The 288358-nt window shown below is 28.5% G+C and overlaps 3 protein-coding genes across 6 annotated transcripts; all 3 read left to right on the top strand.

Moving 5' to 3' along the window:
• Positions 1-72217: 72217 nt before the first annotated feature.
• On the top strand, positions 72218-84540 carry LOC129972719 (anamorsin homolog). Its single transcript, XM_056086960.1, has 8 exons — positions 72218-72369; positions 73916-74070; positions 77140-77289; positions 77881-77957; positions 79860-80010; positions 80408-80551; positions 82387-82514; positions 84018-84540. Exons 2-8 carry the CDS (start codon positions 73917-73919, stop codon positions 84129-84131), a joined length of 918 nt encoding a protein of 305 aa, XP_055942935.1. The 5' UTR covers positions 72218-72369; position 73916; the 3' UTR covers positions 84132-84540.
• Positions 84541-104483: 19943 nt separating this feature from the next.
• On the top strand, positions 104484-248673 carry LOC129971352 (NACHT domain- and WD repeat-containing protein 1-like). 3 transcript variants are annotated; one of them, XM_056085034.1, is made up of 14 exons: positions 104484-104696; positions 220064-220223; positions 223268-223451; positions 225560-225728; positions 228234-228433; positions 231106-231421; positions 233972-234325; positions 235327-235667; positions 237139-237342; positions 239087-240651; positions 241721-241919; positions 242553-242737; positions 243021-243145; positions 244751-248673. In XM_056085034.1, exons 2-14 carry the CDS (start codon positions 220156-220158, stop codon positions 244969-244971), a joined length of 4131 nt encoding a protein of 1376 aa, XP_055941009.1. In that variant the 5' UTR covers positions 104484-104696; positions 220064-220155; the 3' UTR covers positions 244972-248673. The 3 variants fall into 3 exon arrangements, with proteins under 3 accessions (XP_055941009.1, XP_055941007.1, XP_055941008.1); XM_056085032.1 differs by having other exon boundaries at positions 223268-223493; XM_056085033.1 differs by lacking the exon at positions 104484-104696 and adding an exon at positions 215165-215488 and having other exon boundaries at positions 223268-223493.
• A 2003-nt stretch (positions 248674-250676) lies between these two features.
• LOC129971674 (L-fucose kinase-like) lies at positions 250677-287811 on the top strand. Of its 2 annotated transcripts, XM_056085650.1 has the most exons (27): positions 250677-251070; positions 254590-254741; positions 254828-254878; positions 256115-256252; positions 257895-257967; positions 260070-260173; positions 261497-261577; positions 263113-263232; positions 263528-263711; positions 264990-265102; positions 267204-267377; positions 269310-269411; positions 269995-270096; positions 270970-271088; positions 271979-272056; positions 272139-272275; positions 273072-273220; positions 275156-275302; positions 276705-276866; positions 277824-277858; positions 278490-278590; positions 279947-280084; positions 282788-282882; positions 283739-283957; positions 284737-284836; positions 286722-286945; positions 287637-287811. In XM_056085650.1, exons 1-27 carry the CDS (start codon positions 251001-251003, stop codon positions 287700-287702), a joined length of 3234 nt encoding a protein of 1077 aa, XP_055941625.1. In that variant the 5' UTR covers positions 250677-251000; the 3' UTR covers positions 287703-287811. The 2 variants fall into 2 exon arrangements, with proteins under 2 accessions (XP_055941625.1, XP_055941626.1); XM_056085651.1 differs by lacking the exon at positions 250677-251070 and having other exon boundaries at positions 254678-254741; positions 256120-256252.
• Positions 287812-288358: the final 547 nt, after the last annotated feature.

Raw genomic sequence — 288358 nt, 5'->3', positions numbered from 1 at the left:
TAATTCGCATTATGAATTTTGTGTATTAATAAATTTCTTATTGATGACTCTGAAATTGGTTTGTACCCCACCCATCTATTTTACTATTTGCTGTGATTAATTCTAATTTTAAGAACTACTCTGTCAACAAATATGAAAGCTAAAGTTATCAATTTCATTTTCAGCTGCCAATCTTGTATTACTTTTGCTAAATCAAAACATCATTGCCACATATGCTTGCAAATTATTTACTTAATGACGGTCCGTTTTTTTGTGTAGATAAAACATTTCAAAAATTGCAGCTGCGAATGGTATTTGAGCAGGGAAGATTGATAAAATGATTCAGCTCTAATATCCGTTTTAGCTGCTCTGTATCTTAATTCAGCTATACTTGTTTTGACTTTTCAATATATATATTCTCCCTCCCCCTACCCTCCTTCCCGAAACAGACATTTATGCAAAGATATTTAGTAATATTACATTAACGACTTCAGTTGGATGATTCATACGTTAAACTAACTAAAAATATATAGGGTTAATTTCATTCCTTTTTACTTTCTCGTATACGAAGTATGGAGAGAATATTATTAATCAAAGAAATCACTCGAAATTAAAGAATTCTCGTGTTTTAGTCCTCCCTATGTTCGAAAAATACATTATATCTGAGTGTAAACACGATAAATCAAAAACGCTTTGAGCTTGACAGATGAAGTTCGGTATATGATCTTTATATAAAATTTGAAAATTTCTATCGAATTTTGAGTAAAATCTATTAAAGAAAATCTATCACCGGTTATTCGAATATAATTTAACATAATAACTTTGAAATGAAGAGCTAAATGGATAAAATTTGGTACACAATTTAACATGTATACTGTAGATGCTTGCCAAATTTTGAGCTATTTCCAACAAAGGTATTGACCGTCTGTCGGTCTATACATTGAGAAACATGTAAATGTAATCAGAGTCGAAATGATTTAAATTTATCAAGTTTGATATGGGATTTAGTGACTATAATTGCGGTTTTGTATCATTTTTTTTCAATCGGTTGGAAAAAACGCGTTCGATTTTCAGTTACTATTAAGAATATGCCTGAGATTAATCGCCGAATAACTTTGCAAGGTGAACACGATAGATTTCGAAAATTGATCCAAGGGTTAATATTTCATAACTATTGTACGCCAATGCCATGCAAGGTATTCTCTGAGATAATCTCTATTATAGTATGTGATGACATTTTAGAAAGACCACTCCAGTTGGTTTTCCTTCCATTTCCATTCAATTTTTTTTAAAAGAATGTGTATCTTGCTCTTTATCAAGTTGAAAGTTAGGTCGGAAATTCTTTTCTTGAAAGGCGCCCAGTGTATCAACGAGTAAATAATGACGGATTGAAATAACGAACGAGTGGTATGGCGAGCATCTTCTGATTTTGGAATAATGTTTAGAAAAGTTAGATATCTGTTTAGATAAAAGCAGCTGCTACTTGCTTCAATTATATCCCAAGGTCTCTATTTAATTTCGCTTTGAAGTAATCATTTGTATTCAAATCTTGCTGACTCGAATACTTTCCTAGTACCTCTACTATTTGAACTTAATGCATAAAATGATGCAATCTTTCTCACCATATACGATTTCGTATTGACCGTTAACAAGAATATCCATAATTGTCATCAACTAAATGCAAGTTCTTCCAACTTATTTAACTTTTTTAGCACTAAAATTTGTAACTGAATTTTCGGTATTGATGTTAAAATTTCTGAAAGTTTCTTTCAGAAATTTCTGAATGAAAAATTAACATTTTAAATTTTTTTAATTATTGGTTAATCAATTAAGTTGAATTGAATTTTGGATAAATAGCTAGCATTCCATAATTTTATTAAAATGAATGTTGAAAAACGTTAGACTAAAAAAGACTTTTATTAGAAATTTTTTCTGGAAGCATGCTATTACGAGTGTATTAAAAAATAGAATATTTCTATCAAAACCCTGGATGTCCAAACAAAATTAGCAAACGTAGTGATCGGTTAGAAATACTACAAGGCAATTAAAATTTTAATGACATAATATTTTAATGAATATTTTGGAATTAGAATATTCATTGCAATTTCCTTATAGTATTTTAGTTTCAGCATTTGCGATATTATTTTGAAGTCAATATATTTTATTAAAAATGTTTTATTTTTTAGTACACAAATAAAAGCGAGCGCTAGTGTATATGTGTGCTGTATTAAAAACTGTTCAATAGGCTTATACTCTATTGTAGTTGCATTATTTAAAGCTACATTGTAATTAATTTTTTAGATCCTATTGGCTGAAAATGCCAAACAACATTGGTACATCTTTCCGACGTTGGTCGGCATTCAAAACATCGTAGGAATATCGTACAGTACCTTGTCTAAAGGAATTGGAAGGGGAAATATAAGTGAAAGAATTTCTTCGGCGCTAATTTTGTATTTCTGTAAGGGGACCACAGGTGAGTATTATTCTGGTTTTGTTATTAAAAAGACTATTGGCGATTTTGTTTGTTAAAATGATTTAGCTATTAGTTGTTCGCGAAATAGCTTGCAAAATGCAAATAATAGTATTTTTTGTCTAAAATCAGTCAAATAGTATTTGTTCCTGTCAGTGATTTAAAATTTCGATTACTTAGAATATTCATCATTGGAGTTTTGCAACAAAGTTAGAAACTCCATTCCGATGAACTGCCATATTTAAATAATCGGAATCGTATGTTTCGTCTCTAAAGCGGTACAAAAGTTTAACGACGGAGTACAGGTACAGCTGTCATTTGACCACGGTTTGAACTTACGAGATCCATTTCAAAATATTTCTAGTTCCTTTAAAACGAGATATATATATTCAATAAAACCTATTTAAATCCGACTATTTATCATGTGTATCGTTTCTGTTAAATGTGAAATACAGCCCTAAATTCAATGTACTGACATTGATAAGATGTGGAAAGTTGTGATTTAGCATAATTTAACCGTAGTTCGGATTAAATATTTAATAATAATGTACAAAACTAATACTTAAAATTTTTTAATGTTTCAAAACAATATTCAGGAATATCTGTATCTGGCGTATAATTTTGTATCTCAGAGTAATAGGTCAAATTTGCTTCTTATCATAAATTTAATTGGTTTTAATTTAATACTTCCCGATCACATTTCTTATAGGTTTAATACGTTAAAATGCAATGATGGGGGGGGGGGGGGGTAAGCACGATGCGATGCATTATCCTCTAGAATTTCTTTTGGCTTTTCTGGTAAAATGTTCAAATCGTTATTTTTGGTAGTTTAGATGCAATTTTGAAAATTGTGCATCAGAGCGTAACTACTTACAATTAATTTGATTTTAAAAGCTTTTTGAAATATCAAAGTGTAAAATTTAATTTAAATAAATAACATTAATTAATGTTATTTCAATTCGCTGTTAATTTCAATAATTATTTAATAAAATAATTATGGAAATACATGATAGACTAATGCATTAATTTCATAAAATAATTATTGAAATACATGATTCACTAATGCATTTTCTGTAATAACAGAAAATGCTTTAGTGAATCATGTATTTTAAACATGTATTTTTTTGTTCTTTCAATGGATTCATAATAATAGGAAACGTTAAGCGATCACCGATTCCTATTAATCAGAAATATTTAGCATTAATTTGTTAATCCTTCGTCGTCTGTTTTTCCTTTGTTTTTAGCCGCATTAGAACAAACAAAAATAAAAACTCAAACAAGTAAACATTTACAAAGCGTTTTAAACATTAAAAATTTTTTAAATGTTGAAGAGCACTTGGAAAGGTGTTACGGCCGCTCTGCAGAAGTTTAACTTGAACGAGCTAGACGCATTACGGACGACGAAGAGGTTAAAGACGTTAGACGAATTTTAAATTTTGTTCTAAAAACTCCAAATATAAAATTGTCTAATAGATTAAATCTTTTAATTTTGATTTATTTTAATTTGATTTACTTTATTGACTTTATTCAGTACGAATGAATGTTTCAAACTAATTATGTCAAAATCTGGAAACTATTCGAGGAAACATTCGTGAAGTTTAGCCGCATGTTGGCTGGGGAAACACACTTTTATGTATTTTTATTTTCATTCTTTCTTTAGGAGGTTTGCAATTGTATTTGTTTTCTTATCTATGGAGTTTTTGCATAGCATATAATTGAATAGTAGCACTTATTAAAAACCATTTTTCATAACTATCGTAAAAAAAAGCTTTGAAAATTTTTAAGAATAAGTGCAAATTTGCTCTCTTCCTCTGAATTGTGCTTATGTAACTTTTAATAATTAAGAAATTTTGGGGGCAGACAAATGAACTTTTTAGTATCTTAAGATATTTTTATTTTAGCTTTTGTTTCAGGAACGGATTTTTTAAATAACTTTAACCAATAATTAAGTTGAAATAATTATACATAATAATTGTTTAAGAGTAATTGTATCAAGGTAAGTAAACTTTTATGATTCGTATTTTTTCAGATCTTTAGGTAAGTATCGCAGTGTTTGCAAACTTTATAATGTATTTTTAATCACCTTTGCATTTTGAAGGCCCAATTCGGGATGGTTCATTATAAAATACTTAGCAAACATGAATGTTCGTTCATTTTCGAAGAATAATTTTAGCTCCGTTTTTAATGGGTAGCGGATCTTGACTGTTTTATAAAAGTTAACATGCGTTATCATTATGAATTGCAAATCATGAGACAGAATTTACTTCTGTACTCTTAAACATTTAAAGCATTTTTTAAATACATGAAAAATTATTTGAAGCATTTAAAAAATGTTCGTATTTTATAAGTTTCGAAATTTTTAAATGTAGATAATTTTTTTAAAAAAAACTTTAATCTTTTAATATACGAAATGAAAAATGTTAAATAGTCAGATTTTTTTTATTAAAAAAAATACATTTTTTCCCTTGGTATAAGTAAAAAGAAAAAAAAAACATAAATCTTAACAGCTGCTTTGCAAAACACCAGGAGTTTATTAGTTTTATTGTATTTCTTTCACAGGGGGGGGCGGGTGTCTCTTGAAGCGTGTTGACGGAATTGCATGTTCCTGGCCTTTGTACAACCCAATGTTTTCGATTGGCATCCATATGCTTTCTTCTAAATGTACGAAGCTGCTTTTCCAGCTGACTTTTCAAGCCTTTTTTTATTTGATAATTTTCAGATAAAAAAGACGATAACTTATTTGAGGGTAACCTTAATATAAATTCTGCACATATTTAATATTCAAAATGTTCCACAACCAATTACCATTCGATTGATGTGTTTTCGGATTTTGAAATTTTGTAAGATATTTGTATTAAATCTTTCTGAAAGCGGATTTCGGTGTAAAGTGTAAAGATGTTTTCCGTGTACCTGGAAATCCTAATTCTACACATGGTTTATCAGACGAATTCTATGTAATATCAAATCCATCTGATATTTGTAACTACGTATATTACTAATGTTTAATTAGTAATTAAAATCTCATTTTAAAAATTCTGTAATATTGTAAAAATTGTAAAATAGGAACAATGAAGATGGCAACAAATAAATGTTTTACATTGCTGAAAACATACGGAAATCTATACTTATAATAAAGCTCAGTGTGTGTGTGTGTGTGTGTGTGTGTGTGTGTGTGTGTGTGTGTGTGTGTGTGTGTGTGTGTGTGTGTGTGTGTGTGTGTGTGTGTGTGTGTGTGTGTGTGTGTGTGTTGGCGCTCTACAGGCCAGACCGTTCGACCTACAGCTATCAAATTTGGCACATGCATACCTTGGAAGTCGGGAATGTGCACCTGGAGTCTCTATTCTTGAATTTTTAGTTAAAATTTTAATTATTAATTAAAAACTAACTTTCCCGTCAAAAAATCTTTTCATTTCCTCACCGCTAAATAAGTAAGGCTTCAGTTTTTTTTCCCACGCTAAAGAGGATAGGCTTAAGAAATTTTCGGCAGATTATTTCAAAGGATTCTGTTTATTTTCTTAACGTTTGATGCATTTAAAGTTAAACATTGTTAATTAATCGATCTTTCAGATTTATTCTGATGTACTTTTGAACTAAAATAAAACAGAATTAAGGAAATTAAAAATTTCTAATCTTCATAACGTTACCCAAATTGGCGTAGAAAATTCATGCATTTGCGTTACCATAATTGGCGTTGAAAATTCACGCATGCGGATTGTGTTCTGATTGTTGACAACGGATACGGACTTGAATTTGAAGGCTTAATATGTTTTCGACAGATTATTTCAAACGATTCTGTTTAATTTTTTAGTGTTTCATGATTGTTTCATTTAAAACTAATGATTGTTAATTGATCGATCTGTTCACGATGAATCTGAGAAAATTTTGTTAAAAATTTCTTGAGATATGATATAAATTAAGAAAAATATTCTTTAGTGCCCATAAGGTTTAAATACTCAGCAACTCCGTTTCCAGTACTCATATTTAAAAAAAGTGCTTCGTTTCAGTAAAAAAAAAAAAAAAAAAAAAATATTATATTTATTGCAGTTTAGTCATTTCCACTTTAATTTAAAGCATAAATTCTACGGGAGCTAATAGAAAATTAGATACATATTACGTTATGGCTGAAGGCCTTTATAATATTATGAGTGAATTATGACTATTAAAATTTGAAGTTTTAAACTTTTAATGAAGGAGCAATTAAAATAAGAGTTTTATAAAATATTTAATTAAAATTTTAACGTGCATTAAGATTGGCGAACCGGCTGGTCGCCAAAGGCGGCTAGTATATTAAATAATAAAAAAAAAGAAACTTTGAAAATTTAATTTGCGCATAAACCGTGTTTGTTTATCACGTTGGTAATTGAAATGTTGGCTCTAAAATATATTGAATTAATCGAATTTTTCGAGATACCAGAAAGTGGGAAATTCTAATATAAAAGAGAATTTAATTCGCTAATATTTAATACGCATAAAATATTGATATTTTATCACAGCTTGTCTAAAAGTAATGAGTTAGGTTCTAAATTTTAAAAACCTGTTTGGCCATCGCATGAATACTTATATTAATCTAATAGTGAAACTTGATATTTGCTATTAAATATTACTTACGTTTTAACTTGAACATATAGCTTGCTTATATTTTATTAAAATGTAGAAATTTCATTCATTCAAGTAATTAAGAAGCATAAATTTTAAACATTTGATTTGATTTATAACTACTCAGTTTATAAAATGTATTAATTTTTGTATTTGGAAATGCTTTTATGATGATGCAGTTACTTATGTAGCACAAAATTTAAAAATTTAGCATTGTAAGCTAACATTAAAACTGGCCCTGGCTATACAAAAATTAAGTCATTTTTTTATCTTGCACTGTACGAGAATCCTGCTTTTTACTTTCTCATGTACAGTATAATTCAGTGATTTTATTAGAAACTTAAATTTAAATATATCACATAAGCATTCTATTCTAACAATTTTTACAAATTCTAAATGCTTGTGTATATATATTGCAAGTTGCTTGTAAGTTGTGTAGATATCATAGCGTTGTGTAGATATCATATCGTCAGAAGTTTCATAGCGTGCCATCGATGGATTCTAAGATATTAAGCAATATTTTAATTCTGAAATTACTTATAAGAATCTTAAATCCAGAGATGTTTGGATCTAATATTTTTTCGGGAGATATTTTAATGCTTTTTTAAGGTATAATATATGTGATTTTTTTTTTCATTTTAGCATGTTTATAAAATTATTTTTAACTTTAAATCTAACAACCTTAAAAATATTTAATTCCCGAGCTGCGCTTGTTACCTCACGAATCTCGGAATGCAATGACGGTAACTGTTAAAACGTCGCGGAACTTCGTTTTCGTCCTCTTTTTCCTTCATATTCATAGAATCGAAGATGAGCCACATATTTCCCCAATGGTCATGGCTCGGAGTCTTTGACAATTTTGAAATCCAAATTTAAGGTTCATCTTTAATTGCTCAAAATAATCGGGAGTTATGGCTTGGACTCTAATGTGCAGTATCTATATTATAATGTTATATATATTTACAGGATTATCGATTATCGTCCATATATATTAAATTAAAATAACATAAGTAATTGTGATTTAAATTCTGAAATGACCTATTTTTAGATAGTAATTTTTTAAAAAATTTCTAATATTTCGAAGATTGTTTTGTTTTTAATATTGTATTTAAAAAAAAACTTAAAAGAATACTAATTTAAACACGATATATAATATATTTTCATCTCGACGATTTAAGAGAAAATGGACGAACAACCGTTATAGTTATTTACTTTTAAATCATCGTATTTCATGGGGAATGCATTTGGTAAAATTCAAAATTTAATTTCAATATGTTGTATACTGTGACATTTGTAAGATATCGGACCAAAAGAAATCGCCTTCAAAATGCAATTGTTTTGAATTCTGAATTTTGTAATGTATGTTTTTATAATGAAATTGTATTTATAAATATACATTTATGCAACCGTGAATATTTTAATGCAATTACTTAACTGTGCATGTTCAATGTTGAGGGAGTTCTGCCTCTTTGATCAGTCTCGATTCGACTTCTGGCTCCGCCCCATCACTATCGTTCTTCGAGCGTTTCGAAGGATTCCCCCACCACGACATTCCTTGTGACTGGGAACAAATCCCACAGTGTTCGGCAGACCACAGCTTCTGTTCTTGAATTTCTGTTTGTCAAATGGACTGTGATAAATATTAATTGCATACATTTGCAGTTAATTGAACGGTATGGATTTTCCTACCTACAGTCTTGGCCAAGAATGGTGAAACAGACAAGATGGGGAAGGGGGAGGCGTGTTAACTCAGAGGCGGCGGTAGAAGTTTGTTTCCGGGGTGAGGGTGGGCGAGCACAATTTCTCACATTTGGCCACAAAATTACTTGTAATAGTTCAATTTAATTTTAAAAAATTAAATATTAATTAGATCTTTAAAAATTGAGATAGTCATCTTTTCTGCGGAAAATCTGCGGACTTGATGTCTTTGTCCAAAAACCACCAACCAAAAATTATTTTCAATACCAAACGTCCAACAAAAAATCATCGATAAAATGAGACATCTTATTGATTTGCCATCTAATTGGTTTGCCAAACACGTAGTCAAAGTCGAACCACTTAAATCTTATTTGGATATTCGGTTGTACACAGTATATCACCTTTGAGATGGTTTTTAAATTGTTATAATCGCTAATACTCAGCTCTCCATAATCGTTCTGAAAGGAAAATTTCTACCGACGGAACTCTCAGTTTCTGGCCGTCGGGAGGGGGTGCCAGTTCAGGTGTTGTCCTTGTCATCTGTGGTTCAAAATTACGAGGTCTGTCCCAAAATAGCCTTAATGTTGCTTTAAAACGGGGCATTAATATAATTAAACTAAACCGACAAGATGGCAATCCCCCCCCCGCTGACGCCGCCCGCCTCTGGGTAACAATGTGAGTGGGTTTAACTATTGTTCAACAATGAAATGTGTTTTTTAGTCGATAAATAAGTATCTAATCGTCCGAATTTGTTTTCAAAATCGAGGATAGGGGTTGGATGCAGGTATTTTTTGTTTCAAATAATTATAATTCCCTCGTTAAAAACTAGCCAATTTAGTTACATTTAGAATTTTTGTTTACTAGTATTAACCTTTTAAATAACTTCGCAGTCGGTTATACGTAGATTAATTTTTTGCCGTCCAAACAGCTCGGCTTTCTTCATTTCTCATGTTCATCTCAAAAGCTAATAGTTCATTTTTTATATATATAGTTTCTTGAAATTATAGAACTGAATTATTCTAAAGACACATATTTTGTTGAATAAGAAAATAGTTCCCGTTATTTTCTTTCAAAACACAAAATTCAGATGTTAACCCTCGTAATTCAGATGTTTGTACCTGATTTTCGGAGGTTGTAATTGTCATTATTTTACTGCATCCCGCGATTTTCCTGACTTTTATGTGCTTATCCTTTTCACTATCACAGATTTGAGTCGTATCATAATGTTATCGGGTAACATAGAACAGCAGTTCAATTCTTTTAAAAAATTGAATTTGTTAGCAAACACAGTATTGAAAATAGTGATTTTTAAAAATCGGTTGCAAGAGGGTTAAATCTATCGGATCGAAAGATTAAACTTTTATTATGAGAAAATAATAACAAACAATTCAAACAAACTTAATTAAAAAAAATTATTTTACAAGACCTGTAAAACTGAATATGCCATAATATAATTAATATTCCATATATTGTAAATCTTTTTTTCATGATTTTAGTAATTTAGTGTCAACAAACATTATAGCTTTAGTATTTTATAGTTCATAAATTTGTACTTATTTACAAATTTATTTGCATTTAGGCAAATATTTTTAATTGATTTACCTGCACCCCCCCCCCCCTCTTTTGAAGACCAGCAGCTGTAAGCAATAGCTTGTTGAAAATCCACCCTAACTTGAAAAGGTATAAAACTACCAGAGCTTTATAAAATTTACATGACCTTAGTCTCGGGAGCTCTATTTCATTCATTCATTAAAAAATTGTACGATTAGACTGCACCATGTTAAAACAAGGTACAATGTACACAAGATAATTGTGGCGATAATTAATATCATGAATTCAAAATTAATTCAAATTAATGTTATGAAAGAAAAAATGTTGAATTTTAAAACGACGGTTATATCATTGTTACAAGTATATCTTTCATCCTTAAGTATACATATCTTTTGTACGAATTTGAAGCACGTGATTAAGCTTTTGTGATATGAAAACACAATATGCCTTTTGAAGAAGGTCCTTAAACATTAAACAAATCAAACAGCATCAAGCTTGCGTACGAATGGAATGCTCACAAAAGTTTCTAGCCCTGGATTAAAAGCTTCTAGCCCTGGACGCTTGATCATAAAATATATAAATTACAAACATGGTTTTCTTGGGATGTGGAAATGCTGCACAAGCAGATTTTTGTTCTTTTAGAGGGAGTGGAATGTTAAAATTCACCATCTTCCAAGACTGCAGTTCCTATATATGCTTTTTTAGTGCTTGAATAAATTATAACCTTTATCAGATACAAATTTCAGAAATCCTGCGTTGTACGATGAAGTTATGAAGCCAAGTGAAACTAAGAAAAAGCCTGAAAGTTCCCATTGTAGGAATTAGTCAAGTAATATTTGAAATAAATTTAAATTAACCAATACTATAAAACAATTACAACCAGAAAGTAAACATTGGGTTACCACGTGCATTCAAGAAAATCACACAATGACTGATGAAATGTTGAAAAGTTCGTTTTCTGTTGTGAAGGGTTACCCGCCAATATTCGCCAACTCGCCAAAGGCAGAGTTCGGATATCCTATTTGGCGACATATTACAGTTCTGCCGATTGGAAAGCATTCTCGCTATCTTATTTCCAGTCGTTCTTGAAATTGTGAATTTTGTTGTCTTCCTTATTTCGAGTAGGAAAAATTTTCAGTGATAAGAAAAAGATGAGTTGAAGCTTTTTCAATAAAGAAAGTTTTTTTTTAAAAAAATGTTTAAAATTAGGGTAAATAGTAATGTTATTGCGTTCTTTAATCTGTCTAGGAACTAGCACTAATTTAGCACTGGTTTTTACTTGTAAAATTTGGAATAATTACATTTAAGTAGTAATTATATCTTTATCGACGCAATGCTCGGGTAGCGATAACTATGACTGGGCTCAATCTGTAAAACAAGTGGTCGTAAAAGAAACTGATCTTGGCATGTTGGGCTAGTCAGTTCTGGAATTTCAATAAAAGAAAATTGGTGTAAAGTGTATCTATGAATTATTGTAGTCAATAGCTAGAGGTGTTGAAATATTTTATAATAAATCTTATAAACATTTGTTAGGGTTATTAGGAAGTCTGGATATAAATTGAACCAAATCATTTGGTTTGAAACAGATCATAGAATTTTTTTTCGGAAATTTATCTCATTCGGATGTATGTGCTTGATATAATATATACATACGAAGCTACTACTGAGAGCTTGATATTTAAATGATGCTTTTCATTGTTTCTAAAATACTATAATTGAGCCAATTTGTGCGATTTGGAAGTAATCAATATAATACAATAATACACGAAAAATGGATGCCTGCTATTTTATAAGGTTTTTAAACATTCATATCAAATCAATTTTGAATAAAGGCCTAAAATCTTCACTCTACCGAGCAAAAAATATGGGATATTATTAAAGCCCCGTTTTTACGTTTACCATTTATACGCTGTTTCATAACTATTCCGATTTATTTATTGCCCTTGTAACAATGTACTTAGTATTTACAAAGTAAAGCCTCCATTTATACGCTCATCCTTTTATAAGCTTTACAAATTTCCTGCTTCAATTTTATTTCGCCTCGTCTATTAAAGGAAAAATCTTTAATTGAGGAATCAAAAAGACCAAATTATCTAATTAATGTAAACGATAATATAGAAGAATGTGAAATTATACCACTTTCCCATCTAAAGACACTGAAGAATCAATTGAAAACCTTGGAACTTATTTTGTTTGTCAGAACACTAGTAAAAAAAACATTAATGACGATTCGATTTATAATGCTATTCAGTTTTACTTCTAAACAAGACATTAATGAAACTAAACATAATAGTCAGAATGTCAGAAGACTTAGTTTTTTTTAAAAAAATCTGACGCTTACTTGCAAGCGTTTTTAAATCATATAAAATAAGAAAAATATAATACTCAAGATACGCAATATAAGTTTGTATTCTCACGTTTATTATCATAACTGTTTAATTTTAAAATCTAATTGTTTTCAATGCCATCTTGTAACATATTAGTGCACCTTAAAAATTCTTCAAAATATAATAGTAGTTTTTATATTAGTAGGGTTGATGTTTAATAATTATTAATTTAAAATTTCGATTATGCCTCAGTTTATGTCAATCCGTTGAACCATGTACAGTATTTATTGAAATTAAAACACTGGTTATCTAAAATTTAAAACTTGATGTAAAACAAACTTTTTTGCGTGCTTGATTCACAATTTTTTTATAATTTGAAATTTTATTTGAAAACTGTTTTTGGAAACAACTCGGAACTGTAATAACTAATTTTGGCGCTCATACAACAGTGCTAAATTTATTGTGGAGTAATGCTATAGTATTAAATAAAAGAATATTAAGAGGCATAGTATTAAATATCAGTAATTTAAACATGCTTCAAAATTTTTGGGTATTATTATTTGTCTTTATACATAAAAGCTATTTATTCAAAATTATACTATAGAAAATCAAACTCCTGAAAGTCATGATTGAATGTTTAAGAAATGAATGCCAATTTAAACTGCATTATTTGGATTCTTATTTCTTGATCCGTTCATATGTTTTTAATTTTTTGATGGAGAGAAAAGTTATCCGGTACTGCAAGTATGAAATTAAAACAAAATCTTGTTAAAATTCTTTTAATTTGCACTGCACTTTTGAATTCATATTTTTATAGCCTGCATATCTCCTGTTTCTTGTACCATCTCTTTGGAGTGCAGTAATTTAGGCATGTTCTTTGGATGGTATGTGAAATGTGCTGGTGCAGTAAATGAAATAAATGAGATTTTATTTGATAATAATCCAGTAATCTTTTATATATTTTTAAAACTTTGGTTTTATTTTGATTAACATTTTGATGTTTTAATTTTGAAGGATAGTTGACGAGCTTTTAATTAGTTTCATTTTTTACCTCTATAAAAATCATTCTGCGTTAGACTGAAATGGAAATCTGTCGGATAAAAAGTAAGAATAAATTAAAATTTTTTGGCCAAAGTTCAGAAGAATGAATTCAGTTTTCTCTGCCTCTGATTGTTCCGATATAAAATAAAAATAATATAGTAAAATAAACAAATTGCTTTTTTAAAAGCAAAGCAAAGCAATTAATCTAAAGGAAAATATTAATCTGAGGGATCGTCAATTTTCTTTAGTAGATACTTCAAATGAGAGTTTGAAATGTGAATTGTTTTGGATTTTACATTTTCGCCTGCATGAAAAATGTTTCGCTTTTGGTGTATGATTTCAAGATATTGAGCCAATGATTTGTAAAGCAGTGTCACTTAATGATGTTTTATTTCTTTGAAGTTCGGGCATTCGGTGCACTTAAGTTTGTTTATAATCATACCATTGCAAGGTTAAACATAGATCTCCAATCGCTTTCGTTTAAACTTTCTTTTTGGTTTAATCCATTTCTTGCATTCACTTTGATTCCTTTTTGTTATGAACAACATGAGCTCGAAAGTATTGTTCTTCATTTACAGTTCGAATTGATGTTTAACAAAATGTTCTTGTAGTGATCTAGATTCCTTTTCCATTCCAGAATATTTATCAAAATGAATATTTAGTATTTTCCAAAATTCCAATATTTTATTTAGAAATTTAATTGAAATGTATAGTCTTTAATTGGCAAAGTTTATACTGTCGTGAAATTAAAGCCAAACTGAAAACGATTGTGAGAAAATATATTTCTTTCATAAGAATTATATAATTTATTTCAGATGTTAATATATCTTTATAGTTCAAAAGCTATAATAACATCTGTCTTGAATTTGCTAAATCTTTCAAAAATGCATTAATTAGGTATGATTAAATGTTAATTTGCAAAAGAATTTCGCATAGAAGGTTTGTTTCTTATCAAAATCATTTTTAGTATTCAAATACAGAAAATTCTTAACTCATTCTCAAAAAATATTTATTTTTTCTGGATTCTGATCATGTGCTGCTGACTGATGTTATTAATATTTCCAAGTGTCATCATTCTATGAAAAATAGATGAAGCTTATGTTTTAAAAATACTTACTTGCAATTTAAAGGAAAAACTCATTTTCTTTGTGGCCACGTCTGCTATTTCTTCGTTTTTAGACAGATTTAAAATCCGAATGCTGCCTTTAAATTTGAAAGCATTAATTTAATGTCTTTTTTAGTGTTGTTATGAATCGGTATCGGTTTTTTCCCTTTAAAAAAACCTGAAGGAATTCATAACAAGTGAGTATTGCGAAAGGATGTGCAAAATAATGGAGAAGCTATAAATATCAATTAAGTGAAACTAAATTTAACTGCAAAAAAAAATCCAAGAATTGGTGATCTCAAATATTAAAAATCCATGCATCTTCAACTTGAATATATTGTTTTAAATGATTCGTTAAACGCGGTCATATACATAATAGCTTTATAACTCAGATCTATAATTTTATAGCATACGATTTCAAAAAGTGTCATATGATCATTGCTTGATAATGTGATTGATGTACTTGAAAAATTTTAGTAGTTCTCTAAATAATTCAAGATAGTATAGACGTCGCGAGTGTATTCCTTGCAGACTGAATTAAGCGCCAATGGAAGTGCTAAACGCATTTAAAACTAATTTATTATTTCGAAAATTAAAAGAAGTTCCAATATATGGATGAATTAAAATCGTAAACTTTGTAATTGCCTATATTTGTGCAAAATCAAACTTTTACAGTTTCCTGGCTTTTTTTTCTCCTGGTACTTCCTACGCTTATGGCTTTTAATCATCTCATAAATGGAATTAAGCCGTTATCATTTTATTTTTATTTAAAAATAAATTAAATTTTTAAAAACCATTTTACCTGCAGTTCTTACTTTTATTCCTTTGAATTATTGTCATTAAATAAAAGCACAGTTTAATGGAGGACTTTTACGGAAGCTAGTGAAATGCATAAGTAAATGCATTTGGAAAAATTTATTTCTATCTGTATTCAAATCTCTAATTGTACCAGATTAACTAAGAGAATACAGTTTTTTTATTTTCCCCAATATCTAGAATTTCCCAAAGTGATATTGAAAAAATCTAATCTTTCTATAGTGGCGAAAGGATCGAATATCAGTACAAAATTTGAAGAGTTATATTCATGGCATGGCGCAATAAATGCAACATAGCACATTAACAGATTCACTAATGAAAACATCTTTTGACCGAGTAGAAAAGTAAATAGTTAACATAGTCTCTTGAAATCCGATCAAGATTGAATATCTAATAAAGTTTAGTTTTTCAATGTAATTGTGGAAATCGAGATCAAATAATGAATAATTTAGGTCCCAAATTCATCATCGAAGACTCGATCAATTCAAACCAAACTTTCATAATCTTTAAAAATGAAAATTCTAAGAAAAGATGCTTTCTTTATATTTCAAAGAAATCTTTCTCAAAATGAGCTTGGAAAACCTTAGAGGGGGGGGGGAGATTAGTTTTTGCTTCAACATCAACTTTATATATAAACTAGTGAAAACAGGTATTAAAAGGCAAAATATTAAGGATGGCACAATGAAAGCAAAAATAAATATAAAACTTTTATAGAATGACTAGTGCATTAACTTTTGAAAGTCCTTGGTCCGAAACCTGATTTCCGATGCATATGGGCATGCTGACCTTCGCCAGGTTTAACATGTAACTAGCTTTATATTGGCGTGTCTGGGTAAGGGGAATTGGCTCAGGTGTTGTCCTCGGCATCTGGCCACGTTTCAGAATTACGAAATCCGTTTCAAAATGGTTCTTGTTTCCAAAGTGTGATACTAATATAAAGAACTAATATAAGAAGAGCAACAATTTCTCATTGCATCAAAACTTTTTACAAATAAATGCAAATTATTCGCCGATGAATTCTAGCATTTTTCTCCCTTAAATCCACGCGTATCTTTAAAAAGGAATAAAAGCGCTTAATTTATTTGAACAGCCAACCATTCAAATAATATTTATTCAAAAGTGAAACGAGAGACCTTTATTTTCTTTCATTTCAATAAAAAAAAATGTGCAATCCTAGCTAAAAATAAGATTGTAATCGTTAACTAAAAATCGTGAATACAAGATAAAAATATTATGCATCTTTATTTACTTTGAACTTTTATAGAGGCCGCGGTGTTCTGGTGGTAAGGTCTCGGCTTCGGAACCGGAGGGTTTCAGGTTCGAGACCCGATTCCACCGAAGAACCGTTGTATAAGCGGGTCTGGTACACGTTAAATCCGTCGGAGGCAAACGTCCTCCCGCTGGTGTGGTGTGGAAGTTTAGAGTGGAGGGCTCCAGCTCAGGTGTCGTCTTCGTCATCTGACTGCCATTCAAAATGACGAGGTGCATTCCAAAATAGTCTTAATGTTTTAAAACGGGACGTTAATATAACTGAACTAAATTAAACTTAAATAGGCTCTTCAACCATAAGATATATTTTAAAAAAATTGTATGAAAGAAATTCCTAGTTACTGACCAAATAATGTTGTTGACCTTATGATACATGATTTCATGAAAGAGATTAGAAAAAGAATTTGTCGAAATCTATTCTAAGCGAGGAAATCTTGCACGTCTGCCAATGAATCTAACTATCCAACAATTATCAGTTTCCTCCCTTTCCATTGTCCAAAAGTAAGGCATTCCCATATTTAAAAAATTGCATATTTCATTTTCTCATTGGATGATTTTTGATGTAAATTCCATTCCTTTAAAATTGCTTTAAATTCCTTTGAAAAAATTCCATTTGATCGTGAAAAGATAATTCTCTTCTAACTCTAAATTACTTCTTTTCAATTTGCTTCGATTGCAAAATGCATTAATAGCGAAATCTGAAAAAATATCAAATGTCAATGGGTTACTCATGAAAATACTGAACCTATTAGGTAACATTACTCGTTTCTTAATTAAAGAAAGGGTTCTATTGTAAGTTTCGTCATATTTTCTTCAGTACATTAATGATTCTGTATGTCAACCATTCATCAAATTTCTTCAAATATAATCCTGTAATTTCCTGGCATTATATTTTTTTAAAAAAGAAACTTAGATGACAGGATTTATACAACTAGAAAGGACGTATTTCATTGTAGTTTTGACAATTCTTGTTCATTTAAATTCATTTTCTAGTTTACTCAAGCATAGAAATTATTTCTTAATTTTCTTATGCAACTAGAAAAAAATGTATTTCATTATAGTTTTGACATTGTAGTTTCTGGTTCATTTAAATTCCTTTTCTGGTTTATTCAAGCATAATTTTTTCTTAAAATTTTAGTGCTAAGATTAATTACGATATAGAAATAGTTTCATAAAGTAGAACGTTTTTCCTTCATTTTTTTAATTAAAAAATTTTAAAGTCCGAAATTCCGGATGGGACTCGATGATTTTAGATATATTTAAATTTTGAAAGAATCTCAAAATGGAAAGTGACACGAAATGTGAATAAATAATTCACATTTTGTGAATTATTTCCTTAAAGTATTCCATTGTTAGTGATTTTATCTTCCCGAAATTTTATAGGCTGAAGTTGTAGAAATGAAGCAATTAGCTGATGTGAATTATAAGAATCATTTACATTCATTTCCATGAAAATATCTCGTTGCGTATTCGTATATAATTTCAGAATGCGTTGAAACTTAGAAATCTTACCACTATCGAGTTAACTAATAATAATCTTGAGCAATTTTTTTGTACTTCTATTTAATTTTGTATTTTAATTTGCGATAATTGATAATAGCAAAATATGGCGTAACGCCCAACAATTTATACAATTTAGGATTATCCTTTGTTTATCTGTCCTTTAACATTTTTGGCAGTGAACAAGTATTTAATGATAAAAGATGAGTTTGTAGGAAATTCATTATAGTAAAGACATGCAATAGAATTGAAATTCACCTCTCTTACATAATTTTTGCCTTCCTTATTTTGAATTTAAGAGCGATTTTGTCGATAATGGAAATGTGTAGAACATTAAATATGGTGTACTTAATGCTAATGGTGAACAGAAGTTTTCAGTAGTTACTGTGAGAAGAAACACAAAAGTTTCAGTTACTGAAGACATCTTGAAATATAGGAACATAAAATTGCGGAAATTAATAGTATGACAAAAATATGATTATTAAACTTAGGTGAGATTTTATTTTTATTTTAAAACATTGGTTTCTAGTTTATTGCAAATATTGTAATCTTGAAATTTTTTCTCTATGATCATAGTTTCAATTTTATGGACGATGGGAATAAACTACCTCAAGTATGAAATATAAATTGCTAAAGAAACAAATGTTAATTTATTTGAAGCATTTTTTCTTTTTTAAAATAGATGTGGCACATCTTATGAATTTATGAAATCTATTAAAATATACTTACAGCACTTTAAAAAATAATTTCTATTTATTATTCTATTATTAATTGTAACTCAATTAATAATAATTACAAATAATGCTATGGATGTTTAAAATTAATAATCGAAATGAAGACATCTGTCTAATGAAATGTATGCCAGTTTGCTCATGAAATAGTAATAACTACGAAGGTTTTCATTTATAAACTTTAAAACGTGATATTAGATATTAATATTTAAAATTAGTAATTAAATATAAAATACGAAAGAAATTTCTAATCTACATTTTTAATTTTTTTCATTAACTGTTTTCTTATATTTAATATTTTTCAATTAAAATTATTTGCAACTTAAATGTGTTTTACACTATTAAATGTATATTGCACCACTTCAAAGTATATTTCAAATGTATATTGCACAGTTATTTATGATCTTACTTCTAGAAATGCAAACTTACGGTATATTTAAAATTGAAAAGATATTTTCAAAGTGTTTATAACAATGAATGATATAAATTATATTTGTTATTTTCCAAGCTTTACTTTTATAGTTTCTACAATGTTTAATGTATTAATTGTATAACTGATTATATAATTTGATATTACATATAATTATTTATCCTTGTAAGACTGAGACTCCAAAAATATTATTTGTGAAGGAAATTAAACTTACATTTTAGATCTTTTGCCAACAGTGCATGAAGCCTTTCTGTGAAATATCTGAAACATTGTCTTGAAATAAAATTGTGATAGATATTTAAAAAAAAAAAAAAACTGTAAAATGAACTTTGTAAAAGCAAAAATAAATTTCAATTGTTATAATATTGTGATATACTGTTTATTTATATCATAATTATTTCACAGAAAGGTTTGGGGCTTAATTTAAAATTTTCTGCCATTCAATTTCTTTTAAAAGCTGTTATATTTGTTAACATTATACACAAAAGTTTATATCAGCTTTTCTGAACAAAAATATGTTCAGTGTGAACAAAGGTAAAGGTTAAAATTAATTTAAATTTCATACTCTATTAAACTAATTTTCACTCATTTTTAGATGGACGCAAAATGCTTGAACATTTTCTTTTAATGCATTCAGACTATCGTTCGTATAATAGTTACGGGAATAAGATACAAAGGATGTTCATGAAATATGACTACTTCCCCTCATCCCCCTCCTAAAATATTCTTTAATGCTATTTACTTTGTAAAAGGTGTTAGGAGATAAATAATTTTTAAAAATGAAATCAGTATTTCTAATAATTCAGATATCCAAATTTTAAAGTTTCATGCATTTAAATTAAAGATATTTCTTTTGAAAATTGCAGCATCAAAATTATTTCTGTATATTTCAAATGTCTCAATTAAATGTAATTATTAGTTTCTGTTCTGCGATTGTATGTATAAAAATAAACCTGCAATTTCTTTGAAGCAGTACAACCATTATTGGAAAAGAACTCAAATTACTGCTTTGACTGCATCAGTGTGCCTTCCCAGTGCTTCACTTTCGATAATAGAAATAAATTTGTCTTGGTAACTGGTTAATGGTGGAGTAAAGTGAACTCAACATCAATACACGCCGCTAATATTGTGTATTTATACAAATATGGAAGTCAGTGATGTGTATGAGCGTAATGTTTCTAAATTTCCAGCTCAGCTCTTCAACAAATGACCATGAATGAATACGCAACAAACTGAAGGAAGAACAAAAAAAAAAAAAAAAAAAAAAAAAAACATTTACGATGCTGAATGCTATTCAGCGCCACAAACGCTATTTTCTCTTCTACCCTGGCTTCTCCTCAACTTATAATACGTTATGTGAGAAAGTTAGTGACTACCAAGACTTCCATCTTTATAATATGCCCAACCATAATAAATTGTAAACAGATTACGTCGTGATCAAAATGATGTTTGCAGCTCCATTTCGATTCGCTTACAGTTGTACCATAAATGGTTTCTAGAAATGTCACCAGAAAACGAAAAAAAATTATGCATTCCATGAACTGTTGAATGGGAAAACTCTTGCTTTCCGTGAACTGTTGCAAAGGGAAAAAACTCTCGTTTCCCATGAACTGTTGCGAGGACAAAAAATTCTTGCACTCCATGAACTGTTGCAAGGAAAAAAAACTCTTGCACTCCATGAACTGTTGCAAGGAAAAAAAACTCTTGCACTCCATGAACTGTTGCAAGGAAAAAAAACTCTTGCACTCCATGAACTGTTGCAAGGGAAAAAAAACTCTTGCACTCCATGAACTGTTGCAAGGAAAAAAAAACTCTTGCACTCCATGAACTGTTGCAGGGGGAAAAAAACTCTTGCACTCCATGAACTGTTGCAGGGGGAAAAAAACTCTTGCACTCCATGAACTGTTGCAAGGAAAAAAAAAACTCTTGCACTCCATGAACTGTTGCAAGGAAAAAAAAACTCTTGCACTCCATGAACTGTTGCAAGGAAAAAAAAACTCTTGCACTCCATGAACTGTTGCAAGGAAAAAAAAACTCTTGCACTCCATGAACTGTTGCAAGGAAAAACAAACTCTTGCACTCCATGAACTGTTGCAAGGAAAAAAAAACTCTTGCATTCACTGAACTTTCAAAAAGAAACTTAAAAAAAAAAAACAATCTCTTGCAAGAAGAAACTAAAAAAAAAAAAATATTCTGTTGCAAGAAGAAACTAAAAAAAAAAAAAATATTCTGTTGCAAGAAGAAACTAAAAAAAAAAAAAATATTCTGTTGCAAGAAGAAACTAAAAAAAAAAAAAATATTCTGTTGCAAGAAGAAACTAAAAAAAAAAAAAATATTCTGTTGCAAGAAGAAACTAAAAAAAAAAATATTCTGTTGCAAGAAGAAACTAAAAAAAAAAAAAATATTCTGTTGCAAGAAGAAACTAAAAAAAAAAAAAATATTCTGTTGCAAGAAGAAACTAAAAAAAAAAAAATATTCTGTTGCAAGAAGAAACTAAAAAAAAAAAAAATATTCTGTTGCAAGAAGAAACTAAAAAAAAATATTCTCTTGCAAGAAGAAACTAAAAAAAAATATTCTCTTGCAAGAAGAAACTAAAAAAAAATATTCTCTTGCAAGAAGAAACTAAAAAAAAAATATTCTCTTGCAAGAAGCCCTAAAAAAATATTCTCTTGCAAGAAGCCCTAAAAAAATATTCTCTTGCAAGAAGAACCTAAAAAAAAAAAAAAATATTCTCTTGCAAGAAGCCCTAAAAAAAAAAAAATATTCTCTTGCAAGAAGCCCTAAAAAAAAAAAAATATTCTCTTGCAAGAAGCCCTAAAAAAAAAAATATTCTCTTGCAAGAAGCCCTAAAAAAAAAAAAAATATTCTCTTGCAAGAAGCCCTAAAAAAAAAAAAATATTCTCTTGCAAGAAGCCCTAAAAAAAAAAATATTCTCTTGCAAGAAGCCCTAAAAAAAAAAAAAATCTCTTGCAAGAAGCCCTAAAAAAAAAAAAAATATTCTCTTGCAAGAAGCCCTAAAAAAAAATATTCTCTTGCAAGGAGAAACTAAAAAAAAAATATTCTCTTGCAAGAAGCCCTAAAAAAAATATCTTGCAAGAAGAACCTAAAAAAAAATATTCTCTTGCAAGAAGAACCTAAAAAAAATATCTTGCAAGAAGAACCTAAAAAAAAAAATTTCTCTTGCAAGAAGAAATTAAAAAAAAAAAAAATTCTCTTGCAAGAAGAAACTAAAAAAAAAATATCTTGCAAGAAGAAACTAAGCAAATCTTTGTCAGCAATTTAAAAAATCCCTCTTGCACAGCTGAAAAAATTAAACACTTTTATAACATAAAAAAAAAAAAAATTAAAAAACCAGCCGCACTTCAATGGAAAGAGAAAAAATTGACTGCTGCATGAATAAAATCTACTGCAGATTAGTTTCAAGACTCAAGGCTGATTCTTCATAGTTGAATCTTCTTTTAATTCATCAGTGAACTCCAAAATCCTTTTAGGTCAACTTCATTTGGAAAAAAAAATGCTCTAAATCCATAATCAACTTCTACCTATATTCAGAAAGAAATGTGTTAGCCGTCTTTCAGCAGAAGATGATCAAAAGCACAAGTTCGAATTTCTGAATTAGTTTAAATTACTTGTATCAGAATCATTTATGTGAAAACGGGGAGAAATAATCTTCTTGAAAGAAAGGCAGGCACTTTGGTGGCAACTAACTGTTATGGCCACAACCTTCTGCTGCCATTCATTGGACGAATACATTTGTATCAACCACTGGACTTTTGAAAAGTGATTCTGAGCATTAAAATTGCATTATCAAAACGAAAGAGTTGCATAGAAAATTTATTTATGCATCGTATGAAAGTGTTTTCAATCTGTTCTTTTGAACCCTTTGCGATTAAGGACAAATGAAATGCTAATCGCACTTTTTGTGGAGTGGGCTTGGCACACTAGCAGTCTTGTAAAGTGTTTCTTTTTTTTGAACTTCAAAGCTGAGCAGTGGCGGCGGTGCTCACCTATCATCGTTGTAGATCTTCAAAAGATTGTTTCTGTAAACTGATGAATATTTGATGTTGCTTCTCCGAAGAATTTTGCTTTACTTATTTAAATATTGCTGATTTATGTACTTAAATACTATATATTTATGATGCAATTTTCAATAAATATTAATAGTAATAATGATTTTTATAAAATTAAATTTGCTATAAAATATTTTTAGTATAGAATTGGTATGAAATTGAAAGAAAATGTTCGTTAAAAACATTCTTAATTTGGGAGATAAAACTTGAAAAATGCAGTTGTACTGCGCTGATCCAAAAAATAACTCCGATGTCTCTGTTTAATTCGGAAAGAGTTCATTTGTTTTATATATCAAATTTTCAGCAAATGTTTTAATGAAAATGAAAATAAAGTCATTTTAACGTAGTTTTCCTTTTATAAAGTTTTATATATTAGTAATAATAAAAAAATCAGTATGTAATATTAAAATCATTGATTAAATAATTGTTTTGATTGTTCACAAAGTTAACCAACAACTTTTTAAATAAATATATATGTCGGTTCGAGTCATAATCTATAAAATCTATTCCAGCCGATTATATATTTTTTTTATTTTAATTCTTTTCCAAAATCTATCATTTAAGGAAATGCAAGCTATAAAGAATATTTGCATTTTTTTGGAGTCTCAGTCGCAAACCAACATTGTTTTTCAACCATGTGAAAGTGTCATGAACATCTTTAATAATATCAATTAAAACGGTTTGCATGAGACAGCACATCAAGTAACATTTTTGGCTTGTCTGTAATTTTCCATTGATTTAATAAAAATGGGAAATATTATAAATTCGATAATACAATTCAATTGATATTTATTTTCATAGAAAGATTCTAATAAAAATTAAAAAGTTATTATTCTTGAAATTTCTGTTTTATTGAATTTTATTGTTTTTTCATTATCTACGTCCTGTAAATCAGGAAACATTTATAAATCTATGAAAATAATTCAAAGTTTGTATTAAAAATGCAAGCATGACCATGCAGGACAACTGAACTGGTCACATTATTTCCCTTTTCATTGTAAATGGTAATGGTTTGTGTTCAGACTGATGCAATATCATTTAATATTAAAATTTGTATTTAATATATAACTACATTAATTAACCCTATATTGTATAATAATTTTTTGCATTATTTAAAATTTTTCATTCATTTAAATTTTTAATATTATGATTTTAAAAACTTGTTAAATTTTAATTTAGTAATAGGGAAGCATATATATATATATATATATATATATATATATATAAAGAAATCTTGATTTTATTTAAAAGAATTTGAAGTCATTTTGCCTGAAAAATTAATTTTCAATAGCTGAGCTGCCAAATTAATATTTGCAGTGTATTCTTACTATTCATTTACATCGGTTTACACAGTTGTGGTTGAAAAGTAAAAATTGTGCAACATGGGGTTAAATTGTATTAATTTACTTGTGGAAGAATCTAATATGAATGTAGAAACATTCCTAGCAGTTATTGTGCATTTCAATCTTGCATTTATATTGTGTAAGGGGGAAATAAAAAAAAAATATTTTAAAAAAATTGAAAAAAAAAATAAAAATAAAAAAATTGAAAAGAAATGAAAAAAAAAGAAAAGAAAAATCATTGAAAAAGATGAATGAAAATAAAAAAATAATGAAAAGAAAAAGAAAAAAGTGAAAAAAAATGAAAAAAAAATGAGAAAAAAAAATGAAAAAGAAAAATGAGAAAAAAAAAAACTATTTCCCTCTTCTTTAAAATGCTTATACTTGTAACCAATGTATATTTTGATGTTTCCATTTTATCAATTTGTTGCATAAATTCCGTGCTTAATTTATAAAACATACTATATATTCTTTGTTTAAAAATTTTAAATTCATGACACTTGTAGCACATTGATTACCACGAAAATTTTGAGGAAGTGGATGTGAAAATATTTAATCAGTTTTTATAATTACTATACGTCTTCCAATCAGAAGACTATGTATCTCAACATTTCTAAGTGATCTAATGCATGTGAAGTGGAATTATGTTTTTCATGCTAAAAATGTCATCCTATTTTTGTTCTTTATTGATAGTTGGTATGCTGATTATTCTTTGCTTAAAGAAATGGGGCAAATATACAAGTATTCATCCATTGATTTTTTGGAATTAAGGCAATCTATTAATTGTTTGAACCAAAAATCAATGTTTAGTTTTCAACCATCAATGCGATTGGTGTAATTTAAACTTTCCAAACAGTGATTCTGAAAAAAATTGCATGTATTGCATATTTTTAATGTTTTGTTATATAACGCTATTTTTTGCACATTATAGTGTGTATGTGCACTTCCTTTAAATATTTTTTTTTTTATTTTGAGTAGCACTTTTACAATAATTAAAAATTGAAGAAAATATTTATACTCTAAATTTTATTAAACGAGATAATTTAACTCTTAAATGTATGAGTATTATAGAAATGTATAGTTTTGAATGTTAGGAAATTTTAGTTATTAAATTTTATTGTCAATCTGACATTCAGTTTTGATTTTTTTGAGCAAACTGGACTTTCTGTAAATTAACAATATTTATTAATTTTAAAAGTGACACGAATATATCATTCGTGTTTTATGAAGTGCTGTAAGTAATAATGAATCATTCGCTTTAGTCTTACTTGAAAAAGATGAGGCTGGATTGTATTGTGCAGTTTTATCTGAACGACCAACTTAAAACCATCTATCTATAATAATCGTAAATTTTTAGAAATATTATAATTTTGGAAAAAATTTCATAACGATAGCAATATTCAGGATACTTCGAAACTTGGACAAATCTTATATTTTAATAAAATCATTGTTCCTCTCATGTTTTAATAAAATCATTTAAACAACTGCGATCGTCACATATTTTTAATATATTATTTTAAATATCGCTGGAAATTTCCTGTTTAGTTCACTGCAAAATGAGTGCCAGTTGCTTGAAATGACCATCACTCGCTTATGCAACTTTCTGTCTTTTCAAATTCAGGTTGCAAAATTATTAGTCGCAATTTAACAAAAATTTTCCATTGAAATATTATTTTGCTGTATTAGATTAGAATGATATAATATTTAAAATGAGTCCCATTCTAGCATTTGCGATTACTTCAATTTCTATTTTTTTAAAAAATTTCAGTCTGTATATTGAAAAGCAAAATTTACTAGAAACTCTTTTCATTTTTTAATGCAGGTACTAGGTATGAAAAAATTGTGATTAAGACCAACAGTTGATTTTAAACTTCTTAAAAATCTTCTAAATAAAAAAAAAGAAACGCGAGATGATTCCCTCAAAGTTATAAAAAAGTTTTTCTAATAATATTAGATGCCTGTATGCAGTTACATACACAGACAGATAATTGATATGAATTTTTATAATTCAGTTGGTTTAAAGGTGGTTTTTATCGTATCTGAATAGCTGAAAGTTTACAATTCAGATTAACAAAGCATCGACTTCCATATTATTCTTGTATATAGTTAGAATTCTTAAATTGCACGGTTTGTGAAGCTTAAACATTTTCCTGATTAGCCCATGGAATAATTTCAGATTTGGGTATTCAATCGATAATTTAATCCACTATTTACTATGCATTATGTTAATTGTGTATCTAACAATGTTTTATCGTATAAGCGGTGAAGCCAATTAAATTTGATTTTGCATTCTGATCGTATAAAAGTTTATTTATTGTAATTTTTATAGTATTATAATATTAATATTAGTATTATATTTTTATAATTTTGTAAAATATTAATAGTGCCTAATTTTAAAAAAATAAATTGTTCTGATTCAAAACAATCTTCGTGAAAGGATTCGCAATTAAAAATATTTAATCGAAAATCTTTACTGTTCGGAATAGTTTATTTTTTAATTATATCATAATTGAAATGCAGTTGAGGATTTAATTATTCATTGGCAGACGATTTTCTTTTTATTGGACTTCCTTGCTGGAACTAAATGATAGTTTCGCACTTAACTAAATGGTGTTTAAAAATTTAAATTAAATAAATTGTTTTCATTAGATTAAATTGCTGCTGTTTAAGTTAGTTGCTTAGAGCATTTCCGATTCCATTTATAATATTAAATACTTAAATTAGAATAGGAAGATATTTTAAAACATATAACTGTGCTAAAATTTGAGGTATCGAAGTTCGGTAAAAGAAAAACACCCAAGCAAAACACAAAAAAAGACATATTTTGAGTATGTTTTAGCAAAACAATTATTAGCATCTAAATATGCACCTGTCTATGTAATTTTGCTGAAAATTTCAAAGAGAATTGCATTTGTAAAACATGCTATTTTTATTATTTTTGTTTTAACAAAATTCTGCAATAATTACAAATTATTTCATATCGTATCTGCAGATTATGAGTGTTTAACATTCAATAGTAATAGTAGGTAAATTTACATAATAATTCATATAAGTTTTAAAATATTTTTCTGTTACTGCCTTCAATGACCTTAAGGTAATAAGTTAATTTTTCAGGGTTACAATATATTTAAAAACTAAAAGGTTCGTTTCTTATTCTAAAATATTTCACCTCATGAATTTTAGAAATGAAATGCGAGTTATTAAATCGATGAAAATTTCCCAGAAATTTATATGCAAAATAATTGTGTTGAAAATGCTAGAGAATCGCAAGTTTCAATAAAATGTGTAATGGAACAATTTATATCACATATTTTTCATATGAAATCGCTTTATTCTAATGGTAACCTATATTCATTCTTAGATGAAATTTTAAATGAGCAAAATCGCTAAAAGAATGGATGTAGCTTTTCAATTAAAATTCGTCAAACAGGTTACTTTGGAGTATTGCACTTCCTAAAATGCATTTATTGAAATGTTTCAACTTATAAATCTAATCGTTAATTTATTTTTTGAGATGATTTTAAAATGTATCAATAATAGAGAAAGCACGGTGAAAACGTTTGCTTCTCTTCATGTAGAGAAAAAAAATTTCGAAGGACTTTATTTTACTGTCTTAGTTTCTATTTTTTTATGATATGAGGACTTGCTCCTTGTAATATTGTTTGAATTGCTTTTTGAAAAGCACTGTGTCAGATATGTTGGGTTTCTGATATATTTTCTGCCAAATAATTCAAAGAATAGTGAAGACGATAAATTGATCAATGATAAATATTTTTAAAAATATTGCCTATATAAAAATTATTCTTGTAAATAAATGCTGAAATTTTCCTACATGTGCATTTTAATTTTACACTTATAATTTTATTTGTTAAATCTCAGTTCTATAAATGAATAAAAACGAGTAAGAAACACAGTAAAAATAATTCAAAACATTTTAATGTTGGGTTTTTTAATTTACAAATTGATTACTTAATTAAAACCTCAAGGAAAAATTCGCATACATCAAATTCAAAATCTAATTTTTTAATTTTGTTAACTTATTGCTAAATCATTCAAAATTAGATAAAATCGGAAAATTTATGTTATACTGAAATGCATTACTACACAATGCAATACAAGTTATGAAGATTAAAAAATTGCATCATATCTAGTAAAATAAAAATATTTGCTTACTGAGTTTTTAAAAAAAGTAATCTATAAGTTTTTAATTTCTTTGTATCCATAAGAATATTAAATCGAAGTATGGAAACATGAGACACTGAAGAAATTACTAATTGTACCCAAAATTAATGAAAATCTTTACAGAAAGTTTTCTAAAGGAAATCCTTTATGATTCTATAGGCTTAATTTTCATTAATTTGGAGGAAAAGTTTTCAAAAATAACTTTCTCCTTGATTCAAAATGAATTCAATTTATTCAATTTTCCAGCTGCTGTTTCTGGAAAATCAAGTTCTGTTGAAAAAAAAAATTGCGACTGACTTTTAAAAATATGAAATGACCTCGTGATTAAATTAAATGTGGACTTCCCACAGTATATATTTAAAATAAAATTCTTAGAATTTGGATACAACTTGCAACATTCCACTGCTTGATGCGAACTAAGCAAAACTATCTTATTTTGTAAGTATTTGAAAACCTAGCATAGCAAAAATAGTTCCCACACGAATTAAATACTATTCAGTTATTATTTCTTTTTTCATTTTGAATTCTTATTAAAATCTGAAGATCTGAACTGAAGCATTTGAACTTGTGTTCATAGTTTAGTGTAGTTTTCATCTTTAGGAAAATGCGAGAACGTCTCAATTCATTTTGGGGAATCGAAAGCAATTCGGATATTTAGACGAATTGTTCGGCTTGAGTGAAAATTGTCCTAAGTGCTTGATCAAGTGTTAATTTAGGTTATCAGCACTACAAAAATATAGATTCAGGAGTTTCAGCTTGGGCTTATTTTAAAAAACAATTGCTGTTTTTTCATAATTTTTGAAAATAATAAATGACATATTGAATGAATGTGAGAGAAAGATTCTTATTTCTCATATTTACATGTTTGAAGTTCTGCTTTTGTCCATAGTGTCTTATCAATAACAAGAAATTTTTTCTTATTCTTTCAACTAACTAAAAATCAGATAAATAATTGTCACTTTCCAAAATATTGATTAAAAGCTATTAATTTTTTAAAGCATTTAAATCAAATCGAAGAAATTTTTTAAGTGTGATTTGCTAACTTGTGCTCAAAATTGAAATGTTTCTATTGAAAGTGAGGTTTCCCTACAAACATTTCTTATCTTCTTAACACAGGTAACATTTTAGTTATTTAAATCTGTCTCTTGAAGTTAGTTATATATGATTTAATATTTTCTATCCTATAAAATCAATCTGTCATGTTACGTACGTAGCTATATAAGGTCTATTCATCATTGCTTGTAGTTAAAATTTTTTAACCTTCCATATTGAAATGAATTCCGTTTCTCAAAGGCTGCTTTAAAAGACATATTGCTTATGAGTTTATAAGTTAGATTTAATATTTGTATTAAATCTAACTTATATATTCTTTCTTATATATTCTTTCTAACTTAATATATTCTTTATTCACAATTATACAATAGGTAATGGTACTAACATTCCAACAGCTGCTTTCGAGCTCATGTTCAATGTGGTCGATTTTTATCTCTGGTTTTCTTGATAGATTTAGACTTTGTCACTATTTTTTCACCTCGATGTTATTGCAAAATTCGTGTTCACAAAAAAATTTATTTGTAGTCTTTCTGTGTTTGAATGATATCCATTTTAGAAATGTGATGACATTTTTCGGATACTTCAATTATTCAGCTTCCACATATCTCTCATGTGTCGAATTCCAAAAGAAATATTTCTTTTTATATGCCGTGCTTCAGAAACAACCAAATTCTAACGTTTTGTAATTCTCAAATTTTTGCTCCAATATTAAGGTTTTCCGTAATTTATATTTTTGTTCCCCCACGTTTCATAGTAATTTGAAATAAATAAAACATATGTGTTTCTATGTTACGTAGAACCATCCCATAGAATGTATAATGAATGTATTTCATTAGTCATCTCGGAACAAATAATTCTAGTAATCGGTTTGAGATAAAATGACAGTAAATTAAATAACATTTACGATTTCCTGAATTGTTAAAGAAAATATTTCCTCTTCACAGAAATAAAGTATTTTTTCTCTCAATAATTCGCTTTCCCTTTAGCGAAATGATTAGAGAATCTTGGACACGAAAACTCATTTTACCAAATATCCATCATTTATGTAAGCCAGATGCATGTTCATAACATAATCTTGAAGGATATCATATGGATGTATTTTTTCCGACTGTTAAAATTTCCTACTGCCCTCATAAGAGCCCTGGTAATGAATTATTTTTCGTTTTAACTGTTTAACATTTGGATTATACTGTTATTAAATACTGTCTGTATGCAAGTTCGTGTTTTACGGATTTTACTGACAGTCATTCTCTTTTCTCCATCACCAATAATGTCCTATCGAGAAACAAATTTTACTATGAAATTGACTTTTCCCAAATCGCTTTGTAGGAGTTTTGGAAATCATACTTCTTAGTTTAAAAAAATAGCGTAGAGAGGTGAATCAAAATAAAGATGCTAGGAAATTCGGCTATATATTTAATTAACCCTTTAAAAGGCCATTTTTTTCTAGTCATATTATGTTAAAATATTTTTAGGCTTGAAATTAGAATAAGAAAAGGGATTCATTTAGCTTATTAGGTAAATTTAATTTAATTAATTCGGTTAATTAATAAGTAACAAATCAAGACACGTCATTTTGTGTGAGATAAAGAACTGAAGTATCTAACTTTGTCTTTCTAAAAAAATTTGTCAGAACTTATGCCAACCTACATAAATTCATACAAAGATTGATAAATTTGGTGGGAAGCATACTTCCCACGACCCTAGAAAGGGTTAACATGCTACGAGGGAAACATAACTGGCTACAAGTGCATTTTGATTTGTATTTTTAAAGATATTATTATAGTATGAAGATACTATAGTATTCTTTTAAATACCAAAATTTTCTTACATGTACATTTTAGTTTTACATTTAAATATTTTTGTTTAATCCCAGTTCTGTAAATGAGTAAAAACGAATAATAAATGCAGGAGGAATCATTCAGAAAATTTATTTAAATGTTCCTTTTTTTAGTGGAAAAATTAATGATCACTTAATTAAAACATCTGAATGAAAACTCTTGCGTACATCAGATTCAAAATCTAATTTCTAATTTTATTAACATTGCTAAATTACCTAAAATTAATTGAAAGAGAGAAATTTAGTTATACAGAAATGCATTACAAGTTATATGAATATTTAAAAAAAACTGCATCATATCTAGTAAAATAAAAATGTTACTTATTGCAGCTTTAAAAAAACTGCGATTCCTAAGTTTTAAATTTCTTATACTTCCATGAGTATGGTGGCTTTTGAGGCATGTGAAGGATTAACGAATTGTACCCAAAATCAATAAATTTACTGAAAATTTTCAGAAGTAAATTCTTGTTTTTCTTGGCCTTACGTTCATTAATTCAAAAAAAAAATAGTTTCTTCTTTATTCGAAATGAATAGTTACTGATTTTTGGAAAATAAAGTGATGTTTAAAAAAATTATTTTTGGTTACTAACTTTAGAAATATGAAACTCTTTCGTGAGTAAATTAAATATGAATATCCTACAGTTTATGCTCAAAAGCTATTTTTAATTAATCTGAGGTTTAATTTTAAAGTGTGTTACTGTATCCAGCGCTCATGAATTAAATAACTTTTCTGTTAGTAATGTTCCCAGAATATAATTGTCAGCTTGCGTTTAGATTCATTTTAAGTTGTTTTTTTTTTTAAATCTGATAATTGAGTGCTTTCTTATTTAAATATTATTACTTGCATGTAATATTATATTCATTTAATATTGTGGGATTTAAAGGGAATAAATAAAAAAAACAATTATTCAATTTTCTATTTATGATTTACTCCTGAAATTTTAAAACAATTTCGTTGGAAACTTAGCCAGCACTCATTAATGAGGAATAATCTCCTCATTTAAGAAATTTGCCTGCTTTTATTTCCCTATTAATATGCGTATGGCATTTACGATTGTAAATATTTTTGTATATATTAATAATACACTCAAAAACGGTTTAAACTTCTGTAGTGAAAACCAACACAGAATGCTAAACGGAAATCGAAATATTTGTTTATTTGTTAAGGAAACTGATTATGTAATAGTTGGCAGCATGATTATTGGTCAACAAAGATATGTTTTTTTTATGTTAGCCGTTAATAAGAGACCATATGCATGAATCTTTTTTGAAATCATTTGATCGGCTAATTTCAAAAGTAATCTGATGAGAAAAATTTCAAAAATTCTTCTAAGGCGCAAAATTTGCATAGATTAGGAAATTGCTTCTCGCCTTTTTATTATATTCCCTTTTTCCTTCGTCTCACTTGGAGTGTAATGTAAGAAAGGGTAGACAATTACCCAATACAGCGGGTAATTGGTTTACAAATTTTAGTTAGTTCTATTTAGTACAAATTCAATAGAAGTTGAAGAATGAATTTCTGACCGTTTAGTGATGCAGTATTTTCGCTAGCCCACACGATAAAGAACAGTGTCAGCTGTAAGAAAAAAGTTGAATGATTTTTCTTTTATTGATTTATAAAGTTTACATAAAAAGTAGTGATGGATATTAATTTATTATATTGATGCAGAAGAAACTAGTTCATAGTAACTGTAACATTAATTCAATTTTCATTTATTGAATGTTTGACTTGCCAGTGTCTGATTACACTAAGAAACGCAATCAATAGTTATGTAGGACAACCATTAAATAAAGTTTAATTTGTTTTTATTAGTCATGCAAAAGGTAAGAATGTTGTTTCCTTTGTTTACTTTAAAAAGAAGTCCTGACTCGCAACATTTAAAATAAGTTAAATTTGATTTATACTTGGGCTTTGCTCTTAAGGCTAATCTAAAAGAAGCTTAGTTTACAATAATCGAATATTTATAAATGATATATCGCCATATTCAAAGTACCCATTGGCTTTTTTTTTCGACTTTTTTCACACAGATTGAAATGAATCGGAATATGTGAAATGAAACGAAATTCGGAAAATTTGGGAATTTTCAACTATAAGAAGTAATAAACATATGCTTGATATTCTGAAGAGGATTTTCGGTACTGAAATCCTATTTGCATATCCTAATAAATTTTATTATATTTTATTTATTAATGTCTTGTATTATTATTATCACTGGTGTGGCGGCAAATTTTCAATGCAGGACCAAAACATCGGCAGAATTCTTCACAACAATGCAAAAAAATGGAGGAAAAGATTTAATCGTCTGGTCGAAGCAGCCTCAATTGGATCTGAACTCCTAAAAGCTCCACGCCAGTGAATATTATTCAGTTATCCTATGTTAATTGAATTTTTAATAATAAATTTATCAAGCACTAAAACAAGCCATAATTTTTCAATAAATAGTTGCAAAATAGGCTTGTGTAGTTGTCAGTGGCGTAGAGAATCCACCATCATGAAAGACCACTTATCTCCCCCCCCCTTTCTTTTTCTTATTTGCATTACCTCATTTAATGGAATGAGCGAGATAATCTGCGCAGCCCACAAGGAATGTCTAATCATAACCGGACATAGAATAAAATGTCATTTGCCAAAAACACATTTCTTGAGCACATTGGAGAACTGTAGGAGGATTTAGAGGCACAACGATTGTCATATTAATTAGACCATCTAATTGTTTGAGTATAGTACATCCGTTTGCCTTGTTATACCTAATGTATAAAATCCTTGACAAATAATTGGAAAAAGTACCGCTATACAACAAAGTCCGGTGATACATGTCATTTAGCTACTGAAAATCTTTAATGAATAATTCAGGTCTTAATTCGTGCCAGTGATGAAAGTGAGTCGGGAATGGTAAAGTAAATATACTATAGTCAGTGGCAATTCAAGTTTTCAGTGTATTGAAAAAAAACTACATCTCATTACGCTCTGTTAAATATTCGGTACAGATAGTGTCCTCTCGTCTGACCATCATGTAGAATTGCGAAATCCATCACATAGTTTTACCTAGGCAGAAGTATGGCATTTAGTCTGGCGCAATGTAGCCAGAAAAGGGCTCTTATGCCATAGTCAATCAAATCAAACCATCCGAAGTAGTAGACCATGGTGTTAATCTCTTCTCTTATAATGTGTCTGAAATGAGCTTCGAATAACTACATTTTTAATATTTAAATATTAAATGCTCTTAGATATGTTTCAGTATCTTAAATAAACCTCATGTTATTATAGAGATTTATTGTTATTACATTGCCCTTAATCAGAAATATCTAGTTAGAATATTAAGTAAATTCAAAGGTCAAAGACTTAGATACATTAAGTTAAGCCGTAAAAAAACATGTTGCCACCTAATGTAAGGTAAATCATTTATTACATTGACTTTAATAAAACTTACTGAGATTCTAAATTTTCCGTTCATTAAATTGGTTATCTACAAAAGTCTTTCTCAACTATATCAGATCAGTAAATTGCCGGATTATTGTTGCTTATTGTGCAGAATATTATGCAGAAAAAAAGGAAAAATATTTCAAAATGTTATCGGTAGTATATTATTGGCTTCAATAGAAGGCCTTTGAGATTGGAATGCAATGACTTGTTTTCCCATTCAAAGCTTTTCATTCGTCTTTCTGAAAACACGGGAAAGACTTGGCTATAAGAGATCGTAATGTTAACAATTTGTCAAAATTCCATCACACTTCGCTCGGGCCTGTCTGTTTCAGATTGATCGAATGATTGAACACCCAGTTATGTCGCATGCACAGTGGAGTCGCAATAATCCCATTTACATTTAAAATTGATATATTTAAAATATAATAGGATCATACACTGAAACCATTTAAACTGATATTTAGAATAACATTTAATTTCGCTCAACAAGAGCGCATATATCAATATAATCAAAACTATATTTTAATACACTGATCGCCAAAGAATTTTATATGAATTGTTTGGAAAAATTGTTTTTTAGGCTTACTTGTGGTGATAATATATAAGCACAGTTAGTATTTTAATATTTTTGTGCATTTTTTGAGAAAGTACCCATTATTACCCGTTATGATGCGATGCTAATGGAATAATTTTCCTTCAAATCAGCATTTGTTATATCTTTCAATTAATATTCTCAAGCCAAATCTCAGCAATATGTAGAAGAGCCCCATCAGTTCACGTAATATTATGAAATACAGAATGTGACTGGCAGAGCTGAAAAATACTCAAAGACCAATCTACTTGTCCGGGTGCCTAAGACCCGCACTGCATTATTGAAATAATTAGGTGACCCCCACGAAGACTAATACATTAATAAACTGAAATAATGATTCCGTGAATTTTCTTTTATAATTGAAGATTAAAAGTGTTAAATGCTATGAAGTAATAAAAGCTAAAAGGTTAAGGGAACACAGCACATAAGAAAATCCTAGTAGAGAGCTCTTAAATAGTATAACTAATCTTTAATTAAGATCACCATTTACTTTTCACTTTTATTACATGAGAATGACATTTGTAAAAGAAATTTACTTATTTTATTTAGCTTGAGAAATGTTTGAAATTATTTCATTCCTTTGATTTATTTATTATTTTTAATCTTCTGTTCTTGCCACTGACTATCTGTCTTCACGTCACTTTTTTAGACAAATGCACGAGGCAGGTACAACTGGGACAGTAACCCCTCCCCCCTTCTCTCTACGCCACTGACCGTTACCCTAGAAATATATCGTTCAATGCAATCCATTTGTACGCAATAAACATTCATCACATTTCATTTGATAAGCGGGGATGCACGAACAGAAACTGTGGCTTGCCGAACACTGTGGGAATCGTTCCCAGTCACAAAGAATATCTTGGTGGGTGAATCCCTCGAAACGCACGAAGAACCATGGTGATGGGGCAGAGCCAGAAGTCGAATCTAGACGTTGATCAAAGGGATGGGATCTCTCAGCATTGTACATGTACAGTTCGGTAATTGTGTTAAAAATTCATCGTTTGCATATGTATATTTTGAATATAATTTCATTATAAACATTTGAATTGTGATTACAAGATTTTTGTCAATACTCTACAGTAGACTCTCCTACAATGAGATTAACAAAACGCGTTGTGAATACTACACATTAGAGACATTTCTTAAAACGGGAAAATTGTCTATTTGGTACTCTTTTATAAATGAATTTGCCTAACGGTGTGATTCCCTATAATGACTATTCATACAAAGCGAGCTTTCTTAATTCCATTGTAGAAGAGTCTACATGTATAATGTTCATTCATATATTTAGAAGGTAGTTTTGCAATCAGGAACCAACTATAATTTTGTTGATTTCGTGTGCACTATTGTAAACTCATTATACAAAGTTAATCAACTGCAATGCGTTGGTCATTAGATTAATTACAATGCTATCCTTAACAAAAAATGTTATATTTAATTTTGAAAATGTTTTACAAAGAGCACTAAAAAATGAATTGTATAGTTGATTCCTTATTTCAAAACTGACTTAGGTGGAAAAAAATTAATATTGTAATGATGGAAATATTTAAGGAACATTTTTTCGGTAAGTTTGATTAGAGCTTCTGTAAATCCATTGTGACCCTACTTTCTCTAAAACTTCTCATACCATTTTCTTTTCTATATCCTTTCCGTTCACAATAAAAAAAAACTGTTTTGGTTTAAAATATTTTATTAAAATTGACGAACTTTAATCATTTAAAAAATAATTCTGTATAAATAATGTTTTTTGTATTCTAATTTTTCATATTTGTTTTTGGGTTTAAATTTTCCCGTTGAAAAATAGACTATTGTGATAAGTTCAGACAGGGCCTGATCAAATGTTTCGAATAGAAAGTATTTATTTTATTTAGCCAACAACAATAATCAAGATAGCTCAGTAATATTTGACAACGGATTATAAAACCCTCTGCCTTTTTGCGCATGTTGTTTAATTCGTCGAAATAGGGGTGATACGAAAGAGGAAATGAGATGTTTACCTTTTAACAATAAAGTAACTTCTGGAAATATGCACATCCTTCCGCTTGTCCCCCCCCCCTAAATGAGATCGAATCGTCGAAAAGTGGTCGTCTCAGAATACTGAAACGAACAGTAGGTAAGTATGAGTTTGATTATTTATTTATGAATTTGATGAACAAATATTTTAACGAGATCACATGTGTAAGCTTTAACCGTAATTTTCTTTAAGAACGATATAGCTGTTCTAATATTGGGCGAAAGTTCATATGATGTGAGAATGCCGTAAATGTCATTTAATTATTAAATTTTATACTTAATTTGTTTTTAAATAAAATATTTATAATCATATCTATAATAAATAGTTTTCTACTAACGTTATTTAATGCAAGAGAATATTTTTTCTGTTTGGCTTTTTAAACAGAATACTGTAAGTTTTCAAAAATATTTTGAATAATCAATTTTAATTTTCAAAATTTCTAATTATGAGTAATTGTTATTCAAATCATCACATTCACGCATAATTTGTCGAGTAGAAATATCAGATGAAAATTTAAAAAAAAAAGTAAGGAATGCTGACACATCGGAGTTGGATTATCAAATGGACAAAGTAAATTATTGTATAGGAACCCTGTGATTTTAGGAGGCACGAAAACGTATATTTTTCTCTATAGTATTTCCAGAGTAATTAAATTATGTACCATAATTTATAAGAATCATACATCACTCTTAAAATAGAATGCCATTCTTAAATCCCCTCCCTCTCAAAAAAAAAAAAAATTCACTCACAAATCCGCATGTTTCAATTTGTTCCGTATTTAGTTGAGCTGTAACGTACTTTATGAGAGTATTTAAATTATGTTCAAACATTTATAATAATTTTACTATTTTCCTTAAAATTATTTTTAAATTAAAAATTTTTTATTCGGCGGTAACTGAATATCTTAACAGTGGGTTCTGAAGATGAATGTATTTTATTTAGTCGTGTTTGTTAATCTCGTATTCTATAATGACGTCTCTGATACATGCATCGAATTATTGACTTTTTAGTATATAAATAAAATAAGTGTTGCGTCTTTTAAAATACCAATTTCTTGGTGAAATCTCTATCTCAAGTGTCCTGCGTTATTATGGAGATTTAAAAAATGTCAAAATAAGTATGTACTATCTGATTAGAGGGTAAAATAAAATCCTAGGTAAATAGGATTTATTTTAACTGTTTATACAGATATCAAATTTAAAATATGATTTTAGATACTTAGAAGGGAATAGGAGATTCAAAACTTGCATTGTCTAAGAGACCCTTGAGAGTTGAATCCGGCTCTGTTACAATTACTTTTCGTTCTCGAATTTTAATACCCTCTGCACTTTTGCGCATGCGTCAGGCAGAATTCATTTCGTCAAAAAGGGTTGAAAGAAATATGTTTACATTCCCTTAATTAATGGTAGTAATAGGGTGAGCTCAGATTATTCCCTTAATTAATGGGCGTAATAACAGCTCAACTTTCTGCGTACCAATCCTTAGCGAAAACCAGTGTCTAAAAATGTTAGTCTAGGAATTATGAAACGAACAGTGCATAATTCGTTGCCATCTTCAATTCAAGTTGTAATAAATTGTATAAAAACTGATGTGTGTGAATGTCAATTTATCCTAAATGCCTAATAGAAAGTATTCGAAGATGTCATTTATTAATGGCAGTGAACAAAAAATAAATGAATTTTACTGTAAAAAGATTCATAAAAGAAAAGAGAGGACGTTAGGGGAGAAGGGACGTTAATACTATAAATAAACTAAAACTGCAAAAGGGAAAACGGAGAGCGACTAGAACATTTATACCTCGAAGTTAGCCTGTTGAGAGAAGGAGATTGTCCATACTCTCAAAATTGAAGTGTTATTCTCCGAATGCGTGATCTGATCGACACCAGAGAAAGTATCGTATATTTTTGGAAGAAATATTTACTGGAGATACAAATTTTATTTTCCAATTTCATTTTCTCAATGCGGAGTATGCAAAACCCTTTTAAAGTATTCGTCCTCGAAATTTTGTTGGTATTTTTCGGTTAACTTATAAGATGAAGATCGCATAACTAATGTAAGCATTTTTTCCCCTGCTATAAACTATGTTCAGATATGTATGTATAAGATGCTACACTGATAGTGTTACCGAAGTGTATTTTTTGGAGACGGGGGCAAAACGTTTGAAAAGAGGAGATTCATCGAAAATTTCGAGATATCATTTCGAACGTTATCTTTTTTTTTTCAGTGTTTATTTATTTTGTGGGCATAAAAAAACGTAATGGTTTGATCGATGTGTTATGATCGAGATCTAAGATTATCAGGATTCTCTAAACCAGAAATTCTTTTGAATAAATTTCCTCCCACTGGTGTGGTGCGGAAGTTTGGAGAGGGGCGGTGCGAGTTCATGTGCCGTCCTCATCAAACCGCGGTTCAAAATGACGAGGTCCGTCCCAAAAGGGACCTAGTGTTTCTTTAAAACAGGGTGTTAATATAACTGAACTGAACTGCATTTTTGAATAAATAATTATGGGGTATCTGAGTGGAAAGTTCGAAATGTGGTTTAAAAGCATTCTGTATTTGATTTTAATCTTTTATAATTAAATTTATCAGAGATAAGTAAATGAATGGGATTTTGATAATATTTCTGCAAATGATAAAATGTATATTTCTTCATTTCAAAAATTTAATAATGATACATTAAAAAAAATTGGAATTGTTCATGCCAAAATTTTACCTTATATTTACTAAACAATAAAGTTATTTCTCCCCCCCCCCCTCCTTTTATTATATCTTTCGCAAGGTCATCAGCGCCTTAAGTGCTCAGACTATTTGATTTTAATTGTACTTCACATAAAGAGCTTAAGAGCTTAACCCATTAAGCGCCAAAACTCAAAATCATTGTTTGTTTTCGATGCAAACAATACAAGTTATTATTTTGACCACTTATAATAGTAATTTAATGTAAAAATAAGGAAATTGCACTTTCCTTTAAAAATATAGGGTGTTGCGTTGGCGCAACGTCAGCGGAATATGGATTCGAATCAAATTTCGAACCAAATCCGTTAATGGATTACTATCTGGTCTATGCTTTTGTATGCACGTAAATCCCATGAAACGAAACCACTTAGAAAATTGTTTTATATGCCGTCTTGAAAAAATTCGTTCTTTGTTAAATTTTGGTTCCCATTAATCGGTAAAGAGGTGACCAAAATGCATTTATAATTTTTTCTACCTTACTACGCAGCATTAATTTTTTAGATAATACCACATTTTAAACATGTATATATCATTCTATTTTATGGTTGTGTTCAGTTATACTTGGGGAGCTAGACAGACTGGCATTCTAAGAATGAATTTGGTTCAAAATTTGATACACCAAATCTGTAGATTTCTATCAGATTTAATCCTACTGGCTCAAATCTTTTTGGAATTATTGTGTTTGCAGGCTGTTACAAATAAACATGATTAATCTCGGAATAAAAAAAATGTAACACTTCGAGATTCATTAGAATTACGAGTTCGGATATTTTTGACGATTTTAATGCTTTCACTTTGTGTACTTCGTATAAGAGAAAATAAGAAGGATGCGACTTTTATTTATATCACATTATTGGCACAACATAGCCATATGTGCCTTTTGCGCCATTTTTTTAAATACCTGCCTACTATGGTCACACATTATTAAAATGCTTCACATCATTCTGCAGAGTCTTGTGACGTATAAAAGTTTGAAGTAATTGTTTCGTTTATAGTAGTATTACACAATAATATGCCTTAAACAAAAAGCGCATCGAAATATTTTTTGATTGTCGGAGTGTTTGCAGAAACGTATCCTTACCAATTGCAATGCGATTTCAATTTACTAGCAGTCAATGCCACTTGTTTGAAAATTAAATTGCATGAAATGGTGTCCATGAATAGTGATGTAGTTGTTTGCTTTACCATTGATAATAAGATGGTTTATAAGAAACTGATGCGTCATACAAAAGCTTTAAGATGTTATATATTTTTGAACTATTAAACTATTTGATATTATATAACAAATACTGATTCTAGTGTACGATGATATTTTATAAATTTTTTCTTTTCAATTCCAAAATGTGAAACATTGGACATTCGTATGCTGAAAGTTGGAGGATGCCTCAATTTGTTGATACCACATCAAACCTCAACTTTCATCATTGGTCAAACTTTCTTCGTCTATGAATGAGCTGAAAATAATTCCAAGGTAAAGATATTCAAGGTATTTTCATAATTTAAAATTCTTTTCTTTAGTTTGAATTTTTTTCAGTTTTAGATTGTTGCTACTCCAGAATGGGTTTTCATATTATGTAACTAAAATTATGTTAAAGCTGCGAAAAAAGATTATTGATTATTCCAGCGGCATAAATAATCCTATACTAAGTTTAAAGTATATTTAAATTTGTTAGCCTTTTTCTTTTCTTTTTTGCCTATGATAAATAACGCACTTATTTGTTATTTTTATAAATAGTAAAATAACCACTCGCCTTTAGCGACCAGTTGGTTCACTGGAAGTAATGCTTCTAAAATTTTCAATTAATTATTTATGCACCTCGGTCTCTTAATAAACTTCTTCAGCAAATATTTTAAGCTTCAACTTTTGATAATAATACAACTCGTACTATAACAGAAGCCTTATGATATTCAGTACATTGTACTTATATATATATCTAATTTTCTGTAAGCTCCCGTAAGACTTATTTGAATTTGAAATGGAAGAAATAAAATCTTAATAAATACGAAAACTTTTATACTGAATCCAAATGTATTTTTTTTAAAGACATAACAGAAAATGAAATCCTTCAGCTTGTAACCTTATGTGTACCACAGAATATTTTTTTTTTAAATAATGAATGCAATACTTCCAAGAATTATTCAATAAACATTTGTCTGATTTAACCAGAAATTCAGTTTTACTTTTAAAATTATTTAATTGTATTAAATAGTATTTTATTTCAACCAATAAATGTACTTCTGAAAACATTTGATGTGTAAATTTTTTATACTTCTTTATTCTGTAAATCATATTCAGTAAAATTATCTTGACAGACTAACGTTTAAATCTTCTGAGATTAAGTCTTGCCGAATTATAAAGCTTTGATTATCGATATTTTAGAACAATTCACGATTAAATTATTCCAAACAAACAGTCTTGGAGAAAGTCCAGGCCCCCGAATGGCATATTTTCTTCAAGACTGAGGATGGAGGGATTTAAAATTGTCCAGTTTTATAGAATGGGGGCATTTAAATTTTCATAGCTCAGTATGTTTTAATTGCAAATAAGTAGAAGTTTTTTTCATTTAGAATATTAGTTTCTCAAATATTTTATTAAACATGGCTCACAAAACAGAGGATCGGTATAAAAATTTAAAATTCGTAATTTATCAGAATATTTATTGATATAAACTGAATAAAGTATGATTATTTCAATTAGGCCCTTTTTATTAGTTATATAGCCAATTAATAAAATTTTAGAAATTAGCTGTTGGACCCTGATTAGAGCGGATATCTTGCATATATTAAACTATGTTTGAATTAAATAAAACTGAATTATAGAATTAATGATATAGCTATTTTAAAACATTATAGAACTTTTTCTCACTTTTATTTTTTAAATGATATTGTATTTCATATTTATTTCATTTCTTAAAGACAAGTGCTGTAAATTGCTCTGTAGTGATGTAGTAAGCGTTAATTTAATCCATTTTTAGTTTTTGTCAACGTGATGGCAAAGCGCTGATAAAAGGTAATTTTTTCCCATGTCCGCCTAAAGTGCTCCTACAGATTAAATTTTATTTGTATTTTGTGCGGAATAAATTGTTGAAAAATATAATTAAATTTTTTTTAAAAAATTCCTTAAAAATAGAAATTTTCTTTATAAATTAAAACATCGATATTATTAAAAAGATAATTTTTTGAACTTTAACTTGATATAAAAATTTTAATGCGATATTTTCGGAAAGTATTGAGTAAAAACGGCAGGATTTCGCTTAATTTTTAATTAATAAAAATTCTAATGAAAATTTTAAAAATATATATATATATCCGAGGGTCACATATGCTGCCTGAAAGGTATGAATGTGCCAGATTTAATAGTTGATGTCAAACGGTCTTTCCTGTAGAGCGCCAACACACACACGCATATACACACACGCACGCACACACACACATTCAGCTTTATTATAAGTATTTGCCGCCATTGGCGACCAGCCGCTTCGCCAATCTTTAGACTACTTAAAATGTCAAATATTTTATAGAAATTGTCTTTTAACAGCTTCTTTATCAAAATGTTCAAAGCTTCAAATTTTGATAGTCATATAATTCACTCATTCTATATTTTATTGTAAAGACCTTAAGCTATAATGAACTATGCATCTCCCTAATTTTCTCTCGGCTCCCATAAAATTTTAACCTTTGATTAAAGTGGAAATAATTAAACTGCAATAAATATAAAAAGCATTATTTACTGAAACCAAGCATGTTGTTTTTTTTAAATACGAGTAACAAAACAGATTCATTTGGAAAGTCTTATATGTATTACAAAATAATTTTCATAATTTATGTAATATCTCAAGAGTTATTCAACAAAAATTTCTCGGATTCATCATAAAATTCAGTTTTTAATTTTACTTTCAAAAGGATTTAAATGACTTGAATAACAATATTTTATTGTTTCTGTCTATAAATAAACTTTAAAAAATTATGTCTAACTTTTATACAGTATTTTAGTCCGAAGGAATTTTATTCAGCGAAATACTCTTGATACTTCAACTTTTAAGTAAAGAAAGAAACATTCCGATCTTCTGATATCAAATCTGATCGATTTGTGAAGTTTAGAATTGAATAATCAACATTTTCATAATCTAAGGCCAATTAGTCTCGAGAAACTCTGGACGCGGATTAGGGTTATCATCTTTGAGACAGTCGATAAAGTGATCTAAAATCTTCAATTTTTCATGAATAACGACGGAATGTCTCAGGAATTAATGTCTCAAGAATGTTTTGTTAAATATAATACACAGAGCAAAGGATCTAAAAAAACTAAAGATTCTTAATTTATTAGAGCATTAATTTACTCAATTTACATAAAATATAATTAGTTGCTTTGTAGACCATTTTAACATATGTATTTCTATAACAAATTAGCCGTTTGGCCCTGAATTGAAAGGATATATATTAAACCATGTTTGCCTTAAATAAAGCTGAATTATTGATATTGTGAAAGATCATAGAAAATATTGTATTTCTTATTTCATTTAATACGTGCTGAGAATTATACCTTTCTTTGTTTGTAGTAATATTTGACATTTTTTAATTAGAGCTTTTGTCAATATGAAAGCAACTCGTTGATAAAAACTTATTTTTTCCTATGCACACATAACGTGTTTGTGCAGGTGAGATATTATTTTTATTTTGTGTAAAATAAATTTATGAAAAATATAGTTAAATTTTTTTTAAAAAAAATTCATTAGAAAAAAAACTGATTTATAAGTTAAAAGGTTGGTATCATTAAAAAGATAATTTTTTTGTATTTGTTGCAAATCATTTTTGTGGGATAATATTTTTGGAAGTTATCGCCAAAAAATGCCAAAATGTTGTTTAATTTTTAATTAAAATTCTAATTAAAAATTCTAAAACTCTCTCCTAGGTGCATATTCCCGACCTCCAAAATATACTTGTGCCAAATTTGGTAGCTGTAGATGGAACGGTCTGGCCTGTAGAGTGCGAATACCCACACACACACATTGAGCTTTATTATAAGTACTAGTCACCATTTGGCGACCAGTTGGTTCGCCAGAAGTATTCCTCTCTAATATTTTCAATTATGGTATTTTAATGTCTTCTTCAGCAAAATATTTTGGTAGTCACATCACTCATATTATTATTATTATAGATGTCTTTCGATATTTTGTTCATTGTGCTTAATACCTCTTTAATTTTCTGTCTGCTGTCGTTTGAATTTGAAATGGAAGAGATAAAGCTTCAATAAATATGGAAACTTTCTTGCTGAAACCAGGCATATTTTTTTAAACAAAAATGACTACAGATATGCAACAGATTTTTTTAAAAAAATAATTTATGAAATATATATAAAAAATTTATTCTATAAAAATTCTCGGATTCAACAAAAAATGGTTTTACCTTCAAAAAGATTTAAATATAGTAAATAATATTTTATTTTGATTCAATTAATAAATGCTCTTCTGAAAACAGCTATGAAGTCTAAATTTTATACAGTCCTTCGATCCTATAAATCAGATTCAGTAACAATATTTTGACTATCTAACATTTAAAGCGTCTGCGATGGACTGATAGAATTATGAAGCTTTGAATATCATTATTTTATAATTATCAACAGTTTCTCCATTTTAGACAATCTCAGTTGAAGTCCAAGCGCTGACTGGCTATTTTCTTCAGTAGGTCGATAGAGAAATCTAAAGTAGCGCATTTTTATAGATTGGAGGCATTCAAACTTTCAGTGCTGACTAAAAAAAATAAGTTTTATTATAAATAAATGGACTTGCCTCATTTTCAAAATTAATGAATTATTGTAAACGTTCATTTAATTGGGAAATATTTCAGTTGAATCAGCCTTTTTTAATAATAAAAATAAAATACTATTCAAATATTTACAATTTATTCATTTGATTAAAAAGTGAAACTAAACAAAGAATATTCTTGCAGAAAATATAACATAACAAAAAACAATTCAGTTTTATTAAGAATTTCCATGAAATTATATATTTGCAGTTTATATGTAGGTATAATTAAATTGAATTTTATTTAGGATTTAACATTTTAAAATGTTCATGATGAACAGGAGGTTATTTATGGTAATAAATCCATCTTGCCCCCCCCCCTTTTTTTAGATGTAATAGATCTCCGTTTTTCATACATAAAAGATAATTTTATATTTCTGAAATTACTTGGTCTTCTTCGTTGTGGTGGCAAAGTGATAATTTTAAATTCAGCATCTCGTTCTATAGAAGTTTTGTAGAACATTTTGTATGGTGCATCCCTTGTAAATCTGATCCAGCATATAGTTAAACAATTAACGGTTTCTCCATCAGTTTTTTTATTTCTTTTTAAAACCGCTTTCTCCAGAGGTTGGGTTAAAAATAAATATCAGCGTTTCATTTCATGTATTAAATATTTTTTTATGTTTTTGACAATTTTGTATTACTTTATAGTAATCCTGGGTAATATACAAGGAACTGGTTTTTCCCATTGCCAGTTCTACCACTTATCGAAACACAAAATTAAGATGTACTTTTTATTATTTATGAAATACTATGCAACCACCGATTTTCATTATCAAAGATAGATGGATTGAAACACCCTAGATTTCAAACATGATATCAAACGGCCTCATTTCCTTTACCACAGAGCAACCGGAACTAAATTTTGCCGTAATATGTTCTGTCAAATATAATTTCAATCTCAGATGGACTTGCAGCACTTTCAAAATGAACAGATTTTCAATACTGTTAAGAGCTAAAACTTCCATCTCCAAAACACTCGAATCTGTGTTTACTTGTTTACGCATAAAAAGATCATAACAAGTTTTATCTACAACTACTATTATCTCTATTTTTTTCAAAAATGGACTTTCCCCACTTTCAAAATAAACGGCTCATATATTAAACCTTAATTTATGCTCTAAATAAAACTGAATTATTGAATTAATAATATAGATATTGTAAAAAGTCATAGAAATCTTTCTCGCATTCATGTTTTTAGAAAATATTGAATTTCGTATTTATTTCATTTCATTACAGACATGTGCTGAAAGTTACAATTTTCAAGGTCTACAGTAATATTTAACTTGTATTTTGATTTGAGTTCTCATTAGGTGGTAACACGTTGATAAAAGCTAATTTTTCCCCATGCATATGTAACGTGTTCATACATGTTAAATTTTGTGCGAAATACATTGTTGAAAAATATAGTTAAACTATTTTTCAAAGATTCATTGGAATTAGAAACTAAATTTATAAGTTATAATATTGATGTCCATTAAAAAGATAATGTTTTGGTTATTACTTAATTTTAAAAAATCATTTTTGTGCCATCATATTTTTGTAAGCTATCATTAATAAACGCCGAAGTTTCACTTAATTTTTAACTAAGATTCTAATTAAAAATTCAAAACAATTGGTCCGAAGTGCACATTCCCGACCTCCAAATTATACTTGTACCAAATTTTGTAGCTTTAATTTAAACGGTGTGGAAAGTAGAGCACCAACACATACACACAAATTCAGCATTATTGTAAGTAAAGATAGATATAAACCACTAGCAATATACACAATCGAAAGAGACACAGTTGAACTAACATTAATTCGTTCGATAATTTATGATCGATAACATGCGATTACATATTTTGCAGACATACCACTCCTCTTTGTATGGTAGGCCATTGAATATTTTTTAATATTATTAGTTGTATCATTAAAGTTCGAGGTTGAGAGGCATCATTGATACACCACTATCAGAATAATCAGTACTAAACTTATACACAAAAATCAAAATAATTGGTAAAAATTCCATGGTCCAGCTATAATTTTCGTAACATATTTTATTTCGCGCTTGATTATCTTTTTCAATTGTACCACAATTTATCCTCGGTAATTTGAATAATCGGTATTTAACTGTACCACTTTTTTTTTGTTGACTACGTGTGATGTATTATCTCGGTGATACGGGGTTAAAAGAAACTGAAAATAATAAGACTGAAATAAATATAAAATGTGATGTTTTCTAAAAAATAAATGCTAGAAAATGTTTTCTATGACGTTTTTAAATAGCTATGTTATTAATTCAGTAACCCAGTTTTATTTAAGGCAAGCATAGTTTAATATATAGCCGCTCTAATCGAGGCCCAACAGGTAATTTATAAACATTTTGTCATATACGTCTGCTAGCAAAATGGTCTAAACTAAGTAAATAATCAAATTTTGTGTAATTTGATTCAATAAATGTTCTTATGAGTTACGAATTCTAAATGTTTACTAATATTCTTTGCTCTGAATCATATTCAACAAAATATTCTTGAGGCACTAATATTTTAAATAAACAGTTGCAATCCAATCCACCAAATCAGTCACTAAAACTGATTGGTTTATGAAAGTTTAACTATCACTATTCCATGAAAACTCACAATTTCTGATCTTTCCATCCACTATTAAAGATGCTACTCCAGTAGGTCCCAGAGTTTCCCCGCGGCTGATTATTAGATTAATGTACATTTGCGAGCGCGCGCGTGCGTGTGTGTTGGGGCTTTACATTTCAGATTGTTTGACTTAGATCCAAACTTGGCACACATATACTTTGTAAAGTGGGAATGTGTATTTTAAAGCGATTTTTAATTGTAATTTTAATTTTTTTTTAAAAAAAATTAAGTGAAATTTTCTCATTTTTCCCCAATAATTTCGAAAATATTACAGCGCAAATGATTTTTATTTCATCTTAAAGTTCAAAAAGTCTTTTCAATAATATCAATGTTTTATCCTTTAAATTTCTTTTTTAATGAATTTTTCAAAGAAATATTTCAATCATATTTTCCAATATATTTTACTGAAAATAAAAATAGACTTTAACCTGCAAGAGCACGTTACGAGATCGTGGGAAAAATAAGCTTTTATCAAAGCATTGCCGTTACGCTGACAAAAAAAAAAAAAAAAAAAAAAAAAAAAATCAGATTGAAAGATAAAGCAAATACTGCAAACTAAACCTAGGAAAGTGCGATGCTTAACACGTGTTTGTTTGAAATGGAACAAATATGAAATGTGATATTTTTCTATTATAAATTTTTATAAGCATTGCGTTTTATTCACTTTCAGACTAGTAAGTATCGAGTCGCCTAGCCCATGACATTTCAGGTTTGTTTTGCCAGTAATTAAAATATTTAATAAAAATTATTATGTCGTAAAAAGCACCTAATATTTATATTGCATTTGACGGTGAAACGATGATAAAAAAAGGAAAAGTTAAGCTTTAATTAGCATTAAATTAACAACAAATGAGTTGTAAATAAAGGTGATTTTATTAACCTAACTCAATGAAGCTGAAAAACATCGTCCCGAAATCAGGCGCTTAAAAAAAAATCTAAAAATTTGAAATCTGCTATCGCAAATTTCAAGTTACCATGTGTAGAACATTATTATTTTTTAACTGATTGTTAGTCATAAAGTCATTAACGAGTTTGAAACAATATTCGATTATCAGATTACTTTTCCCCTCATCTCAATCTTCCAAGTACCTATTTTTTTGCAGCTAGAAAAATTGAAAATGATATATATATAATAGAAACTTTCATTATTATATTTAAAATGCCTTTCGATGTCTTTCCTCGGGGTTTCTTGTTGATTCCCGTTTCTTCTCTGTGCTTCTTCGAATAAGTTCTTACGATCCTGCCCTTTATTAGCCAGGCAAGAGAATCGGATACATAGCGAACAATTCCTGCCAACTTGTAACTTTTTGTTGACGATAAGTCTCCAAATGTGACAACATTTATCATTTTCTAATAACCCTAAAAGCGATAAATTGCTAATTTTCCTTTAATTTTGATGCCTCAAAAGCTATAAATCACCAATTTCTTGTCCGTGCATTTTGTGACCTCAAAAACTCATCCGAATACTTAAATAATACACTTTACTTTTTTTTAAATAGTAATGAGGCGTCCAGCGATATCAAATGAAGAAAAAAATTCGAAAAAAAGACCAAGCGAGAAACTGGCAATTTTAAACGAAAAGTTGATCATGAAGTTACGTTGGCTGCAAAACGTGTAAAATTGAATCAATATTTAGATATTAGAGAAATGGACTCCGAGTTCTGAATCGGAAGTAGGCAAATTGGAAAATGTATTTTCTCACCATGTAATGATAAAGCTTTCAACTCTTGAAAGAATGGCCAGTGAAGTTTAAAACTTGCCAAATGGAACTGACAAACATCAGGTTCAGGCAGCATCGGGGTTCAAGAGCGAAAGCGAGCAGGGTTCGAAGCTCTCCTAGTCTTGTATAAAAAAATGAATGCGAGAAAAAGTTTTCTGTAAGGTTTTAAAATAGCCATGTTATTTCAATAATTCAGTTTTATTTAAAACACACATAGCTTAATATATACAGGATATCCCTTCTTATCAGAGTCCAACAGCTAATTTCTAGAATTTTATTATTTCACATATATATCTAATAAAAATTCTAAATGAAGTATATAATTATATTTTATATTTAAATCAATAAATGTTACGAATTTTAAATTTTTATGCAAATCCTCTTCCCTCAGAGTCATATTTAATCAAAATATTCTTGAGACACTAATATTTTAAATACAAAAATATCTACTGTTTTGCAATTAAAATTGATTGAGTTACGAAAGTTTGAATATCTCTAGTCTTTAAAAACGTGCGAATTTAGACCTCTCCATCGACCGTTTTGAAGAAAATACGCCAAACAGCGCTAGTACTTTATCCAAGACTGATTATCTAAAATAATAGAATCGCTCAAAACTTCATAACTTGGCCAAATTTGATGGCAGAAAATTGAAATGTTAGATTGTTTAAATAATTTTACTGAATACATTTTATAGGATCGAAGGACTAATAAAAAAATTTAGACTTCACAACTTTTTTCAGTTTTTGTTTTTATGTATTGAAATAAAATGTTTATCACATTTAAAATATTTTTGAAGATAAAACTGAATTTTATGATCAGAGAAATTTTTATTGAATAATTATTTGAATTATTGCATAAATCATAAAAATCTGTGGCACACTTTTAAGATTACAATTTTTTTTTGTTCTCTACGTTTAAACTCCTTGTGTGCCAACAAGTATACCACAAGGCTTATAGATGTAAGTCAGTACGCAATCGACAGTAAAGTAAATTTCAAATATAAGGTCGCAGGTACAAATGCAAAAATAGAAGAAAGAAAAATAGGGGAAAACAAGTAGATACACAAACAAAAGCAAAATGAAACAAAATTGCTCACATAGTAACAGAAACATACAGTAAATGATATAAAACAATTGAATAAGCATGATCAAATAAAATATACAAATACAAAAGTATATATGCAAATATATTTAGGCAAACACACTAAAGTAAAGTTTAAATCATACGTGGAAAAATACTATTGATATATGTACAAAAGGAAATGAAAGATGATTTACACTGTACAAAGGCAGATAAATGAGGAGGCCAAGCTATATTGTTCTTTCGAAGGCAGTTCTTGAGTTTTCGTCTTTCCGGAATAAATTTGGTGCATTCAAATATCAAATGCTTGACATCCTGGACTGCACCACTGTAGCACGAACACCTATCAGTCGGCGACAAATTGAATCGTTTTAAATATGCTTTAAAGTTTCCATGCTCAGTCAGAAACTTTATAAGTTTAAAATTTGACTCAAAGAAGTTAGCCTTTAGGCGTCTCTATATGGATGGAATAAATTCCTTAGTGAGCTGCGCATTAGTCGATGCTTGATATAAAGTATTCCATTCAGATATAACTTTATCTTTAAAGACATTCTTTAAATAAGATTACGGAATGCTCATAGGAATGGAATTAACTAGTTTCGTCGCTTCTTTGGCAAGCCAGTCGGCGCGTTCATTGCCATAGATTCCTGTATGACCTCTAACAAAAGAAAAGGAAACTTGCACACCTCTGCCTTGAAGATGGCTCAGGTTGGATTGTGTTTTAACAATTATTTGGTTTAGGGAATCGATGTTATTTAAGGCGTGTAAAGATGAAAGGGAGTCGCTGCAAATTAAGAACTTTGATGAAAGGTTTTCATTGTTACAAATCCAAGAAACTGCTTGAGCTATGCAAAGCAATTCAGCCTGAAAAACACTGCATTCATCTCTTATTCTGAATTGATGAGTTTCAGTTTCAATATTATCTTGGAAAACAACAAATGCAAGCCCCACCTTTTTGTTAATTTTACTACCATCTGTAAAATAGACAACAGGAAAGTTGTCTTCAATATTATTATGATAACTAATTAAATTAAGAGGAAATCTTTCAGCAGGATGGGGAAGTTCAGAAATTTGAAGGAAATCATCTAGATTCTGATGGGCCAGGTTCTTCGCTGCGTTCTTGAATTCATTACTATGGTTTATAAAGATGTCAATAGGTGGAAAGCCGGAGATAGAAAATACAGCTTCATAAGATATCGTTCGATACCCAGAAATAACTCGTAGCAGCATTCTCCTTTGAATTTTCCTCAAGAGCCGACAATTTATTTTTTTCTTCAGAGCAGTACCCCAGACTCGAGAACCGTAACAAATAAATGGTACAATACCTTGTTTGTAGATGAGGGATGAGACATTAGATTTGAGACCAAAACTATTTCTGGTAATTCTACTAAGACCAAACAGAATTTTTTCACATTTATTTGAAAGATGTAAAATATGTTGCTTCCAAGAGAATTTACTGTCAAGGACAATTCCGAGATATTTCAAATCCTTCACATAGCAAAGAGGAATTCCATTAAGGGTGAGGTTACTATTACGAACGTGGTTCTCTCTCCTCTCCAAGACCATTACTTTTGACTTGATGGCGTTGAACTCTAATTTATGGTTCTTTGCCCAGTTCAAGAGTAATCTGTGCTTGTCTGCTTGTATCGTGAAATGATTTTCCCTGAAAACAAAGAAGCAAGTCATCAGCAAAAACAATCGTTTCAAAAGAAGAGAAAGCTGTGATTTTTTCCAATAAATCATTTATAATAATATTCCAGAGAAAAGGCCCAGAAACAGATCCCTGAGGACACCCCCTTTGTAAAATCCTCTCCTTTGAGGAGTGACCTAAGGACAAGCTTGCAGTTCTATCCTTCAAGAAGCTAGAAATGACGGCAAATAAATTGCCAGGGATGTTTGCTCCTTTTAATAGATTCATAATAGCAGGCCACCAAGCGTTATCAAAAGCACCTTTAATATCCAAGAAAACCAGGATTGTATGAAGGTTTTTCTTTTTTCCGTTTAAAACAAATTTATTAAGATTCAACAAAGCATCTTCAGTGCACTTTTGAGGCATAAAACCAAACTGATTTTTATTGAAATAATTATCCTTGTGCAAACGCCAAGCTAATCTGTTGACAATAAGTCTTTCAAAACATTTACCCAAAGTTGACAGTAAACTGATACACCTTAGGTTGTCTAAATGCGGGATACAGACATCGTTATTTTTGGGAATCAGAATAACACTAACTTTCTTCCAACAGCGGGGGAAAATCTTGAGACGAAGACATGAGTTAAAAAGTTTTAAGAAAAGATCGGGGTGCATTTCGTGTAATTTCTTGATAACTTCGTTAGGTATAGAGTCCGGACCAGGAGACTTTTTTAATTTTAATTTTCTTATAACAGAATCAATTTCATGGATGGTAAAAGGTGGATCATTCGCTACGTTAGTATTTAAAAGAGCGTCGTGTCGTATTTTCTTATGACAATCATCATCATCATTCTCATTATCCCCAGGAAAAGAATGGGAAAGAACAGCATTTATTGTCTCTTCAAAAGAATTCGTTACGGTTCCACATGGAAGAGCTATTCCACTGAGTTCAACTCTTTTCTGAAACTTCTGTTTTATTCCAAAGGTATAAATTTTTTTCCACACATTAGTTTCATTAATTTCATCTAAAAATTTCTTCCATGAGCTTATTTTCGCATCCAAACGTTTTAAATTATATTTATTCCTTAAAACGTTGTATTTATTCTTATAAATTTCTTTCAAAGGGACATTTTTACATTTCTGAAATCTCCGTCTTGCAGCATTAACATGCTTTCTCATGCAATCGATTTCTGTTGTAAACCTGGGAACACTGTGCATTTTTTCTTTTTAATCGGGATGGACATTTTACAATACTTTTGGATAATGGAAATGAGCTGATCTGTGAGATCATGCAGAATTTCTGGATCTTGGCAGTAATCAATGAGATCACCGATACTTGACAGCAAATATTTCGATTTGTTGTAAAAGAGTTTCCAATTCGCTTTTTTAAGATGGAAAGTGCAACTGTCGCCTTCTTTTGATGGAGGATGTGGATCCAGTATTACTTCAAACTCAATTGATTTGTGGTCAGATAGAGAATCATAAGTAGGCAAATGCCAACAAGAAACATCTTCCAGTAAATCCGTTCCAACAACAGTTACATCAATGTAACTAGATCCTTGTGATCCACAAAATGTAGGACCGCAATCTATCATTGATGACAAAGAGATTATGAGCACTGATAAATTCGGTGAGTTTGATTCCTCTAGAGTCGGAAAGGGGACTGAACCATGTTTCAGATTTACTATTAGCATCCATAGACCAGACCAGCTTGTTTATGGGAACGTTGGAGAAGAGTTGGTTTATTTTTTGTAAGTCAGAATCCATATTCTTGGAGGGTTCGAAGTAGTACGAAACAAATAGATAAGAAATTCTGTTAATATTGAAATGCACTGGCACCATATTATAATCTAGATAATTTATATCCAGAAAAGCTGAAATATTTCTATTTCTGACTATAATAGCTGCTTTAATTAGGTCAGAGTTTTGACTGGAGAAAACTCTATATGACGAAGGAAATCCCGGAAGAGTCCCTTTATAGGTATGAGGTTCTTGAACCAACGCGATATCAATATTCCGAGATTCCATATGCAAAATAAGCTGCTGTGTAGAACACTTTGATTTATGCAGGTTGAGCTGAATAACACGCAAATGTGTTTGTGAGAAAAAACTATTCATACTGAGTCTGGGATACAGTAAGTTTCTCCATAAATTTATGGCGTTTGCAGCAGCTTGAGAATGGTTTATGATTCACATCAACTTTTTTATTTGGGCTTTTGTCTTCTTATTGAACCTTATGCAGTTCACGCAAACCTGCGTAGACAGATTGCATTCACTACTTTTGTGCTCTCCCGCACACTTGAAACAGCACAAGCCATTTTCACAGTTAGCAGCTTTGTGGTGATAACCGAGGCACTTAAAGCAGCGATTGATGACAAGAAAGTCCTCTATTTTGCAAATGTTCCAGTTGGCTCTAAGGAAATTCATTTTCAGACACACTTTCCGACATGTTGGATTGACTTCTAAAACCAAATGCCTTGAGTTATCGAATCTTCTCAGAGTGAAGCGAATTTTTGTTTTTTCCCATAATTCTTTTTTCTCTTCCAATTCAGGATTCTGCTCTTTCAAAAGCTGAAGAACCTCCTGATCACCAATTTCATTTGGAAGATTTTTTAAAAGCAGATTTGGATTTCTTCGCTTCGGAGAAGACACATACAGGATATTAGTATTTTTTTTACAGCATTCAAAAATCTTTCTTTGTCATTTTTTGAGACACATTGAACAAGCACGCGGTTGTTGTTGATGGTTCTCATCTTTTTAACTCCTACTTGCAGCTCTATTGGATTTAACTGTGCTTTAAGAATTTTACGCACTTCCTCAGATGTAGAATTGCTATCATTTGAGCAGACAATGACATTGTTGTCCATTGAATGAATCTCATTTTCTACAATAGATGGCGCCACGACACTAGCTTACGTTGGTTGTTTAACCGACGATGTTATATCATGATGAATATCATTATGTTTTATACTAGCAGATCCATTCGAAACTTTTGTAAAATGCAACTTTAACTTACCCAAAGCAGTCCTTGCACCTTCATGCAACTTTTTGCTTGGGTTCCCAAAGCAATTTAACACATTTTCCAACGATTCGAAACATTCCTCAAGAGACCGAAATGACGCGTCAACATCAATGGCCGCCATGTTGGGGTCTCCAGATTACAATATTAAAGAATGATTTTCTGCAGTCATATTTTTAAGCCAGCGAGATTGGTTTCCCCAAAACTTTCTCGCATACTTTCTAATAAATTTGTCATGCCAGAGAAAGCCTTACATGGCATTGGCGACCAACAGTTATGAAATATTAACTTTTGGCATAAATTTAGCATTTCTACTGAATCTATTGTGGCATCCTTGTCGATGATTTTGCGATTAATTCCTGCTATGCAGTTAATATTATACGAAATTGGAATTTTGCTTTAGACGCGGTTTTCTCAACCGATTGAAAAAAAATTGACACTAAACTGCACTTGCAGTTACAAAATCCTGTACCAGATTTCATATATTTAAGTCACTGCATTTCTGAATTATCGTGTTTTCATGTTTCTGAAAGTACAGACAGTCAATCTGTACTTGGATTTGGTTCAAAATGTGACAGGTGTCAACACTAAGACGTCAAATCTGTTTGCTGAATTTTATCCCCCTAGCTTTCTTCGTTTAGTATTTATAGTTTCAAATTATATTCGGACAGCTATACAGACAGACTTCCTCTGAATAGATTTTACTTAAAATTTGATAGAAAGTTGTAAATTTGGTGTAAAGACCGTATATCAAATTTAAATCATTTAATTCAAATAGTTTTGGAGTTGTTTTTGTCATTGAAAGACGAACAGTTTACAAAAATGTGTTTTAGAGTGACCGAAAACGTGAATATTCAGCAAAATCTCCTGTTCGAATCTTTCGACGATTCCTATACTTTCTCTACTCTACGTATACGAGGAAGAAAAAATATTATTTCAGCAAAACGTTTTCGTATTTATTGCAGTTTTTCATTTTAAATTCCAAATTAAATCTTATAGCAGCTGACAACATATTAGAGATGTGTAGTATAATGAAAAAATGTCATAAGGCTTCTATAACAAAAGGAATTAAGTTACAATTGAATTTGGAGCTTAAAAATATTTTACTGAAGATGCTATTAAGAGACCAAAGTACGTCAAAAAAAAAAGAGAGAGAGAGAGAAACAACTCTTTGACTTTGTGTTATTTATTATCGCATCTTCACAAATTTGTTGCCCATGAAATGACTCGAGTGGACAGCATTGAGATAGACAAACTGATTAATCGAATTAACATAGTTAATTTACTATTATCTTAAAAATTTTCCATTATTGAAATCGATGTTTTTAGTGAATCGATTTGCCACAATAAAATTAATTCTGAATGAAATTTTGAGATCATGTTGATAGATTCGAGAGTTAAGTGGTTTTGAAAAAATGTCACTTCCGATGTTAAATGAGACTTATACTTTTTCCGCTCACCTAAAGAAAACTAATTTTTCATAAAATATAATTTTCCATGAAATAAATGCATAATTAACATAAATTTAATATTTTCTTATGGATTTTTTAAAATGAATGTGGGTAAAAAATGAATTGTAGCATAGTAAAATTTTTGCATGGGAGCAAAAGTGTGGCATGCTAAAATGCCGCAATAAAAAAAATTGTATTTACTCGAAATTGTTTTCGAAATATTCACGAAAACTTTAAAATTTCCATAGTTTATTCGCAACATTTACTTTTTGAAGGATAGTATATTAAATTTATTCACATTTATCGATCTACTTTTCACGAAGCAGGAGCTTTAACCTTAATTATAATATCGCAATTAAATTTATTTTTAGATCAGACGATTTTAATTCAACATGAATATTACTTTTTTCTTAAAAATATAAATGCTTTGATGCCATGCAGACGATATAAAATTGAAGGATAAATTTAACTGTTGGAATATTTAATTTTTATTTATAACCAGCAGTTATCGTTTGCAAGTAAATGAAATAGAGGTCCAAGGAAATCCTATCATTTCTTGAACATTCATTATATTAATTAAAGCTAAAATAAGAAAATTAATTAGGACCTATCATTTATATACATATTGGCTTATTGTTGAGAATTCATGCATAAACATCTTTAATTAGGTTAAGAATATTTTTAAAATTTCCGCAAAATGATTCCCTCAGTAATGAAATAAACTTTTTGCATTTGAGCTTATGAAAAAATATTTTTCGAACATCTAGTTCAATATTTTGTAACGTTATAATGTGCTTGGCTAAATCCTTTGATATTTGTCTTGATTATATCAGCCGTTGCATAACAGAAAAAATTTCCATCACTCTAATTATTACAGTAGCTTAAAGTAATAAATTTAATAAATCTTCTCTCCGATTAACAATCATTTTCGCCTGAAAATAAAAGTCTAACCTTTTAATAAAATTCGATAATTTCATTGGTTTAAAATACCTTTAGGGTATTCGAATCCCATCAGTCAATGACTTTTTAAGGGAAAAATGAGTGAAATGTATTTAATTCCTGTAAAAATTAAAATTATATTAATTTCTTAAAGCGGGATCCATTTAAAAAGTGTAAATGATTAACTGATATTAAAAGTAATGGAAATACTTTGATATTTACATTTTTTTAAAACTATTTGTATTTTGAAAACTTATACTCATATAAAAGATAAATCCGAGTGCTGTTGTTTGTTCCCCTGAAATTTCTGTAATAAAAACGCAAAGTCTTATTTTGCTATTAACAATATGAAATTTACTTTATATGTGATCCCCTGTAGGTTGATTTTTTGGGCGGAGTTTTCAGCAAACAAAATTAATATCAAGAACTATTGCGAATTTCGGAACGAAATTTAATAGACATACATATAAAGATTTGCTGAATCCAGATATTAAAAAATCTCGATTTCTATCATGAAAAAATTTTGAGATAGCAGTTAACTAACTCGGGTAATCAGTTTGTCTATCTCAACAAACCAGTCGCTTAAGTTCTTTTCATCGATGCGATAATAAATAACTAAGTTGCAGAGGCGTTCCATCTTTTGCTGACAACTATACATAAATATTTAATTGAAAAATTTATAAAATATTTCTCCTGATGGACCGTCTGGTAGCGAAAGGTGGCTAGTATTTAATAATTTTAGTAAAACATTTTAGATTTCTGTCTTAAAAATTAATTTGAGAAGTGGAAAATGTCTTAATGCTGATCGAAAAAGCAAGAAGGGAGAAACCACTGAGCGAAATTCCAGTAGTTTCTGTTCAATAGTTCCAGAGGTATACAGTCAGCTTCTAGAATATTTGGTAGTGCTGTTGTTTTCTCTCGTTTCTGGAGTCTTTGCTGTTTAATATGTAAATTGAGGGGGGGGGGGGAGTCTCTAAAATTTTATAAGGAAATAAAGTTTTTTATCATTTTAAATTGATAATTGAATATTTATATAATATTTTCATTTTGAAATAATTATTAATGCAAAAAGTGCAGAAGCCAATCGATTAAGCTTATGACTTAGAATAATTTTGTTCGAATGTTAATTTTATCAAAGAATTAATGAGAGGAAATTTATTGGAATTGCGTGAAATTAATCGAAATCTTTAATTTATTAATTAAAATTGTCTGCTACAAATTTAATTCAACGTTGTACTGCTGAATGAGATTATAAAAATATTATTAAATAGCAATGCGAAATGATTACAATAATAATTATATTAAAGATAATTAATACCTGTTTTAAATTTTTATGCAATGCGTTTATTAGTGATACTATCTAGTTAAAAAGATTTTTTGAATCTAAATGTCATATTAAAAATTCTTAGGACTTATTTCAGTCTTAATTAATAAGAAGTTTATTAAAGCTTAAATTTATTAATAATATTTTATTATCAGTAAAATAGAATTTTCATTAGAAAGGAGGCATCTAACATCGCCTAATTGTCGTTTTTGAGTTAAACCTTTAACATCCGAGTTAACATAATATTCTATTTACTCAAATTGAAATTTCTTATTTCATAAATACTGAACACATCAAAAACTCCTATGTGTAAAGAAAGCAAAATAATAATAATAATAATTTTCCCCAATTTTTCATGCCTGTCTCCTGTTGAATCAAATTATAGTAAATATTAATTTTATTCGTGTGTCATATTAAAAATATGGCCGTTTAAACTTTTAATGTTTTGATATTTCACTCGCATGTGATGTCGCTTAAAACTGATCGTGTTATTTGATAACGCCTTCCGATTACAGGCATTTTTTTTTTTATTTAGTCAGTGATTCTAAATTATCCCCTAAATTCAGAAGGTGTTTTTTGAATTTGAAATTCATTAATTTCATAGATAAATCATCTTATAAAACAATCAACAAATCAATGGGAATTTTGAATAAATTGCCATAAAATGAAAAGTATCAGAATATTTAATATATAATGTAAAACGTAAAATTTTAAAGTGCGATTTCTTTTATGAGACAATCAAATTTAAAAGATACGTCATTCATGATATTTTTCGTTGTTAAAAATTCGAGTTCAACTTATGTAAAAATCAAATTGCATATGTTAATTTCTATCGTTAATTAATTCGAAAACTTGCTCTATGTTAAAAAGTAATTCAGATGAAATATCTTATTTAACTATTCGCATCATTTTTAACCACATTCAAAGATCATTTAATATAAATGATGGATCGTCAGGATTCATCAGTCTTGTTTTATATAACTTATCTTATCCCATTAGGACAATTAAATAGCGAAATCCAAGTTGTAATATAATTCCATGACATCAATGAGATGCCATAGAAAGATTTAGTTAATATTTAATCCCCTCCCCACCCCCTTTTTTATTTTTATGAATGAATGTAAGAGCAATTTTTGATTCATATTTTCTAAAATGTTTTATCTTTCAAAGCACATTTTAGTTGGAATGATTAAAGAAACGAGTTTGCGATCTTCTATTGAACTTAAGGAATGTAAAAATTAAAATTATTTCAGCAAAAAGGGTTTTCTTAAAAATAACTATCCAGGCAACATCTTAAGATTTTTTCCTAACCTATATCGGGTTGGGTTGTTTTGCTTCAAAATAATTAAATGTTCATATTCTGAGATTAGTTAAATGTGGAAAATAAACAATTTAAAAATTAAATAAAAAATAAATAGAAAAAACAATTAATGTTGTCATTGGAGTAATTGAAATTATAAATATATTTAACTGTTAAGTTATTTCACCTCAAATGGTTCTTTGTTCTCTTTATACTATTCTTAAATACGATCTTCAGTTTTGGAAAAAGAAGAAAATTATATTAAATGCTACATTTTTTATCGCATATTCTTTAATTATAAATTATTACATTTATTTAATAATCTTCGTTCAAAAAATAATTTCTGAACTCGAATGCTGGCTTCACTGTAACCGAGTTGCGCTAAAAGTTTTCTCACAGAACCAAAACGCTGCGTCGGCAAATTCATTTCTTAAACTATATAAGTTCAGAATATTTTTTTTCAGTTTCTTGCTTTCAATATTCCTAGCCTGTAGTTGCAATACTCTCGTTGAAGCTTTTGAAAAGAAACCTTGTCCAATATTTTTTTTTAATCTATTATCAATTTCCTTAAACTCACAAAGAATAAAAATTGTTTAATCCGCGTCTGTTTCGCCCCAAAGAACCTTTTTACTTGCATGTTATTAATTTTTTGTTTGTTTTTAGGAATCTTCTTGCTGGACACTAGGCATATGGTCGAGTGAAATAAATACAAGGCCTGCTCTTTACTGTCATTCAATCCTTCACGAAGAACAACAGTTTCACCTTGATATATATTGCACTGTTTCTTTACCAGGAGTCTACATTGAACTTAATTCTTTGTATATCTTGATGATTCTGGAAAGTTTCAACTGCTAGATGTTTTCCCTTTAGAAGGAGTTGGTCAGACTGCCTTTCTGGAACAACGATGGGCACACAACGATCGACTCTTGCTGCACCTTCAACAGAAGATTATGTAAATATATAAATAGTACGTTACTTGAAGAAGGAAAAAAAAGGAAATTGTATCTGGTAGAATTATATTTACCGGGCTGGTGATCGAAATCAAGCCTGTGCTTTTTCTGAAACTTATAGTGGCATCATGAAATATTCATTCCCATTTCATTTCAATTTGTCATCTAAAACATTCATTTGTAATTATGCAATCAAAAGGTTTTGGATAAACTATTTGATGAAAAGAATATTATCAAGAAGAGGAAAGAGTGTGAAATTCGAAAGAAGGAAAAAAAGAATGTACTTCAAAATACAACAGATATCTGTGAGCAGCCTCGTATTAAATATGGACCATTTCGTACCGTCATCTGCTAAAAATATGCTTTCATTTTACAATTGCTTCATGTTCCTGTCGACTAATTTGCCATAGTTGAGGCTTTTAATTTTTCAAATTCTTTTTAATGTATATTTTTGTCGAAAAGCAATAGAAAACATATCTACATCTATCCTCGAATTGAGTCATTAAAAAGTCGAGCTTCTTCCAGTTCTGGACGTTAGTATGAGGAAATTAGTTCTTGGCAAGTATTATTTAAATTTCTGCTGGATCAAAACTTTTTATGGTTCCCGCTGCTCATTCTTTGGTTAGTTTTCCCCACCAAGGACATTCTACTTTTAAGAACTTCATAAATTATTGCTGTGAAATCGATTCACTTTAAAAAGTAGCTCAAGTTACGGAAAATAATGTTGTAACTTTTATTATTTTTTATGTTTAATGCTTAATGTTTTTTAGCACCCAGAAAATCATACTATGGTGATAACTGAATAATATTAATTTTGCTCTCCCGCAAAAGAAAAGGGAGTTTTTTTTAAGAGATAAAAAGACTTATTGGCCCCTAATCAATCGCATCCAGACGCTAAAAATATTATGAGCTGGCATGCGACTGCTTAGTGGTCGGAAAATAAGGTGGTATTATGTGTCTTTTTTTTTATCTTCTATTTTACAAATTTGATGCTCTTAGGTTCTGTAAATTACTTTGTTTAATCTATTGAATTCAAGTTTTTCAAAATTTAATATTTAGAATATTTTATCCTGGTTAAATCACTTGTGAAATGTTTTTGTAAACTAGCACTATACGATTTGCTTTTAAATGAAGTGTACTAAATAATGTTCAGAAAATATAGTTGAAAATTTCATATTCTTAAAATTTAGTTTTGCTAAATAATTCAAAATGGCTATTTCGTTAGTTTCATGAAAATATTGAAAGATAAAAAAATATTTTTTAAGTTTTCCCCCTCTCTCATAACATCAAAATTTTCTGCCACTGATCGATTTTCGAAAAACGCTAAAGAAACATGGCAAAGATGAAAGATAATGTGTGCGTTTTGCTAGCTAATTTACTTACTTTAAAGCAGTAGAGGAGTTAGCAAATTTTGAATTTAATAGGTTTTTACAATATATCTGCAGTGATGCTTTCCGAAAATTAGCTATTGGGTGCTTGACTTTTTAAATTAATTAAATTCGGTGGCTTAGAAAGTTTCGTATCGGTGTGCAAAAACTGCGATACTGCAAATTGCACTGTAATTATATATTGAATGAAGAGGTTGGATTGATTAATTGAGGAGTGAAGAAAAAATTCTGTTGGATAATATTATTAAAATGAAAATAGAATATGGCTCGCCTTAGTACCATACGTTTCGGGGCATATTCTGTGAATTTTGGTTGCATCTTTAAACAATTTGTCAAATAGGGAAAATGTAATTACCGAGTTTTGATGAAATTTCGTTGTATGCTTAGTATCAACATTTGATTTTAGAATTACAGTAGGGCTAGTTTTTATTCTATTACGATTTAAATCATTCATTGGGTTTGAATGTTTACATCAACAGCGTGCAGACGAGAGTGAGACTATTACTAAATGGACGTCTTTCCGATTATATAACTCGTGGAAGTAGAATAAAATTTTCAGAGCACTTCTGCAATCGAACGTCGCAATAAAATGCCATTTTCACAGGGTAGTAATCTAAATAAGAAGAGCCGCTTGTTCCAGAGCGTAATTTCTGAAGTAGAATTAAAGGTGGTTCAGGGGTTTTATTATTATTAATGTAAGATTTGGAATACTGATAAGACTGTGATTGTGGCGACATGATTTATAATCTATTATAAGCCAATTTCTAGAGTTATCAATCCTCAAATTTGAATATATATGTGAAACTATATCTTGCTGCGGAATTTTCTTGGAATTGCCTGGTTAAGTTTAAGCAGATTAAGTTCCACTTTGATCCAAGTTAATGTGTTAAACATAGTGTTCTGATAACCATGAGCAGTAAAATTGCGTATCATCTTCGCTGCGGAATTATTAGTATAAGTTTGTGTAGTACCGCTTTTATAGTAAGCGCTATTACATTTGAAGACAATAAGGATATTTAAAATGGAAAGTTTAAGGCATTTTTTCTTCCAAGAGATTCACTCGTAAAAGGTTTGATTGGCCTCTGATTATTTGTCTGATTTTTAGGAGCAGCATAGTTTACGAAGCTGGTTAATGAAAAATTTCAAATTTTTATTTGATAGACTTTCTATCTACCGTATTTACTAATTAATGCTTGGATTTTTTACGCAAGAGAGGCACCTCAATCGTCCAAGCCTTCAGATTTGAAGCAAATTTAAATGGAATGAGTTGTTTTAGCTTTGACTTGTTAAGAGCATTTCAAAGCAGTTGGTTTGCTCTATTCTAGAAGAGCGGTATAAATCTGCTCTGCTATCGATTTGGGTAAATCTGTGTTAATTCCGATTTTAGGTTGTTGTTGGAATGGGATCAGGTTCCTGCGTTTTCTTGAAGGAGTATTATGATTAGTAGTGTTTCATTTATAAGATGGCGGTGCGTACTATTATTTTACTATCTAAATTCTTTCTGTCCCTATATAATTCGATTAGAAAGAAAAACTCTCAATAATTTTAGTTGAAGCTTATTCTGATTCATTTTGAATTGAGTTTCTTGTCCACAACTGGGAGTTAACATTTCATGTGTGAACTGTAGACCCTCTCTTTTTCTTCTATTCAATTATATCCCTATGTGGTATACTGCCTCCCCTCCCGCCAAGGCTAGACCAATTCATTTATTTAGAAACTTTCTTGTATACCTGTTTCAGGAGGAATAGGTACTTTCGGAATTCTAGCAAAGAGGATTAAATTAATTAAAAAGGATCGTTATTATAAGTCGAGTTTGCGAGACTACATTTAAATATGTGTGGAATAAACGACTTTAAATAGATTCGTTTTTGAATTTGAGTGGAATTGTTCAGGAGAAGAATCTGCGTAATATTTTCCTAGGACATGCGTGATAGCATGCAGCAGCTAGTTGCGATCTATATGACGCTAGTTTATATTGCGTTTTGCAGAAACATCTTTGTACTTGATATTGCTACCAAGATTAAAATCGGATTTGACTTTTATATTCGGCGGAAGAGGACTTTCAAATATCTAGTTGATTCATTGCTATTGTGGGTATGACGCTGACTAAATTGACAAAAAAAACTCTCGGTTCTCTATTGCAGATGTTCTATATTTTACTTGTAGCTTTTTAGAATAATCGCGTTCTCTCGCGCCTCAATCGATCAATAGTCAATCATAGACAAATAATTTGAAGTTTTTATAGATTTTAATTTTTTTTCCGCAAGTTTCTTTTGGTTTTCTCTCCGGTGGCCGTACCGTTCCGCTGTCGTGGTGACCTAGGCGTAAGGTCTTGGCCTTGAAGGTGGGAGGGGGCTTCAGGTTCAAGAACCCTGCATATTAAAGACCTGACATTTTGGAAAAGACGACCTTCCGCTGGTGTGGTGTGGAAGTGTTGCTTTAGAACGGGACGTTAATATAACTAAACCAAACTAACTTTCTGTTGGATTTTTTAACTTATGTGCACTTGCCTGCACGAATTAATTTAGAACTTTCATTGGGTTCGGTGGTATGTAGGGAAAAATGAATTCGTCAAAAATTCCAAGGCTTAATTTTAGAATAGGTTTAATGCAAAATAAAGACTTGATTTTGGTTTAATGCTCGACTATTTTAGTAATAAACGGGAAATTGTAACATTTTTTTTTTAATTTCATAACCAGATGCAGGTTTCTTATCTATAAATTAATTATACTTCTTAAACGAAGTTGTGAATTTATTTTTAAAATTGTTATGTACATTTTTTTAAAGCTGAGTTTAACTTGGATTTATAAAGACGATACGAGTTGTTAGAAATGGAATTTTCTCTTGCAACTTAATCCATTTCTGAACGGCTCAAGTCAGATTATTCATCAGAGTTTTGTTCTTCAATAGGGTCATTACTTTCAATATTGACGATTTAGTTGAAAAATACCTAGATTTTGAAATTTCGTTGAAGTATAATTTCGGTTTTTTAAAACTAATATTTAAAAATAATCGGGAATATTTTTCCTCTAAAAGGATTTGCATGACATTTCCGTAGCAATTTTTACTGACAGATCCAAAGTACCACAGTTTCTTTGTTCACAAATGAAGTTTAAAAGAAATTCAAACTTACATATAAAAATAAAAGATTGTAAAGTCGTAATTTTATTTCAAAATGGATTTTAATGAAAAACCGGGTTATAATTCTGTCATCGAGTTATAACAAGAGAGCGCGAATGGCACGGGTGTATTGGCAGCGGTAGTAAATGTTTCTCGTAATTCATGTTTCCCGATTAGTATTCAGGAAACTCTTGAAAGTGTAAAAATAGAGAGAGAGCGAAAATTTCTCAACCGGCAGTTAAACTTAATAGGTTAAATTTAGGAAACAGCTATTTTTTATTATACAGTCTCGTAAACGTTGTAGAAATTATAGTAATCTTCAAAAATTCAAACTCGAGATTTTGCCGAATATCCAAGCATTTTCGGAAAATGTCTATCTGTGACATCAATAACTCAAAAATACTAGACGGGTGAAATATGGCAAACGGTCTTTACGCCAAATTTATAGGTTTTTAACAAATCATGAATAAAATCTGTTATGAGGAAGCCCGTCTGATCGGCTATACGAACATAAGTGAGCATGATAATTACAAAACGAAGAGAGCTAGATAGCTATAAAAAAAAACAATACACAGATTTAACATCTTTAGTAGTAGACATCTGTCAAATGTTGAGCCAAATACAACAAAGGTTTGACTGTCTGCTGGTCTGTACTTTCAGAAACATGTAAACGCGATACTTAAAAAACGCAATGACTTAAATAGATCAAATTTGGTTTATGACTACATGTGCAATTTTATGTCAAATTTTCGTTTCAATTTTTTGAAAAAAACATATAAAACACAAATTCGATTTTTGGATATTATTAACCACGCCAATACCGTGCATGGCTTTACATGTTTATTATAGAGAATGCGAGAAAGTTGTGGGAGACCTCTCTCGTTAGGTTATTTCACAATTTATGAGCAAGTTTTCAAGGAGCAAGTGAGTTAAATATTATCTGGGTGCCGTTCAGGGTTATATATATATATATATATTATCGAGGCGCTATAATTTTTTTTATATAAAAACAAACTGCGAACTTGGCACATAAATAGCCTAAAATTTTTAATTTCAAATCCGCAGATTAGGTTTGTTGCATTTTAGCCATATTCAATAATCAGTATAATGATTATTTATAGTTCTCTCAACAGAAAATTATGTGATAATTCTACAGATAAATGTATAAGTCTTCGCAAGTCATTTAATGCTGCTCCAAAAATGAATATCGCATAAGACATGCATTAAATTAGCTGCAGCGTTAATGTTTTTTTTTATATGTACTGATTAATAATCGCTCACAAAAATATTAATGTAAATACGCTTTAAAAAATTACGCACGTACTTTTTTCGAAGATTAATTTCTAACAAAAAAATGAATGTTCAATAAAGCAGAGGTATTTCTATAAAAGTATCAATAATCGAAAACAACTCATTTATATTCGACGACATAAACACCAAAAAAAAAAAATCCCAAAGAACGAAAGCGAACTTGGGAGTGTAAAGAAAAACAGCCTTCCAACCCGCTGCTGATTATAGGTGCAGCTCCTCTAGATTCAGACGATGAAAAGAGTCGCTTGTTTATTTAAATCAAACGATTGTGAACACAAGGGATTTCCATGAACTGTCTCGATATGCGTTTATTTATGCTGTTAATTTATTTCCCGTCTTATTTTAACGTTTTTTTATTGCTGCCGTTGGTCAGACTTTCGGGATTGACAAATTAAACAAAGAGAGATGAAAATTCGATAAAAAGAAGAAAATTGTATATCTAAAAGTAAATTCAGAGGTGCTGCAGTACTAATGGATGAGCCGCCAGATACATACATTAACGTAATGTTTTAAATCTTTGTGCAAGTCTTTGATAAAATAGAGCAGAATTTTGATCCGAGCCGCGTCTGCTCTTATATTTTATAGAAATTAATATAATAAAATCTTTATATAATTTAATACAATGAATAGATAATTTATATCAAATATGATGATGTACTGAAAGGAACTAGCCCATCTTTCTCAGCTATCGGAAAGTTTTTGTTTCCCGGGAAACTTTTGTGGATCTTTTGGATTGATTTGTCCTAACTAATTGGATTATCTCAATTGTTCAGAGCATATAAAGTTATCAGCATATCATGTTCTTTTAATTAATTGAAGTAGAATAAAATAGATTAATATCTGTAATTGTTGACTTGACACGGTTGAATGTAAGTAATATTTTTTTACTTTTTTGGTAATCATTCTAATTCTTTTAGAACTTCGGAATCGCGTCCTTAAATTTGTGGTCTGTTGCTTTAAGAACGTAACCTGTCTTCATTAATCTACTGGGCAAATTAATATAAGTCATTATTAAGTCATCCAAAGATAATATAGACGGGCAATAGCAGCATCCGAACTCAAAATTTATCCGATATTGTCCATCCAGTCATTTCATGAACCGCGCTTCTATTAGGACACACCGATTGATCTGAAATTACAAGGCAAAAAGAAAAAGAAAAAAACTCAAGGATATCCAAATTTATTGTTTTGAACTGTACACGCACACACATTATAGTGCTAAAATGACCTTTAATTATTTTTTTCTTTTTTGTGCTGGCAAAAAAGCTCTACAAATTAAATATTTCTAAGCCTTAGCGCTAAATCAGTAGCAATAAAATGGCTTGTGCTTTATTTAATTTTAGTAACTCCAAAATGTCTCGGCCAAGTGTGGCTCTTGCGCCAATAAATAATACAAACCAAAACCAAAATGTCTCGACTTGGCTACCATGAATCTTTCGAAATTTTTGAATCCTTTTCTTCGGGAAAAATTTCAATTAGCCATTAACGAGAGCCGTTGTTACAGATAGCATTGTTATTTCAGATATAAAAATGCTATCTGTAGAATGTAAAGAATTATAATAGCAATTTGATGAAGTTATTCCGCAGTAAATTTTTGTCAAAATAGTCACTCTGAAGAGTTTAGCTTCTTCTTTAGAACTGATCTAATATCTAAATCTTTCAGTTGCTCTGTTCCGATTTCACTTAAAAATAAGGCATTTGCAGCTGGTTTAAATTTTTGCTGAAACATCTACTCCTAATGTTTCCGTAAAAATATTTTATCGGTATTTCAGCAATATTTGCAGATTTCAATGTTAGATCTTCGAGAGAGGGCATCTACATTTCTGTGAGAGGTTTTTTTCAATTCTATACGCCATAAGTCCAGATACACCATAAGAATTATCCAGCCCCCAATGGGCACTAAAACCTCCTATGGGGACGTAGAGGATCCAAATGGGAGATCCGTTAAAGGATTCAAGGAGAACCACTTAACATGCTTACCTATTAAGGAAAGTAGTATAACAATATATGAATGCAGATTTGCATATCAGCTGCAGTTATATAAATTTACCATGTTTGATTTTAAATCTTCTCATAACTACATACACAGCAGAATCATCAAATTTATAAGAAAAACAAGTAGAACTCACACCCAACGGGGAACTAAAAGTAAAACGAGTTGAGCAACTATACCAAAATTCTACATTCGATTATTGGCAAGAATATAAATCCTTTTAATTGAGTTTCTTTCTTTGCATTTGGATGAGGTGTTGTTTACAAGTTTCGGTTCAAAAACCTTTGTTTTCTATCTACGGAAAGAAAGACCTTTAAGGCACTTAACGCAGCAGTTTGCGCGAGACTTCGAACGAAATATGAACGAAGCTACTTGAACCATTCAGTTAGCTTTTTATTTTTAATTGATTTTATGCTTATTTTTAAATTTTTAGTAAGCAGTTTTTTCTACATTTCAGAGCCACTTTTATTTCCGCTATATGATTCTCAATCAATAGTTAAACATTTAAGATAGTTATAGATTATATACAATGTTATTTTAATATTTAGTATGATCATTAACTATTATAGAAAGGAAGGGGATGTAGAAATTCTATTGTATAGGAAGCTGTGGTCTGGAGAAAATTTGAAATTTCACGGTCTGAATTATCTCTTCTCTCTTAGGAAGACATACAGCTGCTCTCAACCATTGTACACTTGCACTTGCTTTGTTAAAGCAATATGGCCCTCGTTTCAACGGAATTGATAAACCGCATATTGACAGCATCACACATCACTATATGTGCTGCATTGATTCGGGGGGGGGGTGCATACTCCATATCGAAGGTGTTTATTTCTATACCAAAAAATACATTCGATTTGTTTATTTCATAAATGTACTGATTTTCATAACATCACAAATGCCTGGTCATTTAAATTCATGTTATTTTATGCCTTATTGTGGGCCAGTTTTATTAAAATGGAAGTCTCTCTAGAAGCATTTTGATTTTCATTGTTGCTTGTTATGAAGATTTGAGTGGCTTCTTTTCCAAAAAGTTCATATAAAGATGCAAATGATAGAAAAATAGCATATTTCGTGTATTGAATTTGAATTTAACTAACCAGAATGATAAATATCAAAATTTTTCATTGGAAAATACACAAATTCCTAACGGGAGTGGAACTGGCGAAAACAGCAGGGATTCTGAAATGCTAACCTTCCGATTAGACCACGCAATGTCGGAAGAATCAGTTTCATAGTTACTTGTTTGGAATTTTATACACATCTTAATCTTATTGTTCTATCGAAAATTGTCACATTATAACAATACTTTTTTCTACTGAATTTAAAATGTATTAATGAAAGTAATATAGGTCTTTGAAAATTTAATATTTGAAACTAAAAAAATACAAACAAATTAAATGACATTCATGATTAAATGTGGCACTTGAAGAATGTACCATAAATTAAAATAGTTAATCTTCAATATATTTTTTACTGCATGTAAGTAAGAAATTTTCTCCGAAACGGTTTTGAATCATAAATGAAACGTAGTAGGACGCACTATAGAAAAATACAGAATGAAATTTACCAAAATTCGATCAGCTGTTTCAGATTAACCGTCATCACGTGGATCCGAGGACAACGAACATAACTAATACTCCAGATACATGCTCGATTTTTTTCCTAATGAAAATTATAGTATTAAACATATACATCATTTTTATGATGTCTCACCTTAATGCATAATTAAAATAATTGTAACATTTGGGATAACTACAAAAGGAAATAACTAAAAAGATTCGAAGTGAATTAAATTTAAACTTAGTGTGTAACAGTGCACACTATCTACAGCTTGTACTGAACTTTGAATTTATTTACGAAATTTATTTTCTTCTGTAAAGCTATTGTGGTTATTTGAATTCTTTGCTGCTGTTTTAATTTGTTATTTCATTTATATAAAAGTAAGTTCGTCTGTTTCTTATGAGTTTCAGATTCATTTGTATTTATTAGATTTTTTAACTTGCGCAATTTCTTTCATTTGCATATCTTTTTCTATTTGGAAGAATGAATAATAACAATTTCATTTTTCAATTCTGTTCATTTGTTATGTAAGACTAAAAATTGTATTGAATTCTTTTGTTTAAACTATTCTAAAAGCGATAAAAATATTTTGTTTTGGATCATTCAAGATAATTCTACCCTTCACAAAATAAAATTCTTTGCACATATTTTGTCGGACAGTTGTAAACATTGTAAAATGTTCGCTTAATTGTTGTTATCATATCTTTGCTTCAACTATATCTGCTGTGCATACTGTTTTAATGCCAGTAATAGTCTTTTTTTGCATTGAATATCACTTTAAAATAATAATAAAAGGAAACTTGTATATCATCAAAAAAGTTTTATAGTCATCTTGCGTTTCATCTCTTATTACTTCATTAAATATTTAAATTTTGTTGTGAATCTTGTTATTATAATATTAAAAATCTTTTTATCTTATTATTTGATCATTTTCATCATTGTAAACATTTTATGTTGGCATATTTTAGAAACCAATAGGTATATTTTTTTTTTCCCCACTCAATGACAGAAGTCTTGTATATAGACACTAGGTTCTCACTAGAAAATTTTTTAATGTGATATAAATTTAGTTTAGATTATGTTAAATTTTGAATAAAATACAATATAAAAATATCAAAAGCCATTAATAATCAAATTTCTGTAAAACTTGTCTAATAAAAATTTATTTAAAGTTACTTTTTACAGTAACCTTAATAAACATAATGAATAATTAATCTGTAATATAAATTATATGTAATTAATAACATATATAATCGTAATATAAATATAATAATGCAACTTGATGATTTAAGAGAAATACTTAATTTCTTTATCAGTGTATTTTGAATCCTCTTTGCTTACTTACTAATTGGATAAACTTAATTTCATCTTATGTACTTGTGAAACTGTATTTTAAAACTAAGTTAATTTCATAACTATAGAAAAGTAATAAAAATCACATGGTTTGAAAAGTATAAAGAAATTTTTTCAATAGCAAGTCAATATATGAAGCTTTTTCTCCATTTCATATCAACCGAGTAAATCGCAATGGTCAAAGTCTTAGATTATGATTTGTTAAAATATTAACATGTACTTTTCAAACAGGAATTCTTCTTACAAATTAACTTTTCTTATTGTGGTCTCTTGAAAGGAAGCTCTATTGCCGTTTTCTTTATTATTATCCAGTTAATATGTTCTTATTGCATGCTGTAAGTATTAAAATTTATAATGCTGCAGTAAAATCAATGATAATTTTTAAGAATAATTGGGGTTTTCTATATATTTGCTCCATGTCAGCAGTAAAATTTTAATCCTTTATTCATAACAGTCTTTAAACAAGAGTCTAGTCCATTTTGTTTTTAGAGTAATTAACCTTTCATTTATTGATAGTTATGATATTTAGTGTATCTGAATTGTATATTCTGTGTATATTTTTACCATCTGTAGAATGAGTTCAAATGAACAAAGTCCTAAAAAGATTCTCTTATTGTGGGGACCACATGTCAAGCAAGAGCATCTGATAGAAACTGTTGATGAATTGAAAAAAGCTGCGGGAGATAAAGGCCTGGTGGCTGTTGAAAATTTGGAACGTTTAGTTGTCTGTAAGTATTCAAGATAACTTTTAATGCATGTTTTAAAGTCTGCTTTTACAAGTCATTGCTAATTGAACATATATTAAAGTCGCACAGGTATATTTCTTGAGTACTTGTATGTTAATCACATATTAGCGATTCATTGCCAAAGTTCACATGCTAAAAGGCTCTTTATAGCAAATTTTCCCCAGTGGCATGTTACTTATACTAAAGTTCTCTATTAATACACATCTTTTCCTTTTATTCTGCTGAATGGATTTCAACATATACTTTACTTAATTGCAGTATTTTTATTAGTAATAAAAATTGTTTTTTAAAAAAGCCAGGAATTTCAGTTTTGATTATTTTAAAAAAATTATTATTATTATCAGTCCTGGATTTCTGACTAGGTTGCAGTCAGGTTGTTTAAAAAAAATATTAGTCCAATTATCAAATAAGTAAATTTGTAAAAAGTATAAAAATTACAAGTTATAAAATATTAGAATATGGCTTATATTCTGTCAAGTTACATTACATTTCTTTACCTTCATCAAATATTTGATTGAATATAATGGTTTACAAATGTGGTTGGCACACAATCATAAATCATATTAAATTTTTAACAAAAATCATTTTTGCAAAATTTACTGAAACAAAATTTAAAAAATCGAAATAGATCATTAGTATATTGATTATGTGAAAATAAAGCAGCCAGTTGAAGATACCATGCCAAGAGCCACATAATGCTTAAATGCTGCACTAATAATTTTTTTTTTTTTTTTTTCTTCTTCTTTTTCAAAACCAAGGTTGGAGAAGTCTATTTAAGGATTTCTAAACTGCAAAATTGTTCTTAAATTTCATAAAGACATCAAGTACTATATTCCCATCAGGTTTTTGTTTTTGCATTGAAATTAATACATTGATGAAAGTTTATGTAAGTTTTAGACTGATCCTTTTTTTTTTACATTAAATACTGATAAATTTGTAGTGAAAATAAATGTTTGTTAATAAACATATCAGAATTCTCTGTGGTTCTCTTACAGCGATCACAGAAATTATCTTGTGGGCCAATGTTTATTAATTACTATCAAAATTTGAAGGGTAAAATGCAAAATTCAAAATAAAATTAGGAGTTCTTAAAACTCTACAAGTTTTATCATATTATAAATTACATTTGAAGAAATAGAAAATTGTCAGAATAATAGGGTTGAAAATTTGTTGTATTCAATGAAGCATGTCGAATTCAAATAAATTTTATCAATTTATTTTAAATTGTTTCTTATTCATTTCCTAATGTTTAATTCATTTCTTAATAGATAATTGTTAAAGTATCTCATATGTTATAAATATTAAATCCTGTAGAATAATCTTGCATAATTGGACCATTTGTTTTTCTTTAGTGGTTTGTCTCTCTGTTCCATAGTTCCATTTATAAAATTTCTGTATATGTTTGTAAATATATAATTTTTCTTTCTTATTTATGGTATCTACTGTGATCAATTATATTTATGCAGTTTTTAAAATAACAAGACAAGAATTTTTAATCTAAAACATTTTTGGCTTTTCATTTGTTCAGATTTTTTAAAAATGAAAAGTTTATAATTATTTTGTTGTTTTTATAAAATAATGTTTACTAGTTGTAAATAATGTATGAAAGAGAATTGTTATCAACATTGTAATAAGTTATCATTAGTAATCTGTTTTGTATTCTATTGTTTATCATTTGCATTTTCTTAATATAATTTATGGCTTCTTTAAGACTATTTCTATGGTGTTGGTAGATTAATGTTCAATTCTTTTATTCGTTTATCTACCTAAATGTATTAATAATTCAGATTCCAACCTCAAAAATACAGTCTGCCATTTATCATTCATTTTTGAGAATAGGTAATTACCTTATCATGTCCATAGATCATAATACACAAGTGTGTGGAAAAAACCTATTGTTTTTCTGCACATTTTCCTCCTTTTTATTCTGCTATTTGCATTTCTGTTGAAAAATATCTGCCCTTCCTTCCTCTTTTTAGTTAAATAATATATATTTAGAAAATATATTTCTTTTACATTTTTATTAGGAAGCCTAATATTTTACCTCTTCAAACTTTATTTTGGGATGGAGTATGCTGAATTAATATTTAATTCAGCAGAATAATGTATTTAGTTATTAAGTAGCACACTGATTTTGCAAAATGTTATTTTGACATTGCATCATTCATCTAAGTGATTTAATGAATCCAGGAACTCATTAGTTAATATTTACAGTTTTAAAAGTTTTATAATTTGATAATAAGAATATTAATTATATATGCTCTCTCTCTCTCTCTCTCTCTCTCTTTTTTTTATAAGGAGGGCCATTTTTTTTATAATCTTGGTAAAAATAAGAACAATTCAATGATTTTAAGAAACTTCTTTTAGTTTTTATTTGATGAAGTCTAACAAATAATAGCTTTATTTCTTTTTATATCAAGCATGGATTAAGAAATGTTCACTAACCTTAATTTATGTAGGCTATAAAACAATATGAACTTCAATTTTTGTCGGAACTAAGTTATGTTAATTGTATTGTGAACTAATCTTTTGTTGTGTGCAAATCTGATTTGTAGTGTCTTTACTTTCTTGTCAAGTAATTCTTGATATTAAATGAGTAACTTATCTTTTTCCTTAATGCAAATATTTTCTTGCATTATTGATAATTGTGTGAATAGATTTTCAAATACTTAAATTACTGTTTGCAAATATCTGCATATTCTTTAGAACTTTAGTTTCATTAAATTTTGTTTCCTTAAAATAGAATTCCACTGAATTGTAAATGTTAACATTTATGTATGATCAGATGTTTTATTTAATGAATGTTTTAGCAATACTGGAGGTTGAAAAGTAAATTTTACAAAAAGAAACAAACGGTCGAAAAACGCCTTTTTTTCTAGCTTCATGCCATAGATACAGTATAAGGCATTGGAAATTTTTGTTTCATTATTAATGCTAATTATATTTTTATGAAGTTTTGTACTCTTTAGGATGTAATTTTAACTGTTGTGTATATTCATGTTCTTTATATTGCATGATTTCTTTTGATTGATACATGTTATGCTTATCTAGCTGATCACGCAAGTTCATCTTTTGATACTGTTCATTGTGGAACTCTTACACCAACTCTGACATTTCATCCAGCCGAGGTTTTTGCAGAAATTGCTCGTGTACTGAAACCTGGAGGAACTGTTGTCATTAGAGAATCTGTAGCAAACAAAGGTAAAAGTTTTATATTTAGTTTGTAATACATTAAAATAAATTTTTAAAAATCGAGAAATTACAAGGAATTATTCAGTTATGTTTCTCATTTCCTATTTTTAATAATTTAATTTTTAAAACAATTAATATTTTTATGTCTATTTTGATCAGAATAATAATTAGATAATATATTAAATAAAATTTAATTAAATGACCCTTCTACATGTACTAATAGGCAGATAAAATAGCTAAACAGTGCATAAATAATTATAAATGTAGAGAATAGTTTAATCTTAAGTATTTGTAAATCGTGAATAAAATGTTTATTAATATTTATATAAAAGCAAGATATGCCTGTTTTCAGGAATATCACCTGAGATATGTAATTTTGATTTAAGAAACTTTATTTTTATTTTATTTTATTTTATTTATTTATTTTGAATATGTGAAAAAACAAATTGGTTAAGGAAAAGCAATGTAATTTCTATTTTTAAAAATTTGTTTCTAATAATAAAATTATGTAACAGAGTCGAACTGTGGAAATTATTTTTCATAAAGATAATCATTATTATTATTTTTGGAGATTTTCTATAATTAACATATTTTTTACAGATCATGTGCCAAATCTTCGCACAGCATCCAAGCTTGCATCAGCTTTGAAATTATCTGGTTTTGTTAATGTTGGATCGGTAAGAGATCTTTATTGTACTTTTTATTTTCTCATTTTTTTTTAATGATGAGTTTTAAAAGATATGAAAACTTTTAAATGAAAAGTTAATGTGAAATCAGTGCTATTCATATATAGTTCTTATGGTTATAATAAAGATCAAATATATCTCAATACTAATTGCTGCTAAAATTTTAGAATTTTGTAAGAATTTTCCATATCTCACTTCCTTATTTAAAGGATCTTTAAGAATGTAAATCTAGTAAGATCATTTAATTTTCCAAATAAAATAAGTTTTCTTATGCAGTAGGGTTTGAGTGAAGCTTATTTGATGCTTCAGTAAATACAAATATCTGCATTTCTTCAAAGTTTTCTGATTCCAATTTCATGACTTTCATTTCTGGTTAGCTCGTGTTTGTTTCTTCTTTGTTTTAAAATCCAAATAGTATTCTTTGATATATTGGTTCTTCTATTTAAATTATTCAATCAGTATATTTTAATGTATTGGCATTTCTTGTAGCATTATAATACCTGTGGCACTTGCAATTTTAAAAAATTTTATACATAAGATTTGGAAGGCTCATAGATAAATTTTTGATCTTTAATGGCTCTCTTTTGTGGATGATATAGTTTTGTCTTTTCAAAACGGGACATTTAAAAGTTTCTAAAGGGAAGGTATTAATAATCTTTTATTTAAAAAAATTCTGTAAGTTTTTGAAAATAATTGTTTTTAGATCACTAAAAAAGGTTGAAATAATATCTTTAATTTACACCTTGGCTATAATGATTAGTAATGAACATGTTTTGTTTCCTTATGTTAGAAGAAACTTGTACACTTAAGAAAAGAATTGGAAATTTTTTTTATTGGAAAGGGGATGACAAGTAATACTTTATAACTTTTGCTTTTTGATTTGAGGATTAAAAAATTTAAGCATCAAAGAATGTTGATAGTGCTAAAACCTTCCAAATGTGTACCTGTTTATAGAAATTTTTAAAAATGCAGAAAATGAAATTATTGATGTATTGTTGTTCAATTTTACTTTCAAATATAAGGTTTGTAGCTTTTAAGAGTACTAAAACTTTCAATTTTTGATACTTGTTTCCAAAGAATGAAATTTTTTTATTGAAAATCTCTAATTTTATTTGATAACTGAAGGAAACTATTTGAATTCAGACTAAAGAGACTTAGAAGATTTTTGAATAAATTAATAATGTATTTATAAGGTTTTTAAAGAGAAGCTGTACATACTTTTCCAATCGGTAATATGCTTAATTTTCGATATTAAATTCAAAAATCATTCAGATTTTTAAATTATAAAAATTTCCTCAGTGTGCATGAATGAGTAATTGAATTCATTTTTACTGCTCTTTATCTTTAGTGAACAAAACTCAATAATGTACAAATGTTCTGCATTTTCAGTTTTTAGAAATTATTTTAAATAAATAAATTAGATAGCTGCTTGAGAAATAGCTTAAGGTGCATTTTTTGCTTTCAAAATAAATAATGGAAACTCTAAAAGCAAGGGAATGTTTACTGAGATCAGGAAGTATTTCCTAGAAACTTATTTGTTTCATAAATAGAAAGATATGTAGGTAGATAACTGAAATGAATTGAGATTTTGTATTGTCTTTTATAAATTACAAAACTTATTAGTTGGGGGGAGAGGAGAATGAATATTCTATTCAACTAATATAAAGTGAATCAAAGATATATATATATATATATTTCTTACCATCAAAATCAACTTGAAATATTAACAAAATATATATATAAGATTTGCTTTCAAAAGAGTTTCAATAATTTAGAGTCATTAAACTTACTTTTAACTTTTCTTAAGTTTAATTTTGTCATTATTATTAATTTTTAATGTTTGTCATCTTATTTGAATATTTTGCCAATATATTTTTTTTCCTTATGTTGTAGCCTAAAGCTTTGCCAATAAGAAAATCAAATGTTGAAGACTATGAAAAGCATTTTACATATGATGAGAAGGATGTATCACTTATAGAAATTAGAGCTTCAAAGCCTAATTTTGAAGTAGGAGCATCAGTTCCTCTCGCAAATATCAGTAAACGTAAGTATCATTTAAGGTTTGTAAAACTTTTCTAAATCACTACCACTGCTTCTAAATTTTCAAAGAAAGTTTATCATTTTTTTATTTTATTATTTTTCTATTTTCTGAGACTTAGTGTGGTAATGAAAAATTATTTTTTAGTGTTCTTTATGAATTTATCAATTTGCTATGAATATATAGATGAAATCAAAAATTTAAATGTAAATGCATAAAGTTTGAACTGAGTTAAACTGTAGTAATATGTTCATTTTTTTTTTAAAAAATTAATCAAAGTCTTGCCTTAGGCTAACGTGATATTTTTCTCTTTTTAAATTTAAAAAGTCAATCAAAATTTCTTATTTATATAGAAATCTATCATTCACTGATATTTTTTTTTTTTTTTTTTTTACCCTTAAAGCATCATCTAAAACAGATTCAAATGCTGCAAAAATTTGGATGTTATCTGCAGATGATACACTTGATGAAAATGTGGAGCTGATAAATGAGGATGATTTATTGGATGAAGATGATCTGAAGAAACCAGATCCAAGTACTTTAAAAGGTTAAAAAAAAAATAATAACTTTATGTGTTTTAATTTATGATTATTTTTTCCCGCTTTAAATATATCTAACCTTTGATTTTTCATGAGAATTTATATTCAGTAGATTAGTGTCATACAGTTGCAATCTACATTTCACTCAGTAAATAATTCTGCTTAAAACAGTATTACATATATTCTTTTTTTATGAGAAGAAATTTTTAAATAAATATCCATTTTTACAAGACTGTAAACACAATGCTTCTTATTAAAATAAGATTTTAAAAAATTATTTTATTTTACTTATTAGTAGCACAGCTGCCCCTGTACACTCCCTGTACTACACACATAAAGAAAAACTTCTATTGTTATTAGCCACTTAGCACCCAGCATTTTCTTTGTATGATAGTTACATTTCACTTTTGAGCTAAATTTAACTCTGATGTAAATCAAGTTTCTCAAAGTATTTTAACATAGGAAAGTATCAAACAAAAAAATAGAGATTATTTTGAGTTTCCTTGCATTATCTCAAGAATAAACAGATTTTTTTTCTTTAAAATCTTATTAATTGGTTCTATTCTATTTGAAACCTGCATACGATTTTAAGATTATATAGTATTACTCTCTTATCAGGACTTGCATAACTATAAAGAAATGAAAAGAATAGAAAACTATACTAGAAATTGAAAGATAGGTCTTCCTCATGGGGATTTAAAAAGATTTAAATTTCTTCAGTGTTTCTCCGTTATTATTACCATTTTAAAAGTAGATCTTGCCTTCCTCTTAGTTATAATTTTAAAGTTAAACTTGGTGATATTCTGATAATTTTCAATACGAAAAAAAAATCATTCAGTTCTTTAGCCATCATTGTGCATCCTACATTTTCAGGCATTTTAATATTGCTCGAATTTTCTTGCATTTCTTCTTTGCAATTATATGAGAAATGGAAATTTGTATTTTTCAGGCATCTTAACTAAAACTATGTAATTACTTGTTTCTTTATTCCTAGAAGTATACTGAAGAAGTATATAAGTCTCTGGAAGTATATTTATTTAATTCCACTTCTTGGAATTTTTGAAATTGATTTCTGTTTCTGAGAATATGTACCATTAATTCAAATTATTAAGCTATAAATAGAATTTCTCATTGTACTTTAAATGATCTTTTTAAAATGACAAGATTGAGCTCTTGTAAAGTTTTTTTTTTTTTTTTTTTTGTTAAATTCTTAATTGATCCTTCTGTGATTTTATTTCGCTTTAGTTTCAGTTGTTGTTATTGTTAATTTTATCTAATTCCTTGATACATGCACAAGAAGAAAAAAATCTATAACTTTCTTGTTTGATCTGTATAAACAACTCTGAATTTCTGATTCTGATTATGCAGTTGGTTGTTTTAACCTTTCTCTTTTGTAACCATTTTCAGATGGATCAATATTCACATTCCTGTTTACAGCCAGAATTTTTTTCACAACCTCAGAGGAGTAAATGGAGAGTTAATTATTAACATCTTAAAGAAGACTCAATTAGAAATAACTATTTTATATATTGTGAAGGAATCTTTTAAGTCTAGAGAATTTTCTTGAGAGCTAAATACTCCTATCAAAATTTTTGCAATAGAGCTCCTTTCTTGGCAAGCCCTCTTGAGTGGTAGTTACATTCTAAAAGTCTATTAATTTAAATTATTTGTCTGACGATTTTATCAAATCTTAAAATTCAAAATTTCTATTGTTTCCTGTGGCTTAAAAACTGTTACCAAACTTTGCAATTTGCTCTGTACGATATACACATTGAAAATGCAGTATTTTTTGTAAAATTCCTTATTTTTTTCTTAAAATTATTATTTTTTTTTTTTTTTTCAGTATGTGCCACTACAAAGCAAAGAAAAGCTTGCAAAAATTGTTCATGTGGATTAGCAGAAGAGCTTGAAAAAGAAGAATCTGCCAAAATTGAAAAGAACAGATCTGCTCCTGCTTCATCGTGTGGAAATGTAATTATAATCACTTATTTATTGTATTTTAGACCTGGTTTTGTTTCATAATTTATCTTTTTTCTTAATGGTTTTATAAGTAGCATTGAATTGTGTGGCTAATTGTAATTCTTGTCAGGAAGTTTATAAATAACAAGCTTATTTTCCATTAGGATCACAAATTTTTTCTTTATTCTTTTAGAATTTTCATCTGTTATAAATTAACCTTAGAATTAAAGCAATCTATGGTATATCTTTAGTTTTTGAATATCTTATTTCTTAAATCTAAATCCTAATAGTTAAGCAAAGTTCTTATCTCATGTGAATTTGAAATATTACATATTTTATTTCTAGTAAACAAAATATATATATACTAGAAATCTAAAATGCAATTAGGTGTGAATTCCAAATTACAATTATTCCTTAAATTACTTTTATATTGGAAAATATGAAACTTTTTTTTATTTGTATGTGCATATTAGAAACATTTGGAAATATGTATTGTTTTTTCAATTTTGTAATTTTTTGCAGAAAATACAGAGCTTCCAACAGAGCTTGTTATTTTTTATAAAACAATACAAAGAATTTTGAATTTGAAAATGTTAAAAAAAAATATGGTCATTGGCACTTTTTAGAGATATACTTTTTCTAGTAATTTAGTGATGATTGTCTTGCTTCTCTTATTTTTGAAGTTTTGAAAAGTGCATTTATTTTTTTATTTCATAATAGTATACGAGAAATTGAAATGATATGCTGTAAATATAATTAGCTTTTAATGTGTTTTGTATGTTTAAATTCCAACTTTTAAACAATTCTTTATCGAAATGTTTTTTCAACCAATTTAGCTACAGTTATTCAATTTAAAATAAATTTAATTATACTCTCCAGATCTCCCATCTGATTATTACTTCTTTGTGTCCTTAAAAAATTATCATCACGATAAGTGCTTTAAATCCATCAGCGAAATTAAAGCATACCTCAAGGATTATTTCTTGTCCTAAACACAACAATTTTGGAAAGAAGGCGTAATGAGGCTTCCTGAGAGATGGAAGAAGATAATAGAGCAAAAGGGATCTTATATAACAAAATTAATATTATCTTAAACAGTAAATATTGTATATTTATTGCATATTAAAAATAGGAAAGAAACTTATGGGACACTCTTATAAAATAATATGCCTATCAAAATTTAAAGCCTTTAATAGACATAAAATAGAAGAATTTGTTTAACATTAAAAATATTTTATTGAGGAAGCCATTAAAATCATGCTACATTGAATATTTGAAAGACATTTTTAGTTACCCTTAATCCTTGACAGACCAATTGATCTCTAAAGAGGGTTAATTATAAAGAAAATACAATTTTTATATATGATGTTATTCATTTTCATATGTAACAGCACTCTTGTGAATAAATATCACTGAGTTGTAACAAAGCATTTATTTAATATGCTGCTATTTTTAGATAGAAAGTTATTCATTTCTTGACTGGCTGAATTAATGCTGTTTTTTATTATTTTTCAGTGCTATCTTGGAGATGCATTTCGTTGTGCAAGTTGCCCTTATCTGGGTATGCCTGCTTTCAAGCCTGGAGAAAAAATTGTTTTATCTGACAATCAACTGAAAGCAGATGCATAGATTGATTATTCTTTGGAAGTGTGTAAAATCAAACTTAGTGGTAACCAGGATCTTAATTTTTAGTTTATCTCTGTTTTTTGGTGTATTTTATTCATTCACTTTAAAAGAAAAGCTAGTTTTATCTACAGTGTTTGTTTCTGGTGTTTTTAAATAAGAGATGTGATTTGTAAGCTTTTAACTTGCATCTGCTTTTTGTAAATATTTCTGTCAAGAATTTCGATCACGCTATGCAAACTAAATGTATGCTTAATAAGATTTTTGTGATACTTTTACATATCAGTTTAAACAATTTCCAGTCCAGCTTTTGAAAAAAAATAGTTAGGTTATGGGAAAGTTAATATTTTTGATTAATAAAAGGCTAATGTAGCTTTTTTTTAATGAGGATCTCGTTCTTTTTTTTTTTTTTTTTTTTTTTTTTTTTGCAAAACCCAATTTTTAATATGTTTTATTAATTATTTTTGTGTGAACAACTTTTTTTTTCTAGTGAAATATTATAATTAGTGTTTATATTATAGTGTGTGTTATTTGTTCAATGTAGCTCGATTTTAATGAAGATGATTTCATTACTATAAAGGAAGTAAAGGCAGCCATCTGATATTAAAATTCCATCTGAAACATCTCAAATGTTTTCAGTCACAATATTTTCTGTGCACATATTTCAAATGAAAGAATTAAAGAGCTCATGTGTTGTGAACAGTCTTAATTATTTTTGTATATAAAACTCTAATAATTCTGCAGTAGTTTTATTTTTAGTTTATCTTAAAGTACAAGATGTTAAAAAAATAATGAAAACTGGGTTGTTGTTGTTTTTTTTTCCCTCAAAATTTTGAGGTAACTCTATTGATCTTAATTGCTCTTTTTTCAATATTATTAAATTTGTGTGTTCAAAATATTGTATTAATATTTGTCCTGTCAAAATAGTGTTTTGGTGGAATAGATTCTTTGTGAAAAAGTTCTTCGTGTTGTACGCTTTATGGAATGAAATGTTCAAATATTGATTTTATTATTATCTGAAGGATTCACCGATTTATATGGCAAAATGTTTCTAATTGTCTTTAACATGTTTGTTTTTCACTATTTGCAATAACTGTATGATTCTTTGTTTCAGGTGCTTCCGTATGTATTTAATATTTATATTTTATGCAAATTAATCTTTTTAACAAAGCAAATTGAAAAAAAATCTTGCATGATTAAAGATATATTTATATATAATATATTTAGACATACTTTTTAAAAATTTATACTGATGTAATAAACGAAACTTCATCAAATAATACTAAATTGAATATTTTGTCTTACAGACTCTTCCCATCCTTTGCATTTGTTTCTTAACTTGTATGAATGCTCTTTTCCTGTGCATAAATTTTGATTTTTAATTTTGTAGGTAAACTAGTCAATTGCAAGCATTATATTTTTAAATCAAATATTTTTATAATTTCATTATTTGTATATGTGGTTACATAATATATCTGTTCAGTTGTAACATTTGTTTGGTATATGAATAGTTTACTCCACATATATTGAAAGATATTTTTTTACTAAGGATAGTTTATTGTTGAAGAAAGCCTCTCTGTTGTGAACTGTAGTTATAATGTAAATAATTGTGTAAATTTTAGTGTTGATATACTTGTATAAAAGGTGGAGCTAGTTGTATATGTAGTTATATAGATAACTTAAGTTAGTAATCTTGAAATATTTGTGTGAATCAAACTACTGTCTGTGAAGATCTTGCATGTATCAAGTCCTTCAAACTATTCATATTTGTAATCTTATTTGATCCTTTTGAAGGTGCAGCTCATTGCCTTTTGAAATTAGAAGTATTTTTGGATATTGGTAAATTATTTATAAAAAATAGTGTGCTAAGCTCCACAGTGATTTTCTTCCTATTGCTATAAAATTACTGAGTCAACCTATTTTGCATATTTCATGCAAGCTCAATGCTCTCTATTTGAATCCCTTTTTTACAATATATAAGATTTTGAATTTTTTAATATTTTTTTTTTTCTTTTAAATGAGCTTGATATTGATGTAAACCATTATTTTCTGTGTGATCATATTTTTTTTTAATATGAAAGGAAATAAGAGGATGAATATTGAAAGGAATCTTGGAATTGCAGAGAGTGCCATATGAATTAAAATTGTGTATTTGTAGAATTTCTCAAATATTTTTTCATCATTCGTTCATAATTTTTTTAACAAAAAACTAATCCTTAAAGTTTGAAGTAGTCTGGTTTATTAAAAGATGTACAATAAATGGAGTATTTTGCAGTCTGTATAATATGGATTAACCTATCTGTTTTGTAACATCATTTACATATTGTGAATCCTGGTGTCCTCCTCCTTTGTTACAAATGTAATAGCCCATTTCAAACATTTCTTGTGTACTGAAATAAAAGTTTTTTTAAAAAATATTTTGAGGTTTTTTTTTTTTTTTTTTTTTTTTCAAATGCTGTCTTTGTGATTATTTTTTTTTTTAATCTTTGTTTTGTCCTTGATGCATTACTAACATATATGTAGGATAATTTAAAACAGTAGGATAGAATGGCAAAAATATTTTTATACAAATATAGATACTAAATTACAGTTTTAATCATTTAAACTTTTAAAGATCTTCATAATATTTTAATTAGTTAATGCACAAATGTTAAAGATATGCAAAATGAATGATTTTCATGATATAAAATGAATAGTATCAGAGCTAACTTGAGTCTGAGATGAAGCCTTATTATTTTTTTTTTCTTTTATTTGTTTGCATGTATAGTTTCATTTTACAATATATGGAAAATTGGTGTTTAACTTTCTTAGCTGTTCAATTGGCTTTTTACTTTATCATTTATGAAGTACAGAAAAAATATTGTAATTATTAAAAAATTCGAACTTGAGATTTTGATAAATCTCAACATATTGGACCACCTTGAGTATGAAAAACATATTTTTGGCATTATGCCTATTTCTCTGTGATAAAAGTGGTTCAAAAACGCTTTGAGTAGGACGGATGAACTTTAGTATATAGTCTTTTCATCATATACTAATTGACCATCTGATGGTCATTACTTTTACAGGCATTTAAATGTAATGACATAAATATAGGAAATTTGACTTGTACAAGTGTAGTTTTATATCAAATTTTGATTTCATTTGATTGGTAAAAAAACACATAAAAATGGGAATTCAATTTCTGCATGCCAAAGATTTATGACTAAAGCCTCTCCAAAAGTCATACAACAATAAAAATGATAAATTCATGCCATTAATCAATATTTCGTAATGTACAAGGAAGGCATTCAAGACATCACCCAAAGTCGATCATTTTATGCAGGAGTATGGGGATAGTACTTTTATTGGAAAGTATGCTAGAAAGTTATTGGGATATCACTTTTAGCTTCAAATTCAGTTGAAAAGCGAATATTCATGTTTATAATTTCTTTTTTTTTTTTAATTCTTTTTTGGAAATATTTGTAAAATTTGATCAAGTAAAATAAGTTCAGTTTATTCTGTTTAAAAATTAATTTTTCAACCCTTAAAGTCAGGCAAATAACAGTTTGAAGAGATTGAAAATTTCAAATTTGTAACAGTATTTAACTGATGGTGATGTTCTAACGTCTTTTTTTTCATTAATCGAAGTATCTTTGATATTGGCCAGAATTGGCTTCATTATAAAACTATTGGATAAAACGTGGAATATTTAAGAATTTATCATTTGCTTGGTTTGTAATGCTAATTTCCATGATCTCATCAGGACTTACTACTAAAACAAAATATCTATAGAATAAAGTTGATCTTAAAACAGATTTATAGAACAAGAGTTTGTGTTTTAGTGCTAGTTTGTATCACAAGCAAGAAACTGACTGACATGAATGAATATTGGTTTCTTTCACTTGATAGATGGCTGCTTAGATGTTGTAATGTCTTGATCCTGACCAATAATATAAGAGAGTAGCGTAACAAACAATTCTTTTATTTGCAGCCTTATATATGTACACAAAAAGAACTTATTCTCATGTAGGTTAATATTATTTACAAAGTTCACATAACAGTTGGAAGTTTAATCATGAAATAGTTCACCGATCAAATCGGTGAATAGACACCAAAAAGACACTACAGGCTGTTAGCTCAAACGGATACTCCAGGGGCCACTCCAGAAATCTATCGTTCTTTATTGGGTGGATCCTAATACAGAAACCCGAATCCCACGGAGCTTCTCACAAAATCAGGAACCTCTTCAAATATCGACGTCTCTCCTCCTTCCACGCCTCTCACTGCTCTCCTTTCTTCTCTCCCTCTTAAAAAAATGCAGTTTATTTCCGTCAGATCTCCGCCTCTGACTTTCTCATTTGAGTTCCTTATCAATCAATAGCAGCTCAACAATGCTTCTTCAACGGTCTCCAGCCGATCGTGGGAATATTGGTTAATTATCCATTATTGTAGCTGACCCTTCCCGAACACATATTAATTATTATCAAATCACAGCCAGCACCGGCTAAAGCCCATCTGACTTCGACACTTAATGACAATGGTTGCTAGTGAGCGTTTCTTGAAAATTTGAGAAGACTCTTCATAATGGAAAAAAATTTAACATCGGGATATTTTGACCTTCTTCTCCCTTAAAGACATGATGGATCTGTTTGAAACAACGAAACCAATATCTGTGTCCCTTTATATGGATACAACAAATGACCAGACACAATGTCTCTACTAGTGAAGAGGATTCTTATCTGGTAGTCCATTGGCACTTAACTATGATCTCCGTGTACTCCACGAAGACCCAAAAGGGTGTAAGACCTTGAAGGTCGCCAGTGAGAGAACCATTATTTATTTATGAAAAGGTTTACAGTCATCGCCAGAATACGGGTGGTAAATAAGCGTATACATTATAGTTCATATGACTAAAATAAAATATTTAAATTAAATAGTTAGCAAATCGATTCTGGGTTGGGGAGATTAAGTTGAAAAGTACATATAGAAAGCAGTAACACACATAAGCGTTAATATATATATATATATATATATATATCACAATGTCCAAAGGATGGGAGACATAGTAGTATAGTAGACATATAAATATAACAATATCAAACAATGTACCAATATCTAAAATCCTATATCTATCCCATTATATAAAGTGAAAAATAGGTGAATGTCGCAAATACAAGGTGAAAATACAAAGCAAATCTAGAATGACAAATACATAAAAAAAAGCATTACTAGAAAGTACTTAACTATGATTATATTAGTTATATTTGATCTTAGATAACTCGTTTAGATGTTATTCTAATTCCACCAAATTGCCTGATGCCATGATATTTTTAATGGTCTTATTTAAATTTTATTTAATGTGCGCATGAATATTTCTAATGAATATAGTCCCATAACATCAAAGCGCTATTAAAAAATAAACATCCAGTTCTAATTTCTACATTTCGTAATATTAACTTCCTTTTTTTCTTAATTCGTTTTTAAAGCTGCAAGAATATTAAACAGATAATCCTTCTTTAGCTTTCAACAGTGGAAAGAAATCACGTGATCAAATATTTGATGAAACAGTGAAAGCTGTTTGAATTTCAGGACAACATGTAATCCAAATGCTTCCAAAATGCATATCTGATTTCCTTCAATGTACTGTGAGGCACAAAACGTTTATGAGCAGGACTCATAAAATGAATCGCTATCAAAATCCACAGTTTTTATGCGGGGAGAAGAGGGAATTAATGTGTTTATTGGAGAATTTGCTAGTGAGTTTCGGTCAGATACATCCGCTGATTTAAATTATTTCTGGAAATATAACACATAATTTTTTTTTTCTTCTTAAATCCACACCACCACCATTCCGAGCAGTTGCGTGTTTTTTGCAGGCACAATTGGATAAACGCCATGTTTACATTTTGGAGAGTCGAATTCCGTTAAGCATTTTTTTTTTTTTTTTTTTTACTTGCATCCGTCTGGGGCAAGGGCATTGTTTGCTGGAAGGACGTCTCCCCTAATTACATACGCACTTTAAATGTCTGCTTAATAGATGACGTCATTCCTGAAGATTGTGAATTAAGCAAGTCAATGTCAGTGTTGACTCAGAAAAAAGGCATAAGTTTTTAGTAACTTGAAAAAAACCTTCTTATGCTTACTTTGAATAGACCCCAATAATTTATACGGAAATGTCGTTATAAACTATAGGGAGAACTCTCAAATTTTTCGTTTTCTATTAGTCCAAGATATTGTATAATATATCCACAATGATTTTCAATATTCTGTATGCCCTGAAATATACTGATAACTTCATAACAACATTTCTGGACAGTGTTCCAAAGTATTTCTATTCATAAAAAATTTACAGAAACTTTATTACGATATCGTGGCGATATTGTTCAGCATTCAGAATATAGAATAACAGCAAACAGATATCGGATAATATCTTGAGTTAATAAGGGGAGTTAAGAAAATTGGATATTTTGCATTATTTTCCTTTTATCGACTGCATCCAAATTATGATATAGGTTTACAACTGTGTCTCAAGACATCATGTACGAAATTTCCAATTCGTATTTTAAAGCAATTTTGAGTCATTGTGTTTGCATACGCACAAGCAGATAAATCGGCAGACAGTCCATTCTTAATAGATTTTTGCTCAAAATTTGACTTAAGCTTACAATTTTGGCGTAAAGATCATATACTAAAATTCAGTTTGCGGAGTGGAGAAATTTTTATCTTCTCATATATGAAATGTACAAAAAAAAGTATTGTAATCATCAAAATTTTTTTAACAAATCTCATTTCTGATCTCCCTGAGTTCAAGAAATATATTTTGAAATGATGTCTCTTTGGGGCTTTGTCGGGCTGTCTGTAACTAAAAAACACTTCGAGCTTGACGGATGAAATGACATCATATTTATAGAGTTCTATCAGATTTTGAAGAAATCCATTGAAAATGTGGTGAATAGCTTATAAGCCAGTTAACAGCTACGTTCCCCGAGCAATTGCTTTTGTATCGTGGTCATGTTACTGGGCTGCGAACCACATGGTCCCAGGTTCTATCCTCGCTCATAACAATTCGCCACATTGATGACCTTGGACGATGAACCTTCAATCTTCGTACAGCTGTGTGGCGCCATCTACCCACAGCAACCCAAAGTCGTCAGACTCACTTGACGCAGCAACACAAAAAGGCCGCAGCAACCCAAAGGCGTCAGACTGACTTGACGCAGCAACAACTCACCCACACACGCTCGCCATAACGTTGGCGCTACTTAAATGGGTACAGGTGCATTAAGAATCAACAGCTAATACATCACCACTCAACAGCCATATCGTTCGTCTCACCTCCGACTCACTGGAGGGAGAGTCTGTGGTGAATAGCTTATAAGCCAGTTAACAGCTACGCTACCCGAGCAATTGCTTTTGTATCCTGGTCATGTTACTGGGCTGCGAACCACAAGGTCCCAGGTTCTATCCTCACTCATCTCAATTCACCACAAAAAGAAGGATATGTAAACTGCAAACAATGATATAAATTAACAATATATAACTACAAAATGAAGACCACTAGATGTACAAAATTCGGTATACTGATTTAATATTTAAAGTATAAATATACCTGTCCAATCTGGAACCAAATTCTTCCAAGGATGACAGTCTTACGGTCTACATTTTTACAAATATGTAAACGAGATAATTCAAAAGCACAGTGACTTAAATATATGAAATTCGATATGTAATTTTATGACTACAATTGTACTTCTGTATCAGATTTTAGTTTTAGTCTGTCTGTCAATAGGAAGTCTGTCAGTCCGGCTGTTCTAATACAAGTCAATACCATAACTTCAAAACGAAGAAAGCAAGATGGATAAAATTCGGTATGTGTATTTAACATCTGTAGTTATCACATTTTGAGTCAAATCCAACGAGGGATTGCCCGTTTGTTAGTCCGTACGTTCAGAAATATCTAAACGTGATAGCTCAAGAATAAAATTAATCAAATTTGGTTTGGGATTTTGGGATTGCAAGTGCAGTTTTGTGTCAAATTTTGGTTTCAATCGGTTGTAAAAAACATATCTAAAACACAATTTCGATTTTCTGGTATTATTAACACTCACACCAGAGATTAATCCATAAAACACTTACCAAAGAGCACGCGATAGATTCAGTAAAAATGCTGTATTCACGCCAAAGGTTAATATTTCGTAACTATTGTCCGCCAATGCCATGCAAGGCTTCTCTGAGATATTACCTTTATTAGAGAATATGCCAGAAAGTTTTGAGAGACAACTCCTGCTGGTTTAAGAGAAAGAACGATTATAATTATTCATTATAACATGTAAAGAATTATGAACATAGCAGATTCTTTATTGCATATCAGATTCGGTATTTATTTTTGAACTGCAGAAATGTATATGTGCGTTTTGCGCGTGTGTGGCAAGGGGGGGGGGAAGGGGAGGTGATACTTGTGTACAGATTTATCACTTCAACATTCACATAATGTTTTATTGATAAAACAACAAGGAATTTATATCAAATGATGCAGTGAAACCTTGTTTAATGAGCATAATTTCCCCCAGTCTTACTCATTATGCGAAATAATTTTTTTCACTTGAATCAAGAGTAAGATAGGATAATACCTTCCATTGCGAAGAATTGTTATAATATTGCAATAAAAAATACTTTATTATAAGAAGTTTATAATAATGTCATTTATTATTTATAATTCTTTTCTTTTTTACTTTTTCCGTAAACGCGATATGGAGAAAATATAATAATCGTCTAAAAATTAGAGTTCGATTTCGAAGAATCTCCACGTTTTAGATCTCTTCGAGTCCAGAAAAAATACATTTTTTGAAAATGTCCGTCTGTCTGTTTGTGATAAAGATAACTCAAAAAACCGCTTTGAACTAAACGGTTGAAATTTGGTATATGGTTTTTACCTCAAATTTGCGAATTTCTATCTATTTTTTTATAATTTTGAATAATTAACTAATTAAATAATCAAATAAATTAAAATTATTAATTTTATTGTTATGAACATAGCGATAGATTAGCATTTATTACATTTTTACTCAAAAATTTCCAATAATTTTTTTTAATAAAACAATTAAAAATATAAGCCAAAATTTATTTATTTATTTATTTATTTTTGCTTTTTTTATTTATTACCAATTTTATTTATTAAAATACTTGTAAATGAAAAATTTTTTAAAAAAATCACGCCATTAAATTTTATAGGTTATATAAAATAATAGGTTCTATAACTAAATTTTGCGAATGGAGTTTGTACGCATAAATATAGATTTTCATAGTTGAATATAACTAGATGTAGTAAAAAGAAAAAAATTCAAGGAAGGGAAAAGCAAAGGAAAAATAGTCACAAAAAATAGCCCCCGTATCCTCTCAATAAAATTTGGCACGTGCCAAACGACGAGACATGGGTGCCAAAACATTTCTGCGCAGACATTCTACATTCGTTTGCTATTTCAAAAACTTTCGAAACACGTCGTCAAAGAACTAGAAGGGGAAAAAAAAAAATTTCTCACTTCTTTTTTTTATTCTATTCCTCATACTTCTAGCGGTATTTTTTTTTTTAAAGAAATTTATTATCTTTGAGTTCTATTTTTCTATTATGATTCATTGGGTGAGAAAGGAACGAAGAATAAATGCATTTCTAAAATACATTTCACAACGCCAGTTTTTTTTAATGAATAGAAGTATCTTTAAATTCTATACTTTCGAGGCGAATGAAATGGACGATTCTTGAAATATTATTAATAAAAATAATTTACTGATAAATTATTGTCACACATTGATTATTTAATGACAAATCTCATAATTTAATAAAAGAATTTGAAGGAAATAATAATACAAAAATGGAAAGTACATATTGATAAATTATGTATATTTTTCGTTTATAAATAACAATAAGGACAAATAAGGATGATTATTTTCTACCTTTGATAAGTGCGAATTACCGCAGAGATTATAGTAATGGATTATGTTAACAGATGGCGCACAAATTTGTATCTGACGCAATTTGAAGCGATATTCCTTAAAAATTATGATATGATGGAGCAATATTATTTAGAAAAATGTGTTAGAGTGATCTTCAAATACTAATTATTGAAATGAAAGGTAATGTTTACGGTTCATAATTAAAAAATTATGGTGCATCTTTTAGAAAGAAAATGGTTATGAAATTCTTCTCGAAACACAAATAATCGTCAGGGAAATACTGGTTTAAAACTATATATGTAATAATTTTTTAAAGAGAATAGATGTTTTTGTTTATATCTTACGAAGTGAACTCCATGTAATAGAATCAGGGGCGGGTTATCAAATAGGCAAGGTAGGCAATTGCCTTTGGAATCTATCTCCGCATCTTTAAAGAATCATGAGTCATCACGATTTTATTCGAGTTATTTTCAGAACATTTTAATTATGTCCTATCATTTGTTTTACAAAGGCTGTGTATTTGAACTTATTGAAATTAAAATTCAGTATCGTCTGAATTTCAGAATATTCCATCTTAGGATTTTTTTTACTTTTTCGTATGCGAAGCATAGAGCAAGTAATGAAATCTCCACGTTTCAGTCTTTCCTGAATTCGAAAAACACAATTTTGGAAAATATCCGTCTGTCTGTCTGTGATAAAAATAACTCTAAAATGCTTTCAGCTAGACTGATGAAATGATAACGCATTAGTATATGGTATTTATACCAAATTTGTAGAGTTCTTTTAACTTTTGAGCAAAATTCGTTCAGCGAAAATCTGTGTGTCCGGCTATCCGAATATACACTAAACGGCAACTGCAAAACGAAGAGAGCTACATAAATTAAATTCGGTACACAGACTTAACATCTATAATATAGACTTCCGTCAAATTTCGAGCCAAATCCAACAAGAGTTTGACTACTGTCGATCTATACCAGTGGTTCTTAACCTTTTTAAGCCGCGACCCAAATTTGAGAAATATGTTCATGTCGCGACCCAAAAAAAAGTCAAATTTTTTTCATTGCTTTATTTTAGATCGTATTTTTAAAAAATCTTCAATCCTACGATGATGATTTTTTTTAACTTACAAATTTGTTATTTATTTTTTTAATAATAAAGATAAACAAAAGTACTTTTCGATCCAAGGAAAATTTAATTAATAATCAAGTGTTTTTAATAATTTTTATTGACCAAATTAAAATATATTTATAACTTTTTGAAAATAATTGACATTTTAACATATTCCTAAAAAAAAAAAAAGAAATATCAATACATATGTTAAGTCTTATAAATTTTAAATGCAAGTCATACAGTTTTAATGAGAACCTTGTGCTTGAATACATTTTGAAAGATCTTTAAACCTCGGTTGAATGTTTGTCAAGGAGCACCTTATATCTATTTCAGGATTTAACTTGTTCCGGTAATTGTTTTTGATTACACACAGAGCCGAAAAACCAGCCTCACACATACATGTTGTTGCAAAGGGATCTTATATTTTTTGGATATTTTTTGATCTTGTTAATCACATTCATTTTCGATTCTTGATATTTATTCAAGTCGTCATTTCTAAAATGTCTGAAATTTGGTGTATTACTAACTTTTTTGGTTCGACTCAGCGCGACCCAAGAAATATGCTTCGCGACCCAATTTTGGGTCGCGACCCATAGGTTAAGAACCCCTGATCTATACTTTCGAAAACATGTAAACAGATAGTTGCAAAAACGCTATAACTTAAATATATCAAATTTGATATGGAATGTTGTGACTACAAGTGTAGTTCTGCATATATATATATATATATATATATATATATATATATATATATATATATATATATATATATATATATATATATATATATATATACTAATCGTTTGGGGAAAATGCGCCTAAAATAAAATTCGATTTTCATTTGCTATTAAAAGCATATCAGGGATTGGTTAATCGCCAAAATACTCGCCAAGGATCACATGATAGATTCGTTAAAAGTGCTACATTCAAGCTAAAGGTTAATATTTCGTAATTATAGTAGGCAAATGCTATTCAAGGTGTTCTTTGGGATACAACTTTTATTAGAGAGAATGCGAGAAATTTTGGGAAGACCACTGAAGCCGTTTAAAAAAGATTTTTTTCTATACTTGTTGCGTAATCTAGGTTGTTGTTGTTTTATTAATGTTGGCTAAAACATTTAAATTGTACTACAAATATTCAAGCCAAAGGACACATTTATTTTAAAACCAACTTCCAATAAATTAAATTTTTGACATATTATTCCATATGAATTATTTCCTTTGAAAGGTGAACAGTAAAATCATATTTTATTATTTTATTTTGTCGCAATATTTGTTACTTAAAAAATATTAATGTAACGATTCCACCAAAATTAATTTAAAAAAAATATCTAGTTTTTGGAAGTTAAGAAAATGTCAGTACAGCCTAGCAAAGTGGACAATAGAACCTTAGAGGAAAATATCTAAATCCATCATTGGCCTATGTCTATCTGTATATCGTGTTTCTCTTTTGAGTTATTTTGATAACAGATCGACGGGCCGATAGCCACCATTCCAATTTGCGGACTTTGGCAGGTCTAAAATTAGAAACACATAGACAACTCGATGTCGAATTTTTGTCAATTACAATACATACTTGCCTTCAGCACAGTTAATATTCATGAAAGTAAGAAAGGCAACATGAAAACCGTAATTCTCGAAAACTCTTCAGTAAATGATTCGGTAATATTCAAGCGTATTTCAAAAAATACAATAGTCACTGGGTATTCTTTTCGATGCGTGTTGACAAACGCAATAAAAAAAAACATATTCGATAATCATAGCTTGAACATAGATATACGGAATAGGATGATTAAATGAATATTTATCAAATCTGGCATAGTTATCTGATAACCTGAATTTTTTTCCACCAACTTGATTTTTCTGATTTAGATAGCTACAGAAAACTAAATTATACCGACTTGTAAACTGCAAGACAGTAAATTAACTTGATTCATAAGCATTGAATTTCTAGTACTAAGTCTGAATTCTATATAGTTCAGGATTGGAATTCGCCAAATACAGTGAAAGCAAACTGATTCGAATATTTTGAATTCGAAGTTTCCCGGCTGTATTTCTTATTAATATAATGTCAATTAATTAATTTGTTTATAATTAAATATTTTCGACTGATAAGCAAAAACTAAAAACTGTAAAACATAATTTTTGTTAATCAAATACGATAATTACTTTTGTTTAAATTTATATTAAATGTGCAATTTGTATAATACTTTTTTATTCATCTAACTACTTTATTGTTATACAACGGTTCAATCAAAAAAAGCAATACAATTTTTTTTTTCATTTTGAATAATAATAAAAAGAAACTGTGAGCAAGTTATAAGTGGATTGAACTGTTTATTTTGCATTCAATGATCTGGATATAGTTAAAATTATCTAGTTTTTATTAATTATAATTTTTAAAATTATTAAGTACATTTAATAGAAATAATCATTTTATTTAGTAACATTATTTACTGCTTATTGATTATGGATTACTTATTAAATTCGATTTTGTTATAAATTATTTACTGAATCCAAAAAATAATCGTTGCTAATTTTATTTTTAATTTAAAAATTTATCTTTCTTTCTCTTACTGTGCTCAGTTTAGACCCAGTTTTCCTTCCTTTCCGAATCATTGAATAAATCGAATTTTTATCATTAATTTGTAATATCAAAGATTTCGTCATCTTTACACTGACGGAAAGTCAATAAATTATACATGGATCACTGTTATTTTTCATAGTCAACATATTTTCATTATTGTATAATATTTCTTAATATTCCTTTGTTTTTCGTATGTATTTGAAATCCCTCCACCACTTTGAGTAGGAAGCAAATATTATTGATTCATATGTATAGAACATAAAATATAGAAAACAATACGAAACTATTTCTCAAAAAGAACTAAGGTATATTTTTATCTATAATATTATTATGAAGCATTTTGAAATGTTCCCAGAAATGTTCCAATCTTTTTTTTTTTTTTTTTTTTTTTTAATTTTCCAAAAATAACTTCCATAGAAATTATTTTTTCAATTGAAATAAATATTACATATTATTTATAAATTAATCAAAAAATATTTATGCGTTTGAATGCAATCTTTTTCCTTCAAATGCATGATGCATTTCAAAACCATGTAATAATTATTTTGGTAACTTTTGATCACTTTTCCATAATCAAAGCCTTAATAATTTGATGCAAATGCATATAAAATAATTTATTAATTTATAACTCGCAACGCGATTGTTCTGTCGACATCGAGTATCGTTTTATGAAGCTCAGTACTAAGCAAATAAGAAAAAATAGCTCTTTTGCTGTAGAAATTTCAAATCCAAAATGCGGAGATTAAGTTTCTATGTGTATATTCCCGACCCCCAAGGTATACATGTGCCATATTTGATAGCTGTAAATCAAACAGTCTGGCCTGTAGAACGCTAACACCCGCATTCATCTTTAATATTAGTAGAGATTAGTATTTTAAAGCACTAATTATTGATATCTTTAATATTTTTACTAAAAAGAGCCATCTCGCTAAAAAAGAAATCCCGAAGATTAGGACATTGCATCAATTGAGAAGTAATCCTTTTCTCAGGGAAGTGCTTTAATGACCCGATTGGGCTCAGGAAACGGTAGTGAGTTATTCCTTGGTACCTCGTTAATGACCATCCTCTGATAAAATACACCATTATTCCCATTACAGCCACTATTAGCAGATACCTTACGCTTAGGTTGGGTCCATGTCATGTAGAATGCTAATCCATCAATCGCTATATAGATAGTCTTTGAAAATGAAACCCTTATTCACTATATTTTGGACAAATTCAATGGAAAAGTTTGTTTGCAAATTATTTACTTGCTAATCAGTTTTCATTATGTCTAGGCGAGTCCAGAATTGATTGCTAATATGCGGAAGAATCCGTGAATTCAAACATTTTTTCATCTTCTAATATTTTTATTGATTGGAGAAAATGACATTATAATAAAAGCGCATAGCAAAAATAGAAAGTGCCTTGAAATTTACAAATGAATATTTAAAATAAATAATCGGGTAAGGTGAAAATTGTAAAGAGAAAAAAAAATGAAAAGTTTTATCTTTTATTTAGTAAAATTATTGGCAATTTCATTTTACAGACCCGTGTTGATTTCGAACAATGACAAATTTACAGTACGTTATTTACAGGTCAATCGTTTCGGTCTTCAAACATTTTTGGGTATTTTGCATTATAAGTCTCAATTTTTCTTAAATGAAGGATTATTGTTTTTGAAAAATTCTTCAAAGAATCTTGTAAAACGATTTTTTTGTGAAAGTTCTTAGCAGCATTAAGCTGTAAATCTCTTCGAATAATTATATTCTGGATAAATAATGGCATGTTACTTCTGCCTTGTTGTTTTATTTGGAAGAATTCTAGTTCGTTAAGATATTTCACTATGTTCGGGATAAATTTTTTGAAAAATGCTCTGAAATAATTATATTTTTGAATTTTTGTATAAAAAAATTGAAAAACATGTATGGAACCAAGATATATCAATTAAATTACATTAAAAAAAAACTGAAACAAAATGCTTTTTTGGTTAAAGAAAAGGTATACAGCAAACGTTTTTTAGTTTTAAAGTTCGTCAAATAATTTGCTTAAAATTTTGAAGATAGCTTAAAAAATATGTTGCCTAATCCCTGAACTACAAAAATAAGCTGTATTTTAGTCCACTTTTTAAATATTGGGATTATACTGATAAATAACATAGTTTTCTATTTTTTCGCATGTGAAGCATTAAAACAATTATAGAATATTTCTAAATGAATAGATCGCTTATTCTCTAGTTTAAGAATTGCATAATATGTTGTGAAATTAATATACTAAATTTTAACATAAAATATGCACTATCTTTTAATTTATGCGGTTTTTCGTAAGAAAATTCTACCAAAGATTAGAATTAGAGAAAAAAAAAAGCTTTTAAAAATGCAAAATAGCTTTAAAATATATATAAAAGCAAATATAAAAATCAATGTAAATTCCCAAAAAATGGGAGTAGAAACAAAATTCAAACGATTTTATAAAGGAAATTGTTCAAACACTAGGATTGAAGAAAAAAAAATATTTTTGAAAAAACATATTTTTTAACAGAGTCGTCTTCTTGTAATCCTTTTGATGAGAGATTCACGTGAGGTCAGTGGCCTTAATATGGTTTTATATACAAGCAGTTCAGTTTTTCATGATAATTTAAATTTATTATAACAAAGGGCTTTGCCGTTGTACCTTTCTAGCTGCATATTTTGAAGATATGATTTTTGAATGTGAAATGTTAGTCGATATTAATACCAAGGTACGTGATTTAGTTACTTCAAGGGATGATTTTTCTGTAGAATTTTGAAATTGTTGACTATCAGAAGATCAAATGCGAACAGCTGTTATGTGTTGTCGACTAGTTCTCTAGTATTGTGACGCATCTAGGCAAATACTATAGTCACTTAAAAATAAAATTGGATAAGCTTTCAGCCATTTCTAGAGAATACAGATCTTTTTTTGAATCGAGAATACAGATCTTTTGAATAGAATGAGTTTAGCAAGCTGTTAGACAGTTCGAGCTCGAGACTTTAACGAAGCATCCCGTTTTTGTTCTCTTTTAGTTCGAGAAACACATTTTCGGTATTATGACTGTCTATCTGTGACAAAAATTACTCAAAATCACTTTGAGCTAGATTGATGAAGTTCAGCTTATAGTCCTTACATCAAACTTGTAGATTTTTATCAAATTTCGATCGAAATCCAATCAAAGGAAGTTTGTCTGTTTAGCTGTCTGAATATAACATGATTACTACAAATCGAAGAAACCAAGATAGGTAAAATTTAATGCAGAGATTTAAAATCTAAATTGTAGATACTATTAAATTTGGAACCAAATTTGTCAAGCGTTTGACTCTCTGTCGATCTGTTCTTTCACAACCACGTAAACGAAATAACTCAGAACAAGAAATAACTTATTACATTGTGGGACTACAGTTGTAGTTCTATGTCTAATTTTGATTTCAATCGTTTAAAAATAATCCGTCTAAAAAACACAAATTCGATTTTTCATGTACCTGTTGCTAAAATTAAGGAATTAATTGCCACATATCACACTATCGATTTAGCACAAATGCTAAATAGAGACCACTTCCGCTGGTTAATACAGCATACTCTCAGTAACGCAGCAGATATAAAATTAAAAAGACCATCAAGTTAACAAAAGCACCGGAATAATTCATTTATTTAAAAAAAGTTCATTAAAAATATAAGAAATTTCATATAAAAATATATATAAATAACTGAAAAACACGTGGCATCTAGCAATTTTTAAGCCGACCGTTTTTACATAATACGACTGGTATTAAATATTTCCTCTCCTTTAGTTTTATTTAATTAATTTATTTAAGTTTTTAATCTTTAATCCACGCGCATTTAAACAATTTCAAACTATATAAATAAAAGAAAAATAGAAATTTTATTTCATTTTTTTTCAAAACTGGCAACATAAATGATGATATTTTTCCCAACAACATTTCTGATGTTAGAAACAGTCAAAATTAGCCAAAGATCCATATTTCACAATTATTGTTAGCCAATGCCATGCAAGGTATTACAATCTTACTCAAAACCTACATTTGTTTGGGGGGGGAGGAGGGAACTTACAACCTTATTATAGAGTAGTTTTGTTTTTGTTTTTTTTTTAAATGGGAACTATTGTCGCTGTTTTTTTTTTTTTTTTTTTTTTTAAATCCCAAGGCAACCATGTCTTTCTGCAATTAAATGTCTTCACTTGTAGATCTAATAATTTATATTTTCTCAAATAAAAAAAAATCTCTGATGCAATATTTTCTCAAAAAGACACGATTCACTTTTTTCTCTCATGTTTGTCCATCTCTATAGAATAGAAAACTTTACGATTTTAGATGCAGGGCCATGCAGTGATGGTAAAGGCATTGGTTGAAAGAGAATCGTATATGCACTAAATAAGAAATGAAACAGAAAATTCGAAGGAAAAGAACCCAATGAAACAGCACAGAAATGTGCCCAATATAATATAATTTCTACTATTTATAAAAATGAATGTGATTATGTTGGTTATCCTCAAGTAAACCAAATTTATAGCTAATAAATGTGGTAAATATGTATTTAGGAGAGCAGAAATATACATTGTGGACCGCTTTTTTGAAATTTAAAAATGTATGGTATCATAAAATTTATCAAAGTATCGATATTTTTATTGGAATCATTTTAATATCGGTATAATTAAATAAAGTTATTAAAGCGGCATTAAATATCAATATTTTTTATTGAATCATTTTAAATATATCTACCAAATTCCAGAGCAATTGTATTTTTTCACTATTTAATTACTTTTTGCATACGACATTCCATTCTCAAAATTGTTGAAATTATTTCAACAAATTTATGAATGGAATTCTTCAATCGCGGTATATTTTTCTATGAAATGATCTTTAATGGGCGTTTTAAATTTGAGTTTAATTCTTGTTTTAAGCATGTTATAGGGCTTTTAAAATAATGGAAATTAAAGTTATGAATTGGGAAATTAAAATAATGAAAATAAAAATATGCGGAATAATGGAAATAAAAACATTTTTGTGCATTATATGAATTTATATTAATGGTAGAATTTTGCATAAAATCAGATGTTTGAAATACATTTATTGTATTTATAATTATTAAGATCTTTTCTATTATTCTATTGTCTTTACTATTTATAATTTCTATTTTCTTTTATGCATTCATTATTTTAATTATAATATTTTATAATATAATATTTTATAATATATAATATTTTATTTCCCCAAATTATATCAGTTTTTTTATTGGTAAACAATTTATTGCTAATGAAATAAATAAAGCTACAAAAATGTTTAATTGAAATTTTTAACAATATGCCTTTAAATGTGTGCCTATTATAATTTGAGGTTTAAATATATTTTGCTAATGAAGCAAATAATTCTACAAAAAAGGTTTAATTTAGATTTTTAATAATCGTTAATCCTGAAGAATCAATTGGCCGCCAAAATTGGCTTGATATTAATTATAAGAGGGAAAACTATAGCACTCTAAATTTGAAGAGTATATTATTCCTCTTCTAATAATATATTCCTCAATATATTCTTTATGATATATTGAGGATAATTAGATTGATGATAAATTAGATTGAATGAATGTACAGAAATAATAGTCGATTTTTACTTTTTATGCACTGTATTATCTATAAGTATTTTCATATTAAAATTCTTATTGAACAAATATGCTGGAAACGAAGTGTTGTAAAATGAAAGGAAACTGGTTTTGCATATCTTTCTTATCTAACTGCAATTGTAAGATGATTGAAAATTTGTTTTTATAAGCAAACATTTATTAGAATCTAATACTGAAATATAATGTTTCATTTTCAGTTAATTCTGATTTTTTAGCTTTCTTTCCTTCTATTACTTCTTGAAAAATTCAAATTCAAATAGCATAAATTCAACAAAACTGCGATTTTTTATTAGTTGCCATTAAAAATACTGCATTACTATTAAAATTAAATCAATGCAAATCTTACATTTCCATAAAGCTGAAGAGGCACGTTTCTTTTTATAAAGCGATTCTTATTCATTGATGCATAGACAGAAAAATGGAATTGTTTATTTAGAATTTTTAATTATTTTGTTTTGAAACAAAAATGTAAAAAAAATAATAAAAAAAAATCATCAGTTTAATTTACAGCATGTTCTACGAATTTAAAATCTAACTTCCCGCCAATTTACAATCGTTTTTTTAAGTAAGAAATTATTTAATCACTTTTAATTTATTAACTTTTGTTACAATTGATTTCATTAAAAATGAGAACTTTACTCTTATTGTAATTATATGGGATATCATGAAAAAAATCGAAATATTATTTTAAAGTAATATAATATGTTATTTGAATAATCGTCTGCAATAATATAAGAATAAAAATAGTGTTCCAAATATTTTATTTTAAATATCGACTGTGTTTTATGCAACATAAATAAATAAATAAAAATTTAGAAAAGTTCAGAATAAATCAAGAATAGTTTTATTTTTTTAAATCAATAACTATTTTCTTCGTATAAGTAAAGCATGAATCGACAGACTTCAGGAATGTTAAAAATTCTCTTTCCTGGTGAGAATTTAATTCTCGTTGCCCATTAGAATGTGTTTTCATCCCAGGAAATTCGGGTCGATAATCCGACAGACTTTCAGCCAGCTTTCACAGTGTTTTGGCGAGGCATTGGATCGTATAAAATCGTGCCAAGGCCCCGTTGATACAGCGACGAGACGCGGCCGCCAAAAGCTGCTGCTGCTTTGCCGAAAGCGCGTTCCTAACTCAGTAAGGGATTTTACCAAGGTAGTGCCGTATAACCGCCAAGACATATTTTTCTACACGAAAAAAAAAATAATAATCACTCCACGTGTTGACAGTTTAAATATTTCCGTCGTTTTGGCATATCTCTGTTGTGATTGGATCCCTAATGATTTATCCTTCAAAGATGCCAAGTAAAAGTGAGTAAAAAGTTCCATCTCTCGTTTTGTCCTCCCCACTGTTGATATTCGAGCTAAAGGTCAAAGGTCACCGGATGGAATGCCGGTGGTTTTCAACTGGCCGCATTCCGACATTTTTTTTCAAGCTTTTCTTTCATGATTGGTATCAGAATAAAAATATTGCTTTAAAATTTCATAACACATTCTTTTAAATATCGTCCGTTTTATAAAAAAGTGCATTAAAAAAACTAATATATGTGTATTTTAAAAATAAACATTGTATTCTTTTAAGTGTATACACATATATCGATTAGGTTTTATATAGAATCGATTATAATAAAAATTTCTGTTTTTTTTTCCCTTAAAACGGTACTTTTTAATATCGGATGTCATAATTTGTGTAGATGCATTATAAAAGCAATGCGATTATATGTTGATGCTAGAAAGCAAACTTCTTGATATTATTTGAATTTTTTAAAAATATTTTGTTATTTTTTCACCAAAAAAGAATGTCTCTCATCTATATTTATTTTGTTCAAAATAGGTACAATAAAAACCAAATTATGATAACACATCCTCTTTATTGATTATGTTGATACTGTGTTATTTCCATTTAGAAAGATTTTCTGAATTCTATGCAATATCAATAAAGAATTTTATTTCAGTCAAAGAATTTTATCATTTAAGTGAAATTTCATAAATAAATTTAAAATTGAGAATTTTGCATAACTTTATTTTATTTTGGAAAAAATTCCATTTTATCGTGTATAACGTCGTGGATGCTTAAAAGTTTAGATATAAAAGAACATATCTAAACTTCTGGATATAGAAATGTTTTTACTACGGATTTAAAAAAATTATCAAAATTTAATCAAATTTATTTATAATTCGAATTCAATCTCAAATTTTTGCAAGTAATGTATTATGCGAAAAAAAAAATTGTTTGAGTGCACGAAAATGACTTTATGTCTATAAATTATTGTTTAAAATATTTTCTGTGTTTTGTTTTAAGAAAAATTCAAAGATTAACATAGAGTTTAACATGTAGAATTATAACTTTTGCCACATTTGTTATTGAAATAAAATAAGAAATTTTAAATTCAATTTGATTATTTAAAGTTTATTAAAATTTTAACTTTCATAAGTATTATGTGAAACTTACAGAAGAACGTCAAAGAATTTATATTCTGTATTGTACGCAGATATTATTAAATAGCAGATGATATTAATAAATTGTTGGAAGTGAACAAAAATTGTATTAAAATATTTACTATCAATTATAGTAAATGTTAAGAAAATTAATAAGAAAACCAATAGATCAATAGATATCACCAGATAATGCATTATACATATTTTAGAGGCAATTATTTCAATACAATTTCATTGAATTCATTTTTAAATAGCAGTTATTCACTGTTTCCGGGCTTACTTTTATTGTGCATTTATACAGAGTGATATGATTTTTTAAAATTCCAGAATGTTTCACCTGGATCAAAATAATACTATTTGAAATTATTGACATAAAGCTATTGCAAAAAAATCACTAGATTTGCTTACTATCAGAAGCCTAATAAAATTGCTTTGGATCAAAAATTCATCATTTGTGGGAAAAAACAAAACTATATGCAGAATTTTCTTACTCCAAATTCTCAATATTGAATAATAAATCATTTCTTTTTTGAAATGAATATACGCCATTCTTAAATGAAACATATATTTAAATTTAATTTATGATAAAGTTTGGTTCTTAATTTTAATACATGAAAAAAATCGTTTAAAATAAAATACTCAATATTTTTGAATAAAAGGGACGCTGAAGTTTTAAAGGATAATTTAAAAGCGTTGATTGAATTTTGCTTAAATGATAATTTTTAAGCCTTAATTTTAAAGCATCCGAAAATAGAAATTTTAAAATTATTGAATGAAAAAGCCATTGGAATTTCTTGATAATATTTTTTAATTCTGAATGATGATACTCAGTATCTTCGAAAAATGTGTAAAAAGAAATTAAATCTTTATTTATTCCTACATATGCAATTATATTAAGTAGAAAAAAATCAAAATTAGTTACTTAAATCATTAAAATTTATATAATTTTTAATCATTAATATTAGTTAAATCATCATTAATTACATAAGTTAGAAAAATGAATTCAATAAAAGTTATCTGATTGGTTTAAATCAAAGAATACTATATTATCCGTTTTGTGAAAAGAATCCTGATAGAAGAAAGTTGAAAACAAGTATGAATAATTTTAAACTTTTAATATCTAGTAATTTAACTAGATATTAACTTTTAAATAACTTTTAAAAATAATTTATTACCGAAACTGATGAACAGCGCATAAAACTGATTAGCAATAAAATAAAAGTTTTAAAAATTTCAAAAACGCTTTACAAAATACCTTGGAAACTTGATGCTTTATTGTATTTTTGATATCTAGATTATTTATACAAAAATTATTTTCTAATATTGGGTATTAAAAAGCATGTTTGTATTAGTGCATTAGTATAAGCATGTTTATTTAAAATTATTTTTACTAAAGATTATATATTTTTAAACATATTTCATAACTTCTATTATAATTATTATCATATTTTGGGAGAAATTTTTCTCAAATTAATTATCAGATGATGTTTCTTATAAGGAGTCAAAACTAAGTTAAAATTAATCAATATTAACTATATTTAAGTTAAGTTTTGAAAATTTTGAAATATTATTTGGTTATTGAGTTGTTTATAACAATCGGACAAAATGCAAATTGCGAAATGAGTGAAAAAATGATAAGAAAATTCTTTCTTTAAAAGAATGAACAAAGCGAAATTAGTTTAAAAAAATGTAATATAAACAATTTTACAACTCACATATTCTCCAGTCAACCGCAGAAAAATTAAAAATCGAACATCTCAAAATTTCTTTCAACCCGATTCAATGAAATCCTATTACATAGAAGATTCATCGTGTATGTAGTCTTGGTAAATGTTATATCCGTCAACTTCTGAATGTTGTATCAGTCAAACGACCGCACTTCGATGTACATAGAAATTTAAAGTTTGTGTATCGACAATATTTGATTATATTACAAAATTTCAGAAGTATTAAATACCTTTACAATTTTAATTGTATTCAAAAATCGTTCTTTTTTTTCTTGAAAATAAAATATTTATCTGGAAAATAATTTGAATCACCTATATTTATTTTTCACTCCGATATTTTTTGTGGAAAAAGATTAGAAAGAATTACAAAAGAATTTGTGCACAGTAATTCTTTTATTAATAAATCAAATGTCAAAATATTAATAAGAATATAAATTTTATACTTCGAAAATTTGCTTTCAACAGTTTTGTATGGTTTGATTCGATTTTTATGAAATAATGAACAAACTACCACATCATTTTTGCAAATAAAATACAAAAAAAAAAATCATTTTAATTTACCTCATCTTATTTTATACTTTACATCGGAATAACATTAAAAGCGATCACATCATTAAATTGTTAAATGACGCAAGTGAATTTTCACGTGAAATTCTGCCTGAACAACAAAATGGTGAATAAATTAATTCAGAATGAACAAATTAAAACAAATTCTGGCTAATCATCAACAAATTAAAACCAATATTAACATATTGATTTATAACGCAGAACTAAAAAAGATAGAATAATTTATTTTTACGATTATTTAACATTCAAGATATCTGAAGAGAGGGAAATAAATAAATAAAATTTTAAAATTTTTTCGATCTGATAGACAAAAAAAAAGTATAATTTTAAAATTTTCTTGGCTTTTCATTAGTATAGTTCAACATACGGATGCCATTTATGTAATTAAGACTAAATACGAATAACTAATGTAACTTGAATTGAAGTTGATTATTTGTACACGTCTAATTAGTCAGCAATTCGAATTCGTGTTTGGCTGCTTAAATTACATTCTATACAATGTTAAAATATATCGTGTATAATTCTAATTTATTTTGATTAATTAGGAGACAAAATTTAGACAAGAAAAATTGTTCTTTAATTTTTCTTATTTGTTAAATATGTCCACATCTTATTTTTCCAGTGGTTTAAATGAATATTTTTTTAAGACTCGTAATTCCTTCGAGAACTTTACTACTGTGCAATGCATTCAACCAATAAATGCAAAAAAAAAAAAAAAAAAAAAAAACCCTTTGTTACAAACCCTGAACACGTTAGATTATACCTTTTATTTTAGATTTGAATTATGATAATTTATTTAAAGCTTTATGATACAGTTCATTGGTATGGCGGATATATCTTGTGCTTATTAAAATGATCTGCTTCTTTATGAAAAATAATATTTTTAAGATTATTAAAAAAAATATGATTACTGTTATGTTTTCAGTTAAAATTACTTATTGTCTTTTTATTTTGTATCATGTATTAAAACTGTTAAATATTTTTAAAAATTACTTCCAATTTTAACTTATAAAAATAAATTTTATCTTGCTGTACTGATATTTGGATACAGTTTTTGTTTTATTTAAGGTTTTAGGATAAATTAAATTCTTATTGTGATCTCTTTATAACAAATTTTATATTTACTGCTATATTAACTAATTACAATAAAGAGATGTATGAAACGCTTTTATTAGATATTATAATGGGTATTCTTCAAGAAATTTGTGAATGTAACGTATTTGAATGATTTAAAAAGATTTCTCCGACTTTAAAAATTATCATTTGCGAAATTAAAAACAAATAGCTCTTATTAAAAGTTCTGAAATCCTTAATCGGCTTTTTTTTTCAAAAATAAATGGAAAACTACTTGGAATAAATAAATAGACAAATTCAGAAAAACCGATCTATCTTTTTCTGTATGAACAAGAAGAATTTGTATCGTACAATTCACAATTTGATTTCGTGATTCTGGCGTAATTTAAAAAGGCTCAGCTTCCGTCAGTTGAATTCATATTGCGAGTCCGTATTGCAGTTGAATAAACAATAGGGGTTGGGGAGTATACTTCTTTACTTGTAGATACTTCAAAACTATTGTTAAAATAAGTGTAAAATTCATCATTATTTATAATGGTTTCATATAATTTGTTGAATAATTTTCATAAATTAATGGAATTTTTATTATTCATACTAATTTTCATTTATACGTTTTTGATAAACGTTTTAACTGAATTACATTAAAAGAGGGGAACTTTTATTACACTGTTTGCTCGTAATATTTCAATATTACAGCTGAAAATAATGACAAAATTCGGCATCATTTAAGACATTTGCCTAAATTTTGCTGATTGATTATTTTATAGAGATTTTTATAATCATTTCCCTTTTTATATATTTTGTTCAGTTTCAGGTAGGCCTTTAAATTTTTGTAAAAGAATATGGGTCTATTAGTGAAATATTTATAAAGAGATTAAAATCTCAAACCAAAACAGAATTGCATGATAATATTTGACTTTTCGTTATATTATTTTTAAAAATTGATTAATAATTATAATAACGATACGCACTCATACATAAAAAATATTTAATATCATCGCAATGCTCACAAATATGAAGCCAATAGTTGAAACAATAAAAAAATTGTAGAAAATTTTAAATATTTTTAATAACTTGTTTCAATGAAGAATAAATAATACTGAATGGGAAAAAGATCACCAAATAGAGTAGAGTATTGAAAAGCTAATATTTTGAGTTTTTAAGTGATTGAAACATAATAAATATTAGTTCGATAATATATTCTTTATATTATAGAAGAAAGAAATTCCATTAATTTTTAATTAAAAACCCAATTAAAATTTTGAAAAAAGAATCTTCTTTCCCAAGAGTTAACTACCTGCTAGATTTTGTACTTCTTAATCCAATGGTTACTTGAAAGAAAATTTTGAACGATTTTTAGATCATTCATGTCGCAATACCGATTTGCAGGAGAGTGAGCGAAGAGATTGAATTCAAGGTTCTTAACCTCCAAATATTATATAAGAGAGAAAAGTGGCTTAAAAATAAACATGGCATAATGACACAATTTACAGACACTGTTAAGCTTATATTGACATTTTTATGTTAAAATGTAAGAATTCCAGCTTCGTTGCAATGATTGCGAGATAATGGTCTCTCTCACTAGCATAAAAATTTCGGACCCTGGGCAAGGACATACACGCCACAAATGCTGAGATTTTTATTTTCAGAGTCTTTCGCACATGAAAATTATGTAAAAAAAAACCTAGTATGAATTTTAGAAGTCTTTTTCTTCGACGGACTGAAATCAAAATCTGCTAAAATTTTAGTAACAAAATCACACGCCAAATTTCATTTATCTAAGTCATTCCATTTTTGAACTCACGTTTTTACATGCATCTGGAAACACACATCGAAAATCGATCAACCGATGACAGATTTAGTTAAAATTATGATAAGAATCTACACTTTAATGAAAAAATTGTGTACCAAATTTTATTTATATAACAGGTTGCGATTCGTAATTATTGTGTTCACTTGTAGACAAACTTTCTATTAATAGATTTTATTCAAAATTTAATAGAAATCTATAGATTTGGTGCGTATGTTGCGTATATTGTAAATAAAAACTGAGCAGCAAAAATTCTCACCAGCGCTTTTCGTGTTCTGCAGACAAACTGCCACACCCCCTCATGAACAAATTGTGTAGTTGTACTATCAAGCCATTCGAGATTCGCCTCCCTTGTTTATTTATTTCCGCGGGGGGGTTGAACCACCACCTTGCAGATAATTTTATTGCCCCTCTTCCATTATATTATAGGAAGTGTGAAGAATGCCACTGGGCGGGTTAAAGTTACAGTGATATAAGTCACACTTTTCTTTGTTTTCTAGAAATTAATGCTTCAGAAAAGGCTATGCATTTATTATTTGAGAACAAATATGTTGTGATGTGATCCTTTTAGGAATCTGGGAACAGTTACAGGTAAACTTTCTTCTGTCATCTTTATCTTTACTAATAATAAAGATGAATGTGTGTGTGTGTGTGCACATTGGTGGTATACAAATCAAAACGTTTGACTTAAAGTTACCAAACATTGCACATATATATTTTGGAAAATGGAAATGTGCACCTTCGATGAGATTTTTGAAAATTTTAATTATAAATTAAGAAGAATTTTGGCTTTTTACCACATTTTTCGAAATTATTATACCACAAAACTGATCTTTACATATTTCTTAAAATTCAGAAAAAAAACTTTTAAAAAATAAGCTTTTTTGTCGTTGAATTTTCTCTATATTTAATTAATTTTCAAAAAATATTTTATGCGTGTATTATATTTTTATAATACATTTCATATAGAATAAGAGTAAAATTTAACTACACGAGCATGTTACACTTGTTTGAAAAAGAATTAGATTTTATCAACGCTTTGACATCACATTGTCAAAAACTCAAATTAAAAATTGAGTTAATTCTCTTTATAAAAAAATCTAGAAAACTATAATTTTCAGAGCTTGCTTATGAAATGAAATCAATTTGAAGCGGGATATTTTCGATAAAAATAAATGCAAGAAAAAGACTTTTGCATAAAAATCTTTTCTTTTTAAATATCTATAATATATATCCAATCATTCTGTGTTATTTCGGGCAAATATGGCTTCGGTTTAATACAAGCAAGATAATCGGGAACCAACAGCTAATTTCTAAACCGTTAATAATAGGCATACGCATCTAAACGAAAAATGGTCCAAACAAAGAAAAGAATTATATTTTATGTAGTTTGAGTCATTGATGCTCTGATGAATCTCAAAATTTTAAATTTTTATTCAGAATCTTATTACCAGGAGTCATTTTTAATAATATATTTTTGAAGCGCTAATTTTTAAATAACAAAGGGTCCACTCTAATGCGACTAAAACTGACTGATATATGAAAAATTTAGCAGAAATTAGCCATTTTAGATCACTCCAATAAGCATATCTCGAAGAAAATAAGACTTTATTTATTTATTTTTTTAACGAAAATTCTGTATAACTTATATTTCTATGTTTCAATACACTTATTGTATGATTTTATATGTTTATTTTTTACGAGATTATTACGCCATTTTTTAAACAATCATTTAAAAAAAATCGTCTATCGATATAATATTTTTGACGCACTGTAAGGCTTCTGAGTTTGTCTGAATTACATGCCTATCAAAATTTGAAGTTCAAAAATTGTTTACTGGAGGAGCCATTAAAACCAAGTTATATAAACTATTTAATTGAACATTTTCGCTGTCATTAATCCTAGCTGGTGAGCTAGTTAGTCGCTAAAGGCGGGAATTAATAAATAATACCTTTTATTTCAAAATAGGGCAAAAATTATATTTTTTTATAGTAGAAAATGATATCCTATAAATATAAAAACGATTAAATCAGAAACATGTGAATTGAAACGATAATTTTGAATATTTTCAAAGGACATTTTACCGAGATTAATCTACAACATTTTGCTGCATAAAATTTAGAAATAATCACGTTTTGAGCTCATATTAGAAATGGCGGCATTATATAGAAATACATAAGAAAGTCTGAAGTAGAATATATCATTTTTTATTTGTTTATCTTATTTGTAAAATATTTGCATGTCATTATGAGTAAAATAGTTATTATTAATAGTTATTAAAAATAGTTTTAATTTAATTTTTTTTAGTTTTCTTATGATAAGGATCATAAGAAATTTCAATTGCATTTTCCAGAGGAATTTCTGAACAATTGGTGTTAAAAGAGAAATTCTTTAACAGATGAATTTTAAGAAAATATTTTGAGTGTCGGAATTTCACAGCGCCACTCACTTTTATTAAAAAAGTAAACTTCTTAATTTCTTGGCATTTCACACTTGGCATGCACACAAAAATAATAAATGAAATTAAAAGGAGTGACAAGCATTGTATGTTTGAGAATAGGAATCGGCTTAAACAAATAAAACCATTGATCAATCAATCAAAGATACTTAAAATGAAATTGAGATTGGACTCGCAAAGTTATTCAATGATAGAAGTTCATACATTTCTCTTTGGAGCTCTTAAAATAGTTGCTATGAAAATTTTGAAATTTTAGAGTAACGTTTTGTTGTTTTTAATTTTTTTCTGGGTGTGTCACAGAATTGTTTGTAATTCAACTGTATTTCATTTATTTTAACTGGATGATGTGGTTTGATTTTACTTTCTCATCTATCTATATCTATACTTATAATAAAGCTCAATGTGTGTGTGTGTGTGTGTGTGCGTGTTGGCGCTCTACAGGCCTGGTCATTTGACATACAGCTATCAAATTTGGTACATGTATACCTTAGAGGTCGGGAATGTGCACCTGGGGTCCCTTTTTTGAAATTTTAATTAGAATTTTAATTATTAAAATTAAAAACTAACTTTCCCGCCAAAAAAATCTTCCATTTTCCCCACCGCCAACTTTTCCGCCAAAAAAAATCTTCCATTTTCCCCACCGCCAAATGAGTAAGGCTTTACTTTTTTTTCTCCCAACAGTAATGAGGCTACGGTTAACATTTTTCGGCGAATTATTTCAAACGATTCTGTTTATTTTCTTAATGTTTTATGCATTTAAAATAAAACATTGTTAATTAATCCATGTTTCAGATTCATTCTGAAGTACTTTGAATTAAAATAACACAGAATAAAGGAAATTAAAAATGTCTAATCTGCATAGCGTTACCCCAACTGGCGTAGAAAAATTCACGCATTTGCGTTACCGTAAGTGGCGAAGAAAATTCACGCATGCGCATTATGTTCTGATTGTTGCCATGACAACCAACGGATGATTTAAATTATTTTTAGGTTAGTTGCATGCTTGTAAGTAAATTGTATTTATGTTAGTTATATATTTTTTGTATATGCTTATAGTTTTAAGTACATCATTTTTTAGGTAGTTTTTTTAAACCTGTTTTCGACCGATTATTTTAAACGATTCATTTTATTTTCTTAGTGTTTGATACATTTAAAATGAAACATTGTTAATGAATCGATCTTTTCATGATGAATCTGAGAAATTTTTGTTGACAAATTCTTGAGATATTACAAAATTAAGAAAGATATTCTTTAGTGCCCATAAGATTTAGATGCTCAGTGGCTCTGTTTTCAGTAATCATATTACAAAAAAAAATGCTTTGTTTCAGTTAAAAATATTATTATATTAATTGCAGATTAATTATTTATACTTTAATTTAAAGCATAATTTCTACGAGGGGTAACAGAAAATTAGAGAGATACATACCACGCTATGACTGAAGGCCTTTATAATATTATGAGTAAATTATATGACTATCAAAATTTGAAGTTTTAAAATATTTTGCTGAAGAATCTATTAAAGTTGGAATCACGTAAAATATTTAATGGTACGACCGGAGTATTCCGGTTCAACCTATTTAATTATTAAAATTTAAACGAACATTAAGATTGGCGAACCGGCTGGTCGCCAAAGACGGCTTGTACTTATATAAAACTCAATGTGTGTGTGTGTGTGTGTGTGTTGGCGCTCTACAGGCCAAACCGTTTGACCTACAGCTACCAAATTTGGTACATGTATACCTTGGAGGTCGGGAATGTGCACCTGGGTTCCCTTTTTTTTTAATTAGAATTTTAATTATTAATTAAAAACTAACTTTAACGCCAAAAAAATCTTTTCATTTTCCCCACCGCCAAATGAGTAAGGCTTCAGTTTTTTTTCCCCCACACCAATGAGGCTAGGCTTAAGATTTTTCGGCCGATTATTTCCAACGCTTCTGTTTATTTTCTTAATGTTTGATGCATTTAAAATTAAACATCGTTAATGAATCAATCTTTCAGATTCATTCTGAAATACTTTTGAATTAAAATAAAACAGAATAAAGGAAATTAAAAATTTCTCATCTGCATAGCGTTACCCCAACTGGCGTAGAAAAATTCACGCATTAGCTTTACCGTAACTAGCGTTGTAAATTCACGTATGCGCATTGTGTTCTGATTGTTGACAACGGATGCGGTCTGGATTTAAATTATTTTTAGGTTAGTTACATGCTTTTGTAATTAAATTGTATTTATGTTATGATATATATTTTTGTATATGCTTATAGTTTTAAGTACATCGTTTTTTAAGTAGTTTTTTTAACCTGTTTTCAACCGATTATTTTAAACGATTCGTTTTATTTTCTTAGTGCTTGATGCATTTAAAATTAAACATTGTTAATTAATCGATTTGGTCATGATGAACCTGAAAAAATTTTTTTGACAAATTCTTGAGATATTACATAAATTAAGAAAGATATTCTTTAGTGCCCATAAGGTTTAGATGCTCAGTGGCTCTGTTTTCAGTAATCATTTTACAAAAAAAAAAAAATGCTTTGTTTCAGTAAAAAATATTATTATATTAATTGCAGATTAATCATTTCCACTTTCATTTAAAGCATAAATTCTACGGGAGCTAATAGGAAATTAGAAAGATACATATTACGTTATGACTGAAGGCCTTTATATTGTTATGAGTGAATTAAAATTTGAAGTTTTAAAATATTTTAATGAAGAAGCTATTAAAGTAGGAATTACGTAAAATCTTTAATTATTAGAATTTTTACGAGCATTAAGATCGGCGCACCGGCTGTTCGCCAAAGGCGGCTAGTAATTGATAAAGCTAATTGCATTTAATATCTTTTACTAATAATTTTCATTAAAGTAATGTATTAGTAGGAGAAGCTGTTTGACGAATAGTTTGAGCTTGTAAATAATTACTTTTTACATTTCAGTAATTAAGTACAATAAGTAATGTTTAAATTAAATTAAAAGTTAAAATTTAAATAATTTCAAAACTTAAGAATGAAAAAAGTTAAATTAATTTAGTTTTTAATGATTTAAATATTTTCTTCTGTCCTTTGACTTCTTATTTTCATTATTTTACTTTCTCCAAAATTTATTATAAATGGTGTTCATTCTAAAATTTAAGTCATTCCTCTTTTTAGTTAATTGTTTATTTTGTTATTTAGAAAATTATTTAATGTGAAAAACATTTGACTGATTTATTGAATTAAATGTTTTATTTTATATATATATATATATATATATATATATATATATATATATATATATATATATATATATATATATATATATATATATATATATATATATATATATATATATATATATATATATATATATATATATATATATATATATATATATATATATATTCCAAGGGGTTTTATATTAATTTAGCCCATAGTAACTTCATTCTGAAATATTTCCTGATCCAATTCCACTTTCTGTACTTAATTAATTCAAGAGAAGCTTTATAAAATTGCTGAATCGGCTAAAAGCCTAACTTTCCCACACTCCGAGTGAAGGGACAAAATACCGCTGTCGTGACAAATTCTTTTTTAAAAGATTCCTGTGTTTCCCTTGCGTGTAGCGAAATCCCTATCGAAATCTCATTATATATGAGCACTATGGAGAAATATTTTCCCTATCAATTTCTCAGGTTATATAAGACCAGGAATAAAATGTCCAGGAGCTTTTTCCTCATTTTTTACTGTGTCGTTCCTTGTTGAGTTGTCACTATTTAAAATTCAGTTGGGATGCCCGTAAATTTCAATTTTATATAATTTCATTTAATCATGTTTTGTTTTCATGATGATTGTAAAGATGATTTTTTATAATCGGTTTTATAATTACATTCTAATGTGCTATATCTTTAAAGTTTTGCATACTTGTGTGTTGTTGATGACAATATACTGCTTTAATATCTTCAGAATTTAATTTAATTATTATACACGTACCACTAATGGCACATTGCTGTAGTTTTAATGGAACAGTTTTTACTCATAATATTTAAATGTATAAAAAATAGTACCCCTTTTAATATTTTGTTTTAATCTTTACAGACACGCACATATATATTCAATTTTTGTCAGTTTCCTTGAATTGTTACTAACAGCAGCTTGCACACACCCTGTATGTTGTTGTTAATTTTAAAATGAGCAGTAGAATTTGAATTAAGAATGTAACTTGACAAGTCATAGTTCCATTCCAGTTCATCACATGCTTGATATAACTGAAGCCTGAAACATCGAAATTGGAGCCAATGAAATAGCTTCATTCATCACATTATAATAATATTTGATATTGCATATCATTTACCCATTATTTGCTATTATACAAAGAATATTTATATTTCTTTATAATTAAGCGCAATTTTTATCTTTTTCTATAAAGTTTAAAATAATTTTCTCAGAATTAAACCAGATCAAAAATGAGAAGTAATTTGCAAGCAATGAAACATTGGAATCACGATCTCAGTAAAACTGATGTCGTCCGTTATCTTGGATTTGAAAAGACGTTCCCAACCTTTGACATTAACATCCAAATTTTTAATTTCGTCAAATCGATCGTCTCGTTTTTTTTATTCATATTACATTAAAAAGAAATTTAAAAAGAATGAATTAGCTTTTACATGAAAAGTTTATCTTCAGGAGAATTTATTTTCGAAACTTTTGTTATTCTGAAAATTTTAAGGAATAATAGCATTTTAATATCTTAATCTATGTATACAAAACGCGAATGTAAGCAGCGTCGAAATCTTTCTTATAACTTATTACCAAATGGCAACTGTCAATTTCAAACATTAGTGTATTGTGGCGAATTGAGATGAGCGAGGATAGAACCTGGGACCTTGTGGTTCGCAGCCCAGTAACATGACCACGATACAAAAGCAATTGCTAGGGCAGCGTAGCTGTTAACTGGCTTATAAGCTTTCACCACACCATCCTAAAAATTTCAGACTATTTCATTGAACGTTTTAGAGCTTTATTGAATTCTTCTCTTAGCTATTAATGAAGTTGCAAAATAATATTAGAAATGCTCTGGAGAATGTCAGCCGTATCACCAAAAAGTCTACTTAATCAAACGGAGGAAGATATAAAAAATTAAGAAATAGATTTCAAACAGAAAGTTTAATAGAGCGCAGAAATAGGCTTAATCGTCGTCTAACTGGTAACCGTTAATACTTGGCTTCCCCGTACCATTTCACCTTTAATTTTCATTATATTTTTAATTCAATTAGTTCCTCAATCTGAACAATATCATTAAATATTATGAAGGAATTCAAATTTATTCATCAAAACATTTACCCGCGTGCTTTTAACTCCATAACAGGATGTTCACTTCCTCTTCCATTTCGTAATATATGCTTCTATTTTAATTTACAGTAAACCGATTTAATTGAACTCGCATTTTTCAGTCGTATTACAGAGCAAAAGAATTTTTTTAAAAATGCGATCCGTATTATTCATTTAACAGCCTTAAAAGCCAATAAGTTTTACGAAAAAGTTGGTCGCTAAAGGCGGCCAGTAATTTGAAATTTTCTAATATTTTTTACATTTATGTTTGTGCTATCATATCAATTGTGAAGAGCCATACATTCCAGATTTGCCTGATCAGTTCTTGTTTTTGATCCTTTGCTTCAGCTTGACCAGTTACAGTTGCAGTCTAAAAGCGTTCTGGATTGAAGTTGAGAAATTCTGACATTTCAGCAAAAGTCAACACAATCTGCATACCGCTACATTGTTGGCGTAGTTGTATAATTTTTGTCTTCCGAAAGGCGGAATGTTAATGCTCCACATGAAGAAGTTTTGCTTTACTCCTTCAGCACGGCTTCGAAAAGGCCGAGGTCACGCCACTTACGCCACTGGCATTGTTGTGCCCGCTCATCCCAGCGGAAAATTTATGCCATCCTTCCACGCAAAAAAGTTGATCCTCCTCTCAAAGACAAAAGATCTCTCTTTCTTACTTTTTCCGTGCTGGGAATATTTGGGACTGAAAAACCAACATAATATATGTGTGTTTATATTCCATTAATTATACTGGTAAAAATAAAGTACCAAATTATCCGAGCAATCCTCCCATGAAATTCTTTGTTCCAGAGTTGAAAATGTCTCGGATTATTCAGAAATTTTATTATGGTGAGAAATGATTTTAAAAAAGATTGGTTAAAAATAGTTTTTTTTTAAATGAAGAATTCTCTATCTTAGCTTCTTTACGTTGAATATCTTAATTTATTGAATTATGGCGATTTAATATAGCAATTTCTTTATTAATAACTAATTTCTATTATTTATTATTTACAGAGACTCTTAAAGTTAACTATTATCAAATCGCCGAAGATTGATTTGTGATTAATTATTATTATTGTATTAATTTCGTCTTGTCTTGAACGTCCTAAGCTGAAAAAAAAAAACATGCTAGGAAACCCGTTCCGAACTTAAGGGTTTTTTAGAACATCCTGTTGCATAAGAATTCATCAAATCATGCCATGTTTTTTAGGGGAGTTCGGGGGGGGGGGGTTCGGGGTAATCTGTATTTTCTAAAACTGTTAAGAATTCATTGTTTTGTCATGAAGCAAGGATTTCTTCTAAAAATAAAACAAAATTTGAAAAATAGATTAAAATGCTTAGAAAATAAATAAAAAAAACCGTTACAGAAATTATTCTGAATCTTAAGGAATCGAAAACCTATCCCAGGATATCTTATCGCAAAAGAATTTACTAAGTCATATTAGAAGGGTTTATTCGCAAATTCGCAAAAGCGATGAAAGTTCAAAATTGCCTTGGACATTTTAACTTTTTTATTTTAGAAATTTTAAAAATTAAAGTGTCGTCAGTAAGTTTAAATGTTCATAATTTCTTTCTCCATTCCAGAATAAGATCAAAACCACATGAATATATCTACAAAATATTTTCCTTTAGAAGAAGACTGCAGATGATGGCAGACGCTTGTGGATATAAAGAGAGGGGGGGGGGGAGGAAATATTATTTTGTCTACATTTTTTGTTAACACCACAAGCTATGCTTTAAAAGCAAGGATATTTCGGCATGCTTATTCAAGGTCTGTTTAGGGTTAGCCAAAAACACTTTAAAAAAAGATAAGGTCTGCCATAACTACTATTTAATAAAAGTAATTTGATATTAGTAGTAATTAATATTATTTTTATTAACTTCACAATAATTAATTACTTTTTGTTATTTTTAATTAATTTCTTACTGTAAAATGTATTCTGAAAATCTTCTATTTAAAGAGATTAGTTGAAATAACTGAGGCAGTGTTTTCGGAGAAAATTGATTGCGAATATGGAGCCTCCTAGATAGATATATGTATTCTCTTTTTAATAATTATTAAATGAATAACTAATAACAGGCATCAGAATTTCATAACTCAAATGCAGAAACACAAATGTAGAATCGATGTTAATTATTGGGAGTGGTCAAATTCTTCACTGATATGGTACAGGTACTATTCAAAATACTAGTTAATACTAGTTACCGTAGTTACTTTAACGTCTTCTATTATGTTTACTTCTCAAAGTGTAAAACTTTTACATTTCGTATACCATCCCTCCCTTTAAAAAATGGTGACGAGCTCTTTACTCTCTCTTAACCCTTTACAGGTTTTCCCCACCTTTTCATCTAGAAAGACACTATAAAATCTCAATCACACTAAATTGAAAGACATTATCAGATTAATTAACAAATTCCATTCCAACGATAATTAATTAAAGCTATTTTGACGCCAATTAATTTAAATTCCATTTGTTAATTTACTTTATATGAAAACTTGATGCCCTTATTACTTATTTATGCCTTAATTAGAGTAAGCATTATTTGGGGATAATCTGAACAAATATCTTGTAAATACCTACGCAGCTGCCAGGAACTTGTAGAAAGTAAATTAACTTGAACTCTTTTCCTTTGAGTTATTATTCCTTTAAATCCTTCGCCTTAAGATGTTTTTCTGATGATTCAGACGCGTCTGATTATCATTTGGGGCCGAGTCTGTGATCACCAGCCAGACTCATATAAAGGTTCGGAGTAATATTTGTTGAGCTAGACTTAATGAATGAACATTTTTACAAAATGATAGCAAATTATATATTGACAATATTCTATTATATATGATTTTAATCCTTAAAAATTTCAACCAATTTTAATTTTAAGTGTTATTTCGTGAATTGAAGCAAATATCATATCATTTAGCATCCATACTACATGTAAACAATCCTTATCAGGAGTCGATATTTCCGGTCAACGGAACTGCTTTGGAATCGGTGTTTCAATTCACTACCTTTCAATAAATACCAAAATCGAGTTTCTATCATCTGGTCTTGGCGACCATGTCTTGTTTCCACCTCGCCGTGGATGATTCATGTGAATGTTTTGAAGTTTGTTACATCACGCTTAATGATACGGGGTGGTGATGCTAATATTATTGTTTACCTTTTCTTTCGTTCTTCGAATTTATTTCATCTATAAACTAGTGTATGCTAATAAGCCCATTGTCAGGTTTAAAATTGCGATCCGTAAACATAAAGTGCAAAAGTAAACAATAGATCTCGTTCAGCCGCTTGTTATGTGATGCAGTATCGTGACCATTACATCGTGCACGAAACGTTACGTCCGAAAGACTCTTGTGTTGCTCACAAACATTAGAGTGAAAAAAATACAGTTCTCGTAAAACTTTTCAAACAATTATGTTTAATTATAGATTTAGACTTTTTAGTCAGCTTGTGATTGACTTTGAGGTTTGTTATCGAACAGGAAAAAAATATTTGTGAAATTAAAGCGTCTCTCCTTTTTTTAAGGTGCTGATTTATTTGGCGTTTGTTTACTTGCATTATATTATTTAAATTGCTGCTACATAATGAATCGGACCTTAACTCAACCGTGTGCAGAGACAAATGTTTCTGCTATGTGGTGTGGGGAATGTTTAATCCATTCAAACGTGATTCAACGCTGACGACCAGGCTAGACCAGTTAATGTCTGAAGATGTTTCAGTTTTTGCTATTGCAATGATGGAATTGTCTTATTTCGTTTTATTAATTCGCAAAAATTAGACTTAAAATGTATTATTTACTTGAATAACGGTACCTAAATGACCTTGCCTGCGTAGTCATTTGTCTATCCAAATGGATGACTGGCAATGAATATTTGAGAATTTCTTTGAATTAGGCGTATAAGACTGACAACCAGTAAAACATCTTCCAAAACGAATGTTCTATGTTTTACATTGGGAATTTATAAATCGATAGCCTCTCACACTATAATTCAAACCATCAAACAATGTTTCTAGCATCGTGTGGGCTGAATTTAGGGGATTGAATTCGAAATTTCTGATTACCCATCAAAGTTAAACTTGGATAGCTTGGATATTCGTTAATAAATACAGAACCGTCAGCTGCCATGCGTCATAAGGTTTGGCACTGTTTCTCTCTTTTATACCAGCTATCAAATATCTCTTAAGAGAGCCCTTCTTCGAAACATAAAAAAATTAACCATTATGCATTTTAATTAGCTGTACCAAAATTATTAATACAAAGATTTCTATTCCGATTTCCTGTCCTCTTATTTGAAGTAACTACCCTATCCCCCCCCCCATACAGGAATACAGGAAAGTCCTTCCTAGTAAACATAAAGGTGGTGGTTGATTTTTTTTTTTCTATTTGAAAGTAGAAAATCACTTTAACTTACTTCTGGAAATTGATATTCATATGTTCTTAATTATTATCTGACAAAAATGACTTTTATATTATTTTAAAACTAAAAAAATATTGTTAATTGTATTTAGTTCCATTTCGTATAGATTTTTTAAATTGATTTTGATACATAATCTGTAGCAATATTTTTAATGTTGTAATGAAATTCAAATTCATCCAACAAAATATTCAAACCTGTTTTTTTTGTTTTGCAAATGTTCAAATTAAAATTTGTAAAAATAATTGCTTTTTTGGACATTAATTCCGATGTAATATACTTCATAGTATATGTAGTTTTTAATTTGAACGAAGAGTAATTTGTAACAGACTGATTCAATTAAAAGCATGATACAACTCTCACTCGATTAAGCATAGTCAACACTCGACTCACGCACAAGTTATTGTTGTTGAGAGAACCCACCCCTCAATGTACAGAATGCCAATGCCAATTGTCAGTTCACCACATTCTCATTGATTATTTCCACAATTTATTTCACAACGCATCCGTTGCTTTCAGTCTTCCTGCATCATTTTAAGACATTATTCACAAAGTTAACCACTCACATCTTTTTATTTTCTTAAAAATGATTTTTTTTACCATTTGATTTAATTAAAAATAGTTCAGTTTTAAATTTCTCTTACTGCTTTCTACCGTATACTATAAACATTGACAAGTGATGACAAATGATAGGATTTTATCTAAAGAGTTTATAATACAAAATTTTAATTCATACCATATTTGGCGCAGCATAATCAAGAATGGTTTAGCGCCACTAAGCTCTCCACTAAATCAAATCAATCAATCAATCAATTAAATTCATTCATTAATCGATTCAATTAAATTCATGTTTTCAATCTTAATAAATAACATTGTGAAATTTAATAAGAAATTCTTTCCACGTTAATAATTTCACAGCCTAAAAAATCAATAAGATAGGTGAATAAGATGGACGCCGAAGACTGTTAGTAATAATAACATCTATCCATCTCTTTTTCTTTTTTCAGAAACTGAATTATATCAATGGATATTATTCAAATGGATATATCGAAAGATATGGCTCTAAAAAAGTATCTGATGAAATAATGGATGCTTGCTGATCTTGATATAAATTAATATTTGATGAGCAAAATACTTTTTCTTTGTGATTCTTGTGAAAGAAACTAAAATAATCAAATGCAAGTCAAGGAAATTTCGTTTGATTATTAGATGCTTTGCACTGCTTTATGGCAGAGTTTTGGTTTGAAGTTTTCTGGTCTTGTGCACTATGGCGAGAACACAGACTCAGATGGACAAGAAACTGGATGTCTCTTGAAGTCGAAGAACTCATCAAAATTGCAGCCTTTAAATCTTCTATTAGCGACATTTTGTCAAAGCTCTTGTATTTAGCTCTCACCTAATGTAAAAAGTTAACGCTCAGTTAATGTATTTTATGCATTTTTAATGCTTCACAACTTAATATGTAATGTAAAATTTAATTTTTTTTTCTATTCTTTTCCTGCACCAATATGCGTTTTCTCTAGAGGATTCTTTATTGTTTGCAAGGGTCCAATGTCATCAAGTGTAGTTTTTTCCTTCGTGGTAGGTGGGGTTGCTCTTCGGCGGCCTCATCAAATTTCCGCGAGGCCTCTGCTTAGGTCGGGGTATGGCACAGTATCTATCTGATTCTTCCAGAGATCTTTTGCCCCTGTACATTTTGGGATGAAGATTTCTACCAATGATGTGGTTACTTGTGAAAGAGGATTGCTGGCGTTGGCTTCGTCCTCATGATCGTGGAACAGAATTGAAGAATCTATTCCATAATAGCCTTTACGTACTTTCAAGAACTGCCATTAGTTATATTCCTTTAATATTTGTACCTCAGCATAATTGCAGCTTCATGATGGGTATAACTAACTTTATGTTTTCTTGTATGTCCATATGTTTTCCTTCACGAAATATAATTAATTTTTCTCCTTCACTCTCGAAAATTCTTTGTTATAATAAATATCTCCCATGCTGCTCCATTTCACACAACGAAATTTAATGGGAACGCAGAAAATAACACGTTCATTTCCCCCTCGCTGATGATTTATGGGAATTTCATTCTTCGATGAAAAATTCACGGTTCACGCTCTTGCCCGGACCCAAAGTAACTCTTGCTCGCTGACAACTCTTGTCTGGGTCCCATACCAGCAGAATTCGCTATCCGCCCCCACCGGCGCTAATTTTACTCGGATTAATCCATCTTCCATGCACCCCTGTCTTTTTTACCTCCCCACCCTCCACATCCATTATCCTTGTGCCGGTGCTATATGTGTATTTGTGGTTCTTCGCACCGCTTTGCCAACCGAAGTGAAAGATTGTCAAGTGAAAACATGGAGACGGGTCTCTGGGATCTTTATTTTTTAATTTCCTGAAACTAGTGCTTTTTTTTTTTTTTCTTTTTCTGTCGACTTTCTCTTGGGACTGAAAGGGGGGGGGGGTTGAAGGGAGTAGAAAGTACTTATTATATAAAGAATGTACAATGAATCATTCTGAGTTGTATATTTTGGGACATATGACACAAACTCATGAATGTGTCCGCAACCAATCAATATAAATTAACATTAAAATTGGTCTCAAAAGATCATAATTGATTTTGAGTGGAGGAATTTTAATTTTTTTTTTAAATAAAGGTGGAAAAGATTGCATCAAAGACACATAAAAACCTTTTTTCACTCATACAATTAACCTGTGAATAAACAGCTACTATTGCAATGCCTTTTCCAAACCCTCCCTGGTCATTGTTGTTGGATTATTGCGATACATTCAAAAATTATTTTGCCTTTGTAGCTAATTGGAATGAGCGCGAATAGAACCTGGGACTTTGTGGTTCGCAGCCCAGTAACATGACCACGATACAAAAGCAATTGCTCCGGTAGCGTAAATGTTAACTGGCTTATAAGCTTTCGCCACACCTTCATAGGCTCGTTGTCTGGCGCCTTGGGAATATAAGTTTGAAGAATTGATGCAAACTTGAAGATATGCGAATCTAAAGCATAATAAATTCCTTGGGATTAATTACTCATTCCTTTTTGAGACCATTAGAAGCGGAAATATCATTAAATTGTAATTCTTTTCAACCATGGTTCAGAGCGATGCCAAATCCGCCCAGAAAAGCTTTTTGTCATTTTGAAACAGTTAGTGAAAAATCAGTGGGAATAGTCACCCCAAAACTTTCTTGCATATCTCTAATACGCTTTTCATGCCAGAGAATGGATTATGGCGTACAATAGTTACCAAATATTAACTTTTGGCGTGAATTTAGTATTTTTATTGATTTTATCATGCCATCCTTAGCGAGATTTTTGATGATTAATGCATAAGTTTTCAGTTATCATCAGTTTTATATATGAAAACTACAAAACAAAAAAAGCTACATATATAAAATTGCTATATAATTTAAGCATCTAAAAATCTTATTAAATTTTGAATATAATCTGTCTAAGTACTGTCTATCCGTACTGCATTAATGTAAACATAATCTCGTCTGCCTATCCGTACATTCGCATTAATGTAAACATAATAAATCTTAAATACAATGACTTAAATCATTGAAATTAGGTATGTGATTTTGTGACCACAATTGTTGTCAAATGTCAAATTTCGATTTCATTCATTCGGAAAAAAATCATCACATAAATGCAGATTTGCAAGACAGATTCAGGAAAAATGTTAAATTCACGAAAAAAGGTCATATTCATAACAATTGTTGCGAAATATAAATCTTTGTCAATGTAAATGAGTGGGTAAGGCATTCGAGGCCTTGGCCAAGCCCCAAAATTTTATGTGGTTAAGGGAGATAAAATTTTTACTGGAGAATATGCGAGAAAGTTTCGGGGAGTTCGTTCCCACTGGTTATTTCTGTTAATAGATTGCTATTTGTTTAAATCTGATTTTAGTGATTAGTTGCGATCTTAATGTTCATGAACATTAAAAATTGTGAAGGTCCCATTATAAGGGAGCAAAATTTCCAACCTTATTATATATTTATTTGTAAAGTATACTGCAAATAATATTTTTTCTAATTTATTTTTGTAATTATTAAGAATATTTTCTATAATATTTTTTGTTAATTAATTTGTGACAATCAAATCTGAGATACTGTTTACCGGTTAACATCGTTTCTAGGCAGGCACACTTTCTAGTTATTAATGACTACATCGTGTGCAAATATATAATTGAATCGAGGGAGAAACCCTTCCAGATAAAAAGAAAATGAACATCCCTTTCTCTCCTTAGCAGAATTAAGTCATCTTGTCATCCGAGCTATCAAATATACATCTCTGTCCGCGTGAGGGTGGGGGTGGATGTGGCGAAAGACAGACTTCTCCAAAACAGGAAGTGATATATTTAGGAGCTTGACAGATCGGACCACTCTTCCAGTCTGACAAACGCACAGTTCATTCGAGACATGCTTCAAGGTTCCGTCCGACTCGGGGGCTTCTTCGGTTTCCTTCCGTATGCTAACGAGAGCCCATTTTCATAAATTTAATTCATGCCTCTTGCCTCTTTGTTGTGCCATTCCGACTGCTGAGCCAACTTTTTTCCCCTTCCTGTTTTCCGGTGCAAGAGAACTGAACTTTTCATATGGGCGTAGAAATAATTGTATGCAAATGTGGATCCTGGAATCTGTTTTCTTACTACATTGATTCACTATTTTTTATTTTCTTGCATACGAAATATACAAAGACGTAGTATTGCAATCGAAACTCAAAATTTTAGCAATCTCAAATTTTCAGACCTCACTGACTCTGAAAAAACACATTTTTGAAATTCTATCTGTTTGTCCGCCTGTCGGTTTTTTTTTTCTTTTTCTTTTCTGTCCTCATTTTTGCACCTTTTTTTGTTAATAATTTTATTATTATTATTTTTTCCTGAATTTTGTAACTGAAAGTCTGTTTATGTAGATTAGCATAAGTTTTCAGTTTCTCTTCGGTAGTTTGCTTAATAAGCCAATGCCATTTTCCATTTGAATTCCAACCAGCACATTGCTGTCGGCATTTTTTTTTATCCATTATTAAAATCCCCTTACCAAATTTTAATCAATAAATGTTAGATGTCGAACAAATTGGATGATAGTCACAGCGATGGATAGTACAGAAGCGTCTTCCGATGTCTCTCCCACTTTCTGCTCCTTACACTGTTCAAATAACCAGTAGGTTATAATTGCAGGGGCATAAAGCGGTGTTGTGTGTCGGTCTATAAAAACGATAACTCATTTTTTTTTCAAAATAGACAAATAAATTTGATATCTGGTCTTTACACCGAATTTGTTGGTATATATCAAATTTTGAATGAAGTTCATTTACAGAAATATGTCTCGTTATCTTGCTGCAAGTGAACAAACTTATTACATAAAGTTAAGAACTAGGTTAAAAAAAAATTGTGAGTAGATTTGGCATCTAAAGTGTAGATTCATACTGAAATTTAAACTAAATGTGTAGAAATGTTGCTCGTATGTTGATTTTTACAATTATATGCATGCAAATGTGATAGGTCAAAAAAAGCAGTAAAAGTTCAATCATGGTTCCGTTCAGTCAATTGTCAAAAGAGGCATGTACTCGATTTTCCTCAATATATTATAAAGCACAAAATCCTCATTTAAGACACTCTGAAAATCAAAAATCAAAATCTGAGCATTTGTTCCATTTACAGTCTTGCTCAAATTCTGTAATTTTCTTGAAAAAGAACGGGGAGCAACATTTTGTTTAACAAAGAATGAGAGAAAAGTTTCGCAAAAATCATCGCGCTAGTTTTGTTGAGATCTCGCAAGAAATAATTGCAATGAAATTTGTATGTGTAAATTAGTCGCCTTTTCACTTATGTATTTATTTCGATGGCATGAATTTCTGAAATATTTATCTGATATTCTTTTAGAGATTCTACGAAAAATCTGAAATGTTGTTACTAATATTAAATCACCAAGACTGGTCTCCCCAAACCTTTCTCGCATGCTGTTTAATGAAATGCCATCCCTCTGCTTAAAATGGTGAACTTTGGGTAATAAAGTCAGTGTCACCCTTGCTCAAATTTTCATTCATAATCTCACACATGAGAGTTGTGTGTTTTGTATAGTAACGAAAACTGGTACTTGCGTGATAATTATATGATTTGGATGAACAATACTTAAGAAATAGCAATCTTTAACGTAAATCTAGTATATGATTTTTGGCCTTTAATCTCTGGCATACTGTTAATATACAAGTACCAGAAAACTGAATATGTATTTTTAAATATATATATATTTCCGATCCATGGAAATCAAAATTTGACAAAGAACTACAATTATAGTCACAAGATCATATATCACATTCCATTTATTTCACTCATTGTATTTACATGCATGCAAAAATGCAGACCGACAAATGGTCAGCCCCTTAACGTATTTTTGGTTGCAATTTTGAAACGATTTTCACTTTGGATGCTAAATCTATGTACCAAATTTTATTCATTAATTTCTTTTTGTTTTTCAGTTTTTATATCCACTTGTCCCGGACAGTCATAGATACAAATTTTCTGTGAATGGATTTTATTCAATATTCGAAAAAAATCTGCAATTTTAATATAAAATCCATATAGCAAATTTCAACCGTTTAGGTCAAAGTGATTTTAAGATATTTTTATCACAGATGGACAAACAAACAGACATAATTCCAAATATGTGTTTTTCGAACTCAGGGGGATCTAAAATATGGAGATTCATCAAAATCTCGAGTTTTGTAAGTTATTTTACTCCAGCTACCTCCGGGAAGCAGATTGTTTACAAAAAATATTGATTTATTTCATTTCACATAAATTTCTAACATTGTTCGTGTTCCTTAAATTTTCTGCAAGTCCATTTTTGCTACTAATGTTCATATATAATAATTTTATCATATCATTTCTAAATAGATTTATTTAAAGGGTTTTGCGAAGTGAAACGGATTTGAATTTCACTACAATATTAAAAAGCGTTATTGGAAGAAAAAAAATTCAAAAATGTCGAAATTTAGGAATAAAGAAGTGCATGAAAATTTAGTTGGTGTCATCATTTTTAGAATTTTCAGGTGATTTAAAAAACATTTGTGGCTCAATATTTTTAAGTGTTATTTCAGGAAAATGCAGCTTAAATTGTTTAAATCTTAATTAAATAGTTTTTTTAATTTCTCGGAAAATGCATATTTTCACCATTAACAGAATCTTTGTGCCATGTTTAGAAACTCGATGCCTTATTGTTCACAAAAGCTAACACATACACACATACATTTTTTTCCATTGCTAGTAGAAAGGATAAATAAATGATTAAAGCTAGCTCTGTTCTCTGTTGGATCCAATTATGAAGTGACGAACCATCTCTGAAATACAACTTATACGATGCAGCTGTTTTCGTAAAAAATTACCTAAATAATTCTAATGTTGTAATTTTTCTTCTTCCAATACAATTCTGTGTTCGAAGAGATGAGAAGCAGATTACAATTTTGTTGTTAAACTATAAACATTAATGTATAGTTTGCAAAAGTGGACCTTCAAGATTATAAAATGATGATTTATAAAAGTTAAAATTATTAATAGAATAAATACTTTAGTTTATTTCTCAGTTTTCTGGGTTATTTCCCTAGTTCATGATAATAGTCTCATTTATTAAGCATATTATCATTTTTGGTTCGATTTAAAAAGCAACAACAAAGATTTTTTTAGTCTTATCTTTAAACTACTTTTATAAACTTAGTACACTGTAACCAAACCATTCTTCTGCGGTATAATAACATATTGTGTTACTTTAAAATAGCGTAAGGAATTTTAGGATTTTATTAAAATATTTATTGATGATATCGAGATTAAATATTTCTGTGATTGCAACCACAAAGAATTTCTTCAAAAAGTCATTCTTTAATTTATAGAATAATAATTAACCTCTTAGCTTCATCTGAAGACTGAGACTCATCATGCAGTTGCTTTGCCTCTCATACAAATGACGAATCTAATTCGTCACTAAAACTAGGACAAAATTAAACATGCACATTGATGTTCAAGGCAAGAGTGATTGGTATAAGCTGTAAGAGGACGATTCTTTACAATTTTAATTAATATATATATATATATATATATATATATATATATATATATATATATATATATATATATATCATATCGTTAAAAAAAAAGAAATTTTCACACAAAATCTACTGCTCTTATACACTTCAGCAAATTAAATTCCTTTCAAACGCAAGAAGTTTTTTGAATAAATTTGTAAATAAGGGGTTAACGCAATGCATTTACAATAGAATTAAAGTTAGAATGCTGATTCATTCAGGGGACGTTCCAAATTCAGAGGTTCTCCTTTGAATGTCAACTTCATGCGGTAAATGACCTTTGATGAACCCTTTTACTGCATCGGTATTTGCTGCATAAATATTTATTTTGGCATTGCCAAGAATAATTTAAGGTGACTGCTTAAGTTCTAGATCCCTTTTTCCCAGAAAAAAGGCCACTTTTTTAGTTTTGTTTGCTGTTTTCAAATTAAATGGAACAAAAAAATATTAATAAAAAAACTAATTTCTATAACTGTCCGATTTTTTAAGGGACTCATTTGAAATAAATTTCCAAATGGTTAGCATTATAATGGCATAATCATAATTTCCTTTATACACTAGACATACAGGAACAATAACTTTACTAACTAAATTGAACTAACATCTAAAGCTTGAGAGATGATGATGATACCGTGTCCGCGTTACCACGGAAAGGGGGTGCAGTAGCTTCTGAGGGTAAAGACCCCTGAGCACCCGAGGGCAGAAGTCTGACTTCTAGCTCATATGAAGATAAAACTCGCACATTCGCTTGCACAACCCCGTTTTACAGTGGGGCACATTCGCACATATCACAGATAGAACAACCATGCCCTAACCGGGATTCGAACCCGGGGAAGATGCGCTACCCCTATGCAAAGACGCCGGTAAGCTTGAGAGATGAAATGTAGAATACAGTCGTTACATTAAATTTGTAGATTTATAACAAATTTTCAGCAAAGTCGGTTCAGAGGAAACGTGCCTGTCCAGCTATTCAAATATGAGTTACCACGATAACTACAAAGCGAAAAGATCTAGTTGTTTAAAACTAAGCACACATTTAAAATCTATTGCATAGATACGCATCAAATTTCGAGCCAAATCTAATGGCGCGTTAACTGTCTGTTGGTCTGTACTTCCACACACATTTAAACGCGATAATTCAAAAATGCAATCAATTAAATGTATTAAATTTGGCATAGAATTTTGTAAGTACAAGTGTCATTCTGTATAAAATTCGATTTTCGAATGCTGTTAACCTCATGCCAAGGATTAATCTCTAAAACCGCGCCAAAAATACATCAGATTCAATAAAAATGCTAAATTCTCGCCAAAGGTTAATATTTAATAACTATTGAACACCAATTCCATGCAAGCTGTTCTTTGTAATAAAACCTTTATTAGAGTGTATGCGAGAAAGTTTTGTGGAGACTACTCCCGATAGTTGGATTAGGAATTCAGAAGCATTTCGTATAACCTGTATTTCGGTTAACTAGGATTTTACTGCAATTGCAAATCTCATTCCATCCTGATATAATTTAAAATTTTTAACCGCAGGATGATTAAATGATAAAATTTCTCAAAGAAATTCTGTTCCGCATTACGACAGCGACAATCAGGCAATAGAGAGAGCCGAACTCTTTCCATTATTTAAGTGACTGCTTCCTGTAGCTTCATAATTACCCGCCTGATTCGCTGCCAACTGTATAGAGCCGTTAAGGGCAGTAAAAATTATGATTTCCTCATCACTCCAACTGATGAATGACTCAGAAAGCAGACACTCGATGACCAACGAGAATTGTTCGCAGAGAATTTCTCTTTAAAGAAAAAAGAATATATAGAGAGAGTACCCATACCATGCTGAAATTCTAATATAATCTAAGCCAATAACAAACTCTCAACTTTTTTTCTCTCTCAAAATGGCGATTTGAGGCAGCGTACATTATGAGATTTCTTTTCTGTTGACCAATTTAAATTTACATTTTAACTTATTTTTAATTTAATTAATATTTTAATATTTTTTAATATTTAATTTAATTAATATATTAATAATAATATTGCAATAATTTTTAATTTAACTAATATATTAATAATAATATTTCAATATATTTACAAATGGTTATTTATACTTTTATTAATGCTTTTGATAATTCAATATGTTCACTCAACCACTCTAGACGGCTGTCTGGTCGACCTGGTGGGAACTCTGCCACCGAATATAGTTATCAAAAATTTCGACGTCCATATTTTAATGAATCTCAATGCTTTTAGTCTTTTCGGAGACCTATTTTTTTAATTATTACTATCTGTCTAAGTGCCTGGTAATTAAAAACCAGACATAAAATTCGATATGTAACTTTTTTACCAAGTGCGCAATTGCTGTCAAATTTTGGAGGGTGTATACGGGGAGTGTGTCTAGAAAAAGAAGTAGGTAGATGGATGCAACTAAGAATTTATTATTATGTATCAGCTTTAAAACGTTGGCAATCGCATGAATCGCCTGTAATTTGCATTTAATTTCTAATTAAATAATCTCTTCTCTTCTATAATTAAGATCTAACAAAAAAGGATGTTGTCCAATCAGACAAATAACCGTAATCGCAAGCTTCAATTCGTGGCAGCGGATATGTTAAATCCCAAACCATCAAAGGCTGACTATCTATCGATCTACATATTTGCGAGCTTATAAGCACTGTAACTCGAAAATGCAACGATTTAGGCGAGGGTTAAATAGCATAGAGTTAAGATATCCATCAGAGGGCTCCAGGTTTGTAACCAAGTTCCAACAAATATCCATCTGTATATGGGTCTGGTGCTTGGTAAATTCGACGTCGTAGGACGACGCCTTCAAGTTGGAATGGCGTGGAAGGTTGGAGATGGTCTACTAGTCAGGTTTCCTCGTTTTCTAACCACAGTTCAGAATTACAAGGTTCCATCCGGAAGTATCCCTAGTATTGTTTTCAAACAGAACAAATACAACTGAAATAAACCAAACAAGGAGCGACTTAGACAGATGCAATTAAGTGTACCTCTTGCCATCAGCACTTTGGATCCGATCGGTGAAAAAGGCAGTCATTTAAAATCTATACTCATTTTTCTTAAGTGTATTGCAAAGGCAGAAATGAGCCATATTGTATTAGATACTTCCAAAAGTTTTACCTGACAACTGGTTCTCCAGGCTGGCTTACTGCGCAATAAGTCCCTTCTCTTTCTAACGAATTCAGAAATATTGATTTATATTACAATACTTTTTGTTTTATATATATGCCTTTACCTATTTCTTTACTTTTTCATATACGCAGAGAAAGTATTGTAATCATAAAAAAATTTGACCTAGAAGTTTTGATACATCTCGACATTCAGGCTTTTCCTAAACTCGAAATAAAGCCATTTTTGGAATTATATCCATCTGTTTGTGGTCACGATAAATAGATATCGTAACAAGAAAAACTTCGGTCCCAAGTTTCCTATTAAACCAACAGATTTGATATGCACCAGACCAAAGTATATGATAGCTCTCATATATGCAAGTATTTACTCCTGAAATCATGACATGACCTGCGGATCTTAAGAGAGTCATTTTCAACACTTAACGAAATAATAATCTAAATTAATACTCCTTTTCTTAAAGAAAGTAAATTAATTTTAAAAATTAATATTAAAACACCCAATTTATTGGATTTTTTTTATTTATGGTTATACCTAGTTAGAAGAAATTTTAAACAGAAATGATTTTGATAGCCAATGCAAGCTTAATTACGAATGAAAATCGTCTGAAAATTTTTACTTTCAGAACTATTAAAAAAAAAGAATGTCCATAAATCTGAATTGTTCTTGTAAAAAAAAAAAGAACTTATAAATATTTAGGATTTTTTATTTAACTGAATATCTATTATGACTATTTCCACTGTTTCTATATTTATCGAGGAATTGATACAAAAAAAAAAGAAAAAAGTTATTTGCAAAGATGTCAACATTTTTTGCATGTTAAATAATAGCGGTCAATATAATGTTTAAAATTTTCCTCTTATTTTTAATACGAAGCAATTTCATGTGAACTAACCAATTGAACACATAATTAGAAAAAGAATTTAAAAAATATCTAAAGAATAAAGTAAGCTTTGTTTCCTTGTTCATATTTTTCTAGTCGTTAGGCTGCAATGATATTCCTTAGATTATCTTTCATAAATTTATGATACTTAAATCTTTAATTAAATAAATAAATAAAATAATAGTTTTATTTGCTAGAAGCCGAACTCGTAATGATATGAAATATTTTTTTAGTTTTTATGATAAATTGATGTAGAGAAAATACATACAAAAAAGAAAGTATTATTTTAACTTGCTTTCACAAAACAGATCTCATATTGGCATTCTGCCAAATATAATGTGAGAATTCCAAAAATCTTAGTTAAATATTACAAGTTAGACTTCTTAACTTTCCAAATGTAGGATATACAATTAATAACACTTATACCTCTCCATTTCTTATAAAGCAAATTCATAAGAATCGTTCAACGCATCTACCGCGTTGTACGCGTTTGTATCAATGAAGAAAACAGAAAAGAAAGACAGAAAGGACTTAATTCATATGTGGTTCTAGTTTTCATTTTATTTCTATCCATTACATGTACCAGCGCCATCAAACATAACAGAACTTTTCAAAACCGCGCATTGTTCTTTCAAAGCGAATATTCTTCTGCCGAATACTTAACTGTATCCATTGTTTTCCTTTAGCAGTGACGTCATCCTATCCCGAAAAGAACACACAAACCTAATTGTTTTAGAAGCTTCTGATCCCTTTTGTTTAAGAGACGAATATTTTTTTTACTGTTGTTACTTTTTTATTTTTTAAGCTGGCAGCGGGGCAGATGTCGTTTGGCTTTGTTGTGGAGATGAGCGGCCGTAAATAAATGACGAGTTGTTTCGCTTTTTTTGCGTATCTTTTTTACTGCTGACAAGTTTCGAGTGCAAGCGAACCAGAAAATAAAGAACGAAATTTTATGAACGTGAATCATTTTAGAGTCGGTAGTTTTAAGGGAAAGAAAAACTGAAATTCACATACAAAAGTTCGATCTAGAATTCTATTGGATTCACTTTTCTTCCGAGTTCGAGCACGTATGTTTATAAAGCTAAAATCTTTGTTTTGTTTACTAGTTTCCGCTTTTACGGAAGCAGTCTTTGATATTGGAAAAATGCATAAATAAAATTTGCCGCTCTATTTTTTAGCAACTATTATATTTATGGAACAAAAAATAGAGTTTAATGTCATAATTTTATCAATAAAACTTTCTTCGTATCAGAAATTTTTAACAAGTCTAGTGGAAAATAATTTTTTGTAAATTTGAAATTTTATATAAAATTATTCCAACAATTTTTGGGCCAAAAAAGAAAAAAAAACATATGAAACAAGAGATGCTAAGAATCAAGAAAAACAGCTATTAAAATACAATCGATAAAATTTTTCAAAAATTAAATTCCATTATACAGTTTCTTTTCATATTGCCCAAGGATTCTATGTCGTCCAATAGAATCCTTACCATGAAGCAAGATGATTGAGAAAGTAATGCAATTAATTGGTCATATTTTTCAAATAGCTGCTTAAAAATTGATCGCATTTTTGATTTTATCAGACAATTTTAATAATAATAAAAATAATAGATTTTTTTTTCATTTTCAAACCTTAAGATGTTGTGCTTATTCTGTTTACTATATCAGAATCCTTTGCAAACGTCTTGCTTTTTGACATTAACTAATTAATATGTGTAGACGATATGAAGGATATCCACAAGCAAATTTCAATGCCAATGCCATGAAACTAAATGATTGAAAAAGTAATGCAATGAAGCGGCCATACTTAATTAATAGCTGCTTAAAAATTGATTGCATTTTTAATTTTACCAGATAATTTTAATTTACCAGATAATAATAGTAAAAAAACCAGATTTTTATTTTTTTTTATTTTCGAACTTTTGGATGCTTTTTTACAAGAATGCGAAGTACAGTGCGACATGTGGCCTTATTTTATAGCCTATAGATTATACTTTAGAGGCTAAATCTGTATATTAAATTTTATTCATTTAGTTTTTTTTAGTTTAAAGTCACTAACTTCGTAAGAAAAATAATAATATTCTAATGTTTCTTCTTCCCTAGTAAATAAACATACTAAATTTTAAAATGTTGTTAACTTTAGATCTATAACCACCTGCGTGGAAGGCTCCGACACTCACTGGGAGGTGAAACTGCCTCAGCTATCAATTTACTATCTAGATTTTTACGTTTTGTTGTTATCGTATTCATGTATCTCATACAATCAGATAGACTTCCTGTGGATGAATTTCATTTAAAATTTGGCAGAAATCTATAAACATTTATAATGCATAAGGCAAACATTTATACCGCATTAATCTCTACTAGCAGATACAAAAATTTGAATATAATCGTTATTTTTAATATATATATATATATATATATATATATATATATATATATATATATATATGTTGATTTTAGTAAAAAAAAGAACTGCGACCTGTTAAAAATTTTTTTACCCAACCTGCTGTCGTTCCATTTCTTAGTCCGAAGGCTGACACTTTGCCTTATTTGTATAAGATAAGATTTTTAATTGCAGGGTACGCAGATATATCTGTAAACTGTAGTTTTCCGTAAGTAATTAAAGTTTACTCAAATTATTTATCCCACCATCATTAACTGAACATTTCATATACTATTGAAAAACATCGTATTTGAACATGCGAAATCCATCTTATAGGCATCACTTTTTGCAGCGAAGCAACTACTGTAAAAAATGATCTGAAAATTCTGTCAAAATACTATCCAAAAGTATTTATTAACTTTAGTAATGATATAAAAGTCTATTTAATATTTGTCGGCATGTCAAACAAAACATATACATGAAGGGGCAGTACACCTATGATGATTCCTATCGAGCATATCCTATGATTTCAGCGCATCTATGAACACTTCAACCCCCCCCCCCCTGCAGAAGTTTGTTCATAATGGGTAACACTATTATATTGGGACACACTGGACGTTGTTTTTCAAATTGCATCACTGGAGTGTCTTAATACAATTGTATTTAATTGCTTATAAATACCTTAAGAATTGTTGCACAAATAAATGTTATTATTTCCATAACACACATTAATTAAATTTAATTTTACTTGTAATCAAATTACTAATGAATGTAATAATTGCCGATAATCACTTAAACTATGACGAGGTTTTTATTCATAGTTTGTTCCTCTAAAAAACTGAATTGAATATCTACACTATCTATCACTCTTGTTTTATTTAACATTTTAGAGCTGGCAATGTTTATATTATTATTGTAGAATTTTATCGAACGATTAAACGAGGCGAAGAATTAGTTCTTAACTACATCCAATTTATATATGTAAATATCTGCTAAAAATATTATAAATCTGCATGTTAAATGTAGAATAAAGAGATATTTATAAGGTTCCGGCCATTCTTCTATCTAAAATACATAATCAAAATCACAATTTTTTTTTTTCTATCATGACGGAAAGTTGGGCAAAGTACTGCTCATTTGGATTATTCTGTCTTACATAGGTTGTTGTTAATCTTCGGAGAAATCTATGGTACTTTAAAAATATGAGGATTTTTGTCCTAGTTCTTTTATTCGTAGCAAATATATTCATTACATTTTCTGAAAAGAAATGTTTCTCCCAACGACTAGTTTCATCTGTAAATTCCAAAAGCAATAACTTTGCAAAACAACACGCTCATGTCACTTCCTACGTGACTTTGGAATAAATAAAAAAGCTTTCATTTAATAAATTGATCTGAAAGAATCATCATCGTCGAAAATTCGTGAAGTAATGAATGCGTATATCTTACTTAAATTTCAATAGGTATTCAAAAAAAATGGCAAAAAAATGTATTCTCATGTAGTTGGATCTTTTCAGATAATCATTCAGACTAATCTCACCAAATGTTCTCGTGTTCTATTAACCGCATGCATTGGCGAACAATAGCTACGAAAGATCTCTAATAGCTTGTTATTATAGCTCTTTTTGCATATTTTTTTGGCGAATTTGGAGATTTTTTATTTTGATGATTAGTCCCTGGTATGGGTTGAACACATCTTGCGTGTAAAAAAAACTATTCATGGTGCTGTGTAATTATTACTCGCATTTTTTTTAGGAGGAGAGCTTTATAAAAAATTTCACGATTTCCAAATTTTTTCTAAATTCTCTCGGGCATAATTTAATTGTAAATATCAACTTTTAAACATAAATAACTTATATTAATATAAACATTGTCATAAACAATAACTGCTAATACCTAATATAAATAAGGGTGAAATATTTCCTCTCTAAACATAAATAATCTTTTGAATTTTATTATTTGTTCATCATTTTAAATTTTCTTTTACAACAAGCATTTTTAAAGGCACTAATCGCCTCTGTGGGCCTACTGGTTCGCCAAAAATATTGGTTATGTTCATTTTTTATCAAATCTCCTATCCATACTTTAGATGTTCATGATTCATTAAAAAACTTATTTACAATCATAAAATGTCTATATACATTTGAACCGGAATATTTCAATATCCTTACACATGTTCCATTCATTGTGTAAATGAATCTTTTTAATGGAATCGGATATCATAATGCTTTTTAAAATGTGACTGTATGGTTCATTGTTTTCTAAATCTCGCGATGCTGTAGATCCCCTTTCTTGTTTCTCATGTTAAATACACAGATTTATAACACACCTTTTCTATCCTGACTTTAAGAAAGTAAGAAAATGAAGCGATTAAATATCGAATTAAATAATAAAAACCGACTGAATATCACTACTACAATTAAATATTATGTAAAAAAATGTTAAAAATTATAAAAGAAAATTATTTTTTTTTTAATTTATAAAAAAAAATCATACACCAAATAAATTGGCATAATTAAAAAGACAATTTTTTAGATTTTGAAACGGTGTAAAAATAATTTTTGTAGAATGATATTTGCCGAGTTCAATTCAGTTCAGTTATATTAACATCTTGTTTTAAAGCAACACTAAAGCTATTTTCGGACGGACCTAGTACTTTTGAATCACGGTCAGAACACACCACACCAATGAGAGGACATTTGGCACCGATGGATTTAACGTGCACCAGACCCGCTTTAACGGCAGTTCTTCGGTGAAATTGATGATATTTGCTGAAGACATCACGGAAAACACTTTAAATATGGTTTAATTTTAATTAATTAAAATTTATAAAAATTCAAAGTAAATAGAATCAAATTTGGTAGTTCTAAGACTATGGCTTGTAGAGCGCCGTCACACACATATGCACACTTATACATTTCTCTTTATTACAAGACGCTTTCTATCAATCAACTGGTTTGTCAAAATTAATGCTTACTAAAATCATGAGTTAATTATTTTTTATAATAATCTGGACTTCATGGGTTTCTCAGCAAAATATTTTAAATTTTCATTGACATAGAATTATAATTTTTTAAGAAACCTCTCACTGTTCTGTTCACTGTACTAAATAAGAAATAAAATATTATCTGTTATTTTCTGCAATCTAACTTAGAATTTGAGCTGTAATTGAGAACGAACCTAAAATGTTTTTGAAGTTAAACTTTATTTGTAATCTCTAAGTTGACTACTTCAACCTGACCTGGGACACGAGATAAATCTGAATGACCAGACCTCAGTTCTCTTTCCATGGGAGGTAAGTCCCGTTATTAGTAGGGGGTAGCCGACCCCACATCATTTCTGTACCCACATAGGTAGTGATAATCAATTAACATACCGGTTCACCACCAAACTTATTATCCTCATATCTCGGTAAGAGAAAAAAAGCACAACAAAATTTTAAAGGTTTATTAAGAGCAACGGCAAACAGAAACACTAACATGGAAAATTAAACCGTATCTTCATATCTTCGTCAAGAATATTGAAAGAAAAATCCAGGATTAAATACTTGTTCCAATAATGAAAACAATTTGAGTTTTATAGTTTCATGTCAACCATAGAATAAAATTGCTATAAAATAAGCTTAAAGATATATTTAAAAACTTATTGAAAATGAATAGAATAAAAACACAAAAACTACATCATTGAAAACATTATTTAAGATTATATAAAATTCATTTTTGTGCTATAATATTTTCGACTGTTATGAGCAGGATATATCAAAATTTAATTTTTAATTAATTGAAATTTCAAGAAAATCACACTGAGATGCACATTCCTTACTATCAAAATATGTCTGTACCTAATTTAGTAGCTCTAATCTAACGATTCGGCCTGTAAAGAACCAGCACTCATTCATGTAGGCAGACATATGTTAATCTTTATTATTTGCTGAGACAGAGATTAAACTTCAATAAATTCCGGAACGATAAATCATGGCCTTTATTTGTGATTAATCGAACACAGTTTTCATGTATAATCTAAAGCATTATTTCTGAATTCATAATCATGTAAGCAAATTACTCGCGTGTCAGTCAGTATTCGCCCCGTTAGAATTCCGGTGATTGATTGCCCCTACTTCAGAATCAATGATGTTGTAATAGTTACTGAAGCATGCGAAGTCTTCTCTATCGCATTTCGAACATTCCGTTGTCATTCCAAGAGGCTCATTAATTATGTGGAACTTTTAATTGCAGTTGTAAGGAGATCTTTTCTATTGGATTGTTTGGATGCTTTTTTTCTCTTTAATTAAAAGAAAATTTCCCCAAATCCTTTTATTACCTTTTTGTTTTTTACCGCAGTCAGTGTTTTCTTGAACAAGCTAATAATAATCAAAAAATTCAATTTCAAGATTTTTTAAAAAAATGTTGACGCTGCATTTATTGCAAGTTTGTGTATCAAATGCATATGAGCACAAAATCTCAAAATTTGACTCGTACATATGTTTTCGGCATGTGGTCTTAACTCCTCCCCTCTAAGGGCATCTCAAATATGGAGATTAGAAGCTTCCGGCATGGTGGTTGGTTCTCACTGTCCTGGTGGGTACAGATGTGGTATAGGTTTGATTACTCCTCACTAATGACGGGACATGCCTCCTATGTTAGCTATTGTTACTTGGCCGATGATGTCCCTTAGGATTAAATCATAGTATCCGCCTATATTATTGATCCGACCATTTAGATTTCCTCAAATGCTCTTCAGGCTGGTGGAGTAGCCTTCGTGGTAACCCCCGCTGGACTCTTCATATATGGGAAAGAGAAGCTTCCGGTTTGGTGGTTATTTGGTTTCTTTTGTTTTCGAAATTAACCCAAAATTTGACACATTTCAATTGTGTTGATTGTAATATTCAATTGTGTTGATCACATATCATTTTAGTTATTTAAGCCATTGCATTTTTGAAGCATCATATTTACATAGATACGAAAATGCAAAACACACAAACGGTCAACTCCTGGAGAGATTTGGTTTGAAATTTAGATATCTTCATCTATATTTTAGACACTAAACATGAGTATCAGATTTTATTTATCTAGATATTTAAATTTTGTAATTACCAAGGTCATATGTAATCGGACAGCCGGATTAACTTCCTCAGACTGGATTTCATCCAAAAGTTGATAGAAATCTGTAAATTTGGTCATGAATCCAAGCACCAAGTTTCATCCATCTAGCTGAAAGTGTTTCTTAGTTCTCATATTAAATATCAGATATAAATATAAATATAGATGTATCTATAAACATATAGGACGATATCTCGGCATTTTTTTAACATTCGCAATATATTTTGATGGCGAGTAATTGCCACATAATATGTGGCATGGTCACATTATTAATATTTCCCAGAGGACCATGGCATCTTTTTTTTTTTTTGTACTTTGAAATCATTTAATATCAAATATATTTTGTGATGTAAGAGTTGGTTAAATATTTTTAGTTTTGTTAATTTTTAGTTTTTCTGATGTCGCTCATATATGCTCGAAGAGGCGCTCACGTGTTTCATTATTTTGCATCTGCGAAAACAACGCTTAAAAAGAATTTCCCTACAGTACATAATATCAAAGACACATATACATTGTAGTGGCGCTGAGTATAATGCGACGTGGGTATGAAAATGTAAAATGTTTTGAACCATGATCATATGACTAGAATACTGTTTGACTAATTATCCCTTTCCAAATTTCCGCCAATATAAATCACAAGAGGCAGAAAGAATCTCCCCTTTTCTATATTCAGTTGATTTTTTTTGAGATAACTTTCTAAAAGTGATGACTGGCCAATTCTGAAATGAGCTGCTGTTCTACAAATGATAAATATGTTTTTATCCGAATTTTATCATCTAGCTCTCTTTGTCTTTTAATTGTCAGGTTAACTTATATTCGGACAGACATGCTTCCTTTGAAAACGTTATTGATTTCCTTTGCTCAAACTTTGATAGAAATTTACAAATTTGGTCTAAAGATCATATATCAAATTTTATTCATCATGATCTAAGCGCCATAACGCCAACATAATGCTAACATAGCGCCAAATATTTGTTTTTCAAACTCAGGGAGGTCTAAAACGTGGAGATCGATCTAAATGTGGAGTTTTTGGAAAACCTCTATACTTCATCTACGAGTATGAGAAAATAAAAAGAGCATCGTACTTTTTGTCATCCATCGAACTGTTAGCTCTATTTCCATTAGGAACCAAGATATGAAGATTCTTCCGGAAAATGCCATGCATTATTAAAAAATTTATATAAATGCGAAGAGCTGAAACAAAATAATTAATTTTCCTTTTAGAGTGTTGATGGCATTGCGAACAGATGACACCGAAAGCTGTTGATTGTTTTTGATTTAATTAGGGCTTTGTTGTCTGTTTGTATGTTGTTAGTTAATACAAATGCTGCTCTTTGTGTTCTCCTTGTGTATTTCTGCTTTTTGTGCTTTGTGTTTCTCCTGAATTTAATCGTTATTTTCCATTATGTAATGTCTTCTTTCATCGTACGAAAATCAGACATTTTTTTTAGCATTGTATTGTAATAATATTTTTTATTTTCTTTATTCATGCTTTTATAGTGGAAAAATAACAATAATGAGATTTAAAAAAACTGATGGATAACTCGTAACTGAAGCAATGTATCCTAAAAATGAATTGATACTGTGAGCGTGAAAATGACAGGAGACAAGGAAAGCTGAAATGTTGCTGTTTCTGACAAGACAGTGAACTTTTCGCACTTCCTCTGGAAACACCACGCATTTCGCTTCAGGTGGCAATACCCCCTACCCTCGAGACAGAAGCCGATCCTCCTACCAGAATGCCGTTTGCATTAACCTTAATTAAGCACCGACTTAAATATTCAAGAGGTTTTTATCCCTTCCGCCCAAGATCCCTGCGGACTCAGCTAATGGGATGCATGTCTCTCGCTGCAGATTAGGGTCAGGTTGATTATGGAAATACAGTGCCAAAGGGGATAATGAAATTTCCATGGAACGGACGCCGCAGATATTATGAGTCTGATGGCTTTTCCTTGTTTTAAAGGTTTTTTCCCCCTCTTGCTTGATTTACTCGCGAGAGTTTTATACCGTTTTGAGGCTTGTAATTTTCGTCGATTTTGGATCTTTTGGTTGGTTTTCGTTTCACGGTTCACATCTTCCATTTCAGAATTGTTCGGTGGACTTCGAGGCAAGCACGGTGCTATCTTTTAGTATTTGGTACTCGATTTTCCAAATTATTTTTAATCACGCCCTTTTCCCCTTTTTTTCAAAACTTTTTGGTTGTGTCTCGCAATTTCGTTTTTTTTTTTTTAATTACCCAGTCCATTGAGTTTTAGAACTTTTAATATATTATACTGAATTATGGCTTTTATTATTCATATAGATATTTTTATAAATTTGTGTGGATTAAAAAAAGAGAAAATAAATGAGTGGATAGAGTGCAGTTCCACATTTAAGTTTGTCAAAAAGTTTGTTTTTTCTAACACAAAGGGAAAAAAATAGTGTTCAGGAGTTTGGTTTCCATACTTTGTTTTGACAAAAAGTTAAATTTTTTTAATGCAAGAAAAGAAATTGGTATACAGCAATGGATTATACATTTTGATTCTCTAAATAGTCGGATTTTTTTCTTATATAAGGAAAAAAATTAGTACACAGGAGTGTAATTTCCACATTTCGATTTCTCAAGTATTCGAATTATTTCTAATACAAGAAAAAAAAATTAATGTATGAAAATGTGATTTTCACACTCTTATTTATCCTAACACAAAATAAAAATTATGGAAAAAAAATATGTTTTTCGATTCATAGTAATTTTTTTTTTTTTTTGTATTCATAGCTCTCAGGTGCACACAAATTGTTGATTGTCACACTCTTTTAAAGCGATGGTATTTCATTTTCTCCCAAAACTAGATTTTACAGTAGGATCTGTTCACATATAGGTAAGATTTCTTATTCTTGTGTCTGTCTCTCGGGGTGGGCATCTCGTAATTGAGGATGTGAAGCTTCCGGCATGTTGCTTGGTTCTCGCCGTCCCTGTGAGTAACGAAAAAGTAAGGGTCTGACTCCTTCCATCGATGACAGGACGTACTTCCTGAGGGAAGGGTTGTACCGTGGCTGGCGATGGCCCTTAGGACTCAACCACAGTTCCTGCCAGTCTTGTTGCCGTGGCTGTCTGGTCATTCAGGTTTATCCGTGTGCCTTCGGGCGTGTCAGAGAATCAGTCTAGGACTATTCTTGTGCCGGAAAAATTCAGATTCTTTAATGAGACGAGTCTTTATCCAACACACCAATTTCTTAATTTTTTATGTTTTTTTAATCTGTCGAATCTTTTGAGCCACGCTTAATATGTATGAAATAAATCCTTTCCCAAATGCAATGTCAAAGAAAAACTGCTGTTATTAACTCTTACTACAATAATCAGACATCGGTTTTCATTGAGCATGCCGAGCCTTTCTAAAACACTGAAGTAATGATTTCTTATCCATTGCATTTCAAATGATGGGCATTCCGACTATTAATGTTATAAAAAGCTGTGCCAATAATTTCTCTCTTCTCTGTGATATGGCAGGTATATATAATTTCGCAATGGTTTGAAAGTAAGTTAATTTTCATCCAATTTCTTTCATCACTGTTAAATATGCGAATTCATCCCTGTTAATTATTTTCTTAGTACTCAATAGAACGATTATTTATCCTCAAAAATTTTCAAAGCTAATAAACATTTAAGATTTGGCTTTATGCGCTAAACATTAGTTGTATGAGTGGATTTTTTTTTTATCTTAACTACCGAGATTATACATAGATATCATTAAAATTTCACTCGCCTCATAGAACTACACCGTTGGGATCCTAATTATCATGCAGACAGTTTATCTTTCTTATTTTATTCATCACGTATGTCATAAGTGTATTTCTAAGGTGGGAAGACAATATTTGTCAAACCAACAGGCGGTCTAAAGGGATTTGTAGGGGATTGGTACGATCGAGGATAGAATCTGGGACCTAGTGGTTCGCAGTCAAGTAACATGATCACAATCCGAAAGCAATTGCTCGGGTAGCGTAGCTGTTAACTGGCTTATAAGCGTACACCACAGACTCCTTCCAGTGAGTCGGAGGTGAGACGAACGATATGGCTGTTGAGTGGTTATGTATTAGCTGTTGATTATAATGCGCCTGTACACATTTGAGTAGCGCCAAGCGTTTTATCGAGCGTGTGTGGTTGCTGCATCAAGTGAGTCTGATGACTTTGGTTTGCTGTGGGTAGATCGCGCCACAACAGCTGTACGAAGGTTGAAGGTTCATCGTCGAGGTCACCAACGTGGTAGATTGGTACGAGAGAGGATAGAACCTGCGACCTTGTGGTTCGCAGTCCAGTAACATGACCACAATACAAAAGCAATTGCTCGGGTAGTGTAGCTGTTAACGGGCTTATAAGCTTTCACTCATTCTTACTGACTAATTTGATTCGAATAGTGACATAGATGTAGTGACCAAAAACTGTCAATCGCCGAGCAACATCCAAACCTTTTTTTAGGAAGGCTAGTCCCGTCAGCGGTGATGTCTTCACTATCATTGCTATGCCACCAAAGGACGCGAGAACTGGCATACTGAGTCGGGCAACTTCTCATTTATGTATTCTTGCGCTCCCGTAAGACAAACGTTGTGATTTTTTTATTACAACATAGTTATTGAGATAAAAAAAATAGCCAATCATCTAACCATGTGCAAATCTTTCCTTAAGAAGGCAAGTCCCTTCATCGGCGATGTCTTCACTATCTTTGCTGTACTGCCAAAGGAAGCGAGAACTGGCATACCGAGTCGGGCAACTTCTCATTTATGTACTCATACTGTTCCCAGGAAAGCGAACTGAAAATGCATAAACCACTCTCTGGTTTCTCCTCTGAATTCCTCGAGTGAAAATAGGTTTCTTAGATTTTTCTAGTTGTATTATGGAAGATGAAAGTGATAGTTGTTGTTGTTGTTTCTTATGGCACTTGCCACGGACAAGCCCGCTGTTAGGAAGACAGCGATTTTAAGCCGGAGGGGGAACGTTTCTTGTTTTTATAGTAACGCCAACTAGGGCCAAGAGTACACTTAGCTACTCACGCATCACTCATTCGCTTGCACAACCCCTTTTTACATGAGTGCACTTTCACACATCTCACAGATAGAACGGAAGAACAACCATGCCCAAACCAGGATTCGAACACTGGAAGCCCAAATCACGTAGAAGACGCTCTACCCCTATGCCAAGTCGCCGGCAAGTGATGCTTAATTCTTCTATGAAAAAATAATTTTGATATATCGTGTGGCCCATAAATTAAAAGTCATTATAATTTTATAATTCAATCATATATTTTAGGCGCTGATTTATTATTTTATGAGCCAAATTTAAACTTTAGTATCTCATACATCAAAACGGCACGCATTAAAATTTTAAACATTGGCAACACAATTTTGTAAAACAATAGTGTCGTTTGAAGTTGATATATTCGAACTCAAAAAGGAAATTTTATAATCAAATTCACTATAGGAACTTCACTTCCATGCTGAATTCCAAAAATAAGTTCTCTTTATTGGGCCTATTAGTTATAATAGTTCGATGTCATAATCTAAGATGGATGAACTGCAGACTAACATGCAATCCAAGGAATTTTAGTTAAGTATAGAAAAGAAATTCTGAATGATAATTATGAGCATTTTTTTATTATAGCAGGCCCCTTTTTTAATGTGACACCGCCTTTATATTTTCAGCCAATAAGGAAAAGAGTCTACTAGTCTAGACGACGAGCAATCGATCGGCTCATTGTTCGCCCATTTTTGGCAAGATAACGGGACTATAATATTTGCCTAATAATTTAGGAAAATCCTTTCTTCTTTTACCACTCTCAGTACATATAGAATAGGGATTTTCATATTTATTTTGAAAAATTTGCTTTCTTATGAGAAAAAAATTCTTCTTGTGCTTTGGAACTTCACTAATTTGAATTTATTCTGGTCTTGTCGATTTCTTTTTGGCATGTAAATAATATTTATTCTAACAAGTTAACTGGTTTTGACGAGTGTACACGTCATGGAAAATGTTTAACATTTTGCGTTATGATAGGTTTATTCAATGACAATTGTTATATTTATATAAAAACTGTTTAATTGTTATATTTATAATTAATTATTTATTATATTTATATAATATATAAGTTTATGACAATTTAGATGCGCATTTTCCGTAGAGGTCGAAACTGTTAACTGGTTCGAAGTCAGAACTTTCTAATTTTTGATGAAATCCATGAATGTTTTTATTACTATTTTTTTTCCATTACTTGAATATGAAATGGTCGAAATAAAATGTCGACTAATAATTTATTTAGATCGAAAATACTGTATTATATACATCTGCTTACTTTGAAAGGGTGCCATTTCATTTTTGAGTTGCCAATATGCAACGTTCCTGTCTTTAATTTCAAAAGTTAATTTTTTTAGCGTTTTTTTTCTTTCAAATATTTTTGTAGCCTTTGCAAAGGGACAGCGGTGGCTTGGTGGCGAAATCTTGGCTTCTGAGCCTAAAGGTTTCAAGTTCGCTGAAGAACCGTTACATGAGGGTTCTGGTGCATGTTAAATCCGTTGCGACCAAACGTCCTTCCACTGGTGTGGCGCGGAAGCTGGAGAGGGGAGCACCAGTTTAGGTGGCGTCGTACTTGTCATCAGTCCGAGGTTTAAAATTACAAGGTCAGTCCCAAAATAGCCTTGCTGTTACTTTAAAACGAGACGTTAATGCAAATAAACTGAATTTTGTTTTTGTTTAATCGTTTCGGTCTCTTATAGCAAAGGACATTTGATTATCCTTGATATCTCATAAACGTAGTGGTGTAAATGATTGCAATTTGGTATGTGATCTTGTGATTACATCTGTAGTTTCGTGTCAAATGTTTGTGTCAATCGGTGTCTAAATACAAGTTTGCACAATAGATTCAATAAAAATGCTAAATTCGCAACATTGACCTATATTTCGTAACTATTGCTCATCAATGCCTCGAAAGCGTCCTTGCCCAAGGCCCACAATTTTATGCGTAGGAAGGGAAATAAGATCTTTTTTACTGTGTATGTGAAAGAATGATGCTGGTTGATAGGGCGTTAAATTCGCATACCTTGGGTGTGAGTTCGAACCCCGCCGGCTCCATGTAAATGGTGAATAATGCGCGTTTAAATCTGCCATAGCCACAAAGTCCTCCAAGTCGAGACAATACCACTGGGCGTACTGGATCAAAGTTGATCGTTCTCTGATTCAGGTCTAAATTACGATCTGTGAATGTATGAATGAATGAAGTCCTAATGTATGAATGAAGTTACTAAGACATGATCTTGCCCCTAGATGGCGCTAGTGAAAGAAGAGACGCTAAAACGCGGCTTAAAATCATTGACTTTGTAAGCGGACTTGTCTATGACAAGTGACTATAAACAACAACAACATGTGAGAAAATTTCAGGGAAGGAGGCACTACCCTAGTTTGCGAAGGCTATATTGTTTTAAAAGGCTTTTTTGAACTTTTGCTCTTTCTTAAAATAAGTAAATCAGAGTGGGAACCGATGACGTAAAAACATTGGCTAAGTGCTCTGAGCGCATTATCAGAGGGCGCAAAATTGTGGAATAATTTAGTTGAATTCAATAAAAAGATCTTTTTTAAAAAAATAAACTTTTATTAATCAGAACTAAAATAAAATTGGGGGGAAAAAACAAAAATGAAGATTTTCTTTTCTCATTTCGATAGTTCTATTTATATTTAGTTGAATCGATTAATTCTCAAATTTAAATCGTTGTTTAAGTTCCATCCCAAATATTGTTTCTCCCTTACAGAAGTAAATCATGAACGTTTGAAAATATTTTTGATTATTAAGTAATAGGCCAATATACCTCTATAATAAAAGCAAATCGTGATGATAATATTTGATAGAATAGACTCGGCATGAAATTGGACTTAATATAAATAAGCTCGGAAAATTATAATTCTATTTACTTAACATTTTTAACTATTAGCCAAATACAGATACGCGTTTTGAAATACGTAATATACATATATTTTTTAATTACTATAAACTAAATTGAAAAAGAAGAAGCGAGAACAAATTTTATTAATAATAAAAGTGCTAAATATAGAAATAATGTGCAAAAAAAACTTTTATGTGATGGAAGAGACGAGATAAACTACTATTGAATATTTTTATTACTATTTGAAGTAAGAATAAATTTATTTTGTAGTAAATTTGAATCTTAAACTGCTGAGAAAAAATCTTGTCAACAAATTTGGGACCAAATTTGATACATATCTACACTTTAATACAATGTCTCTAAGTATTCTATACTTTCTAAGTACCGAATACTTAGAGACATTGTACTAGAATGTAGTCTAAATGTCACATTCCTTTTTGCTATAGTTTATTTTTATTTTTTAATAATTTTTTAAAAATCTAAAAAAAATACGTATTTTATCATTTGCGGAACGCTGTCTAGCTATTTACTAAGTATTTTGCAAATTTTAAGAAATTGATTTATAAATAATTAATTACACAATTCTTTGGTTAGAATCCCAAAATTCATTGGCAGATGGACATAAAATACGTGTGTGCTTGCGAGAGGGGGGGGGGTAGAGTTATGAACATCAGAATCCCTCTCCCCATTCCATAACATGCTTAAAAATGATTAGAGAAAGTTAATTCCAAAATGCTAAAAGGTTGGGATGACGTATTAATAAAAAAGTATTAATTCCAAGTGCATTTTCAGAAATTTTTATCTCACTGGGTTGAGTTGTTTGCAATCCATTCATTTTGAATGTTTTTTGTCCCCTCCTTTGTCCTCAAATTATTCGAAGCTTCTTTAAAAACATAACAATAAAAAAATGAAGAGAGTATAAGAGTTCTTCACTCTGCCTGCAAATTTAACCTAATGCTTCTTAAGCAACAATCCATGGGAGCTCGAGGAGGTCGTTATAATAATCGCATTTCTCTTCTTCTCCCATGAATATAAAAATTTTCCTTAATCTTTGTCACTTCTTAACTGTAACCTTAACGGTGAAGTGAAGTGTTCCTTAAAAAGTAGCGCCGAAGCTAACTAAGTTAGGCGAAACAGTTTTTCGCTTCTTATTATTAAGAAAAGATTTTTATGAGCGACTTTGTAGCTTGTTTGAAGGGTTTGTTCTAATGGAATAAAACTGGCTTATGATGGTTCGATTTAAGTGTTTTTTTATTATTTCTTTTCTTTTGCTAAGAATATTTATGGAAGCGTTTGATTTCAACATGTTGAATTCACGGCATTTGTCAAAAATGTTGTAGAATATCTACTGTCTATTCATCCAGATTAACAAATGGAAATGTAGTAAAAATTTTAATAAACCAATCGGATAGCCCCCCCCCCTCCAAAAAAAAACTTTCTCGTATACACTTTAATAAAAGTGTTATCCTCTTTCCTCCGTATAAAATTGTGGACCTAGAATAACGCCACGAATGCCTTATATTGTTGAACAATAATTAAAAAATATTTATCTAGTGGCGTGTATTTAGCATTTTTACTGAATCTCGAACGATCTTCGGAGTTTAAGTTTCTGGTATAAGATTAATACACACACACACAAGTACCTGAAAATCTCAAATTTATTTTGACAGCTTTTTTCCAAACCGAATGAAACCAAAATCTGACACAGAACTACAATTGTAGCCACAAGCTGACATACCAGGTTTCATTTATTTAAATCACTGCGTTTTTAAAGCTATAGCTTTCAAATGCAAATAAAGTATACCCCTATAGACGGCTAAGCAACTGACAAATTCGATACATATATATACTTTAGAAGTAAAGAAATATTAAATCTGTGCGCTAATTTTTTTTTTTTTTCTATCTAGCTCTTTTTATTTTATAATTATCATGTTAACTTACATTCGGACAGCTGGATATCCATTTCCTTTCAATGTATTTCCTTACAAATTTCTGAAAAATCTGCATATTTTCCGTAAAGACTGTATGTTAAATTTGAACCATCTGTCTCAAAGTGATCTTGATTTATCGTGTTCAAATGCATAGAAACCTAATTTCAAAAAATGTTTTTCTGACTCGGAGACGTCTAGAATGTCGAAATCTCGAGTTCAAATTTTTTGACGATTTTAATATTTTTCTTTTCTACACTTCATATATGAGAAAATAAATTATTTTTGGGGTATTTCCGGTTGTATATTTCTGTTAATATTTTTTTAAACTAATCTCTATTAATAATAAAGATGAATGCATATGTGTTTGTGAGCGTGTTTTGGCGCTCTACAGGCCAAACCATTCGAGCTTGAGTTGCTAAATTTCGAACAAAAATATTTGAATAAAATGGAAATATGCCCCTTGGATTGTTTTGAAATTCTAATTAATTAAAATCAAGTGATATTTTGGATTTTTCTGAGATAACTGCCGCAAATATTATTGCACAAAAACAATTTTTGCACCGTTTTAAAATTCTTTTTTTTTTCAGTTATACTAATTTAGTTCCTGTAAAAAAATGTTTTTACCTAGATTTAATTAATTAAAAAAATATTTTAAAGCTTATTTTTCGACAATATTCGTCACTGTTGTGAAGTATTCAAAGCGTTTTCATTGTGTCTACAAATATTTCATTCTGGATTTTATCTTCCATTGTTGATAATGAAGATAAAAAGACACGCCAATTTTGGCAAGATTGATACAGTAAGACATTTTTCTTTTGTACTCTAAGGATTTCTGTTTAAAATATTCTTTTTTAAAAATACTTAAAATGTCGTAACATAAAAATCTTTTATAAAAATATTTAGTCGTAACACAAAATTAAGGTTTAACTTTACTTAAGGCAAAATTATGAAAAGTTTTAAAAATGCTTTCATTTTTAAATAGTTTCAGTAAAATATATTTTTTTTATATATTTCTGGAAATATTATTATTTTTTTTCAAATCAAAATGACGTGTCAATAAATGGAAGAAAATGAGAAAAATATATTGCTGACTTTTAATGAATCGATTTTGTGCTCTTTTTCAACCGTCAATTTTCGTTTCGTAGCTAAATTAAGAATTCTGTTAGCGTATCTATAATTCATATATCGCGCTCTGAAAAAAAAAAATCAATTTTGGGTGGTGATGGATACTGATTAAAAATTGACGCCATTTGGCTCCGTAAAGGAAAAACGATAAATGAATACATTTTTTTTAAAGAGGTGCTAGTCCATTTCACGAAAAAAAATGAGCCAATATAAACTAAATTTGAAAACAGAACTCGTTAGAGAATTCTAACTTATCAAAAGTTGCATGTTTACTTTACTTTATTTCGTCATGAGTATGTCCAAAATAAATTAAGACTTCTTTTATGCACCTAGTATTAACGTTTTAATTTGTCATGCTGAGTCCACGTGAGAAAAAGACCTAAACACATCAATCTTGTATATTTGGCATAAAAATAACAAATATTATCCGCTTAACTGTTTTGCGAGTGCCATACGTGCATCGATTTATCGAATTTTGATAGTTATAAGCTAAAAATAAACCATTCATAATGATTATAATTCAATATTAAAATTATTTCGAATACATAGATAAATCAAGTATTCAATGGATTTCCATTTGAATCAAAATAAAAAAAAATATTCCCAAGATAGAAGGTATCATCTTATTAGATAGTAAAGAAAATAAAACAGTTAAGTGGTTAAAATTGTCAAAAATAAAATTCGACATCAAGATTTTAGCTTATCCTCACGTTTCAAACTTCCCCTTAGTCCGATAAACACATTTTTGGAATTCTGTTTGTCTCTATCTGCATACGATAGCTCAAAAATATTTTGAAGAAGATGGATGAAATTTGGTGTATTGTCGCCATTCCAAATTTGTCAATATTCTTCAAATTTTGAACTAAATCCACTTACAAGAAATCTCTTTGTATAGCTCTCCAAGTACACTATAACTACAAAATGTAAAGAACCAAATAAATAAAATTTGGTACACAGAATTAGTATCTAAAGTGCAGATTCGAATTATAATTTTAACTAAACTCTTCAAGAGGTTGACCATCTGTCGGTCTGTACTTCAACATGAATATAAATTTAAAAACAGCGATTATTTAGATGTAAAGAAACCTTTTGAATAGGTTTAGCTATTAAAATGTACATTTTTATTAACTTTTTAAAATAAATTCGTCTAGGGATTAAACATCTCTCAGTCTGAACTTGAATCTACACGAAAACGCGATAACTTATAAACATGCAGCAACATAGATAAATGAAATTTGGTGCATAATTTTTATATCTAAAATGTAGATTCATATTAAATTTTAAGCTACATCTTTTAAAATGTTGATTGTCTGTCAGTCTGTACTTTCGCATGTATGTAAATACGCAAACTCAAAAATCCAGTGACTTAAAAAAAATTAAATTTGGCCTGTAATTTTGTGACTTCAGTTGTAGTCGTGTGTCAAATTTTGATTTCATTCTATTGAAATATATATATATATATATAATATATGGTTTTCTTTACTATATTGACTATTCCCCGGGGGGGGCACCTCGAAATGAGGATGAGATGTCTCCGGCATGGTGGTTGGATCTCGCCATCCTGGACGATACACAAATAGATGGGGGATCTGACTCCTCCCATCGATGACGGGACGAACTTCCTTCGGGGAGGGTTGTAGCGTGGCCGGTGATGGCCCTTAGGACTCGCCCACAGTTCCCGTCAGTGTTGCTGTTGCGGCGGTCCGGTCATTCAGCCTTATGATTTAAATCCGTCTACCTTCGTTTCGGGTCGGAGAGTCAGAGGGTTGACTTACTATATTGACTAGTACACAATTTTCACATGTGGTATAGATACTGAACATAAAAATCTAAACACTCGTATCTTTCTCATCCTAGCTTAAGGTCTGTAATTTTATTCGGATGGATGAAGAATACCAGCTTTGTGTGCAAGAAAGTTTTGGAAAACCACCCTTGCTGGTTTGATTAAGATACTCATATTATCATTATTAATCAATGTATAACACCTACGCTTCGTTGATTGCTTTTTAGTTCTTTGTGACGTTGAGGAAAGAGAACATAAGCAGAGATAATTTAATTTTCCACCTTCTTTATACACTCTTTATTCTATAATTAAAAATCCTTCTTTGGAATTTTGCAGCAATATGTTCGTTGTTTTCTACAGGTAGAATGAATTTGAAAAAAATTATGGAATCCATTCAGTTTTTTTAATGCGTATATTCTTGTAAATTAAAATTTAAATAATAATTTATAAAAAAGCCGTGTTTATTGATAAATTTATATGAAAAAGCAATCGAGAGAATTTACACTTGTAATCTTTGTAGAACTTTGAGATTCAATAAATTTGTCATACTTTTTGTTTTACTTTTTTATTGAATGGCTTGTTTGTATTTTTTGAAAATAACAAAATTCTTGCTGTAACCTTATTCCAAAGTATTCCTCACCCCTCACAGGAATATATATTTTTTGTGAGAAAAATAAATTTTAAAATACTATCAGAGATAATTAGATGAATACCTTCGTGATAATCAATGAATTCATGAAATTTCTTAAGCATTAATTTTTTATTATAATAATTTTATATTTATAAATAATGTATAAATTTATATTTATTGATAAGATAAAACTTAATGTTAACAAAATTACATGGAGCAATACTGTTATTCATATTTTTCATAATCTTTTATGATGAAAACTGGTCCATTTAAAGCTATAAAACGAGTTTACAAAAATTTTATTATGTAATATATTATGTCATAGCAAAATTTAAGAAGTTTATAATAATAATACAAAGGGCCATTTTATATTAGTTATTTCTATTTAATAATTAGTGATGTCGTTGTTTAGTTTTCATAGTAAAAGAATTCCTTTTTTTCCCCTTTTTTTGATAAGAATAACTGACTTTTTTTTTAACTATTTCAAAACTTTCCCTTTTACAAAAGCTTTTCCATTCGCATCTCCTTAAAATGGCATGGCTCAATCCATGAAATCTGATGCTATGAATATATCTACATTTGAAAAAAGATTGATGCACTCCATTATAAGAAGCAATGAATCATATCCAAGTTTGACGTTATCTATTATCTTCAATAAGAGAGCAGGTGTTTCATTTGCAGCTAAATAGGGTTTTTTTTTTATTATTATTTGGAGCAATCGAAGCAGAAGAAAAAAATCATATATGTCATTTGCAATTATGTCTAACTTCAGATATTATGGTGAATTACAGCCTTTTTCCATTTCAAAAAATTTATATTCGGCACAAATTATGTGATTATATGATTTTAATAACAAGTTTTATTCGTTTTCCATGTCTAATTTTTGGTTTGCATTTTCAGTTGTTTAGAATCCCTTCTATTGTGTAATTGCACTAGAAAATATCTGCATTCAATAAAATAGAGCAAGCTGTTATAATCTTTTTCAATTTCTATTTTGAAAATTGATAAAAAAAAAACCAAGCTAGTACATTATTTCTACCTTTAACCCCTCATTAGTCGTAATTATTCTCATGTTTAAATAGTTGTAATGGATCTCAAATATTTCAAATAAGTTATATGATGTGTTCATAATTTTGTATTTTTTTACTTTCTGTGATTTGAAGAAATACAAAGGGAAAGATCTGTAATTGTCGAAAAATTCAAACTGTAATATTATGTGTCTCCACGTTTCAGACCTTTCTCGATTCTGGAAAACACACTTTTGAATTATGTTTGTTATGTTAGGTTATGTATCTGGCTGTCTGTTAACGCGATAACTTAAAATAAAAATGTTTTGGAATTAAACGGATGGAATTTGGTTTATGCTCTCTAGATGGTTAGACTAGATGGTTTGCCAGTACTAAAGCTCTCTAAAATTTTCAATTAAATGTTTATAAACATTGGTCTCTTAATAGCTTCGTCAGCAAAATATTTTTAAGCTTCAAATTTAAATAGTCGCATAGCTCATATTATTATAGAAATCTTACAATATTTGCACTATGTATCTTTCTAATTTACTTACAGCTGTCTCTAAGATTTAAATTAAAGTTTCAGAAATTAGCTGTTGAGCCCTGATTAGTGTGGATATCCTGTAAATATTAAACTATGTATGCCTTAAATAAAACGGAAATATTGAATTAATAATATAGCCATCTAAAACGTCACAGAAAACTTTTTCTCGCATTCCTTTTTTTATAAAAAATATCACATTTTATATTTATTCTATTCCGTATAGATACGTGTCGAAAATGACACTTTTTCTATGTTTAATTTCCAGTAATGGTCAACTTACTTCTTAATTTGTGCTTTTATCAATGTGATGGCAACATAAAAGTGTTTTTTTTTTCGTTGACGTGTTGTAACATGCTCGTGAGGATTAATTTTTATTCTTATTTTGTGCGAAATAAGTAAATGAAAAATATAATTAAAATAATTTTAAACATTCATCGAAAATAGAAACATATTTTATACATTAAAGTATTAGTATTATTAAATGATAATATTTGGATATTTAACTTGATGCAAAAATATTTTTTTCGGTGATATATTTGGAAGTTTTCGCGAAAAAACTTCGAAATTTTGCTGAATTTTTAATTAAGATTCTAATTTAAAATTGAAAAAAAAAAATCTCTCCGAGGTGCACATATCCGACATCTGAGGCATGAGTATGCCAAATTTGTTAGCTGTAGATCAAACTGTCTGGCCTGTGGAGAGCCACTACACACACGCGCACGCACACACACATTCAGCTTTATTATAAGGTAGATTGATGGAAAAATACTTTTTAAAAGAATAGTGACCCATTTTGCTTTTAAATAACTTGACTTCCTTGAAGAAGTGAGTTTTTAAATTTCCAATACTAGATGTGAGTCTTAAATGTCCAGTATGCCCAATATATAAATTAGGGACAATTCCATGATCATGTGTATGATTGAAAAATAATAATAGACCGAAGACACGCAGGAGACCTAAACTGCATCGAATAAAAGAAAGAAAACAAAAGTTAGTAGTGCCTGATTTCATAACTTTACATGATTGTAGCAAGTAAAAAATAAAATAGTTTGTTCGATATTTTAAAGGAATTCACTATAGTAACGGCATTGGTATAATCAATAAAAAGAAAAGAATTTGAAACAGATTTTTTATACTATGATGGAAAAAGATTTATCTCATAAATAGATATTAGATCAGCTCATTAGCTACTGAATGAGATATTTATTAAAGCTTTACCTAATAAATATTTTAATTTTATTCTTTAAATATTGACAAGTGTCATCAATTAGGTATTTCATTCTTTACACACAGAAACGAAAGAAATATGAGTACAGATGTCGCTTCTTTCTGTTTTAATACGTTTTACAACAGTAATGAAATTTTCTCTCTTACTCATCAGGCCTCTTTATAAGCTGCGATATTTCATGTCCCGTGTTTCTAGAACAAGAATTAAGCAGGTTTCAAGTTCGGGACATTATTTTAAAACAAAATGAATGTTGTGACTCGCCGCTTGTGAGCTCACCCCTTCGTCATTATATAACCCCTCGCCGTCTCGCTAATGAGCCTCATTCTCAACGTTACATCTTTCCCGTGATCATTAAAAGTGAGAATGGTTTGCAACAGCTACGGCTTGTTGAGCCAGAACAGCTACCGCTTTCATAGCGCGAACTGAATGTGTTTGGTTTGACAAGTTGAGCTGCATATGGCCTATTTGAAGGTTGGTTACTGTTACATATTGACATTTTTCAGTATCGTATTTAAATATTATGCAATTAAATCAAATGCACTGCCATGTCTTTATTTAATATTTATGAAAGGATCTTTTCATCATGTGGACGGATGATGAGACAACTGCAAAATTTGACAAAGAAAAAAATGAAATTGAACTATCTTAATTAAATCGTTTACGATAGCACTCTCGATTTTTTAAAATATATATTAGATTCGATGTTCCTCTCACATTTGAATCGTGACCATCTGCAAAACAGTTAAATTTTGGATACTTAAAATATAAATATGCATTTTGTTTTGTACTCCATTTTTGCATTAATAGAAAAGAATTTTCCGCATTTTGATATCAAAAATTATAATTCCATTCTTTTTCTTTATTTATAAATTTCGATTTTTCTCTGTTCTAAAATATTTTGTCTCTATTCTGGAGAATAACAATGGCTAATTGCAGAGGATTTTTTTTAAAATATATATACTTTTTAATTAAAATAATGCAGAGTCTATTCACACACAAAAAAAACCGAGCTAATCTGTACCAGAAATACAACGAAAACTTACTGAAATTGAAAATGAAGAAGTCTGACTTTACTGCCTTTTGTTACGAGAACATTCAAGCTTTGCCAGTGATCCTTTAATTAAAAGCGAACTTATTTTTAGCAGAATCAAGTCGCTTAGAACCTTTTCGGTCATGTTGAGAGCAGTAGCCATTTTCATTTACAGAAAGGGAAATAATGATTATGATTTCTAGTTTCTTGTTGTACTATGTAATCTTGTTTAAATTTTCCCAAGATAATTTTTTATTGCAGTTTGAAAAATTCTCAGGCCATGAAAGATTTTGACAATGTGAGGAAATTCAAACCTTAAAGGACTAAGCTGCTTAAAGAATTTAATTTTTATAAGTCTATGTTTTTCTTCATATTTGCGCAGGAAGAATAATTTTTAAAAACTTAAATTTGAAGATATTTTAATATTTCATAGTTTTATTATTCGAATATCGATTAAAATAATAATTTTTTTTTGTGTGTGTGTGTGTGGTAGCTTTTCCTATCCTTTTATGAGTTAACATTTAAAAAAGAAATCTACTTCACGTATGCAAACCGAATTATTTATCAAAAAAGCACTTAAAAGACAATCTATTTTAAATAGTTATTGATTTTGTAAGGCGTATGTATCGCATTGCGATTTTTTAAACTGTGTAACATATAGCAACCATGTGCTGAAAATGAATTGAACGAATTATAAGAATGGAATTTTTTTCTTATCATCAATAGAGCACTTACAATTGCCCCTACAGTTCAGTCGTTTATTTTCTTATTTCTCCTAAGCTGTGTGATAAAATATAACAATATTTTACTTAAAATTTGATAAGATAAAGAAGTGGTATTTTTATTCCATTATATCTTCTACTCTTTAGTAAAACTCATTTATTTAGATGAGTGAATTTGATGAACTTTCCGAACAATTTAGAGCTTTTAAATTATCTTCATAACTAATAGGAAAACGATATTCTTTGTAATAGAATATCGTTCTCTGCAATTTCTTGATTTTAATTATCAATATATTTAACGTAAATTTTTTTCAGTTGATTATCAATAAATTTCATACAGTTTCTCCGTAAGAGACGATTTCAATTATCAATAAATGTGAATTAAAGAATACAATTATTTTTTCCATCAAAATCTCGTGGCATGATGTAATATATAGTAATGTTAAAAATGAACTGTTTTTCATCAAAATTCAGAGGCATAGTGAAGGAGGGGGGGGGGAGATAGATGCCTCTAAATCACTTTTGTGAGAGTACTACGAAAACAAAATCTTAGTATGCTTATTTTGCTTTTTATAGGCAAATATGGGATGTCATCAGATAAGGTTTTTGCTTTATATAAGACTATTTATTTATCTTAAGCCATCAGTTAAACTTAAAATACTAAACAAAATTATTTTTTAAAGTAATATTTGAGCTTAATTACGTTACTGCATTATTTTACATTAAATTTTCTAAGCTGTAAACAATGGAGAAAAAAGGGAATATGACGGGATGTTGTATGTACCGCGAAGACAAAATAGCAATATATTTAATTCATTATTATAGAAAAATGTTGCGAGAAAACAAATTTATGATATTTTGAACCGGACGCAAATTTATTAACATTAATCTTGCTACATTAATGCAAAAATTTACTCTTTATACATGGCCATAATGCGAAACAAAAGCAATATTTAGAGTGGTTTCTTTCTTTTTGCTACTCATATTAGAAATAAATTATTTGGCATGTAAATGTAACTCAATTATTGTAACTTTGGGAGAATTTAAATATGGGTTGACGCTTTCAAAAGGAGGAACAGCTCGGAAAATCAGATATTTGATTTAGACGCATTATAACAATGAGAGTGATTATCTTTATCAGATATAAAATAGTTACAACTCATGTTGTTGTTTCTAATAGCACTTGTCGTAGACAAGCCCGCTGACAAAGTCAGCGATTTGAAGCCGAGAGAGCACCAATCTAGGGCCAAGAGTGGGTCTTAACTACTCACGCGTCACAATCTTTTTTATGGGGTGGACTTCATTCGCGCGTTTCATTCACTCATCCGCAGATCGCAATTTAGAGTTGAATGAGAGAACGATCACCGCTGATAGGTTCGCACGTTCGCCAGCCACCACACACACGGAGAATTTTCGACCGGCGGGGTTCGAACTCACAACCCAATGGATGCGAACCCAATGCCCTACCAACCAGGTTATCCCGGCTTGGCTATAACTTATATTTCAGCTTATTTAAAATACGAGTTTGAAATCATAATTGAACTTTTCAGTTATACAATATACTTTTAAATATCAAAAACTGGAGACAAGAATTTCTATTTGTTGATTTTTTTTACAGCTGGGCCAGAAATATTTCGTTCTAAACGGCCGTGACATAATTACATTATAATCACAAATGGAAATTACAATAAAATTCTGTTTAAAGCCATTTCTTTTTTGCACTCATTATTTTAACATTTGATGGTAGTATAATGTTATCTCGATGGTATTTCACCCTACCTGAATATGCGTTCAATCTGATGTCTGGTGCATTATAAAACATTCTGCTTCTAATAGCATAAAAGTTTAAAAAATGCATCGGAATTTCAGCATACTTTTTTTTTATTTAGCATAGGCTTTAACTTTTATTCATGATACTATTAAGGGGGTTATAGAACCTTTAAGCCTTTAATTTTTCAATTTTTTAATATTATTTAATAACCGAAACCCCTCCATACATTGTTTGGTATTGCACATGTTTGTACATTAATCAGTTTAAAAAATATATTCAAAAACATGAAGGTCATTGGTGGCTTTTCCCTCAGAAATATGTACTTTAAAGTCAATTTTCTCAAAACTATATATTTGGAGCTAGTGTGCAGGGTTAAACAAAAATGGTTCATCGAATCAATATGAAAATTTCAATGTATGGTTATACACACATAATAAAGAAAATCTTGCAAACTCGAAGCTTTATTGTGTATACTTCTTGCTTTCTAATATGCAAAAATGTTTTTTTAAAAATCGTTATCATGTTTTAACAACTTAAAATGTAAAATAACTCCAGTAAATCTATTAAAATATTTATAATTTTTCATGATTATCATGCTCTTTTGGAATAAATTGGTGTAGCATTTGTTAATATTAGTTGCTTATTTTCTAAAAAACTTTGCGGGGCAAGCAAATTCTGCCTTCGACAATTTATACGGAACATGTTGTTTTTGCGCATATATTTTAATGAATGAAAATTATTACTTATAAAATTATGGTCAAAAATATAATAAATTCAATAATTTTTTTCTTACGTTAAGGAAAGTACCATTTGACCAACTTTCGAGGCTTGTTTATCTGTCAAAAGTCCTATAGCCCCTTAATTATTTTTGGAAATAAAAGAAGTGTTTTTGGTTTAACTCACTTACAAGTTTAATTTTTATTTTTTAGCATTAATGCCTTTTTTTCAGTAAATTGATTTCTTGGAAATAAGTTTCTTTAAACAGATAATCCTTGCATGATAAAGAAGAAATTTTGCAGTCAGATTTTAATGCAATTTGTTAATACTAAACAAATTTCTCAATATTTTTTTACAACAGTGCTGAGATGGGGAAAAAAGCATTTGGTATCCAAATAAAGATACAGAGATCCGAGCAGTTGGGCGTTTTACAACTGTTAACGAACTTCCGCTGGATTTGTTAACGGTGAAAAACTGAAAGCAGTCTCTGTATATGCCCGGTTCACGCTTGAGATATACTTCTCAAAGGCTCTTACGCTCTGCAGTGGATGCTTGCATTATTATTTCGTGTGCCTGCTCTCCTCCCCCTCTTTCCTCGCGCGCGCAAAAATTGTTCTTTACGAGTTAAAACAAGATTTACAGCACCTTTTTTATTTCCTTTTTACTTACAGAAATAAACTGACAGTTACAGTTTGGACATGCGTCGTCCTTTTAGAAACACGCTCGGTTTTTATCGGCATGACGTCACTATCAGCATCACCGCTGACGTCACTCGACATTTTTGTGGAAAAAAGAATTCCTCGCTCGCGTAAAGAGACATGTGCCGTTTTTATTGTTTTATTTCTTTTTATATCTCATCCGAGAAGAGTATTATCAAAGAAATCACATTCATTTTTCTTCATGTAATATTTGTTTTTTTCTCTACAGCAAAGTATATCGATATTGTTTTGAAATCGCTTGGTCGTTTTGGAAGCCAGGTGAAAGTCGTGTTTCTCACTTTGTTATTGAATTGAGAAATCCATGAATGAACAGTAAATTCGTAAAAAAAACGTTGCGTAAAACGTATCGAATTGTGCAGGGTTATATTCCGTTGCTATCAAATGTCCGTTAGTGCCCACCTGTTTTGGCACGTGTATTCCGTTTGGCACGTGTATTCATTCTACGTAGCATTGTGACGAACAATCTGACCTTCTATTCAAATTATCAATCCTTCCTAATTAAGAATGAATAGATTTTAAAAGCTATTTTTTATACTTTTCTCTGCGTCATATTTATGCTCCGCTGAGAAATGGAATAAAATTTCGACCTTTTCCAACCAGTACCTTGGTGTCATTTTCAAATTACACTTCAGAACTTTAGAAGATGGTAATTTTTATAAAAGCAAAAAAAAAAAAATATTTAACTTTTTTGTTCACTCTGATTTTCCTGTTGTATGCTTTTTCACGAAGAAGTAGAATAATTTTTATAAAGTTAGGTTTGGAACAGATATATCTACCGTTTATGAAAAGTATAATCATTTTGAATAACTATTACATGAAAAATTAAAAATATACATAAAAGCTCCATAACTCAAATTAAATAACATAAAAATGGGATTTGCTTTTTATTGGAGCTCAAAATTTTATAGTTGTTAGCGTTATTGGTGTTAAATCTTTATACCGAAAGTTATTCATGTAACTCTCTTCGTTTTATAGTTATCGTCTTAACTTATATTCGTACAGGTAGACTTCTTTTGAAAAGATTTCGCTCAAAAATTAGATAGAAATATATAAGATTACAAATTTCATTGGTCTAGCTCACTGCGTTTTTCAGTTACCATTGTTACAAACAGACGGACGCAATGCCAAAAATGTGTTTTCTAGAATTCAGGAAGGTTTAAAACGTAAAAATATGTCAAAATCTCGAGTCCGATTGTTGTTGTTTTTTAACGATTACACTATTTTTTTCTATGTTTCGAACACACACACAAAAAAAAAAACCTTTTAATTAATTTCTATTAGATTAAGTACTTAACTCATTTTTGTACTTTGAAAATTTGATTGTAATCTTTCTCATGTCGTATAATAAGTGAGCGAAATTTGGTGTGTGTGCATATAGATATCATTTGATATATATAATGATATTTTTTTTATCTAATTTGAATTCTTATCAATTTTCTAATTTTTATCTTAATTTCGCTCTTATTAACTTAATCTTATTTCCTGATTCAATTTCCACTTTTTATGTAATTAATTCTACACGCTCACTATAAAACTGTTTGATAGAAATAGTAATTAAAAATTTGTAAATAGTCTTAGCATTTTCTCAAGCTTCGATTCAAGAGATAAAAATCTTTAAAGATTACAACATTCTTTTAAAGATACATAAGATTCATTTTCCTAAGTCGAAGAAATCCCTATAAAAATTTCGCAGTAAAACCCCTGAAGGGCAAATATTTGTTCTCTTTTGCACTTGCATCGCGATGTAAAAGGACATCAATTTATATATATATATATATATATATATATATATATATATCACTTGCATACTTCCCTCCTGCATATTCATTGTATTTTAAGACAAATAGTATTTAGTCAACCTTGTGCGTCATTTTAATATTAATGGCGTCCTTCAAACTCGTATATAGACAGCTCGTTTCCTTTCAGTTGTATAAAATACGCAGATGAAAGCATGATTGAAAGAACAACAAAAATTCAGAAAGGTTTAGAAATAATATCACTTTTTATCCTAAAAGTTCAGTAGGTAAGCTTGAAAGAAATGGAAAAATATTTTAGTTCTAGCAGAAATTTTACCCTTTTGGGTACTGGGTCTATATCGTTTTCTGATTTAAAAACAATCGAGATCCAAAATTTACAAGGCCTTTTTTTTTAAATCTGATATGACGTTATCAGTAGGGTATAATTTTTATGGGGGAGGAGGAATGTTACTTTTATTAAAGAATATGAAAGAAAGTTTCAGGGAGAGCAGTCTGGCCAGTTTTATTTCGCTGATTTATCAGGCCATGTTTTCCATTATTTCAATTATTCCATTATTTTCAATTTCTTTAAATGAATTTTTTAGTAATTATTAATCCTGTTGAGCCCTCTAGTCTCCAAAGGCGACTAGTTAAGTAATAAAGTTAGTAACTGTATAAGTGAATAAATTTTAAAGTGAATGAATCCATTGATTTATTTACTACAAATGCGCTCTTATTTATAGAGATGAAATATTCGGTTGATTCAAAGAAAAATCTATTAGATTTGTTTAACCCTATTTTATGTCATCAGAAAAAACTTTCCAATGTTTTATATGTTTAATTGGCATTTTATTTATTTTTGCGTGTTTAGTGCAATATATTCAAATCTGGTCTTTGTGGCAATAAACCACTAGCAATTATTAGAAAGACTATGTTGCACCCAAGTGAAGTTGTGAAAATAGCAAATATATCTCAGTTAGGCATCATCTACTAGAACTTCTTATTATTCATCATAACACGGGCGCCAAACCAAACGTCTCTAGTTCTCCATATAAGAAAACAAGCTAAAAAAATTATTTGATTATATGAATAATGATTTCGATACATTTTGCTGATGGCAGATTGCATAAAGGTTTGAATGGATATCTATTGCCACTGCATTTCAAATTCTTACAGTCTTTTTTGCTCATTGAATGTTTTTTATATTATAGACCTTTTTTTATTTTATTAGAATTAACACTAAATATTCAGCAGCAATTGCTGTTGGAAAATCTCTATGCGGTGTGAGGCCCAATTCGAAGGTCTGTTCCTGAAATGAATAATTAGAAATAGACGCAATTATTTTTTCTCCTTGTCTGATTATAACCAATCCTCACATTATTCAAATCATAGGCAAGTATTTTTCAAAGTTAAATGAAGCTTCGCATCATTAAAAATGTATAGAGTATGTTATAAATCATCAAAAATATTAAATAATAAAAATTGCAGAACTCAGCCCATAGATTTTTCCAGTTATTCATACTTAGGTTTATTCGCACATCCCCCCCCCCCTTTTATGCCGTGTGACTATTTTAAGCCAAATTTTTGCAAAGGAGCTTCTGAGGGTAAAGACCCCTGAGCATCCGAGGGCAGAAGTCTGACTTCTAGCTCAAATGAAGATAGTACACACACACACGCTTGCACAACCCCTTTTTACAGGGGGGCTCATTCACAGAGAGAACACAAGGAAGAGAACAACCATGCCCGAAACAGGATTCGAATCCGGAACGCCTAGATCACGGGGAAGACACTCTACCCCTAGGCCGGCCTCGCATCCCTTAATCAGTCAGTTTAAATATAAAAGCAAACTTACGTCAATTGCTCGACGCCAAAACAGAATTTAGGAATTCACCTCTGATAGGGACGCAGACCATATAAGCGGGGATACTTTTAATTCCATTGAGCGTTGCAGACGAAGATGGACGATTATATATACTGATTAAAATAATTGTGCAGTCATGTGACGTAGGAATTAAATGGCTTCCGATTTTATTCCTATTACATGGGAAAACTTAGAGCAATTGAAATGCCTGAATATCTCAAACAGTTGTCATTCTGGTTTTAAAAAAAATTCGGAAATGTTCATATAAAGTGATTTTTGTTTATCGAAGTACATAATAGTGAGAGAACAGAAAGTGCATAGCCGTGGGTTTTGAATGATAAAATGAAAGAGAATAAAACAAAGAATGAAAAGAGAAAAACGAAAAACCGATCAGTTTTATTTTCTTCTATATGAAGCATACTTAAGGGAAAATATTGTCATCGGCAAAAAAATTGACTATGAGTTTTGACGAATCTCCACTCTTCAGATCTCTGTAAGTTTAAAAAAAAAAACATGTGTTTTGAATTAAATTTGTGTGTCACTCAGTCATTGGCTGTGGGTATGATAACTCGAAAACGACTTGAGTAGACGGATGAAACTTTCTGTGTGGGTTTTTTTTTAGAATAAATTCTTATAATTTCAGAAAATTTTGTACGAAATCTATTTCAAGGAAGTTTATCTGTATATCTGCTTAATTGCAAAAAAAAACTATAAAATTAAAATGAAATCTGCGATCGCAAATTTCAAGTTATCATGTGAAAACATTATTATTTTTTAAGTCAGTATTTGTCTTAATTAATGTAAGTCATTAACCAGTTTAAACCGGTTTGAAACAATCAGGAAACTTCTCTATCGGTCTCTATCCCCCCTCTCTCTCTATATATATAATAATAACTTTTTTAAACTTTCATTTTCAATTTTTCTAGATGGCAAACAAATGTTTTGGAGCTCTGCCGATTTTGAGATGAAATAACAGCCATGATATCATAGTTCTACGTCAACCTTTTAAAAACGCATCTGCTGTCAAAGAAGTATACATAATAATAAAGCAATACTGGTAAAAGCAGGTCAACCTTTTAAAAACGCATCTGTTTTCAAAGAAGCATATATAACAATAATGCAATATTGGTAAAAGCAGGTAAAAAAATATATGCGATTAAAAGATGATGATGAAAATTGCCATAATTATGCTTTATTCCTTGTCTACGCAATTTCGAGCTTCAATATTCATTGCCTACGCGATTTCGAGCTTCAACCCCCCTCCCTAACCAAAACAACATCAGGTTCTCACATGATAAAAAAACAAAACATGTTAGCTACAAAACACAACCGGCATATGAAATTTCGTATGCAGTTTTAGCAATTAACCAAATATGAAAATTAAAAAAAAAAAAAGGATCGGCTTGGTAAGAGAAATTTAGTATGCAATTTTGTTAGTAAATATGCAATTTTGTGCCTATGTTTGGTTTAAATCAGTTGGAAAAAACGCGTTCTAAAAGGCATACTTGGTTAACTGCACAATACTATGAAGCACTGAATTCTCATGTGTAGGACTCTGAAAATAAAAATCTTAACACTTGTGGTGTTCACGGTCTTGCCTATTGTTATCAACTTTATGTGGATGGGATATGATGGAGTGATAGTTGGAATCTTGCACCAATTGAATGGAATGACATAACAGTCACATGATATATGTTCTTGGACAAATCACCAAGATTTAACTACTGAAAATTGTCAAGCACCAAAATGTAATATTATAGCCTTATTTCCCTTGAGAAATGTGCAATTGATCTAAAATTAAATCGCAATAGCATAATTGACGCTAATTTCTTGAACGTAATATGCTCAATGGAACGTAATATGCTCATGCTCAATGGAAATATTAAAGAAAATAAGAAATTAGTTGAAGCTAAGTACTATTAATTCAGTCAAGTTATAGATATCCTTCGAAAGCGAATTTTTACTTTGTTTACGTATTTTTTCGCTCTGTTTCCCCCGCCCCTTTTCGCTAGATTCTCCAACTGGACAAAAGCCAATTCCAGTTGGCACAAACAAACTCAAAATATCGAAAGAGTTCTGATTGTAAAGCTACATTGCTTATTTCAGTATATTAAAACTAATGTCCAGCAGTTTCCAAAGCAAAATGATTCACGAATTCAGAATAAAGTATAGTTTAAAGTATAAAAGGCTTTGTTTTAAGCTTAAACCAAAATTAGAATAAAGTAATTTATAAAGCACGGTCATTTTAAAATTAGAATTTGCTGTGCATCATAGTAAATTAACATTGATTTAGGAGTTCAGAAATGGTGCTAAATTTCTTTGAAGGTTTAGAGTAAATATGCCAATGACAAAAGCGAACGCTGTCCAAACGAAAAAAGTTCGAGTTTAGAAAAGTTGTAAATGGAAATGATTTAAATCTTTATAAAATACATATATTATATGCAAACGAAGAATAATTTAGAGATCAAACTTGTAATATTATAATTTTTATAGGCCGGTTTACTATCAGTAAATTGAAATACGCATGATGAAACAATCGCTTAAACACGATAATATACATTTTCTGCATAACATGAAGTATGTTTTAGATTGTAGATCCTCATTCATCTTGGGATTTACAAAATTTAAATTTTTAATTAAAATTTAGTAAAAATATTAACGATTTTTTTCAATAACTTTGAAACTTATTATAACACAAAAACCATTTTTATACCATTTCAGAAATTTAAAAATAAGTTTTTTTTATTGACACCTATTTTATTTCCCGGCCAATTTTTTTCAATAATTTTAGCAAATTTGTAAAAATATTTCAAATATATTTGACAACAAAACTTTTCATTCTATTACTTATTATGTTTATACTCTTGTGCTTTGCGACGATATTAAAAACTGATTTGTGTACGCTTTATTCATATACTATATCATTAAGACTAAATTTTTTAAATATAATATAGGGACGAATGAAAAACTTCTAATTCAAAACTATCTGCATTTTCAAAAAAAAAAATAATAATAATAATTCCATTGCAAACCAGTAGTTTGACAGTACAAAAACAATATTTTATCCTATTGGACTCCCATCTCTTCTTAATACTATGCTACATCGAAACTTTTTATCCGCTCTTAAAAATTGTCCAGTAGTTTATACAAGTATTTTGATGAATAAAGACGGTATTTTTTTAAATATAGAAAAAAAAAATCAAAAAGTATGTCAAAGATTATTGCTTCGGAAAAGACTCAGTGCAGTTTTAAATTTTTTCGTGTTAAATTTTCTTTAATTAAATTAACTCGGAAATACATTATTTAGTTTTGGCAAGTTTTGGTCTGGTATAATTTTAAGTATGTAATTATAAGATGATGTGCATATATTTATGGTTAGAACGTTTCTGTCTTATTATAGCTAAGCTGGATTTACACTCAGCCAGTTACAAGATTCCAATAAGTCACGCATGCGGAGAAAAAAGATTGCGCATGAGCTGAAAGCAATAGCAAGTTCTTGTCTCAATGAGACAATACTTGCCACTGTACAATTTTTGCGCATACGTGGTCGAACTGGAGGAATTATAGCTGGCTGAATGTAAACCACTTTTACTCATTGAAACTATACAGTGATTCAACTTTTCAAATCTTCTTTCTTTAGTTTCCTTTTCAAGTAATATTTATACATTTTTAAAGAATAAAATAATAATCTACTGCAATCTATAATGATGGACTGAGTTAATACATGTCCGCCCTTTTTATCTACGTCATTATTGGGCGTATTGACGCCAACTTCTGTGTTGGCGTCAAGCCCTTAAGTGAAAAAAAAAAACCCTCAACAAGTTTTTTTTTCATGCTTAAAATGACTAATTTATCGATGTGCGAATAAACTTAGTCTTGAATAAAAAGCAAATGTCAATGAATTGAAGTCTGCAATTTTCATTACTTTATGTTTTATGCTGAATCATTATATTTTCCCTTCACAGAACAAATTGAAGATTATTGCTGCTTTTTCTTCCAGCAATTTTTATAAGATTTCTTTTTTGTGTGTGGATCTTTATTTGTTTTAATCCAATTTTAGTTTTATAACCTAATAAATAGGAAAGATCCTATTGTTAAGGGAACATTTTTAACGTTATTATATATTACTATCTAAAGTGTACTGCAAATGGCATATAATTTTCTTAAGCACTCTGATAATGTCCATGAAATATTCTTTCACTAATTTTCGTCGGATAATACATGAAAATCATATGACAGATATTTTTAATAACAACCTGTCTAGTCGGGTATATCATCCACTTTTAAAGAATTATCATATGCAGAAAAAATTGTTTTCGTCTATGGAAAGAAATAATAGTAAATCTGAGAATATCATATCAATTCATTAAATGAATTTCTGGATTAATGATTTTCATTTAATATTTTTTTGCAGTAATATTAGTGTTATTAATTAATTATTTAATATTAGTGTAACTAATTAATTTCATGAAATATTAGTCTGCAAATTCTTAATAAGTTCTTGATTATTTTTTTTTTCAATTCATTTTACTAATAATGATTTTTGATTGTCTAATATACATGCATAAAATCGACTTTAAAAAAGGCAGTCAAAAACACTTTGTAACAATCGCATGTTTTTAACCCGAAGCTCAAGTCTGAGAATATCTTGGTGCTGCGCTTTTTAATCATGTCTTTTTGATGCGTTACAGAAAGCGTGCCAAATTCCGATTTAAAGGGCCAAATAAACAAACAGCATTTAAATTTATATGAGTCACAAAATAAGAAGCGAGATTTATTTCAAATGGAACAATATGAAAAAGAGCGTATTTTATAGAATTATTATTCATATTTTAATTTTGGTACTTGAATCTGTTATTTCTTTTTTTTATATATGAAGTATATTGTTAGTACTGAATACTGATTAATTTATTTGAAATGTATATCAGTACTTGTGGTTCTAAAAGCAATCTATATTGTTCTTAAATATAAATATCTATTTGTATTGCCTTTGAAGTATTGACATTGTTTCATTTACAAATATCCATCCACTTCAAATTTAAATTAGCATCCATTTGCAAATTCCAGGTAGCCTATCTTCGCTGAATTTTGAATTAAAGTCTAAATGCTTCTGAATTTTGCTTACTTAGATTATGTATCAATTGATTAAGTATTTATTATGCAAGGTAAACAATAAAGCAAATATATTTTCCAGGTATTTAAAACCTTAAAGTCTTGTTCTATATTCAGTTTGAAGGTTTAAATTTTTTTTATTCCCGAATTTTACGTTCGTTCAATTTACTTTTCATTCGATTCATTACTAAATCAATTATTCAAATAAAAAATATAATTTAAAACTAATTTATTTACTATAGAAATCCTAACTAGTTGATATATTTCCTTTAAATTATTTTCATATTAATTAAAGACTATGTTTCTAGGAAAAGAAAAAAATTATTTTTTCGTTAGTGTTGCCGTTCTCATCGAATGAATATATTATAAATATTTCAAATCATTTTATTTATTTCCCTCTGAATTGCTACTCAAACGTTTGTCATTGCAATGTTTATATAAATTTTGGGTCATTCTTTAAAAATAAGTAACCACTTGGAAAAAATTAGCCTTTGTAGGTTTAAAAAAATTGTTAATTTTTCGGTAAAATCGGTAATTTTTTTGAAAAGCTGCGAGATTTAAAAATTTTGAAGCTTCTGATATTAAAGTTTTAATAAAAAAAGAAGTTGCTGGCGATAATAGGATTTTGTATTTTATAATATCTTATATAAAAGTACTTTTACATTAAAAATATTTATATATATTTGCATAACAAAGAAATGAAATCTTAACTTTTAAAAGATAAATTGAAATAAATATCGTTTTAATGTAAATCCAAAGTAAAATATATTATTCTTTAGGCTACCCGGATTATAAAGGTGTTTCGCCGCTGATTTCAACTAATTTGACCCATTTTTAATATTGCCCGCATCAAAATTTTTTTCTAAATTTGACCTTCACTAAAGCATTTTAAATGTGTTCGATTGCATTAACTATTAGGAGAAAAGCAGCTACCCGTTTTCTAGTGATGCTTACTACAGCTGTCACGCTTAGTTAGTGCAACAGCAGTGAAATTAGTTTTACAGATATGATTTTCTTCGATCGATATTCATTTCAACACTTTTTTTAATGCCTTTTTTTTTTTTTTTTTTTCTAAGTCAAGATTTCTTTTTCTTTCAAAGCTATGGTTTATAATGGACTTTTACTTTCCTATGTTTAAATTATATGCAGAAGTATCAGTAATCAAAATTATTTAGAAACATATTTATAATTTAATGCGCTTTATAAAAAGTAGTTAAATTAAATATATTTTTAAAATTAGATTTTAAATATTTATTTTTTTAAATTTAAGCTCAGGATGAGCATCTTTTATCGTATGCAAATTTTGAAATTTTATATTCATAGGCTATTTGCTTAGAGAAATAAAAGTTTAAAAATCTCACTTGATAATTTTAAATTAAATTAAATTAAATTTTTATAGTGACTTCTCTGTAAAGTCTGTCAACTATAAAATTTGAAAATTATATTACCTTTCTTCATAAGATGGTTTAATAATGGCAATCCAAATAATCTCAGTTATAAGAATTTTGATGCTCTTGATATTAAATATTTAATTGTAAATATTATTAAAATGTAAAATAGTAATAGTAACAATAAAAAAAATTATATGAAAGAATACAGTATAGACGAATTAAAAAACTAATTCTTTAAAATATCTCCAAACATAATAAAAACTTATAGAATAAAATAATGTACACTCAGGTATAGGAAATTAAATCCAAATATTGAAACTACAACAAAACTAATTTTTAGACATCATTTCTTAATTCAAAATAATTTACAAATTATTTCATTTTAAAATCATTAATATTTTTTGGAAATATCATGCTTTTCTTAATTATTATTATATACTAATCGCCTCTGGCGACCAGCTATTTCTCCGAATGTCTAGTAGAGGTTTAGTACTTATGTGTAGAATGTTTAGTACTTATTTCAATCAAATCTCTCAGCATAACTTGATATTCTTGATTATTTCAACTTATTTTTAAGTATCAGATTGTGACAAACACTAAAGCTGTGTTAGTTTGAAACCTTTGGCCTGTTCTGTTCATTGTATGTACATCTAGCAATCCAATAGGTTCAAGTCCCATGTTATCATAGCGCTGTTAAAAACATAATTGTCTGGTTTATTTATCTTCTGATATCCGCGGTGACGTAACTTTTTTTTACTTATTTGTCGTGCAAACGACACAAATATTAAACAGAATCTTTCTTCTTTAGTTTTCAACAATTGAAGCAAATCATGGAATTAAATATTTGATGAAACAATGAAAACTGTTTGATTTTCAGAGCAATAATGTAATGTATTGTTCAAATTGTTAAAAAAATATATTTAAAAATTAAAAAAACATTTGCACGCCTATTAAATTGTTTATGTTATATTATATTATACATAATGTAAAACATATTTGAGCAGTTGCGTGGCCGAAAAGAGAAGACACTTTTCAAATTTTTAACTACGATTTATTCTATCCCGGGAGGCATAATATGTACAGATAAAAAGCGCTACGCAATACATCAGTCTACATCGCGACACAACAGCAGAAGAGCAAAAAAAAAAAAAAAAAAAGAGCAAATTTTCCCTTCAATTATTTTTACAATGAGATTTTGATATGGATTTCTTTGACACGAGTCGTGCTAGGGAAATAAATCTAGGTATCTTTAAAAGAATGTGCAAAGCATTAAACATTTTTATATCTTCACTCGGAGCGTGAGAACCTACTGTTTACAGCAGTTTTAAAGAGCTTGTGTAGGAATAACTAAACTGAAAAAATGGAATTGGACCAAGAAATATATTCAAAATTATATTTCTGCCAAATTTGGTAGCTTAGGTCTAATGGTATGTTATTTTAAGTGTCAATTCACGCAAGCATTCTTCCTTAATATTAGTTGAGATTATTAAGTTTTATAGTGTTTTTTAATATTTATGCTTAGTAATTAGTAGTACAATTTTTAAAAATGTAACTGCTTTTAATTCTAAATTTATTAATAGACTTCTCTTCCACCCCACTGATGACTTTTCTGGCAGGTGTCCTTAGCCTTTAAGCCGCCCTTGGACGTGAAAAGTTTCGCCTGAAATACTATCTATAAGGGAACTGTAATAAATAAAACTGAATGGCCGCTCATTTTTAAGTGCATGTTACCTTATTCCCTTTTTAATTACACGTTCTAAAAACTTCGAACTTTTCATCCTTATATGCCTTTTTTTCTATTCCCCGCCAGCATTTAAAGTTCAGATGATTGCGCGCAAAAAGAAATAAAATATGAGGAAAAAGGGGGTAACCATTCATTTTACCTATTTTTAATCATCGAACCTCATATGAAATATTATCGTCTTTTCAACCACATTCCTAGACTTCACCCCTTCCCATGTGTCCCTCCTCTCCCTAACACGCTCAATTCAACTCCCTTTCGCATCGATCACTATACTATCGACGTACCCCCGGCGTCACAATGACGTCGGTTGACGTCACGCATGCACCTCCGCTAGCCAATAGCGCCATCCGCTTCCCTCAGTTCTGTGCTCGTTAGAAAGGATCGTATTTTTTAAGCACGTTTAAGATTTTGTAGAAGGATGTACAAAAGGGGGGGAGGGAAATTACAACATTACGTTACGTCACTGATTTAAAGTTTAAAACTTTTATTATCTGGAGAAGATGTAGTAAATTAAAGTGTTAAGGTAAAAATTTATTTCCATATTTTTGAATACGATACTTGACTTTCTAGTGCAGATTGTTACAAATGCTTATTAATGAGAATATTTAATGATTAAATGAATTTTAAATTAAAAAACCGATAGTTAAATATGCATCCTTAACATATATATATAAGTACACAGTTGAAAGCGACTTGTAACAGAATGTCCACTGTGAAAAGTTTTTGTTCATGTTTGATTAAAATACATATGTTTACTATTAATATTTCGACTTTACTTTTACGTTTGCATTTTACTTTATTTTTTTCCTTACAAAGAGAAGTAATTGTAAATGCCAAAAAATTCGACCGCGATATATTAATGAGTGTCCACGTTCAAGATATCCCAGAATAAGAAAGTTGTACCTTTGAAACTATATCACCTGATCTATGAGCAGTACAATTTAAAAATGCTTTGAACTTGATAGGTGAAATTTGGTAACGAATTTTACTTCAAAATTTTAGTTTTCTGTAAAGTTTTGTATGAAATCTACAGTAAGGAAATTTATTGATATGTTTGTCTGATCCTTGATTAAGTGAACAAAATAATAGCACAACATAAAGAACGTGATTGATAAAATTTTATACCAAATATTAATCCGGAGTGTATCAAATTTTGAAGGAAATAAATCTGTAAACGGCTTGTCCGTATGTTGGTATGCATATCTAGATGCACCTTAAGACAATAAGATGTTAGTAAATTGTAGTTTTGTTCCAAATTTTCTTTCAAATTGTTGAAAAAAAGGTGTCCAAAGTACATATTTGGCTTTCTTTAATAGACTACAGAGTATAAAAGGGGCTTGGTTTAAAATTCACAGTTTTTATACGTAAGGGGTGGGCAGAAATTTTTATTTGGGAATATGCTAGAAAGCTTAGAGATGTATGCTCATGCTTAGAGGTATTCTATATTATAAAGCAGCCATAACAACTAAGTTATATTAGTTTTAAAATAGATTAAGGGAAATGTTTCAAATGTTTGGAATTTCCCATGAGAATGGTTTATTGTCACTTGTTCCCCCTTATTATTTACTAGCCGCCTTTGGCGACCAGCCGGTTCGCCAATCTTAATGCTCGTTAAAATTTTAATAATGAACTATTTTATGTAATTCCTACTTTAATAGCTTCTTCATTAAAATATTTTAAAACTTCAAATTTCAGTTCACTCAGAATATTATAAAGGCCTTCAGTCATAACGTAATCTGTATCTCTTCAATTTTCTGTTAGCACGCGTAGAATTTATGCTTTAAATTAAAGTGGAAATGATTAATCTGCAATTAATATAATAATATTTTTTACTGAAACAAAGCATTTTTTTTGTAATATGATTACTAAAAACAGAGTCACTGAGCATTTAAACCTTATGGGCACTAAAGAATCTTTCTTAATTTATGTAATATCTAAAGAATTTGTCAACAAATTTTTTTCAGATTCATCTTGAGCAGGTATATTAATTAACAATGTTTAGTTTTAAATGCATCAAACACTAAGAAAATAAACAGAATCGTTTAAAATAATAAGTTGGTCGGTTAATTTTAGGTTAAAAAAATTAGTTAAAAAACGATGAACTTAAACTAACATAAATACAATTTAATTACAAAAGCATACAACTAACCTAAAAATAATTTAAATCGAGTCCGCTTCCGTTGAAATGTAAACAATCAGAATACAATGCGCATGCGTGAATTTTCAACGCCAGTTACGGTAACGCAAATGAGTGAATTTTTCTACGCCAGTTGGGGTAACGCTATGCAGATTAAACATTTTTAATTTCCTTTATTCTGTTTTATTTTAATTCAAAAGTACTTCAGAATGAATCTGAAACATGGATTAATTAACAATGTTTCATTTTAAATGCATCAAACATTAAGAAAATAAACAGAATCGTTTAAAATAATCGGCCGAAAAATGTTAGCCCTAGCCTCATTGCTGTTGCAAAAAAAACTGAAGCCTTACTCATTTGGCGTTGGGAAAAATGAGATTTTTTTGGCGGGAAAGTTAGTTTTTAATTAATAATTAAAATTCTAATTAAAATTTCAAAAAAGGGACCCCAAGTGCACATTCCCGACCTCTAAGGTATACATGTACCAAATTTGGTAGCTGTAGGTCAAATGCTCTTTCCTGTAGAGCGCCAACACACACACACACACACACACACACATTGAGCTTTATATATAAGTATAGATTAATGCAATAAGTATATCCTGATATTCAAAATTGACATGAAAATTTCTGAATTAATAGATTGTATATGGCTTATAGAAACTGCATTATTAATAATTCTCAGCCAGATGGTTGAATGAAAATGAGTTATTTTTCTTAGTTTTTGAGAAATTGTTACCGATTTTATTGCATTAAGCAATTTTTATCTTAATTCCGATTTATTCATTTAAAAATATTAGGAAACAGACAGAGATAAATTCATTACACAAGAATCTCTCAATAATCCGGCATACCAGAGAACTGAGTTAATAGCATTTAAAAAACACATATACAAATTTTAATAGCTAAACTAATATTTGTAAACACAATTTTAACAAAAATTATAAACCGAGAATTCAAAATCTGACTTGTAGCCTATTATTCTTGTTGCATCAGGTCATTGACACATATATGTAATATTTTGTTTCCGTTCTATTACTTTCCACTCGTCCTCCTGAAAACACCGTAATACAGAAAGAATTAGATTTTCAGATCGCAATACAGAAAGATTAATTAAAAGTGGGACCACTTTTATTCGCATAATTGTACTCATTACATTTAATTAAGAATTGAATATATTGATTTGCATTCTACCTTTCAAAACAAATCCATATTTCAAACTACTGCAGTAGGCAGTTGGCAGTTTTTCAGCTTTCTCATATATGAAACGTGTAATCGTCATAAATTCGAAATATCACGGAGAAATCTGTCCGGTGAATACACGGCGAAAGGCCCAACAGGCTTAAGAAAGGATAATAGCGCATTATTCTACATGTAAAAAGAATATATAGCAGCAAAACACAATCGAAGTATACACAAGAACAACGAAGTAAACAAAGAGTACATAAAAAAGAGATTGTTATTAAACAGAAGAACTCTCAGAGAGAATTTCTGAAGATCAATACTCTAAAAAGAAACTTCGCTCAACTAATCTCTCTCGATTCGATTGACTCGATTCCTTCTATTCGTGCCTTTTATCGATACCGCAGCAGGATATCTATTGCTACAGAACAAATGTTGGAAGTCGAATCCTAATGAAAATATTGTCAAGATTCTCGAATATTCGGGGATATGCATTTTGATTATAAAAGTCTTCAAATGGATGCCAAATACGAGATCATTGACTCGGTTTCCATACAACAGCCATTACAATATCTTTAAACCTCTCTTCCTTAACATGAAACTAACTATGAAGGGTAGTAGAATCACAACTTCTTAACAGCATTATGATCATCGAAAAAATTCGACCTCAAGATATTTCGATGAATTTCTACTTCCAGATCTCCTTGAGATTTAAAAAATATATATTCGTATGATGTCCGTCTGATGTTATGTCTGATTGTCTGTGAACACGATAATTCAAAGATTCTTTGAGTTTGATGAATGAAATAGGTATGTGGTCTTGAGTTCGAAGATTTCTATAACATTTTAAAGGAAATTCATTCTTAGGAAATCTATCAATCTATTTGAATACAAGTGAACAAGCTTTAAAACGTAAAGAATGCATAAAAATGTGAATACAAATTGATACAGAATCTCTAATGGCTTAATAGTATAAGTATTGTATTAGCTCGCGCTGGTTGGGGAATTGGCTTGTACAACTCAAGCGTCATGAGAATTTCTGCTGATTAGTTTTTACTTCCGTTATACGAAATATCTACACAAAATATGCAGATTTCTATCAAATTTTGAATAAAATATATTAATAAGAAGTTTTTTTTGTCTAAGTGCAAAAGATATTACTACAAAACGCAAAAAGTTAGGCAAACAAAATTTGGCACACAGTTTTAACATTAAAATTTAGATCTGTATCAAATTTTGAACCAAATATGTCGAGGGAATGACTATCTCTCAGTCAATATTTTCACATGCATGTAAACTAGATGAATAACAAACGAAAGATTTAGATAAATGACATTCAGTGCACAGTTTAAGGATCTAAATAGTGGATTTGCATAAAATTTTGAATCAAAAGGCTGACCGTCTATTGATCTGTCATTAGATATGCATGTAAACATAATAACTAAAAAATCCCGTCTCGTAAAATTACTTTTGACAGACAATTTTAGCATCTATCTCATCAAGTTTGTAATCAAATCTATCAAAGGATTGACTGTCTACTGGTCTGTACTTTTTCATGCATGTAAATGAGACAAATAAAAAAAAGCACAACGATTTAACTAGACGAAATTAAGAATATAATCTTGTTATTAAATTGTTTTTCTTTGACAAATTTTTATTTCATTCGTCAAAAAAAAAATGCCTAAAATACATGTTTGATTGATGACGATGCTGTCGTGTCCGCGTTACCACGGAAAGGGGGTGCTGTAGCTTCTGAGGATAAAGACCCTTGAACACCCGAGGGCAGAAGTCTGACTTCTAGCTCATATGAAGATGACACACACACATTCGCTTGCACAACCCCTTTTTACAAGGGGGCACATTCACACACCTCACAGATAGAACATAGTTGAAGAACAACCATGCCCAAGCCGGGATTCGAACCCGGGACACCCAAATTATGAGGAAGACGCGCTGCACCTAAGCCAGGACGCCGGCTCACATGTTTGATTTTCTTTACAATATTACGAAATATGAAACACTCATGCGGGATTGGGAAAATGAAAATCTGAGCACTAGTGGCGTTTAAGGTCTTTCCACCAAATTCATAATTTTATGCGTAGTAGGGGAGGGGATGCACCTTTATTAAAAAGTATGCTAGAAAGTTTCTATCAAATCATACCTGCATGTTTCAGAATTTAGCGTTTGAAATGTGAAGAAAATAGTACATAATTTTTGTCAATTTCTTCCTATATTTACTCAATGAGCACAGTAATAACTTACAGAAATCTTTGACAATTACAAATAAACATACAAGCCCGCTGACAGAAGGTTAAAGAAGCGATTTTAACCGGATGAGCGTCTCTTGTTTTTTCAGTGGTGCCAACTAGGGCTAAGAGTACGACTTAGCTGCTTACACGTCACAACACTTTTTACGGGGCGGACTTCATTCGTACCTTTCTTTTATTTATCCCCTGTTCATAATTTAAACCCGAGAGAATGGTCACTTCTGAACAATTCCCCCAGTGGTATTACTCTCAACATGGAGGACCTTGAGACCACGACAAACTTATGCGTGCGCCAGTCACCACCACACACGGGGAGTCTTCGACCAGGGAGGCTCGAACTCGCAATCCAAGAGTTGTGAATACAACGCTCTACCAACCAGCCTATCCCGGCCCACGGAAGTAGAGATTTTGTAAATAAGAAAACAAATCACTTCACTTAATCAATCGTATAACTTTCCGTTTAATAATTGCACATATGCAGAGATGCAGTTATGTTAAGAGATGATAGAAGAAAATTCTAAAACAAAATTTGACATTTGTGTATATTCTGAATGCAGCTTGAGAACCACTAGACGGAGCTTTCCAAAATTCTCTTAACATATTAACATTTCCCTCACTCTTTCTAGTTTTAAATGTAATCAGTAAGAACTTTAAGTCTCGTTGTTCATAGTCCTTCATTTATTAAATTCTAGAAAATGGATGACTATATTTATTGGTAATGGAAGATAACAATATGGAGGTAAATCCTGGAAAGATCGAAAAAGGTAAAACAGTTTTCCCCTAATAGTTTCTCAAAAAGTGAGAAAAAATAACTTTTTTTTTTTCACCCGAAAATGTGTGTTTTAGTAGGATAATTTTAGATGTCACACTGTGGTATATAGAGATAAAAGATTTCATCAATCAATGGTTTTAAAGCACAAATATGGCAAATTTTATTCCACCATTACAGCTTTCGCTAGCAGTTGATACAGTGTGCCCAACCTTTTCGAATGAAATTGAAAGAGTGGAAAAGTTGTATCCTTTCTGCCCACCCTTTAAAGCCAGGACGAGGGTAAATTTCAAATACCCATTTAAATTCCGACCCTCATACGAACGATCATATAGCAAGCGATTCCGTGCTAGGAACGACTTCGATTCCTTTTGATGACGAATGATAAGTTTTATTCGTATATGAAATAAGCAAAAAAAAAGTATTCCAATCTTCAAGAAATTAGAATTAGTGATTTTAAGGAATCTCTACATTTCAAACCTTCCTGAGTCCCCCCCCCCTCCAAATTTTTTTTTAATTATATCTATCCATCAACATGATAACTGGAAACCGCTTTCAGCCAAACGGATGAAATTTAGCCTTTGATCTTTGCACCAGATTTGTAGATTTATACTTAGCTTGGAACAAAATAGATTCTCCAGAAGTCTATCTGTCCGATATGCAAGTGATCATAATATCTACAAAACATAAAAAAGCTAGATCTATTGAATTCGGTACACTGTGGATGTTTTAGTTCATCTACAAACTATTTAGATCTACATTAAATTTGAACCGAATTCCATCAAGTGGCTGGACATCTGTTGATCGGTATACTTTTGACATCAAAATAGCAATAACTTGCGTGAATAAAATTTAAAACATGGTCTTATTACTAAAATTGTAGTTCTGTGTCGAATTATGGTTTCAATCGGTTGACAAAAAGTTGCCCGAATTTCTATACTCAATATGATTCACAAAACTACAAAAACAAGTAAGGACTCTAAAAGTAAAAAAAAAAAAAAAAAAATCTCAAGAACAGGACTCTAAAAATAAGAATCTGAGCACTTGTAGTGTTCAAGGACTTGCTCGAAGTATGTCATTTTTCTGCGGGGGAGGGCGAATTTAAAATACGATCTTTTTACTAAAATTGTAGTTCTGTGTCAAATTGTGATTTCAGTAGGTCGATAAAACGATGCCCACATTGCATACTCAGTTTGCTTCACAATACTACAAGAAACAAAACTCTCAAGTGTACGACTCTAAAAATTAAAATTTGAGCATTTGTGATGTTTACGGACTTGCTCGGAAGTATGTAATTATTCTGGGGGGGGGGGGATGGCGAATAATACCTGTATTAGGAAATATGCGAGAAGATTTCCGAGAGACCACTCCCGCCGGTTTCCTTTAGAATGAGTTGCAGCATCATAGAATCTATTATGAGAAACTTAGAAGAATTAAAAAATTATTAGAAACTTAGAGACGGTGGACCAACGTTACGAGAAACAAGATGTCCAAGGTCAAAATTAGAAATCTTGTGTGATTCCTACAAAAGAACGAGGAATTGATTTCTCCAGACTCAAACCCTGTAGAAATTTTCGTTTCATTTCGCAACCAAGCTCTTCCCCAGAATATATTTACTTCAATAGATTTCATCTACTCATACTCCCCACCGAACACCTCCTTCATCATTATAATATTCTATATAGCTACTTTTTCTGTGTATCTGTTTTCGTTTCTGTGTATTTTAAAAATTTCATTTTATATAATTTTTTTCTTAATAAATGTGTTTTTATTTTGTCTTTCTAGGTAAGTTTGTTGTTGCTCTTTCTTCTGAATAATTCCAACTCTGTAGAGATATGCTGTGAGTGTTATTTTTCATTATTAGATTTAAAAAATGTGTACAACTGCATAAAATTCAACCCACAAATCTCTGAACATGTATCTGATTAAAATGCATTCAGTTGTTTCTTATTTCATTTATCTTAGCTTTTTTCTTGTTCCGTTAATAAGATTAGTTAATACTGTTCTTCTATTGGCTAATATTGTAAATCAGTAATTTCTTGAATGTTCAATATTTTGGGCAACCTAACACCAAAGATTATTAACTGGCAAATGGTGAATGTTGTAGTAAAAAAGTTTTTGGATACATGTAATAAGTAGATTATACATATGTATTTACCTGTTTTTTTAAATTTTAAATTAATTAATTAATTAATTCTTAGACCTTTTATAATTATTTTTAATTAATTTATATTAATTAATTTTAATTAATTTATTTTATAATTACTTTAGTTTAATTACTATGCAGAAATTATGTACGAAAGCAGGTTTCCAATACTGCAGTCTTTGAAGCTGTAAATTTCTCACCAGAACCAATGGAAATTATTGTTTCTGATCAGTTGTGCCAAATAAAAGGTTTAAATATTTCAAATAAATGTTCATAATTTTCAGAAATATAATTATGTGAAGAGTATTTGGCATTAGAATAAAAATTGGGTGTATTAGCAATTAGTTCATTTATTAACTAGCAATCAATTTCAATACACGTATCTCTAAATGCAGCAATTTTCACCAAACAATATTGAAAAAAAAATCAAAACCTGCATTGTTACGAAATGCGTCTAATTTCCATCAATAATAAAGATGAATATGTGTGTGTTTATGTGTTGATGCTTTACAGGTCATACAGTTTGATCTATAGCTACCAAATTTGGCACATATATTTCTTAGAGCTTGAAAATGTGCAACCTGTAGCGTTTTATTTGAAATTATAATAAGAATTTTAATTAATTAAAAATTAAGCTGAATTTTAGAGTTTATCTGCGATGACTGCGAAAAACATTATTCCACAAAATTGAATTTTATATTTATTTTAAAAAAACTTTAAATAATATAAAAATTTAAATTTTATATTAATGATACTAATTAAATAGCTAGTGCAAATTTTTTCTGAATTTTGACAATTTTATAAAAGTAATTTTTCCTGAGTTTTAACAACATATATTATCGGTCTGAAATTCAAACCGTTTTTGTCGTTTCATGAAATATTTAATCGTATAATTCTCTTTCAAACTCAAAAAGAAGGATTCTTTTTAATATATGTGCATTTACAAGGCACATAAAAAAAAGAGGTTATAATACTTCAAAATTTAGAAGATATATGAATCTGACATTTTCGTTTTAACTAGTGACATGATCTTATAAGAGTAATCTTCATTAATAAAATTCATACACACAATAAACAAAACTTAAATAAGACAATTACATAAGACAACTTCAATGTTTATAAATTTGGCGGAAACATAAACATGAAGTTATGTATAAGCGAGTTATCTAGAACTAAATGTAATCAGTAACCCGGGGAATCAGCTGAACGCCAGGGGCGAATAATTATTACATAAAAAATAGTTTATAATTCAACTTATGGAACTAATTCAGTTTTTAAGACTCTTAGGTTCAGATTAAAATGGTAAAACTGAAATCCATAAAACGAGTTCTGAAGGCTCTGGATTTTGTTGTTGTTACTTATGACACTTGTCATAAACGAGCCCGCTGACAAAATCAGCGATTTTAAGCCGAGTTTGTGGGGTGTAGTATCTTCTGAGGGTAAAGACCCCGTTGCAGCCTAGGGCAGTAGTTTGACTTCTAGTTCATATGAAGATGACACTCACACACTCGATTTCACAACCCTTTTATACAGGGGGCTCTTTCACACACTTCATAGATAGAAGAGCATCTACGCCCGAACCGGGAGTCGAACACGACACCCAGATCACGGAAACGACGTGCTACCCTTAGGCCAGGATGCCGTCTAGGATTTTGTAATTTAATATAACAAAAGTATAGCTTAATTTTTCTTTTTAACTAAAGCAACTTTTTGCATTTGAAATTTAACTTTTTTCATTATCAGTAATATTATTTGTCATGTGTAGGGCTTTGAAGAAATACTGAATTTTATGAGTTTTACACCTTTAAGATTTCACTTTTTTTTCTCCTCTATTAAACTTACCATTATTTTTTACGTATATATTATTTCTCCTTACAGCATTGAAAGAACAGTCTTTTTTTTTTTATACCTCTCCAATATTTTATTTGTTTGCTAAGTTTTAATTTCATTTACTGTTATTAAAATTCCAAATATTGTATATTAAAAATTTCATTTGATTTTTAACAGAAACTAAGATCAGTTTTAGAAATAAAATAATAAAAGAAAGTAAAAATCATTTGTTAGTCAATGCTGTCTTGACATTTTCAGAAATATCGATGCGCAATCCATTAAACATTCCAATTAAGGAAATATTTCTTACAATTAAAAATAAAAAGCCGGAAGTTGTACTTTGTAATAAGCAAATAAATGAACACTGCGGACGAAACTAAACATTTCTGCTTGGCTTGGTTACTTTTTTAGTTGAAAGTTATTGCTAATTAGCTCTTTACATTTTGCTGTTTTAAAGCTTGTTACGAAGCTCAGTTCACTTATCAAGAATATTGTCTTTTCAGAAGGAAAACTTAAGGATTGATAAATTTATGTTAATAAAATGTCTCATTTTTATATTTTTTAAGTTTAAAGTTTTTTTAGTTTATAAATAAACTAATTGAATGCAATGGAAGCAAAATGCAATAAAACAATACTGATAAAAGCAGTTCAAAATTTTTAAAACGTATCTGCTTTCAAGGAAGCATACATAATAATAATGCAATACTGGTAAAAGCAGGTAAAAAAGTATGTGCGATTAAAAGATGATGATAAAAATTGCCATAAATATGCTTTATTCATTTCCTACGCGATTTCGAGCTTCAATATTCATTGCCTACGTGATTTAGAGCCACAATATTCATTGCCTATATTCATTCGAGCTTCAAAACCTCCTAAATAAAACATCATCATGTTCTCACATAATAAAAACTATTCAAACTAATCTCCGTATTGAAGCTTCAAATATATTGTTTGATTTTTAACAGCTAACTTTTTTAATTCTAGCCTAATACTGACTTTGTTTACTTTCTCGTATATGTAGTATAGAGAAAATGTAGTAATCTTCAAAAAGTTTAAACTCGAGATTTTAATCAACCTCCACGTCTGAGACGAGTTCGAAAAACACATTTTTGGAAAATTTCCGTCTGTCTGTCCGTGACAAAAATAATTCAAAGCTTTGAGCTAGAGGGATGAAATTTGGTATGCGATCTTTGCCCCAAATTTGTAGATTTCTATCAAATTTTGTGCAAAATCCATCCAGTGGAAGTCTGTCTGTCCGGCTGTTCGAACATAAGTTAGCACGATAATTACTAAACAGAAAGTAGATAAAATTCAGTACATAGATATCATGAATAGTGTTGACATCTATCAAATTTTGAGACTAATTCAACTAGGGATTGACCATCTGTCGGTCTCTATTTTCAAAAATATGTAAGCGTGATAACTCAAAAACACAATAACTTTAATATATCAAATTTGGTATGAGATTTAGTAACTACAAATGTAGCTCTGTGTCAATTTTTGTTTCAGTCGGTTGGAAAAAATGCATTTCAAGCACAATTTCGATTTTTTGATACTATTAACCGCATTCCGAGAATTAGTTGCCAAAAAACTCGCCAAGGATGACATGATAAATTCAGTAAAAATGCTAGATTCAGCCCAGTGCCATGCGAGGCTTTCTCTGATATAATGCCTATATTAGTGAGAAAGTTTCGGAAAGAACACTCCCACTTTTTAAAGTTTCAAATAGTGACAGTATATCAAAACCACGTTATTTCAAGCACCTTGCATTGATTCTGAATATTGTGAATACGAACTTTCTTAATCATATTCCATTACAACATAGTGCCATAACAGCTTCAGTGTCTGGGTAATCTGCTTCATGTTTTGCGGCAAAGTAATTTCACTTTTCGATTTTTTTTAAATTAGCAGAATTTTTCTTCCACAACTTTCAAAATGAAAGCGTTTAAGCAATTGGTTAAAAAAAATGAAAATGCTCTGAATTTCGTCGCAACAGTTCAATAGACATTTGAAAATCTTAAAAGAAAGTAATTTAGAAAGTTGTCAAATTTCAAAAAAAAATTGCCCAACAGTTAAATTGGTATTGTTTAACAATTTTTTTAAATTTTAAAATGTGTTAAAAATCAAATTTTTGTTATAAGTTCGGGTGGAAAATGTTAAAATTTTGGTTAATTTTTAATTAATTAAAATTTTATTTCAATTTTTAAATAAATTGCTTCGAGGCACTGTTTTCGCTTCTCTATTCTGAAACTATCACTGTTCGAAGATTCTATCTTATTAAGGGGTGACACGTGAAAGGATGTGCGCATTTCAGGAATTTAATTTATTGTTAAATGTAAACATCTCCTCCTTTTATCTTTCTTCTCGCCCCTATTTGGCCGAATTAAAACCATCCTAACGCATGCGCAAAAGCGCAAAGGGTTTTAGAATCTGTTGCTCAACAATGCACATTTTTTCTTTCTAAAGAATATCTAGTAGCACTAGATTTGATACCTCTAAATCAACAGCTTGTTCAGTTGAATGCAGAAATACACACACACACACACACACACACACACACACACACACACAAACTGTTCTTTTTATTATCAAGTAAAGACGGTGTTGCAAAACCTTTATTAGAAACGTTATTAAAAATTTTAATAACATTAAAAACTTTAACAATTGCATATCATGATACATATGTTAATGACGACATAAGTCTTTACTCTAGAAAAAATCTATGAATTTAGTTTTTGAGCCCAATAAATAATTTTGACAATCATCCTGAATAATTAAGTGTAGCTTTATATTTGAAAAGAACTCGATTTGAAACTCTGATATTCTTTAAACTGTAGAATAAATATTTTTGAAACAAAACTGTTTTGGTATTTTAAAATTTTTCATTATCTCAGAAATACATATTATATCATTCAATGGTAATGCAATCTCTCTTGGCTTTCCATGCGAGTCACATTATCGTCCATAATAGTCTTTAAAAAAACCTTTTGGCCTCTCTGAAAAAGAAAAATTAAATGACAAGCGTAAATAAAAAAGAAATGCTTTGAACATTCATGGTGATGAATAGAGCAAATAATTCTTCTTCAACTGCTTTGTTCTACTGCTTCTTCGAAACTGGATGGAACCCAACAAATTATAGATTTGATAAAGGGTAAAAAAAAGAAAGGAAGAAATGGCCAGAGGTTGCAATAAATAAGAAGTGAAGCATCCTCGTTAAAGCATAGTTTTTTACAGAACTGTTTTAAGACGTCGAAAATAAAGAAAAATCTAGAGAGAAAAAGGACAGAAATTGTTATTAATGAAATGATGTTTATGAGAATCTAGTGAAAAGAAGGAGTCTGCTCTATCTAAAATAGCTTAAAAAATGATTCTCGTTGTTCCCGAGTGCGTTCGAAATAAATTATCGAAAACATTGCTGTTCGGGTCATTACAGCTCCAAGTAATCGTGGTCTAACAATATGCGAGTTTTTTTTCTTATTTCTTAATTATTTAAGAATCTTCACCGGTTTATTTGTTTATGATTTTCTTTCCTTTTTACTTTAATTTAGGGTTATAACAAGATGCTATAACTCAATTGTTAATAATTTAATCGAAATGGACGTATGGAAAGTGCAAACTTTGCACGAACATATCAATGGTGGACATTTCATTTAGGTTTGAAATAGATTGTGGTGAAAGCTTATAAGCCAGTTAACAGCTACGCCGTATGAGCAGTTGCTTTTGTATTGTGGTCATGTTACTGGGCTGCGAACCACAAGGCGACAGGTTCTATCTTCGCTCATACCAATTTACCACAAGATTAACGATTATATCTGTATTAGATGTTTCATTTGTAATTCGATCTTTGGTTAATTTCATTATGAGTTCCATTAATTATAAGCTAAACTAAATGAAGATGTCTAAATGATTTTCCACCTTTAAATATAAGAGATTATGTATTGAGAGCTATTAGGAGAGTCTGATGTAGCGATTTTTAAAATTATTAGCCACACTTATACCTTCAAGGTTAAAAATAAAAGAACCCTGAATTTAAACTATTTGCGACTTTAGAGTACGTAATATGAGATACTCGTTTTTAATAAATTGGCCATTATTTATTTTCACAATTCACAACACTTTTAACAATTAGCATACCAATGATTTATTTTAGGTTAATTTTATTTTATTAATTTATGAATATTTTATTAATTATTTAGTTATTATTACTCATGACCTGCAGCCACGTTTATATGCAAGAATATTTAAGACAGATGCTTCGTTGTTTATTAATATTGTTATAATCACATGAATCTAATAAAATAGATGCGTTGCGATTAGTTATGAATGACAAAGTATTAGAATTATCTTAGTATTTTACAAATCATATAATTTTATAAATTTATTTTGAGGTAAATAGGCTAATAACATTTTTTTTAAGTCTCATGTGTGCGGACCTCTCTCAGTTCAACTACTTAGGACAGTAGAAAAGACCTGTCATTGGCGGATTGGCCCTAGGTTGTGTATATTAAGAGACCTTCCTTTTACTAAGCTTATCAATATAATTTCAGATGTCAGCATATTTTTAATGTGTTTATGATTTGGTTCAGGTTAATTTTTTATTTTATTAACTTTTGTTTTTTATTCATCTGTTATGGCTTCAGATTGCCAGGTATCCAGATTTATGCCCAGTGTTATTGAAGCTGTCGGTCAGTTTTATTAATATTCTGATTGCTAAACGAACTTAAAGGAACAATAGGAACCTTAACAATTGTTCTTAATAAAATTTTAATACTCTCGCCAAAAACACTCACGTCAAACACAAAAATTGCGTCAAAAAAACTCGCCAAATATGTTGTAATGTTGAATTTGTACAGAAATTGATGCAAATCTTATTTTTATTTTTTGAGCAAATTTAAATTATTTGGCGATTTTTTGGCTTGTCTGACTAACCGAAAAGTGCCATTTATTTATTAGGCCAAATTTATTTCTGCATGGCCTCTGGCTAGATCGAGGTATTGCTTGCATGCATTTGGCAAATGATAAAATAAAGTCTTTTAACTTCGATTCCATTGCGGTGGTCTCTCAGCCTAGCGGTCCTCTATAGCTGCCTTTTCTATGTATCCGGAAGTACGCCACCGGGGTGAAACATTGGATAATGCAAATGTTCCAATAAAAAGAAATTAAAATAAAAAGAAAAGAAGTGAAAAAAAGCAGGAAAAAAACATGATTATTTTGGGACGAATCTCGTATTTATGGCCATAATCAGAAGATAAAGATGGCACCTGTACCGTAAGCTCCAAACACCAAAGGAGGATTTTTCATCCTCAATTATGTAAATGCATCATGTCCGTATCCATTTTCCATGGAATCTGGCAACGACCCGCTAGTCTCGAAACTCAATGACGAGAGCGTCGTACTTCTTGGCGAACATCAAAATTTAAAGGAGTACAAGATGCTTTCACGAACCAGCTGTTTACCCACAATAAACATAGAGCATTCTTATTGGTACGCAACTTCTGCAACCTGGCGAAATTAATTTGCGACAAATTTTGTGTAATTGATTTAGTTAGTGAAGATGAGGGCTGTGTCAATATTTTATTTTGTGATGTCTCTAGAAAATGAAGGATGAAGTAGGGTGGGGGAGGATAGAGACAATTGATGATGTATCTTACCTTTTTGATAGCTCTGAAGTTAAATTTAAAAAAAAAATTGAAATCGGTATCTGGATTGTGATTGGTCGACTCTTTTGGGATTTTTTTTTTTTTTTTTTTTTTTTTTTTTGATGAATAAACGGGGAAGTAAAATTTTTGAGATTTATTTTGAAAGTGGGAATTGACGTTTGGCATATGACCATTAATGGTTTCTCTAAATTCCACGGGATTTCATATGAAATGAAAATAACAAAACCGGACTAACGGCTGGAAATAAAGAACTGCTTTTTCAATTTCTCTCATTATTCCAAATGTATAAATTGAAGAATAAAAATTAAAGAAATTGAAGCAGTTGTTACGGCTGGGAACTGCTGTATGTTAAAATATGTTATGTTAAATGTTAAAATATGTATATGTTTTGTGTTAAAATATCACTCAAAATTTTAAAACTGACAGGCCATCACTCCCTAGAGGAAAGACCAAATAAAATTCGAGAAGTCATGAAATTTCATTGTAAAAAAGATTTGGAGAAATCGAGTCAGTGGTTGGGTCTGGGAGACTGTTTATTTTATTTCACTTGTTATTTTAAATAGTCTTGTGAAAATCTTGTATTGAGGTAACAACTTAAAGCATTTAAGGGCAAAAGCTATAAAATAATTTTAGTTAAAAAGTCGTACATGCTGATGAGAGAATTATTCCTATAATGTGAATAATCTTTCTATCTTTAATAATTAAAGAATTAAACGGAAAGTTTCAGCCCCTTTCCCACAATTTTCTCCTCTTTTGATGGTCTATATATAAACGCATTCGAGATTTTAAACTTTCTTACAACATATTCCTCTGCTGTACAAATTGAATCAAAACCATGCAAGTTAGTTTCTGAAGGAAACGAAAATATTTGTTAATTTCCTTTACTCTTAAAATACTATGCGATTACAATTTTGATTAATTTTTTAAAAATATAATAAAATACTTATTTTTTTTGAATTTTTGTATAAGATTGAAAAAATACTTATGAAATAAAAATAAATCAGTGTAAAAGCAAAAATATTTTGAAAAGTGAAACAAATGTCTTTCTCTCTCTCTTCTAGATAAACCGAGTTATAGAACAAAAACTTTCTTGTTTCAAAGTTCATCCAATGGTTTACTTGAAATTTGACTGATAATTTAAGTAATAAGTTATCAAATTTTTGGACTAAAAAGTGAGCTTCATTTCTATCCAATCTTTAATACTTAATACTCTTTTAATCCTAAATACTCGTATAATAGTTCGACATAGTTAACATGTAATTTTCACTGTATGAAATGAGAAGCATTAAAGCAACTGTGAAATCTTTTTGAATGAACTGGTTGTTAATTCTGTAGTTCAGAAAAAGAACACATTGATAAATTACTTTACCAAATTTGAATAAAGAAATTCTAAGAAATGATCACCAAAATTTCAAATTTGAGAAGATAACATTGAAAAGTTACAAAATAACATTAAAACGTAGATTGTGCAAGTATTAAAATGAATGTAACTTTCTAAAATTGAAAGTAAAAACAAAACTCCAACTTGCTGATATAGAAAACTGTGCAGAAATTACTAATATTTTGAAAAATATCCAATATTTTTGTTGAAAATTGGCTTTTTAACGCAGTTACCTACCTTAAGTGTTTGTTTATTAAATTTAATTAATACAGTTCTAATTCCATAAGTTTCTATGGTGCCAGTTCTATTTCTTTTGATTGAAAATATATTATAATAAATACATTGTTATTATGCTTCTTCGAGTGTAAATTATTTTAAAGAAGAAGAATCGAATCATTTTTGACAGGAGAATACTTTGAAAGAAGAATATGCTGATTTGCAAAAATCCATCGATTCATTTTCTTTCTTTAAAGTAATTTTTTTCTCCCGACTTCAAAAGGCTCTTCATTTGCGCTGCTCTAAGCAGACTCTACTCTTATCACTTCAGAAAACTGATTTGTTTTTGTGCACTAAATATCGAAAACAAGCAGACTTATAAATGGTTACCATGCTTCATCTTCCTTTTAACTCTCTTCTGAATTTCGGAGAAATGTAACTTCACTTTTTTACTCATCTTGTAAACTACACATATATTGCGCAAAATCCTTTTTCTTTAATTAAGGAAAAAATCACACTATTAAATAGTTGATGAAATAAGGAAAATGACTTGAACTTCAGGGCAACTATGTAATGTATTGTTGGAAATGAGGCAAAAAAAAAAACCTTAAAAAGTAACAAATTTCGGCAAAAATTCGTACGATTATTAAATTGGTATCATTAAAAAATAATTCTTAAAAATTTATAAACGTTAAAAAATTTATTTTTGAGTGATAATATCTTTGGGTTTTATCATGGAAAAACACCAAATCAATTTAGAATAATTTTTTTAATTAATTAAAATTCTATTTAAAATTTCTAAATAAATAGCTCCGAGGTGCATATTCTCACCCTCCAAAGTATATCTGGACCAAATTTGATAACTAGGTTAAACGATCTGACCTGTAGAGCTCAAACACGCACATTCATCGTTATTAGTAGTAGAGATTCAAATGCTGTTTAATTTACTATTCTATTATAGAAAACTGCTGGCGTTCTTGCATAGGGGTAGCGCATCTTCCCCGTGATCTGGGCGTGCCGAGTTCGTGATGCCGTGGTTGTTCTTCATCTGTGTTCTATCTGTGAGATGTGTGAATGTGTCCTCTTGTAAAAAGGGGTTGTGCAAGCGAATGTGAGAGTTCCATCTTCATATGAGCTAAAAGTCAGACTTCTACCCTCGGGTGCTCAGGGATCTTTACCCTCAGAAGCTACTACAACCCCTTTCCGTGGAAACGCTTACACAACATCATTATCACTATAAAATACTTTTTTACTTTTTAGTGTAATTATTTTTTCTTTTGAACTTTTCGGTACTTGAGACTCGGAAGAAACACCACCACAGCTCATAAGCTTTTTTGTTATTTAAACAGACCCCAGTAAAAGAATTTAAAAATTATGCTGATACTGCTAGCGGAAGACTTAATTATTACTAGTTTTACCTGGACTACAAGCGAGATAATTACATCTATGATCCATTTTAGTAATCTGCTGTCGTAATTAATAAAATAATCTGCTGCTCTGTCTGCTTTCCGAAAATTGATAACCTCAGGTCCGGTACCTAATTCCATTGAGCATCCAACGGTAGCCCATAGTATGATTTCGGCTTTCGATTCGAAACCTGATTCCATTAAAGTTCCGATATATATATGAGCTGGTCACAATAAATCTGAAGTTGTGAGCCAAAATTCCTCCAGTTGATGTGATGCGGAAGTTTGGGAAGGATTTACCACTCCAGGTATCGTCCTCGACGTCTTACCGGGGGTGAAAATTACTGAGTCTGACATCGAAATAGCCCTAAAGTTGTTTTTAAGTATGTTGGTAATACAAATAAACTAAAAGTTACTGTAAATAAATAAATGTAAAATACCCTAGATCAAGTGCCTCAATACTCTAGATCAAGTCCAATCATGTAGTAAGTAATTAAAAGACTAGAACATAATTCAGATGTTGTCCTCATCGAATGACCATCATTCAGAATTACAAAATTTGTGCCTGGAAGGCTTTTTGTTTGTTTTTTAAAAAGACATTTTAACTCTTTTTTTTTTTTTTTATCCTGGATAGTTTTCTACTTTTTTTGCCTTATTATCATGGAATTTTTTTTTTAATTTCATTTTGATGCAAAAAAATTCAATAAATGTTCAATAAATAAGGCTAACTTTGGGGAACATTTGAACCAAAAGGCTTGAGTTAATTAATTTCTATCTTCATCAACACCCGAAATGAAGTACAAGTGTACAATATAAAAATTGCTTATAATTTTTTAATCTTATTTATAATGAAAATATTAATTATATATTATTTTTCTTGAAAAAAATTGTGACCTAACGATAAACACATCTGATGACTTGATAAATCTTTCAGATAATTTGTCAGAAAAAAATTATAGTCATTATTAACAAGGAACTCAGCCAAAAAATTAATAATTTAGAAGAAATCTGATACTTATCAATGTATCTATAAAGTGTAAAATTGAATATTTCATCACTATCTTTCCCATTTGTGGATGATAGCAAAACTTCGAACTGGCAATCTTCTAAAATTTTTATCGAATGAAAGTTGTGCTATATGGGAAAGGGAGGCCGGATATGTTGAGAGGATGAAGATGAGAACCAGATGTTAATGTGAGCAGATGTTGCACGGTATAACATCATAAATATGTATAGCATTATTTGTCACGGTTAATATTGTATTATATTGAGCGATACAATATATGATCCAATATATTTGTCAAAACTGCTTCCGTGTAAATAAATCAATTGATAAATCTGAAGTAATTTTATAAATCACAGCTGATATAACCGACTTTATACAGAATTTAAATATTTTCATGCATAATATTTTAAAGTAAAAACCAATTTATAAATATTACTTTTATTATATTTATATTTTTTTAAATATATAATTACTTTTATTATATCTTAGCACTTGATTAACTGCTGTTGCACGTTGGTACTTGTAATCGTTTAAAAATGAAAGATACATCATTTCGTTCTCAGTTCTTTTAGACAATATTTAATAGCCACTTTAAGCACAAAAAAAAATCCAAAAGCTATGAAACAGAAGATTTTAAAAACATAATAGTTGAAAAGATCAGCTGTTACTGTATTTCAAAATCATCCATGTTAAAGGTTAAGAGAAAACTAATAAAAATTGAAGATAAAATCGAGCAGAAAGGGATTTGGTATTACTGAAAAAGTAGAATTTTGAATTTGAAAATGGTATTAAAATATTTCTTGTAAATAAAGTGCACCTAAGTTATCGCAGAAAAACGGCAAAACTAATTAATTGGATATTTAATTAACTTTGGCTCTTTCAAAAATCGGAATTTTTTTCTCTTGTTCTAAGCAATAAGTGAGCAAAGTTTTATCGAAATCAGCCTAGTCGTTTAGTAGGAGATATCGCACATGCATGCATATATAGCCACAGTGACTTTTATTTATATTAAGATACACCAAATGTGGTTTTGGAAATTTTACATTAAGGCTCTAAAACTTGTATTTGAAATAGCAATAAAGACGACTTTTATTTATAATAATATAATCTAAGTGTATTTTTGGAAACTTAATATTAAGGCTATGGAATCTGTATTTGAATTAGTAATAAGCGTTTGTACTTTTTTTTTTTCTTCTTCTATACAAAAAATTCATCTTATACCGTTATTCAAAATTTAGAAAATGCTCGGATGAATTTCTTTAGAAAAAAAAAAAGAATATTTTTATTTGTAGTTCTTTTGAGAAAAAGGGGGGGGGGGTAATAAGGCTAACATATAGGAATTGTAATGCCGGTGTTATTTTAATTATTTTGATTAAAGCCCTCTAATAAAGCTATTTATTATCAGTATTAATTTCTATTCAAATTCCAAAATTATTTGAAACGGAAATAAGGATGAAATTTCGCATCTACATACAGCATTCCGCCTCCGATTCCAAGCGTAGTACCGAGAAACATTCCAACTCCATCCTAGCTGATTCTGATCCAGTTTTATTTTTAGAAAAAGGGTGATGCACCATTATTTTTGAGTCATTTCTTAAGCTTCTCTTCTTGAACGAGCAGATGAAAAAAACATAGTAAAAAGATGAATAGAAGAAGAAACAAAGCAAAAATATTGCCTTGTCAAGGAAAAGAAAAACCCAGCAGGGGTGGTCTCCCAAAACCTTTCTCGTATACTATCTAACTAAGGTGTTATCCCACCCTCCATCCTCACCCCACCCCCCATAAAATTGTGAACCTTTGACTATGCCATGAATTTGGAGGTTTCAGAATCTTTCTTCCCCATGAAACATTTTATGCTACATAAAATAGTAAGAAAAAATTAATTACATATTTTGAACGCTTTTATATCGACTAATTGAAAAACAAATTAACAAAGAATTACCATACATCGCTTACCGAATTTCATTTTTCTTAGTTGTTACTTTATTTTAGTTATTGCGTTTACAAGCATGGGAATGTACAGGCGGACATTTAGTCAATCCTTTGATGGACTTAATTTAAAATTTAATAAAAATGCACACATTTGAGGCTAAAACTGCATATTAAATTTCATTTTTCTAAGCTGACGCATTTTTTATTTATCATGTTTACATGCTTTTGAAAGACAGTCAAAAAACAGACCAACAGAATGTTTAATTTCTTAACGGATTTGACTCCATATTTGATATCTACATTGTGGATGTTAAATCTGTGTTCCAAATTTTATCTTTCTAGCTCTCTTAGTTGTAGTAATCGTGTTAAATTATATTCGGACAACTGGACAAACAGATTTCCTCTGAATAATTTCAGTCAAAATTCGATAGAAATTTACAGATATGGTGTTAAGTTCACAGACCAAATTTCATCTATCTTGCTCAAAGATTTTTCGAATTATTGGATTCACAAAAGAGCAACAAACTGACATAATACCAAAAATGTGTTTCTCAGACTCAGAGGTCTGAAACATTAAGATTCATCAAAATCTGTCCAATTTTTTAACGATTGACTTTAAAATAAAAATGAAACAATAGCAGCTTTTATAATATATATTTTAATGACATATTTGGTGAGTTATTTCAAAATTCGGAAGAAGAACTACAAGAAATTGACTTTAAAATAAAATAAAGTTTTGGCTATGTTTCGCTATTGAAGTCTTTGATAATGAACTGATAAATTCAAAAATTTCTTCATTCAAAATGTATAAATTAGTATCATCAAAATACTATTTTCATATAACATATAATACTTAGACAACATGCAAAAAGGGAAAATTTTGTTTAGTAAAAAAAAAAAAAAAAAAAAAAAATAGAGAACCACCTGCTTATACAGGGTGATTATAATTAAAGTTCCACTTTGAAATGGTCATAAAAGGAAAACTACTGGACCAAATGTTATCAAATATGGTAATAGTTTAAAAAAATCATGGGAATATCTTTTCCGCAAAAAAAAAAAAAAAAAAAAAAAAAAAATCAAAATTTCACCACTAGGGGAAAAATGGCGCTGTATGCAATATTGTCAAATAAACTAAGACAGGAAGATATTGGTTTAAAATGCGTTTAATCGTTTCTGAAACGTTCTACAAAGCATGTTCAATGTAGCTTCCACCATTTTCTGAAAGCAAGTTACATCGCATTAATGCATTCTCAATAGTAGCTCTTAGCATATCAAGGAGGAATGTTATGCCAATGTCGGTGTATCATGTCTTATTTCGTTTAACAATATTGTATACAACGCCACCCTACCCCCCCCCCCCGCATCTGATAATGAGTTTTTGATTCTTTTTTTTTTTTTTTTTTTTTTTTTTTTTTTTTTACGGAATTTCCATGCCCTTCTTTAAACTATCGCCAAGTTTGATAACATTTGGTCCAGGTGTTTTACTTTTATGACCATTTCAAAGTGGCACTTTAATTGTAACCACCCTTTACAATGAATGTTTACAATTTATATTCTGAATCGCTTTTTTCATAACTGCAGACAAACAATTTCAAAAAAATTATCAATAACATAAAATATTAATATCGATTGTTACTCTTCATAAAAATTATTAGCAAGCGAAGCAAACATGGTCAAAGAAAATTCGTTTAATTTAAATAGATGATGATTAATTAATACTAATAATTTATTTTAAATTAATCTATCATTGGAGTTTTAGAGACAAAAAGATTTTAGCAGATTTTTTTAATTTGTTTTTTTAAGTAATGAATGCTTTAGTAAGAAATGAAAAACATCATTATTTCATACATCAGTATTTCATTAAAAAAGCTTTAATAAAGAAGTTTTTTGTTTCTCTTTTATCTCCACTATAATAAAGATAAATGTACGCGCTTGTGTGTTTTAGTGTTCTTTGGTCAAACCATTTGATGAAATTTGATACATATATATATATATATTGGAGGATGAAAATGTGCATCTCAGAGCAATTTCTAGGAATTCTAAATAGAAATTTTTTAAATTTAAAATTAAGCCATATTTCATATTTTACTGCAATAGTTCCCGAAAATATTGCACAGAACTGATTTTTACTCCATTTTAAGATTTAGGAATAGTAATTTCATTATCATGTAAATTTTTCCTGAATTTCGTTAATTTAAAAAAAAGTCTTTTTGCATTATTTTCAGCATCAAATTTCATTGTGGAATCGAAATTCAAACCGTTTTCATCATTTTTTTTAAATATATCTCGGCTTGATTTTCTTGCAATGTTGAAAGCTAAGGAAGAAGAATTTTGTTTCATGTCTATGTTATGGTTAGTTTTAGTTTTCTTTAATGTCTAGTTTACATAAGGTATAAGAAGGTGAAGTTACAATACCACAAAAGTAAGACGATACATGACACACATAATTTAGAGCTATTAATAATAACTGATAGCTCTAAATTATTATGGGACTTAACTGCATTTCTATGGTTCAGATATAAAATGAATAGAATAGATGCAAAATTTTTTGAAATAATACGCCTTTGAAATCTGTCAAAATTTGAAACTTAAAATTTTTTTTCATAAGTTGCTAATGAACAACAATTTTTAAATTTTTTTTAAATTAAAAGTAAATGTAACCAATATTCCCGACAAGCCAGCTAGTCACCAAGAAGACAGCTAGTTTAATACTAATTAAAATCGTAATTCAAACTTATATTAAATTTATTTTAACAAAATTAACACATTTATAATAAGTCGCACGACTTTTGTTGAAAATTAAAAGTATACCGGCGGAAGTGGTCTGCCCAAAACTTTCTCACTTACTCTTCTAATATAGTTGTTATAACAGAGAACGTTTGCGTGTCATTCGCGTACAGTAGTCACGAAATATTAACCTTTGACATGGATTTAGCATTTTTACTGAACCTATCATGTCGTGCTTGGATAATTTTTTTTGGCGATTAATCCTTGGCATGAGATTAATAGCATCCGAAAATCGAATCTGTGTTTTATATTCGTTTTCCTCAGTCTATTGATTAAAAAATTCTTTAATAGTCTGCAAACTGTAATCAGAAAATCCCGTACCAAATTTAATATATTTAACTCATTGCGTTTTTGAGTTACCGCATTTATGTACTTCTGAAAGTACAGACCGACAGACAGTCAACTCATTGTTGAATTTAACTCAAAATTTGACAGGTGTCAACAATATCGATGTGAAATATATGTACAGAATTTTATCTATCTAGCATTCTTCATTTTGCAGCTATCATGTTAATTCATATTCGAACAACCAGACAGATGGAGTTCCTCTGATAAGATTTTACTCTAAATTTAATAGAATTCTGCTAATTTGGTTTTAAGACCGTATACCAAATTTCATCAATCTAGCTCAAAGCGTTTTTGAGTTATCTTTGCAGATAGACAGACGAACATTTACCAAAATTGTGTTTTAGAACACGGGGAGGTAAAAAACGTGGTGATTTGTTAAAATCTCGTGTCCGAATTTTTTTTAAGATTACTATACTTTCTCTAAACTACACATACGAGAAAGTAAAAAATCTTGTACTTTAGAGTTTTCATAAAACAAAATAAAAAAAATGCACGAATATAAATAATCCGAGGGAACCGTTGCATTCCGACTCGAGCAGGTGCGGGTGCGATGGCTGTAAAAATAAAACAAAGAGGGAATTGACGACAGGCGAAATGACTCGCGAGATTGTTCATCCGGAGTGCTAAAATAACAGTTGTTCGCCCTCGCGGCATCTGATACAACACAGCGCAAATATGTATGAGCTCGCTTGATCTCTGTTTATTGCTTCCCGCGATGCAAACAGAGACATTTCATCGAATTCTCGCTCGTGATTCAGAACGTGCACGGTAAACCTTTTGTGGGGTGGCCATAAAGTTCGAGCACAAAATTCAAATTATTTTATTTTTATAAATATATAAAATAAAAAGAAGGCATAGAATGCTATTCGTTTCGCTTTAAAATGCATCCTATATCTAACTGAGGAAGAAAGGAGAAGTATTAGAAATTTTATTCTTAAAAAAATTAACTTACACGTTTGTTTTATCTCTCATGATTTATCAACTACTAATTAAGACTACCAGTAAAGAGAGTGTTTTTTTTTTTTTTTTTTTGGCTGAACTAAAATGTATTGATGCTTTATAAAGAAGACTTTGGATTAAATGCAAAAGAGAAGCACCAAATAGGATATTTCAAAGCCAAATAAGTAAAGAAAATTCAAAAAGTCTGCCAAAAAACATACTTGTGTATGCCATTGTCAATGCATGTCTAGTGAATGAAAAAAATAATAAGTGTACGGAAAGATATATTTTCAACTATCCGTTTCTTAATAAAATTGAGAACTCTGTAATGCTAAGAACAAATGTGTTAATTACCATTGGACTACTTTCTTTATGCTTAATATATGAGAAAATAATAAATTATTCCTATTTTAAAATCGTATTGCTATGGGCTGAGTGTGTACCGTTTGAAACACGCTTTCAATTTCCTCTCTTTCTCATATAAGTGAATATGTTAACTTATCTAGATAGAAAATTAAAATAATAATAAATAAATAAAATTTAGGTTAATTTTTTGCGATTATTAATTTATTAGACACCCTCGATGACCAGTTAGTTGCTCTACTTTTTGGACTTTTTAAAGCTCTTATATTAATAAATAGGCTGCATTATTTCCATTTTTCCTTCATTATATGATGAGCATCATTGCTTTCAAGTTTCTCTTAACAAAATTACCTCAGATATAATCATAAACTATAACTCTTTCTCTACTGAATAATCCGGCTATCACAATAATAACGCGAATGCTTTAAAGAAATACGGAGCTATATACTAATATCTTCCCTAGGTTTGGTTAGGTTTAGTTATATTAGCATCTCGCTCTAAAGCAACATTAGGGCTATTCATTCGTAATTCAGATGGCAAGGATGACACCTGAGCTGGAATCCCCTCCCCCAGCTTCCACACAATATCAATGGGAGGTCGTTTGGTCCCGAGGTATTTAACATGCACCAGACCCGCTTACACGACGGTTCTTCTATGGAATCAGGTCTCGAACCTGAAACTCATCGATCCGAAGCCGAGACCTTACTAGGCCGAGGCCTCCTCTTTCCTAGGAGATACGTATCGTCATTGAAAATATGACTAACATATCCGATTACAGTATTCTACAAAAAAGTTAAAATCCGTTTACTTGCCTGACGACTTCTCAATCCCCATATTAATATACCCCAAGAAGGATTCAGCTCAAATATGCAGTGTGGTTCAAAAGTTCTTAGACAAACTTTAATTTATTGCATCAATTTATTGAATTCATATCTAAATAAACCCAGTTCTTTTAACTGTAATTGAAATGATGCTTTTGAAATTTTAACTTCTCTATATCTCTGTATGAGTGATAGAGTCAAGTAGCGAATTCGGTGTATACATTTTTAAACAATAATATTCTAATCTGTGTTATCATCCCTCCCCCCTTCCCAAGAATAATGCTCGACTGAAACAAAATTATTAGTAGCTGATCGAAATTTACTCAAAAAATGGAACAGTTGAGTTTTGTAAACCGATTTCGAGATAGAAATGATTGTCAATTCAGAGTCGTACTACATTTGCTTTTCATAACCCTTCATCTAGTTCTCAGTATTTACACAGCACTATTCCTTTATAATCTTAAGAATTCAACTGAAATAACACTTCCGGCGGAAATGACGCAAAGTTTTGATTTGTTTCGTGGACTCTACGAAACGTACTCACGATGTTATGGGTGTTGCGGCTTGTTAAGATATCGTAAGACCTTGACTTGCAGCTGCTATTTTTAAAAACTTCCGATCCAAAATACTCTAGAAAACATTCACTCGTGCCGTATGTTTGTTTTTTCAATTCGGTATGACACTTTTATCCCCTCCCCTAAAGAATTTTTTTAAAAAAATTCATAGAGAAGAAAAAAAGTTCCAAATCCGGAAGCTCAACAAGACTGGAATTTTAAATTGGTTTATGAAGATAAATTTATTCGGATTTATGCGATAAAATTTATTTGACGTGCTTTTCCCTTTTTTAAATGGGCGGTAGGGAAAAATTCTTCATACCTCTTATGAAATGTCATCATTATTATTTCATGATGTTTTATTCCTATTAGCTCAAAACGCCTCAAAACTTTGCTACAATGTCTTTTACAAGATGTTGGTCGGCATTTTGTTTACTTCGAAGCATTGACACTAGTTCTCTTACATGTCACCGACATTTGAATGTTTTGCCATTTAAGTATGTAGTAATATCTACTCTTAAAAATACTTACATAGAAATTAAATTAATAGAAATATCTGATTAAGGATTGTAGAGCTCTACAGGCTTTGATCTGACCTATGATTGAGATGGCAACACTCAAGTTCTTATTGCTTTATAGTAAAGTATTATTCCACTATGTAATAACTAAATTTTCCATGCATTTCTGCTAGAAGTAGGGCGAAAATACATTCGATTACTAGGTGATTTAAAAATCAATTATAGAAAGCCTTTAAATAAATTGGATACAACTAATATATTTTAATGAAGTGAATTTTAAGTTTAGTTTATTTATATGAAGTCCATTTTTAAAGCAACGCTAGGGCTAATATGAGACGAACCGCTATCAGATGATAGAGATGACATCTGAGCTGGCCCTTTCTTCCACCATGCTTTCTCACCACATCATCTAGAGGGCATTTGTTCCCAATGGATTTAACGAGCTCTAAACGTGTTTGCTTATATCGGTTTTCGGACATAGAACTCCTCCAACTACGGAGCTAGGAACTTTTCGTTAGGCCATAGTGAGCCCAGTGACTCATTGAGATTATAGCAGTAAGATTATAAACTACTTGTAAAAATAGGTATTATTTCTTAGCTAATTTGGCAAGGAACCAAACTAGGAAATTAAGAACCATGAAAATTATTTTTTATATAATTTAACTGACAGTTGTATAATTAACTTACTTAATATTTCCAATTACTGTATTAACTCATACAATTTTTCCCAATTCATATATTTACATATAATTTTAACAAAAAATTGTAATTAACTTATATAATTTAACTTCCATTATATGTTCATAATTACAAATTTTTGATGCCATTAGTTCCCTCTCTTTTCAGAGTATCTATCTTTATTTTCAGTTTTTTTTTTCCATCTCTAGACCTAGACCCTACGGTTTCATTTCAAAAAGTAAAATAAATATCGAAAATCTTTGTTATTTCTATACTTTCATAGCTCTATTTTCTGTCATTAGAGTCTTGATTTCTTTGCATTTTATAAAATCACGGGTGACGCCATGTAACTTCTGTTTGTACAGATTCCTGATCGTGTGATACAGGTCATGTAAAATTCGATTCAAGACCAGTTCGCACATTATGCATCGGGAAAATAAATGTAACCTGATAGGATAACGTAAGACAACATGCACCTAGATGTTAGGTGACATTCGATTTGTATGATTAGGGCATCACATTAATCGAATTCACTATAACATTGATCTGGAGATTATGTTACAGTGATCTTATAAATTTTGAAAACTCATTAGTGTATTAAGTTAATATTAATTTTAATAAAAAAATAATTGATGGTTTAGATACTTTTGTTTAAAGTGACTTGTTTCATTCTGGTAGAAGTGGGATTTTATAATTGATTTTACACTTACTTTTCGATATTGATTTTATACGATTTTTAAATTTTGGGCACTAATGCATTCTTGATTATATTCTTTTTGATATTAATAAAAATTAATTATCAATTGAACTATTAAATACATAGAATATAGATTTTAGACTAAAGTTGCCATCTAGTGGAGAAGTTATGGAAAAATGATTTTAAGATTGAATAATACTTACAGCAATGCTTTTAACTAAACAAATAATATTTATATAAATGCATTAAATTAACTAAAGGCTAAAAATGACATTATTTATAGGGATAGTATTTACTTTTTAAAATGCTAATAAGAATGCGGTTTTAAAAAAATGTTTTCATTAAATTTATTTTCCTGCATTAATAAAACCAGCAGAACCAAAGGTTTTAAAAGTATTTTCTAGTCGAGATGATTTTACCTCTTCCACTGATATAAATTTTGAACCTTGACCACAGACGTGAATGACACAAGTGCTCAGATTTTTTATTTTTAGAGTCCCGAACATAAATATTTCGACTTTCGTAATATAGAGAAGAAACCGAGAATACATTTTAGACAATATTGTTACTATACAAATCTAATAACAAGATCATGCACAAACTTTCAAATCACTACTTTCTTACATTATCGCGTTTACATGCATGTGAAGTACAGACCGACAAACTGCCAACGTTTTGACAAATCTGATTCAAAATTTGATACGTATTTAAACTTGAAATGTTAAAACAGTGTACCAACTTTTTCCCCCATTGATACCATTTCTTTTACTTATAACTTTTATACGTAAAGGCGCTTAAAAGTTAACATGTGTACTTGCACTCGCATGGGCATACAGACAAAATTCATGTGAATACATTTCATTCACAATTTAATAGAAATCTTAGTTATTGCAACAGTTTGCAAAGCCACCGGAATGGTTTCCTCGATAGTTTCTCGCATTTTCTCTAATAAATGTATTTCGGTATATTAAACGTAATCTATTGGCGAGCAGGCGTTAGCACGCGTTAATAGCACTCTAAAATCGAATTTGTGTTTTACATACGTTTTTCTCAACCTATTAAAACAAAAAGTTGACACAAAACTGCACTCGTTTTCACAAAATCCTGTACTAAATTTGATATATTTAAGTCACTGCGTTTTTTGAATTATCACGTTTATGTGTTTTTGAAAGTATAATAGGGCAGACGGTCAACCTTTCTATGGATTTGGCTCGAAATTTGATAGGTTTCTACACTATAGATGTTAAATCTGTGTACCTAATTTTATGTATCTAGCTCTCTTCGTTTTATAATTATCGTGTTAACTTATTATATCCGAACAGCCGAACAGACAGACTTCCTTTGAACAGATTTTGTTCAAAATTTGATAGAAATCTACAAATTTGGTGCAAAGACCGTTTCTTAAATTTCGTCTAGCTTAATATATTTTTGAGTTATCTTTGTCACACACAGACAGGCGGACATTTTTCAAAAATGTGTTTTTCGAGCTCAGAGAGGTCTAAAACGAGGAGATTCGTCAAAATCTCGAGTTCGAATTTTTTGACGATTACTATACTTTCTCTATACTAGGTATACAAAAAAGAAAAAAAAGAGGGGAAGAACTGGCATTAAATTTTCATTACTTATACGCTTGACGTCTTAGCAACAGTCCCGTGTCAGTCGAGTAATAACGACCGAGGTTGCTGAGATCCGCTGATACAACACATCTAATCACGCAACATTTGCATTCTTAGCATTCCTGAGTAGAACGCTTTTATTACTTGCGGCAGTCATAAGATATTTCTGATGATCTAAAGTTTTTTTAATGTTTGGGCGGTTCCAAACACGAATATCTCTGCCATTTTTCTATTAAAGTGAAACATGTTTTTTTTCTATTACATGTCGTCTAATTTTTGTAATTTATTTAATTATTAATTTAAAAATTTATTCTGGCAGAGAAAAGTTGCAAGAAATTGTGCCTACGTAAATGTTGGTGAATGTATTCTTTCTCCGGGCAGGTAATTACTATTATATATATGAAAAATTTAAAATTATTCTACCATATAATTGCATAAGTTCGTGCCCAATCTATTGATAATCTTGAAAAAAATAATTATAAAATTTAGACAATGGAGCTTTATGAATCTCCACTATGCAACATAACGGATTTTCATTGATCTGCCTGTTTCCAAATTCCATTTTTGAAGAATGATCTTTACTCTCCTTGAAAATAAAAGATTGTGAGGTGGCTTTTGTACTTCTCCCTCGAATTTAAAATTTTTGCCACTTAAACCATTCTATAAAGACCAGAACAGGTAACAATCAAAAGACACAAGATCGGGAGAATATAATAGGAATTGAAAAATATCTCATTTCATCTCTTATAATTTTCTCAGTGATTTTTGTGCAACATGTGATTTGGCATTGCTGAGGGAGAAGATAAAACCTTTTCTGTTTGCCAGGATTGGACATTGTTCTCAAAGGTTGCATCAAGTCAAGTGAGTTCTTCACATGACTTGTCTAACGTGATAGTTTCATCGCGTTATAGACACTCGAAATGAATAATTCCGATAGTGTCCCACCCAACACACAATGACATTTTAAAGAGCGCAGCCCAACCGTTGCGACGGATTTTTGAAATTCACCTGCTTTTTTCCATGTTCTTTTGCGTGGAACATTAATATATAAATCCATTTCTCAGCGCCTTTAAACCATGATTCGAAAAGGTTCTTTATTGTAGAGTTCAAATATGTCTTATAGCTTGAAAACTTGTACAAGTTTTTCTATCATCAAAGCACTCAAAATACTGCATCAACGTAGGAAGCCTGTTCCGTTAATTTTTTAATGTAAAATCGTCTTTCCAAAATCTACTAAACTATTTTTTCATAGCCCGCAGAACTGGAACAATGTCTAAATAAACAGTCAAAACGTGTTTTTTTTTTTCAGCAGTTCCAACACTCACTCTTTCTAAAATTCAAAAAACATTATACTTTGAAAATGAAACTTTTCATCATACATTTTTAAAAATTTGTCGTTCTTAAAAATCGGCGTGTTTTCCAAAACTGTATCATTATTAAAATGAAGTTCGAATGCGTACATTATTACCTCTAATATTTTATCCTGGCTTTTTTTCCATTATTAATGATCAAAATGTAAAGAATTCGGCTAATTTTGCCATGATGAGTAAGTTTCAATATAAAGTATGCTTTCAAAAAAAAGTTAATTTTGTTGCATGAAAGATAAAGTTTTAATGATGGAAATCTTTATACTGTGTCCATTTTTAAATACTGTTGCTCTTACCTGCGATATAATTAGGCTATAAAAATGAAAATCAACAGTTTCATAGCACAATGAACAGAACTGTATAAAGCCTCTAAATCAAGATTAGAAGCTTATGTTGAGGATGCCATTTAAGACTAAATTATTGAAAATATTTCATTGGAATATTTGGCAATCATTAATCCTGTCAAATCAACTAGTCGCCAAAAGCGGCTAGTCAATTATATCTTGAAAACTCTAATATTTATTTTTGCTTAATCGCACGAGAGCTATCGGGTATTCTCATTAATTATTCACAGACCTATTTAACTGCATTGTAGTTATACAAAAACAAAACATTATTACAAATTTATGTTTAAAATTAACTCTCAAAATTTTATTAAATTTAAGGAAGAAGTTACAAAGAAATAAATTTGATTCATAGAGAAGCGATTTCTTTAAATTTTAAAGAGATGTAAAAATGGTTTTAAATTTGGTATATAAAAAGACAATTCGATTCCCCAAACAATTCGATGATGAATCTTCAACTTTCAAACCTCCCCAAGACTAAAAAACACATTTTTTAAAATTGCATCTGCTTGTTTTCTCATTCTTCCCTCCCGTCTTCATCTTATGTAACAAGAAAAATGTGGACTTTATGCATGAGTGCTTAAATTTCCATTCATGAACATTTTGTGATACGTGGTATAATAGGATAAAATACGAGTACGTATTTTAAACGCCTAGTTGTCAATATATTGAAAATAAAATTTGAACTACAACTTTTTCCAAGGTCATATACAAAATTTCATTTACCTAGGGTGTTACGATTTTAGCTAAAGCGTTCGCTTGCATGTGAATGTACATATCGACAGATGATTAATTCATTTAGTTCAAAATTTGATAAGATTCTTTGCTCAAAAAATTGTATTCCAAACTTTATCCATTTGAGTTTTTTAGTTGTCTTATTTACTTAAACTCGGACAAACAAAACTTCCTGCTTATGGATTTCTTTTAAAATTTGATTTAAAAAAACCTATAAATTCAATTTAAAGACGGTATTCCAAATTCCATCTGTCAATCTGTTTTTGAATTACCATGTTCATAGATAGCCAAACATAATTCCAACCAGCGGGAATGGTCTCCGCAAAAATATCTCGCATACACTCTTATAAAAGTGTTATCCCAGATTTCCTCTTGTATGAATTTGGGGTACAATAGTTACAAAATATTAACCTTCAGGCCTGAATTTAGCAGTTTCACTGAATCTATCGTGTCGTCCTTGGCGAATTTTTTGGCGATTAGTCCCGGGCATTTGGTTAATAGTACCCGAAATTGAATTTCTACTTTAGAGCCTTTTTTTCCAATTGACCGAAACAAAAATCTGGCGCAAAACTACACTTGTAATCACAAAATACCTATCAAATTTAATATATTTAACTCACTACGTTTTTAAATTATCGCGTTTATATGTTTGTGAGAGATCAGGCCAAGAGATGGTCAACCCCTTGTTGGATTTGACTCAAATTTTGATAGACGTCTAAATTGTAGTTGGTAAATATGTGTATCGAATTTTATACATCTAGCTCTCTTTGTTTTGTAGTGATTGTGTTAACTTACATTCGGACAGCCGGACAGATAGATTCCATCTACAAACATGGTGTTATAAAAATCTACAAATATTATGTTAAGACCGTATACCAAATTTCATCCTACCAGCTCAAAACGCTTTCGAGTTATCTTTGAATACTTTCTCTATATTGCGTATAGGAGAGAGAAAAAAATTTGTTTTATTAGTAAGATTCGAATTGTGAAAATTCGTTAAAAATCTCGAGGTCGGATATTTTATTTACTTAATATTCAAGAGAATAAAAACAGCATATTGAAAATAGCTGGCATAGACATAAAAGATTACTAGAATATCCTATTATTATTTCATTTAATCCTTAGTCCGGATGGTTCGCATCAATTATATTCAAAAAGTATTTCTTTGATCTATGAATTTATTTCCAGAATTTTGTTGAAGAAAAATTTTAGAATTTAACAAAATTTTGATGCCTGAATTTAACAATAAAAAGTAACTGTAACTGTTTCTTTTAAAAATAGAATATAATTTTATTTATCTCGATTTTATTCTTACAACAAAATGTTAGAATATTCACATTCTATTTGCATTAAAAAAGATAATTTTTCAAAAACATTTTTTTAAAATTAAATCCGTGTGTATTTTTAAAATTTTTTATACTCAAATTTTCAATTTGATTTATTTTACTTTTGTAACGATGGAATTCTGTAATCGATTGTGCATTCTTTTCCAAATGTGACAGAATTTTGGAATTGTATTTGCTTTTCCTCAGGTTTAATGCGCTGTTTAACATTTTTAGAACTTATTTATCAGTTAATCGACTAATTAAATTAAATTTTGATTTTTTTACTAATGTTTTTATTTTGTTATGAACTTATGTAAAATTTAATTTCGAAACTGCGTAATATTAATAATAAATAAATTATAAAATACACAAAGATAAATAAAATTTTGAGAGTCTATCAAAAATAATTACATTTTTAAAAATCTATTTTTTCTCAAAATAAGAAAAGTGCATTTTTTTAAATGTTTTATTAAAATTATCCTTATTAAAAACGAGTAGTTAAAAATCAAATTGTCAAATTAGAACAATTATATTTAAAAGCGGGAACGCACTTTCCCCCCTATGTCCTCGATAGGTGTTGATGCCAGTCTGATTATTACAGATTATTGGTTGCTGAACGTGAGAGAGTATTTAATATCTCGATACTAGCATCCATGATGTCAATTAAGAGAGGTATGAAATTCAAAAAGCGAACTGACCATTTAAAGCCATCAAACACTATATAATTTATAATAAACCGCTGCGTAATCGAAATCTTTTAATCTTGCAGCTAATTTATACAGTTAAAAAAATTTTAGAATACTTTTCTCACAATTTCTGGTTTAATCAACATAATGATATCTCATAAAAAAGAAATTGCATGTTTCTAAATATAATTGTGCTAATTTGCAAACAGATTTTATTGTTTTCGTGAGCGCAAATATTTTTTAACTCTAAAAAGAGAAAGTATTAATAGAATACAAACGATTATTTGAAAAAAAAATGTGTATGAATTCTGGTAAAACTGTAATTCATTTCAGAATTATTTTTGTGAAACCAAGTTGCTTTACAATGTAAAAATCTGCTTTTTTAGTTCAGTATAATAATAATTTTTTTATAAATTATTTCATATAATCATTCAGCTGGGAGATCCTTTTCATCACTCGAGGGAATTTCAGTTTTTAAAAGCGTCTATACATTTATTTTTCATTGCAATTATTTACAGTATGATCAAAATCGACTGTATATTTATTTTCCAACCATTAGTTCACAATAAAAATCCATAAAAATCCTATAAAAATATGAAAATTCATTTTTTCCACTGACACTTTGTCACCATATTTTGATGAAGTTATTTTGTTGTTTTCCAGCAATAACTTTAGAAACTATTATCTCCCAGTAAACGATTTTGTAGCCATTTTCTTATTAAAAAAGAGTTTTTATACAATAATGCCAGTTTGCTTGTCGTGCTGTGTTTTCTCTAATTTCTTTAATATTTTAAAAATGTACATTAAATTTTATCCATGTAAATATACGGATTCATTCGTTTTCACTGAATGAAAATTGCAATTCCCATATGAATTAATTCAGTAGGTAAAAAATGTATTATTTTTCACGAACATGAAAAAAAGAATGCGGTTAAGTGAAAGCAGCGATTAGCCACTGAGAATGTTCTAATAGAATCTTTTTCGCATACTCTCTAATAAAAATGTAATCTCCCCTCCCACCGCTTAAAACTATAGTCTTGAGAAAGGCCGTGAACGTGAACGCCCACATATGAGAGCTTTGTGCTTCTTATAGTAAAGTAAACCGAATGTGCGTTTTGAACATTTTTTTCCAAACGATCCAAAATTATTTTTTTTACAATGCTACAATTTAATAATGAATTCACATAACAAAATCCACTTATAATTCTGAATTATCGCGTTTAATCTCATGCGAATGTGCGACCGATAGATATCCAACCCATTGGCGGCTTAGGTTCAAATTTTGACAGCGATCTATTATTTAGATTCTAAAACTATTTACGGAATTTCATAAAGCTAAAAAGTATCATTTTGAGTGATCGCGATCACATTCATACACTCTTTGATGATGTTGGTTAAAAATTTATTCAGGATCTACATTTTAAATGCTGAATCCGTATACTAAATATATCTATCAAGCTTTTTATGTTTTTTAGCTGTTCTTGCTTCATACAATAGATTTCTTTCATAATTTGACAAAAATATGTGTATAAGTTTTGTGGAAAGATCACATAACAAATTTCATCGGTCTAGCTCATAGCATTTTTGAGTTATTATGTTCATAGACAAAAAGGGAGGTATAATTCTAAAAATGTGTGTTTTTTTGGGATCTGAAAAGTGAAAATGCGTGAAAATCTCGATTTTTTTTTCCCGACTAAAATGAGAAAGTATCTTCTTTTCGCATAAAAGAAAGTAAATAAAAATAAGAATAATTTTAATAATTCAACACTATGCTATATGTAAAAAAAGAAATTTTTTTTTCTTTCATTCTCCGATTTTTACGTTGCAATACGGTATTTCATATTGAAATTGAGCCAGAAAAGTTCTCTCCACATAGAAAAATGAAACAATGTTTAAGAAATCATGTGTTATATTATCATAGAATGGTTTTTTTCAATTAGAAATTAACTTCTTGTTCATCACATAATAAAATAATAATATTTGTTTAATGAATTTATATTAAAAGAAGTTTTTAAAAAGTTTAAGAGTTTTTTTTAATTAATTTTACAAAATGTCGTGATTACTGTTGATGATTATTCGATTTCTTGATTTATAATGCTGCTGAGAATAACATTAAATATGACATTAAAAATATCCGAGGAACTGAGGCGAAATTTCGGCTAATTATCAATATATATATATAAAAGGAAAAGCGTTTGGTCTTATGAATAAATACTATTTTCTATTTATCAGAGAATATGTGCATTTCTCAATTATATTATGCTGCGTTTAGTTTTAGTTTTACTTATTTATTAAAATTTTTTTTAATAATTTCAGAATTTTCAAACATCTAATTAATTTTATTTTACTGCAGTAGAAACCAAAAATATAAGTGTTGAAATTTTAAAAAATTAAAATTGAAAAAAGCTTATTTAGTAAAAAATGCTAATCAATTTTTTCTATTATGAATTTTATTCTTAATGCAGTGTTTTCATTTACACTGCATCTAAATATAATTTTACGATAAAAAATAGTTACATTTTTCTAATCGTCTCACAAATGCAACGAATTTTCGTAATAAATAAATATTCATTTTGCAAATATTTAAATTGATGATTTAGCGTATTAAATGTAATGAATGTTTTAATGAAATTAATTTCTCGGTTAATTGAATACTTACTTATTACTTTTCAAAGCTACTATTGTTGCTTTTAATGTGATTGCACGATACCAATTCTCAAACGAAGCAGCACATTTTCGAAGTATTTTAAATTATATCTTTTCAAAGATATGGTTTTCTTCTATTAATTGAATATAAAATATTTTTGACAAGATCTACATTTAATATTTATTTTGTAAAATGCATTTGTTTAGAAAATTCTCTATAAAAAGTTATTTTAAATGTGAACTGATAATTACTGAAAATTTATTAAATTATCAAAGTATATAAGAATCCATTGATATAAAAGTCGAAGTACCGATTAGATTTTAAGAAAAATTAACTTTTAGAAATTTTTATTCCTTTAATACTTCAAGAGATCTATAAGGTAACAAGAAAGGAATTTTTAATTTAACAAAGAGTAGGTTTCTGATAAAATTTTACAATTATGTAAAATAACAATATCATGAATAAAGAAATATAATTCTATTTTAAATTAAAATAAAAGTTTTTATTAGTAGTTTTGCAGTTTTTTTAAATTACGAAGTTGAAGATATTGTCATAAAATCAAAATAATTCAAAGCAGAGTTTTTTTTTTTTTTTTTTTTTTTTTTTTTTGGACATTCGGTTTTATAAATGTTGTAGAACTTAATTCAATGATTTCTTATGATTGCTTATAACTTGGTTCACTTTTGATGGAGGAAAACTTTTAAATGCTCTTTCTTTTAAAAATTGATTATCATTTAATGCGAAAACACGTTTCGCTCAAATTGACTTCGAAACTTAAACCGAAACAAAATTTGCTTCTAAGAATCATTATCTTTTAACTATTGCTCTTCTGTATAAAGGAATTTTTAAATGTGTCTGGACTTTTTTTTCATTGAATTAGTATTTTCTACAATGTAGGATTTATTCTTACTGAGTTTTAATTTTAAAAAAAGTCTCTTAATTTTTAATAATTGGAAAGAATGAGAAAAAAAGCGGACCATCTGAAATATCGATATTTTATTTATTGATCGCAAACCAGCGTTGGTCTTTCTGCGAGATGCGTGCGCATGTTCTCCCATCATTTTCAATATGGCGGATTATCACCGGCTGAGGATACGATCTTTTCCTGGGCCTCTGATAATCCGGTTTTTTTAAGCATTAATGCATCTTATTTTATCTCAAACTTTCTGTTAATGAAAGATCCGAAATTAAACTTATCAAAGTGGCATCCACATCCTCCTTGTCTACTCTCAGTGATTTCTACACGGATAAATAAATCCAAAGTGACATTGAATGTTGATGGGAAAGATTTCTTATTCTTTTTTTTACCTTATTGCTCATTTGCCGGTATAAGGAATAACGGATGTTACCAGCAGTATTCGGTTTCGAAGGATCACTATTGGAATCTAAATAAAATAATGAAGATTTCAGGTAAAAATTTATTTTTGGCACATTTAAATTATCGAATATTTCCTCCTAATAAAACTATGTTTTACATTTCATTTTGAGATTTCGCGCAATTAATCCTCTGCTCTCTGTTATAAATTTCAATATATGATACTTCATTTAAAAAAAAAACAGATGAAAAAGTACATAAATAATTTATATTCTTAAAGAAGTTGTTTGTATTATTAAATATTTAAATTGTCAAAAAAGGAAAATGAGTAGGCGGGAAAAAAAAAGTCATTTGTTTCCTCAAAAGAGCTGAAACGCTTATAAAAAAAGCTCGCTTAAATTTTCTTAGTGTTTCAAACCTGAACTAATGTTTTAAATAATATGAACGCATGATTAATAACCCGTAATAATTTTTTCAGAAGTTAAAACTTGATAATTTTTCCATAATCAGCATCGTCGAAATTCCATATGTCATTTACTTCAAGATACATACTCGGAAAATAAACAAATTTTGTGTCATTTATTTTAGTGAATATCCGTGTGGAGTAATATTGGCACATTTGCACTTAAGATAATAATTATTTGCATCTAAGAACCAAATAATTATTTTAGTTTTCAAGAATCTTGTTTTAAAATAGTATTGACAGCACTAACAAATTTCATTAATTAAAAAATTTACTATTTCTGTATATAAGTGATTCCTACATCTATAAAAAGTTGTAAGCTTACTTTATTCTTAATTAGTTTATACAAAAAGATATGCATTAGTTTTTGCTTGTTATTTAATATTTGTTGGTAAAATTGACATTTGTCAAAAATGAAGTAGACTGAATCATTCAACATGATAATCTTTTTTCTTCCCCCCCCCTTTTTCCTTTAATTTGCTGCAACGTTTTTTAACATTAACAACCATTTCTCTATATTTGACTATAAATTTTTAAGACATTATTGAAAAACATATTTTTCATGCAATTTTTTATAATCATGCTGAAGTTTCTTCTTCTGAATTAACAATATTTTTTCTTTACTATTAATTTTTTTATATATATTTCAGAATGATTTCAATAGAAATTTCAATGAGATTTCTTTGCAATTTTTAGGAATTATAATTTTCTAAGCATTTAATGTTGTATCCGTATTTTTTATTATTATATTAATATGACATTTTTTTATTATGTAATGCATAGAATTTTTTCATTTATTTATATATATACATACTTTTATTCTTCAAATTAAAATATTTTGTTCAATTGTTTAAAAATTTATAAAAAGCAGAAATGTTCATCCCTTAAAAAATCCATGTTGTTGTTGTTTTTGTTATTCAGATTATTAAATTATGAATGACTATAAAAATATAACTAAAAACAAAAATTAATAATTTTTTTCATAATTTAAGAATGTACAAATGACTGTTGACTGGACAAATGATTTCAAATCTGTATTTGTTTCTCCATGTATGAATTTCTTTTGCTATCTTTTGCTTTTCTATATCCTATTAAGAAATCCTTTTTGTTCTCCAAGTTTAAGATTCTATATAATGAAATGAATTTTTATTAAGACTTGATTTAAAAATAATATATGAAGTTCATTGACATCAGTTGATGGAAGTTTATTTTAAATTAGTTTTTGAAGTTTTTATTTTTACTTTCAAATTGTGGATTGTAAAGATTCCCCTGCTTTGTGTGTATTCTTGATTCAGATTTTTTTTTAAAGAAAAGTATTCTGAACTTTAATAAGTAATAAATAACTGAATTTTTCAGTTTGTGTGAAAGTAGAAATGTATATTGCAATAATCTGCCAATAATATGGATTTTTTTAATTGCACTAATTAGTTTATGATAATAGTTAAAATCTGTCTATTATTAGAAATGGTTATCATTCATATTCACTGCAGTTGTTTTCATTTTAAATTTCTGCATTAAAAATATATATAAAAATATTGCAATATATTTTAATATTATGTTGTACATTTAAAAATTGTCAAGTTTATTTTTGAAACTTTTCTTTTTCATCAACTTTTAAGGCAGTTATATTTTATAACTTTTAAACAATCTCTTTTATTTAATATAATTATTTATAGAAAATTTGCCATGTTATTATTCTACTGTTAAAATATTTTCTGGGTATTATTTTCTTATTTTAAAAAGTTATTGCTAAAAAAAATACATGATTTTCACTTTTGTTTGAAATGATTTGATATTGTAAGTTAGCTGGAAGAATTTTGAATTTTGATTGTTTGCTCCAGCTTGAAAAAGTGTTTTAAAATGGATTTTAATCGCTAATTGGTCAGAATCCTACCTGTAAATAAATAAGTCACATTGAAAAATTATTAGATTTTATCTTTAAGGAAAGTTAGCATATGAAGCATTTTTTTTTAATTTAAAAAGGTATTTAGAATAAGGTCTAAATACTTTTTAATGTAGATAAATATAAGGTTTAGTACTATATTAATGTAGATGAATTATCTGGAAGAAAAAGTAAATAAATAAAAATAATAGCAATATATTTTATACTTCTTTATCTCTTCCTATAAAAAAAAGACAGTTAAATAGTCATTTATTCATAAATCTTTTGGATTTTATCCAGTATCCTCTGCTTCTAACTTAACTAGTGTCCTGAACTGAAGTTCAGAAAATCTAGTCATTTCAATATATCTGCATCATATAACTGCAATACTTACTTATACTTAATAATACAATTTCAGATTTCTTTGAAAGTAATTAACAATAAAAAAAGTATTTGGTCTTACCTTTACTCTTAAATTATGCATGTGACAAAACTGTCTTTTTAATCTTATGAATTAAATTATTCATTGATATTACAGTTCAACACAAAAACTATATGGAATAAAAAAAAGAACTTAAGGATTTTATGAAATCTTAATTGAATCAAAATAGTCGACATATACCTAAAGTAGAAATAGTCATCAAAATATTGGTGTATAAGTGTTTATGGCTAATTCAATAATTTTATCTCGATAATTTATATATTTTTTGAATTAGCATGTGATAATAATGTAGATCTCATAATGTAGTATCACATTGGAAACAAACTGTTCCTTCAGTCAGTCAATGTCGCACCTTCAACTACACAGTTTATAGTTAAAGGATCGTTGTTACATAGGGAGCAAGTTGTTCCTGTTTAGATTTAGGTTGTTATTTCTGTTGTTTAGATTTAGGTATCTGGATGAATGATACAATTGTTGAGCATCTTAGCTTTTAAGGGAATCATTCACCAGGTCATCCAATATGAAATAAGTGTAGCTGTCCATAAAAAAGAAATGAAGTTCCAATACTCCTAAGAAAAGATGAACATAGGACTGTAACCCAGCAAATCTGAGCTTCATATGCTTTCCCTGTCAAGCACGTGAAAAAGAGGAGACTTTATCAGCCTTAGAACTGACCATTGTGAAGTGACATAATCACAGCGCAAACTGAACACCTATTCTTTATAAACCTGGATACAATATCTAATCTACATATCTAAAGAAAACTTGGGAATTTCCCAGAAAGTGATTGCTTAGCAATAAAAGCATCATAGTTTGGAACATCATAATGTTGAACAGTTGTACACTTTTTCATATATTTGGCATAGGTTCCCAACTGCTTAAATGTGCAAATTATAATTTTTCTTTTCATGAGCACAGTGCCACTTGCTATGTGTGTGTTTTATTTATGTTAAAACTTATCCACACCTAGAGTTCAATTGGCCAATAATCGTATTGAAAAATGGGGAAATTTTCTTATGCTTTACCTTGTCAGATAATTAAATCTATTACAATTGTCCTAACTGCTTTTGGAGACAAAATTGCACTCTACATTCTCTTCAAAGATTCATCCAGGAATGAAAAGAGTTGAAACAGTTGCAAGAGGGGAAGGATACCATATCTCATATTTAATTCACTTAAAATTCAGTTTTGCAACATGGGGCTTTGACATGCCTAAACTAATGAGCTCCACTTGCGATCATAAATATGATTATTATATGAAGCAATTTTTCATTTATATAATTGTGTATCCATACTGAATGACTTTCAAATTTTTCCATTAGTTTTTCAAAGATTCTACAAGATAAATAAATCATCTTAATTTTAAACAACTATGTAATTTTGTTAGAGGATATCATTTACACAAACCATTTGATTTTTAGCTTGACATAAAGAATTTTATTCTATTTATACATTAATTCATTCATTATTGTTATAATTAAATATAAAATTTGGAAATCCTGCTTTTTCTTTCTTGAAAAGTTATTCCATTTTAATTTTGGTTTTAGTAAATAGTTAAAACAGTCTAGTTTTAATTTCATATTGTTCTTCAGAAAGAGATCTTTCATCTATTTAGTCAAAATTTTGTTTTGAAATTCTGTCTATGAAATGCCTTTTTCGCATTCTCATGAGTATCTATCAAACATCTCAATTCATTATATCATTAAATTTAAGAAATCTTTAAATTTCAAATATATATGCTAATACTATTTTGATTTACTACTCTTAGTAATTATTTGTCCTAGTTTCAGTCCTATTTTATTAATTTTAAAGTTATTTACCAAAGAATTTATTTTATATCAAACCAAATATATATATATTTAAGAATATTTTCATTATTTTAGTTCTACTTGTGAGATCAGGATGATATCATTAGAAACCGAACAGATCTGCCTGACGCCATTGGGTACCTGACTGGTTATCTTTTGACGTCAACATGGGAAGCAGTTGCTCATCAGCACAAAAGAAGAAAGATAAAGACAAACAGAATGCACACGGGGGCCAGTAAGTTCTTTTTCTAAAATCTGTGTATTTATTATATCATATTGTATTAAATATCTTTACCATATACATTGTCTTTTAAACATTTCCTAAATTCTATATGCATTATATCATATTGTATTAAATATCTTTGACATATACATTGCCTTTTAAATATTCCTAAATTCTATCTGCAATAAAAATATCTCCACTTTAAAATTATATACAAACATAAAAGAAATAATATATAGAAATTAGTATTGTGAATTAATAATATGAATTTTTGTTGGATGTATTTCGAATATGAATATTTATTTATTCGTTAGCTATTAACATTTATATAACAGCAAATAAGAATGCATTTGACATTAATTTCTAACAAATATAATTGGTTAATAGGATACTGCGATATGCATTAGTTGAAGTTTGCTTGATATTTATAAATTTCAGCAAATATTTTCCTTTATTTTAAAAGTCATGTGATATTTTACTTCATGAAAAGCAGATATATTGCAATAAAATTATACTCTTTTAAATAGGAAATTCAAATTTTTTAGAGCTAATAAGAAGTTTCATTTAATTATACTGGAATATATAAATAATTTACTGGGTCAAAAAATATCTTTTTATCATATTATTCATGAAAAGTACTTTATAATAGCCACTCGATATACTTTGTTTTAGATCTTTTCTCATTTGACCAAGCCTGAGATGTGATTATGTCAGCTTTAAAAGGCTTTGTAATATTAGATAAATTTAAACAAAGTAATTAAAAATCATTTTTAGCAAATATTTTGATAGTTTAAATTCCTTATAGCAAATTCAAAGATCCAGTTCTCCAGTTACAACTGCTTATCTGATTTTGTCACTTTTTATTTCATATTTGTCATCTTTAATCATCAATTGGTTGGCCAGTATTGATAATTATTAGAATTTTCAATTAATTTTTTGTTGTTGTTGTTGTTTGCTCTTAATGGCTTCCTCGGCACCTTCTTCAACAATAGTTTTTAAAATTTTAATTTGATAGGCATGTAAACTTGTAATATTTTAGAAAACTTATACTATTTTATTATGTTTTGTTCGTTGTATTTTGCACCGTCTTAATTCTCTATCATCTCATTTAAAATTTGAAAAAGAAATAATTAAACGTATTAATGCAAAATGTTTATTTCTGAAATTATTTAAACAATTTTCATTATTGTTTTCTTGTGAAGTTAACAATAATGACTTGAAACTTTAATTGTAATTATAGCAAAATTTTAAAAAGTTTACTAAAAACAGACTTTAAATGGAAACCTGCTCATTATGAAAAGCTGAGCTGTATCTTCATCAACAATGGAAGAAAAATGCAGAATAAAATATTTCTGGCAACAATTAAAATGAATTGAGTTTCTTTATAACAGTGAAAACATATTGTTGTAAAATAAGTTTTAAATATTTTTTTTAATGAGTTAGTCATAAAGAATTGTATGGCAATCAGATTGATACATTTGAAATTATTATTATAATTATTATTTAAATTTTAAGATAAATTTTTTTACAGTATTTTCGACTGCTATGAAGAAAATGAACATTGACATTTCATTTATTTACGTTTTGGCATGTTAATGCATAAAGTAACATATACCACACTGTTTGCTGAATCAAAGGGTCTGTAAATGTGTCAATTAAACTTTAAAAAAAAAAAAATACTTTGAGCCCGTTTATTACTACCCTCCAAAATATAACTGTGACAAATTTAGTACCTCTATATTGTAGAATGCCAGTATATTCACACTTTTTTTGTTTTTGTTAGTAGAGATGAGAGCTCATGATTCTTATATACACTATCAGTGGACATGTATTTCCTTCTTTTCCATTTAACAAAGTATTATAAAATGAAACCCAGGTACAACATTTACTTAGCATCTGGACTGATTTCATCAATTAATTTTACTACTTTGTATGCATAGTTACGAATCTAAATATTCGCTCTTTATTGTTCTAGTATATTTTTAAAACAGTGTTTTCATTTGATCTAATATGAAATAGTTCATTAAATATGGTGGGCGAATTGCTAGTTGCTGAAGGCAACTAGTTAGTTTTTTTAAAACTAAGTGAAAAAACATTTTTATAATTTAATTTTTTTTAATTACCTGTAGAATTGAGAATTGAACTATTTTATAAAATGGTAATACAAAGTGCTATGTGTTTTCATATGAATGATTTCCCAAATAATCTTAGACAATTTTTCCCTCCAGTAATTTAAGCCGAGGAAAAGGATTCTTAATTTTTAAACAAATGAATCATAAAAGGCTCATCATAACTGATGAAAAAAGGAACCTTAAATGCACTCTTTATGAGAAAAATTTTAAAAAAAAAAAGTACTGAAGAATGGATTATTGATTCTTTTTCATTGTGAAGGCATTCTCTATGCCCAAAGCTAAATTGCATTACTGTTAGATGATATTGTTTGTTGTCAAAAAAAAAAAAAAAAAAAAAAGTGTGTTAATTTTTTCCAGCCCCTGCCTATGGTGGCCACTAGGCCTTTTATTTTGCCACTAGAGGAATGAGAACCAGTATGAACATACAGATTTCCCATCCTCATATTGAATGGTTTTAGCATTAGTAGCATATGCTCAGACATGAATTTAATTGCTGTTGAAAATCAGTTAGTTCTTGAAATGCAACAAGCTGTCAGCTGTCATGTAGTTTAATTTTATAGTATATTGAAAATACTTTTAATATATATTTGGCATTTAATATTCTCAGTAGCATTAAATTAAAGGTATATCTTTGACATTATAAGAGTATGGGCTATTTTCTCTTATTGGAAAAACTTGCATGAAATAATTATAATAATGATAGATGGGGTAAATGTACCAGCAGATGCATGATTTTAATGTTTAACTTTAACATTTAATCTTGTAATTGACTTATCAAGAAACAAGTCTCTTTACCAAAAAAAACATTATACTGGGCCTAATGCCTTTTTATTTTCAACTTATATTGATATGAAATCTGAATCATTTTATCTTGTTTTTTTTTTAATTCTATTGTACATATTGCTCACTAATTTTTATACTTAGGTCACCTATTGGTGGACGTCGACGCTCAACGGACAGCTTGCCATATGGAAAAGGTTCTCCACCTTCGTCACGGCGTCCATCCTTTGACCCCAATTCTGCCCCAGCTACTGTACCTGAACAAGGTGAAAGCCCAAGTGAGCCCACTGTAGGTCATAAGGTGCCTGTAGATGCTGCTTTGTCGTCGGTGAGTGCCGGGGGATCGTCTTGTTCTCCACCGCCTGGAACAGTATATTTCTCTTTCTTTCTTTCTCTATCTTTCTACTATTACTTAGTTAGGGTGTTTACCAGTTCTGAATGTCTCAAATATGAATATAGTCATGACATTGTTTTTTCCTTTGTTGTTGGTGGATTTTATAGAAGGCACTTGTTAAAACAAATAAACATTGCTATAAGTGTTTTTCTTGATTGAAAAGAAATGTGAAACTTATTTTTAATTTAAAAATTTCGTTATGTTTTTAACTGAGATATTCAATTTTAAATTAAATATTTATCTCTGCAAAATTGGGCAGTTCTGATTACCTTGATTTTGATAACAGATATTTTCATTTAAAAAAAATCTAAAATACATATTAGTTTTGATTGAGTTCCTTCATTTGGAAACTAATGAATTGAGCAATCTGAATGAATTATATGACATTGATGTATTTAATATATAGATAAAAAATATATGGCAATGCTTTTTCTGCTCAAATTTTATAAGTTTTGCTGAAAAAGACTCGTGAATTATAAACATATTTCTAGTACTACATTTATATGCAGCAATCTCAAACAGTATATATTTTTACATAGCATTTTCTCTGCCATTTGTGGTTTCTTTCTTAACATTGAACAATCTGATTTATCTTGAATTCAAATTAACATGATTATTTTCAAAAATCTTATTTACAAGCTTATAATAAGAAAACTATTGCTGAAATGAAAATTTTAAATAAGAAAAGAAAATTTTTTAATTTTTCAAATTTTTTTGAATGTTTCTAAATTAATTACTTGTAATGTAGAAACTTAAAGTAGTAATTTCTCAACAAGATTAAAAAGAGAGAGAGAGGGAAAATTCACTTTTTGAATATTCTTACCTTAACAAAGTTTTTTTTTTTTTTTTTTTTTTTTTTGGAACTTGGTAAACACCTTTATTGTAGCTGTAGTTGTTTCTGTCTTTCTATCTCTTATGCTATCCTGTTTCCATATCTAGTACTATGTGTCTGCTTACTGTATACTGGGTGATATTATCTGATTCTTATTGAAACTTTTTTTAAGCTTATTGTCCCATTATGTAAAATAAATGAAATTAGCATAAATAAAATCACAGATATAGTTTGTAAATATATTTTATTTATAATATAAAAATAATCTTAAAAAAAAAGAAAGTTTAGTAAAAAGAAGGAACTGGATTTTTTTTATTAAATTAAAGCAATATTATAAAGGAATTAATACATTGTAATGAAAAAAATCCTACAGATTTTTGTTAAATTAAAATATATTATAAATCTGATTAAAATTTTGATTTATATAGAATATTTCAATCAGAATGTTGCTCTTTTATAGTTTTTTTTTTATTAAAAAATTTATTAGAGTAAAAAAAAAAAAAAAAAAAAACTGAAAATATTGCAGAAAGATAAGAATTTTAAAAAAATTATTCTTATAACAGCAATATTATTGATGATAATTAGAATATTCACTATTCTACTACAATTTATAAAATGCATAGACTATATTTCTTATAACTATTAAGAAATAAAAGACTAAAAGGACTAAGAAAGTAGTAACTATAAGAAAAAAAAACTTTATAAAATAGCTTTTTTATCACTTTTACTTAATGCATTAAAAATGTTAATATTTTTTAAAAAGCCAGATATCTGGAAGTCAAGACATAAACCATAAAAAAAACTTGTGGCATGGAAAATATTTGATGGATGATTTAAAGCCAGAATGAATATCATAATAAACAAAAATCTCTGAAAAATTCATTACACAGAATTAGAAAACATCACAAATATGATTACAATTCCAAGTTAGAATGTTTTTGCCCGTGCCCTCATATTTTAATGATTTTTGTTTTAGTCTCCAGAAGTTTTATATATATTTTTCTTTTTTAATATACTAATAAAAGCCTTTTTTCAATAAAGCTTTTTGTTTACTATTTTAAGATGACAGGACAATGATTTTTTTAAAAAAATTTCTGAAGAATTGTATGGTGAATGAATGTAACAAAGTATAATAAATTTACTAGTTTAAAAAAATTTTCTTATCATTGTTTTTATCTCTAAAGTTTTTTTGTATTTTTTCCACCTGTAGACGGGAACTCCAATAATAAAAGATGCTCCCTCTTTGGATGCTATTGGTCTTCCTGATTTACAAAGATTTCCTGATCATGTACGCTCATTAATTTTGGGTCGAGTCAGTGAGATAGATGTTCAGACTCCTCTTCAAGAAATTACATTATATGTTGCAGCTGATTTTTATGGTAAATTTCAAATTCCGTTGTTTATATTTTTTTCTAAAATATATTTTGTATGCAGTTTCTTGTGAATAAACACCATAAATCATTTTGAATTTTTAGTTTATTTTCCTAAATAAATTATTTTCCTTCTGTCTTATTAATCTTCAGAACCAAGTTTTCATGTTCTTAATCATTTGCTCATTTGATGAATATTGCTATCAAAATAGTTTCTGTGTTACAATAGATTTTTTCCTCAGTTTTAAGAAGGATACTTATAAGTATTTCTGTGTTTTTCTGTGTTAATATACCACTCTTCATTGTAATTTCAGCAGCTAGCTTTATTATTTTATTTTTATTTATCTGCTTGATGGTATTTACTTAAAGGTTCTCATTCTATTTGATTATTTTTCCATTAAAATGACAACAGACTCTTTTAATAATGAAAATATTTTAGTTTTTGCATCGAATCACTTCATATTGATTTGATTTTGTGATCTTTCACTCTCAAAAAGAATTCTGATAATCATTAAAAACAAACTCCCAAATTTATTACATTTCCATGTTTTAAAGTTCCATGAATCCAATAAGCACATTTTTTAAATTATGCCTCTCTGTGAACACAAAACTCAAAAACACTTTGGGTTAGATTGATGTAATTTGGATTTAACATCATTTTTTTTAGATTTCTTCCAAATTTCGAACTAAATCCATCCAGAGGGACCCTGTCTTTTTTTACTGTTTATGTACAAATTAACGTGATTTTTTTACAAAATGAAAAGATATAGATATATAAAATTTAGTACACATATTTAGTATCTAAAATGTCTATAGTTCCATATCAATTCAAAAATATTTAAATTCTTATATGAAATAGTAAAAAAAGAGCTTAATTTTTTTTTATTGTGAAGTCTGATATTTATATTTGATTTTTAAGATTGTTAATTTTACAAATCAAACTTTATTTTCAAATTGAACAATTTTGTAGGGATATTTTTGGATGTCTTCTTCTTTATATATATATATATATATATATATATATATATATATATATATATATATATTGATTTTGAAACATGTATTTAATATATTTGCTTTATTTCTTCTTAAACATTTGTAAATAAAGTAATGGTGTGATAAAATGTCAATAAATCTTTTAAATCAGTATAAGGAGAAATTCTTAAAAATGTATGCAATATATTTAAAAACTTAATTATGCTTGATTTTATATATTTTTATGATTGTAAAATTAGTGGTTTGCTGTATCATATATATATATCTTAATATATATAAATTACGTGTCACGTTGTTTGTCCGCGATGGACTCCTAAACTACTTAACCGATTTTAATGAAATTTGCACACAGTGTGCAGTTTGATCTAACTTACAAGATAGGATAGCCCTTTTTTAGAATTTTTAATTAGAATTTTAATTATTTATTAAAAACTAACTTTCCCGCCAAAAAAATCTTTGGCGGGAAATCAAAACCGCCAAACGAGTACGGCTTCAGTTTCTTTTCCCCAACAGTCATGAGGCTAGGCTTAAGATTTTTTGGCTGATTACTTGAAACGATTCTATTTATTTTCTTAATGTTTGATGCATTTAAAATTAAACATTGTTAATTAATCGATCTTTCAGATTCATTCTTAAGTACTTTTGAATTAAAATAAAACTGAATAAAGGGAATTAAAAATGTCTAATCTGCATAGCGTTAACCCAACTGGTGTAGAAAAACTCATGCATTTGCGTTACCGTAACTGGAGTTGAAAATTCACGCATGCGCATTGTGTTCTGATTGTTGACATGACAACCATTATCAACGGATGATTTAAATTATTTTTAGGTTAGTTGCATGTTTTGTAATTAAATTGTATTTATGTTAGTTATATATTTTTTATATACATTTATAGTTTTAAGTACATCGTTTTTTAGTTTTTTTAACCTGTTTTCAACCGATTATTTTAAACGATTCATTTTATTTTCTTAGTGTTTGATGCATTTAAAATGAAACATTGTTAATGAATCGATCTGTTCATGATGAATCTGAGAAAATTTTGTTGACAAATTCTTGAAATATTTCATAAATTAGGAAAGATATTCTTTAGTGCCCATAACGTTTAAACGCTCAGTAATTGTTTTCAGTAATCATATTACAAAAAAATACTTTGTTTCAGTAAAAAAAATTATTATATTAATTGCAGATTAATCCTTTCCACTTTAATTTATAGTATAAATTCTACGGAAACTAACAGAAAATTAGAGAGATATTACATATTACGTTATGACTGAAGGCGTTTATAATATTATGAGAGAATTATGTGACTATCAAAATTTGAAGTTTTAAAATATTTTGATGAAGAAGCTATTAAAGTAGGAATTGCATAAAATATTTAATTATTAAAATTTTAACGAACATTAAGATTGGCGAACCGGCTGGTCGCCAAAGGCAGCTAGTATATATATATATATATATGTGTGTGTGTGAAGTTATTTATTGAGTAGTTAAAAATAATTAAAATATTTTTCAAATAGATTCTGTTGTTGAACGAGAAGCTTTGATAGAACGTGTATACCCTTACCTACGGAGGTATTCTGCAGAGAAAGGTTATGAACTGAATGTAACAGACCTGCATTGGGGTATACCTGGTGTAGGTCTAGTTGATCACAGCTTACCAGAATTATGCATGAACTTTTTAGAAAAATGGAGGACAAGAAGAAGACTTTTGACATTAGTAAGTTACAAAAGATATGCCATTTCAATATTCTGCCTTAATGTTAAGCTCCTAGCAAATTTCAGTTGTTTACAAGATGTATCAAAGTTTAAGGATAATAATTTTAAAATGGAGTTTTAATTATTCATTCTATTTTGAATCATTGCACCTTATGTTTAAAAAAAAAACTATAGATGTTAAATTATATTTGATGTAGTTATATTTTACATTTGATTTTTAACTGTCAAATTTAACAAAAACAATAAATAAAACAATTAATTATCACCAAATCACGTAGGCTGTATATCACTGTATGTGAGCTTCTTTATGGTGTAGCTGAAGAATAATGGTTGAACCTCTTTGGTTTTTCATATACCCTGATTCTAAAATCCTTCTGTTAATAGGTTTTCTTTCTGCCTCCCAGTATGTGCCTTCCTTGTGAATTTTCAATTCAAAGAGAATAACTTTTGGTTTAAACCAAATTTTGGTAGGAGTGGGTTGTGGCCTTCTTGAATGAGATTTTTGTTGGAAGTCTTTATAATTAACTTGTGGTTAATTCATTAAATGATAAATAAATTCTACTAATTTTAAAATAGTGCATTGTCATCAAGAATACATAAATATACAAGCTATGAAATTCGATCATGTCAGGAAATTAATGAAAAATTAACAGCAAAATTCATCCTATACAAATTGGAGAAAGTGAATTGGGAAACTGATTTTTGTTTTTTATACCATTGTTTTACGACATTGTTTATCTGTAAATGTCTTAATGGTTTAATAAAATATATTTTTGTTGTAATTTGAGTTTCTTCATTTGAGTCATTGTACAAATTGATGTTCATAAAATTAAATATCTTGTTTTTGAGCATTATTACTGCACTCTGTGCCAAAAGCTTATAGACTCTTGTATTTTGCTTATTTTTTTTTTTTTTTTTTGTATATGAGGGATTTCAATTTAATTGACCTTATAAATATGTTATGTCCATTATATTGAAAAAACAGCAATTCTATCCAATATGTATTTAATGCCAATTTTTAAATTGTTGATTAAGCAGAAATAACATGTCCCAAGAATTTATAAACAAATGCAATTTTTTGAAAATATGTTATCAGTAATCATGACATTGGAGACTAATAAATACATTGTAAGAAAAGAAAAGAATTTTTTTGTTTTATGTTTCAAGATGCCTAAAGCTTCACATCTCTCTAACAAAGAAGTGAGTAAAATTCTACTCTTGCTCTAGAAGAACTATCGAAGAAATAATTGAAACTTCTAAAATTAGGATTTATCATGTAACATACCATATGAGCCGAAAACCTAATTTGGGAAGACCATATGTGACAAATCTTTTCAGAGATAAATGGATACAAAGAATGGTTTTCAGCAAAAAGTTTTGGTTTGAAAATTTACTAGTGCTTCGTGGCTGCAAATTCCAGAATACTGTTCATAAACTAACTATAGAATCTGGCTATATGATCCTTGCAAAAATGACACACATTGCCGCTTTCAAAGCTTCACATCAGTAAGAGATTACAAAGGGCTTGTAATCATGAAACAAAATGAAACTTCAATGGACTCGATGGGAATATAAATTATTGGAATGATTTATGACAAGATACCAGGAGTGTTTTCAATGGGCAAGGAGGTGGTGAGTCCTTGATGGTGTGGTGTCTTTTGGTTTCAATGGGCAAGTGTGTTTTGGCCTTTTTAGATGGCCAACAGAGATTTTACAAATGCATAGAAACACTAGAAAATTATATTTTAGTATTTGCAGAAAACATAAGGTATGGAAGTGGTAATATCAATATTATAATGCTTCTATCCATGCCTCAAATTGTACGAAAAAAAATTTAACATGAAAAATATAACTATTTTCTTAAGCAGCCATTGATAAGCTTTGTTCTAAATTCAATTAAGAATATGTGGGGCATTATATTTTGGTAAGTATATGGGAATGGAGGGCAATTTTATTCAGTGAATGCTTTGAAGACAGCCATTGAAAGTGCATAATACAATTTGGCACTAAAGATATTACAAATAATGTCAATGGAAAATTATGTATATGATGTCTTGATGAAAAATGGGAAGATTTTTAAACTATTAAGAACTTAGTATTGAGATCCAACTTTTTAAAGTATTATATATTTTATAAATTTTTGTGATACCTAATATTTCCATTTTGTTATATAACTGAAATACAAGTATTTTTTTCCAAATATTTTATTGAATGCAAGTCGCATATAGTTTAAATAAACATGTTTGTTATTGGTGTTTGCATGCCTTTCCATTGTGCTTAAGCATATATTTTATTAGTTTATAAACTTTTAGAACAGAGTATATGTGTGTCAGCTGTAGTAAATTTAAAATATCTAGAGTGTATGTTATATTTAGTTTTAACATTCTAAGTACAGCAATTTTAATTCTAAATATGTAATGTTACATTTAAAATAAATAATTCAGAGCATAAACCAACAGAATCGTGTGACATCTCATTCTCAAATTCCTGGTTTATTTTTTATCATATTAGTGTTTTATTGTATATTTATTGTTAACATTTTCGGCTTTTTCGCTTTTGACTACATGGCTTATGCTGAATTATCTCTTATCATTTGATTTGTTTTGCTTTATGTACAGTATGTATTTCAATTTTTTTTTCTTTCACTATACCTTTATTTTAAATTTTTTATAGGTTATTTTCAATGACAATATTGGCCCAACACTCTTACCACGCACACTTCCAAAACCACATTTTGAATCTGGTATGGAATCGGTTGAAACCGATGATGACAAAGAACTTTTTAAAAAGTGGTATAAATTGGACTCTGTAGCATCACCTATGGTCTATGTTCTTCAGCCTGTTGTAAAGAACTACCCAGCTGTTGCTGGTGAAGATCCTGAAGAAAGAGGAAAGTATATGACACTTTGGAAAGAAGAATCCCAAAGAATGATTACAATCCTCGGAAACATCTTACCTGATGGCCAAAAGCAAAAGAACCTTACTTCCGGTTGAGTATTCTTTTGAATTTTATGAATGGTAAAATGAAATTCCTTTACAGTTTACACTGATTAACAGTTTTATATTTATACAAAGCTTTGTTACTTTCTTATCAAATTTATAATCTAATTGTAATGTATTTTTTCTCTCTTTTGTATCATGTGAAATGCAGCTGTTGATATATGCTTAATGCTTAATTCATGTGGCACATTGATTTCCTGAAATTGTTATTAAATTCGTGTCATTCCAATATTTCTCTTTCAAAATAGTCATATAATAAAACTCACAATTCGTATTTAGCAATATTAATTAATAATTTTTAAAAACGATTACAAACCATATTTCATAACTTACTTATATATAATCATATATAAGCAAACTATAAGCATAATTTATATAAAACCATATTTCATAATCTTGCTTCAAATTATGAATTTGCATAAAAATAAATGAAACACAAATTTAAAAATTCATTCTTTATTTTATCTTTTAATATTAATTGAACTAACTGTCCTGCCTCATTCTATATGTACCCTATTAGCACAAGATATTGTATGATATCACTACAATCTTGTTTGATGTTCTGTTTGCTGGCCAATATCGGAAAGATATTGTGGCAATGCTTGGGATTTTGTGCTAATAGGGCACCAATTTGCTGAGTCAGCATGCCATTTTTCTTCATTAAGGGGAAATAATTAAATGCATTCAAATTATTCCAAAGTTTTCATTTAAAAAATACTTAAATAAATTTTTAAATTAATAAAAGAAATATAAAAGACTACAAAAAGCAATATCAAAATTTAACATGACTGTGGTAAATTTTGAAGCACAGAGAAACACTAAATACTCCATTACATGATCTATAAAGATGGAAATTTTGTTGCTTTTTTCTTTGTTTATGTGGGGAGAAGGGGAGGTCATTATAATCTTCCATTGTTTGTCAATAGTATGTTGCTGCATTTTGGCTAATTTGATTTCCATTACGAAGCAACAATCTTTTCATTAGTCATAGCAAAAGTCATTAGTCATTGATTCACACAGCCTTCTTTGATTGTAATCCTGAACTCCTTATGTGAATTATTTTTGGAATTGGAGGAATTTATAGAATTTGGAGGTCACCAAAAGTTTTGCATCTAGTGCTTTCGGCATCACTTTAGAAATATAGTAGAACAAATCATTTGCTCAAAAAGCAATTACAACTAAATTTACTTAATAAACATTACGTATCTAAGTTTGTTGTTATTGATTGTTTTTCATTATTTGCTTTGTCTTTTCAATCTGCATATGCTTTTCTGCTATATTTTTATAATTTCATTCTGTTCATTAGTTATAAAAGCAATTTTAATCACTTTTTTTCTAACTTCTGTCGTTTAATGAATTAGGCTGGACTTCAGTCATATCTGGGTTTATTTCATATCTAATGTTTAGTTTGTTTTTTTCTGTTGTTTTTGAAGATTAAAAACTTTGCCACTAGCCATTCTCAGTGGCCTTGCATTGCTTATCCATATTCTTCATTTGTTTACTTCCTCGCTTTCATGTAATCTCCTATATGTATAATATGATGGGGGGATTTATTATGTCGTTTTTTTATCCAATCATATTTTGTTTTGTCACTTTTGTATATTTTATGTTTTATTTTAAAGAACTGGAATTTGTATTTTTCTGTTTTTTTCCTTTTTTTATTGCAAATAATAAAATAATTTTTATTTTGTATAATTTTGCTAAAGTGTTTTTCAATTGGTATCTGTTTCTTTATCTGTAATAAAAATTTATTGTAAAATGACAGATTTTAAATGAATTCTATAAATGTTTTGTTTATCAAGGCATATTCAGCACAAATCGAAACAACCATTTAACTTGCAATATATCTCATGAAATCCTCTTTGGTGAACCAAAAAGCATGAAATTTCTATTTTAAATCTCTAATCGAAAATGGTAATAAATATCTGATGTTTTTTCAATTATAAAACTCATCATAAACTAGTCAAAAATTACTATTTTAATGTAAATGCTTGAATTTTCATAAACTCTTGTACCTTTCCAATCTAAAGCATACCTTAGCATCATTATCTAAAAATGTAAATTTTATTTTTGTATACAGTAATGCATTAATAATGAATATGCTACTTAACTTTCTGGATGTAAAAAAGAAAATGCTTATTGAAGAGCTTTGGCATGATAGTTCAATGTTCATTTCCTGGTATTTGTAAACAGTATATTCTTTTAGCCATCTTAATTTGAAAAAGTTTAAAGTTTGTATAATATTCCAGTTAATTAAATCAGAATTTTGAAATTTATGTCTAATTATCAGTTTTGAACTTAAATATTATGAGACTAAATATTGCCAAAAATATGCTAATAATTTTACTTGGTTAACATCTTAATTTTGTTGTAGAAAATATTTTTATTACCAGTTTTAAATACACAGATGAAAAATAATGAAATAATTTTTAGTCGAACTTCATAAATATGTTGTTACATAAATTAGCTAGTACCAATTAGAATTTTAATTCTGTTAATCTAATTTCATTACTAAGAATCTTTTACTTTCCCTTTCTAGTTTTGCAAGATGAAATTAAATTTATAGTCTCAGATGATCCTCAAGAAGCAAAGCGAGTTCTTTGGATGCAGCGTCGTTTCACTCATAAACCTGCTTCAGGTGGTGGTGATAAGCCATCTCCTTGCAGCCGCAAGATAGACCAATCAAAAGTCCAACTTGAGGATTACCTACCAGATACTCAAAAACTGGTGTTCTATGTCAAATGGCATGAAGAAGGAATCGATCCTCAAAATTTTGAAGAAGATGAGCAATACATATCAGATTTTTGTGATTCATTAAAAGAAGAGTTACAAAAATTGATTGATGGTCTTTTGGAGGAAGATTTTCTTGAAGAAGCACGAGAAAATTACAGAGGTAATTTGATTTTTTTAACTATCTTATTTTTCTTGATTGTTTTTTTTTATAATAAATTTTGAAATAAAGAAAGAAAGACATTTATTTCCCTTTACTTGTAATTTGAACTTTTGCTTTTTAATGTGCAGAAACTTTTTATAAAATGGGAATTTAAACAGTTAATAGTAAAAGCTCAATTGATTTCTTTCCAAACCAAAATAAAATAAAAATCTAAGCTCTAGATCTAGCCCAATCTTTCAGTTTTCTTTCCTCCAATTTTAAGTTTGAAACTTTTAGCAATTTTTAAAGTTTGTTTTGCTGCGAGTTTTGATCTAAGTGTAATTGTAAATCTTCATTTTCTCTCATGTTAGGTAATCTTCTTCATAGATTATGTTGTTCATGTATATTCTACATTGAATTTAAATATATAGTTTTTAAGAAGCTAAATATATATATATATATATATATATATATATATATATATATATATATATATATATATATATATATATATATATATATATATATATATATATTGTAATGTTAATTAAAAGTGGGCATGACTAGAATATAAATAGAAAAGAATTTTCTTTAAATATTATGTTTTTAGAGAGTCATTTTGCCAAATACTTTCTAATATTTAATATAAAAATTTAAATCATTTACTTCATTAGATACAAAATAGTTAGCCCATTTTCATTCCCTCTATGCATCAGAATTGAATTCAAATACTAATACAAATTTTAACTAAATTTCCTCTGGACTGTTTCTGAATTTTCTTTCTCATTTTTGAAAGGAGGAAAGAGGAGGAGTAACAATTATTAATGTTTCCATTTTATCAAGTATAAAATTCGGTGGAACTTCTAAGTTGTTATTACTATCATATACTATTAATATGATGGGTGAACTATTCTGTCACAATAATGTAATTAGTTTAAAATTGTTGAACATTTTATATATTTCTGTTTTTTTATTTAATACTGCCAAATACAAAAGTTTCATTAATTTTTTTTTTTTTTAAGGCATAGAAAAACAACTGTATGTAGAATTGATTCAGCAATATGAAGCTTGTCGTCAACTGAGTAAGAATTTCCTGCACCGTGAAGTTAGTCTGGAAGCAGTCAAGTCATATCTGAATGGAAGTACCAATCATCCTCTAATCATTCATGGCCCTGCAGGCTGTGGGAAAACCAGCTTGATAGCCAAACTGACTGAAATGTGCTCAGTTTGGTTTCCTGCCTCTTGCATTGTCTCACGTATTGTTAGTCTAACTGCAGAGTCAGCTACTCAGCATCAGCTGTTGAGAAGCATTTCTGAACAGTGCTGTGCTTTATATGGTGAGCACCCTGCTGTGGCTTCATCTGTAAGTAACTGGCAATTGCTGTTTATTATTATTATTCCTTATACAAGAATTAGGAAATAAATCTTTTATAATATTTTTACATATTCATTATTTACTAGGGGAATAATTTCATGCATTCTGCCTACTTATTTGGTAACCGTAGTATATAAATTCAAATAATATATAAAGTACAAGACATTACAACGAATGGCAGATTCCATTTTCTTTTATATATGAAGAAAAGGTCAATTTGAAACCATAAAAAACCACTATTTGTTTTTATAAATGTTAGCAAAAATAGCATTTTGCATTGACTATTCAAAATGTGTTCACAATATGTATTATTATTATTTATTTTGTAAATACTTTTTGCATACTCGCATGTGTCTCAAAAGCAACTGTAGAGATTAAAATATGTGTTTCATACTTTGCCTTAACATATTAGAATGTTATCACTGTATCTAGTTTTAACATAAAATAAGGAATGCTTACTTTATTTCATGAAATTTATTATGATTATCTTCCATTTTAGAAAAAAAATATTAATAATATCAGTATGAAAAAAAGTTTATATTGCTGTTTTGATAATATGCTAAATTAAATTTATTTTAAATTCTGTAATTTAATGAGGAACTTGTATGTATTATTAATTTTGTAGACGGTTAAATATTAATGTGAATTGCATATTTTTTTTAAAATTTCATATTGTTATTTAATAATGCTGCAAAACATGAATTTGATTGGATAGTTTTAAAAAATTTTTAAGTGTATGTACTAAGAAATAAAAACAGAAGTGAAAATTCTATTCAGCTTCAATAATAAATGAAGTATTGAATTAACTGCAGCTTTAAAAACATTCAGTGAAGTACTCTGAAATGTTTGTATAGTGACTTATTTAAATTTTATTGTTTCCATTCGACAATATGTAATAAGAGCAATTTTCTGTGTTGGGTATGTTGTATTTTATATATATATATATATAGATTATTTGATTCTAAAACAGGTTTGTAGCTGTACTGCGATTAAAACAGGTACAAGCGATATTTTATCACTACCATTTGTTTCTATTTTATGATATTATCCGCTGTTAAATTTAAACTGCTATTTTAGTTCGCATGTTTTGATAGGTTCATAGATTCAAAAGATTTTAATTAAGATGGCACAAACAGAAGTTTATTTACAGTAGTTTACATTTTACAAAATTCATAAAGTATTCATAGCAATTAGTAGGCTCTTTTAAAATAAATTAAAAATTACTATATTCTAAAATCTTATCAATTTTTCATTGAAATTTATAAATTAAAAGAGTTTAAGATAAAACTTTTATGTTTTTGATTTTCTTCTTACTTTGCTTCATTAAAAAAATTAACAAAATTATATTTTTATATGTAAATAGCAGATACCGTTTTTATATATTAATACATTATAATTGAAAGAATATAATATTGGTGAAAATTAGCATTATTGAATATTTCTTTCTTTCTTTCTTTAGACCATTCATAGCTGGGATTATGGTTTAGGAAAGCTGTTGGGTAAAGTATCAGAATTGCGACCACTTATTATCCTTATTGATGGCATTGATCAACTTGCAGATTACAGTGACAAAGATTTGCAATGGCTTCCCCGTGAATTACCTACCCATGTTAAATTAATACTGACAGTTAGAGATGACAGTGAGGAACATAACAAAATAAAGGTATTTGATGGTTTTACAAATATTTTTAATGCAGAATGTATGATTGTATTATCAGAAAATAATATATATATATTGTTGAATATTGCAACATTTTTTTAAAATGTAAATTTTGATTTCATTCACAAAAAGTGTTTCTAGTTTGAATTGTAATTTTTTTCTTACCAAAGAATTCTCTCCGAATTTGGACTGGGGTAGAAGCTTTTTGCTATCCATATAAAATGTTTTGAAAACAAAAATACTTAATTTAAAAAGAAATGTGAAATAATATATATATGGTTTTTAAAACTCTGTTGATTTCTAAAAAATTAAACAGAAGAAATTAATTATCTAGTTATATGTATATATTTTGCCAAAATTTTTGCTATTCAACTTTTTCCCATTTAAGAACAAATTTTTTAGCATCTAAGCTCAGCTCAAAAACTAATCAGATTTCCAACTTTTGCTCTTTAATGTAAATAATTATTACTTATTTATGGATATCTTAAAAAATTATTCAATTTAAAGCTTTGAAGATATTTCATAAATTTTGCTAGTAAATTCAAAATTAAAATTGATGAGTTTTAAACTTTATCGAGCTTGAAAATGATATTGGCAGTTTTTTCCTTTTCCTCATGCTGTACATATTTATTTTTCTTCATGGTGATGATACCATTTGGTGAACTCATATAACAAAAATCAAAATAATTGGGAATAAAACTTAAAAAGAAAGCACTAAACAATAAAATTAGAAAGTTTACTGCAAATGATATTATTCGAACTTATAGTGAGTGTGCTGTGATTATCTAATAAGCTGCCCGGTTTTAAATATAATCTTTTTAATATACACAAACACAGCTACACTACAAAATTTACAAACACACATAGACAATTAGGTTAAAGAAAACAGTATGGTGGAGGGATATACGATTTCCAGCTGAAAGCATGCAGCATTAGCACAGGGAAAAAATCGACCTCAGGATGCAGGTCTGCCGTTCAACTGCTTGTCTTCTGAAAAACGCCACAAGGGACGCTCTCTGCACAAGGGGAAAAAGAGGTGCTACAAACTTAAAAATAATTATTATGGTTCTTGATTTTTTAATTTAGTTCTTACTGAATCTGCAAAGAAGTAAAACTCCTCCTTTGAGTTCATATTTTTTGTTACTAATCAGCAATATAAAATACTTGAAATCATCAAGAGAACAAAAATTAAAAATATATGAAGAATGTATTGTAATTGCCCATATTTTATGTTATGGAGAAATGCTCAGAGCCATTAAAAAAAAAATCTAAGGTAGCAGAATTAAAATGTTTGAAGCTGGAATTTTAGTCTTTGTTTTTAAAATCTTTTATAAAAAGTGACTAATTTGTAGAAATTTCTCAAAATTTAATCAGAGATATGAGATAATTTTCTCTAGAATGAGAAATTATCTATCATTTTTAATGGTATGCAGATATTTTTTCTACAGTCACTATAAACAATATTATTGGCAAAAATGTATGAAAAATTTCTAGATTAAATTTTAAAAATTTAGGTATGTTGAATCATTATTATAACAACGTGTGGGCTAAATTTCATGACTGTAAATACAATGGACTTGTCTGAACATTGCAGACATGCATTTCATATAAACACTTTAAAGGAAGTGTTTATATAGAATGCATGTCTGCAAAAAAAAAAAATTCTGCAATAAAAAAAATTCTGATATCTGTTATTTGTTATTTTTATAAATGAATGCATTATTGAGATTTTTTTACTTTCTTGCAGAATATTATGGAAAGCAGCAGCTGTTTTCTGTCTATTTCTAATCCCACCGCTGATGAAGCTAAAGCAACTGTAAGTCACCTGTTAGAAAGCAATAAGAAACGTCTGAGCTCTCCAGAACAAGACATGATTGATGAATTTTTGAAAGGAGAAAATAGTGCACGTTATTCCCATTTGCTAGGACTCATGTCCACCAAGTGGGCAGATATGCTTGTTGAGAAAAAAGAGGATATGCAGAAGAATACAGAAGGACTTGTTTTTCAATATTTGTCTCATGTGGAATCTCATCTAGGCGTGACCTTGATAACTTTGGTCCTTGGACTCTTAGTTGCAGCTAAGCATGGTATAAGTGAAAGTGAAATGTTGGATTTATTGTCCTGTGAAGATAGCGTATTAAATCTCGTATTTTTTGGTAAGCAAACAAAAGTTCGTCGAATCCCTGCCATTCTATGGGCATCTGTAAAAAATTTCTTGAACCCTTTTTTAAGAACTCAGGTACTTGGTGGACGAACTTTAACTATGCTTTCTTGTGAAGCATATAGGACAGTAATGAAAAAATATCTGCAAAACAAAGGGCACACAGTGAAGGCATCAGCACAAGTGTTGGTAGATTATTTCTTTGGCAAGTGGGCTGAAGGCAAAGCTAAACCCATATCTCCTACTTCTGAACAATCACAGGACAGATTTGTGCTTGATCAGCCACTAGCCTATGGGCCAAATCCGAATAAGAGAAAATTAGAAGAATTGCCTTACCAGGTTTTACAAGTAAATGATTCAATACGAGACAACTTTTTATTTGATGCCACATGGCTTTTGTATAAGTTCTGTGGCTCTGATCCTTATCAGCTGTTAGAGGACATTTCAGGTTATCAGAAAACTCTACCTGAAAGTGAGAAGCAATTAGAACTGTTGGAAAATGTTGTACAGCTGTCTAGTTATGCTTTGCGTTGCGATGGATCTCAGTTTTTTGCACAAATGTATGGGCGCCTTAAGAAGTTCTTTTCTACTAGTTGCTCTTCTGAGTATTCTTCATTGAAAAGTATATACGAAACATCTTGCAAGCCACCATTATCATCTCTGTTGCCCATTGGCTCTTGTCTGGAAGAGCCTGCTATCCCAAATGTAACTGTTAATTGTAATAATCATCATTCATCTCCTGGCTCTGAATCCCCTAGCTCCAAAGGCTTTCCATTCACTGGATTGTACACTATTAAAGAAGACAAAGGGCATGTTGTTTCTATATCAAGTGATAAAAATGAAATTGTTGTATGGAACATTTATGAACAAGCTGCAGTTCGTCGAATGACAGGAATTAACCAACCAAAAGACATTAAAATGATCGATATTCATCGTGCTTTAGTTTTGTGCAATAGAGAACTGAAAGTCTATAACCTAGATCAAGGTACCCTTGTGGTGAAGCTAAAGGGTGTGATGAATCAAAAAATGGCCTATTATGGTTTGCACAATGAAAACTATGCTGTTGCTCTCTCTAGGAACAGAATGTATGTTAACATGACCAACCTTAATACTGGTGATTTAGAAACAACTTTCAAAGTAGGTGAAGATAGGTAGGTAATATATATGAATAAAGCATGTAAGATTTTTGTTTGTATCTTTTTTTTTTAAAACAATTGCAGTGAATATTTGAAATTTATTTGTATATTGTTATAAGTTCTTTTTTTTTTTTAAAGAAAAATTTCAAAATCATTACCTAAACCTTGTATAAACTATCACATTCCTTAACTTTTTGGGTAATAATTTATTTGTGAGAAATTTTGCATATGGAATATATTTAGATTTTTAATGCATAAAGTAGTATTGAATAATAAGAATTATATGAGAATTCACTCTTTTAGTGGTATCCATACTATTAAAAGAACTTTAGGCTATTTGAATTACAAAACTTTAATAATGAAAACAGTTAAATTCATTTGATAATATAAAAGCAAATAATTTTCAGATATTACTAATAATTTTGAAGAACCTATTTTTTTTTAAAGCAAGTTAGTAAATTAAGTGGTATATAGCACTATTTGCTGTTATAATATTAATTGGTTCCTTGCATTCTGTAGATGAAATATTCTAAAAAAATCATCCCAAATCTATAAAAGGACAAATAATAATATACACATCCATAGCAATCATATTTAATAATGATTTTTAATCCAATGATTCTTCAACAAAAGATATAGATATATTAAAGGGAATAAGATTTGTGTGGATTGTATAGTTGATTTTTTAATAAATGTGAAATATTAATTAGAGAAAATAATGTGTGTTACATAAAAAAATGAGTGAAATATTTTTCTTTTCCCTTTGCATATTTCTTCCTAATACAGTGAAAAAGAACACAGATATTAAATGTCTCACAGGAAAAGATGTGTTGGACTTTTCGTAAACAAAACTAGTACATTGTGAATGTCTGGAATTGTATATGCATAAACGATTAAGCACCGTATTTTATTACTCTATTAAATATATTAATTTATTTAAATATTTATTGATATGACATATTACTAATTTATTTGATATTGATTTTTTTATTATATAGTGATTTTGATAATTCACTGTTTTTTATAAGTCTAACAAATTTTTTAAAATACTGTTAAAATCTCTTGTAAATTTTATTTCTGATAGATTTCTGAACAGTTTACTTGTAAGTGCAAATGGAAGAATCTGTGTTTGTGGAGATGAAACTCAAAAGCCCTTTCCTTTACTTGTGTGGGATCTGACAAGTAGAAAGTTGGTTTATGATCTTCGGATACCTCACCATGAATTTGTAACTCGACTGTCTGCAATTAGTGACGATGGTCATTATGTCGTTTCTGTTTGCAGGGTCAGTATGAATGGGAATTCTACTATAGTTTTAGTGTTAATTTTTAATTTGGGAAGCTATTTTAATCTTGTAAATTAATTTCATTTATGCAATTTTGGTAATTTTCTAACCATTTAAAAAAATAATGAAATAAAATTCTTTTTGCTTCAAATTTTATGCCTTTCTCATTTAGAGGATTTGGCATTTATATAAAAAAAAAATTGGAGTATATTTTGTATTGAAATTATATATATATATATATTCAAATGGAATTTTTGCAAAGAATTATATTTTGAAAGGCTTCATTTAAGTATCAATCATGCGTTTTTCATTTTCTTTTTGCTCTTTTCTTTTTTTCGCTGATTTTTATGCACATCTATTTATTTAAAAGTACAAAATTATATATAAAAAAACAATATTTAATTATTCTAACAAAAACAGATGTTGCTCCAGTAAATTTTTATCAATCTGATTGACAAAAACAAAGAAACAAAAAACTGATAAATGAATTAAAACATCCTATGATAGTTTTGTACTCGTATTGTCACTATGACAAATGATTTCTCAACTTGTAATAAGTATATAATATTATTATTTAATCTTATTGTTGTAAATGAGAAATTAACTCAGTTTAATATTCTTTTGTTACTATAGGAGTTACATGATGCTTCACCTAATTTCATCATTGTCTATGATTTGCAAAGTGGGACATTGTTTAAGAAATGGAAACCAGAAAGTAGTAGCTGCAGCATTGCCATATCATCACAAGGTGGTTGTGTTGTAAATGGTCTTGAAAATACATGGGTATTAGTTTGGGATTTATCAACAGGAGCTCGAAGGTTAGTATTTATTTGGTATATGCATGGCCATATCACTTATGTATATGCAGGTATAATTGTCTAAAATCTATAATTTTATTTTAAATTATTTTTCTTGAAACTCTAAATGTATTGGTATTCAGTAATGTATTAGAACTTTCATGTAAAATTTAGCTGGCAAATTTCTTTTGTTTAGTTAAAAAAAAAAAAAAAAACCTAATTCTAGATGTTTTGATTAGATAGCTTTTACATATTATTTTTAAATCTTGCACTTTTTTACTTAAATTTATAATATTTTGAACAGGTTTACTCTAAGAGGCCACAGTGCACCAGTAGACCAGATTCGAATGGAGGAGTCTGGCAAAAGGTGTCTTACTTACGATTCCAGAAATTATGATCGAAGTGTTAGGGTTTGGGATATAACAAAAGGTAAGATTTTGCCATTCATCAATTTTCACCCACTACCACTTTTTGAAAATTTAAACATTGCTTGGAATAATGATAATATTTCTAGTTAGAAAATGTAAATTTGATTTCTAATAACTTTTGAAGTTTTCAAAACATCCTGATTCTTTTATCCTCAAATGATCTCGAAATGAGGATGAGATGCTTCCGGCATGGTGGTTGGATCTCGCCACCCTGGAGGGTACAATAATAGGTGGGGGATCTGACTCCCCCCACCGATGACGGGACGTACTTCCTTCGGGGAGGGTTGTACCATGGCCGGTGACGGCCCTTAGGACTCAACCACAGTTCCCGCCAATTGCTGTTGCGGCGGTCCGGTCATTCAGTTCTATGGTTTAAATCCGTGTGCCTTAGGGCGGGTCGGAGAGTTAGAAGGTTGACTATCCTCAAATGATGATGTTTTAAAGATTCTAATATAATTTAGTGCATTACTAGAGAAGGGATTAAAAAATACACATTTGCTACTGAGACTGATTGATTCCAAAGAAGGTATTGCTGCCAATTATATTTAAAAAATTGTTTCCTCTCTCTATATTTTTAAAAATTGTTTTCACTTTAATGGTATTAAATTATTCCTCTTTATAATTTCTTTAATCATCTTCATTACCAGTTAATGAAGAAAATGAAGACTTGAAAATACACTCATATGTATATAAGGAGACAGTTATATTTTCTCTGAATAATCAATAGTCAGCCTAATTAGCCATTTAAATAGTGTTTAGTGGGCTGAAATTTCATTAGATATTAATTAAAATGAAATGATTAAAAAAATGAAGCCAAAAATAGAAAGGAACAAACTAAAAAGAATGCCAATTTCCAAATTAATTATGAATAATGATAAGTTACCTAATTATATAAAATAATAGCATTGTTTTTCTTGTTCATCATTAAAACATGATTATTTTTAATGCAATTCTAAACTCTTAGGAGAAATGATAGAATGTATAGTTTTAAAAATCCTATTCTAGTTTATATAAATTTGATTTGCGCATTATGATAATCTTTGGAGAAAAGTTAAGAATATGCAGTGTTTTCAAATGCAAGAAGTTCAAATCACAAGTTTAGTATTTAAAAAAGTAACTTTGGAATATGGCAATCCAAATAATTAAACAATGCTAAATAGGGAAATTAAGTAAACTGTTTTTAATTGAAAATAAAACTGAAAATTAAAGCACTTTAATTGTGTTTTTTAGTGAGAGAATTATATTGTTTTGATTTTATATTTAAAATTACCATTCAATATAACCTTTTTGAAAAAGACACATTGTAAGATGTTTTCATTGAATAAAGGTTGCATGGAAAATTGAATTAAGCACTATCAGGCAAACGTAGAAGGCCAAATGCAACAAGACATTAGTAGTAGACTCAAGTAGATTTTATAAATTGCATATTTATAAGATTTAATATTTTTGTTTTAAAATAACTATGCATTTGATCACTTCAGCCCATGATAACTTTTGTAAAAATATTGTCATCCAAAATATGGCAAACATATTTTTTTACTTGTTTCTTTCTTATTGAAATTAAATTCTTTGATATAAAATTAAATTTTTTAATACTTATTTCTAGGCGAATGTTTGGCTGTATTCACCCCTGATCAAGAATTTTCCTGCTGTGAATTATCACTGGATGGGCGAGCAGTTATTTTGGGCCTGAAAGGATTTGATAGCATCACCACTCTCCTTCTCTGCCAAGAGAGCACAGTGGAAGAAGAAATGCCAAAAATTACCTGTTATGGGGATTCCCAATTCAAAAATAAAGTTTTTGACATGAGCCATGATGGTCAATGAATTCCTTAAACTTTCTTCAAAACATCATTTCAATTAACTCATCCAAAGGTAGTGAAATACCTACTTTTGAAGCAGAATGCAATGAGGAACTGGGTTCTTGTTACTTATGAATGAGTATACCCTTTTGTGGAAGCTGTTGTGGAGGCTCTGAATTTCTGTCAGCATCTTGAAGTGGCATTTCCAACTAGTTTCAAAAAGTTATGAGTAAAGCCTTTGAAACATTTTGTGTAATGATGAGGAATAATACCAAAGGACCAGTCTTTGGTTTTTATGGTTTGACTTGATTCACTTGATAAGAAAGCTGCAGTCATCCTGTAGTCAAGTACCCTGTTGCAAATGAAACAGTTTTTGCATTGGCGAATTTTTGTTGTATAGATGTCATATTTTAACATGTAAAATACCAGACAAAATATGCTTTTTTTTTTCTTTTCTTTTTTGCATTTGTTACCTTGTACATATATATCAGATATTTATAAAACTCAGGACTTTTCTTATGCATTAGGAAATGTTGATCATGTCGCTTTGTCAGTTGTTTTAAAAAATTCATTTGGTCTATCTTTCAAGATACAGGATCAAGTCCTGTGTGAATTTTTATATGTACATTAAACAAAAAAAATATTTCACTGCTCAAAATATAAGCTACGCAATGTCAATTAATTCTTGTTGCGATTTTCTATACATTTTGTGGTTTTTTTCTGAAAAATTGCTACTGGCAAATTGCTATGATCATTCAAATATTTGCTAGAAAAAATTATATAATTTTTTTTTTATTATTTTTAAAATTTTGCATTATATGACAAAATATTAACTTTATAGATTTCATTGAAAATAAAAGAAATGCAGTTTGGTGCATTATTAAAAATTAAGTGAAAGTGCAATTCACTTTTTTTAACTTATATTGTAAGTGGAATTTTGAATAATTATTGTTTAGTTTCAGATCTGTTGCAACCCTTTAGTGACAATTATTGATTAACAAGTATTAATGTATACAGTTCTGTTTCTTAACCATTTTCAAATGACACAAATCATTCGCACACTAACTTTTTTGTATCAAAGTTTCTAAGTTTTATCTAAGTTTTTCCCTTTCACAAAATAAATTTTTTATTTTTCTATTTTATTTTTTTGGCAACAATGGGTATTAATCATTCAGAGATTGATTTATAAATGATGACATATTTTTCTGTAATATATTTTTATGAGTTTTTTACTAAAATTTTTAATGTCAATATTTAATTCATTATTGGTATAGAGAAATTAATGACTGTGTTCAACTCTACTATCCTGGATTCCTATCTATAGCAATATGATGACATTTGTACCATGACAAATTTAAATATTGTATGAAAGTTCATTGATAATATTAGAAACAAAACTTACTTTGTTCTTTCCTCTAAATAAAGTTGAAGATATTTAAGTAATGCCAGATTTTGATCCATTATTTATGTAATGGCATCAATTGTAAATGTGAATCTAGAATTCTGCCAGTTGATTAAGAAAAGGTGATTTCTTCTTTAAAAATATTTTTAATATGCCAAAATGTAAAAACACCTATTTTGTTTCTTGTTAATTTATCTCAGTTTTTATATTAAAAAAAATTAATTTTTCTCTGTACAGATTTTTAAGAAGTTAAAAGAAGTTTTATTTTACTAATTTTCAAATTTGTCAATATTGTCTATAATCGATTTTTTAATTTGTTAATCACCTTCTCTTTGTCATCACTTAATAATCTTCTCTGAAAGTATTTTATTCAGTATTAAAACTAGAATCAGTCTCTGAACGATTATTAAAAAATTATTATTAACTCATTCATATCCATGACATTTGATGTTATATTAAGTTAATTTACTTACAAAATAAGCACATACTTTGTCTTTTTTATTTAAGAAACTTTTTGTAAATTATCTAATTCTCCTTATATGTGAGGAAGGATATTTGGCATATGATGTGGAAGATTATTCCACATGCAAGAGTTAATTGTGTTTAAGAAATTTGTGAATGTGTCTTAAAATACCATTAGCTCTTCTTGATAATTGTGGTGATGGAAAAACCAAAATAAAGGAGAACATTGATTTGTGTAGCTAGAACTAATCTACATTAGCTGTTTGTTATTCATTGTTACAAAGAAAGAATACTGCCACTTATTTTTTATATGTGTATGTCTGTTGAACTTTACCAAGATTGTGATGCTACCAAACGACCAAAATTTCGAATGGTGTGAAGCTCTTGATCTATCGTTGGCTTTATTTTACATTTTAGAACTTCGAGTGCGCTAAATGGCAGCATTGCATCCGTCGTTCTTTGACGATGTCATGCCACTGACAAATATTCCTAGCATTAGGCATATAGATAATAATTAGAAAGAGAATGTTAAGTGCTCGATGTTTGTTGTGATATTAGGTACAAAAAATACAGTTTATGATCGTCATTTTGGTGTATTAAGTGGAATTCTGTTACAATTGCTGTTATATAACATGTTTGCTATCAAAAGATTATTAAAAATGTAAACCTTTTTTTTGTTTGAAATCCTGAAATTTTTTACTTGTCTGAAAGATCAGCTGAATCTCTGTGTACAAAATCTGTTTAATAATCACAACCAACTATTTTGTCGAATCCCTGGGATTTGGCCCTAAATCTGCTAGATATCTTTTCTCCTCATCTCTCAGCGTGTGTTTCAACACCTTCCCATTATCTGTTAAGTGTGAATCAAAATGCACTTCTTGTTTGTCTGTGTCAATAAAGCCAACTAACTGTAGAATCTGACTGGATATATAAGTGCATATTCAGACTAAATGTATAGTTTGAAAAAGAAAGTGTGTCATATGCCCAATAGTTTCTATTGTTTTATCTTTGTGTCATATTTGCTGCAGAACATTTTTAAATAAGCTTCAACTTCATTGGCTTAGCAAGTTGGTCATGGAATTTGTGGCCATTAAGCACAGAAACTTGTTTTTATTTCATGAAAAGAGAAGCAACAGAGTACAACTACATTCAATTCTTCTATCTTAACATCTTAAAGTTTTCTTGGATTAAGATGAATTGCAATTTGCATTGTATGGATTTTGTGCCATTTGAAAAGCTGCAAATTGTTTTGGCATAGTGCAAGTTCTTTGATTGCACTTTTTTAGTCTGATATTGACCAGGTAAGTAACATGCCTTCTAACAGCAAAATAAAGGTTGACTTTACAAAATGGATGTGTTAAGGGCCGAAGAATTGATGATAGTTGTCATTAAGAGACAGATTTAGGAATGAATTGTACCATAATTCTAGATAAGGAGAAAAGTTTTAAAAATCAGATCTTGATTGCATGACATGATGATTGAGTTGGAATGAGTGTATGACGACTTGTTGATTAAATCGTAGAATATAAGACACTCTGTGGTGTTCAGTGCATTGAAGCTAGTCTATACTTTATGAACTGGATTTTAGAAATGTTTGTGTTGTCGTTAGATTTAGTTTCATTCGTAATAATAATCAATTAAAATTTTTAAACTGCAGTTACCTGTATTATACAAGAAAAAAGTCTGTTTTTCATAACATTATTTATTTAATAAGAATTTTTTTCTTTCAATTTAAAACCATATCAAGACGTTTTACAGAAATCTCCTCCTGTTGCATTTTGAATTTTGTTACAATGTTTTTCTCCTGTAAACTGGATCTTTGCATATTCATAAAATAGTAATAAAACTTCATAAACATTTTAATTGTCAGTGTGTCATTTTTTTCTCCCTTATATGAACAAATATTATATTGCATTTCAGGTAAAATGTTCATGTATACTGAAAATACATTTACATTTCTTAACTGTAATTACAAATTTCTCTTAATATAAAATAGAATGCAAGTAGGATCCTTGAGAGCAGATTTACTAGCACTCATATTACTTAATCATAAACTTTTCTTATTAATTTCTTTAATGTATACCTTTATTCAATAGTTGAAATGCTACTATGCAATTTAATTGAATTGTTTGTAATAGATATTTATTGTATTAAATATTATGATTACATTTTATATACAAAACATTTTATTATTTACTTAATGTTTTATTACATATACAATGTTGTTCATTGTAAATCATTGTAGAGGAGGGAGAGGGAAAATTTAACATTTTGCTAAAACTAATGAAATGAATGGGTTTAATATGATCTCAACTAGCCATAGTGCATTCTGGGCAATGCCTTTCCATATGATTGAACATCAGAATGCGATGCTCAGAGAAACCTGCTTAATTCCAGCTCGTTTATAAACCTTGAATAACAATATATATAATACTGCCATTGCTTTGCTAGAATTCGACAAACGCGTACACTAGTTGTACTTTTGTTCATTCGCTTTCGCTAATACAGCTCTGATCGGTAAAATCCTCCATTGAGATTAAATATTCAATTGTAGTATCAGCTTAAAAATGTTGTGATTAAACCGATTTTTCACAAATAAATGATTTTGCAAAAGGAAAAGGCTTCTTTTTATATTTATTTATTCTAATTCGACTATACATATATTTGAATATTATCAAGCGAATCCAAGGTAAATTGATTGCTTTGAATCTCAGTAGAGGGCTAAAAGTAATAATAATAAAAAAAATTTACTTGAAATTCAATTGAGTGCGATTTATCTTAGATATTTATTTTTCGAATCTGAACTCAAAAAACAAACAAACAAAACCACATTATGGTGATAAAATTCAACGAATTTGTTTTAAAATGTAAAAGAATATGAAAGTAAATTACATATTCGAATCAGTCTGATTTGAAGTTATATTTTATCAATTAATGAAGCAATCATTATTTTTATTTCATAAAGATAGTTTTTGTGACTGAAATATTTACTTTATAAAAATAAGAGTTTTACTAATTTTTGTACTGTTATCGGAATACAATAAAGGATTATTTTGTTATATGAAATTTGTTTCAAGCTCTTGCAAACCAACTACACACAAGGCCCGCTTGTTTCCGGGCTTGTCCTGTGGGGAATATGTGTATATGATTGTCACTTCCAATAAAGAATCGAACACCAATGGCAATTTTTTCCCCCTCGATTGTTATGCTTTCTCTATTAACAAAAGATGTAATATGATAGTTACACAAAGATATCCGATATGCGAACAATACTGTAGAAATACTTTTTGGCATTTTCTGTTAATAGGATTGAAAATGTTTCGGAAATACATTTTGATGCTTATATTTCTGTTACTTGGATATCTTCGGAACTAATTTCTTAAAAAAATCTTACTAATAAAGACTTACTAATAAAACATACTTCGAAGGGCAAGACCAGAGTTTTGCCTTTTCATTTCGGGCTTGTATGAAAATATGGGGAGGGAGAAACTAATTTAAACTTCGCGCCTAAAATAGTTATTACATAAATTTGACGATTATTTACATTTGAAGTTTATAAATTGTTAATTTGGATTAATTTTTAATTTAAAAAACATGTTTTCATACAATTTCTTGTGGATCCCCAAAAATAAGGGAAAAAGAAAGAAAGAAAGAAAAACATTCTTACAGTATACGAAATTCTACATTCCAGAACAATAAAGCTGCATTTTTCAATTTATTCTAAAGCCCTTGGTAACTTTTCATAATTATAAGAATAAAGTTGAATACTGTTTCAGAACAAGTTTTCATTCTACATTTCTATTAAATAAAAAATAGCATTTGCCTTCTATAACTGCAACCGCTGACGTAGTTTTCGATTTCAAACATGTTTATTTTCGATTATCGGCGATATGCCATGTGCATTTGAATTCATTTTTAATCATATCTTAGGCTCTTTACATTTAGTTTCAAGCTCAGTCTTAACTACTGGGCATAACTATTCCAAAAAAATTTTCAAAACAAATTCAAATATCGATTAAATATAGAAATATCTTCAAAAATACACGAGGCATTTTTTGATAAGCAGACGGCATCCCGCGTGAAAACTGATAATTTGTTAGCTTTTAGTATTTTTTTGAAAATTTTAATAAATACATTTTGAAATATATAATATTTACCCCAGAAGTGGGAGAAATCTATTTAAAAGAAAGATGAACAAAAATTGGAGTTGTATAGTTATAACTTGCTCTTCTCTGTCATCTGTGATAGCGACCGAAAGAGGTGTGTCAAATATTTCATTAGAATGCATTTCCAAAAGTATTGTTTTAGAAAACAAGCTTTAATATCTGGATATCTGCACTAACTTTTTTTTAAATATACGAACTCAGATTTTCATAAAAGCCGATTATTACATAAATTTACATTAAAGTAGAAAATTAATTGAATAAAAATTAAATTTTAACAACTTTAAGAAATGAATTTCTGGAAGTATCATGCATTGTCTATATAGACCCTTTGGTGTTGAAAATTTATGTGTTCCTTTTAATTAATTTTTTTTTTTTTTTTTTCCTTTTCTTCTTTTTAATTCTTTTAAAATTTAACCTTAAACATTGATAAAAGTAATAATAATTTTAGATACAATTTTCTATACATCATATGTGTTAGAATTGTCTTGATTGAAGAGAAATAAATCATAACATATTTTAAAGCTTCTTTTTATATAAATTAAATTCCTTTTTTTTTTTTTTTTTTTTTGCACAATAGAGATTTATTTTTATTACAATCTATTATGTTTATTTTGGATGCAGAGTATTCTGGATTTAAATTCCGAAATAATGTACCTAGTGCATATATATAAAGTAATATACCTAATATTAGTGGAATTAACTATGCAAACTATATTTATATTTAAAATTCTGCAATATCTTTTTCTTCTTTCTTTTTTTTTTTGTATCAGTTTAAGAAAGCTCAATTAAAAGATGAAATCCCTAAAAAGTATATTTTATTGAAATATAAATTACTTTTAATGTCAGAAAAATCAATCCCAAATTTAAATATGTGCAGCGGCCAAACAGGTGATAAATGACTGTTTTTTTTTGCCAACTGGCGATAAGCATCAATCATACCTATGGAGATGAACTTTGCTCTCCAACGGATACGAGTGACTCCCTTCGCCGGCTTGCTCCGAACATCTGCCTCGTGCTGGTCGATGGAATTACGGCCAATGTATCATGATCTATATTTGTTAATTTAATTTGTAATTAAAATTTATTTTTGTTATTTACATGGCTGGCAGTTTTTATTAAGTAAAAATGTTTTAATACTTTAATTTAAAGTAAATTTGGCAATGCGTGTTAAACCACGCACCAAATATGTAACAAACAATATTTAAAATTTTTAGAATTCAGTTCAGTAAAGTTTTTATTTATTAATAAATTTTCAATTTCAATAAACTAGAAATTTATAAACCATTATGAGAATTAATAGCTTAATTAAATGATGATTTAAATGTAAAATGTTAAAATTGACAAATCGTTACTAATAATAAAATAAAAGTGTGTCCTGAAGTTTTATAGGCTAGACCATTTGCTTCAAAGCTACCAAACTCTACATATATATGCAGCATACAGGAATGTGTAACTTGGTATATATATATATATTTGAAATTTTAATTAAAAATTAAGTAAAATTTCAACTTTTTCTGAGATAACTTCCAAAAATATTTTTATACAAAAGTAAATTTTGACCATTTTAAATTTTTAATGATGCCAATTTAATTGTTGTGCATTTTTCGTGAATTTTGGTAAATTTCTAACAATAATTTTTCCTTAATTTTCCAAGAATAATTTCATTTTTGGTTTAAAATTTCTACAGTTTTCATTGTTTCATCAAATATTTGATTTCTTTTTATTGTTAAAAGCTAAAACAAAGAGATTCTGTTTAATCTCTGCCCAATTAACAAAATGAATTTTTTAAAAAAGGAAGTTACAATATCACAAAATTTAGAAGATGAACTAGATATGTATAAGTTTAGTAGTCCTATGATGTTATGGGACTATATCTCCATAAGAAATGTTTTATACACAATAAATAAAGTTTACAATTAAAATAAGATGCCATTAATATCAAACAATTTAGTGTAACCATGGGCATGAAGTTATATGTAGATGTTTTATCTGAAATGAATTCTGATAAGCCAGCTGGCAAAAAAAAAAAACTATATTGTATAAATTATTACAATCATCTGGAAAAAAAAATCCTATAAAAAGTAATGAGAAATTTGGTGTTGAATTCCGCCATATTCTAAATATAAAGATAACCATAAAATAAAGCATTACTGCTGTTAAATGCTAAATTTTACTATAAGATAATCTGATCACAATATTACAGTTCTTTTTTTTTTTTTTTTTTTCCTCTTGGAAAGTATAAATTTTCTTATTGATAAATATAGTCACCAAAAAAAGAATAGTAAATATCAGCAAGGAAAAAAAAAAAAACTGTCTTATTACTGATAAAATTTGGTATATGAAACTATCTAATAAATGGTATTTTAATTTTTTAATTACAAAATTGTTTGATAATTTAAAACAATCAAATGATAATGCTGTAAAATATGAATTCTATGAGATTGGAAAATTGTAATTCAGAGCAGTAAGACAGATTTCTGTCTTTTAAAACCAAATTTTTCTCATAACATAAGTGTTACATATTAAACATCGAAGTTTCGTGTTACATATTAAACATCACAATATTTTTTACATACTATTTCTACTTTTTAAAAATTTGTAGCAATTACTTTTAAGTAGTTATTTGTTCCAAGTAGAAGATTTACTTACTGAAATTTTTCAGTGTTATTTGCCTAAATTTATTATGTAAAAATATATAATTTAGAGAAAATTTCTTATTTTGTGAAATTGCATTTAGGAGATGTAGTTTTATATATACAATGCATTGTGGACTTTTTAAGTGTATACTTATGAGCTAAATGGAATCTTATACGTCTATACTTAACTAGTTGTTTGATTATTAATAATTTTGTTATATAATGTAATTTTTTGAATTGATAAAAATATTGCATACGGCTGAATTTTAAAAAGTGACTGATTAATAAATACATTGCTAAAAACTGTATCAGAATTACTCCACAGTCAGTAGACATTTGCGCATTTGAGGATGACATCTATTGATTTTTTTCAAAATCTGCTTAAAGAATCTTTTACTTCCTTCCTTTCTTTCTTTTTTTTCTCTCTCTCTTTTTAAAAATTAAACCAGAATTATAAATATCTACCTAGTTATACCTTTTTTCAGTGCATGTTTGTGGCAAAATATAAAGTGAAAATTCTTTTTCATTAATGAGTGCAACAAATTAATTTTGAATGAGTAAGTTTTAATTATCTTCAATCAATATCAGTAGAATCTGTAATTCTATTTTTTTTATTCCATATAGATAATAATAATTTTTGTAGGTCAGAAATTAAATATTGAAATATATAATTTAGAATTCATTTTTTCCCCCTTTTCATATTAGTTTAAATTTTTCTTTCTTTCTGAATTAAAAAAATAAAAACAGTTTCTATTTAATACAATTTGTGGGATTTATATAATTTACCATTTATATATGTATACAAGGATATTGTACAAAACTGTACAATGTACTTGATATTTTTTGTTCTATTTTATATACTCTTATTATATCTTTATGGCAGACTTTATATATATATATATTCATAAAGTTTTCAAAAAAAAATGATTTCGGTATCATTTTTTAATTTGATTTATCAATTCTATTACATTTTTTAGAAATTGAATTTTTAAAGAAAAAAGGGAGGATACCAAGTTCTGTTTGTGTTTTAACAATTGAAGATCCAGCAAAAAATTTAGGGAGTGGAGCTGCTACACTCAATGCACTTTTGATGGCAGTTGAATATTTAAGTGCTAAACAAAATTACATGGTACATTGTTTTAAGCAAAAATTTGTAGCTGTAGGATTTTGATAATGTATTGTAATATTTAATTAATTTTTTTAAATGTTTTTCAGGTGCTAACTTCAGATGTTCTTTTGCAAGCTCACATTTTAATTTTACACAATGTATGTTCTTTGCATCTTTTATTCTGCTTTCTCTAATTTTTTTTAGTACTAATTTACTTTTAGACATTTTAAAATTCTATAATGTTTTATAATTTTATTCTTTTCAGTCAGTGTTGTAGCATTTATTGTCCAGCAAAAATATTGTCATGAAATGTCCCATTTAAATCATTGGCGGCGGGGGGGGGGGGATATAATATAGCATTTTCATGAAGTTGTTAAATTAGAGACTTTTACAAGTGTTTATAACTTTAGTTACAAGTGTATTATAATATTCTTCATCATTTTTAATAAATTCTCTTTTAGTGGATTGTTAGTTTATCTTGTCAATCTATTTCAGTTCCATCTTAAAAATTTTATTTTTATGTATGTAATAATATCTTTTAATTTAATTTAAATCCTAAATAACTTTCTAAACTTTATCTTAAATTAGCTCATGTTTCTTCATTCTATCGCACTTTTTTATTTAATTATATCTAACACATGCTCTAAAAATAGCTGAATTGTTAAATTCCACGCCACAAGCAAAGAGATAAAAATGTCTGCAATCTATGCATTCCTTTCAAAGATTACCTAAAGTTCCCCTTTTCTAATTCCATATGAAAAAAAAAAAAAAAAAAAAAAAAATCCCTAACAAAAAATCCTCTTAAAATTAATGAAAGGAAAAATTTGTCACTTTACCCTTGTTTTCTGGTCTGATGAAGTATGTTCTTTGTTTTGTCCCATTCTACAAATTATGGCTCCCATGATAAAATAAAATGAAATTCATTCCAAAAGTTTTTTTTTTTTTTTTCTTTTTGGCCATGCGTCTGCAAAATTATGTTATATATATAAATTTCATCTTTGTGAGTATAAATAGTTATGATTATTGTCTGGAATCCCAGATATTCTTTATCTTCAAGAATTTTTATTTTAAAATGAAATAAAATTTAAAACTTCTTAGGAGATCAATTATATAAAAAAAATTATCAAATGCATAATTTTCTTAAACATTTTGAAGCAGGTAATGCAATATTATTTATTTTCATTTAAAAAATGCTTCTGGATTTTTCTACTGAAATTCTTGTTGATGTCCTCATGGGAAAGAATTTAAGAGTATTTTACTGAACACCTAAATTATTTACTACAATTCTGTATATTACTTGAATTATATATAATAATGAATTATGAAGTATATAATTACTATAACATTTTATGTGTAGTGGAATTCCATTAATTTTGTTTTCTTATTTTGGTTAGGGTAGAGATTATTTGTACAGTTGTTCTGGCAAAGCTTTTACTTCTCTTCCTCTGGAATATGTTCCTGAAGACAAATCAAAACCATACTGTTGTGGCATTTTGAATAATTTAGAAGCAGCATTTCAGCTAATTGATCAAGTGAGAGAACTTTGCTAAAATCAGAATTTGATATTCATATAACTAATTTCACTTATTTATTAGTTTGTATATATGGTCTTAATATGTTGAAATCCAATTTTAAATAGTTATAAAATATAAGATCACTTAATGAAATATAAATATATTTTTAAAAAAATAATAAATCTAACTTATATTCCTGTTTTCTCGAATACCTGGATTCTTAGATTTCTATATTAGTACAATTGATATAATAAAAAAATTATTCATGTATATGATTATTATTATTATACTCTATGCATATAGGTTTATTTCTGTTTAAAACCTGTAAAATAAATTAATGCTGGCAAAGAAAAAAAAAAGAAACCTAATTTTTTTTTAAAATTCTTCTATCATTGCTAACCAATTGCTGAAATGCATCATAAGAATATGTAAGAGAAAAGCATAAAATTTTTTACAAAAAAAAATTCTGTAATTAAAAAGATTTGACAAATTAATTAATATTTAAAACTTGCTCCCTTATATAGGTAAAAAGACAGAAGTAAATATGTAAACTGCTAATTATTGATCTTTGAGCAAATTTTCTTAAGGATTAGTCATAAAAAGTGATGTATATATAATCACAATTTATTATTATGATTATTTATGTTATCATAAATACATAACTCTCATGCTGAGTTTTTGTGATGAACACAATTTCTGACTCTCCATTATTCTTAAGTCTCATTATTTTAACCCATTTTTTAAAAACAATTGCTAGAAAGATGCATAAAAATTCTGAAAGTTGGAATCATGAATGGTCTATTATATATATATGTGTGTATGTGTAATGATATTTTAAACTCTTAATTTAATCCAAGTTAATTTCCAAGATTTTATCTTAATTCAGCCCATAGTAACTTTATTCTAAAATATTCTCTTATTTCATGATCCAATTCCACTTTCGGTTTAATTAATCCCTTTGTAAAAATAATGTGCCATCAGTACTACGTATTAAATGAAAGTGTTACTTTTACCCTTCAAAAGGTGTCAAAGGTCACACGTGTATTGAATTGGCGTCTGGCCAGAAATCCAATGTTATATAAGGCTAGTCATCATCTGTTTGGCCCTTTTTTCCCTTTTCTTACTTCTGTGTGTGCCACGCTGCGTTTTCTTGTATATAATCATGCCTGCCACTCGGAATAGAATAAAATGTAATTAAAAATACCAAGTCTCTTCACTGTTTCAAACCTGCATGCTACTTAAATCAAAATATGTTACATATTATTTAGCTGACAGGATTAAAAATCTTTTATATATATATATATATATATATATATATATATATATATATATATATATATATATATATATATATATATATATATATATATATATATATATGCTTCTGAGCTCTGTGCATCCACCTTATATTACTTTGGTATTCTACTTTCTTCATCTTATCTGCAATAGCATTTATAAATCTGGATCAGATATAGTTTTACAATTGCTGGACACAGCACTTATTTTGTTAATTATGCAAAATTCTCATTGTCTAAACAGAAAATGATTTCTTCAAGACAAATATTTCTCTTTTTTTTTTTTTTTTCTTCCACTTCTGAATTGTTCGTTAGCTAATAATGCTGAAAATCACTTTTTGTTTCATTGTAATTTTGTTTTTCAGCTCTCTTTTCAAAGCCCATATGGAGTTTGGGTGTGTAGTACTGATATGCTTATCTTGCAGAAAGAAAAATGTTGTAAGAATATTTTTTTTATTATTCAGTATTTCTCTTTCCCTTTTTGTAATTAAATATTTTGTTTGAATATTTTAAAAGTTTAATACATGTAATTTTTGAACATGGTTAAATATTTGAAGATATTGAGTTGAAATTGAAAAAAAAAAAATTGGTAAATATTTTTTTAATAACTTTTATTATTTTATGTGTTATATGTGTGATGTGAAAGTTTGGAGAAAGGAATTTCATCTGAAGTGCCATTTCTTTGTTATTTAACCACATTCAACAATTATGATTCATGCCAAAATTGATATCATTGCACAGGGCAGACATTAGCCTAAACTGTATATAAATCTTATCTATGATGTGTTAGAATATGTTTATTAATTTGAATAATTACCTGCAATTGTATTCACATATTTACTGTTTGCATTTTATTATTATTATCTGTTATTGTATGTTGTATGTACATAAACATATTGTTTCATCATATACCATTTCTCACTTGTGAAAAGAATTGGAACAACAATAATAATAAAAAAAGATGCTGATTCCTTGAATTAAAATATTTAATTTTCAGTTAAAATAATTAAAACTTAATTTTCAGTTTAAAATATTAAATTTAAAAAATATCACAAACTCATCTGGGAGAACAAATAGGCTTATAAAGCTGAAAACTGAATTACATTAGGAGAAGAACTATAATAGCATGAATAGCTAAGCTTCCCTTACTAAAAACTTTTGCCCACTCTGAACCTGAATTCCATAACAGTCCACTTTTCATAGTCTGTCAAGATAAAGATTGGAACTTTCTGAAAATCTGCCTATATCTTGAGAACTAAATTTTTAAATCCCATATTTCTCAAACAAGTATTTTGCATCCAATTTGGTTGCTAAGTCAAATTTGCCATAAAAATATGTATGTGTGAAACTTTCAAATGTGAATTCTTTTTGTCTATTTATTTATTTCAAAATATTTTTCTAATATTCGTACATTTTACAATAACAGTATTCCCACAGTTGTTTAAAATCCTTGAATTTCATTTTGTAATTCTCAAGAGTTTTTGCTAGGCCTATGAAAAAAACTTGAAAAGTAGCCAAAATTTGTATCTATTGATTTCTTGCAATTAAAGGAAACCAATTTGTGACTTGTTTTGCCTAAATTATGTAAATATGATTCTGAAGTGAGCATTCAATAATAAATTTTATGAAAATTCATATTTAGTAGTCCTGTAGCTAAGAGTAAGAATACTTGAATTATGATCTCAAAACCAATTATGAATTTTAAATCTCGGCCTGTTAATTGCATTATAAGCATTACAGGTGTCTTAATATTTTTGTCAAAAGCATCTAAAAGAATACAAGAAAGTAACAGTAAACTTGAATGTTAGTGTGAAAATATTTAAATATTTAAATTTTTTTCTAATTTTATGTTTAAAATATGCAATTTTTATGGTATATAAATTTTTGTTAAAAATTTTTTTGAATGTCTTTGAAAAATCTTGGTGTTTTTTTCTTCTTTAAGAGTGGAAACCCTAAATAAGTACACAAACAAAGAAAATTAAAATGCAAATCACAAGTATTAAATGTAATTTCTATCTAAAATGTTTATTATTGTTTTTTCAAAACTTAATTATTGAAATTTTCAGTTTTGAAACTGTTATAAAATAACTGGCTTAGTGAAAAGTGTGTACTAATATTTTGTCAATTACTCCTTCCTCTTTTATGTTACAAAAAGTGATTGGCAATGTATAATATAAAAATATGTGTAATTTATAAAAACTTTGTTCTGAAGTTTTATTTCAGTTATTATAAAATTTTACTATAAATACTGCAACATATTGATAGATTTATCTTATAACTTTCTGCTGTTTTTATAACATAGAAAATAGAATTTTCCAGTAGGATTTTTTTTGTTGTTAATTGCATGCATTTAACTTTTAGTCATAACTTATTTAAATATAAATTATCATATGTTAACTTAAAAATTTTCCCAAATTCTAGTTATAAATTAATAATCATGTTTATTCACTATTTTGGATCTTATGTATCTGTTCTTCATATTAATATCATGTGTTTTTAATGCTCTTATCAAGTATAATATTATATGTTATATTTTGTAGATAATCCATTTGCATGGGAAAATGTTGCAGATGTTGTTATGTTTTGTATTCACACAGATATTGAATATGCAACAAATCATGGAGTTATTAGTATTGATAATCAGGTAAATGTTTATAAATATATTGCTCTTGATTATCACTGTCTTTTTTAAATTAATAAAATATTATAGAATTATTTTTCAACAAATGTTGTCAACCATAAAGGATTCTCATTTCAAATAATAAAGATAATTTTTATATATTTTGATTTCACTTGATTTCATTCATGTTTAAAAGGCTGAATTTTTTTAAATTAATTTTTTACTCACTTTGTGATGTAATGGATTTCTGAAGATTTGTGCAGTATACCAGTGTGTTCCTAGTGGTAATAAAATATTTTCAGAAATTATCAGTTTATTGGGCAGTTTTAATTAAAATTCGATTCTATAAAAAAAAGTGCCATCTGATAGTTAATTTTAGAGAATATTAATAGCAAGAAATAATATTTTTAACTAGTAGCTGTTATTTCTCAAGAGGATTGTTAAGCATTCCTCCTAGGTATACTACACAAACTGCTTGCTGTGATTTGACATAGTACATTCTAGTATAGCTAATGTTGAAAAAAAAAAAAAAAAAAAAACTGTATAGATTTTATTTGATGCTTTAACTTAAAGTAATTGGAACATAATTTGTTGACTTTAAAGAATTTCATTCTTTGTCATCTTGATTTTATAAGCATTTTTTAGAGAACAAAATAAAAAAAAAATGTAAGTACAAAAATTTTTTTAAATTTATTCTTTACAATTTGTTAAAAAAAAATGGCAAATTTTTTTCATCAAAAATAAAGAGATTATAAAAGGGTGAAATATTGAAAACAAGAAGAAAATTTATTTTTATTCTGTATAAGTAACAAAACCATTCTTAAATATTCATTGAAATATACTTTAAGACTAAAATCCCAATTTATTTAGAGTATTTCTATCAAAGCCTCACATTTGTATAATTTTGTTTGACCTCGATATTTTTTTATAAAAAAATGCATTTGCTAATTTTTAATACAGTAATAAACATATATTTTTAAAAGTTTATTTGTATTGTTTTTCAAACTTGCTTTTATGCTAGAGAATCATATAATTTTCTTTAAATTTTCATATGCTTAACTTTACTTTAATAAATGAATATGCTATATAATTGGCTACTTAGATTACTAAATGAAATTATTTTGTCCCTATTGTTTTCAAACTTGTTTTTATGGTAGAAAATCATATAAATTTCATTACATTTTTATAATATGCATTACTTTACTTTAATAAATGAATATGTTATGTCATTGGCTGCTTTGATTACTTAATGAAATTATTTTGTCCCAATTGTTTTTTTTTTTTAATTTGCCATTCTGAAATCGATTAAAAATACTATATTATATAGATACTATGTTTCCTTTTTAGGGTTATATTTCTGACATATTTTATTGCCGGCCATTTGATCAAATTAAAAGTTTTGCACAAGGTGATGGAAAAGTGCCAATAGTAAGTGTATCTATTGATTTGATTATCACTATATGTTGAATTTTAGAAAAACATTTCCTTCTAGAAAATTTAAATTTCCAATAAATATATTGCCAACCATGAAATATTTATATTCTTATCATATTTTTATTATTAATTTATTTATGTTTAATTTTTCCCTTTCTTCAAAATATTCTATAATTGTTAATGTATGGATATTTATATCATTTTTATATGAAAAGCTTTGTGATTAATTTTAGAGCTCCAGCAAATATCGTCAATGATTTGTTCTTGCAATCTTAATAAGATGATATGCTAGATATTTAACTTATTTCCGAATCAATAATTAAAATTGTAAACACTATTCTGCATTACCATTGGTTAATCCTATGCAGAACTAGTCCTGATATTTTTTATACCTCTTGTATGATAGAGACTCTTGTATCACGGACTACTTTATGTGCACACACAAATGCACACACACACTCTCAAATACCAGTATAATAATTCTTAATGCTAGTGCAACAATGTGATTGAGCACAATAACTTATCAAGATTTCAGATCAATGTTATTGCTATTATCTATTTCATTGCCATTCACTATTAATGCTAGCACAATTCTATGTCATCTTTTGTTAGCATTTCTCAGAACTAGGCCAAGAAATTTTTAATACCCTTATGTATGTTTATAGTTAACAATATCTCATTTATATTATAGTTAACAATATAATCTTTTTCTGTATCTTCTTTTTCCTGAGACATTTGTATACCTAAGGAAACCAGTAACAAAAAAAGAGGTTTTGTAGTTCATTTATTCTTTATATCATATATAATATATTCTAGCTATTTCAGCAGTTGTTTTCTTCATTTTTAACTGTATGACTGTTTCATCATTATAATATTAGTTGAGATGCTCACATGCATTATCATGCATTGTTGATATGAAAATGCTGACAAAAGCTTCTATGCATACTTTTTTTTTTTTTTTTTTTTTTGCTCTTAATCATTGTTAAACCATGCAATCTGAACATAATGTTAATTTCCTTTGTGCATAGGCTGCTTGCAATTCTCCTCTTTACTTTATACTTCGTGTCTTTGCCCTTTATTGCATTTGCATTTTATCTTGATTTTTACCACAATTTCTTAATGTACATAGATCAATTTTATTGAATTTTTAGTATCTTGTTCAAATTTGCTTCAGATTTATATTGAATTATTATTATTATTATCATTATTATTTTGCTTATCTCTGTAGAAATGAATTCACTCAAATCCATTATAACTCTGTTAATAAGGAAATAATTAATCATTTTTATAATATTCAAATCTATTATATCTCATTCATTTCATTTTCCATTTCAAGAGTTCCAGTTCAAAAGATTTTTTAATTTCCATTGGACAAAGTTGTGTTTTGTTTATTTTTATATTATTTTATCATGATAGTTACTAAGATGATAAATATAAGTTGATCTCTAAAATGTTAAATGTGCTATTATCTATTGACTGAAGTACTAACCTTATATATTTTTATGTGTAATTATGAATTTTTATTGCAGATATCTGGTATTGTATTTTTGAAAACTAATGTTGCAGAAAGTTTATTATCTCTTCATGTTCAAGCTCCTCTGGATAGTTGTACATATTTAGGCTTAGATTGTGGAAATCAACCTATTCAGGTATATTTAAATGTTTTCTATATGTTATGTTACTTTACATAATTTCATATTTTCTCCATCATTTTAATGTTATACACTAAGAAACAAAATAAATTTAGATGTATATGTTATCTACATGTGCTATCTGAGATGAAAATAAATATAATGTGCTTTTACTTATGCCCCTATTTCATGTACAAATATTATTATATGAATATATAATTTTCTCCTCTTTACTTTATAATTATATATAATATAATTTTACTTATATATAATTATATATAATATACATATATAATTTTTATTTTCATTTTAGGTGTCTTTGTTTTTTGATTTATTAATTGCTATGGCAACAAATATGACTAAAGAAGCTTTCATTTCTGGAAAATGTGGTAAAACTTACAACAATAAGTTTGGAATTCAAGCAAGTTACTCAAATGAAAGCATGCTAGCTCGATCTTTGGTTTGGAAAGAACTTAACAGTTTCAGAATGTCTGCAAGTATGTTCAAAATGCAAAAATAATTGACAAATTTTGGTAAGATTTATTGATTAGGAATAAATACTGGTATTTTTCATTTCAATTATAGGGAGAAAAATATATTACTTTTACCTCTTTTTTCTAGTTGACTACTAAAATTGTTTCAAGTTACAAATTTGCATTGTTGCATTATAACATGCAATAATTGTATAAAGAGAGAGAAAAATCTAAGTTAGAATAATTTCTATTAACTGCAGGAGAGAATATCATATTGAAATCCTTCAAAATGTGTTTGCAGTATTTCAGATTAATTTTTTAAGTGAAACTTTTTTTCTTGTTATTAGTTTCTTTAATTAAATAAAAATAAAGAAAATGTGCTACTAAAATTGTTTCAAGTTACAAATTTGCATGTATAGTATTTTGCATTGTTGCATTATAAATTTGTTAGAATCAAAAAGAAATGAAGAAAAGAAATGAGATTTAAAATTTATCTATTATTAGTAGTAGTATATTACTAAGTGTATAATACTACTTGATGCAACAGAAATTCAAACTTTCCTTTTCATGTTTTTTAATATTTTAATTGATAATGACACATAGTTTTGACGTTTCTCTTAAAATGTAATAATTAGTCAAGAGATATGAAATAATGAAACATTATTTTTATTTTTATATTAGCAAATTTAAATAATGTTTTATTAAACATTATCACAGTTGTTCAAAAATTTCTAAGCCATTTTGTTACCTTTGATTCAAACTTTAAGAAAGTGTATATTATTATATTTTCACTGTTCTTATATTTTCTAATCTTGTTTTTCTAGTTGACCAATTGTCAATATTATTTGATATTCAAAATTTTTACAGAGGTTTTAGTTATTATTTTATTTTAATAAAAATCTGGATATAGAGTTTTTTAGAATATTTCATAAATCATTCATGTAAATTATAAAAATAAAAAGGGGGGATTTTAATTTCTTCCAAGAAATTCAGTTTAAGGGAATATAGAGATTATAAAAATTGAGAATGTTCTCATGGTAGATTATATTCTATCATCTATCTGCAGATTAAAATATATATAGAGAAAAAGATTGGAATTTAAGAAATATTGAAAGTATTTATTTCTTTACAGTATAATAGAAAACTATTGTATTGTATTCTTTGGTTAATTAAATATAATATTTTTAATACTGGTGTTATAGCTTGGTTTCTCATAACGTGAAGAAGAAATATTTTTATTTCATTAATTAAAGTATGATATTTTAATCAAACTGAACAAATATTTTCATCTTTTAATTTCAGGAATAATTCCTGATTCCCAACATTTGTACTGGTCAGCTGAACAGAATACTAGTTATCATGTTTCTAACTTGCTTAAAATTGCTTCTACTAAAGAAGTACATTCTGTATTTCAGGTATTGGTTTATTCATAAATATTTGTTTTAGTTAATATTAAAATTTTTCTATTTCAATTTCTATTTGTCAATTTTTTATATTTATTAATTAATTAACAATTAACTTCATTATTCTATTACCATTGATTAATGTTATGGTAATGTAAACTGTGGAATACGATTGAAAAACTGATATTTTTTTTACATCATAAGCCTTAGAAATTTTTGTTAATTAACCTATCTTAAATAGATTTTTTTTTGTCTTGAAGCAAAACTTTTTTAGATAAATTATTTAATTAAAGCTACTGCATTCTTATAGTGAATTATCATACCATACTTTTTCAAATTCCACGTGGACCATTGATTTAGAATTATAAAATAATAATAGAAATTATTTACATTTGTATTAATACTATTAAAAAATCTTATTTTCAATAATTTATTATTCAAAGTACAAAATTTAGAAGAAACTATTGTACATTTTTATATTTAAAAGAATTTTTTATGTGAATACTCATGCAGAAAGTTACAACCATATATTTTTATAGTAAAATTTGATTAATTTTGTAAGCAACCAATAAAAGGGCCAGCTCATACAGTGGGACTATACAATTGCAAAACTCTTCCCCCCCCCCCCAACTTTTTTTAGCAAAAAATCATATATTGCATGTAATATCCTAATCCATTAACTTAGTAACCTTATGAAAGAAATTTTTTTTCTACCTTCTATCTTTTCTTGTTACCATTTGAATATTAAAAATTACCTTTGTCCCAGTTGCTTCGTTTTGAACATGCAAATTTATATAATTGATTCAACCTCTATTTTTTCTCAATAAGACATGTAACTGAGAAAAAACAAAACAGTATCAAATAAAAGATAAACTATATTTTAAATGTGTACACTATAGAAAATCTTTTTCCAAAATGAAAATTAAAAATAAATAATTAAGAAAATAAAGTAACTAATGATAAACAATTTATTTAAAAAAATTGTTGTGAATATTTTTTTGACAGTTTAAACTTACAAATATTGGGAAGTCAGAAAGCATCGCAAAATTTCTATAACCCCAATATTATTCCTTTTTATAATTTTAATTTATATATTTAGGCTTATACAGAAATTTTAACTTTAATGGAGAAAAAAATAAGCACCTTAAAAAAAATATGACTTCTTTAAAGAATATCACGTATGCAATTCTAATGTCATATATTTTATTGTCCATTCAGAATAAAGTGTATGAAATTTGAATGAATATAACTTGTTTAAAAAGTCAATGCATTTTTAAAAGTCAATGCATTTGCACTGAAAAGTACCTGAAAGCACACCTGAAAGTAAATATAATAATATAAATCAGTCATTTTTCTTTCTTTCTCAAATATAAAATATTTAAAAAGAAAATTTTATAATTGCTAAAATTTTTACTTGAGGATTTCTTTTATCAAAATTTTGATGCATTTAACTGCATACAAAGCTTGATGAATTTGATAGTAAGTGTATTCTCCAGGACCCTAGAGAGGTTTAAACCTGCATTTGTTATTTCTTGCCTTTTACATTGTAATTGTAATCTTTTACATTCTCATTGTAAATTGTGTATCTCTCTTTTTGTCAGATAGTTAATTTGAATTCTTAAATAAGGAAATTCAACTATTATTTGTATTTATAATGTGGATCTGATGATATAGATGCATATAATGTATAAATAAATGAATATTCTTTGTTTAAAAAAATACAAATTTAAATTATGCATTTTATTTTTGATATGACACTGTAAATAAACTGCCCAAAATTATCCTTTTCTAAGAAGTAAACCATTTTTTCAACTATCTGATTATGAAAATTAAAGCAATGTTATAAGGTTATATTTTTCATTTTGGATTTTATTTGTGGGCTTTTATTCAGTAAATTTTCAGTTAAATTAAGAACGAAAATATCTCTGGGCCATTTTGGCAGTAAAATATAATTATATGTTAAAATTGCTTTTTATGCAAATTTTGTGTAAAATTAATGTGGTGCGTAAACTTCATGAACATCAGAATAATTTATTTAGGGAAAAAAGGTTAATTTTTGTATTTTTTATTATTGAATTATAATTAAAAGTTCAAAATTCTTTTTTTTTTTCAGATACAGAATTCTTCTATTTCTAATTCATGCTTATTGCTTAATTCCTGTCTAGAAGCCCAAATGCTTCAGTTATTGTCGCACACAGTTATTATTGATTCCTTCTTAAGGGCCAGTGGTTTAAAGTTCGGGGAAAATTGTTTCATCTCTGGTGTTACATTTTGTAATGATCAGTATGTAAGTTAAATTTTCTTTTTCATATTTTCGAGATTTATTATTATTTTTTATATTGGGATTTCTGGTGTAATGAATATCAAAATTTAAAATCTAAAACCAAATGTAAATTTGTGTGTGTGTGTGTGACATTTGAACTAGTTAGTTAATGGATGCTTAAATATTTTGATTTTTTTTTTCATTTGTAATTTTTTTTTTGTAATAGTTTACAGGCAAAATCTTTTTTTAATTGATCTTTCTATATTTTTTTAAAATTTGAGATTAAAGCTTCTTTACAAAATTTCTGGTACCCTATAAGAAGTTTCATTTGATACATTTGGTTTTGCTGCTCAATCTTACAAATTATATTGTGTAATACATATTTAATAATCATTTATTCTTCATCCATGAAATTACAAACATATGATGTAAAAGTAAATTTTTATAATCAACATTCTGTTCCTAGTTAAAAATGGCCTTTCTTTTAGCCAATATTGAAGGTTGTATATTCACAAAACAAATATTTACATCACAGTGTACAGTAAGTACATGCAATAACAGAATTTTTATTTCTGATACATTCACAGGGGATATTTTTAATTATTTCTATTAAAGTAAAATTTATCCTACACTTAAAATTTCAGATATAAATCTGAAAGGAATATATTCTCGTTTTAGAGATTCCCATATTTATTCATGAACTTTTAAATCACTAAGGACATTGCCCAACTTTCCACTCTTACATCCATGAAGTGGAATAATTATTCTTTTGATGTTAAATAAAAAAAATTAAGGATATCTATCTACAAGACAATCATCTCTTTTTAGCTACAATATTATAATATTGGTTATATTTATCTTCAATTTAATATCTTATACATAGCTTAAGTTCAATATCTCTTCTAAAAATATTTTTAATTATTGAATTGTGATAAGCATTAAGGACATTATTTTAATAGATGTACACTTGTTCTGTTCGTTGTGCACATAAACCACTCTAAGGGAGTCAGGTTCAATGACATCATAGAGCTATCAAAAAGAAAATGTTGATTTCATCTTTTAACTTAATGTATTTAATTTCAATTTCTTATTATTCATGTAAATTGCATATATATTAAATAGAATATTTCTTCTTCGCTTTTAACAAGTAGGAAAATTTATGCATTTAAATATTTAATGAAACAATGAAAAAGGTTTGCATTTCAATTAAATATATATATTTTTTAAATCTGGTGTTGGAAATCATACAAAAACACATATATTTCTGTAAAAAAATTGTCAACTATCAGGAAAAAATTGTGTAGCAATTTTTTAAAAAAATAAAGATGTAAAAAATAATTTTGTCCAATATTATTTTCAGGAACCATCATGGATAAATGCTAAAATTTTGCTTAAATTTTAATTAATTAAAATCATTCCAAGGAGCACATTTCCACTCTCCCATATATATTTGTACAAAGTTGGTACTGTTTAGTCACATGATCTGTCCTGTAAATACTAACACACAGAGAAATGCATTGATTTTATTAATGAAATTCTAATTAAAAATAAAGAAATAGTTTGATTTCTATTTATCCAATTAATAATTCATTCATAAAATCCAGAAAAGTGAATTCTCATGAGAAGGTCTATAATGATATATTTTTTTTTTTTTAGCTTATTTTCTGATAAGCTTATCTTTGATTCAAAGTTAAGTTTGTTTGTTGCCAATTATCTTTTTAACACATGAATAACCTCTTTTTTTTATGAAGAGAAGGGAAAAAGTGACCATCATTCATGTACAGAAAGGAAAACAGTTAACATGCACTTTATTTTGGTACCCCCAGTTAAATTCATTTATTTCTCAGATAGACACTATAATGTGAAATTTTCTTGAAAGTATTTTTTAAACAAAGCATTCTTTTTTTCGAAAGAAAATATTTAGGAAACAGATTTTAAAATTCTTTACATTTTCAGGTTCTAAACATTCCAGATAATCTATGTATCATGCATACATCATTGAAAGAATTACCAGGAAAGGATTGTTTCATATTATTTGGAATCCATGAAAATCCCTTTGTAAGTAATATTAATAGTCATGAATGAACAACTTTTCATTACAGTTTCTTTGTAGTTTAATTCATATTATTATGTTAATTATTTGTGCCAGACTGAAGAGACAATGTTGTTATAATTGTTTGGTCACTGATCATACTCACTTTTTTGTTTACATTAAGTAATATTCATTTCAACAATCTTGAATAAGAATTATTTAATTTTATAATAAATGTTCATGCTATTTCGATTATTCTAAAATTTAAGTTTTACAAAATAAGTATGTAAATAAAAAAAAAAATATGATTAATTAGGTTACTGTTATTTTATTTGGTATAGCATAAATTTGTTTAAATATATATTTAAACATTAAAATTTATAATGGGAAGTATATTTTATTATAGAATATTATTTAAATTATTGATCATTCCTTCTTTATTTTATATTTAAAAAAAATTGAAATATTTGAGCAGCACAAATATAATATTGAAATAAATGTTATTGATTTTTAATATTTATAATTTTACTATGTGCTAAATTTAAAGAAAAGGGAAAAATATTTTATGAATTGTAATTAATTTTTTTATTATTTATTCTTTCTATTTAGTTGCCTGTGGATCTTGATCAAGGCACATTTTGCAATAAATCCTGGTCTGAAATTTTAAGACGTCTTTGTATTGGAGAAGATGAAATATGGGCTTTAGACTTGGTAATATTTTACCCTTGGATTTTATAATTTTTATTTCTTGATTTATCTACAACTACTTTAATGATTTTTTGTTGTTGTTAACTTTACTTACAAGAATCTTCTGAATTTATCTTTATCTCTGTCAAAAAAAAAAAAAAAAAAACCATTATCAATAAGAATAAATATTTCTCTTAAATCTTCAAAAGATACTGTTTTGATTCTTCTGAATTTATTTTTATCTGTTTCAAAGAGAATCTTTATCAATAAGAATAAATATTTCACTTAAATCTTCAAAAGATGCTATCTTGAATTAATTCAGGTTAATCAATTATTTTATATGATAAATTTTACTGATATTTAAATTATTTATTCACATTCATATAGAACCATAAAATATAATATTATTTGTAATATTTCTAAATATTATAAAATTTTTCCTTTTATTTTTTTTCTCAAAAAAAAAAAAAAAAAAAAAAAAGCTGAAGAATTGCTAATGACTTTATTATAGACAATTTATTTGACAATGGGAGTTAAATAAGATAAAAACACGAGAAGGATATGATTGAATTTAATAGTATTTTTTCATTATGAATATGTAATAAATATTGTATATGTGGAAATATTTATTTAATATATATTTTTAATTACTTAGCGATATGTAATCTTATAGTCTTTAAATTTGATAAAATTTAAAAGCTTTAGAAATATGCTTTCATTGAATAGAAATTATTGTATAAAATATTTAAGTCAGATAAATTCTAAAAGTTTATAATTATATAATGATTTCTATCGTTGTCTGCAGTATATAATTGGCAATAATATTAAATGAAATTTTTACTTAAAAATAAATTATTCTTTGTTTGGAAATTTTGAATTATTTTGATTTTCTTATAGAGTCCAGATAGAAAAACCTTGATGAATGCAAAGCTTTTTACCTGTAATTTGTCTTTGAAAGAAATCCTTGATTTATTTTTAAATGAAAATAAAACCTGTAATGCAGATTTAACAAAAAAGTGAGTTCAACTTTCATTTCGATATATACTTTTTTTTTTTTGCATGTTTTTATATTTTTTTATTGTAATAATTAAAATTATTATTTTTAATTAAACTTTTGCATTTTGCAAAGTTTTTATTTATAGTTATTTGTAATAAGATTGAAATGGGCTTATAATAATATTTAAATATTTATCAAAAATGTTTACTCACTATCCTCAAATATTTTCTAAGATTTTTGAGCTTATTCAATTCTAATTTTGCTGAACAAAATTTCTTAAATAATGTGTTTTGATCCAATTGATGTTGAATGAGTAATTCTTAATCGGAAAAAATTTTGATGAGTTTTTTTATTTATGCATTCCACGTATAAATGATCAGAAAGTTATTAAAAAATAATCCTAATTAAAACATTTTGTTAAAAATTATCAAATTATTTTATTGTGAACATTGTTTTTTTTAATGTCTCATTTATGTACTTTATTTTTGTATAAATTTGAGATTTAATATTTAAAAAATTTGAGTATGAAACTACATGGAGGTACGAAGATCACTTTTTCTGATAAAAAAGAAAATATCAGGGGGAAATATCCAGAAAGCCTATCAATAGAGCCTTTATTTGTTTTATGGTTGGATTAAACATAGGAATAGATTATAAAAACTTTGTCATGTTATTATTGAGGAGTATTAAGATATTTTCAAGTTTATTTATTTATTTTTTAATTCTGTTACCTTTTCTAATACCATATTTTATTTGTTCTTAGATTATTTGAGAAATGCTTATCTTTTTTTGTTTATTTATAAAAATCTTTTTGCTTCCACTTTAGTATGAATTTTCACATTTATAAATTATTTATATGAATCTGTTATTTAAAAAATTAACAAAACAATTTGTGATTTTTTTTAACAGATGGAAAAATTCTGAGCGATTTTCATTGGGAGAAATTATGGAAAATATAAATTACTGCTCAAATTTTGATCACAAAAGGTACTCATTGTTTTTCTATTTTTTTAACATGTAATTTAACAACAGGAAAATGATATAATTTTCCTATTTTATACATTTTTAGACAAATGCATGCTGAAATAGCCTGTAGAAAAATAAGAAATTCCATTTGTGAAAACAAAGATATTTATCTATTACCATATTTCTATGCATCTTGTGCTGAAAATTGGTCTGAATCTGTTATGAACACGTTAGATGATGGTAAGAAAATATTTAATTATTGGAAAGTTTATATTCTGAAATAGTATTTTCTGATCACCATGCTGAAATAGCCTGCCTCTTCCTTTGAAATTACTTCAAGTTTTAATTTTAGTCAAGGAAAAACAATCTTGAATTTTTTGCCTAGTGTTCTAAATTTTTTTCAACTTTTTAGAATTCTCCAATAATTGGTAATTACGTAAAAGTTTTGCATGCCTTTCATACAAAATAATTGTAGTACTTTAAAAAAAAACTATGAATTAGATAGAAATGTTGTATTATTTTTTAACTAATAAAGCTTAATATTTTATATCTAATAGAAAATCAAATCATTCAATTGAATGTTTGATATTTTCAAAAAAAAAAAAATCATCTTTAAATTGTTTTATATCATTTATCAACTTTCTTCCTTTCAAATAATTCAAAAGTGAATTGCTAAATTTTTAATTTGTATTCTAACATATTTTTCTACAAATAACCATAAACCAGAAAATTTAAACAAGTTATTTTTGAAGTTTTAAAAATTTTATAGAAAATTATTTATGAACTCATTGATAGATATCATGCTATTGGAGTATTTTATATATTTAAATATTTTAATGAGTTTTCTATTACTTTTTTAGTTCTAAAATTAATTTCAAAACCTAAATTAACTGAAACAATGAGTGAATTTTTTTTTTTATAGACATTCTCTTATTTTTTGAAAGTTTCTTTCAAAATATAAGAATATAAAAGAATATAGAAGCAGTTATTTATGCTGTCAAATTATTTAATGTTCATTTATCTCTTTTCTTTGTAGTTTTATTGTCAGATGTCAATTCAGTAATTAAAACAAGAACACTGAGTTGCATTGCAGATCTTCTTAGCATAAAAGCTGGTATCACAGGAGGGCTTCGAAGTGGGCCAGGGAGCAATCGTACATGGAATAAAGCATTTACATTACTTCTTGTAAGGGAAATAATGTGAATATTATTTTCTCAATGTACATTATTTTTATATAATGCTAGTTAAAATATCTTTTCAAATTCAGAAGGAAACAGAATATTTTGGGAAAATGTCTATTTTTTTGTCTATCTATTCATTCCTATTGCAGTAAAAAATTTTCTTTTAGAGTTTGCAAGAGGAATTTTCTTTCATATAATTATGTAAAATGACAGTATGTGCTGAAATATATATCGTTGCCCATGCGTTTCTATCAGAATAATAATGTATGATAGAATTCCTTTTTATTTCACTAAAACTACATCTTTTTTTTTGCAATTATTCTGATAGAAAAATGGAACATTCTATCTTATTTTAACTTTGGGATTGCTACATTAATAAGAAGCTTTTTTTAGAAGCAGGAAATCGATAAATAGCTTTGTAAATTCTGTGGCATATATGAATGTTTTTTAATATAGTAGCTCTCAGATTTGATTCTCAGAATATTAAAAGTCATCAGTTTCTATGAGCTCTGACTTGGTTGGGGTATTGCTTTCATATAATATAGTAATGGGCGTATGAAAAATCTTTTGAAAGGCATCTAAAACAACCACTGCTGATGCTATCAGAAAAATGCAGTTTACATACAATACAGCTACAGTGTTAAAGAAAAATGACTCTTTCATTGCAGTTGGCAAATTTGTATTTAAATGCAAGCAGTAATGACAGCTACCAATAATGATGCAATCTGGTATACAGTTATCAAGCTAAGTGAAAACTTTTTCCTTTTTATTTGCAGGGTTAATGTAAGAAAACGAATCCTTTTTCGAAAGAAAAAAAATGCACTTTGTTCAAAATTAAATTGTTAACACAGCTTCAACAATGAGTCATATATTGTTATCATATGGCAATGATGATTTTTAATGCAACTGCAAATTTCAAAATATATAATTTTACATTGAATTCAACATTTAGAATAACTGAAGACATTTTTGAGCTAAACTGAATAAATTTTTATTTCAATTATGTGTTATTTCATTGTCAACAAGATAAATATGAATGCAAAAATACTATATTTTTTCCTTGACATTGGTAGCTACAAAATAATTTAAAATTATGAATTAAATTTACTAGCAGTAGCATATTATACCTTCGGTTATAATAAGGGCTATAATGGTGGAGTGCCTGTATCTAGATTCAGGATCTAAGAATTACAGGTGCAAAACCCAGTTCTCCCAAAGATGTGCACACAATCTGGAACGTATTAATTTATTGGGGTCAAATTCCTCGTATGTTTTAAGGTGACTATTTGTGTGTTCTAGAATATGAACTCAGGTATTATCATATCTTCGAAATCATTAACTTTATACCCATAAATGCCCTAATATAATTTCAATATAGTATTTAATCTAACTGGACACTATGTTCTTGTCTATTATACAAATCTTTAGAATTATCATTTTTTCAAAAAATCTAGGTGTTCAGACATCTAATCTAAGATCGCTTTGAATGAATTTTGTAGAACAAGTTCTTATAGTTTTTTTCCCCCTCATGATCTCTTTTTAAAAAGAAAATGCTATTTTAATCCTGTTTCTGTAAAGAAAAAAATCTACAGTTCTAATGTTGGAACCTAACCATGGAAGATAAGTTAATTAAAGAACATTAAAAGCAATTTTTTTTTTTTAAAAAAAAAGATTGCTTTCATAAAATATGAATAAAATCTATTTCATCAAGATGGTTTTACTATTTTTACCTATAAATTATGACAAAAAAATTGACTCTATTTTTGAGTTACAACCTTAAGTTCAAAATTCATGCTTAGAAAATATTATATATGATTATTTCATATATTGCAGAGTCCATATATTAGAATTTTTTTTGTCTTCAGCTACATTTCCCCTATAAATTAACTGCTTTTTTGTTCTAACTTGTTAAAATGTTATGATAGATTTCTTTTTCTAGAATGGCAATGTTGCAGAAGGCTTAAAAGAACTATTAAGAGAAAGATCACATTGGCTAAGTCGGCCAGATCATTTGATGCGTGCAGCTCGTCATTATGAAAGGGCAGCTCAGATTTTCATTCAGAATTCTGTCAAAACTGTTAAAGAAGTAAATATAATATTTAAATTATGTTTAATTTTTGTAATTTCTGATTTTTTTTATAACTTCAGTAAATTTTGCAATTTTTTCTGTCTTGCATTATTAGATTTCAAAATTATAGAATATATCAATATTCTTGGGAATATTATTTTGTTAACTGATATTTTAATTTTAATTTTTGAAATACTTTTATATAATATAGAATTTTTCTTTAATTGGTTTTTCATTTATTGGATTGATTGATAATCATTTTATATTCTAAGGGTTGATTAAACCAAAACTGCATTGATAAATAGAATTTATAAATATCTTAAAATCAACTTGAGTGGTAAAAAATTATTTGAAACATTATTTTAATTTTCTAAACATGAACATACTCAAATTTTTGCAAGAAAAAATTTCAGATTAATTACTGGGTTTTGCTGGAGCATTTTTTTTTTTTTTTTTTACCAAAAAAGTATATTTCTTTGTAATTGTGTAAGTCTAGATTAAGAAAGAAGTGGTATGAAGCCTTGATTTTGCTTATGAAGTAAAAAGTCAGGTACAAAATATTTTAATAATGAAAAAAATTACCATCAATATTTTTGGTTTCAGTGCTTTTATTTATTAAAGATATTTTATATTATCTGTCAAAATTATGATAAATAATCTTATTCTGTTTCTAATTTTGTTAATTTTGTACTTCTAATTGCATAAAAATTTTCTTTTTTTTATATTAAGCCAACTTTGATCACATACCTTATGAAAATTACTTTTATAAAAATCTTTTGCTATTATATTTATTTTGCTGTCTATTGCTTTTGAATGTAACTGTATGTTGACAATGCATAAATACTTGCAACCAGAAAAGAATGAAATTATTTCTGTTCTCTCCTTTTCAACTTTCAGCATGTTGAATGACACTTTTATTGATGTTAGATTTCTATAAATTCATATAATATTGAGTATTAAATTAAAGGAGAGATGAATACATGAAATAACTTTGTTTATACAACTTATCTATAACTTTAAATTAGATTAATAATTTTATTTAAATTATTAGTTTATTTATTTTGCATCAAATAAACAAAAACTGTATAGTTTTTTATAAAGATTTTATTTTATGTTTAAGTTAATAGGTCAGTTAATTTTATTGTAAATATTAAAATGATAATATTTATTTTTAACCACCTAATTGTATAATACATAGAGCATTTTAATTAGAATACAGTAATTTGTAATATGAAATGTATTTTACAATACTTTTTTTTATTACACATCTTCTGTTTGAATTTATTTATATCCATTTAATTATAGAATGTTAATTTTTGTTTCTAGTTAAAGTATTTTAAAATCTTTTAAAATGCTACATATATATAGTTTACTTATTGTATATCAATTATATATCACTAATTATATACTTATTATATAGTTCATGATTTTGACTCCAGTGCACCTACCTGAAATAGGAGTGCAAGTAACAGCAGAATGTCCTGCAAGGATTGATCTTCAAGGAGGGTGGTCAGATACTCCACCCATATGTTATGAACTTGGAGGATCTGTGGTCAATATTGCTCTTCTTATTGATGGGAAGGTAAGAGAGAAAAAAATATTATCACTAAATATTGGAAGTTCTTTTTTCTTACATCGAACATTTTGTTCCAATTTTAATTATGGCATGTCATTTTTTAAAAAATAATATGTGAAAATGGAATTATAAATTTAGCATTTTTACTTACAATTTATCAATGGGTAAAACAGTTAATTATAATTTAAGTACATTATGATCTCTTATTATAAATTGATTTCAAGTTATTTACTGGTTTGAAAATTCTCCAAAATTACTAAAAGAGCTAGAATACATTTATCTATTTCAAAGAATTTTCTCAAAATCTAACTTGATAAATGAATCATTGCAGAGACAATGACATTTTTAATGCAATTTTATTCATTTCTTATGTAACAAAACTATTATACATAACTGTTATGCCATAATAGTTATAAACATAACTATTATGCCTTTTCCAAAATATTTGTATTTAATGTGGATTTTATCAGTAATATATTTAAAGTGTATCAGCCTTTGTTAATGAATTTTTTTAATCTAATGCATACTCTCCTGTAAAGAAGTAAATTTTGAAAATGCCATTATGTGTTTAAAATTTTTGCAGAAAATGAATATTGTGCTCTTAAGCCTTTACCTCCATCCAGCATTTATTAAAATGTAACTATGCTATGAAGGACATTTTCGACTACATAGATTTAAAATTTATTTTTCCTTTTACAATAAAAGCTTTGAAATTCAAATGATTGAAAAAAAAATATGGTACAGATTTTTCCCCCCCTCCTTTGAGTATATGTACTCCAAATTTAAAGAATTACTCCATTTACTTGCTTTTTCGATGATTATTTAAAGTTTAAAATCTTCGGATATCTTCAACTGATATGGAAAAGAAGATTGCTACTGATTTTAAATTGATAATTTTATATATTATCAATAATAATAATTCAAATGTGTTTAATGTTTTTATTTTTATTTTTTTTATTCCAGAAACCCATTGGTTCTCGAGCTTTCAGAATAAGAGAGTATGTTTTGATTGGAATATTTTCTGTTTTATATATATTAATACTTTTATGTTTTATTAACTAAAATAGAGGAGAATTTTAAAATATGTAAAATTATGGGTGATATATGTAAACTAGAAATGTGTTTTATGTGTTTACTGGAAAGAAATCCAATCTTTCTGTAAAACATCTGAATTTAATTTTGCAAAAAATTATATTAATCAGGTGTTTTTCTTAGTAATAGAATTTTTCCAGATTTGTTAAATAAACTGAAAAGATTTTAAATATGAAATTTGAGATCTATTTTTTAACCAACTTTAAAGCTAAGAATATGAAATATGGCTTTCTCCATGAATGCAAAATTTAAAAAGGAAGAGATTATTCGTAACCAGCTTGTATAGGTTTAGAAAGTGGAATTCTCCCTTTATAAAATTCAACAAATAATGATTAAGTAATTCAGCATTTTAAAAGGCCTTGTAATACTGAACAAACTAGGATATTAAGATATTTATAATTGAAGAGAAGAATTTGAATTGGATATAATTTAAATATTGAAAATCTCAATAGAAATTTATTTTATATATATATTTAAATGTGCAATTGTATCTAAAGGTATTATGCATTTAACTAATATTTCAATCATTTATCTTAGACCATATATTGTACTGAAAATTGGTCTTGGAGAAATGATTCAAGAGCTAGTAATCAAAGATATGAAAGATGTTTTGAATTATGATCAGCCAAATGCACAAGGTAATTACCATAACTTTTTAAAGGAAAGGATAAAAAAAAAATAATAAATTAAAAATGGTTTTTATATAAATTAAACCAAATTTTCAAAGCAGACTTCTTTAGTAAGCAGAGTGTACAGAAATTTGTTGATCTATTTCATAACTGAATATTTTATGAAATTTATTTTAATTGCAAAAGCTGTATCTTTAAAATATTGTATCTCTATTGATTGAACCCCTACAGGTGTTTCCATGCAATGTAGTTTTCGATTATTCATTGCTTTTGTTGTTTGTTGGATATCCCCAAGAACAGAGAGATATATCGTCTTTGAAATCTCATTGGTTTTTATGTGTTCTAGTATTGAAAAGATCTAGTAATGGAAAATCATTTGTTTGGTTTAAGATAAATTTAATACAAGCTGTACAGATGGTAAATCACACTTTATTCCATAAAAAACACGAAGCATAGGTATAAAAAAACCTATCCAAGTTGTATACAAAGGACAGTACTTGAAGTAAATTACTAATTTGAAATCAATAATAGTACTCAATATAAAGTTATAATTTCTTCATACATTTCCAGAGAGAGAATTTGTACTTGAGTGGATATATAAAGTAGGTAAAGTGTAAATATTTGCAGTATACTAAAGAAAGTGCCAGTGATGTGAAATAGTAGTTAAAACTACAGTTCAGTCTATTTATATGTTTCATTTTTCTTTAAATGGATTAAAGCAAATTAAGTTAGAAAAGAAACAAAGATTGAAACTTCTCTATTCATTTGATGAATTTAAACATGTACCTTAAAGAACGAAATAGCATCTACTTATCCTTTGCATAATCAATTATAAATAACCCTTTTTTTCTTAAAAATGTTTACACTTTTAAGAAAATAGAATCACATCATCTGTAATATTTTCTTGAAATTGCAACCCTTTTGTATTGAATCAAATTCTATGGAGGTTTTTTTTATAAGGCTTGTCATTACCTTCATCATACATTGTAATAACATTATTGCATTTCATGACTCCTTATATTGGTTTACACTCCAGGCATATTTAATTGTTTCAATGTCTTCATTGATGTTGAAGAAAATTAGATGGATTTTATCTTCTTCAAGAGTTTCCATGTCTTTGAAATGCTGTCATTTTCCACTGCAGCTGATACTGTTGTAACAAATAAAATGTCACACATGGGGGGGGGGAATGGAAATTTGAAAAGAAAAAGAACGATTTACAGATATTATCTTTAATAATACGGTGACAAAAAAATGGAAATACATTGAATGAAAATAACTGTATTTGTAAGTTATATAATTTTAAAAGTATCTATATTCTTATACTAATTTTGATTATATATATAAAAAATTTTATAATTATAGGGGCCCTTTTGAAAGCTGCTCTCATATGTACAAATATTGTTAATATTAATTGTGAGAAATCCTTAGAAGAACAACTTTTAGGAAATTTTGGTGGAGGGTTTGAAATACAATCATGGTCAAATCTTCCTCAAGGATGTGGTAAGTTTTACTTCTTGAGTATTTACTATCACTAGTATAGATATACTTCCTCTAAGTTTTAAAATATTGTACGTGTATTACTTTAAAATTAATTGTGCCAGTAGAAAATAAGAAAATTAAAAGAATGATTATATATAATGTACAATCATTAGCAAAAAAAAAGTGGAGGAAAAAGGGACAAGTTTGTTTAAATAAATAAAACTTTTAACTGAGTTAACATAGTAATTAAATAACATAGTTAATTAACTGCTATCTCGAAATTTTTCTATTACAACGATCAATTTTTTTTTCGCTGAATCAATTTGTCATCACGAAATTAACCTCTCAATAAAAATGTATGGAATTCTGATGACAGTTTTTTGAGTTATAGGGGTTTGAAAATAGATGGCCTCCAATGTTAAATTAATCTTATGAACTTTCGACAATATCTTGAAAACTGTATTTCTGGAAAAAAATTTTTTTACTCACTTCAAAAAAATTAATATATTATATGAAATAAAAAAATAAATTGCAAAATTTAATATTTTTCAAGCAATTTTTTAAGATAATAAAATTTTTGTATGGGATCAAAATTAACATGCTAAAATAGCTGAATTCAAATAATTTTCGAAATATTTATAAAAACTGTAAAATTTCCACAGTTGATTTGTATTGCTCACTTTTTGAAGAACTGTATATTAAATTTAGTTATATTTATAGATCTACTCTTCATGAAGCATTAACTTTAATGGCCATTATAATATCACAGTTAATTAAATATTACATTTATTTTACTATCAGACGATTTTAATTTAACATGAATTTTGCTTTCTTTAAAAAAGATTAATCTTTTTCTTTCCCACTCAGACAATATAAAATTATTATTGACAGATTGACTGTAGGAGTGTTTAATTTTTTTTCTCTTTACTTATAAATGATAACTGCTAGAGAATGAAATACAGATTCAAGGAATTCTGTACCATTCAGTAAATTAATTAGTGTCTATTATTTATACACTATGTGGGCTTAATGTTGAGCTCTCATTCATAAATTTCTTTAATAAGATGAAGAAGAGTTTCAAAATATCCATAAAATGATTCTCCCATTGTTATAAAATATCCTCCTCTTTGCAATTATGTTTATGAAAAAACATGGGAACCCTCTTGTTCAAGAAATTGTAGTATGATAATAAGCTTGGATAAGTTCATTTGTTTTGTTTGCATCAGCCATTTGGCAACAAAAAGAATAGTCCATCGTACAGCTCTTTGTAGTACTAATTTTATATATATATATAATTCAGTAAATAGGTTCATCCTCCTCCTAAATCCTCCTCACACAGTTTACAGACAACATGCCAATCTAAACATATTAAAAAAAGAATTTAAATGTATCATGTAATCCATCAAGAATTATCAACCAACTCGTTCAGCTTTATAATTTTTCCATATGATATAAAATATACTTCTGTTATAAATAAGCTTCTCTGTTTATTTCATTCAATCCAGTATACCTTTTAAATCTCATCTCTTCAACTGATCGAATCAAAAGGTCGATAAAGAACAGTTTAGGTGTCATAACTAATCTAATAAAAATGGAATTTTAAAATTTGATACCAATATACTAGTCTGATGATCAAGCCTGTGTAAAATTTCATCCATCTATCCTTTTCTCTATTTATTATGTTGGCACAGATTTAGATGATAAGGAAAACTTCTTTTACATGATTTAAACTCATTCAAATTATTGGTTTCGATATTAAAAAATGCAGAACAAATTTCATCCTTTTAGCTCATTTGATTTTTGAGTTAGTATGCTTGCAGATAGATAAATGTAATCCTTTTTTCTTTTCGGATTTTTGTGCGACATTATTTTCGGAAATTATCGCGGAAAAACACCAAAATTCAACTTTATTTTTATTTAATTAAATTTCTAACAAAATTCAAAATTTCATTCTGAATCATATATTCCCACCCTACAAAGTATACATATACCTAATTTTGTAACTCTAGGCTAAATGGTCTTGTTTGTACACAAACATTCATCTTTATTATCACTATGTATATAGATAATCAAAGGCATTCATATACATGCGTGAAGTTAATGATGTATATATATAAATACTCAGTTGGGGAAAAAATCCAAAAGTAATTGCATCAAATTAGTCAACAAAAACAGCAACTTATATTATATTTCAATGTAGTATAAAAGCCATTGTAATTTCTAGAGCTTAGATGAAAAATACATTAATAGTGACTAGTAAAATTTGATAGAATTACTTCTCAAAAACTCTTGCAGGTATGTAATTGCATGCAAGCATATTAAACCTGTTCTGTAAGATGAACAATAACTTTTTGGATTTGTGATGAGAATTAAGTTGCCTTCCAGTTATGTTCTTTGCCAAATATTCATACAATTCTGATATCTTGATCCTCTCCGCCTGCTCTTTGCAAAAGAAAGAACCTGCTTCTTTCAAATTTATATCCCTTTGATTCATTCAGATATAATCCATTATGCATTCATTTTTTCATAGAGAATTAATTCAAATGTCTGTAACAATGAAGTCTCAATTTGTGCTTTAAATGAATTTAAAAAATTAGTATCATTTGTAGATACATTAAGCATCTTGTTCTGGTATCAAATTTTTAATTTTTAGTAAGTGTATGCAACATTATGATAATAAGTTGCGCCAGTGTTTAATAAAATTTTATATTATAAAAATTTTAGGTATGGGAACAAGTAGTATATTAGCTGGAGCTATTGTTGCAGTTTTGTGGTCTGTAACAGGGAAATCTTTTGACAAGAGTTCTGTAATACATGCTGTGAGTTTTAAAATCTATATGTTTTGAGTTATTATATAAAAACCAATTTTTTTTTCTCTGCTCTTATTATATTATCTATCAAAATCTGAGAAGCAATTAATATAATAGAAGGAAACAAAGCATAAATAGTGAGTATTTTTCTGTAAGATTATTTTAGATAAGTGTGTGAATTACTAAAGAAATATAGTTCATCTTCATAAGTTACAAGTTCTTTTTGTTCATTTCTTAATAAATTTATAGATAGATTATATCTGAATTATATTAACTGATTGAAAATTAAATAATATAAAGCAGAAACAGAAAATAATTGTTTTTTTTTATAAATTAATACCCCCCCCCCCAATGGCAGTTTTGGGCATTTTGCAGCGATATACAGTGTCCTGTATTTAACTCTTTTAATCAATCAATCAATGTAGCATTGTGTCTCAATACATTTTTAATTCATTTTTTTATTTTACTAATGTATTATTATTCATGACCACACAGCATCCATGTTATATTCAATTATGTTTAAGTCTGTACTTAGTATGCTGTATAACTAAATGAAAAAGAAGTACAGTATAAAAATAAATGCTATAATAACTAAATGAACATGCTGAAACAAACAGAAACCTACCCAATTATGACATGCATACTAATAATACCATAAAAGTTTATAATTCATTGAATTTCTACTTTTCACAAATTTATTTAGTTGTACTCTAGACATATAACATACTTTAATTGATTTTCCTGTGCCTCCCTACCCTATTCAGTGGCCTTATCCTAAATAATATTCCTTTTTAGAGCAATCTGATTTTTATTTCTGATATATTTATTTTTTTCAAAATAATATATTTTGCTGTCATAAAACTAGGTTCTGTATATTGAGCAACTGCTTACAACTGGTGGTGGTTGGCAAGATCAAGTTTCAGGGATAACTGGAGGTATTAACAGAGGATATTCTGAACCAGCATTACCTGTGCACGTAAAAGTGGAGCCTATACAAATAGAGACTCCTATTTTAGAAAAGTTGAATGCTCACTTTCTTTTAATTTACACTGGGAAAGTCAGACTAGCTAAAAATTTGTTACAGGTGATTTTTTTTATTATTATTATTAGCAATTATTTATAACTTATTATTTCAAATTATGTTTTTAACAGTAAGATTAAATCATCAGTGCAAAAAGAAGCTTAGATTATGTTTCATTCTAGATTATTCAAATTTTTAGCTATAAATTTGCAACTGTATAACTATATATATCTTTGGTCATACACGAAAAATAATTTAAAGAATCAGTTAAAACTTAAATATATATTTTAAAAACAATGTATGACACCTATATGCATATTTATTTTGCCATCTTCTTTTATAGAAAAAAAGATTAATAAATATTTTTAAATTGCTTAAAATATTTGTGTTACAAATACAAGTATACAAATATATAGTTGCTTGATCAAATACAAGTGTTGCGTCACATACAATACTTATATTTGATTGGAAATACAGCATAAATGACATGATTAAAATGCAAAATAATTTGATTAACAAAACTGCTTTTCTTCAGTTTATAGGAAATTAGTCTTATTTAGAAGTCAAATTTCGAATGCTTATATTAATCATTTAAAAAAATTGTTTGTTATAAAAGAAGGAAAAAAAAGTGACTAGCATAGCATATATGACCGTGTGATATAGAATGGTTAAATAATTAGAACAAAATATTATTTATTACATGACGCTTGTAAACAAATATAGTTTTGGTACATTGTTATCTTATTTAAAATGGAAATTGCAGAGATGCACCAGTTTTTAACATTACTTGTATATACAATTTATAGCATTGAATTAACTTCAGTGTTTATTTTTGTTTCTAGAATGTTATCCGCAATTGGTATGCTAGAGAAGAGACCATTGTACAATGTTTTAAAGCTTTAATAACATATTCCTTTGAAATGAAGGCAGCTCTACTGAATGGTTTGCAACATTCTGTTCCCAATATTATAATTTCAATTTTAGGATCATTTTATTATTTAACAATTTTCTTTCTTTCTTTTGTTAATTTTAAAGCAGTTGATACTGTTATTTTGCTACAGGAATAAAAATCCTAAAATTGTCTGGTGGGTGAATGGTGAGAAGTCCAATAGATGCAATAACAGTTAAAGACATTTTATTCTATATGAATACACAATAATAAAACGTGGCTGAATTGTACAAGTGATGGCAAACAGTAAATTGAAACAAATCGCTAATAAACAACATTAACCGCTTAACTGTTTTGCCCGTATGCCATACATGCATCGATTTATCCAATTTTGATAGTTGTAATCAAAAAATAAACCATTCATAACGATTATAATTCAATATTAAAATTACTTCGAATACATGGATAAGTCAAGTATTCAATGGATTTCCATTTGAATCAAAATAAGAGAATATTCCCAAAATAGAAGGTATAATCTAATTAGATAGTAAAGAAAATGAAAGGGTTAAGTGGTTAACAACACAAAAATGCTCAGAATAAACCAGCAGAATATCAGTACTTTAAAGAGAGATCTTGCTGAACTATTTGCTAAAGCTCATGTTTCTCAGGACACTTTTTATTTTCATGGGACAGGACATTGAATGTTCTAGAACTTGAGTTTTAATGGAGCTATTACCACAATTCTTGAATATTCTGCGAGTTTTCGTCTTTGTCATTAGATATTTTTCAAGTTTGGGGATCATTGACTCAACATCTAAACTATCTCCCAAAATAGAAGGTATAATCTTATTAGATAGTAAAGAAAATGAAAGGGTTAAGTGGTTAACAACACAAAAATGCTCAGAATAAACCAGCAGAAACAACTTTATCTGTAAAACTATCTCCTTTACGAGGAAACTTTACAGTTCAGGGAAGCAGTATTGCAATTTTTTTAGAATCAAATCAAGATTTCCAATTTAAACAAATATTTTGTCAGCATTTTTAATATAAAATTTCATTTTTTTTGGATATTTAAGAAAATTTGCACAAAGGTAAAGACATTAGTATATATTATTACAGACATTAAGTAGTGAATAAATAATGAAAAAAATTAATCAATTATGTTTTTTTAAAATAAACATTAAAGTATTATAACCAGTATCTATCAAATGGATAAAAATATTGCTGATTTCCCTAAATTAGGACAAACACATAAATATTTAAGAATCTAGAAAATAATTAATATATATTTTAAGTCGTGTTATGAAAAAAATAAAATTAAAAACTGCAACTATCTGAATTTAACATATATTTTTAAAATATAAAAGATTTAATTATGTGTTATCTTATATTTATAATACTTTAAAATATATATAATTTTATATGAGATTTCACGAGACAGCATTTTGTGCGTGTTGAAAGTTTGTCAGAAGATTTGAATAGTTCAATTCTTTATTCAAGAACTCAAATAACTTTCTTTGGCAATTATAAAATTTAAATTGATCACAAATATGTGAAATATCCATCTAAAAAAATGTTCATCTCACTCTTTTAATTTACATGTAAAATTCTTGGCAAAGTATTTACTCTTTATAATTTCAATAATTTTGCAAAGATAATTTTTTTTAAAGTCTTTCTGTTATGTATAATTCTAACACAATAGAAATATCAAACTCAAATCTAACACAGGTCTAAACCACATCATAAAAAATTTGGATTCTTCCAGTAATTCATAAAATGAAATAAGTTAAAAATAGTATGAAATTTGATTTCTTTTTAATTAAATCGATCTTAGATGTTAAATTTTCATGAACAATTATTATTATATACGTTTTTAATACTCTTATTCTCTCTTTATGCATTTATAAATTGATTTTAATGTGTTTTCTTTTTCCTTAGGGAATTTACCCGAAATTGGTCAACTCATGGAAAAGTATTGGGAACAGAAAAAAATTTTAGCCCCTGGTTCTGAACCTGCTAGTGTGAAAGAAATTATGGACATAATCAAACCATTCTGTTATGGTCAACTTTTAGCTGGAGCAGGTGGAGGTGGATTCATGTGCATCTTGACAAAAGAACCAAATGCAAAGGAAATGATAAAAACTGCTCTTCAAAAATACAAGGTTTGTAATTCTGTTGCAAGATATCGTAAATTAAAATTGCGATTTTATTATTTCCTCTTTTCGAACTTTGAAAGTAATTAAACTATTTATGAAGCTTTGAATTCATAATTAGATTTTAATTACTAAAATACTTTAGGAGCTCTAATAATTTGCCTATAATCTCTCCAATTCCTTCCCTAGGTTTAAGTTGAACACATTTGTTTACTCTTTAACACTAAAAAAAAAACTCCTACATTATTATATAGAAATGAATCAAATCAAAGGAACCTTTCTCTTTAAATTCTTTTCTTAAAGCTTTGTTTATGCTAGTAAAACTTTTTTTTTTTTTTTAATTATAGCAAATGTGCATTACTTTATCACATGCAAACTATTTTTATTTGGCAAGTTGAAAATAGAGAAAATAGTGTATACATTGGAATTAACATTAGATCTCAATAGAATTTCTAATTATAATTTAACCCTATATTAATTTTTAAAATGTCACAATTAATTTAAAGCAAACATTTTAAGAATTTTCTAAAAAACAATATATTTTTTTTAACCATTCAAAAATGTATCTCACTGAACGACTTTTATGACAGAAATAGGAATTCAAAAATTTTCATCATCAGTAGATGCTTCGATATATTATCTCTATTCTCATGTATTTTTTCAAAGTTTCTTATACTACATTTATTTTTTTATATTTCAGGATCATCAGAAATTGTCTATTCACAATGTTACAATTCACAAAGAAGGACTTGAAATCACAGTATAAGTGACTTTTATACTTTTGCAACTTTAACTTTGATGAAGAAAATTATATTTTGTTGTATTAATTTTTACATCTAATTATTATTTTTATATGAAATTAATAAAGCACATACAATCTACTTAGGATTTTCCATGCTCAATGAACTTGTCTTTTTATGAGAGGCATGTTTCTATGAAATATAATCAAAACACATTTGCACAAAGATCTTATAACATTATTTTAACATGTTTTTAAAATTAGCTTGATATTTTAATATTTGCCAAGAAAACTGTATATCAGAGCAGTAATGAAATTTTTTCTTATATAAGTAATAAATCATCTCAGTAATGTAAATATTTTAATTTAAAGTTTTCAAAATCATCAAGATTAAATATATATATATATCTTTTCTAAAAATCGAGAAATGTTTTAAATACTGCTTTTAACCTACTGAAAGTTATTATAAGATAATTCACTATTGTTCCATTCAGTTGGTTGAAAAATATAAAATGCAAGAAGGGAGTGTCAATTTTTTAATATCTAAAATAAAAAAATCATTCAGAAATCCAAATTCTGCAAAAATTATTATGATTCATTAGTACCATATTTATTTATTTTTTTAATGTCAGAATGCTTGGTGAGAATTGAAATCGTTCAAAATCTCTGATTGCAGATGCCAA

Source organism: Argiope bruennichi, chromosome 6 (assembly GCF_947563725.1).
Source record: "Argiope bruennichi chromosome 6, qqArgBrue1.1, whole genome shotgun sequence".
Lineage (NCBI taxonomy): Eukaryota > Metazoa > Arthropoda > Arachnida > Araneae > Araneidae > Argiope > Argiope bruennichi.
The sequence above is the reverse complement of the archived record's forward strand: the minus strand, read 5'-3'. Positions and strand labels throughout refer to the sequence as shown.

Excerpts from the sequence above, each read along its gene's own strand:
- LOC129972719 (XM_056086960.1), top strand. The coding sequence starts at position 73,917 with ATGAGTTCAAATGAACAAAGTCCTAAAAAGATTCTCTTATTGTGGGGA. Across the intron at positions 77,290-77,880 it reads AGAATCTGTAGCAAACAAAG|ATCATGTGCCAAATCTTCGC; the intron begins GTAAAAGTTTTA and ends TATTTTTTACAG. Across the intron at positions 82,515-84,017 it reads CTGCTTCATCGTGTGGAAAT|TGCTATCTTGGAGATGCATT; the intron begins GTAATTATAATC and ends ATTATTTTTCAG.
- LOC129971352 (XM_056085032.1), top strand. The coding sequence starts at position 220,156 with ATGGGAAGCAGTTGCTCATCAGCACAAAAGAAGAAAGATAAAGACAAA. Across the intron at positions 235,668-237,138 it reads ACCCTGCTGTGGCTTCATCT|ACCATTCATAGCTGGGATTA; the intron begins GTAAGTAACTGG and ends TTCTTTCTTTAG. Across the intron at positions 242,738-243,020 it reads TTATCAACAGGAGCTCGAAG|GTTTACTCTAAGAGGCCACA; the intron begins GTTAGTATTTAT and ends TATTTTGAACAG.
- LOC129971674 (XM_056085650.1), top strand. The coding sequence starts at position 251,001 with ATGAACAAAAATTGGAGTTGTATAGTTATAACTTGCTCTTCTCTGTCA. Across the intron at positions 273,221-275,155 it reads AAGCATTTACATTACTTCTT|AATGGCAATGTTGCAGAAGG; the intron begins GTAAGGGAAATA and ends TTCTTTTTCTAG. Across the intron at positions 284,837-286,721 it reads GAAGGCAGCTCTACTGAATG|GGAATTTACCCGAAATTGGT; the intron begins GTTTGCAACATT and ends CTTTTTCCTTAG.